This window comes from Dunckerocampus dactyliophorus, chromosome 5, assembly GCF_027744805.1.
Source record: "Dunckerocampus dactyliophorus isolate RoL2022-P2 chromosome 5, RoL_Ddac_1.1, whole genome shotgun sequence".
NCBI classification, from domain to species: Eukaryota; Metazoa; Chordata; class Actinopteri; order Syngnathiformes; family Syngnathidae; genus Dunckerocampus; species Dunckerocampus dactyliophorus.
In genome coordinates this window covers 20,291,494-20,533,405 of record NC_072823.1, presented here as the reverse complement: position 1 = coordinate 20,533,405, position 241,912 = coordinate 20,291,494, and the positions used below count along the sequence as shown (strand labels likewise).

Sequence of the window (241,912 nt, the reverse complement as noted above, 5' to 3'; positions counted from 1 at the left end):
ATCATTCATTCAATGCTAGACGCTGTTTGAACCGTGATACTGTATGTGTTTTGTGCCTCAAGCATCCAGCCGCCGAGCTGGTCACTAACTGCTGAGCTAAGTTAGCCTTTTCAGCATTGCCACCAATTCATGATATTGTTAGCATGCTATTTCAATGTGTGTAGTGTACTGCTGATAGCTGAGAAGCTATGTTCCTGTGCATCTGTGGATATGTCTAGGGAGGGGCGGTCGCTTTGTGTGACTGGCCAATCACAGAGCATGAAGAGTGAATGCATAATGAGGATTGTCCGTCATCACGATTATGGATAATGACGAGCTGTACTCGTTTCATGCTTGTATTCGTCAAAAATGCATTATCCGTAATGTATCCGGCTCATCCCTACAGGCTACATGCTAGTTATTCTGTGGTGGGGGTACACGTCCATTGTGACTCAAACTACAAAAAGAGAAAACACATTTACATTATAAACCAAGGTGAAAATATTGGGAATCACGTTAGTTGTGTTTGTTTTAAGCTAGCAGGCTACTTCCTGGTTCATGGCGGAAGATGTAAGACAACAAGAGCATATCATTTCAGGTTGGCTGGTTCCATTGTGACCCTAACTGCAAAAATAAATATATTTTAAGAAAAGTGACAACATTGTAATCGCATTATTTATGTTCATTTGTCCCCCCTTATGTTAGCCAGAAGTCTACTTCCTGGTTCATGGAGAATGATGTTAACGATTCTCCCATTTCCATTATAATACACTATCATTTATATCTGTTGTCCATATTCTTTTAACATTGCACAAGCTACAGTATAGAGAGTATAGTCTGTTTTTTTTCTGCTTATTAGTATTTAAAAAATACTTCTTCGTTTTTTTCTTTCCTTCATTGCTATCTATTCTTTTAGCTTTAATTAATAAATGGCGACACGGAATATTGTAAGTGTCAAACTGGTGGTTAATGAATTATTAGTAATAGACATGGGGAAGTAACAGGGTAAGATTAAATATGCTCTGCTTCTTCCTACTCCTTTTTGGGCATGTTGAGTTGTGCAAATGTAACCACATGATGATCCTTAATGTAACTTGTTAAGCATGTTTGAAACAAATATACCATACCATAACATAATGCGGGACAAATGGCAAAAATATCCAGGTTTCCAGCAAAATACAATGGCCACAATATGTCATGTAAATAATGTGTTTTGGAATTCTGCAAATAAATCAAATAGTGTATCAAAACAGTACCTATCACCAACACATCTCTCAGAGTGGAATAATTTGGGATAAAGCGCAAAGTGCCTTGGATCGCAGTCTACTGCATAGGTGTGTCTTCTGTTGACAGGAAGGTGACAGGTGACATGTAAGGGTGCAGACTGTGTTAAGAAAGGTTGGTTTTATCCCTCAGGCACCATGTGCAGTTCAAGGGTCCAATTCTGATGCCTAATCTAGGAATGCTTGAATTGCCTTTCAGCGGCTGCACGACTGGCGCTCGGCCAGGAAAATTGGTTCCAGCGTGGCACCAACACTGTTGGCCTGGAACAAAGAGATGCTCATAACGGGCAATGTGTGTGTGCTTAGTGTAATGTCCACTCCGCCAAAGTGTGAAACAAGGAGCAGCAATGTGTTGGTGGGATGAATTCTAGTGGAGGCGCTCACCAAGCCTGGAACAACAATGTCTTATTGTTTGCCATTCTTTACATCTGCTATTCTATACAAAACCCTTTAAACAGGCTCCCTCCCCACATTATATGTAGAGCATCATGATGTCCATTTGTAAAAAAACATGGCGCACAAGTGTCTGCGATCTTTTTGTGTTGGCCTGAAGAACAAACACAAGACGGATGGCGTCACAACGCTGCCAATACCATAATGCACTTATTATGCAGCTAATGTATAATAAACATGACTATACTAATGATGCCACTGACGTCATTTGGCTTCAAGGGTCACTGAAATGATTTATCAACTTTGCTTAAATATGTTTTATACTGTTTGTAATTATGTTCTATGTTGTTGGTTTTTTGAACGCGAACGGTAAATTCATTTTAAAAATTACATTTATAGTACAATAGGTGAAATGTTCACTGACCGCCGCAGAAAAGGGGCGTTTCAGGAAGTGTCGTCGGCAAAGGGGCAGCTCTCATCTTAGGCAGAGTAAACAAACATGAGAGGATGGACGAGATAGAAGATGTGATTTGAGCGATGTGTCCAAAGTTTTCGAGGAGGAAGAAACATCTGGAGATGAAATAGAAAACTTGCAGAACATGGAATTAAGCCGTATTTATTGGAACCACTGATGATGGGACTATATGTCTGATGTGGAGGTGTCCAATGCAGATGAAGAATGGTCGGCTTCAAACACAAAATGGGAAGTGTAAATTACCTTAGAGTTGCTTATCCGTCAATTATTGTTTTAAATCGGCTTCTTGATGAGCGTAAAGGGGTCTTTGGAGCCTTTTTTAGTGTCTAGTTCGTAACTGCCCGCCACCTACCGTCAACATATTGCTGTGAAAGTATGTTTTATAACGTGTATAATGTTTTGAATGCTTGTCGCTATGGTGGCATAGTGTTTAGAATACAATACATACATAAGACATGACTTACTGTGCTCTGTGGCAACTTTGACGCCATTCTCCTCCTTTTATCCTAGCACAGCATCAGGAACAGCATCTTAGCATTCAAAATACATTTATACCATACTTTCAAGGCAAATGCTTCTTGTAAAGGTGTTTCTTTATAGCAGTCTTCAGTGAAATGTACATGAGGCGGTGGTCCATTTGTCCCGTGTTTGTGTACTTGCTTCACTGTAGTCTTAAACCTTTGTCTTTTGGAAAAATAAGAAACATACAGCATAACCCGGACACTGTGACAAGCCAGCAGCAACACGTTTTGGCATGAGTACTATTTTGATGAAAAAAATACCGAACAAAGTCCACAAGCTGCCTCTTGAAGGGTTTCTTTACTAGGCGTTAGCTGAGAGCTGCGCCCTTGCCGACATCACCTGGGAAACGCCCCTTTTCTAATGAGTTGAGAAAATAAAAAATAAAAAAATAATGTAATTTTTACGAATTTAACATTGACTTTTTAAAAAAAGAACAATGTAGAACATAATTACAAACAATAAAGAACATATTTAAGCAAACTTGAAAAATCATGTCAGTAACTAGGGATACAGCGTAACGAATACTCGTTTTAGACGAGTATCCTTTACGGATAATGCATTTTGCCAAGAACAAGCATGAAACGAGTACAGCTCCTCATTATCCATAATCGTGATGAAGGAAACTCCTCATTATGTATTCATACTTTATGCTCAGTGATTGGCACAGCCAGAGAGAGGAGTACGCGGTGCATTTGTCAGCGTTGGTCACGTTGGTCACTGCCTCCACTAGGCTGGGCTTTTTTTTTAGGTTTTTCCTCAGCTCAGCTCGTATCTAAAGTTATTTGTTAAACTTGTTTTGTAACATATGCGATGCATTTGACAAGACAGAGCTATAAACAGTTCGTACTGCGTTGGTCACTGCCTAATTTGCCTAATTCTAATTAGGCTGGTGATATAAAGTCAGTTGGAAAACTTTGCTCGTAGTACTGAACGCGGTGCTTTTGAGAAAACTCCTACTGCTGAACAAGGCTGACAAAGTATTCCCCTGTTTGCCATCACTGGATGTTTGCATGAATCACCAACTTCACACAGATCATTAAAAAATAATGAAATAATAAAGTCTTACAGATCACTTACACACATCCACAGTACACATATAGCTGAATAATAAACAATAAATATAGCAACTTCTGATCAATCCATGTCAATTTCAGACTTAAAATAATGTACAGATTTAAGCCCCACCCATTTCCGGTTACACCACGCCCATTTCTGGTCTATGCCTGGCCCGCGCTGAGTACAGATACAGATACAGATGATTTAGATGGGTGAACAGATACAGATACATACACAGATTGCGTTGTACTCGCCTTTAAGATCATCAGAAACAACCAAATACTTACAGTAATTACAATAGCATTGTGTTGTTTCCATGTAAACAGAACTTGTTTTGTTTGTGGTGAAATTTCTCTCACAGCTTAATAGGTTCTACAAAACTGTACCCACTGTAACTCCAAGTGTGTTTAGCACAATTATCACCAAATTAGGGCACACCCTTAGGGGATTGGACTGACAAGTACACGTGTAAAATTTGAGTAAGACTGGTTGAAAAACATGGCCAACATCAAGCTATACGTCTTTCTGGGTGTTCATGTTTTTTCACATGAAGTTCTTTTCTCTAATTCTGGCAATATGGTAAAGTATTGTATACGCTGGTAATTGATTTAAGTATTCATTACTGGATTCTCACAGCTATTATTCACTTTGATTATAATAGATCATAATTGAGCTTTTTAGCCTTCCACTTCCCAAATGATAGGACAAATGGGATATAAATGATGCACTTTTCGTTGCAAATGTTCATCTTTAGTCATTAAACAGTATCTTATGACTATTATAACATTAATTTAAACAATCCACAGAGCAGCAAAAGGGGTTTAAAAAAATGCAGAAAATGTATAGTCAAAATTAATAAAAAACAAAACCAAAGACCAAAACCAAGAGTAAAAACAACCTGGTGACTTTGAACAGGGTAAGCTGAAAAAATGGATAAAACAAAATAAAAATGAAATAAATCAGGAATAGAATAAGAAGAAAGAAAAAGAAATCCATCCATTTTCTATGCCGCTTCTCCTTATTGGGGTCGCGGGGGTATGCAATAAGGAGGTATGGAGCTTATTCCAGCTGACTTTGGGCGAAACCCTGGACTGGTCGCTAGCACATATAGACAAACAACCATTCACACTCACATTCATACCTATGGACAATTTAGAGTCTCCAATTAACCTAACATGCATGTTTTTGGAATGTGGGAGGAAACCGGAGTACCCGGAGAAAACCCACACATGCACGGGGAGAACATGCAAACTCCACACAAAAATGCCCAACAGAGATTCGAACCTAGATCTTCCCGCTCTTCAGACTGTGTGGCCAACATGCTAACCACTAAACCACCGTGCAGTCTAGAAAAAGAAATAAGAAATTTAAATAAAACAGCAGTAATAATATAAATGGTAATAATTAGGTAGATGGATAAAATAAATGATAGGGAATAAAACATAAATTAAATAAAGTCAATAAATTAAAAAAAAATAAAAAAGACTAAAAATATAATAAAATTAGGACCAAGATAAGTGTTAAAATAATTAAATTGGATGGATGTATAATTAAACAACTCCATTCAAATAATATAATAAATCCTGAACATGATACTTGGCAATACATGGATGGATGGATAAAAAAAATGCAAATAAATCCACATTTTGATTCAGCAACATATCGAATGTCAGAACTTTCTGAAAAATGTTTGTGTCTTTCTTCACACATATTAATGGAGGGATATGCAATTAAAACTCAAGTTGCTTGATGATTTGGACCTTTTAACATTTTCTAAATGCTTCTAACCTTTTTCTCTTTAGTTTTCTCTAAACTATTAACATGCTTATGAATTGTAATGCTACAAAATATTAACATTTTATGAAACAGTTGGTACTAACATTGGTATTAGAGTATCAGTAATTCAGGCTGGATCCTACCTCTTACTTAGGCATTGAACTAGCAGTGCTTTGGTCACATGATCTTTATATTGCACTATGATTTATAGATTAAATGCTAGTGCAGGTCTGTGAGATGAGAGCCATCAAACGGAGCGGCTACTTAACCCTGACCCCTTAGGTTAGGGATCAGTATATCGGCACCTTCAATAGCCAACACACATTGGCGATTGAAGGCGCCAATATATATTTTTTTTAGATGTATATTTTTGCTGCCGTATCCTGAACTCCTCGCCTGTTCTCAGTCTCGTCTCTCAGAAGTGGTCCACTTCCTGTCACGCCGCCACATCTGTTTATGCTAGCCGTGTCAGGCGAGGCGTGGGAACACAAGACAGCACACTGGGGACGCGACACTCACGTAGCACATCTAGAACAACCACACACACACAAACGCAGTCCGTTTGGACACAGATGCGAGCATGTACGCCTCCTCCCCAAGGGCTACTGGCCATCAGAGGGTTCAGCATTAGACGTCTCATTTCGGACACCCTCCTTTGGGATTTGTTGTTCCTGCAGCTGCTCTGCTTTAACAGTCACTTTCATAGCAACAAACATGGAGAACGAGGTCAGCTAATTATTAATTACCTGTTTCATACAAACAACAAATTGATTTGTCTTTCATGGGTTTTTTTTCCAACCGTGTAGAGGTCACATCCGCCCCTGAGGCTGTCTATGTGTGTTTCTGTTGCACGCTGTGTTATTATTAAGAGCTGAGTGTGACATGATGTCCGTGTATTAATCCTGGCTGTACACAATGTCTTTGCCACTTGGAACTGAGCACAGACAGACTCAAAAGGAATGACCTGCAAAAGAATAGAAAGACCATTAGGCTGTGAAGGCCATTGTTCGATGGACACTACTTCTTAGTGGAGTACAATCCCATTTACTTCTTTTTTAGGCAATTTTTACAGACTATTATAACATATAAAGCTCACATTGCTATTTCCTCCTACTATACCTGGTGAAGAAAGGCAAAAAGTGCTCAAATATTCTACTTTAGTATAGTTTTTTTGAATATACATTCACATAATAAATAGCAGTTAAGAGTCCATTTGTTGCTCAGATGAGAATACAGTTAAAATAAGGTGTTGCTGAAATGACTTGACAATTTTTTTTCAAAAAAAATTAATAAAACAAAAAACAGGGTATGTGGTAGAAAATGGATGAAAACAACGAAATAAAAAAAAATAAGAACCAGTATAAGTGGTACAACATGGATGGAGCTGGATGAAGTAGCCGGGGAGAAGGAAGTCTGGGCTTCCCTGCCTGCTGCCTCCATGACCCAAGCTCAGATAAGCCATAGAAGATGGATGGATGGCCTTAAACCTAATACACACCTGGTACTCTCAGTGGTTTAGTAAATACTCCCATCCGCTATATGAGAAAACAGGCCAGTTAGGTATTGACATTGGGAAAGATGCTGACTACTAACTACTACTGACTGCTCAGGAAAAAGACTTGCCTTGTGACCTTTTAGTTTCAAATTAAAATGCCCTTTTGAGCTGCCACCAAGTGTAATGATGAGGGCAATGTATGCCCTTTGATTAGGACACTTGTTGAGAAAAATACATGTGGTTGTTCCTTTTCCACAGTTTTAGTGTGTAGACACCTCCTATCTTTAAATAAACTTTGATTATTTTGCGTCTGGCACACCTCTAAAAGGTAACATTAGCACAGATGCCAGCAATACCGCAGCTTGGGAGTGGTCCTGGCTGGTTCACACCAATAATAAAAAGTGTTCAGGGGCGCCATGGCAACCACTGAGACCCTAATCCCCATTTTGCATCAATTGTAACGTTCAAATGATTTGAATGTGATATTTTACATGAAGGTTTCTACATATTGTTGCCTTACAGCTTTTCTTTTTTTTTTTTTGTCCTGTCCAGCCATTAGGGCAGGTAGTATTGTTGACCTAAATGCCCTTACATGATAAACAGATTTTCTCTGCCAGTGCCACTGCAAGTGTATGATACTCTTCCCCCGTTATATAGATTTTGTTTGACTTTATTTGATGTTTTGTTGTTATGCAAATTGGGAGCGGAGGGGATAGAAAAGAAGACGAAAGAAAACAGAGAGGGGAGTGCGGGGACAAGAGGGGGACAATACAGAGAGAGACGAGGACAACATTAACAACAATTGCAACGACTAACAAACAGGACTACATCAGCAAATATCTATGACGGCCATAAAGACCATAATGGACAGGACACAATAATATAAACAGCCACAATGATAACGCTAAATTGAAACAGTCACACTTATTGTTGGTAATAATTGTAATAATTATAATCTTATTGTCATCATCACCATCACTGTAATAAAAACAACATGATAACACTATGGATAAATCAGCACACGCTCCCCAACCCCTGCCCGTCACCCAGGCCTAAAGTCCTCGCGAGCGATGCCAAGTTCAACCCCATCACACAGACCGGCACCCCCAGCAACCACAAGCCACCAGGGGCCCCAACCCTCGCAGACTGCTGGACCCCCCCCAAGCACGCAGAAGTGCCCAGGTCAGACCAAGGGTAGCACCGCAAAACGCACCCCCTGCGCAAGCCCCGGCATCAACCGGCACCAACAGGGCCCCCGCGGGAAGGGCAGACGAACCAGAAAAATACAGTCCACAAGCCAAGCCACCCCGAGTAAGCCACCGTGCCCTGGTGGCCACCGGACAGGTCCACAACTGGAGCCCTGACCCCGCCCAGCGGACAGGTGCCACAGAATAGGCAGGAGGCACCACATCCAGTCCGCTCGACCCGTGTGTGTGATGACATGGGATTGTGTCTATTATGCAATTAAAATAAATAAATAAATAAATAAAAGAACAGCTGTTAAGGGCTGACCTCTATGTGCCTGATAAATTGGGGGACTGCTGAGGTGTGCTGGGCCCCTCACCTGACCAGCCCCCCCACACCTAAGTGTCTATCGTGCGGTTAAAATTGAGGGGCGACTGAATCAGGGGCATGCCGACTGTGAACCACCCCCCAAAGTCCTGTATGTATGTGAACTGGTGCAGCGAAGCAGGAAGTCCAAAAGTAGTTGTCGGCGGCAGCTCTCAAAAAGTGCCCACGATTAGTAGTTGCAAACAGACACGTGCTTCCTATACATCTTTTGTTGACGGAAGTAGCGTTAGTTCCATTCTATGGGCTCTGTGAAATCAATGCGCCCAGGTACAAAGTTCAGAGAATGTTTAAAATGATCGAAATATGGCAAAAGCACTGTAAGTATTACAGTACATGTTATCATGAATGTACCTGTTACTATATGGTCACAGCATATATACTATATAGAACAATAAAACGTTGGAGGTTTTTTAGAGGGCTTTATAAGTCGAAATAGGAGTGTCCCAAAAAAGTGCAGTTTTCCTTTAAAGCACGTTTGAATGTATTCACACAGAGCCCTCACAAAAATATCAAACAGACTCATCTGAAGGATAAACAACGTGCTTTTAGTGAATAAGATCTTACACAAACAAATTACAACAGGATCTGATTACACATGAGGGTCTGACCATACTAAATGTGATTTTCCAGGATAAATATACACTGACTGTTGTCAAAACAGCAGCAAATTTGGTTTCAACTTATTTTACCACCCTGCAAAATTATTTGACATGAGTTAGAAGGGTTCATTCACATTTTTAAGGGGGAATGCTGATAACTTCATGCATGGACTGTCACCAAAATAAAATAGGAACATCCAGTTATGGATTAACAGTGGTAAACTGGACCATATGCAACAATGCAATGCAAAGTCTTTGAGCTCATAATATACAAGTATATACTATATGTAATTCATACAAATATTTGTTTGTTATAATTATACAGTATTTTATCAATATTTGTTTTTTCAGTACTGTATGTACCATCTTTGGTGTTCCTTGGTCATTAGGCCTTTATATACACTGACCAACATTTACAACCTCAATTCTACAGTACATTTGTTCCATGAAATTGTATTAATTTATCCCCAGTTATTATCATTCATCTATATTCATTTCTAGCCTGTGACACTGTTTTCAATAGTGGTGGGTTTTAGTAAGTTAGATTTTTTTGTCCAATCAGATTTCAGCTTCAATGTGTTGCCATGTCAATCTAATCTGTCACTTATGTCACTTAAACACTATTGTAAATGGGGTTGTTTGTTTAGATTTCAGATTCAGGGCGAGCTAGCCGGTCCGCATTAACATTTTTCTGTCCTCTGATTGGTTGATCAGAGCAAAACAGTTTGACAAGCCCAAGTTACACGTACAATGGTTGATGGAGGCAAAGAAATTTACATCACTGGGGAGTATATTTATGTTGTTTTATTTTAACGTTTTATGTTTTCCTATTCTTCAGACAAACATTGAATTTGAACTGCTCCAGGTGATGTTGTGCTGTAGATTTTGGAGTTGTCTAAACACTTTATCACTGAGCCATTACTTTTACGCTTTTTGGCCAAGTGCCAAATTTACGTGCACCGGCGATCACAGGTGGAAATTAGTTACTAATGCTCAAAGTTGCTTGCAGAAATATAAGTCAGGCCTATCGGCGACATTAGAGTCAAAGATAAAAGGTTGACTGGGTTTCTTGATTTAGCAATATGGTGTTGGTGATGGTATTGTTGAGGACGGCTGTCGGTTGGGAGAACAGTTTTGCTGATGTCATTTTGGCATAGTTGCAGCCGACAGTAACCAGTTTTGCTTCAGCAAAGATGATGATCAACCACCTTCCTCATGATCCTTACAACGCCTGGACAGGTGTTACAGTATTTAGCCGTAATACGTTATGCCTTTCTCTCTTTATGGTTTATATAGTTGTTATGTGGCAGTGGTGGTATTAAGAGGTGGATTAAGTCGGTTAAGTCCCCACTAAGGGCCCAGGTACCAAATACACAGTCTACCACAGCAGTCTGCTTTTAAGAGCATTTCTTGAGGACCCATGACACTGTGTAAGCTTGCTAAATTGCTCACACCTGTGTTTTTTCCCACTAAATCGCAAGTGTGGACCTCATTAGCATAAGTAAAGGCCTTCCCATGTCTTTATAAGCGCATCAGACTGGAGTATCATGTGGTTGTATTTAACATTAACCAGTGTGAAATATCAAAAGCACTCGTTTTGTTGTGGTTCCTCCTCAAAATACAGAGTTTTCCTAGCTCCTCTCATATGCCTCTATCGTTTTCCCCTTTTCTTCACACTTGTCTGTGCAGCAGCTATAATAACTAACCACATACCTTGTGTAATTAGCAAGTGCTGCCTGGCCCTGCTCACACCCTGTCAGCGAGACCTTTCCTGTCGGGGTGATACAGCGCTAATGGGCCGCCGCCTAGGCTCTGACAGGCGGTATGGGCCTATCTACCTTCAGCTGCTGGCTCTTCATTAAGGCTACCATCGTGCAGAGATCAGCAACTTTGTCTGAATGTCTTCACCACCACGAGCTGGGAACACTAAGGGTGCTGTTTCTGCTCCTCCCTGCAGCCTGGTGGAGAAGTGAGCAGCCTGCATTCACGCACATCCTCCTTTAAGCGTATCGTCTTCAGACACACAGTGTGGAGTGTGTGGTACACAATGTTAACCGCGTGTTTTCATGTCGCAATCACAGTTTGAACGGGGGGAGGATGTCAATCATATGCAAGTTAAATATAGCGCAGTGCTGCTCAGTGTTTGTCTGCAGTGTGTACCATTGCCTACCGTAGTCGTACAAGCAGAGCTATTCTGCTCTATCAGCAACAACAGCCACCATTTGCAGATATAAATTACAATCTTAGGATCTGTTGTAGTACACTTTCATTATCACAGCACATCATAGGAAATATGATCCCATGAAATTATGCCCCCTAGTGGCTGTCATAAAAATACACATAACAGCAATCTGATTGGTTGCAGAGTAAGTACTTTGATGCAATGCCATGACATTTAAATACATAAACACATGTAAATCTGAAATGCCATCTATCTATTTTCTATGCCGCTTGTCCTCACAAGAGTCATGGTGGTATGCTTGGAACCTATCCCAGCTAATTTTGGGCGAGAGGCAGGGTACACCCTGGACTGGTCTCCAGCCAATCGCAGGGCACATGTAGACAAACCGTTCGCACTCACATTCATACCTATGGACAATTTAGAGTCGCCAATCAACTTAACATGCATTGTTTTTGGAATGTGGGAGAAAACTGGAGATACGCAAATGGAGAATCCCTTGTTATCGTGAGAATGAAAAATTGTCTGTATAACATAGAGTCAATTGACAACAGCTTGTCACAATGGCTGCGTGTGTGGTCACTCACGTTTCAGTCATATTCGATTGACTTGTCTACCATCTTTGTTCACATATTTTGCCTGGCACTCACTTTCTTCTGTCTCTCTGGAAGCAGCTAGCTAGCTATAGTTGTCCAGCTGACTGAGGGGTCGGCAACCCGCAGCTCCGGATCTGCATGCGGCTCTTGAGCCTTCTTGTTGCAGCTCCCACGTTGAGCTCTGTGATTTTTTTTAACACCGAAGCAGAGGAAAAGTGCAAATACAATTCGAATACAGTTTGAAATATCCTTAGCACAAGTCCGTGAATGCATCTACACTGCATTCTGTCTGCTGATTGGATGAGCAAAAGAAGGGGGAGGGATCAGTTTGGTCATTCAGTGAGACAGGAAAAAGATGTCAGAACTGCTTGCTTACTCTCTCAATTTTAATTTGGATAGGCGAGAGGTACAGATTCCTTGACTAGTTACAAGTGTTGACAGCTGCTAGGAAGTCAAGCTGACTAACTGCTGAAGTTCAAAGCGGTTGCCTAGCAACAATGCCACACACGAAGCAAAATGATACTGGCCCAGGAATTACGGATTCAAAATCAGAAATAGGGTCAGTCTGGCTGTCGGATGAGACGTAGGAAGATGCCTCAATTGAAAAAACAGTTCCAGAATTCAAAGATATTCTCCGGAGCAGAGATTTGATATTATTGCAAGCTGTGAGGAAGGCAATTAATGAGATACAAGAGCGTACTGCATTACAAACAGTGCGAGAAATTAGGTGTCTGCAATCACAAACACAGCAAGATTCTTCAAAAATAAGGCTAGATTTTGCATATCTGCAATCACAGATTCAACTTCAGAACCAAAAAACCTCTTCTAAATGATCGTGGAGGTCCATTATGATGTCATAAACCTTATGAAAGAAAATAACCAAGCAAGAACTGAGCAAGAAGAAATCAAGGAGTTGCAAGATGAAAAATCTTAAGAAGGTTAAAAACCCTATAGAAGAAAACAGCATTATGCAATGATATCAAGGTTATAAGATATTAGGTTAAAATTATTGGAGGACAATGCTGCCTTGCGCGCTGCTCTTAAGGAAGCTAAAAACCCTATGGCAGAAAATAGAGCATTATGCAAGGATGTTAGGGTTCTGCAGGATGATATCAAGGCATTATTGGAAGACATTGCTGCCTTGCGCGCTGCTCCTAGGGAGGCTATAAACCCTATGGAAGCTGTCTTGTGCGCCGCTATTAAGAAGGTTAAAAAACCAATGGAAGAAAATAGAGCATTATGCAATGATATCAACGTTCTACAGGATGATATCAAGGCACTATTGAAGGATAATGCTGCCTTGTGCACCACTCTTGAGGAAGAGAAAGAAGCAAAGGAAAGTATCACTGAGCAAATGAGAAATATAATTGATGAGTCAGAATGCACGAATGAACAAAGTGATCCTCACAGGGCTCCGAATTACATCCAGGTCAAAAGATAGGGCAGTCCAAAACAGAGGAGAACCAGATGGAATGGATGTTCCTTCAACAAAGCAACAAAATTGCCAACTTGCTACAATCAAAGGAGGTGGACGTAGACATCAACACCATCGACACTTGCATCCCACTGTATGGCAGTAACAACACCACACCTGTCATCATCGTTAAGTTCACCAACAGGGAATTCAAAACTGCACTGCTGAAACAGGGAAAGAAACAAAGTACAAAAATTAGGAACTCATGTATCTCCATTAAATGACACTCACAATACAACACAAAAGATAGCAGGAAGTGGATCCGGATATCATCCATCCCCCCATCCATCCATTTTCTATGCCGCCTATCCTCACTAGCGTTGCAGGGGAATCCGGATATCAGCAGGGGGAAAAAAAAACGATTTTTTTTTTTTTTTTCTTGATTTAAAAAAAATGTATCAGCAATTAATGTGATACGGAGAGGGGGTAGGATTAAATAAGATCTGCTTCTTCCTGCTCCTTTTCGGGCATGTGGAATTGTAAATTGTAATAAGAAGCATTCAATGTAAACTGTATGCATGTTTGAAATAAAAAAAACAAAAAACATAACCATAACCATACGTCCCCAAAAAGAAAACTATCAAATCAAGAGTTTAATTCTGAACGCATATATTCCTTTGCCTTCATTCCCACTTCACTGCTCGATATGTGGCGGGAAATTTGCAAACAACAGAAAATGTAACAAAACAAGCAGTCAGCTTTTTCTGAAAAGTCCCCAAATGCAGATGGGCGTAAAGGAGCAATTTTGGAACTACTACGGAAGGTTAAGCAGAGCAAATACAGTATACAGGTACTTACAAGAAGTGGATGAAGGCTCGACACTGAACTACAGCTGAGAGCGTTGTGATTGCACTGGAGATCGTAAGGAGGAGGAAGCCATTCACAGATGGAGAATACATGAAAGAAGTGATCATAAAAATATCACATCATCTGTTCTCCAGACTTGAAATAATAAACAAGAAATTATTATTATTATTATTAATTATTCAGAAAATGAAAGAAATGCTCCTCCCTGCAAAGACAGTCAAGGACAGGACCAATAGAATGGCAACAAACATCACCAGTAGGCAAATTGATGACCTTCATTTAGTGCAAGCATATTGAATTGCCTGTAATGAGTCAAGTGATGTAAACGATATTGAGCAGACACACTGATATCCAGATATGTGAACTCTGATGGGCTTTTTAATGTTAAAGTTGGCTAAGTTTTCCTTTTAATTTTACACAAACGCGGGAACGATTCAGTAAAGCCTACATAGTTCAGTGTTTAAATTATTTCAAAGTATGCCTACACATGCACTCTACACTTCTGTTGTTGGTAAAATTAGAAAAAACATTAAAACTTTTAAAAGTTTATAAGCTGTGTCATGTTTTGCGGCTCAAGACCATTTTTCTGTACTGGAAGAGGAGGCAAAATGACTCTTTTGATGCTGAAGATTGCCGACCCCTGGCCTAACCTCGGGTCCACGGACTCCAAATGTGACTTTTTTTTTTTTTTACCACAGTGATATTTTGTCTTTAAAACAAACAAGCAAGTTCAGAGCTCGTTTTTGTCTCACAAGTGCAAGCTACGTACAAGTGGCTGTCACGTTTACGGGGTACATGCTAACTTACTTTTTGAAAGTGTCACTTAACAACCTTGTTCTCTGCTCTTGCTCTCGCCACTCTGATTTGTTTCAACTCTTAGTATTTTTAGAACTCTTCAGTTAATCGTGTTATTTTTAACAATATATAACAATATATATTATTGGACATATGTATATATATAAATATATATATATTATTGGACAATTCATTTCCCATGTATTAGTATTACTCTAAAACCGGGATCAAATTAAATTCACGATTGTGTCAAATAGTACAAAATTTGTTTCACACATTTATAGGCAACACCCCCCACAACCTCCCGTGTGTGTGTGTGTGTGTGTGTATGTCTTCTAAGTGAAGCAAGCTGCAGCAACAGCAAGGTTGTCAAGCAAGGTTGTCAAGCAAACTGTCTGTACAAAGTTCAAATAACAGTACTAATATTGTTTAATCCCACTGTGTTCAAATCGTTTAATACTAGCCATCATGACAGACCACATGACAGCTGTAAAGAACCTCTATTTTTTTGAAGAATTTCTGCAGAAATGTATTTTTTGGACTTAAGCAAAGCATTGCAGCAAGGAGCATATCAAACACTATCTTCTAGACGTACAGCTACTTGTCCTCAGAATATTACCGGTGCATTAAAATCATTCAGTTTAAAAAAAAGCCTGGACCAGAAGGAAGTGATCTTTTGGGCCACACCTTGTGATTACAGGAATGATGACACGGGATGCGAGCTGCTGTGGCGGTGAGACGAATAAATAGAAGAAGTGCGTTAGCCCCCTTCTATCACCAGGATCAAGTTCACGTGATGTTATGACATCACCAGGAAGTGATTTGATGCTATTAGTGTTTTGTGTGAGTCACATTAAAGTAGATTGCATGAACCAATGTCATATAATCAATGCTGACTCATAAGCTGCGCAGTTACATCCTGATGTGTATGTACTCCATTTGCATCCTGCCATCAAACACTGTCAAAATGTATCATTTACTTCCAAAGCGAGGGGAGGAAGGAAAGATTCTTATTATCATGGAAATCTTTTAGTGCAGGCATTTTGTTATTTAGTGATCTTTTAGCATCAAAAATGTTTTTTCTCCGAGGTGAATTACAAGGATGAGCGCTTGCTCACCCATCTCTACAAAATGTAAATTGATGGTGTTTCATTAAAAAAAGCAGGCAGGCTCGGAGCTGCAATATAACATGCAGGATATAATGGACATACTCAACCATGCCAGCATATGACTTGTTATCAAAGTTAAGGTTTATTAAACTAATACCGTTTACCTTATAATATATATATTTTTTTATATTTTCAAATTAAAATATTTTTTGTAATAAATGATTTTTGATAGGCCTCTTCTTCCTTGGTATATACCAGGGGTCGGCAACCCGCGGCTTTTTTGGGGGGTTTTTTTACCCCGAGGTAGGGGAAATGTGCATTTTTGAAAAGAATGTTAAATATCCGACTTCCCGCAAGTCCGTGAATGCATCTAGACTGCATTCTGACTGATGATTGGATGAGCAAGGGAGGGGGAGGTAGGCTAGTGTATGCTGTGAGTCTCACTGGAGATGAAAAAGGTGAGGGAGTTTTGAGTTGAGTCTGAAGCAAGTTACTGCACAGTAAACCATAACTATATAATTAACGAGAGCATAGCAATATGTTTTATAACAAGAAGCGCACTGTAGCTTGGTGCTCGGAGCCCATGACCCGCTAATCGCCGAGGTGGTGACTCAGGGAGAGGCAGATCGCGGGAGCTCACTGTGCATTGACCACTTGTGACTGCTATGAAGCTGGGCAGACCCCTTTCACTTTAGTCCCTACATTTGTCGCTAGTTGCTTTTGGGAAAATAAATCACCAAGGGGGTTTGGAAAGTCACCAGATTTAGCGAGAAGTTGCCAACACTGGGCTGCACATGAGCTCGGAAGGAGGTGGAAGCCGTTCACAGATGGAGAATACATGAAAGAATCGTTCATAAAAATATCAGAGCATCTATTCTCCCAATTAAAACATAAACAAGAAAAGATTCAGAAAATGAAAGAATGTCTCTCTCTGCGAAGACAGTCAAGGATAGGACAAATACAATGATTATTGATGACAATTCAGGCATAAATGCTATCGCAAACAACACTCATATGCAGAAATATGAACTCTGATGAGCTTTTTTATGTTAAAGTTGGCTGCATTTTGTTTTAATTTTAAACTAATACGGGAACCATTTAAAAAGCCTTACAGAGTTCAGTGTTTAAATTACTTCAGAGTAGGCCTACACATGCACGCTACCATTTAACAAAGACTCCAACTTTTACAAATGTCTAAGCTGTGTAATGTTGGCTCCAAACCATATTTTTTTACTGGAAGCGGAGGCAAAATGTCTCTTTGGATGTTAAAGGTTGCCGACCCCGGTATATACAAATATTCACTGTAATATTTGGAGATTTTTTTATATATGAACATATTAGGGCTGCAACTAATGATTATTTTCTTATTGATAAATCTGAATCTTGGGGTTTCGATTAATCGAGTGATCGGTTAGGCCTTAGATGAACCAAATTAATTTCAGTTACTGGTTTGGTCTTCAACATATCAAAGAAAAGACAAAAATGTCTATCACTCTTTTGCAAAGTCAAAGCTGATGTGTGAATATCTTGTTTTGCCTAAAACACAAAGATAATAGGTCTGCTTTCATGGATGACTAAAGAAATGAAAAGATATTCATTCACATTTGAGAGTCTGAAATCAGAGACTATTTACATTTTTTAATCAAAAAAAAAGGATTACTCAAATTCCAAAATAGCTGTCGATTGATTGGATACATTGGATTAATCATCAAATCGTTGACTAATTGTTGCCACTTTAGCATATCCTCTTCCTCCTTTTTGTTTCTTAATATCGTGCTATGAAATACATTTTGCACATGTAGTTGTGAGTATTTACAGTTTGTTTTTAATACGATTTTGAGGACTTATTTTAAAATTTAAAATGTGCTTGGTTTGACTTGTATGAAAGGGGACCACTTTGTAATGATGCGTGGTCCCAGGTTGAGACCATTTGGGCACCCCTGCTGTTGAGTGACGCCATCTTCGACTGTGATGTGAAACTGACCAGAGTGATGGCAATATGAGCATGAGAATGAGTGACTACCTGCATGACTTTTCCAAGCAGGAAGCGCATGTTGGTCTGCCAGAGACGACAAGCAGATGGCAAGCAACAGGCTCCTGTCAGGGCAGCATTACAGCACTCAAGAGTCGGTGGGGCGTGCATTTAGACGCGAGATGGATTAGATCAGGCCATCTGTGTGCATAACAACAAGGTGTCATTTTCAAGAGGCTGGGAAACTCACACCTACGCTCTTGCTTCAAGTTTGTCGAGAAGACAGCAGACAACACAACAACTGCGCTTTTGCCTCCTCTGAATCTTTACGCAACCCATCCCACAGTGCCTGCCTTATAATGCTGCTGCTGCTATTTTTTTTTTAAAAACACCACTAATGCTGTGTTACTATCGTTCCATCAAGGTACCTTCTCCATGAGTATGCTTTTATAACACACGATTTTCAATCACCCCCTCGTGTGATCCTGCAGTGCGTCAAGATGCAGTAACTTTTCAGGCATGCACACACACAAGCATTACAAGTGCTTGTGAGTTTGTGTGCCTACACACTGAAAGGAGCAGGCAGTGCGGGTGTTTGTGTGTGTCTGGCTTACATTCTCCTTTGGCTCGCTTCACCATAGCAGGTGGTGCTCATTTTTCCATTTACAATAAAACGCCAAGCGGAGGCATTTTTTTTTTACAGCGTCCAACATTTTATTGGTAGAATGAATGTCCAAAATGAATGTGGGTGGGGGTGCACTTTATTATCTCAGCACATTGTTTCACTCAGAGAATGATACCATATAGGTGGTGGGGACTTTTAATGCGGACCACCCTTATTAACAGCAAAATATGTTCTTGATCAAAAATCACTCCACACTCTGTACTGTTCCTTAGTATTACCATATCTAACGTATTGTGTGGAGATATGGGGAAATAATTACAAAAGTAATCTTCACTCACTCACTGTACTGCAAAAAAGATCTGTGAGGATAATTCATAATGCCAAGTATAGAGAACATACAAATCCTTTATTTTTAAAATCACAGATATTAAAATTCGCAGATTTAGTACACTTTCAAACCGCTAGAATAATGTATAAAGTTAATAATAACTCGTTACCCAAAAATCTAATTAAGTATTTTTCAATCAGAGAGGAGAAATATGATCTTAGAGGAAAATTAAACCTAAAACATTTATATGCGAGAACTACGCTGAAAACCCACAGCATTTCCGTGTGTGGAATTAAATTATGGAACGGATTGAGTAAAGAACTCAAACAATGTACAGAGATGAGCAAATTCAAAAAACAATACAAGCAGTTGATGTTTGCTAAATACAAGGCAGAAGAATCCTGATTGTTCTGTCAGGTTTGTTATTTTATTTTATTTTATTTTATTTTATTTTATTTTATTTTATTTATTTATTTATTTATTTATTTATTTAATTAAATTTTATTTTTTATTTATTTATTTTTATTTATTTTTTTTATAATTTTCTTTGTTGTGTTTAAAAAAAAAAAAAGGAAAGGAAAAAAAAAAAAAGAAAGGAAAAAAGAAAAAAAAAGCTTTGTTCTTATTTATTTATTTAGTATTGTCATCATTATTATCATTATTATGAATGTTCTCTCTTTTTTTGGGGGGAGGGCTATCTCACCGTTATCTATTATGTGTTATCCTGACTATCACTGAAAACATGACATCCAGGAAGTGAACTACATGTACTGTACTAGATGTAGAATGGATGGGGGGTAGGATTAAATAAGCTTTGCTTCTTCCTACTCCTTTTGGACATGTGGAAGTGTCAAAGAATGATTCACGAGATGTATTCCATTGTAACCTTCATGTTCAAATAAACTAAACCAAACCAAACCAAACCAAACCAGTTAAGTTAAGAGGCTGATACAAATTTATGTAATTATGACATACAGCAGTCTTTGTGGCCTCACAACAATTTTGTAGTAAATCATGCACAAAAAAAGCACAAAATTATGTCAAAACATGACTTGAAGCAACAATCATCATTCCAGGCATGGGCACAGCAGTGGTGGACTAAATAAAATATTTTAAAACAACAAATTACAGCAAAATTCCACAGCATTTGGCCCAATATGACGTCTAACTCCTTCCCTCTCATTCTGCCTGGCGCCAAGCCTTCTTACTTCCTGTAGGATAATACAGTGAGCCAAGGCCAACCAGAGCTAGGAGTGCGTCAAGTTACCAGTCATCTGTCCCTCTCGACTTTCACATGGGCTCCAATTGCTTCGAGCTACGCTATGTTCAAGTAGCCGTGCCAGAGGAGCAAATTCAAGGTTTCAAGCTAGCGAACCTGCAGCAGGAAAGCAAAGGAAGTTGTTTTGGAGGCTGAAAGATTGATTGCACAATCTAGAGAAGGACAAAGGCTCCAAGAGGAAGCTCACCTCGCCAAAGAGAGCATGGTGAGGTAAATGGGATGGTGCAGACATCTAAAGAAATTGGTAAGAGAGGTGCACATTGCCAGTATTGTTAAGTCCTTCCTTTCAGAGTCGGAGGATGATGCGATGTCGACATTGTCATCTCGGCCCACTTTTGACACACTATTGCTTCCATTGACAACTGCTCCAGGGCCCTCTATTCAACCATTCAACCCGTACCAGCATTCGTTCCCAGCTCATGTGCAACGTCCTGTCGTCATTTCTATAACTCGGACATTAACAGCAAGTACCAGTCCTGTCATGACTGTCCAGACTAGTGCACCTACCATACTGGCATCCCCCGCATTTCCTGTTTCTGCATCCCCACATATATTGGTTTTCTCTGCCAGTCAATATGTACCAGTCCCTCTCACATGTAATCATGCTTCAACAACAGCACATGCAGCTATAGTGTCACAAACAATGCCAACTGCTCTCAGGCTCTCAGGTATGGCCTCAAGAAGCATTGTGCCACAACCATTGGTTGCAGCTGCTCCACCACCTCCAGCTGTGCAGTATTCTCAACCCATCTTACCAGCTGCAACTGAAGTCCCAACAGCGCTCCTACCCTGGCATAGAGACACTGACTGCTTCATTCTATGACATCCTCAAACCAGCACTTCCACTATCGGAAAGATTTTGCTCTACCCAAGATGGTGTTGGACAACTTGATGAATAGTCACCCTCACCTCAATAACTAGTATAAATAATATCAAGTTCTCAGAAGTCAGCTCAAGCTCCCTAGTGCTCTGCACTTAGCTAAGTCATAAATGTACGATCCCTGACCTTACACAGCATCTTAGGGGCTCTGCAAGACAAATGTGGCCAACTGAGGCAAATGGTGCAAAGTCAATTATGTGCAATCCTTAACTCACCAGCTATATCAAAGTGGAGGATGCAGACGTGTTCAACACCTTTGCCCTCTCAGTTCAGTCCCTAGTTGGTATGCTGCAGACTTTAGAGGGACCACTTGGATATAAACTCAAATGTGGTTCCCACGTCAACCGCCTTTTAAGTAGGATGCACACTGGTAAGATCAAGAAGTGGATCCAAGAAGGCGACATGTTGGAAGTGTGGTTGCAAGCCACAAAGCTACAGCCTCTATGCTTAAACGCCCATTCTGTGTGACACGATCCAAGAATCATCTCAACAAGTCTGATTGGCAAGCAACCAGAAACCAAAAACAGGAGATGATCCAAGGACATCGCTGGAACAAAAGCACGCATTTTCTTTACCTGCCAAAGACTGAGTGGCCCACTATGCCTTCATTTGAACCGAATGCCAACGAGCTAAGTAGGGTTGGACATTGTTTGAACGTCTGAACTTCTCCATGATTTTTTAAATATGAACTTTTTTATCAACTTTGCTATGAATTTCTCAGAGCTAGGGGTAAAGAAATTCTGGATACAATCCACCCTATGATCTTGGACCCAAGGCATGAAGTGACAAAGCTGGTCATAAAGGACACTGATGAGCTACTGTTACAACCTGGACCGGATAAAGTTCTCGCTGAACTGCGACACTGCATGACAATTCGTTCAGTGCACTTGGAACTCCTGGAGAGCCTCGATACAGACTTCCTGTTATCCTTACAAAGATTCATTTTGTGATGAGGCAAACCCTTTCAACTTCTCATGGACAATGGTACCAACTTTGTTGGTGGAGAACAAGAGTTACGTGAAGCAGTCGCATCAACGGTATCTCTGTTGAGAGAGCAACTTGCGGAGCACCGGATTTCATTCCGATTCAATCCTCCAACCGGCTGCACTTTGAGGGTACGTGGGTGAGGCAAGTTTTCTCAAATCTAAAAGAACCACTACTCTTTCTTTACAATAGCATTTTATAAAATGAAATGAATTAAATTATTGGAAATTACTTCATTTAATTTTGGTTTTAATTTTTCTTTTTTCTAAAACAATCCAACTCAACAATATTTATTTTAATTCATAAATTCAGTAGAATTAAATACATTCAAAAAATGCTACAACACACACCACACACGGTTTGTGTTTGACAAATTACAGAAATTTAGCATAAAGAAAAATAAATAAATATCATGTCATTTAAATAAATAATTCTGTAGTTTTGTTGTATTTTTTTTATTTAATTAAAAATGTTCTAATTTACAAATCAAAAACATAAGTCAAAATCTGAATTAATTAATAATAAAAAAATTAATTAGTCTAAAATAGGATTAAGCTTTTCTACTAATTTCAGTTCATTAGGGTAATTGATTATTAATTTCATCATGCTCACACTTCCCATTTATGGCATGTGCATTGTTTTCATGTAGAAAATCCTACTAAATTCCTCCACTTCTTTGTTACAGACACACTATGCAGAAAGAAGAGAAAAGTACTGGTCTGGTTGTCATAGTTACAGTAAATACGAGGAAATGTATGCTCAGTCAGATGATCAAAAATGGTTAGTAATGAGCGGTGGCTGTTAATTACAAATCTTTGGAGATATTTGGTCGACACTTTCTCACCACTGAAGATCCAACAGTGGTGCAAAAGCCCACACGCGGCTGCACTCCATAATGTCAGCCAATTCTGATCAAGCTCGGTAAATAATTAGCATGTACACTCTTTTTCCCTTCATTTTGATTGGTTGCCTTGGTATCTGGAAGCGAAGAAGAGAATGTTGTTGACGGTTGAAGAGTGGAGGCAGTCTGTCCTCAGCCAGTTAACCCAAGTGTCTAATACAATGGTTTCTTTTCTTACTGATGGCTATATGCCACTTGCAGAAAGTACACTTTAGTCTTTGGAATTCAAATGGGATGGAAAGCTAGAGGCTGTCTTATGACCACTGTTGATAGAAATCCCACAAAATTGCGGCGCGTACCAGTAGATCTGGCCTTTATCCACTTTTGCCTTTTACACACAACCCAACAAAGGAGTAAGGTTTCTGTAACAGTGTGTGTTTTCTATACAGTAGCATGGCATCCTGCAGTCAGATAATTTGATGCGGAACTATGACATCAAATACTTGACACCGATCATTTTCAACACAACAGGGCAGTAATATCGGCCAGCCGATATAACTAGCCATCCCTAATTATAACTAGCCCAAACAAACCTCTAAAAGGATATGTGCCTGAGATACTGCATGTTAACGTACTGTACCTTGTGTTCGAATGACAAGATTTGATGTTGCACCAGGAAATGAACTGTCTGTTGGCAGAACAGAGATCCCAGTGTTTTATGTTAGTGTGTGACTTCACAATTATGATTCAGTGAAATCTACTGCCTCCTCCTCATCAGAGCGCACACTGATGATTGTAGCTTGTCACAATGTGCTCAGACAAACAACAAAGTATAGTGCGCCACAAACAGTTTAGAATGCTCTTTTAGTCATTTTAGAAGATGCTCTCTTCCTTTTTGTGTTCTTAATTCTCTGTTGAGTCCACTACTTTCCATTTCTGATCACATGCACATTAAGCCTAATTGTCATTCACATTTTCTGGTCCCCCAACTCTATATTAGGTACATGGGCTCAACGTTGTTGTCATGATCCAGAAAAGTCCCAAGAGAATTCAGGGGGGCTTTGCCCTCATTCAAACATGTGAGAACCTGCCAGTCACAGGCCTGTGAGGAAAAAGTAACTCTTTATTTAGCAAGCAGAGTAACAACAGAGCTCACAATGAACTTAACGAGAAATCACAGGGGGGGTTACCATTCCACATATTTTTATTCACAATATCTTTAAAGAAAGAGCTAAAAAAACACACAGCAACGTAATAGGTAGACAACAACAGACAGGACACTACCAACGAATATTTACAACAACAGTACAACAAAGCATGCTGGGAAACAGGAAGTGCTGCTGTCAAAACCATATACGTAGACGCCACATGAGCCTTACGTCAACGTTGCCGCCATATTGGATGTGGCAAGGCTGCGCTTCAAGTGAATACAAATAAATGTACTTACTTTCATAAAGCGCCTACAAAGACATTTCTACAAAGAAATTTAAGTTAATGCCGCCTGTTTATACATTCACACACACACTAATATACTTGGGAAAGAGATAACAATGTATTTGATCTGCTCAGATGGCTAAGATAAGAACTTTATGGATCACACACAGATAGTAATTCACATGACATCAGCTATAGAGCACAAAGTAGTGCCGAAAAACCATACACTGTGTATATATATATACTGTATATATGCCAAACAAAGACTCCAAGCCTTGGCTGCAAGACTGAGGAGATACACAAGAGGCATAGAAGCCAGAAAAATAAACCGGCTGTTCTCCACTAACCCAGCTAAAGTGTACTCCCAGTGGCAGGGTAATACCACAAGAACTAACCCAGCAAGGCTGGAGACTGAACAGTACTGGAAAGGCATATAGGAGAAGGAAGCATCACATAACAGTGAAGCACAGTGGTTAAAAGATCTAAGAGCAGACCACAGCACCCTCGCTGACCAAGGTCCAGTAACCATCACAGTGGCAGACATCCAACAAAGAATCTCAGGTATGAAGAACTGGACAGCACCTGGCCCAGACATGATTCACACCTACAGGTTAAAGAAGCTAACTTCATTCCATGCGCGCCTAGCAGCACAAATGAACCAACTGCTGAGGGATGGGACCCACCCTCAATGGCTGACCAAGTGGCGAGCAGTCCTGATTCTGAAAGACCAGTCCCATCCAACTATCGGCCGATAACCTGTCGCAGCTAAGATAAGTGGACGAATACATGACAGAAACACAGAAAGGCATTGGTAAAAACACCAGAGGAGCCAAACACCAACTACTGGTTGACAGAACTGTCGCCCAAGACTGCAAAACCAGACAGACAAACCTGTGCACTGCCTGGATTGATTGCCAGAAAGCCTTTGACTCAATGCCGCATACATGGATCCTGGAATGCCCGAAGCTGTACAAGGTCAACACCACTCTTAAGAGCCTTTGTTGCAAACTCAATGAGGCTGTGGCAGACCACCCTGGAGGCCAACTTCGAGCCAACTGCGCAAGTCTCCATCAAATGTGGCATATACCAAGAAGATGCTCTGTCCCCGCTGCTGTTCTGCATAGGCCTGAACCCCCTGAGCCAAGTAATCAGCAAGACTGGCTATGGATACCGACTTAAGAATGGGGCCACCGTCAGTCACCTCCTCTACATGGATGACATCAAACTGTATGCTAAGAGCGAGCGAGACATTGACTCACTGATCCACACCACCAGCATCTACAGCGGGGACATCGGAATGTCATTCGGACTGGAGAAATGTCACCCCCACCCCAAATCCAGTATCCAGACGCTATACGCTAAGCACAAAGAGAGAGGCCGAGGATTAGTGAGCATCAGGACTACAACCCAAGACGAAACATCCAAGCTCCACGAATACATCAGGAAGATGGCCCCAAGAGATGAAGCACTTAGTGAATGTCTCAGACAGTGGAAACTGGAAAAGAAGGAGTTGGAGGAACCATCATGGGAGGAAAAGCCCCTGCATGGGATGTACCACCGACAGATAGCTGAAGAGGCGGATATGAACAAGTCCTGGCAAGAGAGGGCTGGACTGAAGGACAGCACAGAGGTGCTGCTAATCATGGCAGCACAGGAGCAGGTCTTGAGCACCAGAGCAATAGAGGCCCAGGTCTACCACACCAGGCAGGATCCCAGGTGCAGGCTGTGCAAAGAGGCCCCAGAAACAGTCCAGCACCTAATAGCAGGGTATAAGATACTGGCAGGAAAAGAATACATGGAACGCCATAACCAAGTAGCCGGTATAGTGTACAGAAACATCTGTGCAGAATATGGACTGGAGACCCCTAGATCTCAATGGGAAACACCTCCCAAGGTGGTAGAAAATGAGCAGGCTAAGATCCTGTGGGACTTCCGAATACAGACCGATAAGATGGTTGTAGCCAACCAACCGGACATCATGATCATGGATAAGCAGCAGAGGACAGCCATTGTGATAGATGTAGCCATCCCCAATGACGGCAATATCAGGAAAAAGGAACACGAGAAAGTAGAGAAATACCAAGGTCTCAAGGAAGAGCTGGAGAGAGCCTGGAAGGTGAACGCAACAGTGGTGCCCGTGGTTATAGGAGCACTGGGGGCCGTGTCCCCACACTGGAGAAGTGTCTCCAGCAGATACCTGGAGAAACATCAGACATCTCCGTCCAGAAGAGCACAGTCCAAGGAACAGCTAAGATATTGCGCAGGACCCTCAAGCTTCCCAGGACCCGAGCTTGAGATAAACAGCCACCCACCCTACCAGGGGAGATGGGGGGTGGGTGAGGGAAGAGTTTTATATATATATATATATATTTGTATTGTATATGTAATGCAATACAATACGAAATTAAAATAAGAACGTGAAAGTTATCAGTCAATATAAAAATCAGCAAATGTATGTATTTTAAACAATAGCCCTTTAAATTAAATTAAGTCTTTCCAAAAATAACATAAATCAAGGCACAAGAATCACAAATGTATCCTTATATAAAATATGTAATACATGAATTATCGACTCAAAGATGGGTGTAGTAGCCAACAAAACAACTGTACTCATTTAAGAGTCTTGTTACTTTAGAACAATTTTGCTGAAGAAAAACATAGTAACGGTATCGGTTGATATCGAAATTGACAGTTGGACAATATCGCCATATTGGTTATCAGCAAAAAAGCCAATATTGGACATCCCTAGTTATTAGCTTAGATTTTCACATGGGTTTAATACATTTAAGCTTAAGTGTGTGATATAAGAATGCAATATAGTAGAAATGTCATTACTTGCATGCATACTCACAATAATCACTGAGAAATGGCTGCACAAGAAGTTATCTACTGACTCTTTATTCATATCCACACATTTCCATTCCATCCAGCTCTCAATGCCCTGCCGCTGTAATAATAATATTCCATCGTTATTTTTGTCAAATGCAAATGAGGCATCCCCAGGAGAGCGGCAAAGAAGGCTTCGCAGTCTGCCCTCCCAGCTGATATTTACACTAAACTCCATGCCGGTGTGGAGAGATGTTTAATGATGTGCCAAGTCTGTCCAAATCCAAAAAAGTATGTTGGTGTGCTGCAGTGGCCCAGGACGCAATGATGCATTTCAAAGATGGAAATTCCTGAAGAAAACCCAGTAGGAGCAGGCATTCTAATCACACTGGAGTTGGTTTTAAAATGAGAAGCTAAACTTTGCCAAATCACTATCATTGGCTGACAACAAATATAACAACAAATACACATGCGTGTGTGTTATGTGGGCAATGGTTTCCATGCCCAGAGCAGGAAGCAGGCGAGATACAATGCTTGCAGCAAGTTCGAAAGTGATCGTTGCAAACTGCCATTTTAACTCTTTATAGTACAGGCCTCTGGTGAAAAGCATTCACATTGCATAGCAACACTGGCAAATATACCAGGTACATTGAATGAGAGCAAAACAAATTCTACATAAAAAGTGCTCAGTTTCCTCAGCTGTACATTTAACAATATTTTTATTTTTGTGGTTGTTTGTGTTTGCAATAGTCTTTCAAGTGGCTTTGAGGATGACACGATACAGTTCTACATTGTACACCATTGCAAACCCCAACCACAACAATAAACAGAAATCTAATGGAGCCTTGTACTGATCTCATTTGGCGTGTGCATGTTCTACACACTGTATCTAATTCTTCTTTGTGAGGTGGGCTGGTGCAAGTGCGTTTTTATTTACACTTTCCACAAATAAATCTGACCTCCTAATATGACCTTGAAAGCATGTTTGATGAAAATGTTTCTTGTTGTTTCTGGAGTGTCAGCTTGTGGCAGACAAGCAGGCGGGCAGGGAGGCAGCCGTTGTTCAAAAAAGTGACAGATCGTTTTTGTTTTGCATGGCTTTGTTTACACCTCACTTTCTTTTCCACCCCTTCCAGCGACCTCCCTCTGGGCCAAAGAGAAAGATGGATGATGTCGTGTTGGACTGTGACACATCTCCATTAAAATCACTCTATGATTATTCACAAAGAACTGGAATAGGACCATGACTATATATATGGAGAGTTATGGATTTTAATGCAGCTCCTTAAAGAGCGCTTGACCCTTAAATCACCGGTCAGTTTGCCAGAGAGGTAAATAGAGATACATGTGAACGTTATTGATTTCAACTGTGTCATATCTCTCCATCTCTTCAACATGCCTAAGTGCCTCCTTGGTAGCCTATCGCGATATTAACTCCATCTTTCTTCTTTGGGATCTCGTTGAAAATCGATACGAAGCAGTGAGGCGGCTCACTTACACTCGATTAGACAGCGGCACTGGACAAATAGTCTGCAAACACACACGACTACCTTGTCCATTTGGTAATCCATTTGGCCATTACACGTGCTTTTTGTACAGTACTTGTGTGCAATGGTAGTGCTTACAGTGCTTTTTTAAACATCTACAGCAGAAGCATAGGGAGAGAAACAAAACAAGATTAATCATACACGGAACAAAAGAGAAGATTATTGAGCTCTCATAGCTCATTTGGATAAACTGTGAGCCTTGTGGTGAATGTTGCATGAGTGCAGGATGCACATAAACACACAATACATTGCACATTTTGTTTTACATAGATTCATAAACCCCTTCCTGAGCCAACACCTTATCGTGGTGGAAGAGTTTGCGTGTCTCAGTGATCCTAGGAGCTAAGTTGTCAGGGACTTTCATGCCCTGGTAGGGTCACCTATGACAAACAGATCCTAGGTCACCGTGGCTCCTCTCTGGAGCATGGCCTGGAGGTGGGGCACGATGGCTAATGTCTGGTGGCCGGGCATAGCCTGAAGAGGTAACATGGGTCCTCAATCCCACCAACACATCTTCCACTGAGGAAGCTGTGCCTGGGAACTCCACGGTGGGGTCTCCTATCTCTGGGGCTGAGGTTGCCGAGGTTGTCAAAAAGCTCCTCGGTGGCAGGGCCCCGGGGGTGGGTGCGATCCGCCCAGAGTTTCTTAAGACCCTGGATGCTGTGGGCGTGCCTTGGTTGGCACGGCTCTGCAGCATCGCGTGGACATCGCGGGTGTTGCCTCTGGATTGGCAGACATGGGTGGTGGTCCTCCTTTTTAAGAAGGTGGTCAAAGTGGTCAAGAAGCTCCTCTGTGGCAGGTGCGGATGAGATCCGCCCGGAAGGGGACCCGAGGGTATGTTCCAACTATCATAGGATCACACTCCTCGGCCTTCCTGGTAAGATCTATTCAGGGGTTCTGGAAAAGAGGATCTTCCTGATAGTTGAATCTTGGATTTGGGATAGGAGGCCAGTAGGAGTCCTCGGGGAAGACCCAGGTCACGTTGTAGAGACTATGTCTCTTAACTGGCCTGGGAATGCTTCTGGATCCGCTGGGAGGAGCTGGACGAAGTAGCCAGGGAGAGGGAAGTCTGGGCTTCCCTGCTTAAGCTGCTGCCCCCGACCTCGGAAAAGCTTAAGAAGATGGATGCATTGATAAACAAAAGTTATCAGGTCCAAAAAGCAAACAAAATTAGAAGTCTGTCAGCTGGGATAGGCTGCAGCTTACCCCCCCGCGACCCTAGTGAGGATAAGCGTCAGAGACAATGACAACTTTGTTCAAGAAAGGTTGAGTGGTAAAATTAAAAGAAAAACAAAGTTGTGCATATTAACTGTACATGTCCACGCACACAGTTCACAACACCCATTGGGTGGAGTGTGAGTTAGACTTTTTTTTCCAGCAAGTTCATGACTTGATCAATAAAGCAGACATGGTGGATGGCGGAAGACACGGACATCCTGTCAACATCCAAGGTAAATTACCTTTATCCATTATTCTTATATATTGTATGCATTTTAAAGCTGAAATAAGTCAATATTTTACATAAAAATGTTTTCTCCTCTCAATAAATAGGACAGTCAAAAGAGGTACAATACATAAGGAAAACTTAAACACTAAAAGAAAACTAATCGTTTTTGTACTTCATATTCAAATGAAAGTATTACTTGATCACACACACAAACATACAACACCTTGCTTTAATGCTTATCTAACTGGGAGGGGACAAAGCCACACACGCACCACACCTTTGGTTTAAAATGAATTAAGTATACTAATAATAACTATTTTTATCAATATCATCACTACTGCATGACCGATCTTGATCCTAAAAGGACACTCACTCATTATTTCCCTTAGTTTAGAATAAGTAAATTGGAGAGGCTAACTACTTAGCTCGGTAGCTTGCTATGCTAGCAGCAGCCGTCTTATGTCCCTGCAGTGATCCCGTAGCCTGCGCAATGTGTTATAAACAAAGAATAATAAGAGTATAAAGGTGACTATAGGGGTGTTATTTCATGTCTTTCTATGCTCTAACTATAAAAATATTCCGTTTATTAATATCGAATGCTACTTTGAAATTCACTTAATTGCTCTGGAAGCAATTAACCTTGATAAACGATTGTACTGTAAAATCTTGTGATTTTTTTGCACTTTGTTATTGGACAAAATTAGTATGTCTTTCTTTTTTTTTAACTTTTATGACTTTGGGGAAGAGGCGGCATACACCTGGTCCCCAGCCAACCTCAGGGAACAAATAGACAAACAACCATTCACACTCACATTCACACTGATGGACAGTTTAGGGTCTCCAGTTATTCTGACCACCATAGCCAACATCCTTCCGTCAGCCACCTCCTTGATGGTATCCAGTGGGCAGCCTTGGGCAAAACCAGATCTTCTAATCAATTTAAGTCTTTCCCTGTCTCTGTCCATGCCGTCCACTCCAGCACACAATGGCATATCACAGCGAGGAAGCCACCACAGTGTCACAGAAGGTCCATAGCAGTGACCTGCACACCACAATCGACCTCAGTCTCCTCAATAGGTGCAGGATTTGGTGCTTCTTGTACAGTGTTTGTACAGTACAGTCTGTTGTTGAGGTTGTTAACAACAGTACAGTAAGTGTAATATGCATGAGTTTCACACCAACAGCTGACTAGTGCACCATGCACCAGTACTTATGGTACTTCAAATGCAGCTACTGCCATCTTATAGAATTAATAAAAAAAAAAAAACTCAGACAAATGTATGGACAAAACAGTTGGAGCTAAGGAGTAAAATGTTGCATGGCCTCACGTAGGACTGACAGCATGAGGACATAAGCAGAATGACAGGGGAAAAACAGACAGCAGCCATTAGTATGCAGCACAGGAAACATCATGTCGGTCTGGACCTTTGCAGAAACTCTTTACCCCCAGAGACGCTGACAAATTGTACTGAATAGAGCAGCCAAGGTAACCGCGTACCCTTTTCTATGCGGCGACAATTCTCAGCAGACGTGGGATCATTTTAATGCAGTGCGGTTTTAGGACAAAAAGGATCAAAGTTGATGTTCTCACTTGTCTATGGCGCAGAGAGAAGCTCAGAGACTTTTGCGCTTGAGCGGCTTAAGCTCTCAACTCCTGCGTGACTTTTATCGGCGACGGGCCCTCAAGCATGACCACGGTAATGAAGCCATTAGCCACAAAATTGACTTTGGGATAAATAGGGAACATATGAGGCTTTAAAAGGGCCCAATTTCGCAGCCTAGCTCCCTTTGTTTGAAATTCATAATTACATTTGCACACAAGCACTTTTTCCTCTCCTCACCCCCCTTTCTCTGCCGAGCATCAAGTTTTCTATCAAGTTCCGTCTTTAGTATGCAGCAGAATATTAAGCGGACCAATTTTCTGGGTGAAAACTTTTGCTCTGGTTAATAGCTTTCCGAAGGCGTTCAATAAATAATGCTCTGGTTATATTTAATGCATTGCAGCTGTGTGTTAATCAGGAAAATGTTAAGACCTCATCGTGCAGATATTTTTAAACATTACAAGAGGTCCTCCAGCAAGAGGCTTCAAGCTTAGAGGAAACTACACTTACTGGACACTTCATTAGGTACACCTGCACATTCTAATGCCATTTAAGACAAAGAGCTTTTACTAATATAATTACTGTATGGACAGTATCAAAGATTATCTATCCACAAGACAGGACCAGAAAGTAACATGCATGAGTGTGAAACTCATACATGTTATACTTGCTGTACTTTTCATTATGGGGCCTTTTGACAGCTCCAGATGTGCAACATCATCTTCAGAAATACAGTATGTCGTCTACTCCTGATGCCGTGTCTTCCATGAACATCTTTGACCTGGGGGGTCAATCTATGACCACCATTGGCTCACGACATTTCTTCCAACTTATTGTCTTCCATCTAGTTAGAACATGACTTTGGTGAAACAATGCAGTCCCCATGTTCATTCACCAGCATGCTATAAGGTAAGAATGTTGTCTCTTGTTTTCTGTGGATGAAACAGCTATCTCCTTAAAATGAGAATCAGGTCCAGACATGGCCCTTAACACAAATTGTAGCACAGAAGAAGAAATCGATCCAAGTCACATCCATTCTCACCTCCAGGAATTGCCAGACTTCTCCTTTTACTATTACAGTAGTCTCATATTATACGGGGTGTCCCAAAATATTTGACATCATTTCTCAGGCCAAATAATTTTGGCAATTCTTGTTGAAATAACATCAAATGTTCACAGAATGTATCGAAAATGATCAAGATTTTATATTTAATGTTTTATTTTTGTTCTGTTTTCACGTTGAGCCATGCCGTTCACTCCCAAAGAGAAGTCTTTTTGCATCTTGGAATATGCTCGCACACAGTCACCCAAGACTTTGCAGCCGTGTCACAGACGGTGCACATATTGAACACTGATGAAATTGGTCCCATAATAAACTTATGATGTTCAATACCTAAACTGTTCAATGTCATTGAGCTAGACTTAGTATTTCTCAAGATAAATGATTTTAAAATGATGTGAAATTTTTTGTGACACTCTGTATATACCTCTAGATTGGCAGGACCGGGGTAGTGGCCCCCCTTTTTAAGAAGGGGGACAAGACCGGAGGATGTGTTCAAACTATTGTGGGATCACACTCCTCAGTCTTCCTGGTAAGGTCTACTCATGGGTTCTGGAGAGGAGGATCTGCCAGATAGTTGAATCTCAGATTCAGGAGGACCAGTGTGTTTTTTGTCCTGGTCATGGAACTGTGGACCCGCTCTACACTCTCAGCAGGGTCTTTGAGGGTGCATGGGAGTTTGCCCATCCAGTCCATGTGTTCTGTGGACTTGGAGAAGTCATTCGACCATGTTCCTCGAGGAGTCCTGTGGGGAGAACTCTGGGAGTATGGGGTACGAGACCACCTAATTCAGGCGGTTTGCTTACTTCCAGCAATAAGTCGGACCCGTTTCCAGTTGGATTCCGCCAGGACTACCCTTTGTCACCGATTCTGTTCATTACTTTTTTGGACAGAATTTCTAGGCACAGCCATGGCCTTGAGGGGATCCGGTTTGGTGGCTGCAAGATTGGGTTTCTGCTTTTGCAGATGATGTGGTCCTGCTGGCTTCATCAGACCGGGATCTTCAACTCTCACTGGCCGAGTGTGAAGTGGCTGGGATGAGAATCAGCACCTCCAACTCTGAGTCCATGGTTCTAGCCCGGAAAAGAGTGGAATGAGGTCCTTCCCGAGTGGGGAATTTAAGTATTGAGGGGTCTTGTTCACAAGAGAGAGAAAGATGGAACATGAGCTCGACAGGTCTGTCCGTTGTCGTGACAAGGGAGCTGAGCTGAAAGACTAAGCTCTCAATTTAACGGTCGGTCTACGTCCTTACCCTCACCTATGGTCATGAGCTTTTGGGGAGTGACTGAGAGGACAAGATCGCGGTACAAGCAGCCGAAATAAGTCTCTGTAGGGTGGCTGGGCTCTCACTTAGAAATAACGTAAGAAGCACTGTCATCACGGAGAAACTCGGAGTAGAACCACTGCTCCTCCACATTGAGAGGAGCCAGATGAGGTGGCTAGGGCATCTGCCTCTCAGACTCCTCCTTGGGCAGGTGTTCATGTCACGTCTGATCGGTAAGAGGCCTTGGGGAAGACCTAGGACATGTTGGAGAGACAAAGGGTACGTTCACACTGCAGTTCAATTCCGCTCATATGCTCATATGTGACCTGTGTCTGATTTTTTTAATGTCAGTGTCAACAGTACAATTAACATTTTTTCACTTTTTTGCCACTCAGGCCTCATTTGTAGATATAAATCCGATATGTATCCAATGTACTGCAGTCTGAATGGTCAGGTCGGCTATATATCCAACCTATACGTCATCAAAAGGAGTGGTTTACCATGTGAGACTTGGATAAAGGAACCCACCAATGTAGGCAAAAGTTATTATTGTCATGTGAAAATTATTTTTAAAAAGTGTCATCTCCTGCCATCCACACACTCCTGAGAACAGACGTTCTCCACAAACTGCCATAGCATTGCCTTTTTTCTTCTTAATCTCCTACGTGGAATCATTTGGTTAAGAATATATTGACTTCCGTTGAACAAAATCCTTGAAAGTGCCACAAACGCATTAAGGAGAGCACACACTGCAGCAATCTTTACTTCAGGAAACACACAGAACACACATAAACACACCATGGTTTTGCACATGCACGTCACTTCCCGGGCGCATTACGTTCACAGTGACAAGTTGCATTTTTTTGGTCATGTGAACGACGACATGAAAAAATTGGGCACCATACCCTGCTGTATGAACATAGCCTATGTCTCTCAACTGGCCTGGGAACGCCTCGGGATCTGCTGGGATGAGCTGGACGAAGTAGCCGGGGAGAGGGAAGTCTGGGCTTCCCTGCTTAGGTTGCTGCCCCCGCAACACGACTTTGGATAAGCGGAAGAAGATGGATGTCATTTTATGTACAATTCCACTGCATATGTTAAAACCTTTACTTCACAAAATGATTAACAGTAAGGTGGCTGAGAAGTGCAAAACAAACAGTGAAAAAAATTACAATGACCTAAACCTGAAGGGGAAAAACGTGGAAGATAACCGATCACCTTGTTTTCAACAATTTCATGCCTAATCATTTTAACGACATGCACCGTTATTGGCCTCCATTTCTGTCAATCTGGGATTTGGTATTCCCTTTCCAGTTTGTTTGATTGTAATTTGTGTCCTCTTTTATTAATGTGTTTTCTGAAAAGCTAATTTGTTTCAAGTTTTGTTAATGTGTTTCCGGAAATGATGCTTTGTTTCCCCTTTAGTTAATTTTCCGGCCACCACTCACGTGCAACGGTCATAAATAAAGTGATAAAGTTACAAAAACAAAACAAAGCACAGAAGCATTATGCTGACTCTAGTCAAAGATCCTCTATATGACAAGAGCGCTCTGCTGTTTTACAGGACAAACTCCAAACACAAGTGGTGTGTTGCCAATGCATCAAGATGAACTTGCAAGTGTAAGAACAGCACACACACTCCACACGGCACGTGTTTTATGTATTTGCATCCGTCCAATTAACATATCCCATTGTGTTGCATATCTGACCCCCGCGCTTGATTGATCGTAGTCGTTACCTCGCACCCTGTGCTCTGTGCACGGCTCAGCAATGACAGAAAGGACACGCGCATGAATAATGCATGTCTCCCTTCATCAAGCCATCTTGCAAGCACAATGCAAGCTTTGGATGGACACAGTGGGAGCAACACAAAGCCAGGCAGTCGTCAGTTAAAGCATATTTTAAGGCAGTATGACACAGCCTTGCGGAAAATGTCCATCATAATGCATGCAATGAAAACATTCACTGTGACACACTTAAACATGAAAGCACTCTATGGCTTCCTTCCTCATTCTGCTCTGAAGCTTTCGCTTGCTCGAGTGGACAAATTGCAGGGTGAAGAAGTGCCAATGTCTGAATTAATTCTTGGAAGTCTTGGAAGGAGACGATAAGGCAGGAAAAGCATTTATGGAGCAGAAATTGATAAAAAGGTCGAGGCCAAGCTATTGAATTTGTATCAGTAGCTCCTCTTTTTGGAAGCAGCTTCATGTGTCTGCTGCATCTGTACATGAAACCTGCTGCAATGCTCAGCTTACAATGATCAGCTTGTTTTTTTTGTACTGGTATTGTTCTCCCTGCAGCAATATGCAGTATTGGGGGAGATGAGAATAGCTGGCAATCCAGGCAATTTTCTTTGAAATTGAGCAACAATACTGAGAAATGGTGTTGCTGTGTTAAAATGCTATAAAATGAAATTAACTCAAACCTAGAACACTAAGTAATACATCATAGCATATCACAATTCCATCCATCCCTTTTCTATACCGCTTCTCCTCTTTAGGGTCGCGGGGGCATGCGGGGGCATAGGGGACAGGCGGGGTACACCCTGGACTGGTCGCCAGCCAATGGCAGGGCACATATAGACAAACAACCATTCACACTCACATTCATACCTATGGAAAATTTAGAGCCGCCAATTAACCTAACATGCATGTTTTTGGAAACCGTAGTACCCGGAGAAAACCCACGCACGGGGAGAACATGCAAACTCCACACAGAAATGCCCAGGGGAGAATCAAACCCAGATGTTCCCAATCTCCAGGCTGTGTTGGCCAACATGCTAACCACTAGGCCACCGTGCACCGTGCGGCCCATATATCACAATTCCAATATACAATATGTTTGTTAGCCACAGTCTCACAACTACAAATCAGCACCAAAAAAACTTTTGAATATCACACCTTAACTATATATATTTCAATAAATAAGGCAAGTCAAGTTTATTTACAGAGCACAATTCATATCCAAGGTAATTCAAAGTGCTTTACAGAAAAGAAGGGTAAAATCACTTCATAAAATAATTCCATAAAAACATAAAATCATTGTAAAATCATGACAAAATTCCATGAATCATTCCATAAAACAATAAAACAAGAGTGCAGATAAAATACTTTCAGTTGTCATATGCACAGTTGAAGAGAAGTGTTTTCAGCCTGGATTTGAATATTGCCAAAGTTGAGGATTGTCACACATCTTCTAGAAAATTGTTCCAGATTTTGGCAGCATAAAACTGAAACGCAACCTCACCGTGTTTAGTCCTGACTCTGGGCACTTGCAGGGCACCACTCCCGGAGCTTCTCAGAGCCTGAGATGGTTCATGTGGCTCTAACATGTCAGAGACGTACTTTGGTGCAAGACCATGAAAAGACTTGTACACAAGCAGAGCTGTTTTAAAGTCTATTGTCTGAGCAACAGGAAGCCAGTGCAGAGACCTGAGTACTGGACTAATATGGTCATATTTCCTGGTTCTAGTCAGGACTCGAACAGCTGCATTCTGGATGTACTGCAGCTTTTTTACTGCTCGTTTAGAATGCCCGGTGAGAAGGCTGTTACAGTAGTCTAGCCTGCTGGAGACAAAGACATGGATTAATCTTTCTAAATCTGGCCTAGACATTATTCCTTTGATTTTGGCAATGTTTTTTAGGTGGTAAAAAGCTGCTGAGTTACTGATTTAATGTGGCTGTTAAAGTTCAGATCTGAGTCCATTACTAACCCCTAGATTTCTAAGCTGATGATTAGGTTTTAGAGAAAGAGTCTCAAGGTGACTAATAAGACATTCTCTTTGTTTCTGCTGTGCCACAGACAATGACTTCAGTTTTGTCTGAGTTTAGCTGGAGAAAGTTGTTTTGTATTCACACACTGATCTGTTTGATGCAGTAACAAAGCAAATCTGTAGGACCATGTTTACCTGCCGTCAGCGACACTTAGATCTGAGTGTAGTCTGCATAGTTGTGGTCGGAAACATTGTAGCTCCGTATTAGTTGGCCTAAAGGAAGAATGTACAGATTGAACAATAGGGATCCCAGGATTGACCCTTGGGGAACGTTATAGGTCATAGCCATTTGCTCTGAGACACAGTTACCAATTCCAACAAAGTACTTCCTGTCCCCCAGATAGGACTTGAACCAGTTTAGAGCAGTGCATCGCAGTGATAAGATGACTATGCGAGAAGAGCCTTACGAGCGGAATACATCACACTCAGAGGACGGGCCAAAGATACAATACACTTTCCCATGAGAAGTCAGACCAAATGGAACCGAGTCAGAATGTTCTCTCACGAGAAGTAAGCCTGTAGTAGAGGTTCAAAGAGGACCCCTAGAGATAAAAAAAGACTCTCCTTCCCTTGACCCGGGGGTTATGGAACAGTACAAGGAGGATCTGAGCTGGGAGAGGGGACATTTTTTCCAACATTTTCCAGAGGAGCCAGGAGAAGGTGGGATGCCTCCTTTTTCGGGACGGCCACCTGAAATTGTATCTTTTTGCTTCATTCAATCACACTGTAAAATAGATCTAAGACGGTGAATCTGAAATTGGTGAGGCTTGGTGAGTTTTGTTTTGACAATGAAAACTTCCTGCGCTAACGTAACCAACCATTTAAGCAAACAAAATTAATTATGAAATACTCACATGGAACTGTTTTGTCACTGTCATATATAAAACCACAATGCACAGTGTTTAACACAGAAATGTAAACTTCACTAAAAAAGTGAAGCTAAGTGAAGGGAGATGGGGCCTTGTAAGCGTTACTGGTTTTGTTCTTTGACCGATTTTAAATCTGTTGGCAAATGGCAAAGCTATTACACACCATTAAAAAAAGATTATAATTACGATGACTCATTGTGCAATACCATTAGTATGACTGATTGACTTTTTCAGGATTCACATCATGATAAATGAAATGTGAACAAAGGAAAAGTGGACTGACCTTTGTTGACACAGACCAGGAGTCAGTTTGCAATACAACAACAAAAAAAAGTTTACTTCAGGAAAATCTTCCATAACAGAAACCAACATTCATCAATGAATAAAACCTCCCCTAGACTTGTAATTTACTGGCAAATGTCAAAAAGTAGCGAACACCATAGAAGGCAGGACAGTATAAAGTAAATACACTATGCAAATAAATGTTACAAAAATGAGTAGCTGGGACTGCGAAGTGGGTTAGTGCACATGTGTCAAACTTGTGCCCTGGAGGGCCGAGACGCTGCAGGTTTTCTCACCAACCAGTTTCTTCAGCAGGTGATTTACTTTAAAGCTCCTTCCCTCAAACTGAAGGTGTTGATTATTAAAATCACCTGCTTTAGTAACTGGCTGGAAAGAAAACCTGCAGTGTCTCAGCCCTCCATGGCATGAGTTTGACACCCCTGGGTTAGTGGGTTAGCGAGGTGTGTTGAGTGTAAAGCCGGGCTTGCCCATAGTTTAGTGACCAATACAATTCCCACAATCATGTAAAAATTGACATTTTAACAACATATACTGTAACATAAGTGATAATTACTTTAAGAAAAGTGAATAAAATGTAATATAAATACATTTGACTTACTCAGAGGAGCTGATTACTTAGTCCTTGAGCTTCTGAAATCACAGTGTGACAAAAAAATAATACACTAGGTCCCCAACTTACGAACACAATTGGTCCAGACGACCGTTCTTATGTCGAATTGTTCTTAAGTCGGGGAAAAGGTAATATTACCAAATGATATAGGTACTACATGTATACATTTATACAGTATATGTGTATGTATGTAAATATGAGTTTGGATGCAGTAGCAATATTAAACGAGGATAATTAATGAAAAAAACAATAATAAAAGTGATATAATAATACGTAATGATAAATGTTATTTACCTTTGAAGAGGAGTGGCCGAGCATACGTCGTTGTGGTGGAGGAGGAGGAGATATTGAAACAGGACAAATCCTCGTCGTTAGACTCTTCTAAAAGAGGTAGTGTTCTGTGGGTGGTGTAGAATTAAGCAGGCCTATTAACTCTTCATAACTTTAATCACAGCTCTGTCCGGGTTGTATAATTTAGCTTTCCATTTAGCTTTATCTCCCCAGTCTAACTCTTCCTCTGTTGGTTGCATTAGCTCCAACGCTGCCTCTGTTGGTCCCATTAGCAGTGTCACAGTGCCCTCTACTGGTCAAGCATGTACAGTAGCAGTATAAATACTGATTGAGCAACTACAAGGCAAAATAAAATAAAATATAGACCAGTCAGCTTGTGTTCGTATCCGCGAATGTTCGCTAGTCGGATGTTCGTAAGTTGGGGACCTAGTGTATACAATTTAATCCTTTCTATATGCTCCTTTACAATCATTTGAGAAAAATAATGACTGCATGATACAAAAGTACCAAAAAATCTCATCTCAAAACTGCCATTTTGTTTGATGTCACTGACGGCCATGACACTGAGGGGGTGTACAGTACTGCTAAAGTGGCTCAACAAACCCAGGCTTTGTGCTCAAGATGCAGCTCGACAAAACCCAAGTTCCCCAAACAAAGTTAAATGGTACTGCAACGGCGATTATCAACTTAGTATTTACACTGTATTTTACAAGACGAGCAAGTAATAATTATGGAACGTGAGAAGTTCAAAAAGATTATTACTGCCAAAAACAACACACGCCAATAGGGAGGACCGCTCGCAGAATAATGTGGTCTAATAACATGTAAATGCGCAAGTTAACACTGATTATTATAACTCTCAACATAGCACAACTTTGAAATATTAACACTTATCCATTTAAAAAATAAATACATAAATACTAATGGTTAGCATGTTGGCCACACAGTCAGGAGATCGGGAAAATCTGGGTTTGAATCTCTGTTTGGGCATCTCGGTGTAGAGTTTGTTTTCTGGGTACTCCGGTTTCCTCCCACATTCCAAAAACATGCAAGTTAGGTTAATTGGAGACTCTAAATTGTCCATAGGTATGAATTTTAGTGTGAATGGTTGTCTATATGTGCCCTGCAATTGGCTGGCAACCAGTCCAGGGTGTACCCCGCCTCTTGGCGAAGTCAGCTGGGATAGGCTCCAGCATATCCCCGCGACCCTAATGACGATAGGCAGCATAGAAAATGGATGGATGGATGGATGGATAAAGGTTAATATGTAAAAAATGCACAATGTTGAGCTTTCAGAAATTAAAACACTAAGGGTATAGTATAATAATCAGTGTTAAGTGACGCATTTACACACTCAGCAATTTTGTGCCAGCAGTCCTCCCTCGCTCTACTGGCGGCGAAAGTGTTGCTTTAGGCAATAAGCTTTTTGAACTCCTCATAACACTCCATAATAATTATTTGCTCCTCTTGCTCCATTTTTGCTCGAAAGGAGAATAGTATCACATCAAATGCCCCCCTTTTGCTTTTGCTCCATTTTTGCTCAAAAGTAGAATAATATGACATCAAATGCCCCCTTTTATGTGAACGCTCACTGAGTACAAAGCCGAGAACCAGACTTGACAAAGTAAGTTGATAACCACAGTCGCCGTTTAGTAACTCTGTTTGGGGATTTAGGTTTTGTGGGGCTGCATCATGAGCACAAACCCTGGGTATGTTGAGACACTTTTGCAGTTAGAGCATCCCCTCTGTTTGCACTCTTTGTATTTTTACACGGTTTAATTCTACGATTTCAGTTTGTATTCTCATCATGTCTGCTGTTGGTCTGTGTCCCCATCAAAAGACAATCAAAAAGAAAACAAAGATCTTATGTCTTTTTGCAGACAATGGCCCCAAAGGGCTTTACAGGTCTGGTACAGAATACAAAGTAGTGGGTGATAAAAAAAAATAATAAAAACACAGCAACATATACATAAACTGTGTTGGCAGGACACACTAAAAGCTCAAATTGAGCAGACAATATAGAGACAATATAATGCAATAGGTCAGCCTTAGGTTGAATAATAGGAGTTTATACTGTAGGCAAAAATGTATTTACTGAGTGTTTACATGTCTGTGTTTTGAATTAGGAGATACTGTACTGTGCTTCCCTTACCTCATAGAAATGTAAGCATGAAAACTGGCAAGTGACAAATCCGCTATTATACAAATGGCTGACATGCATATTTATAGTGTTGACCATGACAAAAAAAATCTTTTTTATTTTTAAAATCTGGTGGTAAACATGATACATTAATTAGGTTAATTAATGTTGCCATTGCTGTTAGTTCATGTGTGTAACACACACATTTCTCTATCTTGTATTTAAATTTTAAATTCCAACTCTAAACAAACTAAATAAACGTCTCAAGTCCATTTGTCATTGCAACGACACTTCCTCGTTGTCACTGGACAGACCGCGAGATGCATTCATGGACACTCCGAACATCACATGAACGTCTTTATTATGCGTGTATGTGTGGTCTAAATCGGGCACTGGGTGGCCACCAAGGACCACATGAGTCGCCCTCCAGCCTTTTCTGAAAATAGCTCAAATAGTGCCACTTATAGTTGCATCAAATTTGTTTTGGTTGCTATTCTCGTTTAAAATCACACTTACATGTAAACTGGAAATGACAATATATAAAAAAAAAAAACCTACAAAATTGTACAAAAGAGTGTTTTAGTAGTGCCCATTCTCTTTTGTTCCTTTAAGTTAACATGTGATTAAATGTAGCTCCCAATTACGACGCAAGATGGGCATATGAATGCACCATGGTAGCCACGAAGCTTTGAGAGTTGTCAACACAGACCTTGTTTTTGATGTTCAGCTAACAGTGTGCGTCTATAAACGTGAGTAACCTGGTTATTTATCATTCATTCAATGCAGTTTGCACTGTGATATAGTATGTGTTTTGTGCCTTAAGCTTCCAGCCGCCCGGCTGGTCACTAACTGTTGAGCTAAGTTAGCCTCGTCAGCATTTCCACCAATTCATTATATTGTTAGCATGCTATTTCAATGTGTCTACCTGTAGTGTACTGCTGATAGCTGAGATGTTATGTTACTGGGCATTTGTGATTATGTCAAGGGAGGGTCGGTCGCTGTGTGTGACTGGCCAATCACAGAGCGTGAAGAGTGAATACATAATGACGATTTTCTCTCACGATTATGGATGATGATGAGCTGTACTGATTCATGTTCGTACTCGTCTACCTCGAGTGTCCGGCTCATCCCTACCATGGGAGTTGGACAGAGAGGGGTGAGAGGTTGACTTGTCACGTCTTATTTTGTAAATACATATTGCACCCCTGTTAAAACATAGCATAAATTAGAAGTAAACTAAAATACTAAAAAGTGGGATTCGTTCCCAATAAGCGTTCTTGGTCTTGGGCAAAAGGGACTACAATTGTTAGTTAGAAGTCCCATACAGGGGCGGGACATACGCTCAAGATTTAAAATAATATTTTTAGACATGTTAAATGATTTTAGATGGTTAACTTTAAGAGTTATATGTTCATTGACTTTATAGAATAACCCTAATGTTAGAATGAGAGATTTTTTTTGTCTAATTTAGTTGAGGAATGTTAAAATTGAGTGAATAACTCTCACAGTAAGTTATTTTGGTTTTCACAACAAATACAATCTGGTTTAAAGAGTCCATAAAATCCACAGGACGCTTGATTAAGAACTGCTAAACGTTTTAACATTCAGTTTATTAAACAGAAAGATAATAGCGTACTGTAAACAATTTCTGATGACCAATACAGACGAATGACTAAATGACTAAATTACAGACTTTAGAGTAACTTGGTGCACTGGTTAAAGAATAAAAAATGGTTATCAAATTAGCAGCCATGATTTTTAAAAGTAGGAGTTAATATATATTTGTAGAACAAGGAGATGGCAAGACTTTTTGGCCTACTTGTAAGATAATTTGGGTTTATTTCAAGATCAACCAGTTTCATGATACAGCTTATACCTTTTACACTAATTTGTAATTTCATTATCACTTATTTGTATAATATTTCACTTTTTTTGGTTGTATGAAGTAGTTTGTTCTGAACATAAGTATTTCAATCATAAAGGTCTTGCTTATTTTTAGATATAGAAAAATTAACTTAGGGATCTTAATTTATAGTATATACAGTATAATATAATAAAATATATATTTAATTCATTCATATAATAATAAAGAACAAACTCTAATTGGACAAAAAAAAATGAAAGCGTATTTCCCAGTCCGAACCTGTTTGAAATTATGAGAAAAATCTATCAAATGGCAAACTACAGTGAAGCATATTTTTTGGAATGAGAGTCTTTAAAATGATGAACAAAATAAAATAAAAAATGCACAGCAAAATACAATGCAGCTTTTCCACTTGCTTGACACAACCCCAAATTTGACACAAATTTTATATACTGTAATCCCTCACCACGTCGTTCTTCGAATTTTGTGGCTTTACTTGATCACGTTTTTTCCCCAAAATATGAATTAATAAATTATGCTATTTTGTGGTTGAATTAAGCCCATTATTAGTCAAAAATATGTGTATTTAAGCAAATTGTATGTATTTTTGCCTAAATTAAACATTTTGAAGCATAAAAATGGCTAAGTGAACTCAAATATAAATATAAAGCATTCAAAAGCTGCATTCAAAGACACAGTGATAATATGTGGTATTCCGCACTGGTCACTAGGTGTCAGTAATGTTACTGTAATGTTCGGTGAGATACACAAACACCAGACTTGATGGCCAGAACGACAGACTTTTATTGCAGGTTTGAATTATGTAAAATGCAACCTGGACAGAGCGTGTGATTAAAGTTCATGAAGAGTTAATAGGCCTGCTTAATTCTACACCACCCACAGAACACTACCTCTTTTAGAAGAGTCTAACAACGACGACGATTTGTCTTTTTTTTCAATATCTCCTCCTCCTCCACCACAACGACGTATGCTCGACCACTCCTCTTCAAAGGTAAATAACATTTATCATTACGTATTATTATATCACTTTTATTATAGTTTTTTTCATGAATTATCCTCATTTAATATTACTACTACATCCAAACTCATATTTACATACATACGCATATATGTATATATGTATACACGTACATGTAGTACCTATATCATTGGTAAATTACCTTTTGTTGGACTTACGAACAAATCGACTTGCGAACGGTCGTCTGGAACCAATGTGTTCGTTAGTTGGGGACCTAGTGTACATACATATATATAAAAAAAATCCTACTTAGCAGAAATTCACGGTCAGGCCTGGAACTGTCGAAGGATTACTGTCGTGCGATTTTTGCCAGGTTAACTACTAAACTGTGGTTTGAACACATTGAACCACAACATGGACTCATTTAGGTGCAAGAAGTAAAATCTGCCCAAGTTGAGACAACCCGCCCACTCACAGCTGGCGTGATCACACAAGCTCTTACAGTATGTGCCACAGCCTGAACTGGTGGCCAGAGTAAGGAAAAATATATCATATGATAAGTAGCTCTCTGTTTTTTGGTTTGGTCATTTTGACTATAGAACCATGCAAAAACTGTCTTTGTTTGTACATTTTCTCCTCCAGTGAGCAAAGTTTTGTCAGAATGGTGCAACGTCTCTTATCTACAATCATTTAAATCCTAATATTAGTTACACTATAGCTGCAATTCTTGGCTGCTATGCAGAGAGATGTGAATATGACCCACTTTGAGCAGATTACTTTCATTCTACTGACGTCATTGTCTCACAGGCTGACAGCTTCAGTCTAGACCAGACTAGAAAGTGTGGAGAATTGAAAGCGTCCACGTTTGATGTTCCAAAGCCTTCTCACCCTCTGCGGACTATTCCAGCCAGCTAAAGTTTGCGACAATCTTTAGCAAAGTTGTCAAAATGCCATGCCTTATGTTTGAGACGAGTTTAAAAATCGAAATCTAATCAAATAAACTGTGGTGATGAACGAAGGGTCGTCATATTGGCACTGCATTGCTTGCATTCACACATGGAGCCAATAACGCTTCAAGCATCAGGCTGAGATACAACAATATGTCTGTGTAACAAGACACCCAACTCACGAGACCAGTCAACCCACGAGATATTAATCAAGGGCGTTAATGTGTTATCTTTGACAGTCCTAATTATTAATAATAATAGGTGCCTGATATTATGCCTTTTTCTATTTTTCATGAATGTTTCTTTTTCTTTTAAAAGTTTGACATCATTATTGTAATTCTATTACACAGTAATTCCGTTGCTACAACATGTTGTAGGTCAAATGTTAGTGTAAGCCGGAACTCATACCTAAATCAGTCACTCACACTGTAAACAGAACACATAAAGGACATAAAAATGCAGTAATAAAAACATTAAATACAAGAGTTAAATAAAACCGTAATTATCCCTCTGTCTTATTGGGAGGAGGAAGTAGAAGAGGCAGGAGAAGATGCAGGAAAAGTGTAGATTCTGTTTTTTCTGCCAAAGCACCAGCAGTATTAAGACCAATGTAGTGCTTAGTTATTATTGTCACTTTCAGAGGATACTGAAGCGACCAGGCAGTTATGTGTAGTGTTAAGCGTTTTGTGATTTCCGACTATCTGTGATGCTGTGAACGTGACGTGCTGAGTCCTGACTGTGTGTGTGTTTGTGTGTGTGTGGGTGAGGGAGGAGGACGGCTGCGTGCAGAGAGTACAGTTGAGTTTTTTGATCGTTGTTGCAGTTGTTTGTTTTAGGATAGTTGCAGCCGACACATAGTGTATTCTTGCGCTGTAAGTAGTTCTCCAGCCAGTGTGGTGTTTACAGACCAAAATTACGTTTTTAATGAATTTATTGGAGCACGTTCATACCCATGAAAACTGATTGCGCTTATATGATATAAAATGAAGCTTTGCACAGTGAAATGAAAGCAATACTTCCACACACAGTCACCTGACCAGTAGAGTGGTGAAATGTGGGAATGATGGATGTCATGGAGAATTCTTGTCCTTGCACAGGAAAACGTGCGAGTCTCCCCCGAGGCAGCAATTAGACCTTTTGTCTACAAGTGACTAATGGCTTTCTAATTGTGTCTCCACAGGTAGTGTACCTGTTTTTTGGAAAGGGGGTGGTTACATTGTGTGCAGAATGCAGACAGCTGTTGTTTTCACCTTTTTTGCCATCTTATCTTGAGCACGGCTCAGGAGGTGACATGTTTGTGGCTTTAGCCCCAACTGCTTCACATCCTGCATGCAGTTACATCCTGCGGTTTGCTCATCTCTGTTCATTTGACAAGGTGTTGATTATCGTGGCTGCTGTACAACGGCACTGCGTCATTCTGAGAGATACTTGTTGTATTGCAGCCCTATCACTATTAATGATGGGTAGATTGATACCAAAATATCAATACTACCGATACTTAGGTTTCCGATATTGGTGTCAATTCCTATACAATTGTCCCTTGCTACTTTGCGGTTGAAACATTTTTTCAAAAATGAATTCATTAATAAATGATCACTGTTTCGTGCTTGACTACGGCCTATTAATCAAAAATATTGAAAGACAAGTTATATGTAGTGTTTTGGTCACTAGGCGTCAGAAATGTGACATTGATGAGACATAACATTACATTACATTACCTTTACACTGCATGGAGTCAGCCATGGCATTTCCAACATGTGGAAAAAAAGTTCTCCTCTCATTCCTTGTGAAAGTGGTAAGCCTTTGGCTTCTTACTTTGTCCTTCTCACCTGCGCCGCTTCAAATCCTTTCCTTAGTAAATTGAAGTAGCTAACTAGTTAGCTAGTGGCGGCCGTCTCTTATGTCCTGCCACTGATCCCGTAGCCTGCGCAATGTGGTGTAAACAAAGAATAATATGAGTGTAAAGGTGAGTGTAGGGGTGTTATTCCATGTCTGCAGGGCTCTAATAATGGTGAAAAACGTATTGAAAAAGTTATAAACAGGTTTTCTATCCTCTATGAAAATATTCATTTTATTAATACTAAATCCTACTTCGACAAATTCACTTATTGCGGTCAGGTCTAGAACCAATTAACCGCAAGAGACGACTGTATTACAATATTTCAAAGTTCAAATTAATCACACAATTAGCTATTTTCAGCTATGCGCTGTTGATAAATATCATTTTCGCCACAACGGTAACAGAGTCTCAATGATATTGTGTTGGCAGGAATTACTTTTCCTGTCTGTTGTAGTGCTTTAATGATATTAATGTGGTCCACTTTTATGATGTTAATTGTTAACTATAAACATCTATTTTAGCACAACATTATGTTTTGTTATTTGATAATGATATTGACAGTGTATTACAGTATTTGTTTTCCAAACCGGTATCAGGATTGGTATTGGCGATACTTTTACTGGTATCGTATCAGTAAGAAATGCTGGGATTGCTCACTATGACGCAGTGCAGTTTAACATAGCTTTATCTGCTTGGTATCAGCATTTTATTGGATCTAATTAGATTATGTTTACCTTCATGTTTAGGTTTATTTTATGTTGTGGCCAACTTGTGTAAAGAAGAAGAATTTTCCTTCAAAACGAGATGAAATGACTTTATATAATGGAATTCTGACCATTTGCGAACCCTTTACCTTTTCCACTATTCTTTTTTTTGTCATATTCTTCCCAAGCCTCTAAATCCTCCGCACCACACCGCCCACATTTTGCCAGCTTCAATCTTCTTTCCAATACTCCTCCTCTCAGGTCCATTTCCTAGTTTCCCCCCCCCCCATTATTATTCCCTCACACTGCTCTCTCTTTCTAACTACCTTCTACACCGCCCCTTTTAAAATCCCCTGTTTTGTTGTTTTACTTGATCAGCTTCCCAATGATCGCTGCTTTTCTTTTGTGTTTACATCCCTCAAGATGTGAAGCAGCAAAGAACCCAAACCTGCCTTTGCCCTTTTATCCAAATCAGCTCTTGTTGTATTGATTGGCATTTGGAGTGCATCAGTCCAGCTCTGTGTACTCTCTGGTGCAGCAACGAAAGGTCACACTGCTCACCTGCCTGCATTCTACTTGCATATGACTTGACATGTCGCCTTGAACAACACCTCCAACACCCATTACTGAGCCAATACCTTACAGCAGCGTACATAAATAGTCTCTTTAGCAATGAATTGATTAATTAGGAGTTGGACTAGACTCTTGATTGATTATTTCTTCATCTTCCCAAGACATTTTGGGCAAGTCAATGTGAGAACTGTTTGAGAAAGGACTTTGTGTCCCAGTGCACAAATCAATGTCCGCAAAGGCATGATTTCATGTGTTTGGTGTGGAAGAAGTCCGTCAGCAGGCCCTCCCTCATGTTCAACACCAGGGACCCCTGACCTCACAAATGTACTTGTGGTTAAATGGACAAAGAAATGCCACAAGCCAACATTTTGTTGAAAGTCTTCCCAACAGAGGAGAAGCTAAACTGATAACAAGTAATTGATTAACTGACAGTTCATTTTTCTCAACTGATGATGATGATATCAGTCTGGCCAAAAAAAAAAAAAAATCCCACAAAATGTTTTTGCAGTTGTCCATAAATCACCAGCAGAGGCAACAGTCGTTTTTATGTACACGATCTTTGACTCTTGTCTCCTGTGTTAAATAGACCATCTGTTTGTGGGTAAGACAACCACTCCTCTGGATTTTTCTTGATGAACATGTGACTGTTTGCTTCGTAAGCAATGGTCCTGTTATATACACACATGACTGTATATTTGTTAGTGTAAGCTAGCTCTTCTACTCGTGAACCACTACACACACTACACTATTATTATACCCATTTTTATTCCCATTACAGCCGTCCCTCACAATATTGCGGTTCGATTATCGCTCGCTCGCTATATTGTGGTTTTTCCCAAATTAATTAATTAATTAAAAAAAATTTGTACAATTCATTAATAAAAAAGACATTTCAATTCTTGTATATGGACATAGTATTACTAAAGATATTGGCTTTGAAAGTTCTTTCTCATATACTTTTATACGTATCACTGACGAACAAAATATGCACGTATGATTTTCAGTCGATTTTCATTCATATTGTATATGAATTGTATCAGTTTTGGTGGTTTGGTGTGGTTAAAATATGGTTGTTTCTACACTGTCCAGGTGTGATGTCACATATTAAAAGTGTCTTGTTCCTGAACATTGACATTTATCAAACAGGTAGGTTTTATTGTATCCATATATTTAAAGATCAGACTTATTTCAGCTTCTGTAGCTTTAATATGTCTCCTTGCAGGTGTAAACATTGCCCCCTCCTTCTGGCTTCGTCTTCTTAGCTTGTGAATTGAATGTTGTTAGGAGTAGTGCCACGACACTCCACGAAGACTGCTCTTTAGATACCGAAATATTGGTACCTTTTGATTTTACTTGAACTGGTGCTCGCAACTACCGACAAAATTTGATCGGTGCCTATAAAAGTACCGTTCCGGTTCCTATCCCTATGGATGGATGTTAGTGACAATTTGTCTAATGATTACAACATTTGGACAATATCTGTATGACGTGTATGCTGACTTGTCTTCCAAAGCATTTTGAGCACAACCCTTAGGGGGTGCCACAAATATCATTTACAGTCATGATTTGCCTATCCCTTGTTTGTGGATTGTAATTTGTGGAGGTCTTCCTTTGAGCTCAGGCACAACCAACGTGATTATGATATAGACTTAATAGAAATGCCTGCAAAGTGACAGCACAGATTGTCATTCAGGTCAATTTCAGTGTGCGTTCACGCTGGTGGACGACGTCTTCAAGGCGTCACATCACGACTAATTGCCACAGACATGGTTGTCTCCCTAACGACTATTAATATGAATAAAACAAGACCTCATAATGTCACCGCTCCAATTGCTTCCCCTCCTATTCAGACCATACTGTCCTTCTGGGCTCTTGTTATGATGAGTATGCTTTGTGTGAACATTCATACATGCTTCAATCAAGAAAATGTCAACGGAGACATTTTCTTGCGTGTACCTTTTGACTGTTGTGGAGGGGGAGGGTTCAAAAATGGGACTTGCAGATGCAATTTTTTAATCTCATGTATTTTCCTCAGAGTGTTGGAGCAGGAAATGGGAATTTGCTGTATTTGTATTTGCTGTATTGTGTGTGTGTGGGGGTGAGTGGGTGCGTGAACGTGTGTTTGTCAGATGCTATTGACATGCAGAATTGCATAACACTATGAACAGATTTCAACAAAACTTTGTTGAGGTTTGGGGTGTGATTTGAGGAAAAAACAATTATAATGCTAGGATGCTGGATGCTATCATGCTGGATAGATAGGTAGATAGATATATGCATTTATTCATTTTCGTGTTAACACTTCTATTCAATTCACATATCTATACATGATAATACAGGTAAAATGTACAGAATACATGTACAACTGTTAAAAAAGACCATAGTTTATATTTTTATGCTTCACTGATAATGGTTTTCATCAAGCGCTGAGATTTTGCACTCTGTTCTGGGGTCCTTAGTTGCACCATAGTTGCTGTGAGACACAAAGGTGAAACTCATACCATTGTCGTTCATTTATCCACTTCATTTGTCATTAATAGTTATTTCACGTTGTTTTCTGTAAAATTATTAATTATTCAAGTATTTTCTATAAAACGGATTTTTAATTAATTTTGGGAAAGGATGAATTGGAATGATATTATTTCCTACGGGAAAAATTGCATTGTTTTTCGTCCATTTTGGCTATTGTCAGGCCTTAACCGATTAATGACAACAACAGACGTAACCAAGTTACTGTGAATGAGCATGTGGTCAAAGAGAGCTACGGTTTCCTTTCGACTTTTTCATGCTGGCCAAATCATTATTAAAGTTAAAAAGTAAAAAGCAAAACAATGAATAAGGTTGGCCAAAAGTAGGGTTACATTTACTTCATTATGTCTAAGTGTGAACTGTAACCCCACTTTTGTAGTGTTAAAGAGCACTTTTATATATATATATACACACACACACACACACACACACACACAGTATATCTATATAGTATACACACAGTATATATATGTACTTTAGTATATATAGTATATACTGTGTATATGTTTGGGTCAATAAATGCCCCTGTTATAATTAGAGCTTTTTTTTTTTTACTTACTGTGGATTTTCCAAAAGTGTTCTTTTCAGCATATAATTCATGAATATTATATTCAGAGACAGAATCTATAAAGGTGTACTATTTGGTGTTGATTTCAAGCTTGGTGGGCGTCTGCACAAAACTGATTGTAGTTATTGCCATCAAGCACAATTTGTCATATTGATAGCCATTGTCGTTCATTATGCTAAGCTATATGATATAAATCATACATGTTAGAGTAAAGCCTTGTTGATAGCAACATAAGACAAAAGAGTGACTATAATGAAATTGATAAGTGTGTGTTGAGATGTGCATATTGAAAGTGTGTGTTAAATATTTTGTGATCCTCTAGATCCAATCAAAGGGCTTATAAAGGCCTTTCAGATGGAGCGTCACTAGAATGTCAGTCGGCGCTAAACAAGCCTCTTTAATTATGTTGTGCATGATGGAAGGGAGGGAGTTAGCAATGGCAAAAGAGAGACACAGGAGGCAAAGCAGAGAGGCAGTTCTGGATGGATGTGTGTGTGTGTGTGTGTGTCTGGAGGGTGGGAGGGAATGTGGGATTAATGCAGTGTTGCCCTTGTATCTTTGAGAGAGGAGAAAGAACGGAGGTGAGCCTTCCAACATTAACATTCCGCCTGTGCACCTGGAGGAGTCGGCTATGCTCCGTTGCAGATGCTCCGCTGCCTTTCACATTACTGAACGCTTCACACACACACACACGCACACACACACACAGACACACACACGCAATGAAGTGGACGCACATCAAGCATGAGTCAGTTATAAGTTCCTGTGTGTGTGTGTGTGTGTGTGTGTGTGTGTGTGAGATGGGATGTAAATGTAAACAAATGGTTCATATTTTATGTTGGCTTCTTAAGGATTCAGTTGTGCAAGAACACTTGTGCCAACTTCAGCGCTCATATCATCTTTAAAATATTGAATATTAATATTCAGTGGAGCAGTAGCCACTGCAGGCACAGAGGGATGCTGAGCAAAGTGTTCTGGCATGTAGAAGAGCTGCCGGTGTGATGGTGCAACTTTTTTTTAACTTCATCTCTGCTACATTATATTTGAAAAAAAAAATTGTAGCAAAACACTAAGTGACTGATTAATACATTCAATTTACATTTATAAATTTTACTCAGAGTAGTGGAAAATGAATGTGCATGGATGAACTCAGAAGCCATAATCCACAAAAGTGAACCAATATAAATATTTTGTTCTTGTTTCTCTGTTTCGACTTTATGTTCCTGTTGCTGAAGTTTGCAAGTTTTGCAAGTGCAAGTTCCTGGTGCTTGCATTCATGAAGTTTGGTTCTTTTATGACTATTATAGGTCAACTGAAAATGTGACCAAATCTGATGGCGCTATGCGTAGTGCGACTCTGTTTTCAGAGATGTTAATAGTGTGTTAATGTGGACGTGTACTACATTACCCTGAAGGCTACTGTTGAAGCTACGAGCGAGTAATAGTGATGTGCTAATAAAAATTTGATTTCATAGATATAAATAAAGATTTCATAGATATTACTGTACACCTCTGTTTCCTGATTTGTACACTATTTACACACAATGTATTGCAGACCGCCTCTGCATACTTTGGCACGCTTTCTCTCTTTGTTTTATGACAGTGGCGGTGTTGCTTTCTTTTTTATTTGCTTTTTTGCATCCTCGTAAGCCTCTATGAGGATTTCCACTTCAGTTGGGGGAGAGTATGCCACTCCCGTTGCCATGGTGAAGCGGTGATTCTGTAATCAATAGAGGGGTCTATTTAAGGAAGCCGCGTACATGCACTGATCCGGGATTGGTTTCACCTGGCTTGATTAATCCGTGTCTACGCATCGTAGCTTTGTGCAACCAATTAAACCTAGATGCTCTTGTTTTGGGTCGGTTGAGCTCGGCTCAGTCATTTATCCGGGATATTTGAATCCTGCTTGGTGCAACTGGGGCCTGTTCTGTCAAACATTTGTCATTCAAACAGCCCAGGTGTTGCTATCAGCTGACATTTGTTAATTTGTTTATGGCGCAGTCTTGGTTGAGCCCTATGAACCCTGTCCAGAAACAAGTGATTAGCTATACAGTAATCCCACATTTATCGTGGTTCATTTTTTTCCAAACCCGACTGAATTTCCATGATGTAGATTCCTTATTTTTATCTTTATGGAATATTTTTGTAGTTGGCACCTGTTTACGATCTTCTAAATACGTTTTTTAACATTATCAGAGCCCTCTAAGACATGAAGTAACAACCCCATAGTCACATTCATATTATCCAATATAGTAGACATAAGAAGAGAAAATAAGCCATTTAAGACATAAATAAAACGTGTGCTTGTGTGTGTCGCAGTAAATGTGTTCCAGACTTGTGGACAGGAAGTGACGTCGGGGGTTCAGAGTTGAGTTTTAGCTGGATTACTACCACAACAGGAGCTTGTGTTATTGTTATTATTATTAGTAGTGGTAGTAGTAGTAGTAGTAGTAGTATGTTATTATTATTGCGCCTGTTGTGAGGTAATTTAAACCTACAATAAAAGCCCTCTCACCGAACAATTACTGACATCTAGTGACCAATATATAATACTACATTCACAATTTGAGTTTGAATGCGTCTTCTTAATTCCATGGAAAAATGGATGAACAAACTAAAATACAAATACAGTCAAACTTGTCTATAGCGGCCACTAGAGGGAGTCTGCAAAAGTGGCCGCTATAGACAGGTGGCCTCTATAGACAGGTTGGCGTCCAGTTTGAATGTTGACCAGTAGAGGAAAAAAAAGAAAAAAAAGGGAAAATAATAATAATAATAATGTTGACCAGTAGAGGGCACTGTGGACTGCTGATAAAAGTTGTACAGCACTACTAGGATTGTTATTATCATGGTTCATGGTTCATGGTTTTAATCCTGAACATGCATGAGTCAAACAGTAGCACATCACATAGTACAATTCACAATTTTGCATGTCCAAAAAGGAGTAGGAAGAAGCAAAGCTTATTTAATCCTACCCCTCATCAGTTTCACATCAGTTGCAATACATTTATTCACCTCTTGTTCTTCCAAGTGTACTTTGTAGGTCTACATGACAATGTAGTGCAATCATAGCCAAGGTTTTTACTTACTAAAAGAAAGCTAGAGGCTTAATAATAACTGATAGAATATATTCACGACCCACAGAACAAAGCTGTGCTAGTAATGTCTTACGCTTGTTTTTTATATTTTACTTTTTATACGGCAGTGTCATTACAGCTTTCGTTCATCAGGAAGTGACGGGAAGTGACGGTGAGCGTCCCGAGCAGGAGAGCTAGGCTCAATGCTAGCTGTGAGTTTCGAGAGAGTTGGGAAGTGTGTTTATGTTGGCGTGGATGTAAAGTCCTGCAGTGTTCTCCGCTGTTAATAAAGCCATTAAAGTGCATCAGCGACGTGAGTCTCTCCTTCCCCACAACAAGCGGCATTACAGTATTGACCAGTGCACACCAGGAAATAAACGGTGTCATTTCTTACAGGCATTGGCTGGACAGCTATGTAGTGGGGCTTGTTTAACCTTTGCCTTGTGGGCAAGCAGGAAGGAGAGATGATGCTGAGAGATGTGTGTGTTCTGAGCTGCTCTCTGGTGGCCGCGTTCAATAAATAAAGTTGGCAGAAGAAACAGGAGAAGTTTCCTTCTTTGTTTCGGAGCTGAATAACACTGACAAGTTAACAGACTAGTAGCGAACGGAAAAGAAGACGGCTTTGTTTGTGTCGAATACAGAAGATGAGGACTTTGATGAATTTGTGGATGAGGATTGATGAAAAATAACGTGAGTACATTCTAAAATACTTCAATTAAGTACAACCGAACTCAGTTTTGCTGCCGCATGCATGCTAGCATATGTTTTTTTTTTATTGTAGCGTCGCTGGGAGCACGTCCTGTTCCCGGCCTACTTTGCGGTAATGTTTTGGTGCAAATGCTCTTCAAGTTACATGTTTGACCAGGAAATAGCAAGCTCAAAAGAAGACGGCTTTTTTATGTGGAACAACTGACAGTTTGTGTGGATCTTGTGAATGATTGTGACTGAGCTAGGACTCAGTAATTAAAGTCTACACACGACGGCTTCATTGATATTGATATTGACCAAGGGAGACAAAATGGGTGGCCGCTGGCCGCGTTGGACAGGTGACTGCTATACACAGGGTCTATAACATGTAAATTTGCTGCGGGGGATTTTTCAGTGGCTGCTATAGGCAGGTGGCCGTTCTAGAAAGGTGACCGCTAAGACAGGTTTGACTGTACTGTATTTTAGTTCGTTCATCCATTTTTCCATCCATCCATTTTCTAAGCCGCTTATCCTGCTGGGGTATCCTGGAGCCTATCCCAGCTGATTTCGGGCGAGAGGCGGAGTGCACCCTGGACTGGTCGCCAGCCAATCACAGGGCACATATAGACAAACAACCATTCACACTCACATTCATACCTATGGACAATTTAGAGTCACCAATTAACCTAACATGCATGTTTTTGGAATGTGGAAGGAGCAGGAGTACCCGGAGAAAACCCACGCATGCACGGGGAGAACATGCAAACTCCAGACAGAGATACCCAAGCAGACATTCGAAACCAGGTCTCCCCGATCTCCTGACTGTGTGGCCAACACGCTAACCACTCGGTCACCATGCGGCCTTTCAACCATTTTTGTGCTTGAAAATGCTTAATTTAGACAACAAATAGGTAAAATGTGCTTAAAAACGCATTTTTAAACTAATAGGCCGTATTCAACCACGAAACAGCATGATTTATTAATTAGTATATGTTGTATATATGCGGAAGTTGAGAAATTCCAACCGCAATGTGGCGAAGGATGACTGTATTTCAAGGTTTGTAAGGAAATACAGTGTTGTACCTAGCTTTGTCTATTTTTCTGGATTCTGTACAGGAACAGGAAGTCAGTCAAACACACACTTAAGAAATGACTGTCCTCAAATTGCTGGTATCTATAGATCCCGACTTCAAGTGTTGTTGTAGGTCAAACACGCTGGGTGTTTTGGTGCTATTTGCCTGAGCTCTCTTCTTCTCAATCTGTAGAGCTTTGATGAGAGCTTTCACTGAACCTATCGATCCAAGTGTTTCACCTGCAGTCATACATGTCCCCTGAACACCGGGAAATGTTTGCGCACACACATGCACACCCGTGCACACCCACACATACGCACTTTGGCTTAAACCCATCTGATGCGCTCTCACTCTATACAAGCTACCACCTTTTTTAGGTATTTTATTGCACAAATGAAAATAAATAATGACATTATATATTGAAATATCCTGCATCTACACACTCTTGTAGCACAAATAATTAAATATACGAGTCCCAAAGTGTGCACATGGTGCTGCATTTCTTGCTAATGGGCTTTATTTTCAGACTAATTGCAGATTCTCAGATTGATTTATGTTTAAAGCCAGGATGTCAAGAGGGTGTGATAATGACTTCCTTCATTATCCTTTCTGTCTGTTTCCAAGTGCACAACTGAAAATAGGAAATAAATATATTTGATTGCACATATGGGACACAACATTAGGTACACCTGCACAATCTAATGAGATCCAATAGAAGAGTTGTAATCGAAAGTCTCCCTTTACAAAGATAATAATGCTCAGTTATGATGGATACTGTTGGATGCGGTTAAATAGGTTGTGAATGGCAGGGTCACACTGTAGGTCTGCATTGTGTACCCTGTGTGGATCTCTTCCTGAGATGGTTGATTGCATGTTCATGAGTACACATTAACAGTCCTCATCAAATTAACCTCATGTCATGTGACGTCTGGGGGAGGGAAGATAATTTACTGGTATAATTTAGGTCACATGTTTTTAAAAAAGTTCCATGCATCATTTGTATAACTCTGAAAATATGATGGCACCTAAGGAAGTACCATCTTTTGATGTAACTCCTTTCCCGACACACACTTGCAACTGGTGGAAGTTGACATCTTTTGCAATGTAATTCATTTGCATGTGATTAGGTATAAGAGTTTCAATCATGAATCCATTCTTGGCAAGATAACTGCAGACCGCCAACCTATGCAAAGGTTGCTTGCAAGCAGCTCAAGTGTAAGTCTTCATTTCAGGCATTCTCTTCCTTAGTTCGGATAGATTTTTTTCCACAACACCTCTTTTATTTATACTGCTCAAAAAAATTTGAGGAACACTTCGAAAACACATCAGATCTAACCTGGGGGAAAAAGTATCTTGAATATCTTTCCTGATAATAAGTGGGTGATGTATTAGTAACAAAATGATGCCACATAATTTGATAGAAATGAAAATAATCGCCCGATAGAGGGGGGAAATCAAAGACACCCCAAAAATGAAAGTGAAAAAATGATGCAGTAGACTGGTCCATTTTGCTAAAATGTCATTGTAGCAACTCAAAATGATTCTCAGTAGTTTGTGTGGCCCCCACGTGCTTGTACGCATGCCTGACAACGTCGGGGCATGCTCCTAATGAGACTACGGATGGTGTCCTGGGGGATCTCCTCCCAGATCTGGACCAGGGCATCACTGCGGTACCTGGACGCATGGAGGAGATTGAGTTGCTACAATGACATTTTAGCAAAATGGACCAGTGTGCTGAATCATTTTTTCACTTTCATTTTTGGGGTGTCTTTGATTTCTCCCCTCTATAGGGTGATCATTTTCATGTCAACCTATGTCAACCTACTTGTTATCAGGAAAGATATTCAAGATCATTTTTTCCCCAGTTTAGATCTGATGTGTTTTCGAAGTGTTCCTCTAATTTTTTTAGCAGTGTATATTAGCTATTTACGGGCCCTGTCACACCTTGACGATTTAGCCAGCTTACGCCAACGTATGAAAAAATTGGCCAATACGCTGGCGTACATCCATGGCGTACAAGTTATGGGTAAGTTTTGTATAAGTTAACAGCACGTGGAAGCACGCCGGCATAGGTCGTAGTACGTCTGAGTCGTCGAAAAATTTTGTGCATGCACAAAACTTTTCGACGTATGTCAACGTATGATTCATACGTACCGCATCCGCGGGCAATTAGTTATGCAATCATTGACGCCCGTTCACACACGTTATTTATAAGTTACGTACAAGTCAAAATACATCAACATATCTTGAGACAGAAGTGTCTTCTTGGCGAGTGTGACTGCACTGTGACACTGGGAATGGAACCAACTTGTATCGATTCAACTTTATTATCAACTTTATTTATGTCCTTCCATGAGTGGTAGCGTATGCAGCCTACACCAGGGGTCTCAGACTCGCGGTTCCCGGGACGATAGTTTGCGCCCCCCGTCTTAATATGAAAGATTACTATTCGTGTGGCCTGCAACTTTGATATGAATGACACTTGTCATGTGCGGAGCTGAACGAACCAATCACGGTGAGTTAAATTGCTCTCGAGGGCGTTGGGCATAAATTGTGAACACCGGCAACACGCTACACATTCGTTGATATCAGTTGTCCATAAGTTAGAGAAACGTTCTATATAAGTTACTAATACGTCATGTTTACGTCAAACTCGTTATGAATATGCTCTGCATATGCCCAAAATAAAAAAAAAAAACGTCGGCAGTTCAACGTGTGCCATCAAAATGATCACGTCAGGCATGCGCTGCCTAAATCGTCAAGGTGTGACAGGGCCTTTAGATAAAGTAAAACATCAAAGGTTGACAGAGGATACCTGTGATTTAGACAGATAGATAATTTGTTAGTATTTAATAATTTTTCCCATATGGGAAATAATTGAAGTAGAAATAGTCACTCATGGGTGACATCCACCCACCCATCCATCCATCTTCTATGCCACTTATCCTCACTAGGGTCGCGGAGTATGCTGGAGCCTATCCCAGCTGACTTTGGGCGAGGGGTGGGGTACACTTGGACTGGTCATATTGGTGAAAAAAATAAGTGAGCCCAGCATTGTTGTACTGGATGAATGTTTTAATCTGTCATACAAGTGTAAAAAGAAGTTACAAGTGTAAAAAGAAGTTAGCTATGTAAAAAAACAGTGCAACAAAACAGTGCATCTTAACTTTAATAACGCCTTTCTAATTCTTCTTGTCAAGGCTGGTTCTTCTTCTGTAATAAGTGTAAGAAAAAAAGCCAAGCAACAAGAAAAACTCACTGCACTGAGATTTCACTATGTGGGAATTTGTTGTAGACTCTGACTGTGACAATGTCCTTGACAGTTATATGAATACACTGCATTCCCTTAGTCTCATGTCTCCAAGATGGATGCTGTCCATCATGCTAGTCCCGTAGGACCTGCCAGCTACCGTGAGGCAGCCTTCACCAGGACTCATTTTTCACTGGGAACGCAGTGTATTGTTGTGTGTTGTGGTTGTCCTAGTGTGCCCCAGGTGTGAGCCCGTTGCCATCATTAATTCTGGGCTTCTCAGGGTCCATTGAAAACCTTCACCTCCATCTTTTGCCTTGTGTGTTGATGCAATGCTGTGATGTTCGTGTTAATAAAGCCTGCAGCCTACAATATGACGGCTGATGGAAGGAGGAGAGCGGGCAGCACTAATTTCAAAGTAACTATTTCGACTTGCAGTTGTTTAAAATCATAAATACCTGATAGTATGATGCAGTATTTCCTCAAATACTGGGGGTGGTTATTTACTCGGTTGCAGAGAGTAGCAGGAGTTTATTAGAGGTTTCAGAGGAAGACTTTATTTGTGCAAATGTATTGGTGTGATATTCAGTCATTCATTCTAAAAAAATGCATTTTCACAAATAAATTGTGCTTAGTTAAAATAGTATACACATTATGAAATGTATTGTAAATGGTATTTATGTGAGTGAGGATATTTATTTGTTCAGGTGGGAGTTTAGATTTAGCTTTATTCACTCAATTGCAGATAATTGTGTCACGTTTTGGCTTTGCTGGCGATGTGGCGACGACCCAGAGGATGCAGAGAGCAGGACTCAGATGTAGGTAAATGTATATTTTTAATAATTATGGCTGCTCAACTGCGGCAAGAATCCAACAAAGAGCAGTAACAAATGCAAACAATAGTAATGCTCCAACAAAGACCAGGGTCCTTTTGCACAAAACTAGGATAAAGGATTAAGTGCTCGAGGAGAAACCGGAAGTTTACACAGTGTTGAAACTACAAATGAGTAACGGTAATATGCTAATAAAAGGAAAGAGTTCATAGATATTAGTGTATCCCGCTGTTCTTGATTTGGTAAACAAGCAACAAAAATAACATTACCAACTATTTGGATTGTAATTATGATGGTTTCGGCAGAGCATTGAGTGTGTATTTGTGTACACTTACACAGAAAGTATTGTAGATCATCTCTGCAATACTTTGCCACATTTTCTGTGGCATGCCTTTCCTTTTCATTTCATTTCCTCTTTTGCCTCCTCGTAAGCCTCTATGATGATTTCCGCTTCCGTCAGGGAATAATATGGCGCTCTCATTGCGATGGTGAATCGGTGAATCGGTGACTCTGTGATCGATAGTTGGGGTCTATTTAAGGAAGCCTCATACGCACACTGATCCGGATTGGATTCACCTGGCTTGATTAATCCGTGTCTACTCATCCTGGCTTGGGCTTTGTGCAACCAATTAAGCCTATACGCTCTTGCTTTGAGTTGGTTGAGCTCAGTTTAGTCATTTATCCTGGATTTCTGAATCCTGGTTTTGTTCAATAGGCCCCAGGAACACGCACATGAACTAAATAGGCAGAACTAAAATTACCAGCAGGTGCGTGAAACAAGAAATGGGGCATAAACACATAAAAATGTGTTTTCCCCACCGTCACAACCTGGCTCAAGGGTTTTGGCAAAGACGGTCGAGGACACAAATTAAATCAGTTTTTTAGATTATTTCTTTTAACATAAAAGGTGAATAAGATAAAGAACCAAATTAACAATCAAACTCAAGCTGAACATAAACCAAGCATGGTGCAGCCATGCATGCATGGAGAGGAGAGAGAGAGAGCCATTGGGGATGGAGCCCTTTTATTTCCTGGGTAACTCCCAGGTGCTGCAGATCAGCAATCAGCATGGCCGGGCTCCATGGAAACCTCGGGGAGACAGCATGTTAGTAAACATGACACACCGGCCCGTGGAGCCCCAGCAGGGCTGCCACACCACAAATTTATTAGCGTTTATTAGAGGGCAACAAATTTATAATACATTCAAATATTTTTTCCAGAAATAAATGGATAGAAATATATACTATTATATATATTGTGATAAATACTATGCAATGTACTGTATATACTGTAGGTAAATTTACACTTGAAGTGATGCGATTTTCTTACCTTTACTAGGGGAGCCCATCCCAGCTGACCTCGGTCGAGAGGCAGGGTACACCCTGGAATCGTCGCCAGCCAATGGGCGGCTTACTTATTGTAAGAAAATAACAACATGAATGAGCATTCCGCTGGGGCATTAATTTGCCACACAAACATTCCTTCTCCTCACAATGACAGCATTTCATTCACATTGTCAATTTACGCGAGATTACAACTGTAGATTCCGTTAACACGGAAATAATACGGCCCCACGCAATCTTGCGTCACTTTGTTTCCGCCATTTCTGGTTACCCTGAACAATTTTTATTCTGTGATCACTTTCTTTGAGGAGACACTGCCTTATTCAAGACCGCCTTATTCTATCCAGTGTTTAAACTAAGAAGTACAAAACAGTTAAGTACATGTTACATGCAGGCCATGGTCCACTGTATTTTTAGAATTTGATACGGGCCAGTTAAAAATGGATACCGGGCTGCATTTTGCCCACGGCCTGCAGTTTAGCCACCCCTGCTGTATATTGTAACTGATAATAAAAAGTTACAACTTTCTATGTAATATGTAAAAAGTTAACTTCTCTACTACTTACTTACTACTTACTACTCACTGATTAAAAAAATACTTTTGGATGAAAACTTTTTCAGTCAGAAACTGACTGACACTGTGTCACTTTTGGCACTGTTTAAATTTGCACTGAATGAATACAAGCGGCAACAATCCACACAATGTTGACAATGTCATAACAAAAAGTGTGTGATGGACAAAGTAGGACTGTTATCAGTTGTGTCCACAAAATGCCTCCAAGCGGAGAGTGAGTATTTAACATGGTGATGAGCTAGGAAACAAATACAAGAAGAAAGCAAAGAGCGCACCACTGCTTGTACGCTAATCTCGCTCGCTTTCTTTTTCCAATTATCTTTATTTCCCCCTGGATGGCATGGACAGCTCCCCCTTGTTTCCTCACTTATCTTAAATCCTTACATTCATTTCAAATAGTCTACCAGCCTGGCCGCTAAATGAGCGCTTAACTTCTTTATGGTAATCATCAGTGACTCTACTAGAATGTCATTTGGGCAAACAACACAACACTTACGGAGCATGTTTTTTTTTTTAGCAATGTTTTGTCTATTTTTATGCTTGAAGATAGTACAATAATTTTTTTTTTTAAATAAATGATTGCATCATCAGTATTATTTTTATTATGCTTTGTATTATTATTACACAGTAACTTACATGTTTTTTACAAATATGTTGTCTAATTTTACATGTCGTCCACGGGTTACAGGTGGTTAGGAATGCACGCCCATAAATTAATTTCAAACTTTATTTTGGTCCGTAAACACTCAACCCACTCAGGAACTAGTTACAGCTATGGGTGTCCCGCTCCCATATAGATATTGTATGTGACTTATGTGATCATTTAGAAATATCTTAAGTAGGGCTGTCAAATGCTAAAAAATTTCAATCAGATTAATCACGGTTTTCAAATTAATTAATCATGATTAATCATCATGTCACACTATGTTGACCTTATATTACCGTTATAATATCATACTACATTATCATTTTTCTATGCATTTTAAACTAGCAAAGAGTACATTTGGAGTGAACAGGAAGTGAACAAATGTATTGCAATTGATTTGAAACGGATGGTGGGGTAGGATTAAATAAGATGTGCTTCTTCCTACTCCTTTTTGAACATGTAGAACAGTGAATTGTACTATGTGATGTATTCCAATGTAACTTGTATGCGTGTTCAAAATAAATTAAACTATTACCATTATCATGTCTGAAATATGCCCATTTTTACTGTATTTGATTGAAAGAAAGATAAATGACAGGGCAGGATTTGTTTGCATTAACAGCAGCAAATTAACTTAAAATGTAAATCAAGTTAAGTGATGGCACACATGTCTGAAAATCTATTTACACTGGTTTGAATATAAATATAATATATTTGAATCAGACGTGTTGTTATGAGTAATAAGGAGTTACGTTCAAAGACACCACGTCATCTAATTTGAATTTGCATGCTTTGAGTGAATTTTCTGGGATTTCCGAGCACACTTAAATTCAGCAAATTGTACTTCCGCATTAAGAGTTACATAGTGAGTGATAAGAATATCCACTTATTGATTTTCATTGCATTTCTGTTTTTTGAGACAACCCATACACACATAATAAAAATGTTGTTGTGATGTCGGAGTGTCCATGAACGCATCTTGCGCTCTGCATGTCAATGAGGAAGTGTCGCAATGAATGGACTCGAGACGTGTTTGTTGGAGTACGAGATACATACAGTATATGGTGTTGGAATTGCTCTGCTGTTGATGTGTTCAGGTAAGAATAAAGTTATAAAAGAGCGTCAGACACTGTGTGACTGTGGAGAGCTACAATATGCCGCCGTCTGTCGTCATAATAGATAGCCTTGGCTTGCCATGATGTGTGTGCGTTAATTACGCTAATATATTAGTTACCGCCATTAACGCACTATTTTTGACACCCCGAATTTTAAGTGTATGATCCGACTTACACCAAAACTTACATTAAAGTCTAGGATTGGAACTAGTTTGTAACCCGGTATTATTACCATTATTATTATTATTATTATTATTATTATTATTATTATTATTATTATTATTATTGTTGTTGTTGTTGTTGTTGCCTAGCAGCAACAAGTGGTCATGACCACTTTGTGGCGATTGCTACTATTAACAAGTGTTTAACATACTGTACCGTCACTTGTCTGTAAAAATTAGCTTGTGAACTATAAGGTCAGCAATTTATGAGGAAAGCCATAAAATGATGCGTTGTTATTGCTGACACTCTTATGGGTTTTATTTGTCTGCCTGCCACCTCCAGAAACAACATGTCTGACCTTTCTGCGGAGGCCAAAAGTGGCTACTTCCCAAAATACCACCGTCTGTGTGTTTTTGAATGTGATAATAGCAGCAACGAGAGAATCAGATAACAAGGCAGGGCTTGCGTACGGCTCCTCATCTGTCCCGTAGCCCTCTAAGTTTTCCCGACACACGTCCCCCGGGGACCGCCATTATAGTTGGCCTGAGCTCACTTTATCTCTCTGCTGGGATCTTCTTTCATGATCCTTCCTCCTCCTAATCCTCCTCCTCCTCCCTCTGCAGTTCTCAGTTTAATGTTGAAAGAGCTCTTATTAGTTCCATTCTGAGACCCTGATGGTTTGTTTTAGTGTCACAAGTTTGTTTGAAAACTTCCAATGTGACACAAATCCCAAGCTTGTCAAAACAATGACACTGCAGAAAAAGGGGGAGGGGCAGTGGAGAATAACCACAAGAATGCTGACATCATCACCCACAACATTAGGGACATCTACATTCAGTCTTTAGAAATAAAGATTTTAGACAGACAATATGTTAAATATTGTTTTTGCTGTTTGCAGCGGTGTACAACTGCACTGCATCATGCTAAGATGTTTCCAGCATTTACTTTATAATGCAAAATCCCACAGTGCAAGCCTGATTTGCATAATGTGTGAAATACAGCAAGAGCAAAATGTTGTAGTTTCTCTGTATGTTTTCTCTTGTGATCTCTCTTCTTTGGATGGGGCGCTATTAAGTTTATGGATGGGGAGCTATTATTACGGATATTTTCAAAAACACACATCTGCTCCTCTTCGGTGTCAACAAAAATCTCTATCCACACAGTGCCGTTTTAAAAGTATTCCTATCCACACGAATACGCATACGCAGGCTGTCATGCACATGCCACAGTAAGGGGGCGCTGCGGCCATAGTTTGTTAAGGCAATTTTAACCAGTCTGAGCCACCGATGACGTCATTTCCGTATGTGTATGATAACAAACATAGCAATGTACAGTAGAAGCTACATGTGGACTGCTAGCCAAGTAACGTTACTTTTCAGTACTTTATTTCACATTTGTCAGCAAAATTTATTGAAGATAAAACTGCTATTAAAATGTAGAAGATGTTGATGATATCACTTCAATGCTGTTAAGTGCAGTTCATTTTATCGAGAAATAACTCCATCGGCTATAACGCTATCATTGCTGAAATAATTGTGTGCCTGGCAAATTGTTGTTGTTTAATTGCCTCAACGACAATAGTTATGCAGAACAAGGCAGGCATATATAACACGGAAGCTTTCAATGTGCGAGCGAGGCAGCTCAGTCAAACGCAATCACAACCTTCTTGCCATGCTTCACGCCATTCTTCCAAAATAACGACAAGTCATGACAGTATCCCCCCCTCTTATAAGGCGCCCCCTGGCAGCCTACCTGGCTCGTTGGGATGGAGCGAGTGAAGGCTGCTAATAAGTGAGGGGTCGAGGATAGAGAAGAAGGCCGCCCAGGAGCGTTCCTCTGGTCCATATTCCTCCCAGTCGACCAGGTCCTGCACGTCTCTACCCCTTCTTCTCGAGTCCGATATTGCTCTCACTGTATAAGCTGGCAGGCCATCAATCAAAAACGGCCGAGGCAGCGGGCACAGCAGGCTAGTGGCTACAGGTTTCAGGCGGGAGACGTGAAACACTGGATGGACCTTGAGAGACGCCGGCAGCTTAAGTCTGACGGATGCTGTGTTGATGATGGAGTTCGATGGTGCCAGCTTCTTACTTGTTCCTGCTAATGGTAAGTCACGAGATGAGAGCCATACCTCCTGGCTCGGCTGATAAGCTAGAGCAGGGATCCGGTGCCGACCAGCCAGCTGTTGATTGCGTGCGGTAGTCCGAGATAATGGAGCTCGTGTCTCCCTCCACATCCGGTGAGCTCGCCGTAAATGCAGGTGGACTGATGGTACAGAAACGTCCGCTTCCTGAGAGGGAAAAAGTGGAGGTTGGTATCCGAATACTGCTTTGAATGGAGACATACCTGTAGCCGAGCTGGTAAGTGAGTTATAGGGTTTATGTTATAGGGTTTTATGTTATACGAAGTGTAAAATACATGTAAATAGCCTAATCCATTCCAAGATCTTCCCAAACTCACCCCTTTGGCACTTCAAAATATTCCAAGTCCACCAAATATGGTGGGAAAATATAAGAAAACGTTAGCAAAACATAGTAGAGTAACATTCCAATATAAAATAAGGTAATAAATAAGATTACTGTAAATGAATAAAACTGAAAAACAAAAACAATCCTACCGTTCACGAGATGTCTTGATCAGGAGCACAAGTGGAGGCAGGAAGGAGGAGGAGGACTAGCCTGAGTCGAAACGCGACTCAAGGAGTCTAAGAGTTATCTGGTCTCACAGACAAACACACACGCACTACACGATAATGCTGTGTGCAGAATTTTAATTTGTAACTTAACTTAATTGTTCAAGTTAGTTTTAGGGCGACTACGAAGAGGAAGGAGTTTGAAGGGACAAGCCTGTCTCTCACACAAACTCACGTACGTGCTGTATAACTCAGCCAATGAGATGAGAGCGTAGGCAGTGCCCAGATAATCAGCCAATGAGAGCGTGATGCGTCAGAAAGCGTCACCAAGTGTTAGTCTGAACTTGCACCGACTTGAGGCATTCATAAAGTTGATTGAAAAAAAAAAAGACTTGCACTGACTTGACACTTTATGTTATATGGAATTTCTTCTGTAATACGATGCAAAAACTTTATATAAATTCTTTATGTTCAGTGGAATTTATGTAAAAGGAGGTTTATGTTATGTGAGGTACTACTGTACTAACTAAAGGCGCTGCTGACACGGAAGTAGCAGGATAGGAAAATGCTAAGTTAACAAAAAAACACTGCAGAAAACCGAGCAGGAAATAACACGCAAAGTCCAAAAATCACTTCTGCAGAGAAGCAAGCAGGGCAATACAAGTACAGTCAAACTTGTCCATAGTGGCCACTAGAGGGAGTCTGCAAAAGTGGCTGCTATAGACAGGTGGCCTCTATAGACAGGTTGGCGTCCAGTTTGAATGTTGACCAGTAGAGGGAAAAAAAAGAAAAAAAAGAGGGGGGGAAATAATAATAATGTTGACCAGTAGAGGGCACTGTGGGACTGCGGATAAAAGTTGTACAGCACTACTAAGCTTGTTATTATCCACGACCCACAGAACAAAGCTGTGCTAGTAATGTCTTATGCTTGTTTTTAATATTTTACTTTACTATTACTTTACTATTTACTATTTACAAAGTTTCCTTCTTTGCTTCGGAGCTGAACAGACTAGTAGCGAACGGAAAAGAAGACGGCTTTTTTTGTGTCGAATACAGAAGATGAGGACTTTGATGGTTTTGTGGATGAGAAATGATCAACAATAACGTGAGTACATTCTAAAATACTTCAATTAAGTACAACCGAACTCAGTTTTGCTCCCGCTACCGCATGCATGCTAGCGTATGTTTTTTTTTTTATTGTAGCGTCGCTGGGAGCACGTCCTGTTCCCAGCCTACTTTGCAGTAAAGTTTTGGTGCAAATGTTCTTAAAGTTACATGTTTGACCATTTAACATGTAAATTTGCTGCGGGGGATTTTTCAGTGGCTGCTATAGGCAGGTGGCCGTTCTATAAAGGTGGCCGCTGAGACAGGTTTGACTGTACTTACAAAGAGCAAGGGAGGGATGACCAGAGTGCTAGGAAACAGGAAGGTAACAAGACTAGGTGAGCAGGAATACATGAGCATAAGGAGACAATCTGGCAACAGGTAAGAGAAACAGTAGGGTCTAAATAGTCCAGGTGAGTAATTGCTTGCAGGTGTGTCAGAGCTCCTTCCCCATGAGCAGGAAGTGTGCTGCAACAGACAGCAGGTAGAGGGCAGCAGAGCTGCACCACAACTCATGCCAATGTGCATGTTTTGATCTGACAAACCTAAAGTAACTTTTATCTGACAAATATAAAGTAACTTTGATCGAATGTAGAATTACTACAGCTTCTGCTTGGACATTAAACGGCAGCAGCTGTTCAGCTCCGATGGAAAAAAAACAGCCATACATCACGGGCTGACACTGACAATGTGAACACTGAGGTAGGTTGGATTAATGCTTTGCGCACTGCCAATTCCATATTACTGTATCATCATTCATAGTAGTGATGCCATAGTTCAGTCTGATTGTGTTCTGGCTGCCCTGTTCTCTCGAGACAGTTTTTCTCCGATCCTGCTGTACAAGCTATACAGTGACTACTCTAAAGGCTATTACGTTTATTTTGTGTAAAGTGGAAATGTAAATGTATCTATAGCAAGCGACTCAACCCTAAAAAATAAGAGAAAAACATGATTGATTCAAGTGTGTCCCTCTCCAAGAGCTCTCTCTCAGATGTCATCGCTCAAGCGTCGTATTACCCTCCGCTTAAATTATCGCTTATCATTTTGATGCTATCACACTTATTCTTCTTCTTCCTGTCAAGCTGTAATATTTTCTGTCTTGGTTATTAAATATCATACCGCAGGCAGTGATTTAATTTTCACGGCTCCATTTGTCAAGGAAACACTGCAGTAAAGCACTAAAAGGAGGAATCACCATTGATCATTGATTGTGACAAATTGGTCCCTTTTGAAATACAAGGGGGAAATTACAATAAATGTTTCTAAGTATTCATGCGACACTTTGTTGTAAGAAATTCTGCCGTTACAAAGATAAGAATACTCACTTTTGATTGACACTATTGGAAAGCTGTTAACACGTTTATTGCAGGTGTTCCTCGGGTTACAAACGAGTTTCGTTCCTACGAGGCGTTGTAAGGGGAAAAAGTCGGAACCTATACCTAAATTAACACCTAAGTCACACAAAACACATGAAGGACATGAAACACAAAAATAAAAAAAATCAATACAATAATGAAATGAAACAGTAATGAAATTTTTTTTTTACCCTTTATATCTGTGGCTTATTGGAAGGAGGAAGTAGAAGCTGCAGGAGAAGCTGTAGAAGAAGTGCTGATTGTGGTCTTCCAGTCAAAGCATAGGTAACATTTCCATCTCAATAATGATACCACTACGTCGCTTAGTTATTACCGTCACTTTCCAAGGAGCAGATCATTTAACATGCTCAGAGATACTGTGGCAATCTGGTAGTTATGTGTTATGTTAAAGGGATATGTGATATCCTACTGTCTGTGAGGGCATGAACATGACATGCTGAGTCATGATTTTGTGTGTGTGTGTGGGATGAGGACCGCTGCGTGCAGAGGACAGTTGAGTTTGCTGATAGTTCCATCACCTTGGCTGAGGTATCTGGGGTAGTCAATAAACTCCTCAGTGGCAAAGCTCCGGGGGTGGACATCTTTCGCCCTGAATTCCTCAAGACTCTGGATGTTGAGGGGCCGTCTTGGCTGACACATCTCTTCAACATTGCATGGAAGTCAGGAAGCGTACTGCTGGATTGGCAGACCGGGGTGGTGGTCCCTCTTTTCAAGAAGGGTGACCCGAGGGTGTGTTCCAACTACACTAGGTCCCCAACTTACGAACACCCAACTAGCGGACATTCGCGGATACGAACACAAGCCGACTGGTCTATATTTTATTTTTGCCTCTTGTAGTCGCTCAATCAGTATTTATACTGCTACTGTACATGCTTGACCAGTAGAGGGCACTGTGACACTGCTAATGGGACCAACAGAGGAAGAGTTAGAAGCTGGGGAGATAAAGCTAAATGGAAAGCTAAATTATACAACCCCGACAGAGCATGTGATTAAAGTTTATGAAGAGTTAATAGGCCTGCTTAATTCTACACCACCCACAGAACACTACCTCTTTTAGAAGAGTCTAACGACGACGACGATTTGTCCTTTTTTCAATATCTCCTCCTCCTCCACCACAACGACGTATGCGCGACCACTCCTCTTCAAAGGTAAATAACATTTATCATTACGTATTATTATATCACTTTTATTATTGTTTTTTTCATGAATTATCCTCGTTTAATATTACTACTACATCCAAACTCATATTTACATACATACACATATACTGTATATGTATACACGTACATGTAGTACCTATATCATTGGTAATATTACCTTTTACCCCACTTAAGAACAATTCGACATAAGAACGGTCGTCTGGAACTAATTGTGTTCGTAAGTTAGGAACCTAGTGTATAGGGGGATCACACTCCTCAGCCTCCCTGGGAGAGTCTATCCATTCTGCGCATGTGCAAAACGTGTCTACGTTTGGCAACTTGTCAACCTATTTTTCAGCACAAACTACGTCATCAGTCGACCTATTTTGTGGCAGTTACAGATTGTGTACACGCATCAGGCAATCCGACAAGAAATGACAACATAATCATTAGTTTATTTCTAATATCATATCCATTTTGCAAAGTGGAAAACTTATAAACCACCCTTTCCTGGTTGTTTAAAGAATTTTAAGTTGTTTTTTTTCCAGCACTGAAAAAACTACAGACAAAAACATTTGCTAGGAAGAGATGTTGGGTTGGATGGATGGATGGATGGATGGATGGATGGATGGATGGATTGTATTTCTCAGTATAGCATAAAACTCCATCTTGCACTCAGTTTAAGGTTGTTTACATTCAAATATCACAGAACCTTTGTTTTGTTTTATATTTTGTTATTGTAGCTGTATTTACAGTCATGGAAAAAATTATTAGACCAGCCTTGTTTTGTCAGTTCCTCGTTCATTTTAATGCCTGGTACAACTAAAGGTACATTTGTTTGAACAAATATAATGATGACCACAAAAATAGCTCATAAGAGTTAAATGTTTTGGTACAATGCCATAGCTATTGATGTAAGAACTTAAATGATTTTGGTTATTAAGAAAACCATGGAAATGGCTTGATATCAACTCTTAAATTAAACTCTTATGAGCTATTTTTGTTGTCATTCAAATGAACCAAGCAATGCATTAATATGAACAAGAAACTGAAGAAACGCCTGTCTATAAGTGAGTTTTAGTCCATGTTAAATTCTAAAAAAAAAAAAAAAACGGACTTTGTGTGAGGATGCAACCCAGGTTTGCATGCATATTATCTGAAAATATCACAAAGATCATGCAGCAAAGATGACACCAATCTGAAGGGAGCAAAAAAAAAACCCCACTTAAACATAGCTAAAGGAGAAACTAAACGTGAGAAGATAGCGCGAGAGAGCAATCACAAGGAGCGTCTAAAATTGGCAGAGTAGCCGTTAATTACCACCTCCACCCACAGGTATGATGCATGCATAATGGCCAAGGTGAGAGGATGCCTGTCACACCAGCAAGTGCTGCTAGTTATCACCTGCAGATATTTCTGGAGCGCAGCAGGCAGCTTTCACTTTGCTGTACGGAGCGTGAGTGTGAGGGGAAACACCAAGACAAGTGTGCACCAAACATATGGAAGTCTCAGGTTGGACCATCAACAGCTTTAGGCTAGATTTGTGCAGTATCTCAGAAATGAGGCAGTCTCAGTACTGTGATAGTGCGATGTTGTCACGATGCAACATATGTGTTTTAGTTCATTTTGCCGAGCCAAGCACTTGAAGAACCCGGGCACCCACGAACCTACACTCACTCGACAACGCCAGCACGAGGGTGCCACTAAGTGAATCGTGAACTTGACGTGGGCTGACGGGCTCAGTGAGTTGTGCTGGGCTCAGGGGTTTGGTGAGTCGGGCAGGTGGACTTGTTGCACATGTGCGAGTTTCTCGGGTGACGCGGATGCCGCATTGAGCGCCGAATCGTACATCGATGTCACCGCCATATTGGATGTGGACAGTGGGCACGGAGATTTATGTTGTGCATGGAATTGTACCAACTGGTTTACAGTCCAAACAAGATCTCACAAGATTACCTTTCACAGGTAAGGCTGAAAAATACTTTTGATTGTATTTGGCCATTATAACATCATTTCACGAACAGAGTTTGTTGACTTTGTGGCTTAATGCTGTGGTACAATACTATACACACACAATACCCACAGTGAAACCACCCTCCACAAACTTTGTAGAAAGATTGGTCCATTTTCTCTCATTTGTTTAAGGGCAGATCTGCTACATCCATATGTATTGCTGCAAGGGGCCAACCAACTTAATGAAGTGTTTGCTTAGTGTGTACAGTATATACAGTATGTATGACCGCGTGAGGTTTTTTTTTGGCGCTGTGACACCCGACTTGAGTGAATCGAGTACTCACCCATGAGTGACTCATAAAAACTCATGTCAGTAAAAGCAATCCAGTTTATCATGACTAACCTGCATTGTTTTGTGACTGAGATAAATTAACAAGTCTGTTTGTGCAGTCCTATATTTTGTCATTATAGTTTTCTCGAAACTAATGTTAAAATATCATCTCATCTTGTTCTCGTGGACCCAATATCATGTATAGTCTCGTCATGTGACCAATCCAGGGTGTGCCCTGCCTCTCTCCCGAAAAGACAGCTGGGATAGGCTCCAGCATACCCACGACTGTAGTGAGGACAAGCGGTACAGAAAATGGATGGATGGATGGATCTCGTCTTGTGAACTGAGTGTATGGTTACACCCCTACTGTCTTCCATTTGGGTCAATGCGGTACTCACAACATGATAGTGTACACTGTGTTAAAAAAATGCTACTATAAAAATATAATATAATATAAAATAAATACAAAGCTGTCCTATAACTAAAGCAGAATCTGCATTTTTCTTCTTTCCCAGACACAAATTGAGCGAGACCCTGGTACGAGCACATACAGTACGTATCAAGGATGTGTGAGGATTAGAGCTGCAGTCCGGAAGCTTTTCAGCGACGTCTCCTTGATTCAATAAAAGATAAGACTCTCAGATCAGAATCTGTGTCTTGCTTCCTCTTTTGCTGCGTCCTTGGGAGCCAAATGATAGGATATGGCGCTAGAATTAGGTCAGGCTTTTAGGAAAGGGGCCAATGTGTCTGTGTGCTCGCAAAGTGTCGGTGCTCTTTCTATAGCTTTGGTTCCCAAAGTGTGGTACTCGTACCACCAGGGATACGCTGCTTATGATAGGGGGTACGTGAATAAAAGTGAAAAACAATTACCGCCTAACACTCGCAATTACAAGTGCACCTGAACACCTCACAGCGCAGGAGAACACAGACATGTGTGTTCATGTCTCACATAAGGCATAATGAGGCAAAATTCAAAAAAAGTTTTCCTTTAAACCACCAGTGGACAAAAAAAGTTCAACTCAAATTCAATAAAAAGGATGCCAACATCAGCCGGGAAAAAAAGATATGTAGGATGGTTGCTTCTATTTATCAGCACTCTTGTGAAACTATCAAAATGTGACCGTGAAAAATACACATTTTTCACCCGGAATCACTATAAAATTATGTATACCATTAATTATGTTCAATATTTCAATTTAATTATTAATTATTTAATTCAGATAAAAAGGTTTATGTTTTTAAGTGTGCAGGGGTAGGGGTACATGGCTTCAGGTCAAATGTCTGAAGGGGTACGCGACTGTAAAAAGTTTGAGAACCACTGTTCTATAGCATTATAATTATGACTTTTTATTTACGCACTATAAAGGAAAACTTAACTTTTAACTTAACTTTCTGGCGTAGTTACAGCATAGTGACACCAATCTGGACTGACTAGAAAACAAGAACAAGCATATGAACAACTACAAATACACAACCAAAATTATCTGTAAAGTATTAGCCCACATTCCATGTTTTGTTCATACACAGCGAGATGGACTGTATTGTGATATCATGTGCTATGTGCTTCTCATGTATCAGAATCAATATCACAGTGACTTACTCAATGGACAGTTGTTCGTCTGATCCAACTGGTCTGGGGCGTCTTTTCCAGTTTATTTTGGGTAGGTGGAAAAAGTATTTATCACTGCAGGGTTTGTTAGCGCTAACAATTCTTCGTTCGTTGTGATGCAGTCTCTTGGAGCAATGTCCTCCTTGCCATACACACGGAGCCTTTCCATTGTTTGTGACATTGTATGCCACTCCGTGCAGCAGAAACACTACATTTCTGTGGGCATGCCTTGGGAAGCTCTACGTTTACACCACCTAGTCCGTTTTAAATGAAACTTTTTATTATTAAGGGGGAAAAAACTCCAAACCTACAGTACATGGCCCTGTGTGAAAAAGTGATTTCCCCCTAAACTCAATAACTGGTTGGGCCACCTTTAGCAGCAACAACTGCAATCAAGCGTTTGCAATAACTTGCAATGAGTCTCTTACAGCGCTGTGGAGGAATTTTGGCCTACTCAACTTTGAATTGTTGCCACATTGGAGGGTTTTCGAGCATGCACTGCCTTTTTAAATTCATGCCACAGCATTTGAATAGGATTCAGGTCCGGACTTTGACTAGGCCACTCCAAAGTCTTCATTTTATTTTTCTTCAGTCATTCAGAGGTGGACTTGCTGGTGTGTTTTGGATCATTGTCCTGCTGCAGAACCCAAGTTGGTTTCAGCTTGAGGTTCACGAACAGATGGCCGGAAATTCTCCTTCAGGATTTTTTGGTAGACAGCAGAATTCATGGTTCCATTTATCACAGTGAGTCTTCCAGGTCCCGAAGCAGCAAAATATCACACTACCACCACCATATTTTACTGTTAGTATGATGTTCTTTTTCTGAAGTGCGGCATTACTTTTACGGCAGATGTAATGGGACACACACCTTCCAAAAAGTTCAGCTTTTGTCTCGTCAGACCGACAGACAGAGTATTTTCCCAAAGCTTTTGGGGATCATCAAGATGATTTCTGGCAAATTTGAGACAAGCCTTAATGTTCTTTTTGTTCAGCAGTGGTTTTGGTCTTGGAACTCTGCCATGCAGGCCGTTTTTGCCCAGTGTCTTTCTTATGGTGGAGTGATGAACACTGACCTTTACTGAGGCAAGTGAGGACTGCAGTTTTTTTAATGTTGTTGTGGGGTCTTTTGTGACCTCTTGGATGAGTCGTCGCTGCGCTCTTGGGGTAATTTTGGTTGGCCGACCACTTCTGGGAAGGTTCACCACTGTTCCATGTTTCCAAAGCTATAGAAATGGCTTTCTAACCTTTTCCAGACTGATAGATCTCAATTAATCTCAGTTAAGTTACGTTTTGACAGGGGGGGTAATCACTTTTTCACACAGGGCCATGTAGGTTTGGATTTTTTTCTCCCTTAATAATAAAAAGTTTCATTTAAAAACTGAATTTTGTGTTCAGTTGTGTTATCATTGACTAATATTTAAATTTGTTTGATTATCTGAAACATTTAAGTGTGAGACACATGCAGAAAAATAAGAAATCAGGACGGGGGAAAACACTTTCACACTACTGTTTATAAAACCATAAAACAATGTTGGAAGTGTTTTAGAGGACTTTATAGTCAAAATAGGTGTGTGTGTGTCCCATGACATGCATTGTTAGCTGTCTCATGCTAACAGTTTTTCTCTCTTTAGAACGCACGGAAAAGGGAAAGATATACAGTATGTGCTCATTTTTCACATAAGGATTGTAGATTATTATACAGTCAAACCTGTCTTAGCGGCCACCTTTATAGAAAGGCCACCTGCCTATAGCAGCCACTGACAAATTCCCTGCAGCAAGTTTACATGTTATAGACCCTGTGTATAGCAGTCACCTGTCCAACGCGGCCAGCGGCCACCCATTTTGTCTCCCTTGGTCAATATCTGACCGCATATATCGGCCAAATTACCGACTCAAGTAGAAGCTTCATGCACGAAAAAGTTTTGTTTTTCAATCAATGAAGCCGTCGTGTGTAGACTTTAATTACTGAGTCCTAGCTCAGTCACAATCATTCACAAGATCCACACAAACTGTCAGTTGTTCCACATAAAAAAGCCGTCTTCTTTTGAGCTTGCTATTTCCTGGTCAAACATGTAACTTTAAGAACATTTGCACCAAAACATTACCGCAAAGTAGGCCGGGAACAGGACGTGCTCCCAGCGACGCTACAATAAAAAAAAAACATACGCTAGCATGCATGCGGCAGCGGGAGCAAAACTGAGTTCGGTTGTACTTAATTGAAGTATTTTAGAATGTACTCACGTTATTTTTCATCAATCCTCATCCACAAATCCATCAAAGTCCTCATCTTCTGTATTCGACACAAAAAAGCCGTCTTCTTTTCCGTTTGCTACTAGCCTGTTAACTTGTCAGTGTTATTCAGCTCCGAAGCAAAGAAGGAAACTTCTCCTGTTTCTTCTGCCAACTTTATTTACTGAACGCGGCCACCAGAGAGCAGCTCAGAACACACACACATCTCTCAGCATCGTCTCTCCTTCCTGCTTGCCCACAAGGCAAAGGTTAAACAAGCCCCACTACATAGCTGTCCAGGCAATGCCTGTAACAAGTGACACCTTTTATTTCCTGGTGTGAGACAATGTGCACAATGTGTGTCAATACTGTAATGCCGCTTGTTGTGGGGAAGGAGAGCCTCACGTCGCCGATGCATTTTAATGGCTTTATTAACAGTGGAGAACACTGCAGGACTTTACATCCACGCCAACATAAACACACTTCCCAACTCTCTCGAAACTCACAGCTAGCACTGAGCCTAGCTCTCCTGCTCGGGACACCCACCGTCACTTCCCATCACTTCCTGATGAACTAAAGCTGTAATGACACTCTGCCGTATAAAAAGTAAAATATTAAAAACAAGCGTAACACATTACTAGCACAGCTTTGTTCTGTGGGTCGTGGCTAATAACAAGCCTGGTAGTGCTGTACAACTTTTATCCGCAGTCCCACAGTGCCCTCTACTGATCAACATTTTTTTTTAATTCCCTTTTTTTTCTTTTTTTTTCTTTTTTTTCCCTCTACTGGTCAACATTCAAACTGGACTCCAACCTGTCTGTAGAGGCCACCTGTCTATAGCGGCCACTTTTGCAGTCTCCCTCTAGTGGCCGCTATAGACAAGTTTGACTGTATATTATTATATATATTGTAAGGCTGTAAAACCCCTCACCATACACTTTATACACTTTTCTCAGACAGGCATTGATGTTTTGTCACATTTCTCTCTTGTTTAAACGCTCTCAAAAGTTCAAATTTCGTTTGAATTTTAATGATCAACTTATGAGAGTGGACACAAGTAATTAAGTGACTCAGGCATATTTCACTCCACTGATCGTGGCTTGTCCTGGCGCAAATAAGCTGTAGCGTTTTTGTATCCTTGTTAAAACATATTCCTCCTCCTCGTCCTCCACAAACCAAAGATTAATTTACAGTATCCCAGGCACCCTACACCTACAGCGTAATCGCTAGCAGATAGCGATCGTACAACAGGAAACAGGCAGTCCTGCACAAAGGAGATTCAGTGACAATGGTCTACAGCCAATCAGAACGCAGAACACAATGGGTGGGTTCTCCCTCAGCCAATCAGGACTGTTGTGGCTCTATATTTACTGACACAAACTGGACAGTCTGGACACTCTTCAACTGTCACATGAGTATACAACACCCTCTACTGGTAGCAGTAGTAAATACAATAACCGACACATGCAACAAGGACGCAGAACACAATGCGCTTTCATACGCTGTTAAAAAAATCTGCGAAAGAGTGAATCCGTGAAAGGTGAACCGCGATGTAGAGAGGGAACACTGTATATTCGGTGAAATTTTAAAAATGCATCCGAATTTTGCATTCCTTAGAACAATGATGTATATTTGTGTTTCTGAATTTTAAACGTCCATGGGGAAATGAACAAGAAATATTAATTTTGGCAATATATAGAAATTAGGGGGATTGGTGTAACCTGGATATTTGCTGAATTACATTCCATAACATCCATTCATCCATTTTCTTCCGCTTATCCTCATCCGGGTCGCGGGGGAAGCAGTCTTAGTAGGGAAGCCCAGACTTCCAGGTCCCCGACTGCTTCTTCTATTTCCATAGCAGTTAAGTTAAATGTTTAAAAAATAAATAAATACAAACATTTTGCAGAAAATGTCAAACCTTAAATATGAATATTTAAAAATTTCAAAAAAGTTTTTTCTAAAAGGAAAAATTCCAAACCTCTTCCACCCTTAGGTATTATATTATTTGCATGTTCTCCTTATTACGATCAAGTAATATGATTGCAATCCATACAGTTTTGAAGCTGGTTATACTGTAATGCTAATAATTATAATATTGAATGACACTTGCATAGCAGTTTCCACACTTAAATTAATCAATAAATACATCAAATAAAGCATCACACGTCCTCTAACATATACACACACATTTGCGTTGTCTGAGTGTGTTGCAGTTCTCTCATCATACAAACACAATCTAATCCTATTTAGAATGTGATGTACTGTATCACGCTAGTCCACTCCAAACACAACAGTGTCAGTGAAGTAGCACTACCATAATGTCTCTCACAGACAAATGCTCACACAGCATGAAGTGATCATAGCAGCACGACACACAACATGCTGCTGCTGTGATGCGAAAACCGCTGTTTCTCCTTCTCAAGTCATCAACCAGATCAGACAGCCTCATAATGTCTTCTTTTTCTTTTTACCGCAGCTCACTGTGGACAAACACTGCAGCTCCCAGGCAAACGAGGCAATAACCTTATTAAGCCACAACGACCTAATTAACTTTTAATTCACGCTACACTGTCTCCCCATTCCCTGTGGATATCACACAGAAACTATTGTTGCATTTTATAGAGAGTAGAATATGAAAATACTATGGATTCATCTGTCCATCGCAGTCTGTCTTGACGTCTCATTAGCTGCCAGCTTTGGGCTCATTAATCGCTCTTAATGATGTTATCAAAGCTTGAATCGAGCAATGTGATAGCATAAACACAGGAAATGAAGAGCTGTTTGCTTGTTTGCTTTGCTAATTCCACATGATTTTACTTAAAAATTCTCATTAACTACAAAGCAAAAAACTGCAAAGGGCCAATCATATTATGCAATGCCAATTTAAAGCAACAACATAGGACAATTTTGCCTTAATTATCATTGTGATGGTACGCTGGATGGCTCTGTCGTTTCCATAGTTACCCAAAATGAACTGCTTTAGTGGCCCATAATATTGGTAGACCAGCCAGGACCCCTCTCATGAGTTGTGATAGTGTTCACACCTACAGGTATGTGTACTGATAGAGCAATGTTCAAGAAATGATGTCTTGATACAGGCGGGTTCAGTTAAAACAATTTTTCCATAGTGTAGCTTTAAGCGTGCTTAGTTATATCTCAATATAGGGTTTACATAAAATGTACATACTAAGCTATCCCCCTTTGTATTTTAATGTGTTTTTCTTATCTTAGCAAAATATATTTAAAGAAATTTTCAAACTTGAAAATAATGTAAACATAGCGGACACGTCATTAGGTAAATCTGCACAGTCTAATACAGCAGCTGGATTAAAAATCATGTGCTTACAAAATAATAATGCTTAGTTCTGAGTTATTGATTCAACAATGAATGTGTTTATTGTTGTGCTTGTAGTTTACACTGGCGTAGAATTGCGCGTCACCATGCTGAGAGGTGTTTTCTTATATTTTTTTGGTCCCATTATTAGCCATACATAAGGGGGAAATTATCAGAGCTTGGCATCATTGCATTCACGCAGAAATTCCAACTCCAGCTCTTACAAAGCCAGTCCTCAAATCCCACTTCTGACACCAAATGTGATGGAAATGTTTTCTATATTTCTATGACACAGGATTGTTTTTTGGGATTTAATCTAAAATCTTGAAAGAAGTGTTGCATTGCACACAGGGGTCTGTAAATCAGCTTACAGGTTTCTCGCTACAGACAAACTAAATTCATTTACGCATAAATGGCTGCCGAATCTGTGAATGATTATTGTCTCAGACCATGTGACTGACAGCTGACAGCCATATGACACACAACACCGCTCATACCACAGTACAGAAACAGCCCTTCTCAAAATCACAAAAGTCCTTCTTCTCGCTTCAGACTCAGACCACCTCGCCATCTTCTTAGACCTCACTGCAGCCCTCGACACCATCAGTCACTCCATCCTCCTCTCTCGCCTTTCATCCACCCTCAACATTACTGGAACTGCACTCACCTGGATTCAATCAAACTTCACTGACGGTCACCAATTCAGACACATCAACCACTGCTCCTCCTCCACTGCCCCCCTGTCCCAAGGAGTCTTCATCCTGTATTTTCTTCCCCTCGGTCGCATTCCCCACCGTCATAGTCTTCAGTTTCACTGTTATGCCAACGATATCCAGCTCTACATATCCACCAAATCCATCAGTGCCTCCACACACACCACAGTCACATCCTGTCCCTCCGAAATAAAACAACGGATGGAATTTAACTTTCTCAAATTAAACTGTGACAATTGTGATATCATAACTGGTCCAAAATCTCTCACAAATACAGCCACAACTTTTCCCTTCTCTTCGACTGCACCTCCTTTTCTCCCTCACCTCACGTCCGAATTCTTGGCCTCTTCCATGACAGCACCCCCTCCTTTGAACACCACATCAGCCAGATAAACCAAGCTGATTTTTTTCACCTAAAAAAACATCACCCGTCTTCACTGCTACTGCTGAAGCCCTCATTCACGCTTTCATCTCCACCAGACTTGACTACTGTGACAGCATTTTCAATGGACTTCCAAGCAAAACTCTCAAAAAACTTCAGTATATTCAGAACTCTGCTGCCCGTTTACTTACAAACACTCGCTCTGATGACCACATCCCCCCCATCTTCCAAAAACTCCACTGGCTTTCTGTCCAATAACGTATACAGTTTAAAATCCCGCTGCTCTCTTTCAAAGCATTACATAACCTGGCTCCCCCTTACCTCACTGAACTCCTCCACTTTCACTCCCCAAACGGTACCCTTCGTTCCTCTGACGCCAACCTCCTGTCCTCACCTCCAATGGCCACGTGCCATTCCTGGGGAGACAGAGCTTTTTAGTTTTTAGAAAAGCGCTTCTAAATAAAATGTATTATTATGATTTATTCCATGATAATTATCAGGACTGTGTCAATCAAAGGGGAGCATAATTCTCCTTGTAAAGACAGAATGTTTAACGTGGCTCGTCTATGTTGGATGTCATTAGATCATTCAGGAGTACCGAATGTTGTGGCCACTGAGGGTATATAATGTATTTTGTCTACAGTAGAGGATATCTGATACTCTTAATGAGATCAGTGCATCTCTAACAGCCTCCTCGCAAGGTTATTTTTGTCATTTCAAAACCAAACTAGGCCCATTTTTCAGTGATGCACAGTCGAAAGCAACATCTCTCGTATTTAATGCAAAATGAGTCTGAGAGATGCAGATAAAAATGTTTTTACCCGTCTTTAACTTCATAATCAAGCATCTCAGTAAGCAGTTGATTATAAAGGTCTCATGCTTTGATATAAAATCAGCCACCTGGGATGTGAGTCAGCCAGGACCCAGCTGGTCTGTCTTCTGTCTGTCTGTCTCTCTGTCTGCATCCATGCACATTTATGCGATGCAATGCAGGCCAACATCTTTTATTCCACTCTCGTTTCTCTGCTTTGTGGAGCTGCCGCACCAAAAATCCAAATTCAATCAGCAAGGGGATTTACTTCATTCGTTTTGCCGACGGCTCAAACGTTGGGAAAAAAAAACCTAGAGAGAATTGGAATGATTCTACCACGTTTTCTCCATTTTCACACCATCCAATTAAGGCTGAGATGCACAGTGAAGAGGGTGTTCGCAGCATGACAATACACATGAAATGCAATCACTTCATTATAATCATACTAGTCTGTACGGTAGAATGTACATAACCATTAGCCTTCATCATTGGGACTAAATTACTATACATCCTATTTCCATTAACACTTAACCAACATACACATACAGTATACTCAGCCATCATAATGCACAGACTAATGAGGTCCAACACAAGAGCCGTATTTTAAAAAAATCTCCATTTTAGGTCAGGTTTTTGTAAAACACTCCTGAGCAAAATTGAAAAAATGCAAGAATTGACATTTTGCACGGTTGGATCTTAAGGAGATTCTAAGTAGACTTCCAAAATGCAAAAAGGAGAAATGGGAGTGAGACAAATTTTTTTTTTTTTTTTGAGGAAGCAATTTATTGCAAACATGCTTTAAACTGAAATAGGCTATTCATCAGCTGATCAAACGTTTAAGACCACAGCCTTTAAAAGCTAAAATCTTGAGAAAAATGTGGATTCGCTGTCATGATCTCTTGATAGCAAAGCTTTCTCTCTTTGAACGCAGTTCGGTTGTTGAGCAGCAGAATCAAGGCCTCTCGCAGCGCACCGTTGCTGCTGAGGTTGAACGCAGTAAGACAGCCATTATAAACTTCTTATTTCATTTACTTGACTTTGATGCTTGTTATAAAGCAAATTTGGAGCGACCGGACCGGAGCAGGAGGGGACAGAGAAGAAGAGAGAAGGAAACAAAAAAAAAAAAAGAGAGACAAGAGACAAGGACAACAGCAGCAACAACAACAATTGTGATAGAACAACAGAAACATGCAGGACAACATCAGCAAATAAATGTCCGTGACAACTATAAAGACGAACAAGGACATAAGGACAAAACAACATTAACAACCACAATGACAAAGCTGTCAATGACAATCACACATAATAGCAGTCATGAAATGATGAATTATGATAGTGATCACAATGACAATACCGCATTGAAACAGTCACACATAATTGTAGTAATGAAATGATTATCCATGATAGTGAACAGAATGAAAATTACTGTACAGTAATACACATCATTGTAAAAAGGAAAAAAAAAACAAAAAAAAAACTATAGTCGTACTGCTGATATCACCGTCGCTGTAATAAAACCAACAACATAATAACACCCTGGTTAACTCAGTGAGTAATGTGGGGAAGTACGTATGTACTGTGAGTGTGCATATGTACAGGTATCTCTGTATGTGAGGAAGACTTCATATATATAAAGGTGCAAGAATGTGTGGGTGTGTAATTGTCACTGAGAATGCATGAAAGGAAAGGGGCCGCCTTCCACCTCCCAGAGAGCCCCGCCCCAAATAGCCAGGCCGGGCCCCGGCCGCCAGAAGGCCACCAGGCCCACAGGGGCAGGCAGCACAAAGATCAGTGCCCCAAGAGCCAGCCCAGAGAGCCCCCCCCCCTCCCCGGGAAGACCAGCAAGGGGCCGAAGAGAGGTAATCCCAGCCAAGGACAGGGCGCCGGCGGGCCGGAGGACTGCCAACCCCTGAGACCAGCATTATAAACTTCTTAAAGAATTCTGAGGGTTATGGAACAAAAAAGTCAAGTGGTAGACCACAAAAAATGTCAAAGACCCTCAGCCGGAGGAGCCAGTTAACTGTCCGTCGAGACAAGGGAACATCCTTTTGTCCGATTACTTACACAAAATAAACACAGTTAGGACACTGGTAAATTGCTACTTACAGCTTGCTCTTCTGACTCTTCAACACGACCAAGTAACATTGGAAAGGCGTTGGACTTCAGCAACAGTTTGGCAGATGGTCCAGCTTCGTGATGGCCAATGTTCACAAAACAGTCACGCGTGAAGTGCCGTTGACAGATGAGCATATTTTTCTCTTGCTGGCCGGGAATCACCAACTCTAACCACTTCTGTTGGTGCTTTCCTTTTTAGGCACACCCGAACAAACATTTCCTGGGAGCCATGGCTCGACGTGTTAACACCGTGAACAGAGCGAAGCAGAGCGGGAGTGCTGGGCATATAAGGAAGTCCGTGTTGCACTGACGTCAATGGAACTCGGTGTTAAAAAAAACTCTGTAAAACACAGTGTGCAGGGCCATGCAAAACTGCTTTCAGGTCTTACTTTCCTAATTATCTGACATGTTGGCATCGTTTAACACGAGAATACAACATTATAACAACATTTATAAGTCAGAAAAGAGGAAAAGCATAATACTATAGGTCCCCTTTAACTGTGACTCAAGCAAAAATATTCCCATGCATCCATTTTTTATACCGCTTGTACACATTAGAGTCACGGGTAAGCCAGAGCCTATTCCAGCTGATTCTGGGCGAGAGGCGGGGTACACTCTTGGCTGGTCGCCAGCCAATTGCAGAGTCATTTGACGTTATTTACTCAGAGACACAATCCTGCTTACTCATTATCAAGGCTACGTTTCCAACTACAATCTGCACTTTTTTGTTAATATATGTTACCATAATAATAATCATTATTATTTGCAATAGAGCTGCAATAAATGACATAAAACGCATGAAAATGCACATTTATGAAATCATCAATCAAAGCTGAGGGCAATTTATTTAATGTAATAATTTTTTAATCCTCAATTCCCACTTATAATTTATGAAGGGAAATACAATTTTGTGACAATGTGACACCCCGCATACAGTGTCATAATAATATGAATAATCATACAGAATATTATACAGAAAAGTACATAATATTTAAGATAAGAATTACATAAGATTTAGCTTGACTGTATTTTTGTCAAGCAATCTACAAACTTTCAGTGATTATTCCACTAATTTTAAATAACATTTAAGCCAAGGCAAGCCACCCGAGGTAGCGCCGGTCGAAGGTCAGATGCCGGTCAAAGGTCAGACGAGTCTCCTATGCGCCTTTTTCATTGTTTGTATGAATTATGTGCATTGTTAAACTTCCTACAAATAGTGGAAGTCAATTTGTACAAAGCATCACTAATAGTCTACAATGAGGTAAATGTCTCTGTCTATGTGTTGTTAATGAATGTCTGCATGACAAAATGTCATTTGGCCTCCAGACTGCCACGACACATTGTGCTCTGACCAAAGCGCACACGCGCGCACGCGCGCACACACACACACACATGCTCACTCTGAGAAAGAGCTGCTGTCTGCTGTCTCTTCTCCCTCATTGGCTTGCTCAATTACTGCTTAATTGGGCCTAATTAGGAAGTCTTGATTGAGGTTGCAGCATGTGATTTAGGAGGCATCCAGCATCTATGATCTCTCTCTGTGCTTTTCCTAGTCACATCTTCACTGATAATTGGCCTGGAGCTCCAGCGCTAATGATGAGGAATTGTTCAAAAATATCCTCACTCCGATGACGTTCTGCAAACACACTGGATACACAAGAAGCCAACTAGTTTCTTTTAAGTAATACCTAGCACAAGATAGCTGAGGTTGCTAATGTCAAATTACTGTTGTGCTTTATCCATTTTCAACCAACATTTGAAGTATTATTTATATTATTTCAGGTAGTCAGAGGAGGATACTTATGAATTTTGAGTGAACTAAAGCCTCATTTACACTTGCATGCATTTTGTCCCCACGGTGGTATGCAATTTTACGTGCCAATGAATAAATTGGTCGTAAACAGGTGTATGTGTGCGGGGCTGCATACCAGTGAATAAGGACATTTTAAAATGTTCAAATGTTCTGTGAAGTAGATGTGAATGCAACATGAACGCACCACAAACGCACTGCAACCTATGCCTACACAATGCGGGCGGTGCGTATCAAAGCGTGTCTCAACGTCTCTCATTCACATGAATGGGTTAACTTTTCTACTATCTCTTGGGACAAGTGGGAGGGAATTTTCAAGTAATTTCTGTAGCTTCTTGATCTTCCTTGTAACTGATCATAATGTGGAAAGCCGTGTCTTCTAGTCAGCAATTCCTTCTCCCACACTGTCTGTGCCTCCTTTTTTCTAGTTATACCTCCTTCGTGCTCTTTGTGCATAGACTTATCTTTGTTTTCTGCATGAGCTTCTTCTTTGGAGTTCAACATCTTGTGGGTCCCTTGCAGATTTGAGTCTGCCCTCCCTCCCTCCCCTACCAACTCACCACTCTTCACCCCCACATCCCCATCCCAGCCATCCTCTACTCCCCTCTCCATAACTGATGATCAGGTGAGAAGTCAGTTGAGGAAGATCAAGGCAAGGAAGGCCCCGGGACCGGACGGCATCAGCCCCAGAATCCTCAAGGACTGTGCTGACCAGCTCTGTGGAGTTCTCAGGCACTTGTTCAACCTCAGCCTGAGCCTGGAGAAAGTCCCGGCCCTGTGGAAGACCTCCTGTGTGGTCCCGATCCCAAAGACACCACGTCCCAAGGAGCCTAACCACTTTAGGCCTGTTGCCTTGACCTCTCACCTGATGAAGACCATGGAGAGGATTATCCTGCAGCACCTGCGACCCCTGGTGGGCACTCAGCTGGACCCCCTGCAGTTTGCTTACCGGCCTCGGATCGGAGTGGACGACGCAGTGATCTACCTGCTGCACAGATCACTGCTACACCTGGAGGACAGCGGGAGCGCTGTGAGGGTCATGTTTTTTGACTTCTCCAGTGCCTTCAACACCATCCAGCCGTCACTACTCAGAGTGAAGATGGAGAGTGTGGGAGTAGACCAACACCTGACTGCATGGGTTATAGACTACCTCACCAACAGACCACAGTATGTGAGGCTCCGTCACTGTGTGTCTGACATGGTACTCTGCAGCACAGGTGCCCCTCAGGGTACGGTGCTCTCCCCTTTCCTCTTCACCCTCTACACCTCGGACTTCACACACAACTCCACACAGTGTCACATCCAGAAGTTCTCCGATGACACAGCCATTGTTGGTTGTGTTTCAGAGGGGAATGATCTGGAATACAGGACGGACATCAGGGACTTTGTCAGCTGGAGTGAGTTTAACCAGCTGCAACTCAACACCAGCAAGACAAAGGAGATGATCATTAACTTCCAGAGGAAAACATCTCACTTCACACCGGTGAACATCCAGGGAGCGGACATAGAGTTGGTAGACAGCTACAAATTCCTGGGTGTTCACCTTAACAACAAGCTGGACTGGTCCGTCAACACCCACGCCCTCTACAAGAAGGGCCAGAGTCGCCTTCACCTGCTGAGGAGACTGAGGTCCTTTGGTGTGTGCAGGACTCTTTTACGGACCTTTTATGACTCTGTGGTGGCCTCAGCCATCTTCTATGCTGTGGGCTGCTGGAGAGGGGGCAGCACGGACAGGGACAGGAGCAGGATAAATAGACTGATCAGGCGAGCTAGCTCTGTCCTGGACGGTCCTCTGGACTCTGTGGAGGAAGTGGGGGAGAGAAGGATGTTGGCTAAGCTGACATCCATCATGGACAACACCTCTCACCCGCTACATGACACTATTGTTTCCCTGGGCAGCTCCTTCAGCACCAGACTGTTACATCCACGGTGTAAGAAGGAGAGGTTCCGCAGGTCCTTCATATCGACCGCTGTCAGGCTCTACAACATCTGCACCACCTGAACCATGTTGTAGACACTATGCTTTCTTTACACTGTACTCTTTACTTGTCTTGCTGCTGTAACAAGTAAATTTCCCCGCTGTGGGATAAATAAAGTACATAAATAAAGTACATACAAATGGAGGAGTGGTGCCTGCTATTGCATGGTGTCGCACAGCAGGACCAAATAAGGCCACGACTGTGGGAAGTGGAGGTGACAATGCATACCTATGCAGGAGCAATACGTTCTATTGTCATGCACTAGATGGGAACAGTACTTGACAAGGTTTAAATAAGTTGTGCTTGCTCATTTTGTGCCAACACGCACAATTTTGGTTCCCGAATTGCATGTCAGGTGCATAATTTGTGCGTGACCAGAATGCAAACAGTGCGCAAACTAATCTTCACACTTTTCAGGCATGCCATAAAGAAATAATTGACATGCATTGCCACGGAAAATTGCAGGACAATGCGGAGGCAAAATGCGTGTACGTGTAAACACCGCTTAACCATAAGAGCAGATTTTAGAGCACTCATGGAAATGCTTGGAAAGCTGCCAGGAGAAGGACCAATACACCCAAGCCCAAGGATAGAAAAGGAGACAAAATGTGGTAGTCCCGTACGTGGCTGGTTTGTCAAAGAAACTGGGAATGATTTTCTCCAAACATAACATATCGATGCATTTCAAACCCACCAACACCCTCAGAAAAACGTTGATTCACCCAAAGGACTAAATCCCAAGACGCAAACTCAGCAATGTTGTTTATGCAGTGCAGTGTGGTGAGGACTGAAATGACCCTCGACAAAGAGAGGGCAAACACACGGCACAACGTAGGAGAGCAGGGTTTTTTTGTATCTCAAAAAGAAGAGATATTCCTTTGAGGACAACAAATGTTCAAACAAATGGTCGTTCACCTGGGAACAAAAAACAACAATCACCCTATTGTGACCACCGTCAAGGGACACCCCCAACAAATACGTCCACAGGGAGACATTTTTGAACTAAAGAAGCCTTGTGGATTAAAGATGAAACGTTTCCAACAAACAAGAACATTCCAGTTGCCTCGATTCAACATCTTCCATGTTAATCAGAGCGTGCACTGCACAGTGTGTGCTCTGCCTTGTTTTCTAGTTGAATGTTTAATTTTGATGATTGAACACAAAGGTCAAGTCAGTTTTACACAGTGGTGTGCACACAGTTCAATAAATGAAATTAGCAAAAAGGCCAGCATCATTTATTTGCCATGGGGGCTGAAAGAGTCTCATTACTGCATGGATAATGAGAAGGGCAGCACAAATGCTAAATATAGTTTGCAGCATATTTACACACAGCCTAGTTAAGCAGGGCCCCAAAACCTTTAACAATCACGACGTGTAACATTCAAAGACAAAAAAGTTGAAAATGAAAGAGGAGGATGTTGTACAGTATGTGGCTCTGTTTCGTCACGAGTCGTTTCTAGTCGAGACGGTTCTGTCACAAGAGACTTTGTGAACTCATTGCTGTTCTACACCACCACCTGCCACAACATTAGGTACACCTGCACATTCTATAGCTAATAAATGCTCCAATAATCACATCGATTCAATTAACTGCAGTCTCCTATAGTTGCCAGGTGTGAGGCCTACAACAGCAAATAAAAAACATTAAAAACATTAATAGCTGTGGCTGTCGGCAGCCTCCTGTTTTTACGAACTCCACAAGATGCCAGTGGTTGCATTTAAAGTGGTCAGCGTCCAGCAGCTTGATCTACCTCTGCATGCGCTTTAAAAAGTTGTTGGTGTGAAATGAATGTGTCTTGGCGTACTGTTGTTTACAAGGAACTCGTCAGCAATATTAACGCTGGCTGAGAAGTTTGCTCCCTACCGCTATTACAACATTGTTTCTGTTGCTGCTGTGTTGTGCAATATACTCTACTTAAAAAGGAAAAAAAAAACTTTTTAAAATGATCATGCGGTCAACGAGAGCTACGTTTTTCTATCCTCTTAATAATACCTGTAGTCTCCCTCCAATAGTCACATGCTTCCAAGTAACACCTTTGTGGTTTTGGTAAATAAACACAATTAAACCACAGCACCAGTATACCAATAGTACTTATTCAAATACTGCTCTCCACTCAGATAGATGCCAGGCCTCAATTAATGGACAAGTTGCTGTTGCTCTTTCAGACCATCTGATTGGCTAAACAAATGTGTTTTCTTGGGGGCGTGTATTGAATATCATTAGATATGAATGACTTGGGAAATAGTTTGGCTTCCCAATTGTAATGACCAGGCTGTCAGTTAAATAAAAATGATAAGGCAAGGCAAGTTTATTTATAGAGCAAAATTCATACACACTGTAATTCAAAGTGCTTTACAGAAAGGAAATGTAAAAAAGAGGCAGGACCATGTTTACATATCATTCCAGAGCGTTGTGTTTCAAATATGGGGGACTATAATTAGATTCCTGTGCTTGAAAAGCTTGCAGGGTGTTGATCATTGTTATTTCATGAGGCAACATAAATCTCACCCTGGCAGGCAGTCGGCACCGTGTTTCTATTTTCAGACAAGCAGGGAAAGAAGGTGTGACAATAATAAGTTTGACTATTTCTGGCCTTGAAAGACAATTCTAACATGCAGTTTCCTGAAGCCCACACTATTCTTCAAGTACAGTCAACACGAGCGTGAAAGTGCTGCTTTGATGCAGCGTAAGGTGTTAGCCCTCGCTGGCAGTTGTGATCAAGGACTGTTGACTTCCAACTCAGCATCCACTTCCGTATTATGCCCCGTGCGGGTTTGGCCGCCATGATGGTGAGCAGAAACCAGAAACATTGCATTGAAAACATGTTCTCGGCACACTGCTCAGCCATTAATTGCTTTAATGGACGGTCCAAAAGATAAGATTTGGTCCTGACCAGGTTATGTCCAGGCTTTCAGCTTAAAATCGGCTATGAAAGTGCCACTGTTTCACTGTTTCGCTAATTCAGAAATGGCGTCACCATTTATTGAGAACCTATGAGGTTCCTGACGAGACATGGAGAAAAAAAGAGCATTCCCTGATGATATTGTCCACCGATAAGCGAGACCGATTTTCAGCCGAGGGAATACGCTAGATATGCTCACTTTTTGAGGCGAGCACCAGGAATAAAATGCAATATGAAATATTAATAATTAGGCCAATGTTAGCAGACGTATATGTCACAGCAGTCCTTGCGTGACTACTCAACCCGTTAGTCGTCTTATATTACAATATTTGCTAGAGGAATAAGCACTCTGAGGCATCAATCAACTGAACACTTGTTTATTATAACAAGGAAAAAATTGTAAAAGAAACATTTTTTAAAGTTTGCCACAAAACACATCAACACTACCATCTAGTGGTCGCAATGAGATACAGCATTTGTAAACAAGAAGAGATATTTCAAAGATGAAAAAAGACAGGGCCGCACGTCTAGTGGTTAGCATGTTGGCCAACACAGTAACAGCCTGGAGATCGGGAAGACCTGGGTTCGATTCTCCCTTGGGCATTTCTGTGTGGAGTTTGCATGTTCTCCTCGTGCGTGGGTTTTCTCCGGGAACTACGGTTTCCTCCCACATTCAAAAACATGCATCTAAATTGTCCATAGGTATGAATGTGAGTGTGAATGGTTGTTTGTCTATATGTGCCCTGTGATTGGCTGGCAACCAGTCCAGGGTGTACCCCGCCTGTCGCCCCAAGTCAGCTGGGATAGGCTCCAGCATGCCCCCACGACCTAAAGAGGAGAAGAACATGCAAACTCCACACAGAAATGCCCAAGGGAGAATCGAACCCAGGTCTTCCCAGTCTCCAGACTGTTACTGTGTTGGCTAACATGCTAACCACTAGACCACCGTGCGGCCGCGTATGCATTAATTATGTGAGAAAATGTAAAGTAATTAATGAAATATATTAGTTACCGCCATTAACGCGCTATTCATACATATATATATATATATATATATGAATAATAATAATATGAATAATAATATATATACAGTATATATATAGATATATATACAGTATATATACACTATTGTTCGCCATAGCCCCGCGCACCTCTCTTGCTCACCATCATGGCGGACTTTTCACGTTCATTTTAACTGCACAAAACAGCACAAACGTAGCACTAAAAAATTTGACTATTTTGGTTTTGTTCCGAGCATGTCGGGGGGCTGATTATGTAATAGGTCAAAACCGAGGGAAAGGCTTCTTGAGACGTCATCTGTACTTCTGTGAAGAAGGTGTCGGACGTTTCGCTCCTCATCCGAAGAGCTTCGTTAACGAACTAATAAGTGCTGGTAGCCTAGGCCTTAAATACAGTAGGACCATGTTTACATATCATTCCAGAGCGGGTTGGGGTTGGGGTCCTTGGGGTTGTAATAGATGAAAAAATGAGTTGGAAATCTCATATTAAATATATACAACAAAAGGTGGCGAGAAATATTTCTATATTGAATAAAGCAAAATATGTTCTTGATCATAAATCACTCCACACTCTGTACTGTTCCTTAGTATTACCATATTTAATGTATTGTGTGGAGATATGGGGAAATAATTACAAAAGCAATCTTCACTCACTCACTGTACTGCAAAAAAGATCTGTGAGGATCATTCACAATGCCAAGTATAGAGAACATACAAACCCTCTATTTTTAAAATCGCATATTAAAATTCGCAGATTTAGTACACTTTCAAATCGCTAGAATAATGTTTAAAGTTAATAACAACTCGTTACCCAAAAACCTCATACAGTATTTCTCAATCAGAGAGGAGAAATATGATCTTAGAGGAAAATTAAACTTAAAACATTTATATGCGAGAACTACGCTGAAAACCCACAGCATTTCCGTGTGTGGAATTAAATTATGGAACAGATTGAGTAAGGAACTCAAACAATGTACAGAGATGAGCAAATTCAAAAAACAATACAAGCAGTTGATGTTTGCTAAATACAAGGCAGAAGAGTCCTGATTGTTCTGTCAGGTTTGTTATGTTTTTGTTTTTTTTGTTTATAAAAAAAAATTCTTTATTTATTAATTATTATTATTATTATTATTATTATTATTATTATTATTATTATTACTAATGTATATGTATATATATATTTAATTTTTTTTTTTTTTTTTGGGAGGGCTATCTTACTGTTATCTATTATGTGTTATCCTGACTATCACAGAAAACACGACATGGAATGCAGGAAGTGAACAACATGTACTGTACTAGATGTAGAATGGATGGGGGGTAGGATTAAATAAGCTTTGCTTCTTCCTACTCCTTTTGGACATGTGGAACTGTCAAAGAATGATTCATGAGATGTATTCCATTGTAACCTTCATGTTCAAATAAACTAAACCAAACCAAACCAAACAGTAGGAGTGGGCGGAATTGGTGTGCCAACACCCTCCTCCTATTGGTTCCTTACACTAAGCCTGGGTGGAGTAGGTCTAATCCTCTCCCGCTATTAGCACCTCCGATAAAAGGGAAGTGTCGTTCCCTGAGTTGGGTAATGAACGACTCTGATACTGGCTCGTTAGCATCTATTGTTCTGGCTCGGCCCTGGCTTCACCTCATTTGCAAGACTAAGAGCTGTGGGTTTTGGTCTCAGTAACCTGCTGAACACAGGGTCCAAATTAAACCTCAAACCACCATTCCGATTCAATGATGGGTTCTGTTGTTTGACAAAAATAGCTTCCTTTACTCCTCTTTCAAACCATCTGTTTTCTTTGGCCAAAATCTTTACCTCGCTGTCCTCAAAAGAGTGATTGGTAGCTTTCAGGTGTAGATGTACTGCTGATTGAGGACCACTAGCATTGTCCCTGCGATGTTGATAAAGCCTTTTTTGGAGCATTTGCTTAGTTTCCCCAATGTAGTGCTCTTTGAGAGCGCTCTCTGGACATGTTGTGTCTCCTTTTTCCTTCCCTCAGCACTAGTTGGTATTTGTTCCGCTCTATGTTGGAGGGTCCTAATAACCCCTAGTTTATGTTGTAGTGGATGGTTTGATTCAAAAAGCAGGTATTGGTCAGTGTGTGTGGCCTTTCTAAAGACCTCTGTTAGTAGCTGTCTGTCCTTTCCTATAATTACCTTGCAGTCTAAGAGGACTAGTTGGTTCTCTTTAGCGTCCTCGCGAGTAAATTTGATATTGGTGTCCACCGCATTGATGTGATCTGTGAAAGACTGAATTTCCTGTTTTTTGATTATGACAAAGGTGTCATCCACGTATCTAAACCAGTGCCTTGGTCTTGTCCCTGAGAAGGATGTGAGAGCCTGTTTCTCCATCTCTTCCATGTACAGATTCGCCACTATGGGTGAGACTGGTGAGCCCATAGCACAACCATGAATTTGTCTGTAAAATTTCCCTCTAAACTGAAAATATGTAGTGTTAAGGCAAATTTCCAATAATTGGCAGATGTGGTCAGCACTAAGTTTTGTTCTCCGATGCAGAGTTGAGTCCTCGAGCAGTCTCTTCCTCACCACCGAGACTGCTGCTGAGGTGGGGACAGATGTGAAAAGTGAAGTCACATCATAAGATACCAGAGTGTCCTCTGGCTCCAATCTGAGGTCTTTGATACTCGCCACAAACCCTTTTGTGTTCTCTATATGATGATCAGTGTTGCCTACCAATGGGGATAAGACTGTTTTTACATATTTAGCTACATTGTACGTGGTAGAGTCAATGCTACAGACAATGGGTCTGAGGGGAAACCCTTCCTTGTGAATTTTTGGAAGGCCATAGATACATGGTGTAGCCTCCCCAGGGTATAACCTATGATACATCTGTCTGTCAATTAGTTCTTCCTTCTCTAACTTTTGGAGACAGTCTATGATTTTTTATTTCTATCAACAGGGACAATTGAAGTGGTGATGAAGTGAAGATTTTGGCCAAAGAAAACAGATGGTTTGAAAGAGGAGTAAAGGAAGCTATTTTTGTCAAACAACAGAACCCATCATTGAATCGGAATGGTGGTTTGAGGTTTAATTTGGACCCTGTGTTCAGCAGGTTACTGAGACCAAAACCCACAGCTCTTAGTCTTGCAAATGAGGTGAAGCCAGGGCCGAGCCAGAACAATAGATGCTAACGAGCCAGTATCAGAGTCGTTCATACCCAACTCAGGGAGCGACACTTCCCTTTTATCGGAGGTGCTAATAGCAGGAGAGGATTAGACCACTACTCCGCCCAGGCTTAGTGTAGGAACCAATAGGAGGAGGGTGTTGGCACACCAATTCCGCCCACTCTTACTGTATTTAAGGCCTAGGCTACCAGCACTTATTAGTTCGCTGACAAAGCTCTTCGGATGAGGAGCGAAACGTCCGACACCTTCTTCACAGAAGTACAGATGACGTCTCAAGAAGCCTTTCCCTCAATGGACAACTCCTGTACGACTGAGAGCCTACACAGACGTAATAGGTCAAAACTTAAATCGTTAACATCTCAAAAATGAAAGCAGCATATAGCTTTGGTTGAGCTATAAAATAAACTGTAATAACTCAAAAACGAAAGCAGCACAAACATCCATTTTAACCGCACAAAACAGCACAAACGTAGCACAAAAAAATGAGACTATTTGACTAGAGTTTTAAGTGGGGTGGGAGGCCAACTTCACTCAGGTCTTCTCTCTCCATGGCGTACTACACTCTTGCGGCCGACACGGCAGTCCTGGTAATGCTACAGTCCTTGGTTGTAATATGAAACGCACTTTCATGAATACTGTATAGCTAGATACAGTAGATTTGAAATTAGCGCTGTCAAATTAGTAAAGTTTTTGTCATTTACCCCTGTCCTTTTCTTGAACCAAACTTAATATCAAGAACACTTGAGTCGTATTAAAAAAATCTGTATATTAAAACGGATAAACAAGGCTTCCTACTGGACTGTTTTCTAGCCAGCTAACTAGCAAGCCATGTTAAGTCCAAATAAATGTAGCTAAATAATACCAATAAGGAAATAAAGGAGCAAATATTGTTTTTAATAATCAGAAATGTAATTATACAATTTAAATAAAAAATAACTTAAAATGTAAATATTAAAATGAAATTGCTTAATAATTGTCAGTTTACATGAATCACTCTTTTATGTTGCAGACAGCGCACACTATTCTTTGAAGTTGTTTTTAGTTTATTTTTATCTAGGATTCAACACAAATATTACAATTTCTCCAATGGTGTATGTAAATTTTACATTTTGCAATGTACAATGTCGACATACAGGCTTTTTTTTGGACAGCAATGACACAACGTTTATATTATTATACATTTGTAATTTATTATATATGTACTGTATATTGTATATACACAGTACAAATATACTGTATATACTACGTTTTATTGTAGCATATATTGTGATCATCTACCAGTATCATGAAATTGTATTACAAATGAATGCCTAAAGATTTAAAAGTCCACACACAGCCAGCAGACAATTATCATTAAAATACCTCATGTTAATTGTGCTGATGTTAATTATGGGAATTATTATTGTTTGCAATTATGTTAATGTTTTCTCTCATGTTCACTCCCTTTTCATCTCCATGTGTAGAGGTCGTCTAAGGTGGACGCTGCCCGCTCCTTTTTAGCATCCACTTTGTTTTTAATGTTGCAGACAGCGGAGAATACAAAAAAAAGACACTTTAAATGTGTAATTAGGTTGGATGCATTAGCCTTTACTGGATTGCTCTTTTAGAAGCAATCTGCCCAAAACAGCATGTCCTCAAGGCCAAATTGTGGCTAACAGACATTAAACCGAGCGACTGAGGATGACAACAAAAGCACCATACACATAAGAGAAGATACAAGTTTTTAAAAAATTATTTATAGTATGATACAAGGATATTCTGTGCAATTTTGGGCTGTGAAACCTGTACATTATAAACATTACTGCGACCTGAAAGCAGAACGTGGCTGTCTGATGCAGCCACGACAAAAACTTGACACACCAGCTGCGCTATGACACAAAATGGTTTCCACTAGAAATACAAAGGCTGTATAGTTAAAAGATTACATATTTATATCATAATATAAAGTGCAAGATGAATGAGCACTACAGTGAAAAGGCCTGAAGTGCTCGGTGACTGAGTGTAAACCACCACTGATCATCGTATGGCAAAGACTTGGCGGCAAAGTTGGCTACAGATCCCAGGGAGATTTTATACATTGAACATTATAGTAAGTTATTAAAGTGTTACCAATCTGTGCAATAATATGAAAAATATCATCCACTTGTGAGAAATGTCTCTGTAAAATCCCCTCTGATACAATTATAAATAGACGCGTGTCTCTATACTGAAGCATAGCACCACAGGCAAATTTCATAGGAAATAAAAATGAGGAATACAAGGTTTTTTTTTTGCATTGAAGTATATAGTAAGAAAATATATGCACTGTTAGTGACTACATGGCATGCTCTGTTTATACTGTAGTTCACCATTTTCTCCTTCCCGGTGCATCTCTATAAAAGGTCAGAGGTTACAAAAAGCAAGGTGAAGTCAGCATCACAGTTGAGTGTCAAGAATACAGGAGAGCATAAAGAGGCATCAAGCGGCACATATCCATGCCAAACAGCCTGGCGTGGATTCTTTTTAAGGCTGCTGGGAACCCTGTTGGAACATGACGCAACATTAGTATACACACACTTGCACAACGATGCGGTGTAGTCGTTGGGCTGCTTACCGAGTTTGTTCTTTTACGTTTCCAGCAGTCTGGATTGAGGCGCTTCTGCTCCTCGGCCAGAGCCTTCGCCTCCATGGTGTACATCCTCCTCTCCTCACTCTTCATCTTCTTCCACTTGTCACCCAGGATGACACTAATGGCTCTAGAGAGAAAAAAAAGGTCAGTGAGACTTGAGAGGTGTGTTATGACAGTGAGAGGTGTTTTATGAAGCGTAACCGGTGATCGCTGGTGCTTGTAAAGTGCGCTCGGCTCTGTGATTAAGGGTGCAGACAAGTCCGAACATGTATGTGTTTTTATCTGATAAATCTTAAGTAACTTTGATCAAATGTAGAATTACTACAGTTTCTGCTTGGCGACAGCTGTTCAACTCCGGTAGGTTGGATTGCAAGGTCCACAGCAGGGGTCACCAAGGTTTTTTCTTGCGAGAGCTACTTTTACAAAATGAAAATGGCCACGAGCCACTCATTTTTGTCTAAATGATTTTCATACCTTATGTCAACCCAAACAAATCAAATATGCTTGTTTTACCAAAACATTCACAAAATGCTGGTGTCCACAACTCAAATTTTATGTTTCAGAATACATTTCTTTCTAGTGTTCTCACATTATTAACTGAAAACCTGAATGAAAAGCAGGCCTGCGGGCGCCTCATGTGGTCGTGGGGGGCTACCTGGTGCCCGTGGGCACCACGTTGGTGACCCCGGTCTAAAGTGTGCATTAATCACTTAATGTACGCTTCCAATAAGGCTTGCACACTGCCACTTCTATATTACGTGTATTATCATTCATAGTAGCGATACCATTGTTCATAATCTGGCTGTCTGTTCTCGCGAGACAGCCTCTCTCCAAGTGAGAAATCTCATCACGTTTTAATCTCACGAGAGCTTGTGACACCCCTAATAATGACACTTGATATGATATATATTGTTATACCAACAAAGAAAATACATTTTCATCCCCAAAAAAATGTTGCACACGTTTTTCAGATTAAAATAAAAATAATATTCAAATTATTATATATTCTATATTGTGTTATATTATTATCTCAGTATATTGTGATAATCTGTTATTATTAGGACATAAACTATAAATGAGTCAAAATGAATGAATCAACATTTAAAGGTCCATTCGTAGGACAGGTATTTATATTCCTTCATAGGTATTTGTTACATTAAATTGTATATTGCCTAAAAAACATTTATGTTACCCAAAACAATATGTTGAAAAAAATGGCCCATGAAAATGCATTTCCCGGTTGCGTAACACTGTTGACCAATCAAAAGCCTCAAAAAACATTAGCAACCCTGCAATTAATTCAAGCAAGGTATCGCGTGGAGGCTACGGAAATACAGTAAAGACACACACCTATAAGTGCTGTAAATGAAAATTCAGTAGTAGTAGTAGCAGTAGTACAAGTACTTGTATGACTAGCAGCACGTACCTGTTGTCTTTCCCGGGATACATCTGCGTGTACTCCACTCGGTATTTCTTGGCAAAAAGCATGAAGGCATTCATTGGACGCTTGCATTTTGTAGGTGTGGCACCGCCGGCGCTCCCTGAGGTGTGGCTCCTGGCCGACTTTACACCCGTCGACTGCAGGGAGCCATAGCGCTCCATTTTGTCGCAGTCCGGGCTGACGGCACCCCCGTTGGACAGGGAGGTCCTGCGCTGACGAGCCATGCTGCTGAGGACGTACACGGCGGAGGAATCCAGCGGGGTAAAGTCGTAACTGCAATGGAAATGACATAAGTTCTCATTTATATAAGTACACTTATGGTCAAATCAAAAGCTGTATTAAAAAAAATATATATATATATTTAGGGATAATATATATTAGGGATGTCTGGACAGCTCTGTAACTTCAATCTGAGCGGCATTTGTGGGCGTGTTTCTGTGCAGAGTTTGGGCGTTTGTGGACTTTGTAGCCCTGTGTGCGTGTGGCGGGGAGTCGGCACGCAGTGCGTACTTGAGCCAGATCACGTCAAATTTGTAGCGCAATAATACATAATAAATAATAATAATACATAATAAGGTATTAAGTGCAGTCCTGTCCAGTCCAGTTTTTCCACAACAGGAGATAAGTGATATCAGTACTGGTTGATATTGGAATCGGAAATTGAAGGTAATCAATCAATTGCATTGATATTAGGAAATTGGATTTAAGCACGGCAAGCTTTATATGGATGTTTTTTAAGCACTTTTAATGATAAAAGACACAATGTTACAGTCTGCCTATCGGTGACATCATCGTCTTCCGGGTATGTGGTGGTCATGGGAGTTGTAGTTGACCTGTTTTTATATATATATATATATATATATAAAAAATACATCTCAGCTTTAAATATGTGTATATATGTATATGTGTACAGACGTACCTTCTAAATGTATCAAAAACCACTGAATCGTCACATTTAATTGCGTCAGGGTGGTTTGGTGGCAGGCATGTATCGCCCAGCTGCATCTCATAGCAAGGGATCCCATGATGCACCACGGTAAGGCTCGGATAAAAGGAGGACCACCCTGAGAACACACACAGCAAGCAAAATAAGGAAGGTTTGTGCCTGGCACTATTCTTTCAATGAAGGAGTTACGTCCATACCTTTATTTCTGACAAAAAAGGGGTGGTCCAGTCTGCATTCAGCTGTTAACAGTCCATCATAGGGGGAGCCGGGATCAAAGGTCAGTTTCAGAACCGCCTGGCCGAATGACAGCGTCTCTTCATGGCTTATCAACTTCAACCCCTCTGAACCAAATCTCTAAAAATGTGGAAAAAGACAAATCAAGAGATGCAAATGAAACATTGTAGCCTTTAGACTGCTACCATCTTGTGGCCATACTTAGAACAGGACTATATAACACAACTAATACAAAAACATGCACACCACCCTGGCTTTTAAAAACTAAAGTTGTCAAAAACCTTGAGTGAGGAGGAGGTGGAGGACGGCATCATGCTCTCATCATCTGAATCTTCATCGGAATCCGCCAGTTCATCTGCCTCCTGCCACTCGACATTTGGGCCGCGATGGAAGCGAAGACGAGTTCCTATATTGGCCACATGCACCATAATTGCAGTCAGAGGGGGCAGATGAAAGGCAAATTGCAACAAACTTGGACATAATTCTCAAGGGTCCCACAATAATGTACTGAAAGTGTCCAAAATCTAGCCCTGATGCTGGAATTTAGGCCACGTTCACACTGCAGGCTATGATGCCCAATTCAGATTTTTTGTTTAAATCCGATTTGTTATGTGGTCGTTCACATGACCTAACAAATGCGACTTGTTAATGTGAACGCAAAAGCGTCTGCAAAGTGATGTGCATGCACAAAAGCACGTCGTCACTCGCATTTCCGTGTGTTTACGGAAGTAAAGATTGCTGCACCGCGTGCACTAGTGATGTGCGATACCATTGATTTAATTTCCGAACCGATACTGGGTCAAATTCAGGCAGGTATCGGCGATACAGATCCGATACTATGTGCAAGTAGTGTACAGTATTTCCAATCATATAAAGAATACGAGACATCATAGTAATTTATTGATTTATTTTAAACCCTGAGGGAGGTATACTGAGGTAGTGGGGTGATTTACAATATAACAAAGCTAATATACAACATCAGAAAAAACAAAGGACATATCTGAAGTATCAACATTTTGATATCAGAATCGACTGTAGAGCATGAAGAGCTGGTATCCCGAAGTGTCAGTATTTCAGTATCAAGTCAGTGTTGTTTTAGTGCATCGTGTTTTTTGGACTTTTTGATTTCTTTTTGATATTTCACATTGCGAGCGTGCTCTCCCTCAACGTGTTTGTGGCAAATTCAAGGTTTTTATACAATGGGAGTCAATATTTTCTCAACCAAATGATTCCATGTAGGAGATTAAGAAGAAAGAGGGCAAGAATTTTGGCTATGGCAGTTCATAGACAACTTGCTGCCACGCCTGTTCCAAGGAGTGTGTGGGTGTATGTGTGAGGCAGGAGTGGTCGGACATGAGAGCTGCTTCTGCTTCACCAACACGTTTTAAAAATCGTTTAAAAATACATTTCGGATGAGAAGAAGGAACTTTTGCCTACATTGGTGAGTACCTTTATCCAAGTCTTGCACGATAAACCACGCCTTTGGATGACTGCCTACATTGAGTAAGCACGGCAATACATGCCTTTCTACGATATATAGGTCGAATATATGCGGCGTGACCGTTCATACTACAGTCGCATCGCGTACATATCGGATTTATATCCACATACGAATGAAGCCTGAGTCGCATTTGGAAAAATCTAAATTGTGCTGTTCACACTAAAAACCTGATAAAGGTGACATACAGTATGAGCAAAAAAAAAATCGGAATTGACCTGCAGGGTGAACATAGCCTTAGACAGTTTAAAAGTGTTTTTCGTAAGCCCTACTGCAAGAGTGCTCCCACTTTTTGAGCCTGAGAACTACTTCTAAAATGACCAAGTGCCAAACATCTAGCTCCTACTAGTACATTTAAAGTGGTGTGTTTGCCCCCTTCCTGAATTCTTATTTTTTTGCATGTTTGTCACACTTAAATGTTTCAGATTGTCAAACTAATTTAAATATTAGTCAATGACAACACAACTGAACACAAAATCCAGTTTTTAAATTAAACCTTTTATTATTGAGGGAGAAAAAAATCCAAACCTAACCAAACCCCGTGAGAAAAAGTAATTGCCCCCTAAACCTAATTACATGTTTGGGCCACCCTTAGCAGCAACAACTGCAATCAAGCGTTTGCGATAACTTGCAATGCATTACAATATGTGAGGATTACAGTATATCATCACAAATACGTGGTTCTTATGAAAGTGAAATGGGACCAATCTGATCTTTGAGGGTAAAAAGTGTGGGCGTATATGGATATCTCCTATTTTATGCACCTGGATGGATGAATTGAAAGTAGAAAAATAATAATAAAAAAAAACATCCTGGCAAAGTTTCATACAAGTAGCGAAGCTTCCTTTTTTTACAAAGTGATGGGTGTATACACGGGGCATGCTCTAGCTAGGGGTGGGTCACAAGCGGTATAATGTCCACGAGGAAGGAGGTTTTTACCTTCATGACGTTATGAAAACTTGCAACCGTGTCTTAAAAGTGAAGCAGACAAGTGAGGGAGATGATAGATTTTTCTCAAGTTGGGTGCACATAAACAGGCTCATAGGACACATATTACTCTTAGAACATGACTAATAAGTTCATTTTGAATAATGGGGGACTTTTAAGACTACTAATGAAACATATTGAACTTTTTTTGTTGAAGATGTCCTTGTACCAACCTTTGAGGAAGCAGTGCCATGCTGTGGAGGGCCACGATTGAGACCAGGCCATGTCTTCATCGTCGGAAAAAGACGAGGACATAGAGAAAACTCCAGACTCGGACTCGCTGCTGGCCTGTTGGTACGGAACAAAAATTATGACAAATGAACGCTTTAGGCAACATGACGGAGTTAGATCAGGGGTGTCCAAAAGTGCGGTACGCAGCTGACCTTTTTATTTGCCTGTGCTTATCACGCTGATATTAATAACTGTGTAGTGTCATTAACACAAAGGCTGTCTTCTCTATTAATAAATAACATATGATTACTTTGACCTCCAATGGATTGGTTTGAATTAAGAATGTCCAATATTGGCTTTTTTGCCCATAACCGATATGCCGATATTGTCCAACTCTCAATTTCAAATTCCGTTATCGACGGACACTGATATGTGTAACATCACATATCTTTTTCCTCAGTAAAATTGTTCTAAAGCAAGTTCTTGTTCCTTGATTTATGTTATTTTTGGAAATATTTCATTTATTTTTCGTTAAAGGGCTATTGTTTAAAATACATGAATTTGCTGATTATTATTTTGATTGAGAACATTCATGTTCTTATTTTATATTATTTTATTGCAATAAAACTACTCATTAAAACTACTATATATATTCCCATTCCTCTATTTCCCAAGTATATTAGTAGGTGTGTGAATGTATAAACGAGAGGCAAACTCCTAAATTTTCTGCTTGCGCCCCACCCCACCCCACCCCACCCCGCAAGTTCTATGGAGCTGGTAAGTTCATTGTGAGCTTTGCTGGTACTCTGCTTGCTAAATAAAGAGTTACTTCTTCATCACAGGTTTGTGAGGGCGTAGTTTTAACTGCATGATTCAACAATGTTGCAAGTTTGCGACATTGGTGCTAAAACCTCGATATCGGCTTTCAATGAAGGGAAAAAAACAATACCGATGTTGTCCGATATCACATTTTTATACCAATATCGGGCCAATAATATAACCCTACTTTTAATGTGTTTAATAATCAGTGGCCCCTGCATCCTATTCAGCCTTTGGTGGAAAACGTTTGGACACCCCTGAGTTAGATAAACATAACCACATGAATTAATGGAGTGTTACCCTGACACGCCTGCGCTCCCTAAGGTGACCTCTAGAAGGGTTGGGCGCGCTGCTGGCTAAAGGAGGACGAGCGTAGGAATGTAAACTTTTGCTGTTGCCAAAAATGTGGACTGGAGATGATCTGGAATTTAAAAAAAACATGATATTGAAAGAATTACAGTACCTCCATCCAGCATCATTTACATCGTTATGGCATGTCATGTGACCTCTCAATTACACCATACAAATCATTAGGCCAGACCCGAAGGATGTGCACTGGGCTCCAGACTGCTACTAAATGGTTGCAATTTGCTATACAAAGTTGACATTTTGAGTAAATGTTTTGTCTACTTGTTGACTTGACAAGTGACCCACTTTGTCCCTTATTACAGTGAGAAGGGACAATAGTAAAGTAATAGTAAAATATGGAGTCGGCGTGTGTGATCGCTCACCTTTCAATCTCATTGCCGTTCAACTTTTCTGGTATCTTTTGTTTACACATTTTGCCTGGCTGTCACACTCACATTGGCGGCAGTTAGCTAGCTAGTTTTACGCCTAGCTTCTGGTCTTCGGAGTCCAGATGTGCCTTTTTTACTAGAGTGACATCTTGTCTTTAAAAGATCCAAGCAATGCTTCGTTCGGAGCTCGTTTTTATCCCATGAGGAAGCTACAAGGGGCTATCACATTCATGGGGTACGTGCTAACTTTTAGCTTTTTTTTTAATTAACAACCTTGCTCTCTTGTTATCATTATAATGATTTTGTCGTCTTCGAAACACTAGTTGTGTGTCTAATTTGTTTAACATAAAGATAACATACATATAGTGTGTCCAGCTTTAAGATAGTGACACTAGCACAGGGGTCTCCAACAGGTAGCTTGTGAGCTAGCATTAGCCTGCCAGCTGATGTTGAGCAGCTCACCAAAGAATATTCGCTTCAACTCTTAATATTTTTAAAACTGTGAAGTTCAGACAGGATGATTTAATGAAACATGAGCACACAGTTTGAGGGGAGATCTGCAGTGTAAATAATGTTGCCAGTCACATAAAACACAAATGGCACACTTCTCCTTTCTTTTTGTCAAAATAGTTTTAATAGTACTGGAATTTGGATACAAATGCGCTCATAAACCTGGACGTTGAATTTATACTGTTTTATACTGTCCTGTTTAAGCATGACAGATTTTTTTTTTTTTTTAATAATTGCTTCTGAAAGTTCTCCGCGGCCCAGTTCGGCACCACGGACCCCTGTTTTCAATCAAACTATATTTGAACTCAACATATGATGGTAATGTTAATGATTAAGCTTTTAGGTGTGATGACAGGCTGGTGGTTTCTGGTCTACAATAAATATTAAAGGAGTAATAAATAATTGTGCACAACTGTCATAACAGGACATGTTATGACAGGACTATATAGGGCGGTTATTGTTCAAGTCTTTATCAGTAACACAGTGAAAATGAGAAGAAATGTGAATACTTTGTAGGTCGATTTCTGTGTGCGCCACTAAATTTTCTGCTTGTGCTCCGAAAATTTTAAGTTAGGGGGCGCTGTGCTCCTAGTAAAAAAAGTTAGTCTGGAGCCCTGTTCCGTCATGAGTAGGATGCTCAGAAAAAAGCTGGCCGACTTTTAAAGAGGCGGAATATCAAAGTAAATTTTTCTGGATGTCTTTGTAAACACTTGGCCGTAATATTTTAAAACATTATGGCACCCCTGATTTATGTACCTAATGTTAGCGTAGGTCTGGCTTGGCACGCATGGTTTTTGGCATTTGCAGCATTTTCTTTCCACATTTGTTGACGATCTTGACAACTGCAGCATTTTTAATTTTCTTAATTTTCCAATTGCATGTGTTTTATGGTGTTTTTGGATTTGGATCAACAGCCACCGTAATTGTGCAATTACTGGTGAAGGAAATACCACGAGTATTAAAGAAAAACTGCACTTTTTAAAATGTTGCCCATCATCTTTATGTGATACATGAACACACATGTCTTTCCCTTTTCTAAAGAGAGAAAAACAGTTAGTATGAGGGAGCTAACAATGCACGTCGATTCTCCCCTGGGCTTTCTGTATGGAGTTTGCATGTTCTCCACGTGTGTGTGTGGGTTTTCTCCGGGTACTCCAGTTTCCTCCCACATTCCAAAAACATGCACGTTATGTTAATTGGAGACTCTAAATTGCCCATAGGAATGAATGTGAGTGTGAATGGTTGTTTGTCTATATGTGCCCTGACGACCAGTCCAGGGTGTACCCTGCCTGTTGCCTGAAGTCAGCTGGGATAGGCTCCAGCATGCCCCCGCGACCCTAATGAGAAGAAGCGGTATAGAAAATGGATGGATGTTCACAGTACATGTTTTTTCGCTTACATTATGTATGTTTTTTTTGGTTTACAGTATATGTTCTTTCGTTTACAGTATACGTTTTTTCTTTTACAGGATGTTTTTTCATTTATTATATATGTTTTAAGGCTGTAAAATCCACCACCACACACTTTATACACTTTTATCAGACATGAGAAAAAATATATATGTTGTGCATGTAGAGAAAGCATGGATCATGCCTTGGTCCATGGGCTGAATCAGTGATGTAGTGTTTCCAAAATAAGCCGGTCTCATCCATATTAAAAACTTGTTCAGACTTATATCCCCCTTCTTCGATGATGGCTTTAAATTTGCTTATGTATGCCTCTGCCCCGGCATCCGTGGTCTTGTTGCGGACAGTTAAAGCCCTTCTTGCATCCTTGTTAAAATGTATTGCTGCTGTCGTCCTTATGTTATTTTCCTCCTTCTTTAAGGTGCGAACCAAAGATTTGTTTATTCCATAATGGCGCCCTACTTCTGTGTAAGTTCTACCTTCCTTCAGCATGTCCAGAATTCCAACTTTTTGTGCATCTTCCTCTGCCTTTTGGGTGCAACTGCAGGTGCCTTTGTCGGTGTGAGTTTGTGAGTTTTGTCGTGGAGAAAACTTGCAAACATACAGCACTAAAGAGCCACACTGCTAGCGATCAAACAATTATGTCAATTAGGCAAGCTGAAGGCATTCTATACTGTACAGGACACATGGCATGGAGGAGATTTGATTGATGGTCTACAGTCCCTTAGCCCAGTGGTCCCCAACACCCGGGCTGCGGCCCCGTACCGGGCCGCACAGAAAGAAAAAGTAATTTCCATTATTTAATTTTTTTGTTTTATTTTGAAAAGTCGCCAGAATCTCTCTGTTACATCCGTCTCACTTGACGCATGTCCATTGTGCGTGTGCTAACTTTCTCTCATGCCGCACAGATAGACTACTACTGTATTTTTACCATTTTTCTTTCACCTCATATTTGGTGTCAAATGCTGATACTATGTGGGAATGCATAAAGGTAAGTTTTGATGACTTTTTGAGTGCTAAGGTGCACATTTGTCTCAAGTTAATTCATGCTAGCACACTGCCTTTTACCACACACGTCAAACAGCGATGTAATAATCTCTCTAGAAAAACTTGGCTGGAACTTGAACTGGTGGATGGTGGGTCGGCATTCATTTTGTGCTTTTAATTTGATGTTATTCATGTCTTAGTTTTACACAGTACATAATAAATAAGATAAATTAGATCGCTATAATGTACCAACCAACCAAGCCCCCCTCCCCCGGTCCGCGCGACATTTGTGGAAACACAAGCCGGTCTGTGGGTCAAAAAAGGTTGGGGACTACTGCCTTAGCCAACCGGGATGCAGAAGACAATGCAGGTTCTCCCTTAGCGAATCAGCACGCAGAACACAATGCGTTCAAATGCTGTAAAAAAGAAAAAGCCTCCTAAAAAATTGCACACAAATAAAATCTGTGTAACAGCGAGGCCGCGTAAAGTGACCCACGTTATAGTGAGGGAACACTGAACATGCTGTGACCATGTATTAACAGGTACATTCATGATAACATGCAATACTTGCAGTATTTTGCCGTATTTTGATCACTTTAAACATTAACGGAACGTCTTTCCTGTGCCCATTGATTTCACATCTAGCTCGACTTCCGTCAACAACAGCAGCGTGTCAAGGGCATGTCTGTTTGCTACTACTAATCATGGCACACTTTGTGAGAGCCGCCGCCGACTACTTTTGAACAAATGAGGATCCAGAACCTTATCTTTTTGATTCTGAATATACAGACAATGAGCTACAGGTTTTAGAAGCTGAGCCCGCAAGAAGAGAGAGTGAAACTTCATAACAGATGGGGGGGGTAAGTCATTACATTGGCATGACTTGGTGGTGTATTGTATATGTGGAGCTTGTCAAGCCATGCCGACAGAAATGGAGTGATTCTGCTGCACTGAGGGGCATAGAGCGTTACCATAGATGGAAAGGCTTCGTGTGTATGGCAAGGACGACATTGCTCCAAGAGATTGGATCACAATGAACAAAGAATTGTTAGCTAACAAACCCGACAGTGATAGAAACTTTTTTCCACCAAACCTTAATCAATTGGAAAAGACGCCCTGAACCAGCTAGACCAGACGGACAACTGTTCATCGAGTCACCATGATATTGATTCTGATACATGGAGCACATAGCACACGATATCACAAAACAGTCCATCTAGCTCTGTATGAACCAAACATGGAATGTGGGCTAATACTTAACAGATAATTTGGTTTTCTATTTGTAGTTGTTCATATGCTTGTTCTTGTTGCATAATCAGTACAGATTGGTATCTATTGCATTGTTTTGGCATAGTGGCATGAGGTGCTGCGTCCCTACGCCAGAAAAATAGTTCTTCATGTTAACTGCTACAATAACAATGTCTCTGTAGCTTGGTATATATACAGGTCAGTTATGTAAATAGAACATTGTTGGTGTTTTTTGGCCGTTTTTTTTTCAGGGCTTTATAGTCGAAACAGGTGTTGCCCGTTACGTGCATTGTTACCGCCCACGTGCTAGCTGGTTTTTAGATGTTTTTCTCTCTTTAGAACGTGCAGGAAAAAGAAAGACATGTGTGGTCATGTTTCACATAAGGATTGTGGATGATGGGCAAAATTTCAAAAAAGTGCAGTTTTCCTTTTAAAGGTAAGACTAAATAAAGCACTGCTTTGTCCTACTCCTTTTCCGACATGTTGAATTGTGTAAGTGTAAACATGAGATATACTCCAATTTAACATTGTTAAGCATGTTGAAAATAAACTAAACCATTACCATTACCATTACCAACTACTGTTACAAAAGCACACAGTACATAAACAAGGTAAAATGCATAAGAAGATCTCTTTCGAACATGAATGCAAACATACGGCTAATAGCATAATATGTTATATTGTTACTAGGGGTGTCACGAGACACTCAGCTCACGAGACACTCAGCTCACAAGACGAGATAATACAGGAGATTGGGTCTACTATTTTACCTTTACTTTTAAGAAAAGTACAATAAAAATATGACAATATATTACAATCTACTAACATCATTTCTACTAAGGTTACACTCTTCTGCACTGTGTGTATGCTACCGGACCTAACTCGCATGCACATGGCAACATAATGCGGCTGGCAAAATTATTGAGTTCATTTTTATTTATCGTGTGACTAATTTATTTCTATTTATTCCGTTTTTTTCTGCTGAAATCTTGTCATGTTTTAATCTCGTCACAAGCTCTCGTGACACCTCTAATTATAACACATTATGACATACTGTATGACATGAATACTGGTCTACAGCCCATGAGGTCTAGTAGATCTCATTGGATCATGCAGGTAATATCACACATAACATTGTTGTTGTGTCTCTAACATGACGAACATGAACCTCTTATGTGGTGCATCTTTCAGCAGTGGGCTCTGAGGACTGGTGGCGATGTTTGCCAGCTCGGCAAGCCAGTTGGTGTTGGTCTCCTGGTGGGACACGCCGTCTCCTACCTGGAGCAACAACCCTGGAGACCTTTGATCCTCTTCTACCGCCTGAAGCTCCGGCATGTCATCTGCGGAGACGGCAACAGGCAGTGAGTGGCGTGCAAATATTCGCTTTTAATGTGATTTATTTTACCATAATCCATGTGGCAGCCAGGTGAGGAGGGCAGGTCTTCATTACACTTGAGGGGGTCGTACATCTCATCCATATTCTTTGTGACTTGTGTGGTGGTTACTCTATAGTTACAGTTACACAGACTCCATGGTCATTGCCTGCCACGTCAGCTGGTTTTAGTCCAAAACAAAAGCACAAAATTAGAGAACATGAGACAACGTTTTCCACACGACTGTATGTATTTGTTTGTGCAAGCAAACTCTTCTACTCCCGAACCACTGCACACAAAACAGTGAAAATGTGTTAAAACGTGCACCCCTACTGTGTTGCCTAGTTTTCTGGCGCTGTTATTAAACCCCAAAGTGTGATCCCATAAGTCAGATGACTTGAAATTTCTCACACAATTCTACAAAACATCCATTGTAACTTTAGGGTGTTTAGCCAAATCCCCACTAAATTTGGTACACATTTTTAGGTGACGGACAAGCACATACCTCTAAAATCTGAGCAAGATTGGTTGAAAAACATGGCTGCCATCAAGCAAAATGTCTTGGCTACAGGCGGGACTTGGCAACTATTTGCCCATAAGTCATTGACCATTTGTCCAATGATTATACAACTTTGAGGATATCTGTATTACATGTATACTAACATTTTTAAAACAACCTAGAGGGGGCGCCACTATCGTGATTTTAGTCCAGTACGAGGATAGCAACACATTTGTGTTGTCTTTACAACAACAATAATAGTCACATTTTATGGATACTAACGGAGAAATTGTGTTACTACTGTAGTTTACAGTAGCGTGAAACTACGTACCATCACGGGGGGCAATTATTACAAACATCTCTCAGTATGATGCAGTGGCATTTGACGCCACTGAAAGCTACAATAACAACTAGTGTTTTCTGAACACTTACAAAAGCACTATACAAAGTACAGCCCGGGGGCCATTTGCAGCCCATCATTTTTTATTGACCTGGTATACATAAAATAAAACAAACAAAAAAACGGTAGAAATGGGAAAAACATAGGAAAAAGGCACAATGCCAAGAGAAAACACTGAAATGTTGATACTAATTACTAATAACACAAATTGTGGTTTTTAGATATATATAATTTTTTGAAGTATTTTTTACAAAATTATATAAATCTATAAAAATATAACAAAATATACCCCCCTCAGATTTTCAGTATGCATCCCTTGGTGGAAAAAGCTAGGACAAGTGTGATGCATTATTATGTTTGATATGAATAAACATATTTTTGCATAATATCTCTCTCTAATATTATATGTGTAAAGGCAAAAAAATGTGATTGTGCGTATTGACTTTCATTCCATTGTGCAGGTGTACCTAATTTACTTATTTAGTGTTAAAACATGGTGGAAAATCTGCACATTAAAATTATATTTGACACACTGAACAAATATTTTATTTAATCCAATAGAAACACCATGCAACACCTTTGCCTTCTCCAGCCACTCAACGGAATCGTCTTTCTTCATTGTTTGTGTAGGCTTTCATTCCATTGTGCTGGTGTACCTAATTTACTTATTTAGTGTGTAGACATCTACAGATTAAAATTACACTCAACACGTTAAACAAATTATATTTTATTCATTTACAGTGTCTGCGTAAATATCATGGAAGTCCTTTGTCTTCCCCATTAACCCAGCAAAAACCTCTGGTTTTGGTCACGTGACCCGCTGCGCGCAGGCCTTGTTTATAAACTTCGACGGATTCCGCGCATGCGCACCTGAGCTCATTCATTCTCAACTGCGCAGCGTATAAGCAAAAGTAGTGTTGAAAAGACGTCGTTGTGCGAATTTTCGATATTACATAACACTGAATAAAATTGTTCACTTTTAAAACGACTGTTTGTCACATCATTGGTGCAAGGATAAAAATGAAAGTGGGGTTGAATGCTGTCGACCGTCAACTCTATCCACCTTGTTGTGTTCTAACGAGCGATTAACTGCAGGAGGACGACGTTAATTTACCCAAAACATCCATTTATTGTCTCAAGAAATGATTTATAAATGTAATATTTGTCTCCCTTCGTCGAACATCAGCAATGTCCTCGACAAATCTTTTCCAGGCTTTCACTGTAAACAAAAGAATGTCAACAAGTTGAGGCATGACGCAACCTCTCCGTCCTGTTCGAAATGAATGACATCGATCACTGTGGTCATCCTCAAAGCACACTGACACGCACATTAAACACGATGGAAAGATCATTATAATCGTTTGGACGACTTTTATTGCCATATTTAACTGGTGTCAGATTATGTTTAGCAGCAAAACAACAGACGCCACAAGCGAAAAAAACACAACCGAAACAGTCGACGGTAAATAACCGCTTGACAACTTCAATAAAACATCTCAGTGAGAGTACAAACACGCCGTCTACATACTTCCATCGCTAAAAATCACTTTCAATATGTATCTCTTCGGGGAAAAGTATTACAAAACACTCACTTACCAGACCTGTCGCCATCAAACTCTCTGGCATTCACTCGAGGGGCTGGGAGGGAAGGTTCTCAAAGAAGGCTTTCTATTGGTTAGTGAAAATGTCAATAAGAGCAATGCAGGTATCCTATTGGCTAGTGGCTTTGTGAAAAACACGAAGGACGGGTCAGAGTTTGTTGATCGTCGTCTCATTGGATAAAAGTCCACGCCTGTTACCACCCAGAAACAGCTGATTGGCAATAACATGAACAATACATTGTTATTTTCTTTATCTGTGTAGTATAGGAATTACATGTTACTGCTGATACAGCTAGTACATACTACTGTAATACACAAACACATACATTATAATTAGTAATACTCTTATTGACTCCATAGAACTCCATATACTGTCCGTATGTGGGGTAAAATCATGGAACTGATTGAGCAGTTTAAGAAACAGTACAAGCAAGGTTTGTTTGTGTGTTTACCGAGTGTATGGAAAAAAGCTAAATGCTGAGAATCACAGTGTCTGATCCAATTCATCCTGAATCCATTCATTTATTATTATTCAATGAAAACCAGTGTCCATAATTAAAGAAGCAGAACAGAAAAACAAATATGATTAGAGGTGTGGTTTTGAAGTGGGTGGAAAAATACTTATCAAACAGGACGCAATATGTAAGGCTATAGGAGACCACACATCTGCATGTCTTGATATTTCTTGCAATTTATCCCAAGGGCCAGTACTGGGACCAAAGCTGTTCAATCTATGCATAAACAACATCTGTATAGCCACGAAAGACGTAAAGTTAATATTATTTGTAGATGACACTACTGCATTGTGCTAAGGGGGAAATTAAGAAGAGTTAATGGAAACTATCACGGCAACAAATTAAAAAGATGGTTTGACAAAAACAGACTATACTGAACCTAAGAAAAAACAAAATAGATGGTAAAATGAGCTGGAAATCACACATTAAGTATATATAACACAAAAGTGGCAATAGATATCTCAATACTGAATAAGGTAACACTTTCTGGACCAAAAATCACGTCATACTCTTCAGTGGTCTCTGGTGTTACCATATTGTTGTTATTGTTCAGAGATATGGGGAAATCGCTGATTCTAACTGTACTACAAAAAATGATCAGTCACGATAATCCATAATGTGGGTTATACAGAGCATGCAAATTCGTTGATCAATTCACAGATCTGGTACACTTCCAAACTGCCAAAACAAACAATAGGCTGCCCAATAACTTATAACTTTTCACAACAAGGGAAGAAAAATACAAACTCAGCGAGAAACTAAATCAAAAGCATATGTATACACACAACACTAGAACATTTAGTATACATGTAGAATCTGATATGCTCTGCTTCCTCCAACTCAATTTTGGACAGGTTGACTCCTGTATGTATGTACTGTATGCTGTATGTGAGTATGTACTTCTTCCTACTCCTTTTCAGGCATGCTGAATTGTGAAAGTGTAAACATGATGTTCTTTAATGTAGCGTTGTTAAGCTTGTTCAAAATGAACAAAACGTTACCATTAATTCATTCTTGATATATAGAAATGAATTAGACTGCATGTTAAATACAAAAGTGTTTTTTTATTGACATGAAAACAGACAGCAACTTACTATGGACTAGTATAATGAGTTTGCCTTAAAAAAAAAAAAAAAAAACTACCAGAGCTACCTGCACAAGGGAGTGTAAAATGATGATTTTCTCAAATTGGATTGAAGATTTCTTTTGTTGCATTAAACCACACGGACCTATTATTCATTCATTGGATTTCACTGTAGTTTCCTCTTGAAAATCAACATTATTCCCAAAAAACAGTTGGTAGAGGTAGATGCCATAATCATTAAATACGCTTCAGTGACACAAAATGCTTTTATTTTACACATAAATTCATGAAATATCACCATGTGTTAGAAAAGTTCCAAGACTGTTGATGTTGATGGCATTTGTCAATGTGAGGGGCATCGTCCACTGTGAGTGCTCGCCAGAGGGGCCAAACAATCAACCAGCATGTCTACAAAGATATCCTGCAGCGTTTGCTTGGTTGAATGCGCGAGAAGAGACATTTTCCGCAGAGAATGACAACACACCTTCTCACAATGCCCTTTGCATACGACCGTTCCTGGTCGAGAAGAACATCAACGAGCTGCAGCAATGTCCCTACACCCAACCTGCCTCCCTGTGATTTTCTTTCCTCTTTTCTAAGCTCAAGGGGACCCGTTTTGAAGACATCAAAATAGCCATGTTGCGGATCCCGGAAGAATCCTTCCAGTAGTGTATGAAAAGTGGCATAAAAAAGGCTGGCAAACTGTGTTAGACTCCAGAAGGATTACTTCGAATGGGAAAACTTGTAGTTTGTTGTGTGGATGTTTTGTGACACAGGTCCTGGAACTTTTCTGACACACCTCGTACGTCGCTTATAATGACCATAGTGGGGCAACTTAATGACTCGAAGCTGATCCTAAATACTGACTTTCAAATTGTACAACACTGTTTGTATGGTCTTAAAAACTATCCGCTATCTGGCTGAAGTTTTTGCAAAAACCATAGTAGTAGGCAAACAGCCACACGCACGTTTAACACAGAAATGTACGGTGTAAAAATGTTGCGGTACCTGCATGTCTACATTCTGTGTGACAACAACAGTATGATGGATGTTCTTCAAACACAGAAATCGAGAAAAAGTCCCTCACGTCCAGTATTTTACCTCAGCGCTGGGGCGTGTGTTCAATACACAAACAAATGGCTACACGTGGGCACACGCAAGTGAGAGGATGCTAATGGAAAATAAGCTTCAAGCAACTTTGGCGTATGTTACTTCACTTCAAACACTCTGCGGCAAACTGTTAAGTCTCATCATGATCATTTTGTAAGAAAAGCTGTTTTAAATGGCTATGGGGTAGGAGGGGGGAGACAACAAGCCTTCAGGTTTTATCCATCAACCGGTGGTCCATCTTCATGCACATTGCTGCTCAATCTCAGTGCTACTTCCAAACAGGGTCAGCAGTTGCTCCTCATAGTTTGCAATGTTCCTTTTCATGATGTCCATGCATGGGCCCAGCAGCCGCTCAAAGGCTTGAACATCCATCACTGGAAAACACAACAATACAAGACATGTAAGATTCGTGTTTTGTGTTTTAATCTGATATAAGACACTCAGAATGTAAAAATATACAATTACAATGGAGAGTCTTCAGTCGAACACCCTGCTCTGAGATTGTTTAATGCAGAATATTACCCAAATTTTGGGGAAAATATGCACAAAACTTCATTTTGTGACACACACAAACTCAACGACCATCAAAGGCACTGTACATATTTTTAAATTATATTTAATCATTAACCAGGGTTAACTTTTTTTTACACTTGCATGACAAGTAAGAATTAGAATGTTAAAAAGCGAGACGTTTTTATTTTCTTTATGCCTTATTACAGAGTGGTTAACTCATTTTGAAACAGAATTCAGGATAAAGAATATTAGATTCAGTCTTTTTCATTAATATAATTTATGAATTCAGGACAAATGATATCAGACGATGCGGTTTTCATTAAATAATAATAAATGAATTAATTCAGAATAAATTTCACCCGACACGAGTTTTAATTAAATAATAATGAATGAAGGAATTCAGGCTAAAGGATATCAGACACTTTGCTTTTCATTAAGTAAAACAATGAATTAAATAAACGTCAATTTCCACTGAAATGCTACAGTGTTATTGTATCGGTATACTTATACAGTAGATCTAATAACAATGCCATTATGTATACATTTTACATTTTTTTTCTACAACCTTACAGTGAAGCCACTTCAAGCGTACTATTTTAGGAGCCAAAAAACCCCATTAACGGTCACAAACACGGTCCAACACTTACCCAAGCATTTGACACTCCCCACAGCGTAAGCGGAAGCAGCTCTGGGCTTATTCGTGACAAGCGCCAGTTCCCCGAAATACTGGCCTCTGGAACATGTAGCGATTTCCACTTCCTCTTCATCCTGGTCATTTTTCGTCTGTGAAGAAGGAAACACGCACATGCTACTGTGTAAGATAACAACCAAGTCACCGTGTGTGAGTGAAACGTCAGTAAATCTTACCCTGCTCCTCTTTATGGTGATCCTAACTTGGCCAGACTCAACAATGTAGAAACAATCTGCCAATTCTCCCTGTTATTTAAGCCAAGTAACATGTTTTAAAAGCTACTCTATGGCATATACTATATCTTTAAGTATACTCTATTTCACCTGTGCAATAATCTGCTGCGAGTCATAGTAGACTTTGGTGGATATGACATCCACTACCTTCATCCTCTCTGAGAGCTGTAGATGAAGAACAAGAAACAAGACATGAATACGTGCTTGACAAATTTGGCTTGACGTGTCATTGCATACTGCGGACTCAAACAATGCTGACCTCCAGCGATGTAAGCAAGGGTAGTGTTTCAATGAACGCCTCGTACAGCTTCCTCTTCTTGGCGTTGTTTTTCACGATGATCCTCCTGAACGTCAGACGATCCTGTGACAGGGAAAACATGATTCGGTCATTTTTATGAATTCCTCCATGTAATATTTTTGTGTTTGCGTGTGTGTTTGTTTGTATGTTTGCTTACAACTTCCTGTCTGGAGTTTATACAGTATATATGATGATAAACAACCACAGTGGATCCCACCAGGCATTATTAAGTTACATACAATTTGTTTCTACATGACAGTCAGTCAATTTATATATATATTTTTTTCATATGATAACTAAAATTAGGATTGTAGACGACCACAATGTATCCCACCAGGCACCCGCCAAATCTTTTTGACACAGGGCCATGCAGGTTTGGATTTTTTTTCTCCCTTAATAATACAAGGTTTCATTTAAAGGCTACATTTTGTGTTCAGTTGTGTTGTCATTGACTAAGCAGTTGAAAAAAATAACAGCCTCTTCCAATGAACGCGACATCCTCGTTGCGGTTTCGGGTTTACGTAAATACACCATTTTCTTATTGGTGGACTTACGAGGCACCATAGGGCTCCAGGCAAGGTGGCGATGATGGTAGCAGCCCTGGGAGTGTTGTACATCAGCGCCAATTCCCCAAAGCTGCCTCGGTTGTCGTAGCAGCCCACCAGCTTCTCTGCGCCGTCCACGTTCACGAAAATGCTGAAGGTCCCCCTGAGAAGGAGTACAGAAAGGTGATGAATTGATTAGTGCAGTGTAGATGTTATTGATGTGATGATATTCTAAAATGCAATAATGTGAATCAGCAGGGCTGTACGCTTAGCCGTTTCACTAGCACAGGTGCTCCTAAATGAAAAAAATTAGGAGCACAGAAAAAAATTAGAAGCAATATGAACTTTCTTAAATAACACAATTTTATTATTAACACTCAAACAACATACTCAGTAACACACATAGGCACTCATACATATATAAACACAGTGCCATGATGAGGCCTACATCTCCCTGGGACTGCGGTCCACAAATATTCATGTATCATACATACCCTGGCATACTACATTCTGTACCACATGCACTAAGGTACACATACAGTCACATGACATGACCGACATCACATCACATGCAATTACATTACTAATGGCCACTTATCACACTGCACAAGAAGAACGGCGTTGATATCAGCCCAACTGATGACAACACATGTCAAGTAACATTTTCCAATAATAATGATACCTTTTATAAATATATAAAGTGAATTTCTAAACCAAAGTCATCTAATGTCATTTAGGCATGGGTGTAAGTAGGCAATGCTCATTTTGATCTTGAGCAGCCTCCTCATCTCCACCTCAGAAGTCATCTCCTGCATCTCCTGCCTATTTGGGGTAGTAGTCACCGTCGAGGCTGGTTTGTTTTGTCGCATCATCTAACTAGTTACATGACAGACTCTAGCCAAGAGTTTTAAGCTTTGCTCTCACTGTCGGTAACACTCATGCTAGCTGTTGCCATCTCCTCTCTCTCGACACTGTCAGCTGTCCCAGATTTCTCTCACCAATTTCACCTCCCATTGGTTTCCACTTTGAAAATACGACTAGATTTTCATTTTCCACCGGACACAAGGCCAGTCATTTTTCCCGCAGCGCTCCAGTATCCAACTGATAACAATTAGCTACGTCAGTGAGCGCGGCTTGTGCGGCGGAGATGTCATCGCGCGTCAACGCGAGAGTTCTGTGTGTTGGAGGTTGCCGATGTGAAAAAAGAAAAGTTGGAGACTTGCAGAAAATTTTACTCTAGTTTGATTGACTTTGTATGGACACTTACGTTAGGAGCAAAATGCAAATGAAATGAAGGAAGAACATACTCGTTCGTGTACTCCCTTTTTATTTTTTTGACTCGCACAGTCTATTTCTAGGTGCATATGCGAGTGAAATGCTCGCACTGTACAGCCCTGATAAGATCACCTTTCAATAACATAGAAGTTGTCCCCATCATCATCTTGGTCAATGATGTGTTCTCCTTCTGTGCAGAACTTCTCAAACATGGCATCCAACACTTGAGACATCTCTTCCTGTATGGATCAACACAACATTCAAGGATTAGCCTGTTGTTTTAGATGGTAGTATCATTAATAATACTGTATTAATTAATAATTGCTTACGCACAGGATCCAAATTCTTGAATAGAAGAATGTCCCTGCATGCTTCCTGTAGTCTCTGCCTCTGCTCATCTGTTTTGGGGTAGGTGACCTGCACATTCATGTTGTATTACTTTAATGCACAGGTGTCAAACTTAAGACCCGCCACATCGTTTTTTGTGGCCCGTAAAAGCCTGCCAATAATGCATTTCATTTTGTTCTGTCAATTTTGACCGAAAATTTGTACTTCCTGCAATTGGAGATTGTGGAATTGTCTTCATTCCACCCAAATGACCCAAATGTCGTTGCCAGGCAGAGGTCTCACTCCACTGCATCTGAACGACTGCCGTTTTGCACCACAAAAGAGTGAAACCAGTCTTGGTTGGGGCGTACGTCAATAAATGGTTGAATTTTGCACCATCCCCTCAGTTTAGAGCTGTCCTATCAAGTCTTTCAGCATGAACTGATGAAGCTTGCTTGGATGAGAGGCAAAACATCTTCTAACAGTTCAGCAGTACTCACATTTCAGGCAAAGCTGTGGCCTTCTTGAGGGCAAACACAACTGTGATGTGGCCTGCGGTGAAAACGAGTTTGACACCCTGCTTTAATAGGGTCAACAGCAATTAAAAAAAACAAACAAAAAAAGGCCAGCAATTTATATGCAAAAAATGTAAAGTAAATATATGTTGTTACACATGTGGACCAACAGGAAAAAAAACAAAAATGTGTATAAATATGCAGTATACTGTACATTTATATACTGTATATACAAAATGTATATAATATAATATATACAAATAAACACAGTAAAATAAATACTAAAGTAGATTTTTTAAAACAGCAATGAAAACTGAAAAAACAAAAATAATAACAATAATAAAATGAAGTGAACCAATAAAGTAAAAACATTTGGTCGATGAATAGCACATTTAAAGCACATTTATTTTATTTCATTAATTGTACCAACTGAAATATTTTAAGAAGGCGACGACAAAATAAATAAAATGTAAATAAATAATTATTAATATTATTAATAATAATGATAAGTAAAAACAGTGCGGTTGTTATCAAATGTTGATGAAAGTTGATTCATTTAGGTTTCAAAACACTCCAATTTCAGGAAAAAAAAACTAAATGTTTAAGTGTTAAGATGGTCTGTCTCTCTTCCTTTGTTAATTCCCTTTTTGCTTGCCATTTTCGTAGCAATAAATGACTTTCTATGGTACAATGCTGTTCAACTGATGTTCATGAGGACATAGCACCACAATGTGTTCCAAACACTCTTTTTATGCAGACAGAGGAGGTAGTAAGTACTCCAGAACTTGGAGCACCTGTAGGAATTAGTTACACCAACTGCCAAGGCTTGATTAACCTCCATTTCTGCAGAACTGCTTTAAATGTTGACCCATTTTGTGGTCCCTGAAGCAGGCCTTTTTTGTCTAATTCTGAAATAAACACACAAAATGTACAAAATGCTATGTCTAATCACTACATTGTTAGTACTCACCTATTATTACTGCTAAGTTCAGTTATGTCTTTAAACTGCTTATTATGTATTTACTAGTATACTAATTATGTGCCCTGCGATTGGCTGGCGACCAGTCCAGGGTGTACCCCGCCTGTCGCCCGAAGTCAGCTGGGATAGGCTCCAGCATGCCCCCGCGACCCTAAAGAGGAGAAGCGGTATAGAAAATGGATGGATGGATGGACTAATTATGTGATTAATATTTATTATGATTGAAGAAAAAAACTGACAATTATATTACTACACTGTTACATTACCATATCATTTTCCATTGTATCATTTTCCCATGTATCAACTGGTAAAGACTACATCGGAAAACAGGAAGTGAATAAATGTATTGCGATTGATGTGAAATGGACAAGGGGTAGGATGAAATGAGCTTTGCTTATTTCTACTCCTTTTGGACATGTGGGACTGTGAATTGAAGTACCGGTATGTGATGTATTCCATTGTAACTTGCATGCGTGCTCAAATAAAATTCGACCATTACCATTACCATATTTTTCAGTTTTGGGTAACCTTACCTTTTTTTTAACCTGTCGTACTTCACCACTTACCTTTGTACCATTTGAAGCTATTCATTACCCTTGAACGACTTGAATTTCAATACAATAACTGGAAAAATTGGGGTGTTCTAAAACTTTTGACCGGTAGTGTGTGTGTGTGTGTATATATATAGATATTATTATATGTATTTTGGCTTTTCCCTGTCAGTGGTCACCACAGCGAGGTACTCTCACAGGAGGTTTCGGCTTTGTTTTTACACCGGATGCCCTTCCTGATGCAACCCTGGTCGGGAATCCAAGCCATGACCTTTGTCTTGAAATGCAGAAGCGTGTGCTATCACACCACCAGGGATATAGTACAATAACAACAACTTGAATGAATTAAAAAGTAAATAAATAGCGAAGGGCAAACTTTTAGTGGCGTAGGTTACCTGTGCAGTCAAATGTTGCCAAATTAGTAGGACTGATAAATGAAACTAAAAATGAAATTACTAAAAGACTTTAACAAAAATATGCCTATTTATAGCAGACAAGAAAAGGAAAGCGTGGTAGCATATTGAAGCATGCTTACCCTTGGCTCTTTATCCTCCTCATCTTCATCAGGGTTGAAGGCTTCAGCACACACTGCAACACAAAGAGCAGCATGACAGTCACCTACACTACAAGACTCTAAGTTAAGCCAAAACACTTTCACTCTCATCCATCCTCAAGACAAATTCTTGGCCTAGCTTTTGCACCAATTCATTTTCTAAACGACAAGACAGAGACGAAGTGGATATACAATATGACATGTGCTTTGGACAGTAAGCAAAGACAGATGGAAAAAGACTGGTCTGATGATGTCAAATATCATTTATATACATTTGTAGCGCGGACACAGTCCAGACAGCAACACTGAAACTCACCGGATGCTCTCCTGATGAATCTATTTATTACTGGTGCTAGAAAAAACAACATAAAACGCACATTAAAGTCAGTCTTTATGTAGGTTATCACGACTGAGCATGCGTTTAAAGCAACAAAAAAAAGCACGTTGACCTCATTTGGAATATTCAGTCTGAATGAGGACATCTGCTTTGAAGTGTCTCCTCCTTGAATTACATTTAAATGACAATAAAATAAGACACATGGAAAATTCATTACGGACACCTGCAAAACCGAAGGACATGCTGTGCAAGAAATTTGCCTTTATAACGATAATAACACTCATTTTTTGATTGATAATTGTGGTTTCCGGTGGTAGAGAACTGCAGTGCATCATACTGAGAGGTGTTTCTAATATTTTAACACTTTCATTTATGTAACCAAAGCATCAGGAGCAGCTTTTAGCAATATTGTAGTGCATCTGCAAACTATAGGAAACATATTTTAAAACACGTATCTCCTTACAGCTCTAGCAATGCATCTCATTTGATTGTGCAGGTGTACAGTACCTTGTGGCCAGTGTGCATTAGGTGGCAGACCTCAAGCACTGACATTAAGAGGTTAAAAAACACAAAATTGGTTTTATTTTAATGCAAAAGATTAAAATAGTTGGCTTTATTACTACATTAGTGAGACTTGCACATTGTTAGAAGATCCACTGCATGAAAGATGTCTTTACAAAGATAATATTACTCATGGTGTTCATCTTAGATAACCAACGCATTAGGAACAACTTTAAGTAACATACAGTGCAGCTGCAAATTCTAAGAAACCTATCTTAAAACAAATATCTCCTGACATCTCTAATAATGGTTCTCATTCGATTGTGCAAGTGTACCTATTGTTGGTGCCAGTGTGCATTAGATGGCAGATCTTAACCACTAACATTAAAAGTCTGAAAAACACAAACATTGGGGGTATTTTAATGCAAAATACTACCATAGTTAGCTTCATTATTACATGCAGTATAGCCTTTTTCCTGCAAGCCACCATTGGGAGGCATTGTCATATAAGCTCATATGTGTTGCTATGCAACTCTTCTCCTTAATTTGACAAATATGATCTAAATACACCACGTTTGTATAATTCACGTCCCAGCATCTGTGTTTTGACAGAAAATGCATGCAATGCAGGCCCCCACATCACGCAGGCCTTGCTGCAGGATGATAGGCCATCTCAGATCAAATTTGAGGTCATTTTGAGAATTTGTTGGGTGTTATTTTAACGCCTCCATGATAGTGCATCCGTGGATGCGAATGCAAGGTGCAGCATCCAAATCTGCATCATTGCTACATGCATTGCATCCACATCCCTCTTCCCCAACATTCATTAAACGCATGCCTTTTACCTTCAAAATCCTCGTCGTCGTCATCGTCGTCCTCCTCGCCGTTCTCCGAGTCGATCTGCATGGCCTCGTCGAGGAAATTGACCGCTTTCCCGGCTCTGGCGTTGGAGTGTGGCTCATTACCGAACGAGGCCCCGGTGCTCTCCCTGTCCTTGAGTCGGGTGAAGTACTGCAGGGCAAACTCGAGCAGGTCTCCGGGCTGGTTCCTCAGCACTTCCACGGTAAAGCTCTGCAACAGCTCCGTCAGTCCCTCGGGGATTTCTATACTCATTCCTGTGATCAAGTCGCTCAACGGGGCGGAGGTACCGAAGCGGCGGCGAAATTTGTGCAGAAACAGGCGGGGGATGGGAGATTGGATCGTGGGTCAACAATTAAAGCACAACATGGAGATATGGAGAAAAAAAATAAGATTTCGATGTGATGTCAGCAAGCCATCAAAGGATGCTCTTGAAAATGGCTCTTTGGTCCAAGCATCTTCTCTTGCTGCTGCCTGATGGCTACAGAGGAAAACCCACGCATGTGACCAGGTTTCCTTGGCAACCACCCATCCAATGATTGCGTAGGAACGGCAGCAGCAGCAAAAATGGCACTCCTGTCATAAAATTCCTTATGTGCATTTTTAGATAACGTATAGTGCAGCCTACAAACGAATAACGTAAAGTATTTCACGCAGTTTTTTTTAAATCGGTTACGACATACAAAAGCAGCAGCCACCCTCCCCCACAAAAAAATCAAATACCAATTGTGCCCACTAGAGGGAAATCTACCCTCCGCATTATCGTTCCACAGACAGGAAGTATAGATACCTCTAAATTTTACGCCATGTTTCATCACTGACAAACGCCAACAAATTCTCGACATTTAAATTGTATGCATTTATAGGCTACAGCTTCCCCCCCTGGCGTCACTTATATGAAAACCAAAAAATGCACAAGACCATCTATTTTCAATGAAAATAAAAAAAAATGCACAAGACCATCTATTTTCAATGAAAATAAAAAAATGCACAAGACCATCTATTTTCAAGGAAACATTTATTCAATCAAGAGACAAGATCTTTCCATCAACAGGTCACTTAAATATTAACAAATTTACAGTGTGAGGAATGTAAAAAAAAAAAAAAAACAAAAACACCCTCCTTATAAAACCCCCGCCCAGGATAACGCCAACCACAGAGGGGAGCTAGAACAAATTCTCAGCTCCGTTATTGTTGTTCCACACACTCTTCAATTGGACGTTTCACAGTTCGTCTTTTTCTGCGGTCGCCTATGAGGAGATATTGAAGACTCATATGAAGCCACAAAAATATAAACATTCAATTTAATGCTAGCATGCAAGAAAAAAGGTTCTTACCGTTTCTTCCTCTTCAGCCTCATCAACTTCATCTCCCTCAGCTTCATCTGTCTCCTCAGCATCATCGTCGTCTGCTGGCTCTTCAGGTTCCTCCTCTGGTTCTTCTTCAACCTGTACAAAAATGCAACCACAGAATTAAAACATGCTGTCCCAATGCTTTTGCCCAGACAGCGTGTGTGCGCCTATCAAAACAAAACAATTGTCACATGACTTGCCTTCTCATCCAGAGGGATGTTCATGCTGAGTCGCAGCATGCGTTCTATCCTGTCTCCGTATGCTTTGGTGTCGGCCAGCTGGTAGCCCGAACGTAGGGTGGCCGTCTCAAAGAGGACAGTGGCGAGGTCGGACGCCGTCTGGTCCTCAGGGTCATCCTTAGAAACAGTCAAATGCAGGAACACAGTTCATTTCCTATTGTCAATTTTCAAAGTTCCCTTTTTTGTGCAGAAAGTGACTAATGACATGCCTCGACAGCCTGTTTATAGGCACCAAACGAGAAAAATCCATCTCCGTCACTCTTTTAGAAAAATAATGCGCTCAAATGGTCGCTATTTGACTTTTTATGACGTCATGAAGGAAAAACCTTCCTGAAAGACATGATGCTGCCTTTGATATGTACCAAAGTAGATGAGCCCACCCAGTATATCTGCCCACTACTTCTAGGACAACATCGCGAAACATCTTGAATTATAATAAATGACTAATCCCTAGAGCCTATTTATACAAGAAAAATCTCCCCCTCCACTTTTGAGAGAAGAGGCGCTCAAAAGGGTAATTTAAAATTTTGGGTGGGCTTTGCTACGCATCTTAAAATAAGTCTGGAACTCTGAACCATCAGTCATCTACAGACTGACATGGGGACTGTAGGTTTGATCATGTTTCTCTTCAGCAAATATGTCACTCACATAATGTTATTAAAAAAAAAGAAAAAGTGTTCCAGTAGGGCTTAAGGTGAAGATTTTGGACAACAACCTTTTAATATACTATTGCGGAATTTAGACAATTCCCGTTACTTACATTGATTTGTTTGAGCATCTGCTTGATGAGCGGGTGTTTCGGGTTGATTTCTAATGTTTTCTTCTGGCTGGCATAGTAGCTGAAATGGAGGTGTTGCATTTTTAGCTGCAATCTGCCCAGTTTTTAGGGTAAAAAAAAACAAAAAAAAAACTCACTTTGTGGATATATCTTTTCCTGTCTGGTAAGCCTGTGCCTTCATGATCCGCTCCATGTTCCCTGACCAACCGTATTGACTGGCTACCAGGGCGCATGGAGAGTTTGTGAGCCTCTGAGAGAGCACGGCCTTCTCAATCTGCCCCAAAGAAACAATACCAAAAAGGTGAAATAGACAAATCACAACTTTGCTAGCTAATGGTCTGTTTATTTACCTTGTCCTTGAGCGCCTTGTCCTTGAGCCATGTGGTGAGAGGCTCATATTCCTTCTCCTGAGCCTCACGCTTCTCTTTGGCTTTGTCACTCTCATCGAACTTGACGCCCTCTTTGGCCACGTTCTGGAAGCGCTTGCCGTCAAACTCCGGTAGAGCCTGGATGCAGTACTCATCCACTGGCTCTGTCAGATAGATCACCTCATAGCCTTTCTTCAGCAGCCTCTCAACAAAGGGAGACGCCTCAGCCTGCATGTACAAGCCCCAACGGTCATTACGTGCTTCTTTGTTGCCAAACTACTGTATTTTGTGTAGGAACATCCCCCCTCACCTCCTTCCTGTTTGTGCCGGCCATGAAGTAGATCTTGTCCTGCTTCTCCTTCATGCGCTCTACGTACTGCTCCAGACTGGCCAGCACCGTGTCGCTGTTGGAGGTCTGGAAGCGGAGCAGCTTAGCCAGGCGGGTCCTGTTGGAATGGTCCTCAATGACACCCAGCTTGATATTGGTGCCAAACTCCTTCCAGAACTTGTCGTTGTACTGCTCCTCTGCGATCTTCTTGATCATGTCCAATGTCTTGCGCACCAGCTTCTTACGGATAACCTGATCAAGTACAAAGACTATTAGTGTCTTGTATTCTTCTACATGGCCCAAAATTCTGCACATTTTTGTAAAGTGTTAGGAATAATTCTCCACAGCTCCTAGATGTAATTGCACAACATCAATAGAGTTAAAAAAAAATAATTCACTTCTTGGTCCAAAAATACCCAAAATTGTTTCATGTTCTGCTCTTTTTCCCCTCCAAGTCTAAACACTCTAAAAAAAAATTCTACATTAAAAAAAAAAATTACATATTTATACATTTGTAACTTAAAACTATTATATATTGTCTATATTTATAAAAAACACAAACTACTTGACTAGACAAGCCCCATAAAAAATAGAAGTGCTGAAAGTAATTGTTTAGTATCATTGCTGCGGCAGGCGTTTTTTTTCCAAAAAAACACTTTTGTGGATGAGATGCCCCCAAAATCCATGTGTTAAATATGCTTTACCACTTTAGTAGGCGATCTGTTGTCAAAATGGTTAATGATAAGACACACTGTAGTCTTGATTGAAACCAGTCTAACGGTTATTTGAACTCATTTCTAAATACATGGCAGCCTCACCTTGAGCAGTTTGTGCTGCTGTAGAGTCTCTCTGGACACATTCAGGGGAAGATCATCAGAATCAACCTGATTAAAAAGATAAAATCATTGGTGAAATGAAACAGTGCAAAGCAAATGCCAACCAGGCTCAGCGGTAGGCTGGGTGATAAGATATTTTTAATATATCGATATTTACTTTAAAGCACATAAAAACAAACAAACAAAAAAAAAAGTATATTGTTATAGAGCGCCATCTCTCTGCACCGTGTGAGCTCCTGGCCCGCCCCCCTCCGTGCATGACTTTCTGTATTTCAAAAAAACAGCTATATTATTTTAGTGGCTATTTTTAGATTTTTTTTAAATTTACTTCAAAAACATCGTCATGTTAAGCATTATTTTAATTAAAACAACTTGACACACATATTTGGCTTGGATTTTGTCTAAACTCACGTTGCGAAAAAAATAAATTGATATATCGTATATCTACATTCAACCTAAATATATATCGGGATATGAGTTCTGGTCCATATCCCACAGCCCTACCCAGCAGCATGAACTATTAAAAAGTGATGACTCACCACTCCCTTGACAAAGTTGAGATACTTGGGCATCATGTCGTTAAAGTCATCTGTGATGAAAACTCTTCTGACAAAGAGCTGTAACAAGATGACATGTTAGATGCAGAACTAAAATGTTACTGTTGTCGTAATAGTTTCAGGCGCTGACCTTGATGTAGTCGTTCTTCTTGGAGCCGTACTCGTCGAAGAGTCCACGGGGAGCAGACGTGGGCACGAACAGGATGGACTTGAAGGTGACCTCGCCCTCGGCAGTGAAATGGATGTGAGCCAGAGGGTCGTCATTATCCTGTTGGAGCACAGTTTTAACCGCTGATCCCATAAACATTAGGTAAACATTGAATCTGAGGTTTTGTGCTGGATCTCAGATTGCCCAAGTGTTGTTTGAGCGTCTCACCTTGGAGAAGGTCTTATAGAAAGCCTTGTACTCATCCTCCTCAACCTCCTTAGCTGGTCTCTGCCAGATGGGCTTGATATCGTTCATCAGCTCCCAGTCCCACACAGTCTTCTCAACCTTAGCATTACCAAAAAACCCCCCACACCAGATTATATCAAATAACTCCAAGTACCGGCACTAAATTTCACAAAGTTCTAGCCAAATTACATGTACAGTGTTATTTCCCACCTTTTTGGTCTTGGGCTTGTCTTTGTCCTCTTCTTCCTCCTCTTCCACTTCAGCCTCATCTTCTGACGCCTCTTTCTCTGGTTCCTCTGTTGCCTCAGCATCCTCCTCAATAGGCTCCTCTACAGTCTCAGTCTGTCATGTAAGGTGGAACACAATTCCATGAGCATGTGATATTCCCATAGTAATAGTCTGGTGAAACACGCGCTGTGTGTATGTATTACGTATGGATAAAAAAAATTGTTAGTCTTAAAATGCAAACTTGTTCTTCAAAATGCACAGTTTCTTCAGAGCCACACAAACACATTTACAAAGTCTGATGCCATTAATGTATTACCTTTATACTTCACATTGAGAGCAGCAGAATTTAAAATTTTACTGGTTAATCGCCTGAATTTGACTTGTGTGCATTAAAATTTTACTGGTTAATCGCCTGAATTTGACTTGTGTGCATCAAAGAAATAAGGCCTTTAATGTCAATCAGCTAAAAATACACACATTTGAGTATCCATTTAAGCCACTACATTCAAAATAAAGACAAAAACAGTCTTAGGTGTGATGAATGTTGAATACATGACAGAACATGGAGGGAAATGTGTATATTCACTGGGTGCCACGAGATCTCGTGAGATTTCTTCTCACGACACGGACGTGGCAGTGGGCAAGGAATTATTGGTAGCGCACATTACGTGCACTATAGACCTGCCAAATCTACTCCTAGTATGTTTAAAAGGAAGTCTGTCATTACCTTGCTGGCCCAAACATAGATGGGGAAGTTGATGAACTGCGAGTACTTCTTCACGAGGTTCTTGATGGTCTCCAGCTCCAAGTAGTCTGAAGCCTCCTCTTTCATCACCAGTCTGTGGAGGATGAATAATTATTATTATTATTATTTTTATTTTTAATTAAACAGCATTTGACAAGTGGAAATCAGTGTTAGAACTTACGTAATGGTGGTCCCCCTGCCCAGTGTATCCCCGCGGGGGTCCTCGATGACGGAGAACTGGTTGGAGTCTGACTCCCAGATGTGCTGGGTACCGTTGTTGTGTTTGGATGTCACGATGACCTTGTCTGCCACCAAGAAGGCAGAGTAGAAGCCCACGCCAAACTGCCCGATCAGCTCCGAGGTGGACTGATCCTCCGACTGCATCTCTGTCATTTTGTTCAGGAACTCGCTGGTGCCTGACTTGGCGATGGTGCCCAAGTTCCTCACCAGCTCGTCTTTGGTCATGCCAATGCCCGTGTCTGTGATGTGGAGCATGTTCTTCTCCTTGTCGGACTTGGAGAGGACAAAAACGGGTTTACAAATGAACACCAGTGGAAAATCATTAAGAGCATGGCAGAACAAGTGTATTGTGCATACTTTGATTTTGATGGTCAGCTCCTCATTGGAGGCCATTGCATCTTCATTGGTGAGCGACAACAGGCGGATCTTATCCAGGGCATCAGATGCGTTGGAGATCAGCTCCCTGAGGAAGATCTGAAACAATTCCCGTTCTTAGTAAGAGCTGCAAAGCACACAGAGTGATCCCACCTTTATAACGCTTACCTCCTTATTCTTATACAGAGAGTTAATGATCAGCTTCATCATGCGATTGACTTCAGCTTGAAAGGCATGTTTCTCTGACTTCTCCCTGAGTTCCTTAATCTGGGCTGCGTTCAGTCCATCCAGCTGGATAGCTTCCTCCTCTCTAAGGGGAATAAGCAAGTGTTCACAGGTGAGACAACATACACAACCAATCGTGGATGTAAATAAGACTCAAGTTCCCTCTGGGAGTTATTTTAATTAAGTCACTGCCAGCATATTCATCCAAAAGGTTGCTATGACCGTGGTCATCTTAACCCTGTTCCGTAAAGACAAAAGGCCCTCTCTCAAAGTGACACTAACCTTTGAACCACCTCATCGTCTGTCTTTGAGCCATCCCGGCTTTTGCCCAGGTCCTCTTCCACTGTGCCGTCCACGTCAAGTTCATCCTCAGCTTTCACTGCAGCTACAATTCATTAAGAGTGGTTAATTGTGAACAAAAATAATACTATAGTCTGTTAAGTGCCTTAGTTTAGTCTACTTTATAGCTACATTTACATCGACATGTTGATAGCATTTAGCGGTATGCATTTAACAAATGTCGACTTTACGTTTATCAAAAGAAACCAACAAGACAAACCAGTAAATGCCTTTAGAAGACTTCCCGATTGATAATGCAGTGTATCCCATCAGAAACTTCTAGAAAGCCGGGTGGATACAATTGACAACGTAAACGCCCCACCAAGATCCATGACATAAGAGACAAGAACATCTACTTCCAAGTTAAATCAAGTAGGTTTTAAACAAATTAGCACACAAAAGAGCAGATAACGACACATCAGTGCAATCAAACCTAGCTTAGCGGCTACCACAGCAAGTTCCTGTATGTGAACCCTGCGTTGACAAGGCAAAGCTACTCACCGAAGGCCAACAGCGCGACTAGCAGACCTAAAGCCCACATCCGCTTCATTCTGATATTTTTTTTAGCTGGATTGTGAGTGTGAAACACCTCAGAGGCAAAAAGGTAACTCGGTGCACGTTCGCACTGTCTTTCCGCTAGAGAGACTACAATGAACCACTCTCAGTGAGGCAACCCCACTCTATTAAATGTGCGTTCAGCGACCAATGGCGGCGCACCACGCACCACCTTGGACCAATCAGAGCAGAGACTACGCTCTACCACTGACCAATCAGCTTGGTCTACATAAGTCGATACCCTAAAATCGTGGCTGGCCACCATTGGTCTAGGAGGATTATTCGGCGCATCATTTCCTTAAAATTACAGATCATTTTAAAACAGAGTGTAAAAAATGTTGTTAAGATGTAACTTTGACTTTATGACACAACAGGTGGTTCAAAGACATTTAACACACTTTAATATGAATACAATAGTCTATTATGTTTTTTCTGTGTTTAAATATATGTGAAATTACATTGAAAGCTCAACTGGCTGTCTGCTATTTTCCATTATCCATTCACAAAATACAGTATTGATTTGAGCACATCTGCTCTCCATTACATACATTTCGCCACAAGAGGTCACTATGGTCTCAAGAGGTTGAACTCAATGATGATCAGGATTCAGTTTACATTTTTAGAAATCCTTGTTGTTTCCAGTACTGTTTTACATTGTTTTGTTTTGTTTTTTTTATCAGATGGTAGAGAAAGGATGGTGCAATGCTGTACTGCAGTGGCGTGAATGAAAGACAAAATGTTGACGTAGAATATGATTATGATTAAGATTCTTAATAATACATGAAAAGCAGTGGACAATGTACAGCATTTTTATTATTGAGGTTGTTTTCCCATAAAGTGCATAATGCAAACAAACCTTTCAAGGGGTACAAATGTAAAAATGGATGTCTATTTTATACTTATCACAAGATCTGGCTTAATGCTGTAAACGTATCACAACAATTAAAATAATTTAAAAATTCTGTCTATTAGTGGCCATTTTTTGTCAAACTGAGCAAAGAAACAATAATTTCTGGGTAAGCTGATGCAATAGTGATCTATTGAAAGTTATTTAATAACATGAAAAACTACTCACCAAATAATGGAAATGAATTTCCCCAACTTTACCGTTGAATAATGTGTTTAAGTTTTCATCGATACGTATTGTGTTTTAACTGAAAGTACAGTACAGTACAGTGAATGCTGGGTTTAATTCCATAACTAATACATAGACGACAAAGTGCCATAAAGGTAAATAATGTATACAAGTGGTTATGGATTCCCTGAGTAGCGTTGTGTAAATACATTATTCACTACAGTGTTACAATTTTGGCTTGACTTAAATGTCACGTGAAACACCTTCTCCTTAACATTCCCAAATCCTCCTTTTAGAATTTGATACAATCATTTTGTTTAATGTTTCCTATGCTTCAATACTAAAGTAATTTCCGTTAAAAACAGACAACAATCATCGCTGTATTGTTATTTTTTCTGTAATTACAACCGGTATGCTCGTAACCGGAAGCAGGTCGCTGATTGGCTGTGGGCCTCCCACAAGGAAGTGACGTTAGGCAACGTTCAAGTTATTGACCGAGGAGACTAGAATTGGATAGGACTGTACAACATCACAAATGAATGCATCACAGTGTAGTACGCCATGCAGCAGAAAGTCCGGCATGATGGTGAGCAAGAGAGGTGGGCGGGGCTAGGCGCACAACAGTGTACAATGTATTCGGTAGCCCTGAGCTGAATATAAAATAAAGTTATACGCTGTGCGTAAACTTTGATGGAATGGATGAATGTTATTTACTGAACACAATGAATATATATATATATATACAGGTAAATGTATAAATATCCATTATACTGCAGAAATATATATCACCTACATGTAGATGTCAAATAAAAACCTGAGTGTTACCAACACTTAACAATCTACAAACAAAATAATAATACTTATATGGATAATTAACTGGGAGTATTTACACAATGCAACATTTATTTCAGTAATGGCATTGTTAATTACGACAGAGAACGAGGGCGTCAATGAAAAAAATCTTAAGATTTCGACAATGAAAGTCGTAAATTTAGGAGAATAAAAGTCATAAGTTTAGAAGAATAAAGTCGTAATATTATGTGTCATCATGTCGCGCAGAGGGAAAATAGAGAATGGCTCTTCGGGAAGGCATGAAACTTTCCTCTTGCTTCGAGCAAGCTTTTATTTATAACGGGACAGCAATTGCTGAGTTAACAGAGCAGTTGAGCACAAACAGATAACCATGGGTTAGCCCCTTCCTTACCCCGCCCGCTCCACATAAGCCCCCCTTTTCATAGCTGGCAATGCCTGTAACATGAAGTTATGACCTTTATTCTCGTAAATTTACGACTTTATTCTCGTAATAGTACGAGTTTTTTCTCTTAAATTTACGACTTTATTCTTGAAGTCTCAGATTATTTTAATACTCCGTCGTAGCAGGCATTGGCAACGGGGGATTTATGTGACCTTTGACCTTAGTCAAAGGTAATAAATAAAAAAATTTATGACTTTTATTCTCAATGATGCCCTCATACTTTGTCATAGTTATAATACATAATACATTTGATAGATTATAGCCTAAATCATCATCATTACTGACTTGTCATGAATTCAACTAATCACCCAGAGAAACTAATTACCTTTAAGCTATATTGTGTGGGAGTCCCACACAATATACACTTTGTGAGTCTTGTCCACTGTCCTGTTTATTTACAACAACCAGTGTTATAAATCTACAACATGTTTATGACTCACACCTGTCTTTGTTTTTGAGTAACTTGAAAAACGACAAATCTGGTCTTTTGGACCGTCCATTGAAGCAATTAGTGGCTGAGCAGTGGATTCTGCTTACCATCATGGCGGCCAAACCCGCGCAGGGCATATTACGGAACAAGAGATGTCTGTTCAATTCTAGTGTCCTTGTTCAGGACAGGGGGAGATTGTCATCTTCGTCTGTCAACACGCTTGAGTTTCATCAACCATGGCGTCCTTGTCAGCCCCTTTGTCGTGTCTCCTTACCCACAGGGTCTCGCTTCAGAGGGCCACACGTCTTTGTTGTCACGACCTAAAGTCTTCCCACCACAGGGTTGGTGTGTGGAAACGGAATTTCGGCGCGGTGGACCGTGGACGTGATGACCTGTTGTCACGACAAGCTAGCTCTCGTCTGACGACCGCCTACCCATCTTCATCAACTGTATCCAGCTCCCCTGAGAGCCTGTGGTCTGTGTACAATGAGACCAAAAAAAACACAGAAGGTATGCTGATTTGAAAGTTCTCTGTTTGTGTCATTTATGGTTATTAAACTCGTGTTCACAGCTGCACTGAATCATACTGAGAGCTGTCCCATGTGGAAAAGAAATTTTCAGCCACCTTCAGTTTGTTTCATATATCGCACATCTCAAAAGGCTTAAATGATTTACTCTTGAAACTGGCCACTTTTGCATTTTTTTTATGCAAGATAATTATTTATCATATATCGTTCTGATAAGTAGCCAAGTCATACAAGTTTCATTTTGTACAAATTTACTAAGGATCTTATACCTGGTTTCACTGTCTGATGCATTACATACGTACATAAGATGCATTACATACATACATAAGTTAAAAAACAAGATGCAAACGTATTATATATATATATATATATATATATATATATATATATATATATAAACTGCTCCAAAAAGGGAACATTTAATCAATCACAATGTCAATCACAAATCACACTTCTGTGAAATCAAACTGTCCACTAAGGAAGCAACACAGATTGACAATCAATTTCACATGCTGTTGTGCAAATGGTGGACAGCAAGACACCCCGATAATAATAATAATAATAATAATAATACATTTGATTTCCATTGATAAATTTTGTGTGATATTGTTGTCAGCCCATTCAACTATGTAAAGAACAAAGTATTTAATAATAATATTTCATCCATTCATATCGAGGATGTGTTATTGTAGTGTTGCCTTTATTTTTTGGAGCAGTGTATGTCTTTTGCATATAGAGTTTGTACTATTTTGGTTACCTTATTTAACTACATGGCAAGGGCAAACACATATGATCATAGGTAAAGCCTAAAGTCACAACTTCATTTTCATATGCTGTATTAGTAACGTATTTCTCTGTTTTCTCCCTTGTAGCGTACTAATGACTCCTTAATTATACAGTGTGGCCAGCAGCAATTGACAGCTCTTGCAGTTATTGTTATATACCATATACCCCCCACATATACTGTACCATACCATATACCCTGCAAAGTGCCTTGAGATAACTTGTGTTGACTTTACTCAATTGCCTCGACGACCACAATAAAAAAAATTAATATTACTCTTCTCTCAGATGTCATACCGTCTATCACCAGCACCTCTGTCAGCCCCGACACCATCTTCGCCAACAACGAGATGAGCCTCAGGGACATTGAGATCTATGGCTTCGACTACGACTACACATTGGCCTTCTACTCCAGTCACCTCCACACCCTCATCTTCAACATAGCACGGGATATCCTCATCACTAAGCACAGGGTGTGTGTGTCCCTTCTCAAACCATTGCTTCTTGGTTTTAAATGATGCATTATCCATTGTGGGTATGGTTTTAATTATTTCATCTAACATTCGGTATGTGTTACCCGCATCCTACAGGTTGACTAAATTTCTCAAGCATTCGTTTGTTATTTCCTCCTGTTGTGGGATTTAAAAAAAATGATTTTCTTCAACCTAGTATCCAGAGGGCATACGGAATTATGAGTATATCCCCAATTTTGCTGTGAGGGGACTTCACTATGATGTCCAGAAGGTAAGAACTCTTATTTTTTACAATTTATACTTAGGCAGATAAGACTCATTGAGATGAATAACCTCAATCTTTTCCGGCGGAGCACCATCCCTTTAGTGAACACTGACATTGTTGTGATAGGCACTGCTGATGAAGATTGATGCATTCCACTATATCCAGCTGGGAACCGTATACAGGTATCAGCAATATACACGCTCAGGTTAAACGCGCTTCTGAAAAATTGTTAAAAGGCCCTAAATTGAATTTATTTTCCCAACTCTTTCAATGATTGTCACTGTTTGAAAGTTAAATGTGTAATATTTTAAGTCAAGAAGCCATCTGACAAAATATTAAATATGTAAAAATATATTAAAATTATATAAATGTATATATAATATTAATACTCACTAGATGGAGAAATTGGATGCAGTGTGTGTGTAAGTGCAGTTTTTTATTAACTTGAATAAGAATTTAACTATAAATTATAATGTTGAGAATGGATTTATTTTAATAAAAAAATAAAATAAAGTGTACAAATTGTATTTGATATTCTCAGCATTCAGTGAAAACAAAGATAATAAATGACGTAGTGGATGCACAATGACTTACAGTAATTCAATGTCAGTTAATTTTTAATCGGAAAATCTTTTTTGAAATCAGGGCTCCAGAGTAACTTTTTTTTTATTTGTATTTTTTTTAGTAGGAGCACAGTGTTCCCGAACGTAAAATTTTGGGAGCACTGGCCGAAAATTTAGGGACACACACAGAAATCTTGCAAAGTAAATATTCACATATACTCTAATTTTCACTGTAGTACTGATAAATACCCTAAATATTCTCTCACCACCCTTAAATACCCTAAATATTCTCTCACCACCCTGATTCTGTCCATAGCTTCTGGAAGGCCTGTTTGTGGGCATCAATTACATCTTAAAATGAAATGATTTCAGTAGAGTTGGTGTATAACTTTGTCTGATGCTGCCACACAAAGACTTTTTGTATTTTTGTCATTCAGCTTTGCTTCTAAATGCTGATACTGCGTGTGAATGCATACGGGTGAGCTTTGATGATGTTTTTATGTCTGTGTTCAGCGCTAGTGTTCATAAATTTTTTGGTGTCAAGTTAATTCATGCTGGCACACTGCCTATCACCCACATCAAAAGATGTGAAAACTACCTCCAGGCTCTTACCATTGGTGAGTCTGTATTTATTTTGTGGGCTTTTTTTGTGCTTCAATTTGATGTTGTTGAAAGCTACTTTTCTGAGACTTTTGTTCGGTGTAGTAAGACAGAGTGTAACCTGCAGCGCTTTTATTGTGAAGGCCGGTAATCATCGTTCCTTCATGTTAAGCTTTCACATCTTTGGTGATCATCTTAAAAAGACCCTCAGATACATTGTGCTTGTATTTATTTTATACACAACACATATATAACATTACATTACATATGCAATAACTCCAATACTGCCCTCTTTTTAGACTTAAGATGGTCACAGTGGCCATTCAACCCTCGCCCTCACACACATTGGCCTGCCGTCTTCCACCTTTCTTCTTGTGGAGTTAATGTCCGCCGGCAAACTAGCTCATTTGCGCATTACTGTCAAGTACAGAGCTGAAGTGTGGAGCGAAAGTTTGTCAGCAACAAAAAATCTTAAACAACAATAAAAAAATTGGCAAATTAACTGGTCGCACATGCGTGAATAGATGAAAAATTGGCTTGCAATGTGTCAAATTTTAGTTGCAAAATGCGACCGTTTAGTCACAGTCCAGAGCCCTGTGAATATAAACAAATTATGGAACGTTTTAAAATAAACATACTTATTATTACAGAAAGCACAATAGCTATTGTTAAGACTGAATTTAATTTCCATAATGAATTTTTTATGGGAAGATCTGGTTCTAAATATGAACAAATTTATTTTCGGTGGATTTCATTCACATTGTTTAATTGATACTCATGTTCTGCACGATCCCAAGGGGTCTTCATCCAGTTCCTGACGAGGAAGTCATCGCCATGTATGAAGGCTGCCATGTCCCTCTGGAGATTATGAGTGACTTCTATGGCAAGGTAAGATCACACTCCCACATTGATTGCGTAGCTTGTGCAGACATAAAACATTTGCGTCAGCAGATATTCTTCTCTCCACTGCAGAGTTCTCACGGCCACAGCATGAAACAGTTCATGGACATCTTCTCCCTACCTGAGATGACCCTCTTATCGTGCGTCAACGACTTCTTCATGAAGCACAACATCGACTATGAGCCGGTGCATCTCTACAAAGACGTGAAGGTGAACTATCTTGATCACTTTGGTCAAATGTGCTGACATGATTGAGCCAGAGTGTGTTGACGCATACCAAACAAACTCATTCACACTACACTTGTTCCAGCTGCCTTCCTAATTTTAGCTGTTTGAGACCAATGTCTAATTATAACTCAGCAAGCATTCCTTTGGACATCTGTGGCTGTTTTCTCGTGGCTGTCAGAAACCAACATTGTGTTCATCCATCGAGGAAAGCTGCTCTTTTTTGCTGTGTGACACTAAATAATCTTTGATGGATCGCTGTCGTTAAAAGCCCTCACACACACGCCTCCAACAGACAGTGCCTCAATAACACCGCTCATGACTTTTCAAGGACACGTTTTTGATAGTTTCTTTATCCTAAATTGTAAAAAAAAAAAAAAAAAGAAAAAAAAGTGCCTACCGTGCCACCTAACCTAACCCGCCCCAGATGCACAGAAGTATTGGGACACACCTCTTAATCAATCAGTTAAGGGGTCATTCTTAATTATTCATCTTACCAAGACATTTTTGAGCAGTTTTTTGTTTCCATCTTTGCTTGGACGAGTTTGGTGTGGAATAACTTAAAGGGCCCTGACCTCTGGCCCTCTCTCAGTGACCTCTGACCTCACAAGTATCCACAGATACACTTAAAAAGGTTGTGCAAAGTTTTCCCAGTAGAGTAGCCACCTCATATTTTCTTTAATTTCTACTGTTGCTGTGAATTTCAACTGTCCCGATACTTTTGGGATGTGGCTCACCACATCACATGTGCGATTCAGCTTTCGCAACCCTTTTCGGCTTTTGGTCCAGAAATTATCCTTTAAATTTTAAATTGTTTTAAAAAAATATGATTTATATTATTATTAAAATTTGTATTATCTCATTTTTTAATTTAATTTTATTTTTTTTTCCAAAAATAGGCTGTTTTTTTTAGAAGAAAACACGTCTTCTTCACCCTAAGTCAGTGATAATTTATAAATACGTGATAATAAAGTAATAAATAATAATAATAATAATAATAAATAACTTGCTGCTAGGTGAACACAAGGTAATATATGATCGTAAGTCGTTACTGGACTTACAGCAGGCAGCGTGGATTATGTAGATGTGGCTGAGACAAAACACCTTTTCCAACACCTTTTCTAACCGCCACGACCCATTGGACTGCAGAGCAGCGGAGCCACGTGCCACCACTAACCACTTATGAGGGAGATGGCCCCACAACAGACAGAACTGCGTTTGTAGCGCTATCTTGATGACCAGGTTAAAGGCTAGACCGTGAATCCGATTCCATCCATGACATTATCGTTCATTAGTGGTGAGTACTTATACATTTTATCATTTAAAATGCGTTTAGTAAATGTGTGAGGCATATTTAGGGCTTAGACCTGGATTGTGCTTCTATGCATTGAGCTTATTAACTCCATCTGTACGAGCAATTGAAGAAAAACGGGGAGGGTTCTGGAGCTGAATCTAACCTAATAATTACAACTGTCACTTTTATAGCAAATGTTGATTAAAAATTGGAGGAGAACATCAATGTCATGCTAGCAGGGGAGCATACAGGGGGAGGAGCGAGCCGACGTAGCATACAGTGGCGGAATACAGGCTTTATAAGTGTCAGAAATAGATATTTTAATGAGAGTCTCAATTACTCGCGTTTATTTGCCTAACGGGGATCTATTGTATACCGTATCTCCCAAAAGTGAGTATACCCCTAGCGTTTCAGTGAACATTTCATGATATCTTGTCAATACTATAGAAATAAAACTTGGATATACTTTAGAGTATAGCTTTACTATTTACTGAGCGTGACAGCACACAGCCATTATTGTCTAAATATCCTAATTTACTGCAATACAAATGCTGAAATGTGAAGAGTGTATCACTTTTGTGATACTGTGTTATGGTTGCTGCTAAATGAGCAATGCTGGTGAAGAAAATCTTCACATTTCAAAAGCTCTTTATACCCTTTGGGACTGTATTATAATAACTTTCAAGTAGCTGTCGTTCAAAGTCAGCTTTTTTCATCTGTAATTTGTATTCACACATGTACTTTTGAGTTTTGCTTATGCAGCTGAATGCTAAACACAACACCACCTTTGTTATGATGTCTCTGTATTTTTTTCCTCACAGGAAGCCATCAGAGATGTTCACGTCAAGGGTATTATGTACCGAGCGGTGGAGGCAGATATTGGTAATTTTCCTCTTCTTTTTGTTTTTTTTTATAAAACATTGCACACAAAAGAGATTCAGGCACATCTGAGCCCAGACAATGGTTAAAGAAAGAACACATTGTTATTATTATTACGTACTTGAGTACACAGTATCTTTTTATTGTGTTCCAGGCAAATACATTTGCTACGGTGAGCAGAGCCATGCTGTGCTGAAGAAGTTGTCAGAGCATGGGAAGAAGATGTTCCTCATCACAAACAGCCCCTTTGACTTTGTGTAAGTCAACAAAATAACACACTAAACTATACAGGCACACTGTCCTAATACATACAGGCTGTAATTAACACAATTAACCTAATCAGGATAGCTTGTTTTCATGACAGTGTAAACCAGTGTTGAACACAGCACAGAGCAGAACTGTAACTTGAAAATCTCATGTATAAGAATGGTGCCAATAAAGGTGTCTACACGGTCTACAATAATCTGAATGAGATTAGGAATACTCCATATGTCGTTGTACGGGTGCTGAGACCTTATTTAGCTCATCAAAAAGGGCATCTTTTCCCAAAGTATTTATTTAATGGCATTAAAAATCGGAATCATGCTCAATTTTGGTTGTGAATCTTCCAAAATCCCCCCATACCAGACCTAAAATAGACTACATTAAATGAGAAATTAAACTGGAATTCTCCAACAGGAAGTAACACATTGCACATCAGGGTTGTTAATATGTGTGTTGTTCGCCTACATTGGTAACCTAAATAAAATAAACCAAACAATGGCAAATTATGCTAACTGTATGAACTGCTCGTATTACTTTACTACACTTTTTTTTTAACCACTTTTTGACTAAAGCATTTTTTTGGTTCAGTAGAGGTGGTAGAGTGAAGGGAATATAGTATTAGTGATGCTTACAGGCAACATGTCCATATAGATGCATATAAATTGTTAGTCTCTTAATATTAAAGGCCACACAATATATATGATCTACTTCCCTTATTTGCTCCTGCACGAGGCTTGTTGAACTTGATCTGCTTGCATGTCCCATTGTGGTGAAGTAAACAAGATATTATGCAGCCATAAAAAGTGACAACTCATTATTTGTCCTCCTCAGGGATCGAGGGATGAACTACATCGTAGGGAGGGACTGGAGGGACCTGTTTGATGTTGTGATAGTTCAGGCTGACAAACCGAGTTTCTTCAATGACAGGAGAAAGTAAGTGTGTCTCTGTTTGTAGAAGCCGTGGCCCAAATATGGAGTGCTTCATTATTAAAAGTGAGTAATGTTTCTTTCTGTGTGTTTTAGACCTTTCAGGCGTGTGACCGACAAAGGTGCTCTGCTGTGGGACCGAATACACAGGTTGGAAAAAGGACAGATCTACAAACAGGTGCTGGTAATAGAAATAAACATCAATGAGACATGGATGTGTGATTTTTAATAAGTGTTTTTAATCATCACAGGGAAATTTATATGAGTTCCTAAGACTGACTGGATGGAGTGGCTCCAAAGTGCTTTACTTTGGTGATCATATCTACAGCGACTTAGCAGTAAGCAGCACTCAAACACACAACCTAACACATTTTAAACTGTGCATCATTGGATTAGAATAAGATAGCATTTCAGAATCTATGCCACATCCTGTCTGAATTTGGTTATGTTAAATCGGTATTTTCTAAACTGGGAATGACATATGAAATTGGCAGAAGACGTTGTGTTGTAAGAAGAAGAGGTTGTGTTGTAGATATTAATGAAAAACATTTGACATTTTGCGCCATTCTCAAGTATCCTAGTAACATTTAGCATAATCTGCAACGCACTAACCCACTCTAAATATAGAATATACCTTACACTAGTGGTGTCACAAGAGCTCATGTCACAAGATCTCGCGAGATTAAAACGTGGCAAGATTTCTCGTTCAGAAAAACTGTCTCGTGGGCACTAGGCCTGGGACTCTAATTAATTCATTAATTAAGCACACAATAAATGGAAATGAACTCGATTTTGCCGGCCTCAATACATTGCCATGTGAATGAATGCGTGTCTGTTTTCCTCGTAAACAGGTTTTTTTATACTCTTAACTACGAAAATATTTGATTTATAAATAAGGAATCCTATTTGGCAGAAATTCATCTATCACGGTCCGGTCTGGAACCAATTAACTGCGCTGAGCGACAGAGTATGAGAAAGTATGGAATTTTAAAATCTCAAATCCCCAGGAACCCTGTGTGTGTAAGGCATGAATAATGTAGGGCTTAACTATACCTTTTGTGCCCATCAGTGTTGTTCTAAAATCATTTGTCCTTATGAAAATGCATTTACAGGCTGTCAAGTGCATGCTAAAGCAATAGGGGGCCCTATAACAACACTAGCCTGAAGCCTGAAGAAAGTCATGCATGGAAAAGACACAAACAACATCATTACTGTGCTGTGGAGGCACTCCTAAATTGCAAGTTAGCATAATATAATAATATAAATAATGTAAAGTTAATAAAGCCATGTCCGACCTGTAGGAGGCCTCTGAGAAGACCCAGGACACGTTGGTCACACTTTCTCTGTTAACTGGCCTGGGAACGCCTCGCTAGGAGGGGCTGGATGAAGTGGCCAGGGAGAGGGAGGTCTGGTTTTCCCTACTTAGGCTGCTACCCCCGCAACTCGGCCTCGGGTAAGCGGTAGAGGATGAATGGATGGAGTCAACAAAGCAATAAATTCAAAATAATATGCCCCCCTAAAATAGACAACATTTTTATAAAGATGTATGTATTTTAAAATAACTTAAAAACTTATTTGTGATTTTATTTTTTGTGCTGGCATCACTTTGTGACAATTCAATTAAAGATAATAAATGTATCTGTATTAACTACGTGACCAATGACAGTCCAGCCATTGTGGCTTAAAAAAAAAAACGAGATTTTTGCGGCAGCAGAGCTCAGAGCCACTTGGGGGCGTACTTGCACAATATCTGTGGATTGTTATGATGCTATGCTCTAGTCTTATCATATTTTTTGTTTGAAAACTGCAGTTTTCCATATTCAAAGACATACTGTACAGTGGTGGAGTGTTGTGAGAGAGAACAGGAAGACCAGCGAAGTAGTGCTGCGTTGGTTTGTTGGATGTCGAGCACTTTAATGAGGGTCCCCTGGCATATACTGCATACAGTATGTACATGTAATTTACAGCCACTTTAATGAGAATCCCCAGGCATATATACAGCATACACAGTATACACAATTTACCGCCATTATTGTCATTGCAGCTTATCTAAACGTGCAGCCTGGCGAGTGGCCATCAGCCGTCTTTGAGCCTAAAGTGGCCATCATTAGTTTTTCAGCAACAACAGCATCATTAATATGCGAACGAGCGTCTGATCAGCTGTAAGTGATGTTAATGAAAGGCAGAGTTAACATCTCTGGCACAATGCCTTGCCTGGTGGCTGGTGGCCAGCTGTCAAGCATGTTGCCTGGCTTATTTAGGAAGATGGAGCATCGTGTGTGTCTGCGTGTGTGTAGTGTACACCGACGACAGGTCTCTGTTCTGAATGTATGGAGTGGGTTTGTGCTTCGGTCATTACTGCTAGTTTCTTAACATCACCAAATTCCTGGAGAGATGCAGAAAAAAATGTTCCTTTCCAACTTTTTTTGCAGGTTTATCAGCGCTTGTTGTGATCTTTTTTTCAGTATTTTTCACTCTTGCACGATGCAAGTTTTAGGTTCTTATATTTTTAAAACATGGATATTCCTTTGTCAAATTAGACAAGCTCTTTTGTCTTATAATTTGTTAACAGTGCAATCATAAATCATGTTAGAATCCATCCATCCATCGTCTATGCTGCTTATCCTCACGAGGGTCGCGTGTATGCTGGAACCTATCCCAGCTGACTTTGGGTGAGAGGCAGGATACACCCTGGACTGGTTGCCAGCCAATCGCAGGGCACATAAAGACAAACAACTCTCACATTCATACCTATGGACAATTTAGAGTTGCCAGTTAACCTAACATGCATGTTTTTTCTTGGAATGTGGGAGGAAACCGGAGTACCCGGAGAAAACCCACGCAAGGGGAGAACATGCAAACTCCACACAGATGGAGATTCGAACAACGGAGATTCGAACCCAGATCTTCCCGACCTCCTGACTGTGGCTAGCATACCACCGTGCGGCCTTGTGTTAGATGTCATTGCAAAAATCAATAAATCAATGAAATGCTGGTTAATACATCACAGTACATAACAGCAATGCAGACACCATGCAGATAAACCCACTAGTGGCTGTGAGCATAAATGAGTAGAGCAAAAAGTTAATACATTTGCATAATTATTGTTTTTGGTTCTGAATTACTGCATTATCGGTCAACCGTGGGTGCAAGAATGTAACAGGAAAAAGTTTTGCTCTTGAAGTTGTGAGTGAAACTATGCTAATCAAAATGCAGCAAATAATTATATGGACAATATAGCAGGGTACAGTACACTGTGCATATACTTTTTCTACCACACACAGATATCGCCACGCTATTATAGATAAACCCTCATACATTCTTTAAGGCTTGTCTCGTCCTCATCAGGATCTAACCCTGAAGCACGGCTGGAGGACAGGAGCCATCATCCCCGAGCTGAGGAAGGAAATCAAGATCATGAACACAGAGCAGTATGCGCACATGATGAGCTGGATGCAGGCGCTGACTGGCCTCATTGAACAGATGCAGGTCAGCAGATGTCACTTTGAATCCGTGTGCCATGTTTATATCTTCCGTTTACATCCGGTACATTTTCTGCTCTCTGCGAACACATAGGTATACAGAGATGCTGCCTCTCAAGCTGTGGTGGAGGAGTGGATACGAGAGCGAGAAGCCATGAGGTAACTGTTTTATTGCCTCCGTCCGATTGGGTTTGTTTGTTAGAATGAAAAAGTTCATTTGTTTTCAGTTCAGACTAAGAGACCATTTAAAGGCTCAGGAAGACTTTGTAGTTCATTTACTGGTTAGTGTGCAACACCAGTACAATACTGTATAATAATAAACCTTTTTACAATATTCACATTATTCATGTTAGATGAGATACAGTCGTCCCTCGCTTATCGCGATTAATAGGTTCCAGCGTTGACCGCAATAGGGGAATTTCCGCAAAGTAGGATTCAATATTAATACATTTCATATTTTCGTGGTTAGAAAGTAGAAAACCTGTTTATGACCTTCTAAAAACAGTTTTTAACATTATTGGAGCCCTGTAGACATTAAATAACACCCCTATAGTCATCTGTATACTCATATTACCTAATATAGTAGACATGATAAGCAATAATAACACGTAACTCACCGTTGGCATTGGGAAAGTTCCTTGTTTTAGTATCTTGAATGTAATGTGGGTCAATCGCATGGCATGAAAGAAAGATGAGATCATCCATGAGATCATCCATCCTCACTATGACGTTTGTCACTTGATTGATATACAGGACAGCCAATCTAACATTAATCTGCCATACATAGACATACACTTCGGAAATACTGCTAGCTTTGTGTGCACCGCTTATGCGCAGGCTACGGGATCTCTGAAGTGACAGAAGAGATGGCCGCCGCCGCCGCTTTAACCATAGCAATCTACCAAGCTAACTAATCAGCCTCCGATAATTTAATTTATTTATACTAAACTTAAGAATAGGTTTGAAACTGAGTGGGGAAGAAGGACAAAGTAAAAAGCCAAAAACATACCACTTCCACACGGAATGGGAGGAGAACTTTTTTTCACTATGTCATGTCGGACTCATCCATGGCTGACTTAATGCAGGTAATATCTCATCAAGATTCAAGAGATTCAAGATTCAAGAGAGTTTTATTGTCATGTGCATGGTAAAACAGCAGTTATACCATGCAATGAAAATCTTATTCTGTTCATTCTCCCAAGAAAAGAAAGAAAACAAATGAAAGAATAAGAACATAAGAAACATAAACACATAAACATATATACCAATAAATTAAGCAACAACAACAGACGAGACATTAATACAAGTAAATAATACAAATAAATAAATAAATAAAGTGCTATGAGTGTGTGCGTGTGTTGCGTGCGGCGTGTGCGAGTGCTTCGTTGAGGAGCCTGATGGCCTGTGGGTAAAAACTGTTTGCCAGCCTTGTGGTCCTGGACTTCAAACTCCTGTAGCGTCTGCCTGACGGTAGGAGTGTGAATAGTGAGTGTTGTGGATGTGTGCTGTCCTTGATGAGGTTGTGTGTTCTGCGTAGGACTCTAGATGTATAAATGTCTTGCAGTGTGGGGAGGGCTGCCCCAACAATGTTCTGTGAGGTCTTGATCACCCGCTGGAGTGCCTTCCTATCACGTGTTGTACAGTTACCGTACCAAACAGTGATGGAGGCGGTAAGGACACTTTCGATAGTGCATCTGTAGAAGCAACTCAGGATTGTGGTGGACATGCCAAATTTCCTCAGTCTTCTCAGGAAGTACAGTCTCCTTTGGGACTTCTTCAGAATTTGTTGGGTGTTGTGAGACCAGGTGAGGTCCTCGCTGATGTGTGTGCCAAGGAACTTGAAGGTTTTCACCCTCTCCACCTCAGTCTCATCAATAAACAGGGGTCTATGCGGCTCCTTTTCCCTTGTTCTTGGGTCGATGATCATCTCTTTAGTCTTATCTGTATTGAGAAGGAGATTGTTATCACGACACCAAGCTATGAGGTCCGCCACCTCTCTTCTGTATGATGTTTCAACACCACCAGTGATCAGTCCGATGACTGTAGTGTCATCTGCAAATTTAATGATGCTGGTGTTGTTCTGGGAGGCCACGCAATCGTAGGTGAAGAGCGTGTAGAGGAGTGGACTCAGCACACACCCCTGTGGGGTCCCAGTGCTCACAATTCTTGAGCTGGATGTGCGGTTGTGGACTCTGACTGACTGGGGCCTGCCTGTGAGAAAGTTAAACACCCAGTTACAGAGGGAGGGAGACAGGCCAAGTGTGAGGAGCTTATCTGTGAGTTTGTGGGGGCTGACTGTATTGAATGCAGAGCTATAGTCTATAAATAGCATTCTGACGTATGTGTCCTGGCCCTGTAGGTGAGAAAGGGCTGTGTGGATGGCAGTGTTGACTGCATCATCCGTGGACCGGTTCTGGCGATATGCAAACTGTAGAGGGTCCACGGTTGCCGCCGGGATGCTCTTTTTGATGTGGGTCATGACTAATCTTTCAAAGCACTTCATAACAATAGGAGTGAGTGCTATAGGGCGATAGTCATTCAAGCAGGTCACGTTGCGTCAATGTAACATTACTGTACGCCTAGTTGTGACCAGAATACTACATGACTTGTCTTTCAATATTTTTTGAATAATAAAATGAATGAAATTTGAATCACATTGTAGCAAAGGCTGACTGTACTGACTTTAGGGTTTTCAAATAATATGCACATTTAATTAAATGGTACGTATTCTTGGCCTAAATTAAGCATTTTCAAGGATAAAAATGGCACAATGGCAACAATAGTCACTACAGGAAGTACGCTGAGGGAACACTCCCAATGCTAACATGTGAGTCTACCCTATGTCTTCAATGTCTTATTTTCTGTAATTAAGTGTACTGTATTGGGTAATACAGGTGCAAGGGTGACTTTAGGGGTGTTATTTCATGTCTAGAGGGCTCTAATAATCTTAAAAACATATTTAGAATGTTGTAAACCAGTTTTCTATGCTGTACGAAATATTCCATTTATAAAGAAGGAATCCTAATTCATGGAAATTCACTAGTCACGGTAGGGTCTGGAACCAATTAACCGCAATAAATGAGGAAATACTGTACTGCACAATAATACATGTATATAGTGGTGATGTTATTTATAGACCTGGAAGCGAGAGCACCTACTATAGGAAGAGAGTGACATATTAATATTGACACAAAAAACGGTTTCACTGTGACTCAAATGGCAAGTGTCCTCACATGCAACATTGAATTGTGTAATTTTTGGGTAGTAATCCTACTAAGAACCCAACCAAAAGATGCTGTTTTGATTGATTTTTTTGTTTTCAAGCCAATCCCTTTCCCTTGACCTGATGTGTTCTTCCTCCACCAGGCCGCACACCAAGGACATGTTCAACCCTCAGTTTGGGAGTCTCTTCCGCACCTACCACAACCCCACCTACTTCTCACGGCGCCTGTCGCGCTTCGCCGACATCTATATGGCGTCCATCAGCTGCCTACTCAACTACGACTTCCAGCACACTTTTTTCCCCAGACGCACTCCCCTGCAGCACGAGTCTTCCATCTGTCCCGGACGAGCTCCGTCTGGGCCGGACCGCTCCGCTAGCAGCTAAGAAGGTTCAAGTAAGAAATCCAGGCACAGATTCCATTATGTCCATGCAGAGGTAGTGCATTCAAGAAAATGCATGATCTTGTAGTTACTTGGCAACCATGTCATGACGTTGAATTTATTGCATTTATTGTTTTAGGTGCAAGACAATCAACAAGTGCATTGTAAATTGACAGAATGTAAGAACTGCACTGATTGTTGTTACTGATTGTTGTTACTGATTGTTGTGTGTGTGTGTGTGTGTGTGTGTGTGTGTGTGTGTGTGTGTGCTTCTAAAATGGGCTTTATTAAGGAAAGCTGCAGTTGCACATTCTTAACGATAGGGGGTGCAACACATGAACTCATGCTAGTGTTTCTATTTTCTGCCGAAAGGGCATTCTTATCTATTCATATGTGACATTTACATTATAAACAGCCTTAACTTTTAATAGTGTAATGATGCTATATGTATTAGTAAGTCAGTGCCATGTGGTCCATATTTTGTCAGTAAGCAATGCACCTTGATGTACAGTACTGTGTTACTGACTACATTTCATGTAGCTGAATAACTGAACACCAACGCTATGATGACCTGTGGAGGCAGCATAAATGAGGTTTGTCGTCATGAAAGTTTACTTTTGACAAAAAGTATTTTAATTATATGTTATGTAAACATGCTGGAATTTATTTTTAAGTATTTGGGGGGGAATAAAGGGAAGGGATTCTCAAGGTTTTTGTTTGTGCTACTGTAGCTTTACTGTAGTTTTTAGTTCTTATATGATTAAAACTTGAACATTTCAATGTTACTTTTCAGCAAGCTCTATGTGTCTTTTTTATAATCTGAACTATTTCATCAGAAATGATATTAGAATAACGTTGTGTAGCCCAAATGCCAAAGCAGTGAATGAATTGAGGATGATAATGCTGGTTAATACATCACAACATATTGTACCAGTCCCTGCACCGTGTGCAGATAAGCCCCCTAATGGCTGTGAGTAGAAATTACACAAGCACAATCCAATTGGATACCTATGTGTGTTTGCAAATCTGAAGTATTTCCATTTTTCCCAAAGTGTGAAGGCATGCTGATAAGTCAACAGTGGTGACCCTGAACACAATAGCATGTTGTAGGGATGGCTCTCAGTTTCCACTCAGTGAACTACCGTAATGACATTTGTGCTTGTCAAAGATACGTTCCCCACTTTCCAATTTACATTTTGGCTGCAGGTTTATGAGTTTTTTTTTTTTTTAAATCCCCCTTCAAATCCTGTTAGGATCCAATTTATTGTAATGCATCTATCAGGCAGATGCACCATGGAGAAAAGCTTGGATCACAAATGATAAGATCAAGCAGGCTGACACAGGATGTTCCCACTTCGAGCTCAACAGTCACTACATTCAGGCGCCATGGACAGCAACAGCACACAGTGGAGCTCCGAGATAGCACCCACAATCTTCCCCCGTGTGGGCTACAGCATCATCTCTTTCCTCATGTTCATCAACACCATCCTGACGGTGTTCAACAACGGCCTGGTGATCACCGTGTCCCTGAAGAACTCATCTCTGCTGCACCCCATGAACGTGTTCATCCTGAGCTTGGCCGTGTCTGACCTCATGATTGGCCTGTGTGGCTCGCTGGTGGTCACCATAACAAACTATCACGGCTCCTTCTTCATGGGACATGCCATCTGCGTCTTCCAGGGGTTTGCTGTCAACTACTTTGGTGAGTGGTTCTGCACACAACCACAACCACAAACATCAGTCTGATGTTTTGAAATCTTTTCAATTAATATCTACACTTTCTTTTGCCATATTTGTGTAATTTCTATCTAAAACATACACATTAGTAATCTTAAAATTCAATTTAACTCAACAGTTGCCCTTCAATTTAGGGCTTAACTCTAAGAGTGTGTTAGTAGCTACTATGAAGCAGTAGAACCATGTGAAAAAATATGAAATGAAATCACAAAACAGAACGATATTAATAATAATAAAAATCATTTTAAATACTTATACTCATAATAGTAAGTCACAAAGTGGGAAAAATTATAAGGTTATGTTCTGGTCATTAAGAGCTGATCATTCAGGTATATAGAATAAAAATGTATAATAAATTATAAATAATAATCCAATAACAATGATGTATTCAGTATAGTGAATAACAATTACATAAGAATAATACATTCATATTTTATGATAACTATTTCAATGCACTTTTGTATACAGTATATATAATAAAAATGTATAATAAGAGTACAGTAACATTTAATGACATGTAATGATAACATAAAAGTTATTTCGATTCACTTTTCGACTATATAGATTAAGCATTCAATGTAAATCTAAATTATAATACAACCATATGTAATGAAGTAATAAGTTACTATGCTAATCAAGGTACTAATCAAGGTACGAGGTAATATAATCAAGGCACTTTTGGATACAGTACATTTTGGATGCAGTGTATTTTATTCTATACAGTACAATATAAATGTAATGATTTAATTTAAAAATCATTGCTTATGTATTAATATACATTTTAATAAATAATACTATAAATGAATAATGCTGTATTTTTCTACCATTTACAGTTACAGTATACTTGAGAGGGCTAAAATATCAAATACAGCTCTCATTGCTACAGCACTGCAAACTACAACCACAATAATACACATATTCTTACATGAATATCAAAAATGATTGTTATTATCCTGTGCAGGTTTGGTGTCATTGTGCACATTGACCCTGCTGGCGTATGAGCGCTACAACGTGGTGTGCAAGCCACAAGCCGGCTTCAAACTGAAGATGAGGAGAAGCATAAAGAGCCTTCTCTTTGTCTGGGTCTTCTGTTTGTTCTGGGCCGTGGGACCCTTGCTGGGCTGGAGCGGCTACGGGCCCGAGGGGGTGCAGACGTCCTGCTCTCTGTCCTGGGAGGAGAGGTCGTGGAGCAACTACAGTTACCTCATCATGTATACCCTCATGTGCTTCCTGCTCCCGGTGGCTGTCATCATCTACTGCTACTCCAGAGTGCTCACATCCATGAAAAAGGTTCTCTCTCACATCACAAACCACGCAAACCTCTCATGACCATCTCATGGATGGTAAAGGTAAATGTGTGTTCTTCTCAGTTGAACAGGAGTGTGGAGGTGGAGTTGGGTTGTTCTTTGCAGAAGGAGAACAATCACGCCACCATCATGGTCCTGGCTATGGTTGTGGCCTTCTTTGTGTGCTGGCTGCCTTACACCGTGTTGTCTGTGGTGGTGGTGCTGAATCCTCAACTCTACATCCCTCCACTGGTGGCCACCATGCCCATGTACTTTGCCAAGACCAGCCCTGTGTACAACCCCATCATCTACTTCCTGTCCAACAAGCAGGTAACAGCAAGACTCACAGTTAAAGACTAATGCATTAATGTATGATATTACAGGGGTTTTCAAAGGATGGGCATAGTGAACCTTCTCTCAGGCTCCTTCCTTACTGCCAAACCTCTAACGGCAGTTCTGGGAACCATTTTGTGAAGTTTTATGCTCACCACAGACTAACCATATGAACTAAACATTAATTTAAATTAACTTAGCAGGAGACATAATATTTTTTCTTCTTTTTTTTCTCAAGCTTTGCCCTTCCCATGATATTTTTAAAAATTATTTTAATATACAGTCCATAAATATTTCATTTCAGATGGTAGAACATCCATCCATCCAACCATCTTCTATGCAGTTTATCCTCCGTATGCTGGAGCCTATCCCAGCTGACTTCGAGCGAGATTTCAATGAAATCTTCTTATTCTCACCTGAAGTCTTCTGGATCACATGCCTTTGATTTGATTTTGTTATTCATTTTTTATTATTTACATTTTTTTTTAAAATTATGATTAAATCCGCTACCTCACAGACTGCTGGTTTAATTTAATTGGATTTGCTTTTTAACATTTAGTTTTACTAAATTTTATTTTCCAAATTATTTTTTATTTTATTTTATTTTAACAGCCATGAACATTTAATTTAAGATAAAAGAAAATGCAAAACAAAAATATTGAACAATAAAAAATAAACAAAACTCATCAATTAAAAAAAAACAAATACAGTATATGTATAAAAATATATTTTACTGCAATTTTTACTGACATGTTCATGCAGAAAAGAAAAGAAAAATGCACCAGTACCTGAGGCTTAGAGCTAAACTTTTTCACATTCTGAGCTGAGCTTGTCAACTAAAACACGCCTTCTGTGAAGATACAAAAGTTGAGTGATCAGAGGTCCTAATTGTGCTAACTTGCCAGCCTGGGGAACCTCACTCCATTCACTGTCGCGATTGAACTCTCTCACTGCAGCTCGTTTCGTCATGCATATTACGGCATTTTGAGTCATATATGGAAGATTGTTTAGTAACTTTTGTACTTTCGACCCTGTGCTGACAGTTTCGGGATGCAACACTGGAGATGTTGTCCTGCGGTCGCTACATTCCCCATGGCTCCTCCACTGGGGTCAGCATCAGCATGACGCCCGTGACCAGGAGGAGCCAGCTGATCTCCTGCAGCGGCAGGATCAACAGGCAAAGCAAGGTGTTGCCTCTGTGATACATTCACAAATGGTCGTGTGATGGCTCGTTGAGGACACAATGACAAGTTTGTGCAAGTTTTTTTTCTTTGTCCAAGTGGTCCAGCATGAAAAGGAGACTTGACAGCTGATGGACAGAAGGAGGGCAAAGCAACCAATAGGAAGCCTTCTGGTACACACTCATGCAATCCAAGACAAACGGAGTGTTATTTTCCTCACTTTTTTCTCTGTGACTGTCAGAATAGAGATGATAAGTCTCTCTTTTAAAAATAAAAGCCCCACTCCATTTCACTCAGTGGTCACTCTGTTAGGTACACCTGCTTAATCCAGGGCAGAATTTTCATTGGCGTTGATCGGATTAGAATTAGCAATATTGGCTTTTATGTGATGCCATCACAGAAGTGCGATTGATGAGTACCAAGGTGGGTTGATTATTTTAGTTTGATTTAGTTTTTTTTTAAGACTAGTTCACTTGTTCTTACACATGCATGCCGCTTAAGAAAGATTACTTAAAACATTACGCTTAATAAATGGTTTCTGATGGCAACAGTTTGACCTTGGAGCGGATGAATTCACTTTTCTTTTTTTTCCTGCAGGGAAAATTGCAACTGTGCAATGTTCAGTACGCGTCAAAGGTTTAGACACACTTGCTCATACTATTGAATGGGCGGATGTGTCAAAACCTTTGACTGGTACGATCCAGTATTTGTGTTCATGTCACACCATTATATAGTAATAGCAATATAATACCAGTTAAAAGTTTGGACCCACTTTCTCATGTTCAATGAGAAGATGTGTCTAACCTTTTGGCTTGTCCTGCATATGACTTTAAAGACTATTGTGTCAAGTCTAATATGCAGGATGAGGGGAAAGAGGAGCTAAATAATACGTATTGTGTTGATCTAATCCCAGATGTGGCATATGGTTCGTCTTAATCTTACGTTGGAAGCAAAGAGCATTTCACACTTTTATCACCAAACAGGATTACAAAATGTCACGCTGTAATCCGCCAGCATGGCTCCTTTTAGTACCTCAGTCCATTCTACAAGTCATCCTTCCATCTGTCAGCTTCATTTTATTTTGTTGAATTGACTGCAGTTGAGGTGTGAATCCTAAATTTGCCTGATAACAAAATCTGGTATTACTCAAATAAGGTCCAGGGTGTGCAGTTACTCAGCTGAAGAGAGCACCAGGCATCAACTTGAAGTAAGGTGCGCATTAGTAGAAATGCAAATTCACCTGTATTCTTATTTTGATGCAAAATTATCCAATATGATTCACTCTGATTACGATGCGATATACTGTAATTCACGACGACTCGCTCCAATTGTAATGCGATATAATTCATGGCGATTCACTCCAATTTTCCCATGATACACTATGATTCCCTCCAATGATGAAATGAGATATGATTTACTCCAATCACAATGCAGTACAATTTAATCCGATTCGCTCAATATGGCACAATATGATTCATTCCAATTTCAATGCGATACAACACAATACAACTCACTTAAATTCCGATGTGTCACAATACACTATGAATTACGATTCAATACGATTCACTCCAAACATGATACGATACAATTCACTCCAATTGCGATTCGAGAGGTTGCGATACAATGCAAAACAAATCCACCTCAATTGTGATGTGATACGATACAATTAAAAAGCTTAATGGGCCATATATGACTCACAGACCATAGTTTTCCCACCCCCGCAGTAGTGATGCAACTGCTTTACAATTAGCAATTTTTTTCCTGGCCTGTCTGTAAAACGTAATTAATGTGAACACAAGTGGAGGTCCCACGAGGCCTAGTGAGGCTGTTGGGGTGATAATGAAAAAAAAGGGGCGGACACATTGTCGTCATGGTCCAAACAGAAGATGAACATCCTCCCCTTCTTGCTTTATTTATTCTTCACGTCGCTAAGAGAGGATGAATGTTGTTGACAATAGATCACCTCATTAACATGCTGAAGCTTTGAATCTGGAGATGTGGATCCCTGAATCGAATAATAGGAACTGCACCGTTAGCGAGGACCACATCAAGACTGCCTTTAAGGTGGCAAACTGCTTGATCCTGTCCGCCACCTCCCTTGTGGGTGTGGCGGCCAACGTCTTTGTCATCCTGGCCGTGTACAACCAGAAGTCCCTGCAGACGTGGAACAATGCCCTGGTGGTCAACCTGGCGGCCATCGACATTCTGAGATGTGCATCCGATTGTCCCGTGCTCTTGACCATAGTGCTGCACACTCACGGGCGAGGCGGCACTCACCGGTTGATCTGTGATGCCCAGGTGGCCTCCTTCTCCTTCTGCTGCTGCGTCCAGCTCTTGACACTGGCTTGCATCAGTGCCGAGAGGTATCAGGCAATTGCTCAACCCTTTAAAACCGCTGAGAGAAAGAAACGGATAGTGTTCTTGATCCTCCTCATGTGGACTCTAGCCACGCTGGTGGCTGCCATTTGTTTGATCTTCGTGAAGGACTCACCTGTGCATGCGAGGTGCAAAGGGTCAGCACAGGGAGAAGCGTCTTCTTACGACACCTTTGGGATTTACATTTTGTTCCCACTGTGGGCGGCTTGCTTTGGCGTCATCATCGGGTTCTACGCTCGCATCTTTGCCCTGGTTAGGGCACACAATCGTAAAATATTTGACAAAGGCGTCTTCCCTGTTGTGAATAATGAGGAGAGAGGACATGGAGAGCCAAGCCAGCACCAAAACAAGCCAAATTCCACGCCAACAAACGCTCCAATGCATGTCTCAATCAGGCGGGGAAACAAGGGAGGGTTAAAAGCCGCAGAGTCAGGAGCAGAACCTCATCCTCCCCAGGTGCCGCTGCCTCAAAAAGCTGTTAAAGCCCAGGGCTTAAAGCTGGGTGTTGTGGAGGCTGCAGGAGCAGAACCATCTAATGGAGACGTGGCGGCCAGTGTTAAGAGCTCAATCACTAAGCCCAATAAGCTGCCAGGCAATTGCGGCTCTGAGAAGCAATCCTGCCAGAGGATGACAGTTGACAGAGTACCTTGGGAAGTGAAAGCAACAAGCCTTCATGTCTGCACCTCGCTGCATTCGCCCAAAGCTCCTCCATCCAAAGCTCCTCTCGGCCTGATTGAGGGCAGCAATGTCGTCTGTGGCGAATCACTGGTCGCAGTGGAGCAAGCCTCCCTGCCACCTACGGACTCAAACAACAGCCCAGAAGCAGCCAGAATAGAAGGAGCCGTTTGCATGATGCCATCCAAGGCCAACAAGGAGAGAGCCAACAAGAGGAAGGAAAGCAAGATGGCTAAACGAGCAGGTTACATCATCCTGACCTTCCTCTTGTTCTGGCTGCCTTTAATCACAACCATCCTCATCAACTTTATTGTTCACAACAACTACAACACACAGGTACACTACGTGTGTGTGTGTGTGTGTGTGTGTGTGTGTGTGTGTGCGCAACATGCTTTTTGTTTTTTGTTCTATCCTTTTGTCCCACCATCTGTCCATCATCCAGCTGTAATACGTGTGTCCAGTCATCCATCCATCTATACAACTATCCTTCTACTCATCCATCCATCTGTCTGTCCTTCCATCATCTGTTTATCCAGCCATCCGTCTACATATACATGCGTCCATCCATCCTTTTGCCAATCTGTCAACATGCTCGTCCATCTACTGTATCTATTTATCCGTCCACCCAGTCATCCATACATCCTTCTGTCTTCCATCATTCATTTATTAATCCATCTGTCCATCAATCTATCCATCTGTCCCTTTATCCATTAACCCATCCTTCTGTTCATATGGGCAGCTGTCTATTTGTCTTTCATTCTGTCCATCATACATTCTGTACATCCATCCATCCATCTGCCCATCCATTCAGCTCTTAGTGCATTTGTTTGTACATCCATCTTTCCATCATGCTCCCTTCCATGCATCTATTTTTCTGTCCCGTATGTCCATCCATCATCCACCTGCCCATCAACCATCCATTGGCCCCTCTATGTCCATCCATCCATTCATCCATTTTCTGCTCACATTTATTTATCGGTCTATCCATCATCCACCTATCCATCCATCTGTTCATTCCTCCACCCATCCGTCTGTACATTTTACCATGCATCCATCCATAGATCCATCTATCCATCCTTCTGTCCAGCATCCATTTATCAATCAATCCATCCTTCTGTCCAATACTTGTCTGTCCATCTATCTTTTTTCCTGTTCATCATGCATATATCCATCCATTTCTGTGTCCATCATCCATCTATCTGTCTGTCTGTCTGCATTTGTTTGAACACCCATCATCTATCTTTCTATCCATTATCCATCCATCACCCATCCACCCACTGGTCCCTCTATGTTTGTCCATCCATCTATTCTTCTATTCTGTCCACCATCCACTTAACCATGCATCCATCCATCTTTCATTCCACCCATCAACACATCTATCTATCCATCCATCCAACTGGCCATCCATCCATCCATCCATCCATCTGTTTGTTCCTCCATCCATCCGTCCGTCCATGCATCTATCTTTCGATCCATTTTTGTTAGCACATCCATCTGTTTATCCAGCCACTCTTCTGTCCATCATCCATCATCTTTCCATTGTCCCTCTATTCATCCATCACGCGCCCATTCATCCATCCTTCTGTGTTCATCCATCCACCCACCCATTTTTGTTTCTGTCCATCATCCATTTAAACCATCCATCCATCCATTCATCATCCAGATGTGTGTCCATATATCATTATATTGTTCATGTGTACCTACAAATATAAGAACATATGTTTAAGCAAAAACAAACATATTGCACTTCGGCCTCTTCTCTGTTCACATGCTGCCCCTTTAGAAAAAGCAGCAACACATGAATAATGCAAATGTTTCAGCTGAAATGAGTGTAAGCTCAACTAAAGAGCCGTAACACTTTTATGCCCTCCTTTCCTTCCTCCAGGATGCAACAGTGCAGGAAGTGGAGCTCCTGTCAGTGTCCATCGCATGCATCACGTCACTCAGCAACCCAATAACATACGCCGCAGTCAACCCTCAGTTCAGCACAGAGTTTTATCGCCTCAAAAACAAGCTCAGATCCACGCTAGTCTGCCGTTGACACGCCACGTTTGTCCTCGCCGTCCGTCAAATACAGGCTCAATTAGCCCCATGGCTTTGTGAGTGGGAGGCTGTTTAATGTGATTTAATATGATGCTGCTGTGTTGCTAGACTGCAGAGAGGGAGCGGAGGTGTTCTATTGTGAGGGGAAAACATCACAATGCAACTCTGCAGGAGATGAAATCCCTGCAGACTCTGCAGCCAGGACCACCTGCTGGGATGCCCAGGTCCAAACTTGTCCTGCAGCAGAACCTATTTATTAGAATCTCTTGTGTACATTGTCTCATAAGCCTTACGCAAGCTGTCTGGTTAAGAACAAGAAAGAAAAAAAGACACGGGTCATTTCATGGATGTTTCAGTAGAGCTACAGTATTTATTCTAGCCAAATGTGTCATTCTCGCCTCACTTCCTTTTAGTATATTTACTCCAGGACAAGATTTGCAGAATTTTACATCAGAACACACACACACGCACACACACGCACACACACACACACACACACGCACGCACATCTCCTTTTACAGACAAGCCGCCGACAGGAAGCAGAGACAAACTTTAATAGAACAGAATTTTTTTTTGCAATGACAGCATGCAAATCCTTAATTCAACCAGTAAACAGACAGAAATAGAATTCCGAACGATAAACTGTCAAACTAAATCTAGAAATAAGAGGATCCCACTTCAAAATGCGCTCAATCAGTCAGTTTTGGGGAGATATTTACAGTATGAAAAAATGTACAAAATGTGGCCTTAAACGGTGAGATCAATCTTTTAGAAGTGTGGCCTTTTAGAACTCTGTCCAGGTCAATACAATGTAACCACATTATATTATTACTATTAAAGGTTGCTTAGAACATTCACTTAATATTCTACCTTATGGCATACAGGTACGTACAGCGGAACCTCCAAAGTCCAACCATTCAAACGTAGCAAATTTGGAGTTAAACCACAATTTTATGGAAAAAAACCCGCCAAAAGCAATGGTTGTCAAGCCTTTAACAGCAGTGATCCCCAACCCCCGGGCCGTGGCTCATTTGGTACCGGGCTGCACAGAAAGAAAAAAAATAATTTCCATGATGTTTTATTTTGAAAAGTGGCCGGATTCTCTCTGTTACATCCGTCTCACTTGACGCTTGTCCATTGTGCGTGTGCTAACTTTATCTCATGCCGCACAGATAGACTACTACTGTATTTTTACCATTTTTCTTTCACCTCATATTTGGTGTCAAATGCTGATACTATGTGGGAATGCATAAAGGTAAGTTTTGATGACTTATTGAGTGCTAATGTGCACATTTGTCTCAAGTTAATTCATGCTAGCGCACTTTCTTTTACCACACACGTCAAACAGCGATGTAATCATCTCTACATAATGAATAAGATAAATTAGACTGCTATAATGTACGACCCCCGATTTGTAGTCAGGCCGGTCTGTGGGTCAAAAAAAGGTTGGGGACCACTGATGTACAGGACGTACCACCTCAACATTTGTTTTACTATGCAAGGACCATCGTTTTTGCAACCTCCGCATCCATCACTATTTAACTTTGAAAATGCAGCTTGAACTCGCAGGTGAGGTAAGTTACACAGTAAAGGAAAACTACAATTTTGGGGGAATTTTGCCCATCATCCACAATCCTTGTGAGACATGAACACGTCTTTCTTATTTCTGTGCTTTCTAATGATGTACATACAGATAAAAAGACAGATCATTACTGCATGTAATGGGACACACCCATGCCGCCTACAAAGACTGCTATTAAAACCTCCAAAAACCTCCAACAAGGTTTTATGGTTTTCTATCCATGCTGTAACCATGTAGTAACAGGTATATTCATGGTAACATGGAATACTTACACTATTTTTTAAGCATTACCGCAACTTCCCTCCTGGATGCATTGATTTCACATAGCAACGTAGAAACCAACGCCTACACTTACTTAGCGTTAACTTTTCCAAAGTCAACAACAAAAAGACAGCAGCAGTAGCGGCAGCTCCAATATGTAGCGTTACCTTTTTGGTAGTGGCCTGTGGACATTGTGAGCGCGGCGCTGACATCCTGCGGGCGAGTGTGTGGTGAGGCTAGTCGCTAGCCAGCTCGTAGCTAGCCAGTGTGGTTTGGCAAGGTGTCAACATGCTAGTAATAACATAGTTCAATCAGCAATGTTAATAATAATAATAACAATGTCGTTGTAGCTTGGTTAATATGCACGTCACATTTGTAAATGAAGTGTTGTTGGAGCTTTTTGGAGTTTTTTTCAGAAGACTTTAAGGGCAGAATAAGTGTTTCCCATTACGTGCATTCTTAGCTGCGTCTTTTTAGCTGTTTTTATATCTTTAGAACGCACAGGCAAGAGAAAGATGTGTTCATGTCTCACATAAGGATTGTGGATGATGGGTAAAATCCCCCCAAAAAATGCAGTTTTCCTTTAACATTCAAATTCAGTGTCAGCAAATCTTTAGTTATCCATTTGTATTTGTATTTCATGTACAGCGTTCCCTTGCTCCATTGCACTTCACCTTTTGCGGACTCGCTGTTTTGCTGATTTTTTTGTGCAATTTTAGTGCTTTTTGTATTTGCGTACGCACGCTGTGACAGGCTGAGCCTTGCCCTTTAAGAAGAATTGCATTGTGGGAAGTTGAGTGTTGTAGTTCTGTGCTTTAGCACAGGCAGCGGTGTCTCTCTATTCGCTCCCTACTGTCTGCACCGCCCATTGTCTTCTGCATCCTGATTGGCTGTAGACAATTGCCAATCAATCTCCTTCCTTCCTGTTGTAGTCATGGCTACCAAACTAGCTAACTTTGTGAGCTGCCTGCTAACCGCCAATACTGTAATCATTAAAAAAAACTTGCAGAAGCTAACTGGGTGAGGAAAATGCAACGACAGGAGTAATATGTTTTAACAAGAATTCAAAAACGCTACAGCCTGACGGCGCCAGGGTGAAGAGGCATGATCAGAGGAATGAAATTGGCATGAATCACGAAAAAGTTTCTTAGTAGGTTGATCATTAAAATTCAAATAAAATTAGAACTTTGAGAGTGTTTAAACAAGAGAGAAATGTGAAAAAATGCTCATGCCTGTCTGAGAAAAGTGTATAACGTGTATAGTGAGGGGTTTTACAGCCTTAAAACATACTGTATATAACAACTGTAAAAAAATATACTTGGCTACTTCATGGATTGGAGCTATTTTGGGAACCTATCCCCCACGATAAACAAGGGAACACTGTTGATAACATCCATCATACAGTGCAACTTTGATTAGCATCACTATTCTGTTCCAAAAGGTCTGAGTCTAACCGAAACATACGCTATCCGTATCAATTCTCCCCATAAGAAATAATGTAAATCCAATTAATCTGTTCCAGAAAGCCAAAAATGAAAGATATCAGGAATTGGGATGATTTTTGCCTTTTTTTTTATTAAGAGGAGAGCAGGGAATGATCCCTCCTGATCTTTACGGAACAGTTAAGTAACATCGTGGAACTCACCTCAAGTCTATGCTTTTCTTTTGATCACGGCTGCAAAATAACCCAAAATGGAGTTGAAGAACGTGCTAGTGTTTTGATAATCAGGATGAGAAACACTCTTGAATTCAGGGAATAAATCATAGAAAAACACAAAGGTTGTGACCATGCTGATCTTTGTGTCATGTACAGTGTTCCCTCGTTTATCGCGGGGGATAGGTTTCCAAAATAGCCTGCAATAAGTGAAATCCGCAAAGTAGCCAACTATATATTTTTACAATGATTATATATGTTTTAAGGCTGTAAAACCCCCCACTATACACTTTTTTAAAAACATTTTCTCACATTTCTCTTTTGTTTAAACACTCACAAAGTTCAAATTTTGTTTGAATTTTAATGATCAACCGAGTAGGTTGGACACAAATGTTTTTTTGACTCACGCGTATTTCACTCCTCTGCCTCATTGTCCTGGCGCCGTTCGGCTGTCGCGTTTTTGTATCCTACAGGAGACGGCACAGAGGAGATTGATTGACAATGGTCTGCAGCCAATCAGCCAATCAGGATGCAGACCATAATGGGCGGTGCAGACAGAAGAGAGAGAATAGAGAGACACCGCCTCCTGGTGCTAAAGCACAGAAGTACAACACTCAACTTCCCACAATACAATTCTTCTTTAAGGGCCAGACTCGAAATGTAATAGAATTCATGCGCTGTACAAAAAAATCTGTGAAACAGCGAGCCCGCAAAAGGTGAACCGCGATGGAGCGAGGCACCACTAAAAGGAACCTGCATACCTCGAGTGGTACATATGCCACATTTCAGAATCTACAAGTATGCTTTTGCTTGTTTTTTTTGTTTGACAGGATACTTTTTGATTGAATTCCAGCAGTACATATAAAACGCCAGTGAATGACAGCATCGTTCTCCGACGGCTGCCTTTTAAAGGGTGAGTTTTTTTTTTTAATGTTTTTTTGTTGTATTATACAGTGATTTGCTTCCTACGGATTGCGGTCAAAAATCTTTGGAATGCATGCTAGCACACATGTGATACAGATACCCTTAAAGTTTTATCATTGTTAGACGAATGGTCAGTGACTTTTGGACCATTAGTTGCTAAGTGCTCAAGAGCAACTCTTGCTCAAATTTTAGTGCCCTAAAATGGTGTACCTAATTTTGTGGTGAGTCGCTTAACACTCTAAAGTTACAGTGGGTGTTTTGTAGGGCAGTGCGAGGAATTTCAAGACAGTCCCTTGAAATTTTATAACAGAGCCACCATGCGGTGTATTTGTCAGAAAACTAACAACTAACAACATCGTAGGTGTAGCATGTTTTCCTCCAGTTCTCATTTTTTCACTTCGCTGTAAAACAGGTTTAAAGATGGTGACAGCTTAACCCTGGAACGGACTAATTCACTTTCTATGTGATGAAACAACCTAACAGAGTGTGTTTGACTTTGGAGGTTCCACCGTATCTTCTCTTATGTTGAACCATACATGTCAAACATGTAAGCTTTTTTTTTTTTCATTTTAGGACTTTCACTTACTTGCACATTTCACAAAAATAAGTCACGATGCGTCACGTATTCGTCAACAAGTGCAGTTCGTGGCCCACGTCATGAATGTTCAGTTCTGTCCATTCCATATGCACGTTTTGTGAATTTACAAGAGTGCGACAGGGGAGGAGGGGTTGTAAAACATATCAACAAACGGGGTGTTCTAATGCTGAAGCAGAGCGGACGGAATATTCACAACAACAATGGCGTCGGTAGGAATGAACGTGTGTGCTTTGTCATAACAGGCCATCCAGGAAAAAAAACAGGAAACACTCCTTTGACTGCAACAGCTATATTGAAAAATAAAGTGTTTCTCAGTATGTTTAGGCAACAATGATTCCCTCCCGACACTTGCTCGCTGTGCTGTGCTTAATGGAACAAGATGTGCTGGTCGCCATCTTCTCCTCCCCCCCGCCCCGAGGAGGCCTCCACTGTCCCCTCTTAAAAAACCATGCAGAGTTTGACATCAGATGAGATCACTGCTTGGGAGGAAGAAAAGAACACTCTCAATCATGTCATAATCCCTCCAGGTTATGGCAGGTTCATGCTCAGCGTGGCCCCCCCACCTCTCCTCGGGGGTGTCTAGGCGTCTACAAGGCAGATACTCGCACAATGTTGCTCTGAGAGTACGCCGAGGCGGTGCTGGATGAGCCGTCGCCGTCTGATGAGGTCACCACCGGGGCGGACAGGCTGACCATCGAGGGGCTGATGTAAGCTTTGTCGCATTTCAATGGCACCGTCTCATCCAGTTTGGCGTTCAGGCTGGAGCGACTGGGAAAGCACAGAAGAAGCAGGATGAAAGACGGTGACAGTCCTTTTGTGTACTCTGAAGTCTAACCCCCCAAAAGTCAATCAATTTGGAGTTCAGCAAAAAATCATCAGCAGCAAAACACATGAGACTTCAGCTGTACAAGTGTTATTTTTTTCACTTTTACCACAAAGGATGGCAAAAAGGTGTGATGATAACCATGGAATCAAAAACGGACCTTAAGGCCCTGTCACACCTTGACGATTTAGGCAGCGCATGCCCGACGTGATCATTTTGATGGCATACGTTGAACTGTGGACTTTTCTTTCAATTTTGGGCGTATACATTGCGTATTCATAACGACTTGGACGTATACATGACGTATTAGTAACTTATATAGAACGTTTCTATAACTTATAGACAACTTATTCCAACGAATGCATAGCGTGTTGCCGGCGTTCACAACTTATGCCCAACACCAGTCTAACTTATGCAAACCACATGGCAGCGTATGGCCGACGATCACGTGCCGTAGCCTATAAAAAGGCTGCCACTTGATGACTCAAATCATAACCTCACTAGACATCGCAGAGTCAACATCACCATCATGCCGAAGAAAATTTCGAAGACCGCTGCCAAGAAGTATCAGGGCAGTGACGGAGGGATCCATCACCACCCACAGCCTCCCACTCTCACTCTGATGGAGATGACGCAGGTTCTAACGCCTCTCAGGCATCGTCAGTGGTATCGGAAGCTGCTTGCCCAGTGGCCTCCATCTCCTCTCAGCCAATCCTTGCCAAGAAGAGAGCCAAGAAGACACAGTTTTGTCTCAAGGTATGTTGACGTATTACGACTTGTGTGTAACTTACAAATAACGTGTGTGAACGGGCGTCAACGATCGCATAACTTATTGCCCGCGTATGCGGGACATATGAATCATACGTTGACATATGTCGAAAAGTTTTGTGCATGTACAAAATTTTTCAACGACTTGGACGTACTACGACCTATGCCGGCGTGCTAAAGCATGCTCTTAAGTTATACAAAACTTACCCGTAACTTATTTGACGTACGCCAGCGTATCGGCCAAATTTTTCATACGTTGGCATAAGATGGCTAAATCGTCAAGGTGTGACTTTTACTGAGACATATAAACAGAAACGTAACTAAACAATTTTAATTCATTTCAGCAGGCAGACGGCAATGTTAATACACACATTACACACACTAATCAATCCCAGCAATACCTATAAAAGACCACTAGGTGGCAGTAAGTATGGCTGTGCGATATGGACCAAAAATTGAATATCGATATACGATATATATCCCAGTATTTTTTTCCACAAAGTGAGTTTAGACAAAGTCAAAGTCAAATATGCGTGCAAAGTTGTTTCATTAAATAAAAAAAAAATCTTACAGAAAAACGGCGCTAAAATAAAATCGTCCATTCTGTTTTTGGAATAAATATAGAAAAGGTTAAATATAATCATCAATCTTCTTTATAACAAACCTTTAGCTATGCTCAAATCCTCAGCTAATACTAAAAGCACAAAAGAACAAAATATGAAATACAGTGCCCCGTTTTTAAGAGGAAATGTTTAAGAGACAGCAGCAACTCAAAAATGTTACCTTGATCAGTATTATTTTTTTTTAGAAAGCAGAAACTCAAAGGAGAGACAAAGAAGTGAGTAAAAACACCTTAATTACGTTTACAACTACAAATGAAACTGATTCTTAGTTTGTTCTTTTAAAATTGGCCTATCCTTCATCAAAATAAAATAATTTTTATATTTTATCTAGGCTAGTATCTCTCAAAGTCTAGACAGCGTAATAATTACATCCCGACTCACCTCCAGTCTCCATTTATCCTGTAGTTAGGACTACTTGTTTATTTATCGTTCTTCCGTCAAACGTTCTGAACACTGACTTGTAAGTGAGCGAGTCCGAATGGGGCTTGAGTGTAATGAGTAGTCATTTATTGAAGATTAAGAAACATCTACGTTTTAGATCCCGCTCTGTAAAACAAGGTGAGATCCACCCCGGTGGCATTGAGGATGCGTGGATCTCCACTGCAGTGTGCAGTGGGAGCTGACGGCTGCATGGACGGCTCACGAGCGCTGACACACACACAGGAGTGAGACATCCGCGTCAACATACAAGAGAACAGCGCAAATATCCAGTCTATATCAATATGAACGATATGTTGGTTTTTCATATGATTCTTAAAATAAGATTGATAATATTGATATATATATATTGATATATACGTTTTTATGGTAACAACTAGAGGTGTGAAAAGGCAATCAGTTCACGAGACGAGATGAGATTTTAACATTACTTTTAAGAAAAGTACAATGAAAAAAATATATGACAATATATTGCAATCTACTCATTTAATTTCTATTACATTACACGCTACAAGAGATTGTATGACTTGATAAAAGGGCTCACTCCATTCATGCAGTTGTTCTATGGAAAAAAAAACGCACCAAGGTGCTGAAACCAATGCACAGTGAACTCTCGTCCTCCCTGTTTGGGGGTGACAGATGAGGAAAACAGACGCACATGCAATATATTCAAAAATATATCCAAAATTATAGAGTTCTTTTTCATTTATTGTGTGATTAACTTATTTATTATTGCCCAAGGCCTAGTGGCCGAGAGACATTTTTTTTTCTGAACGAGAAATCTTGTGACACCCCTAGCAACAGCGTCAAAAGTCAAGTTGGGACAAATGCCATCAAGTTGCACGTCATATTAAAGGCATTGCCACAGGCTTTCCAGATATGTAAATATCTTGTTAATATGCTCTCACATGATGACACAATGACCCCAAAACATGTTTTTGTTGCTTGAAAACAAGCATTAAAAGACCTAATCAGCTCATTGGCATTTGACAAATAAAAACATTAAGGTACATGTGTAAGTATTGAAGATAGCCGAGAGGATGAATAAGTATTTCTCCTTGACAGTATGTAGTTTTTGACTGCATGCGGATTGAAGTTTGTCAAATTAAACTTGCTATCTTCACACGTTGGCATGAATGAGCGACTTCACACCGCAACTAATGGATCAGTTCAGCCGGTCTGTGAAGGCAATTATCTCACTCACCCTGAGTGTGCTATCAGGACATGCCTCACGTCTGCATGGGGCATCATGGCAGCTCGATTACATTACACGTGCAGTATATTTGATTTATTGGCTTATCATTCCGTATTGAGTTATGTTGAATCAGTATTTATCTTAGAGGAAATCTAGTATGTTAGAGTGAAAAAGTTGCAAATTAAACTAAAAATATACAGTAGCTAGGGAAGTACAACTAGCTACATAATGTCATGTTATAATCCCAAAGTCAGCAATAAAAAAGGAAAAACAGCACTAAAATATGACTTATGACTTTGTAAAGTGCCTTACACATATTGGTAATTATTATCATTATTATCATATTATCATTATTACATTACTTATACCTTTTTCTACATACCTTTCTTTTATGTAATTATTTTCCTTACATGTAATGTGGTGGTACAATACATAAAAACATAATTTATATGTATAATATAATACACAATAAAGAGGAGAAATTCAATTGGGCAATAATGTGCCTAAATAAACTTATTTCATAATAATCCCTCCAATGCTAATGTTTTTTTGGTTAATTTTCTTAGGCAGATTTCCTGTTGCTGCCGACTCCCCCTGCCTTTTGTCTGTGGTGTGAGGCTGTTTTGTGTCAGTTAAGTTTGTAAAGTTTTTAAAAATCATGTAGCTCGGTTGCCAAACTTTTCACATTGTGAAGTACCACCTCGAAAATACTTTTTACTTTGCAAGTACCACCGTTTTCCTCCTCGATACTTGCTTGTAGTCACAGGTATCTCGGCTTGTGGTTTATGAGTTTATTTGTATATGTCACTATTATAATTGTACTTTTTTTTTTTTAAATCAATGGTGGTGGTTTTATTTGTTTCGGACATGCAAGTTACACTGAGAAACATCACATATTTACATTTGAGCTAGTCCGAAAAGATTAGGAAGAAGCAGAGCTTAGTGCATTGCTGTTAAAGAAGGAAAGAGGACTTTAGACGTAAGATGGACTCGTGTAGTGTTCCTGCTCAGTAGTCTATCAGAGTGGTTGTATGCCCACTTTGTCCTATCAACCTCGGTAATGGTAGCCAGAACACAATAAGCGCGAATTGTACCTGTTGGCCATGGGCCTCTCTGGGATCTGTATGGTGCTCAGCTCCTGGTTGTTTGTGCTCGGCATGCTGAAGCTGTTCTTCTTCCTGTGGCGCCGAGAGCAGCACGAGCTGAAGCCGTGCGGCGAGGAGGACAGCGAGGAAGCACGGGAGCTGGACTTTTTTATCACAGAGATCTCCATACAGTTAGCCTGGAACGTCTGCTCGTCCACAAACTCGTGATTCTGTGAGGAGAAGATGGCGTTTGTGTTTAAGGCTGTGACCCCACTTGCGGTCAAGCGCTCTGGTCCGGACCAAACCTTTTAAAAAGGATGGCCACTCTGGTGTGGTTGGCTTTCGCACTGGCATTTTTGTCACGTGACCAAACAACAGCTTTCATGCCATATTACATGACCAAAATGCCGTCTATAGTCGCACGGTGGCCTAGCCTAGCATGTTGGCCTCACAGTCAGGAGATTGAGAAGGTCTGGGTTCGAATCTCCGGTTTGGTGTGGAGTTTGCATGTTCTCGCCTGCGTGTGTGGGTTTTCTCCAGGTCCTCAGGCTTCTTCCCACATTCCAAAAACATGCATGTTGGGTTAAATGGCGACTTTAAATTGTCCATAGGTATGAACGTAAGTGTGAATGGTTATTTGTGTATTTGTGCCCTGTGACTGGCTGGCGACCAGTCCAGGGTGTACCCCGCCTCTTGACGGAAGTCACCTGGAATGGGATCCAGCATACCTGCAACCCTAGAGAGGATAAGCTGCATACAAAATGGATGGATGGATTTCACAAGAAGCTTCTGAAATATACTTTTAAAGAGTGCCATTGTCACACACAGAGCACACACAGAGAGAGCAGAGCAGAGGGACGACACTTCCAAAGCATTTTTTCTCTTACATATTTGTCATATTTGTATTGCATGCATGTACCATCGATGCATACTGGCGTAAAAATGACATGGCGATACTAGTGATGATGTTGTACTCCACACAGCAACAAGCTTGCTAGCTCAGTATGTCCACGGTCTTTTTGCCTTCCAGGTTTTGCCTTCAACTTGTAAATATGCAATGATTGTTAGTGATGTGGGGATTGATACTGAAATATCAATTATCCTTTACCGGATCTTTACACTTTAAAATTGATTCTCAAATCAAAATATTGACCCTTTGATCCTTCAGTCATTTCAGGTAATGTATATCATCAACAGGAACAAAGTGGAAAGTAACTAAATTACTAAGATCGAAAAATCTAAATGATACACGGCTGGTGGGAACTACTTTTTCTTCCGGCTGAGTAAGTGCATAATGCACACGTGCACACTGCTCAGTCAGTCTCAGCCTGTTGCAACAATGGCCAATCATAATAAGGAGCCTTATGTGAATTGCGGATTTGTTTACATTCTTACAATAGTTCTTGATAATGAATTATTTATTTTCATGATTTTGATATTTTTGTACATTTTTATTATTTAGAACACATTTTCACATATTTGATATGATTTTTGTCCTCTTTATGTTTTTTTTGTCGCATATTACCTTGGCTATTTTGTAAAACACACCGCTACCTCAATATGTGTAAGCATTTTAAATAAATACTATGATTAATCATGAATAAATAACAAATACATCATCAACACATAATAAATACATATAATAAATATATGAATAAATACAATAAAAAATAAACACTAATACAAATAAATAAGGCCGCACGGTGGTCTAGTGGTTAGCACGTTGGCCAATACAGGAACAGCCAGGAGATCGGGAAGACCTGGGTTCGATTCTCCCCTGGGCATTTCTGTGTGGAGTTTGCATGTTCTCCTCGTGTAATAAAATAAATACTATAATTAACAGCATAAATAATTACTCTGATGTCCTGAATTCTTGATGCTATGCTATGATTTGAAATACGCTACACGCGTCTATTGGTTTCCAAATCTGACTGCAAGAAGTGAATTTCCGCAATGTATGATTCAATATTAATAAATGCAATATTTTCGTAGTTAGAGCATAAAAAACCTGTTTATGACTTTCTGAATTACCCTGTAGACATGAAATAACATCCCTATAGTCACCTTTACACTCCTATTATTATTTGTTTACAACACATTGCTTAACTGTAATGCACAGGCTATGAGATCACAAGAGATGGACGCTGTTTTAAACATAACATGCTAAAGAACTAACCAGTTAGCCTCCAATTTATTTATTCTAAACTTAAAAAAGGGTTTTAAACGCAGTGGGGAAGAAGGACAAAGTAAGAAGCCAAAAACGTACCACTTCCACACATAATGTGAGGAGAACTTTTTTTCCGCTCAATCATGTAGAACATGCCATGGCTGACGCCAGACAGTGTGAAGGTAATGTAGTAATATAACTTAATGTCTCATCAGTGGAACTTTGCTGACACCTAGTGACCAAAATACTACAAATAACTTGTCTTTCAATATTTTTAGACTAATGTTAGTCCATAGTCAACCACAAAAGAGCAGTCATTAATTAATTAATTTTTGAAAAACGCAATAGAGTGAGGGAGCGATGTTTGAACCACAGTGTAGATGACCGTACATCTATTTGTAGTATTGGTATATTGAATCAGAATCGCCAATGCCAGCCCAAATTTTACTCAGTATCGGATCGGAATGGAAATCAGTGGGATCGCACATCAGTAATGATTGTAATGTAATGTCTTCCTTTAATACATCTAATCTAATATCACACCTCAGGAACAATCACTTGCAGTCACACACAGTTAGCATACCTGCAGCAAAATACTAAGTAGCGATAGATATTCTGAAAACTATTGGTCGTTATTTTTTTTATATTTTCTTGAGACAAAATGTTTAAAATGGCACTTTGTGTATAACTCGTATTGCATATCGCAGCATTTGTCTTATTTTGCGCAAACAGTGTTTATTTGTGAAATGCATCCAGTGACATCACAGTCAAAGAAGCATAATGCGTTCATTCATTACACAGTATGTGACCTGACATTACTTTGAGGGAGGTGCTGCTGCCTACAGTATATTGGTATCGGGAATTACCTACTGGATAATATCAGTATATTCGATATCAGTGCGTTAAGTCAATACCGGCATGGCTAATTTTGCCAACAGTGGTCGGTGCCTTTGGTCTGTGTAGCGTTTACATTTGAGTTGAAGAGAACCACACCTGGATGACCAAACGATCCGTACTAACAGAGCAAACGCACCCGAGTTGCTTTTAACCGAAGCAAACACAACAAGTGTGAACGCACTCCTAATGCTGCCAGTGAATCACTCTTTTATTACATCAACTAAACTGTGAGTAAAGCTGTTTCCCAGCGAACGCTAAACAGCATTTGCAGCCATATAGTTTAATAATTGGAAAATGAATCATCACGGGAGCAGAAATGTATTGGGCCAGATGTCCACATTAAATGCCATCTGTGCAAACATTCGCCACTGTTATCCATGTGACAAATGAGCATGACTTGAAGGTCACGCTCACAAGCAGGCTTTCCAGCAGGGGGCAGCACAGCGCCATGAGGACTGGGCAGGCTTCACACTTGCTTTGAACCATGGCACACTTTCACACCAGCAGACAGTTGATGCAAATATGTGCATTACAATGGTCTTATGGGAGCGTCACCCATGTAGAGGAGTGGGGTCATTAATAAGGAAGAACCGTGATTTACCTCCCTGGCCTTGTCGAGCAGTGCAAGTGTAAAACTCGTGTCACAGCCTCACATTTAAAAGGCTTTTAGGCCGCTAAATTATACATTGCGTAAAATCAAGTGCGCTGGTTTGTTTGGCAGGAATAATCTTTCTGGCTGGCTGGAGCCATGTTATCTTAGCATGGCGCTAAGGGGAGGTAGTGGAGGAGTGGAGGAGGGGAGGGAAAGATGCATGAATAGTCCCCAGCCCCCCATTTGCTGGCTATTTTTAACTCCTGTCGCATATGAATAGATTCTACATTTAGCGCACGGATGAAAAAACTCACTTTAGTTCTATTTGTGTGACGGGTGGCGGGCGCTACTGTTAATCCTTGCTGCATTATGGGATGCAACTTTGCATGGAGGGAACATTTTTTTCTTTCTTTACAGTGAACAGTTTGAAAGTCTGTGAAGTCTCTAACCTAGATAATACAAACAAAAGAGGAAAAAGGGATATTGGTTCACTGTCAGGAATCAAGGTTGAGGCCATTTCTGTTCTTTAATGTACAGTCTTTGATTTTCTTCATATTTTGTTCATTAAACGATCCAATGGCTGTCAAGACTATGAAGTTAAATATACATCAAGACAAAAGGATATTTTGTAATATTACAGCCTTTTTCTCATAAGTGGTATAGTGGTACCTCAATTTTCATTGCAAATTCTTTCCAAAAAACTAAATGTACAAAAAACAAGGACATTTTTCTCTTGAAAATTATGTAAATCCAATTAATCCATTCCAGACACACAAAACTATGAAAAAAATACATTTTATAAATAATAATGAGAGTTACATGCAGAAAACAATGCAGATGCTGACTCTATACATCACGGTGAGATCAAATTCAATATCTCACCTTGTTTATCAAATTGCTGGCAATGGCAATTTTCTTCGGCAGGTTATTTTGCAGTAATACTCAATAAAAAATGTAAGGAAAGTGACTCATGCAACAACGAGGTTTGACTGTATTTCCCTGATCAAAATAATCTTCATTTACTTCAAAATGTTCTGAAATGGCCCCTTATCTAGATTAGATGTGAGTAATGCTCTAATGATTGGACTCCTAGTTGAAACTTGCAGGGTCAAAAAGGTACTATTATGTTTCCAAAAAGTACATTTATACAGTTCTGTTACCAAGACTAAGTTCACTTTGGCTTGTCCGAGGTCGTGTAACAGGGGCAGCAGCCTAAGCAGAGAAGCCCGGACTTCCAGCTCCTCCTGGTGGATCCCAAGGCCAGGCCAGCTGAGAGACATAGTCTCTCCAACGTGTCCAGGGTCTTCCCCAAGGTCTCCTACCGGTTGGGTGTGCCCTGAACACCTTCTCAGTGAGGTGTCCAGGAGGCATCCTGACCAGATGCCCGAGCCACCTCATCTGGCTCCTCTCAATGCGGAGGAGCAGCGATTCTACTCCAGATGAGGTGCTACTCTACTCCAGATGCCTCTCACCTTATCACTTAAGGGAGAGCCCAGCCACCCCACGGAGGAAGCTCATTTTGGCTGCTTGTACCCGCCATCTTGTCGTTTTGGTCACTACCCAAGGTGAGGGTAGGAACGTAGATCGACCGGTAAATTGAGAGCTTTGCTTTCAGCTCAGCTCCCTCTTCACCACAAAGGACCAATGCAGAGTCTGCTCCCGATGTTGTGTTTATTAACTCGACAAGAGGAAATAGCTGCATTTGGACTGTTATGACTGGTCCGCATACAGCAGCTTTATCGACCTGTACATGCACTACAAAATGTTGGCTGCGCTACTCATCTGTTGGTGTGAAACTCAGGCGTGTAACACTTGTCGTGTAACTCATCTGCGGTATTAATGTTGGATGAGCACCTTGCTCCTTACTGCTATTACAACATTGGTTTTGTTGCTGCTGTGTTGTGATATATACTTGCCAAGTTAAACTTTTCAACTTTCTCATGCACTCCAAGTCATCAATAAAGTTAAAAACATTTACATATTATATATACATTTTGGCAAGTCCTATTCCAATTAGAGCCCTGTTCTCTTTGCGCAATAGCAGCTTAGCTGTAATTTCAGCATTTACCGTACTTGTGCATCCATAGCTAAGGCACAGCAATAGGTTAAGCTTAAGTTAGCACGTCATTTCGAGCCATGTATCCAAAAGCTGTAATGACAAAAACCAGCTGGACCAATGAGCAACCAGCTATATAGATCTGGTATGACCTTTATGGTATCGCTTTGCATGTTACCAGACTGTAAAAGTAAGAGCAGTAAAAAGAACAGAACTTTACCGTGGTCTTCTCGAGGCAGTGCAGCAGATGATGATGCTGGCTCTCGAACGGCGGGCTGGCGGACTTCCCCACCAGGGCTTGTCCTGCCTCCTTGGAGGCCTTGGAACACACAAAGTGGAAAAAAGTACAGATGAGCGGGATGGGACTATGCAGTTGTAAGATTTGATGCAATGAGTGTCAGGCAACAGCTAGCTCAGTGATGTAGTGGAGAATATACAAAGCATTGAGGCTCAAATCTGTAGCACAGCAGCCAATCTACTGCAACCCGGTGAGGATGAGGATGCTCTAGAGATGCATGAAGACATTTTGTGGCCATTCCGATTTTTGGCGAGAAAGGACTGGGGGAAAGTCCAATGGCGAAACAGCAGTGGCGCACCTTAGACACCGATCGAACACACTGCACCAAACACAGCACAGAACCGCAACCACAACAACACCACACACACTTTGGATGAAGCTCTGCACAGCTCTGGGATGGAAGTTGTTAGTCTGCACTATAGCCCGGGAATGTTCTGGAAATAACATACAGCAGATCAGAAACAGAGTTTAGAGGAGATGCAGGCTGAGCAGACAGCCTCCAGAGGCCACCTACTATCCAGGAAGCCTTTCATTCCCTCCTTCCCCTCCAAACCCTGTTGGATAGACATGCAGAGCTGGGTCATGAGTCAGTGTGACGGGAATGGTTGTTCTCCGCCAGAAGGCGAGTGTGCCTGCCTGGCCCTGCCTGCTGCATGGACAGAGAGAGACTGAAGCATGTCAATGCTGAGAGAGGTGCGATGCAAGAGAAGAGAGGACGATCACACGGAAGCACTGAAGATGAGTGTGGCGGCATGGCCCAAACCAACCCCGTCCCAACCCACTGCCCTCCCACTGTCCCCACCCCCGAGCCGAGTGGCATGCAAGCGTCAGCAAGGCCCCCGAGCCGCCGCTTGGCCCCCCGTTACCTCCTCCAGTGAGTCGATCAGGAGCCCATTTTGTTTGTAGCGCATATAGGCATTAGTGCCCCGAATCTTCGCTGCACGGATTCTAGCAAGCCGAGTTTTCTGTTTGAACAAACAGACCTCGGTTTTAGCCTTTTTGCTGCCTCGCTAATTGTCTCCGTCTCTCAATGGCAGCCCCCCAGTATTTAGCGAGGGGGAGCCATGCTTGAAGAAATTGTGCCTAAGCAAACACTTTCAGCAGGGGGAAACACACACTGACATTACTGCTCTTAAGATCATGCCCACTGAAATAAGATTCATATTCTTGGAAGATAGCTTTTGCTCTGTCACCGCTCTGTGTGATTAAGACAGCAACAGAGGGAGGAAAAAGGCAGATAGAAGCCAAATAAAAAGAGATAAGACAGCAGAGGGGGATTTAGTACCCTCTGGGCTCGTCGCTTCTCCGCCCTCTGGCTTTGGTGGTAAATGCGGCTGAAGTTTGACACGATGACGGGCACAGGCAAGGCGATGACCAGCACTCCACTCAAGGAACATATGGAGCCGAACACCTTCCCCACAATGGTTTTTGGGACCATGTCGCCATACCTGAAAGGCAGGAAAAATTGACATTGGGTTAAAACCTGGACTAGTGGTTAGCATATTGGTCTCACACTCTAGAGATGTGGATTTAGCGTCTCTGTGTGGGTTTACTCCGGGTACTCCTGTGTTCCTCCCGCATTCAAAAAATAAATAATCCCCCAAAATCTTTCAATAAGGGGTGCAGAAGGTTCCAGAAGGTCTATTAACTTCTCCTTTGGGATCATAATTGTAGCTGATAGTTTCTCTCCGGGAACTCCGGCGCCCTCCCACATCCCAAAAACAAAGCTTTACCTGTACATATTCCAAAAGCATGCATGTCAGGTTAATTGGAGATTCTAAATTGTGCATAGGTGTGAATGAGAGTGTGAATGGATGTGTGTCTATATGTGCCCTGTGATTGACTGGCAATTAGTCCAGGGTGAAACCCTCCTCTCGCCCAAAAAGTCAGCTGGGATAGGCTCCAGCTCACCCATGACCCTAATGAGGACAGGCTGTATATAAATGAACGGATAGATGGACGGCGTTAAAACCTTTTAAATATTCCAAACTGGTTTCTTGGTCATGCCAAGTTGTTGCATTCATTTCATGTTATTTTTTGATAGTCTTGAAATAGTTTCAGTGACCTCAGATTGCTTCAAAAAAAGTTAGACATTTGAAGTAGCAGAGGAATAAATAGGACTTTTCTGAAGTGCTCTCTTCGCTGGCCTACTTTCCACGTGCCATTGTGATGTTCCACTTAAATCTCGTTTCATATATAATTACGTACCTGCTGGCTCGGGCTAATTCGTTCATGTCGTGACCGAACGTGCCGAGCAGCCCCTCGCGATCTCCGTAAGCCAAACAGCTTGCGAAAGGATACAGCGAGTCAGGGAGGTAAAAGCAAATGGGAGCGGCGGGGATGCTGAACCCTAGAGACATCTTTTGAGTTTGTAGGATCTTTTTTTTTGTTCTCTCTCATACTTTTAAGAAGATCTTGCATATTCAGTGGTGGCGTGTAGTGAAACCAGAAGAAAATATTCCTTCTCGTTGCATTATCAGTCAAAATATGGTACTGCACATACTGTAGTTCTTCATGTATATACTGTATTATCTCACAAAATTGTGTACAGTAATCCCTCGTTTATCGCAATTATTTGGTTCCAAACCCGACGGTGATAAGTGAATTTCTGTGAAGTAGGATTCCTTGTTTATAAATCAAATATTTTCATAGTTAGAGCATAGAAAACCTCTTTACGACATGGTTTTTAACACTATTAGAGCCCTCCAGACATGACATAACACCCCTATAGTCACCTTTACACTCATACTACCCAATACAGTAGAAATAATAAGAGAAAATAAGACATAAATAAGACTTGTGGTCACGCGTGTTGTAATAATTGTGCTCCAGACATGTGGATGACAAGAAGTGACGTCGGGGGTTCAGAGTTGCGATTTAGCTTGGAGTGGATTACGGCCAACAGTGATTATTATTTTATTATTGCTGTGCCTGTTGTGAAAAAACTCAAACCTGCAATAAAACCCTCTTGTTTCGGCCATCAATCTTGATGCTTGTGTGCCTCACTAAACATTACAAGAACATTACTGACACCTAGTGACGAGTGTAGAGTACTACATATCACGTTTGTTGTGTCACATTCAAAGCCCTAGATTTGCATTTTAGTTCATTTAGTCATTTTTATGCTTAAAAATTAATTAATTTACGCAAAACATATTTTTGACTAATAATAGGCCATGATTTATTTATTAAACAGCATGATTTATTTATTAATATATGTTTAAAAAAAACGTGGTAGAGTGAAGCCGCAAAATTATTACTCATGTTCTGCTTCACAATTTCACGGTACACATTGAAATTCATGTTTTTTTCTCAAAAACCACAGCTCCCACAGTGCTGGCAGCACTTATGCAGCCCAGACAATGACGCTGCCACCACCATGCTTGACACAATTACCGGTATCTTGCGCCTCACTTGTGTTGCCAGCTATTTAGACAATAATGGTTGTGTGTTGAGTCATTTTCAGTGGACAGTATATCATCTGTACTGCAATACAAGCTGTACAATGACCACTACCCAAAGTTATATCCATTTCTGACAGTAGAAGAAGAAATACTGTCGTAACAATGCGAGGAGTGTACTCATTTGTGAGATACTATACTATCAACAGGCCTAGCGATTGGCTGATAAAGTCACACTTACACAAATGTGGCTACAAGCAATCTAGAGCGTTCAATTACGTGAACAGACACTTTATTGGCATGTAGGCGGAACCTTCTAGCACTGACATCAGCCACTTTGCCATATATGTCAGCGCTTGCATTCTCCTGAATTAGTGAGACATTCTCATTTGAAAGGATTGTGTTTTACACCACTAGAGTCGACAAAAAAAGATGCAGTATACAACCATTTACAGCAGCTGGCTAGGTGGGTTGTGTTTCCTGGAATGACTGATGAAGGAAGGTAAGAATACATTTGGACGCCTTTGAATTCAAACGGTACATTATCAGAACACAAAATCGCAGAAATATACATGTAAACATGGAATAATCCGTGTTCTTGGGCTGTTGATTTTGTTTTGCTAGCTTAGCATACCATGATGCTGACAATACAATTGTCATATGTCCCCTTGGTCAGAAACTTCATGATTAAACCAAATTATTGAACAAAACTATGATCTGCCATCACGAGACAAGCCTACTTCACATGAGCTCAGTTCTGTGAGCATCAAAGGATTCATTCTAGGCTTTTTCTTTGACTTTTTATGTTTTTTCCTAGACAGCACATGCTGTATACCCAAAGGGTGATAAGAGAAGAAGAAGGTACACAGGAAGCCATGTGACGTAAGCAGACTCACATTCAAAGCATTAAGTTAAGCGGTGGTTGAATCTATTTTTACACTTTTCCTTTTTATGATAGCAACACTTTGACCCTGGAATGGATTATTTCTATTGCCGATATTTGCTACGGGAAAAAAATGTGTTCATATCCCACCGCCCCCTGTAGGTTGAAGTCCAAATGCTTTGGAAAACATGCTAGCATTCTTGTATCACAGATATCCGCAATGTTTTCGAATCATTTAATTTGCCTTGGTCCCGCCCATGCACCTGCAACGACATTTTGCTTGATGGCGGACATGTTTTCCAACCAATCTTGCTAAAACATTTTATGCACATGTGCTTGTCAGTCCTCTAAAGGTGTGTACCACACTCTGCAGTTACTCAACTAAACACCCTAAAGTTACAGTGTATAGGGCATGGGGCTGGCTGCAGGGCTGTGTAAGAAATTTCAAGTCAGTCCAACATATGGGGTTTAATAACAGCGCTGCAATGTGCCATATTCGTCAGAAAAATAATAGCACAAGCAACACAGTAGGGCTGCATGTTTTGACACATTTTCATCCTTTTGTGTGCAGCAGCTCAGGTGTAGAAGAGATAGCTCACACCAGGGTCTCAAACCCACGTGCAATTTGGAGCCATTTGGGAGTGCAATGGCCATGGGGTCGGTGGGGTGTTAAAAGACAGAACACTAACTACAATCATGGTGCCAACACAAAAATGTCAGCACAACAAGTAAACACTACTACAACTACTACTACTATGGGGAATAATTCGTAATTAACCTTAAAAACATAACTTAAGCAATGCATACTGGTCATCTGGTCAAAACGTGATTCCCGACTGAATACTTGATGCACCCCAGCCTCTACTTTGGCGGCCCCCAGTTGAGTTGAGTTTGGGAACCCTGGCTGAAACTAACAAATACAACCAGTCCATTTCAAAGACCATGGAGGTTCAACTGTATGACATTCTTCTGTTTTAGAAGGATCACTCTCTGATCTGGACTTCAAAAGCGTTTCCCTTCAAAGAATGGTGTGACTGCACCCCGACGCCACGGTCTGTTTACAGTCCAAGGTAAGGTTCCAATTAAATTTATCTTTCTAATCTCTCTACTCACATCTCCAGTGCCTCTTTTCCACCAATGAAAGGCACGCCGAACAAAGCAAAGCAAACACTGTGGCCTTCCTCTTTTGCCGCACAGAGAGGTGATTATCATTCGCTATCATGACGCAATTAGAGAGCAAGCCTTGACTTCTCGGATGCAATTGACAAGTGCCAGGCCCGACCTTGCAGGTAATGACTACAAATCATTGGAACATAAGATGCATGTTGCTGAAAAGCTATCTGCAGACGGGCAACACTGGTGCTGAATGAGTGATTCAGAGTTTTTTTTTTTTTCCCCTGTCTAAATAAGCCACTGAGATGAATGACAGAAACCCAAATGCGTAAATGACCTAAGAAGACCATTTCCTCCTGAGAGGAATACGGAGAGGACATCAGCATTGCTCAGCGGCTGTGACAAGCTCATGTCTCTCAAGTGAGGCGGGCAAATATGAACGTATGGCTACACGGGAGGTTGACTCTTTCATAAATGAACATGTCTAATGCCCACAGCCCATCTGTTGCTTGAGCCATTAGCACCTCAGGTTTTCAGAGCTCGGGAGGGAAAGACGTGGACATTTTAATATCACGCTTGACGGGCCTTCATGTCCGACAGTTTGCTTTCAAGCTGAGTAATCTCGCAGATGTCATTAGTTTTACAGTTCATTACAGGTCAAGTCATTTTCTTATGTCATCACAAGCGTGAAAGCAGGTGTCAATTATAGATTCCAGAGAGGACAGCACAGAGAAATGTGACTTCACATGTGTTCAATTCCAAATGCAAAAACAAGCAGTCAAGTGTGGAATACAATATATTGCAGCTCTCAGGAAAAAAGGGAAAGAGCACACTGGATAGAAGCACTCCCAGTGATGGATTGCTCATAGGAGGGGAAGAGAGCTGAGATCCACCAAGCCCTGCCTCCTCTCTTCACCGTGACGGGAGCAAGAATTAACAGCAGAGAGAGATTAAAACCATGTTCCAGCTCTGTTCTTGTTGTCTCCAGCTAGCAGATGCCAGCGTTTGCTACCCCCTCCGCTGACATGGAGGTGAGGCACCAAAAGATGGATGGCCAGATCATTATCCGCCCCGCAGCGGAAGGGGAGGCGTGTCGGGATGACGGAGTATCAATTCCCTCCCCAGTTCCACCCACCTGAAGCTGCGCCCCATTCTGCCTCTTTGAAAGTATCTTAAAAACATCTGTACAATAGTCAGATAACAGCATTGCGGATTGAAGCTCTGCACAGTGATTGAGAGGACTAAAAGTACATGCATAGAAGGAGACTTTTTGCAAGAATATGGAAAAGTGCAAAAGTGCAAGTTTGAGAGGTATTGTTGGTTTTGATTGGGAGCAGGATTAGTTTAGCAAGAAAGAGATGCTTCATGAGGCAACATGATTTTTTTCACTTTTGTTAGTGTAAAGGAATGGATCACCTTTTGCCCTTTAAGGTACAATGAAACAGTCCAGAATGCAAATGGTAGAATCCCATGAACGAGGAAGTAGCCTGCTAACTAACATAAGGACAGGCAAACAAAACAGACAAACACAAATACTAGGATGAAGATAGTTTAATTACCGAAAACTGCACTGAGATACCCAAATGATATTGGAAGTTTACTCAAAGATGCCTTTTAATTTAAATACATTTAAAGTATGCCTCGTCTGTAAGGACAGAAAATTGCTACGTTACAAAATATTATCTATAATCAAAAATACGTTCCTAAGGTAGAATTTTCGAAAACGTTAAAAAACCAGCACAAATATGATTCTAAATGCAACTATACAGGAACCTAAGGTAAAAAAAATTAAAACATTTATGTGCAAGAACTACGCTGAAAACCCACAGCATTTCCATATGCGGAACTAAACTATGGAACGGACTGAGTAAGGAACTCAAACAATGTACAGAGATGAGAAAATTAAAAAAAAAATACAAGCAGTTGATGTTTGCTAAATACAAGGAAAAAGAGTCTTGATCATGTTTTTTTTATTTATATATATGTGTACGTATATATATATACAGTATATATTTGTCTTCTTACTGTTATTTATTATGTATTATTCTTCTGATTATTATAGAAAATATGACGTGGAATGCAGGAAGTGAACAACAGGTACTGTACTAGATGTGGAATAGACGGGGGTAGGATTAAATAAGCTTTGCTTCTTCCTAGTCCTTTTGGACATGTGGAACTGTGAAAGGATGATTCATGAGATGTATTAAACTAAACCAAACCAAACCAAACCAAAAAACTAAGTTTTGTAAAGTAACCAATATTTTAACCAGTGTAATGCCTGGTACAACTAAATATAACAAAATATACTGTAATGATGATAACAAATATAGCTCATAAGAGTTGAATTTAAGAGCTGATATCTAGCAACTTCCATGGTTTTCTTGATAATACCACGAACAGCTATAGCATTGTGCTGCCAAAAAATTTTACTCTTTTATATTTATATTTTTGTTGTCATTGTTATATTTGTGAACAAGACCCCAAGGTACCTATGGTCATGAGCTTTGGGTAGTGACCGAAAGGACAAGATCGCGGGTACAAGCGGCCAAAATGAGTTTTCTCCATAGGGTGGCTGGGCTCTCCCTTAGAGATAAGATGAGAAGCACTGTCATCCGGGAGAGACTCGGAGTAGAACCGCTACTCCTCCGCATTGAGGAGAGCAAGATGAGGTGGCTTGGGCATCTGGTCAGGATGCCTCCCGGACGCCTCCCTGGGGAGGTGTTCAGGGCAGAAAGCCCTAATGCTGGTTAATTTAATGGCCCACTGAAAAACAATGAAAACCAAGACATTTTCACCACTTTTTAAAAAAGTGAAAACAGGACATGTCCTGGGAAAACAGGCAGTTGACCCCTCTCCAAATAAGAGTTTATTTTCTCTCTTTGCCGTTTGAGTTAATGAAGCAAAAATGAAAACTACACACATCTTACGATCATGGATAGACTACCGTGACTGAGCGGTAAGATGCCTATATATATCCGTTCACTTGTTAAGTAGAAAAAAAGTGAATTGTTTGAGGGCTTTTCTTCACGTCATGAACTCCACTATAGAAACGCGTCTTTTTCTACTCTTCCCTTTCTTAAACAATTATTTCATGATAAATTGGAAGCTTTTTAGTATGTTGCCTTGACTTTGGCTGCATTGCCTTTTGCATAATCATTTTCATTTCTTGTATATTGGGAATGTTTGATAGCAAATGCTAACATAATACATGAAGTGTGTGTCTAATGAACGCTAGGTAGCTATTTTGACTGACATATTACTTACTTATGTACACAACTGTTGAGGAATATGTGTAATTATCTTCGTTGCCATATTGAATTGAATTGGGAATTATTTGTGAATAAACTATTTTAATGACCTTTAAACTCTGAAACTGTGAATGTGAAATATTAGTCATTAGTATTTAGTATAGTAGTTTAAAAGTTTACCGGTTTGCTATGTTTTATAGTAAGAGATAGATCATGTCGACTTATAACTTGCATGCTGAAACAGTGTGTGCACCCCGACATACATGTACAATGTACATAAATACTCATATTTATAAAGACAGTAAATATATATTTTCTATATTTATAGTAATAAGTAGATCCTTGGGACTTGGTCATTTTAAAAGTAGCTTGCAGGCTGTAAAAGTGTGGGCACCCATGCTCTCATTATATGCAAGACATTTCTTTACCTAAACTGCAAAAAGGAAGCACTCATTAAAACTAATTGTATATAACAACATCATTTTCAACTGTAATAATGACTTGGAGTGCATGAGAAAGTGGAAAGGAAAACATAGTTCTCTTAAATATATTGCACACCACAGCGGCAACAGAACCAATGTTGTAATAGCAGTACAGAGAAAACTGCTGAGCAAGCACTAATCGTCATCAATATCATTAATCAACATCAGAAGGTTACCTATAGCCTCAGCTGTTAATATTAATATCTCACCTCAGTGTACCACGGATTAGGGTTTATGTTATTAATGTTGTTCAGTGTGTTGTAAACTATGTAAAGCTTAGTGTTTATTTTGACAATGGTATCGTTTAATGGCAAGATTTAAGGAGCAAAGACATATCCTTGTCTTTTGTGTGAACGTGTGGCTTCACAATAAACACCATTCATTGCCATCACAATGTGGTCAAACACCACACAACACTGTGGATTGTAATGTTAGCACTGACGCAAACCACAAACAGAACACAAAAGGTGTCCGGCCTGGCCCATCAATATTATTGACCACTTAAGTAGATGCTGCAGGGTTACCATGGCTATGAAAATGATGCCATTCTCTCTATTACCAGCCAGTGTACAATTGATTTAATTTTAGAGTAAATGTGCTGCATATTATTGCTTCAACAGCGGTGACGTATGCAATCAGAATTTGCCCTATGAGGCACATTTATGTACACACACTTGTGATAATGTGTGTGTGTGTAAAAAGGCCTGTAATTTGACATCTAGTTAAACCAATCCCCCTTCCTAAAAAAGCAATGTTGTTGCTTGATTGTCTTCCAGAAGCCTGTGTCTGAAATCTGACTGCCATCTGGTTAGTGGGAAGCAAGAGGAGAGAGGGAAAAAAAAGGCAAGTACGACTGTAGAGATACGTCATGTGTTTACTTCTCCTTTGAAAAACATGGCCCATCTTTATGTTGAAAATTAAATTCCTCAGATGGGATCAACGCCAATTGCAAAAGCATGACCTTTTCTGGTCTAGTTGCTCTGCAACGCAAGCAGCAGACAAATAACCTCTTTAGATGTTTGGGGGTTTGGCAAAGAGAACTGGAACGCTTATGTCCAAAGGCGTCTCAAGTGCACCCGGGCTTAAGGTTCTGGTGTAATCTAAATTCCTGGTATCCAATCCACTCGCATGCCAATCGAGATCATAGCCAAACAGCTTAGCAGTGTTGACAGTTCGGATGTGGATGGTGGCAGATTTTTCAGAAGTTGCCTTTTTTTTAACAGTATTAAAATCCAATCTATTATTTTCTCTTCTCTTTTTTACTGCGTTGCTTGACAACATGCAAAAATCAAAGGGAATAAAAGCAAAGGGAGTGAAAATAGTGTCCTCTCTTCAGATGAGTAAATCTATCGCGATATTGAAGTCGCTCGACTGTAAGGTGCCATCCTATTAAATGAGATAAAGACGTTAAAACTCAATTTGATCCACGCCGCTTTGAAATCACAATGAGTTGCAACGCAATGTGGCTAATTTGATTAGTAAATTAGGCATTTTGATTCATCAAATGATTAGAATCAAGAAGAAGTAAGCCCATACTGTACAGTAAGTCGTATCAGGAGCGGCATCTATCCCAGTTGTTTCATGTGAATAATTACCGAGATGAACCTCTAATTAATTTCAATGTCACTTTTTTTTCTATGAGATTAGTTCAACTAAGGGTTTTGTCTCTTATCATCTGCGAGCGACGAAAACTCATCTTGAAAAGTCCATTGTCATCTGCTGTGCATGCTGAGTGACCGTAAGCGTAACAATGAGTTATTTAACATCACAGTTGCAGAGATAAAGATACAGTATCAAGGTCGATATGTGTGAAAACACTGGTCTCTCAGTGTAAAGCAGTAGTCACCAACCTTTTTGAGCCCCAAATCCCTGGCCTCTGCTGTGAAATGAGACAAGATCTACTGCCCTATGTGTAATTTTGGAAAAAGTTGTTTTTTCTTTAAAGTGATACATTTAAAGACAAAGCTTTGTGTTATTGTTGGTTGTTGGTGGCCGGTTGGTGGTCTAGTGGTTAGTATGTTGGCCACACAGTCACAGTCCGGAGATCTGGAAGACCTGGGTTTGATTCTCCCTTGGGCATTTCTGTGCGGAGTTGGCATGTTCTCCCCGTGCATGGGTTTTCTCCGGGTACTCCGGTTTCCTCCCACATTCCAAAAACATGCATGTTAGGTCAATTGGCGACTCTAAATTGTCCATAGGTATGAATGTGAGTGTGAATGGTTGTTTGTCTATATGTGCCCTGCGATTGGCTGGCGACCAGTCCGGGTGTACCCCGCCTGTCGCCCTAAGTCAGCTGGGGTAGGCTCCAGCATGCCTTCGCAACCCTAATGAGGAGAAGTGGCAAAGAAAATGGATGGATGGATGGTTGTTGGTGTCAACATTTCAGTTTTTACTCATCGTGCCTTTTACTCTATTCGCGTGCGCTGGCACCTCTGGGGGCCGAGTTCAGGGCTGGATGCCCGCCTGGAGAGCGGTGAGGCGTACGGGCATGTTCATTGATTTAAATGCGTGTCTGTTGGTCACTCTCCGTGAGGGAAGGAAACTGATGTTATAATGCATTTATTTTCATTTTTGTAATATTTTCACGATTGTAGCCAAGTGATTTCAGCAAATTCGCTGGAGCACCTCGTCCACAGAGCCACTTTGATGGACTTTATTAATACACAGTTCAAATTTTCATCCAGCTGGCTGATTTGATATAATGTATGTATATATTGATATAATGTCTGATGTATTGTTTGCTATGTTTCATCACCAACACAGACTGACATAAACATATACTCGCAATTTACCATGATGATCTAGCCACATTAAAAGAGAGCCACCTTTGCAGTACAGGCAAGCCTGGATTTAAACTCAACAGACCTCATTAACCAACCAAACTCGCTTCGCAGTACACCATTTTGTACATGCTCCGTTGGTTGGCAATATAATCAATTAAACAGTACCAAAGCAGTAAAGCACCACAAAATTAATATATTATATGTTCATTTATATGCACATAAATGGATAGTAGATTATGTGAAAAATGATTTAAAGTTTTATCAACTATAGCAAATAGTTTAGTGCAAATCAATGTTTTGTTCTAGTTTAGTAGTTTAGTAGCACGTTATTTTCCAAGCTAGCTCCTAATGCTTGTTTTGCTTGTTAATTCATTTTCATTTTGTCGCAGAGATGTTTTGCTCGTGTGCTTAGTGAAGATTGCCCCGCTGGTGTTTTTATTTCATTCTGCACAGGTATGGATAAACAATTGTGTCCACAATTGTGAATAGAATCACATTTTTGTTTATTGGAGCTGTTGCTTCAAGTAAGTAATATTAGCTTGTGCATTATTTTGCAGTGGGTTTGATATTTTGTCAGTTGGAGATGTTATTTATTGAAAGATATATCATTTTATATACCCTTGACTGTTTACGGCTGTTGGGGGGGAATGGAGGTGAGCTTGGGTGCTTTCCACGAGGCTGACTTTCATTTTATTCTGAGTGAATTGCTGGATTTCAACCGCGTGACTGAGAGGCAGTTTGCGTCACTTCCGGTAAGCAGACGAGGGTCAAGCATAAGCTATGGCCACATACACACTCAATATGTTTTTATTTATGTTTTTATTTTGGGGATTAAAGCGAATAACGGTGCAAGTCGTTGAAATGATTTTCTCCAATTGTGTGAGTGTACACATGATGCATGTATGATGCATGAAGACATAAAATAGTTGCAAACAAGATGATCAAAAATCAGTGAAAGCTTATCTTCAGCATCAGTCATAATGAAAATAATGCTTCTAACTTGTCTATTTGCGTTCTTACACCAAATCAGTCTGCATGAATACATTCTTGTATGTGTCTTTCATCGTTTTTCTGAACTGTTTGGCAAAGTCTGAGCTCTGTAGCCAAGTTCCAGTCAAATTTCACACGGTGTTTGTGGGCTTCTAGAAGCCCCGGACCCGCCACACTTCTCTGTGGAGTATCACTGGACATTCTTCCCGGTGGAACACCTTGCAGTTTTAGCCAGGGTGCTGGTCTGGAGTTCAGGAAGTCCCGGGTGGAGAGGGGCCAGGGACACATTGGCTGCTCACCTATAAGTCATCATAGGGCGGCAGGAACGGAGAGGCTGCCCGGGGTGTGTGGAGCCCCCGGCGGATGGAGGCATGTGTCAACAACACGCGATTGCTTTATAAATTCTAAGATGTGTTGCAGACTTTTCCCCTCTTTATATGTTATTTTTCCATTTTGTTTTCTTGCAACAGAACAGGTTTTGTAATCTTGGCAGCATATTTATGGTGTTTTTTGAATATTTGGGCACTTATATGGTTGGAGCATTTAGATGATGTGTTATGAGGAAATGACCAATCTATAGTTTTTTATTATGAGGCAATTATTTCTACATTTCACATTTTCGAGTTCCAACAATGTTGTACTTTGATTTTAGTATTAATTGTGCTTGTCGTTGCTCACTGTAAACTGGAGCGTGTCCATATTCGGCTCCACTCAACGAGAGTGACAGGCTTAGCAAACGCTGAGAAAGGTGGCTTCTCTGCGTTTTTTGGTTGTTTTCAGAACCTTTTTCTGTTTTGATGGAATGTCTTAATAATAGTGTTGTTTGTGGCATTTTTGCTCTGATTTTACATGACTTGTCGTTACGAATACGCTTGTTTGCCCCACCATCTCTTTGAGGCGGGGCCGACAACAACCGGATGTGACGTGAAGTGAGACCCAGAAATATGCCAATTGTTCAACCACCTACAAACTTCAGTGTTTTTTTCCTCTGTCAAAAAGGACGACACAAAACTGACCAGATGTGCACAGTTTTGCTGTTGACTATCACCAAACACATGCTGAGCTTCCTGTCAGGCCATTCACTCACTCACTTACCCCATTTTTATAGCCACCACTCCACACACACACACACACACACACACACCCACCCACACACACACACACACACAGCGAACCCCAGACCAAAACCCATCAATTACCTTGAATATGGATAACGTCACTCAAAAGTTAAGAGTCAGGTCGACATACCAGCAAGGTTGCAGTCGGACTGTCTGCAGCCCCCATGGGCTTGACATGTGATGTGAAATGGTGTAACAGTCAACAAAACATTCAAATATCTCAGACATGACATAGATGTGATGAAGCTGCTCACTGATCGACCGAGAGAGGCTGTTTTATTTCATACAAAGTCATGACAAGGAGCAAATGGAGGAATATGGTTCTCCCCCCAAGTGGAAGGAGCACAATATTCATCCTTGCTGACAGCTAAATAATAGATGTACCAAAAAAACGTAATTTTCCTGCTCAACTCCATCATACTCGTGCGGCTATGAATTCGGAATCTCAAGAAAATGGATTACACTGCCTATGTGTCAGAAAGGCGCAATAACATGAGTGAAATGAGATATTCAGTTAGCAGAATAGATTTATGGAGTACTGCAGAAAAGGTCTTAAAGAAGGTTACGGCACATTAAGAGCACTCATAAAACATTTATTTTGTAAAAGAGAGAAACGACCACACGTGTGATTGTGCTTGGCTATGCCTCTGTGTAACTAAAGAACAATGCAGCACACAGACGTTGCTGCATTTGCAGATAAACAAGGCGAGTGCTTGCTGAACAAAAGCAGCCCCTCTCTGGTGTATGATACGTTTAGATTATTGATGAAACAAATGTAAATCTGATGTTTTTTTGGTCAGTGATTAAATATTAAGCACAATCTGTATTTATGCATTCCCACAAGGAACATGCTGCTAAAAATTACAAAAATAATAATGCTAGCATAAACACTCATCATGTATCATACAGTGCGGTGTCACAACAACAGTGAAATACATGATGTCCTAAAGGAAATACAACACAATGTTCCCTCAAACACAAGCACAACAAATGAACATGATCCCTGACATGATCCCTAAACACCACACATCATTTCTGGTGTTATGCACTACTGCACAGGCCACAGCACAGGAGCACGCCATCCAAAAAAGCTGCCTCCCTCGTGTTTGGATACCAAAAGACAGATGGGATTAGGAGTGTGTGGGTTGATAGGACTCTGCTCTGATGCTATCCGTCCGATATACATCATTATTGAGGATGGGGAATCCCACGGGCATCGGGATTAGCCTGCTAGATTTTCACCACAGGTGATAAGGGAAGGAAGGGAAGGCTGGGAGTCGCTACACAACATAATGGGGAGATAGCAGAGCACAGATAGGGGAAGGCAGAGGACCGCACTGCTTTGGAGCCGTTGTGTGGCAGCAACAACACAGTAAGGCTGTAAACAATAGCTACAGGGTAGGGCAACTCCGAGATAGATACATTGGAAACACCGCTCGTATGTGGGATATCTTTTCCTGTCAACCTTGTTGGAAAAAAAGTGTGTGGGGGTGGGGGTGGGGGGTTGGTTACTTTTTGAAGTGTTCCGTACTGATGATGCCATAGACCCACAAAAGGAAAGTTACTGCGATGTAGGAAAGGGTCAGGCTTTAAAGGACACAGTTTGGCTCATTTTCGACTTGCAAAATATGAAACTGTTTAGCTTTTGTATTAAGGGCTTTATTGATTTTTTTTAAATGAAACATAGAAAACTGCTGGCAGGTAATTCTCCAATAAATACAATACTCAAAAAAGGAAACAATGCAGACCAGAGCATCAGTTTGTTATTATTTTAATTTTAATAAATGAAAGTTCCTTATTGTCTGAAGTACAGCATTAATAGTTCCAGCTTGTAGCCCCATTTACCATCTCTACTGAACAATGGCGGTGCACTGCTTTCATCGCGCGTGTGTGTTTACCGAGTAGACACGTGAATATATCACAAGGCTTACTTATTCTGCCTAATACTTGCTTTGCCTCACTCAGTATGCCTCATACTGTACTAAATGTTATGTACCAAAAACTGTAATTATAAATACGGTGGTGTCAAAAGGTGTTTGCCCCCTCCTGATTTTGTATTTTTTTGCATGTTTGTCACACTTGTTCCAGATCATCAAACAAATTTAAATATTGGTCAATGACAACACAACTGAGCACAAAATGCAGTTTTTAAATTAAACTTTTTGTTCCTAAGGGAGAAAAGAATCCAAACCTACATGTCCCTGTGTGAAAAGGTGATTGCCCCCTAAACCCAACAACTGGTTGGGCCACCCTTGATTGCAGCAACAACTGCAATCAAGCGTTTGTGATAACGTGCAACGCTATGGAGGAATTTTGGCCCACTCATCATGCAGAATTGTTGTAATTCAGCCACATTTTTTGAGGGTTTTCGAGCATGAAGCGCCTTTTTAAGGTCATGCCACAGCACTTCAGTAGGATTCAGGTGAGGACTTTGACTATGCCACTCCAAAGCCTTCATTTTGTTTTTTTTTTCAGTCATTCAGAGGTGGACTGAATCATTGTCCTGCTGCAGAACCCAAGTTCGTTCCAGCTTGAGGCCACGAACAGATGGCTGGATATTTTCCTTCAGGCCTTTTTGGTAGACAGCAGAATTCATGGTTCCATTTACCACAGCAAGTTTTCAAGGTCCTGAAGCAGTAAAACCGCCCCAGACCATCACACTACCACCACCATATGATAGATTGATACATAGAACTCTGCCATGCAGGCCGTTTTTGCCCAGTGTCTTTCTTACGGTGGAGTCATGAACACTGACTTTAAATGAGGCAAGTGAGCCCTGCAGTTCTTTGGATGTTTTTGTGGGGTCCTTTGTGACCTCTTGGATGAGTCATTGAGGCACTCTTGGGTTAATTTTGGTTGGCTGGCCACTCCTGGGAAGGTTCACCACTGTTCCACATTTTCGACACTAATATTTAATAATAATGAAAATAATGAAATATTGGATTTTCTTAAAGCATACACAATCATAAATACCAGTGGTGGGCAGTACATTTAGTACTTGGGCCTTCAGTGGGAATTTAGTTTGCCAGACACTGTGAGAGCCAGTACCAAAAAAAGGTAAATACTTACCATGGCTGGGTTTCAAAGAATGTTTGCCCATGTAGAGCAAGAGATATGTAAGCACTGCGCCATACAGACGCTTAGTAAAAAGTGAACTCCAACACATTAAGATAGCTACGATTGTCATGAGATTGCCACGTTACCAATATTCTATCGATAATAATGTAAGTGCCGAATCACCAATATGCCTGACTTACATTATTGCTAGTAACTTCGAGATAGTGACTAGTTTTCACCAGTGAACAGGTGCTTGTAAAGTTGGCCCTCAGGCAAATGTAACAAGTGTAAATAGAACAGCTTGTTGATTAAGGGTTCAGACAACTCCAAACATCTACACTACGACAACATGTGGAGCAGTTCACAAACAATATTTATCTCATACATGACAAAAATATAAAACCTTTAAACTAAAAATACATCTACTCATCCAGTCAGCCATTGTGACCTAACTTGGTTTGTAGAACAACTTTTCTCTGATCAACCAATCAGAAAACGGAAAAGTGCTGACGTCACTGTAGGCCGGCTAGCTGGCCCTGAGAGGCGAATCTGAAGTCTGATTAGCTAAAAAAAAACAAAAACAAAACAGCCCCATTGCTAATAGTGTGTATGTGATGGGGGCCAGCACTCCTGATTCTGGGGGCCCTGGGCAGATTACATTGATATGGCAACACATGGAAGCTGAAATCTGATTGGGCAAAGAAAAAAAAATCAAACATACACATACAGTACTTGAAGCAGTGGAACCAAGAAAAACGTTGCTAAACAAAAATAATTGACTGTTGGAATAAATAAATACAATTTCATGCAACAAATACTAGAATTAAAGTTTTAAATGGAGGTCTGTGCATCTGAATGTGTCCTCTGCTGACCATAACTGTACACCACTGACAAATATACTTCTGATACACTACACATCACTTAACAATTTCAGCAATACCCACTGAAGGGCACTAGATGCCAGTATCTCTCTTCTAAATTTTTCCTGTTACCTGCAATTACATGGGTGAGTAGTTTTGCTTTGTTTTAGTTTTGTTATACAAGTGGTTAACTTCTCTCCATACAACAGTTTCCGTTCAAATGTTACTTTAAACATTCCCTAATTGGTAAATGGTGATGTTAATAGTAATGGTTTAATTTTATTTTAACATGCATACCAGTTGCAATGGAATACATCACAGAGTACAATTCGCAGTTCCGCATGTCCAAAAGGAGTAGGAAGAAGCAAAGCTTATTTAATCCTACTCCCCCATCCGTTTTACATCTGTTGCAGTACATTTATTCACTTCCTGTATTTCATGTGATCTTTTTGATACATACAAAAGTGATAAGTGATGCATCAATGTCGTAATATAAATGTCAGGGTTTTGTCACAATCATAATAAATAATAATCATACATAATAATCACTATAATAATAAATACAAATAGAGATAATAGATCCAGTTTCCTTGTATTTTGCAAACATCAACTGCGTGTATTGTATAAATAAAGGCTTTATGATGCAGTTGACAGTTTGACAGTTTGACCCTGGATTGCCTTCTCCCATAAATTTACACTTATCAAACAGCAGCCCTAACGTCCATTGCTATTGTTGTTTCGGTTGTGAAGTATCCGTGCTGCCACAACGTTAACAAGCACATAGACTCAACACAAGTTCATTTTTAATGCCTTCCACAATCCAGCTAAGCGAGGAAGCGAAAGGTTAGCTTGTGACGTTCAAGGAATACCAGGTAATACGAGCATACATTGCAGCACCACAGTCGTGAATGTACAGTACATGAAGTGATGCGCTGGTGTCAATGTGGCCTTGATCCTCCAGTTCAACATCCACCATGGCGTCACAGCAACTACACAAACTGAATAAAGGCCTAGATGATTCTTCTCCATTGTCCATGCAGACACAGATAAATCAAATGGATTAATCCCTCACACACAGTTCCAGCAAAGGCACCTCGGCACTCCCCTCGCTCACATATCAAACATGTATTCCCTCAGCCCTCCAAATCCCAGATTAACCCTCACCTCGCAAAACCAGGCGGCTAGTTATCATGGGCGGCTTTGACATTAGCAGGCACGCTCTTCTCATTTGGGAGATCTTCTTAAGAGAAGGAGATAAAAAGCTTTCTTTCTTCCATTCCTGACTTTGACTCACCCTTCTTCTTGCGGGACCTGCCTCATCCGCTTTCTCTTCCTCCTCCTTTCTCCATTATCATGCAGTGTTAGAACAGGCCAGCTTGACATTTTTCTTTTCTTCCGCGCTCCTCCACCCTTTCAGTCGACACCTGCTGACACTTGAGAAACAACTGCTGTCCTATGCGAAAAATAAACGTCTCCGTTTTGCTGCCATTATATGCCCCGTCACCTCTAAAGGCGGCAGTAATGATGACCCATTCCTGATGGCTGTTTTTTCAATTACTAGATGACTGCTCTGTATTAATACAAGTTTTACTGGGGTTAAGTGTCCACACAAAGCCATAAAATAGCAAACATGCAAATATGACAATAACAATTTGTACGCGTCAGAGGGAGGTCTTACTCCTCCATCAGTCTTGGCCTGATGAAACCTTATTAGAGCGACTCAAAGACCCATTTGTCATCTCCTCCCATCTGCCAACCCGGCTTCCAGCCTTTATTTGGAAAGCCGGTGGCTATAAATACATTTGCATCACGTTGGTTTAATACTTTCATAATGCAATTACACTGCTTTGTGGTTGAACAGAGATGTGTTGGAGGAAATAAGGGGTGCTATAGATTGTGAGAGAACGTGATGATAAAGTTAAATCACCAGGCGCTCAAGCGATTATGCTAATGAGCTCATTCCATATCCAACATTATTGGAAAAGTCGTGATATATTCTGGAATGCTTTGATTCACCATTAAAGAATTTACCATCAGTTGAGGCCTTCATGGGCAGGAGGTCAACACCGAGGATAAATGAAAATGTTAAATTGATAGTGTTAGTAATTGCAGCTTTAATTTCGCGTAATGAGAATATCAGGGACAAACTGACCTCCAATGGAAAAACACTTACACGTGTCCCCTGTGACCTCTGATGTGCGTTCAGGTGAAGGAAGGGGAAAAAACTCTGAGAGGTCCCACGGATTAGTGCCTTCATGTCGTAAAAAGGGAGCCTCATCACAGTGACAGCAGATTAGTACTCTGCAGCGACAGAGCAGACGGTGCAAGATTAACTTTGATCTGCAATTTCTCTCTGAGCAGCCACTGGAAATCAACTTCCTCCAACAAATGGCCCGAAACTCCTAGTTTGTAGGCATGAACACAAGACAGTTACTAAAGAGGATAACCTGTGTTTCGGGCCTCCTGGAATCATGCTGCCGGTAATACAATGATTTAATCTTTTAAATAACCACCGTGCACTAAATTATTCATTTGCTGCAACCACTCATTAGTTTTATTGCTGCAAGACTTTCTGATATTAGATTTGAAAAATTATTGAAAAAGGCTTTCACGGTCCAATGAGCTGAAAGTAAATATTCAGACCAAACGTTTAAATTGTTTCAATTATTTAAAATAACACAAATCCTGACGATTTTAGAGCCATTTCACATTTGTTATATGTATAATACAGGAATATATCCAAGGTCATATATCCAAACTTTGGTGGAGCGGCTGTAAGCGTTTTACGAGCGGACACGGGACTGCTGGAACGGTGTCAGGCGTTGAAGCAGCGATCCATTGCGGTGATGAACTTTGGTTTGGCGTTGGTATGGAGGTGTCGGAGGGGGACCAGAATTTGGCTATAAATACGGGGAGAAATGGACCAGGAGCCCATTTGGAATAGCCGTTGAGTGCAGACTTCAGTTATATCAAATTTGCTCAAAGTTACAGTAAAACTGTACTACCATGGATGCTGAGAGACATGCTATGATTGGTGCACTAGTCCAGCAGCAGAATCAGAACCTCCTCAGATTGCAACAAGCTGTTGACAGAAGGAGAAGGAGAAGAGAGAGAAGAAGGAGAGACAGAGTTGTGTGGGTCAGACAGTGGATACTGAGAAGGCCTGAACATGGACTGTATGACAAACTGATGGTGGAGCTGAGGAATGAGGATCCACGAGCCTTCCAGCACTTCATGAGGATGCCACCAGCCCGCACGCGCAGAACGCCGCTCTATCAACGCTCGCGTCACCGCTAAACCAACGTTCGCTACCGTTAAACCAACGCTAAAGCAACGCCGGCTTCAGCGGTGCACCGCTAGGACAACGCCCGTGTTTTCGTTTTTTTTCCCATTTTGTGCGCGGTTACGAGCGGTGATGAATTTTTTTCACCGCTCCAGGAACACTACTGCAAAGTTCGGGCGGTGTGACCGGGGATGGCTCTGGGCAGAGAGGACAGTTGAGTTTTCTGATGCTGTTTTGGTGTGGTTCCGCTTACAGGAGCCTGTTTTGTTATTGCAATAAAGACACTGTTGAATGTTCACGTCCTCGTCATCCTTACAACCATCCCTAACCAAAGTGGCGCCTTTGGCAATATTTAATATGCACCCCCAGCCCCCCATTAGCAATTTATAATGTACATATGTTTAGAAAAGAAACTGAATGTCAATGTTCTTATTTTTGTCTTTAATTTGTAAAATAATGTGTCAAACAATTTACATGATTAACAAATTGCAAATTAATAAGAAAAAGCTGAAATGGAATATAAATACCCTTACTACAAAAGTATGTAATACAACAATCAACATCAAACAACTTTAAATAACCACTCAGTTTGCACACAATAACTCCATATATGAGTATAAGATACAGTTACACTATGCAATAACTATATGCAAAAACTGAATAAAATAATTACATACAAAAGCTATGTAAAATACCTATACTGTTTGCAAGTATGGCATATGCAAAACTACAAACAAAATTGATTAGCGTGGGGAGACATATTTATTATCGTTGCTGGTAATAATAATTGCCAGTGCTTTACATTTGAATGAATGTGCAGGGTTTCCCCTAGGATTTTTTGAAGGCGTGGTGGTGGGCTGCATGGGAGGTGGACTGCTGTGTCATGCCGCCGCTGCGTCGTTGTAGCAGGATTTTTTTTTAAGGCTAGGCTAGTTGGATACAGCGCTGCTTCGCGTAAGCTTAGCATAAATGAATGCATGGTGAGACGCTGGAGATGTCAACATGAAAAGCTGACGCAAAGCAAAAAGACAGTAAAAGCTTTCAGAGGTAAGAAAAGCAGATGGCCTGAACTAGAGGACGTGCTTGAAGACTGGATGAATCCACAGAAAGCAGACGGCCGAGGTGTTTCCACTGTGCAGATCCACCCAACAGCCTAAGCAATCGCCACTGATGATGGAAATCCTAATGAAGGAATGGCTTACAGAGTGTTACGCAAGCGGCTGGGGGTGGGGGGGTTTCGCCAAAACAAAGCATTGCTCGTTTTGGACAGCATGAGGGCCCATATAACAGGTTCTATGAAAGCGGCCATCAAGAGGACAAACACCATTCCAGCTGTGATTCCTGGGGGCACAACAAAATATTTGCAGCCACTCGACATCAGTGTGAATCGTGCATTTAAAGTGGCACTCAGAGTTGAGTAGGAGGCTTGGATGACTACCGGCGAGAAATCTTTCACAAAAACTGGCCGCATGCAAAGAGAAACTTTTGCTGGATCTTTACAGTGTGGACCAGTGTAAAAAAAACAAAACACTATCATCAACAGGTTTGGGAAGGCTGGACTACTGGACTACTGTTGTACATTGATCCAACAAGGTGGCCATAGAGGAAACGGCGATGACTGACGCACACAGTTTTTACTCCATCAACCCTTCGGAAATAGCCTCTACAATTTCCTCCTCAAACTCCTCAACTTGTGAGTTAGATCCCATCCCTACTCACTTGTTCAAATATACTACCACCTAGCCAACACAGATAATCAATATGTCGCTAGTGACAGGCTCTGTACCACAATCATTCAAAGTGGCTGTAATCAAACCCGTTCTCAAAAAACCTAGCCTTGATCCACATGTCTTACCCAACTACAGACCAATATTCAATCTTTCATTTTTCTCCAAGATCCTAGAGAAAGCAGTAGCGCCATTTCCTTCAAAACAATCATCTACTTGAGGTCTTTCAGTCAGGATTTAGGATGCACCACAGTACAGAAAAAGCACTTGTTAAAATTACGAACGACCTCCTCACCGCCTCAGACAAAGGCCTTGTTTCAGTATTAGTTTTATTAGACCTTACAGCAGCATTCGACACAGTTGATCACCGAATTCTAATACGGAGATTAGAACATGCCCTTGGCATTAAAGGAACTGCATAGAAATGGTTTCAGTCCTATTTGTCAGATCACCTGCAGTTTGTATCCATTAGTAATAAGAATCCAGACACGTGAAGGTCAGTCAAAGTACCACACAGGGTTCTGTGCTAGGACCTGTATTTTTTAGCCTTTATAAGACCCCCTTAGAAAATACCATTATAAAACACTCAGTTAACTTCCACTGCTTTGCAGATGAGGCACAGCTGTACTTATCAATGAAACCTAACCAAACTAGTCAGCTGTCCAAACTCCAGGTGTGTATTAACAACATAAAGCTGGATGACCTCAAAGTTTTTACTATTAAACTCAGATAAAAGTGAAATCATAGTCCTTGGTTCCCAGCAGTAGAATGTCAGGCTCCTCTGTTGTGGAACCATCTCCCTGACTAAATCCGCGGGGAAAACACACTCTATTTAAAAGTCAACTCAAAACTCACCTCTTTGCTAAAGTATATAGTTACAACTGATCCCTGATACGCTGATATGTATCAGAGACACTGGTTTGACTTCTGGTTTGATCTACCATCTATCCCTCTATTTTTATATCTCAACCCAACCAGTCGAGACAGACGGCCGCCCCACTGAGCCAGGGTTCTGTCCAAGGTTTCTTCCCTAAAGAGAGTTTTTCCTTGCCTCCATTGGCAAGTGCTTGCTCATGCGAGGTTTCAGTTGGTTCTCTGTTTTCATTTGCGACCTTCATGTGTAAAGTGCCATGAGATAACTGCTGTTGTGATTTGGCACAATTGAATTGAATTGAATTGAATTGAATTGAATTGAATGCAATGCAATGCAATGCAATACAATGCAATACAATGCAATGCAATGCAATGCAATGCAATGAAATGCAATGCAATGTGATTGGCTGGCAACCAGTCCAGGGTGTACCCCGCCTCTGTATTGAATTGAATTGAATTGAATGAAATTGAATCGAATCGAGAGCGACATGGATCGCTATACCCAAAGAGAGAGCGAGGCCGAGAGAGGTCGGCTACTTGTGTGATGAAGGAATTATGACGCTGTTCAATTCTAGCACGGAAGAGGATGACTTTAGTGGTTTTAGTTCCCAAGACAACGGAGATGAATGACTTTTCTGGTAGGCGACTGTTATTTATGTTGCACGCACTAGGCACTGTTTAACTACCGTAGCCGTGTACTGTTTTGAAATGTTTCAAGCCGCATTGTTTAATCAGCCGTGTACTTGTGCTTAGCTGTGTTTTGCACTATTTAACTTTGTTTTGCACTGTTTGGGGAAAAACATTTATTTTATTAAAAGTTGAAAAAATCTTTCTGTGTAACGGCTTTCTGTGCACTAAATATCCCTTTTTATGACGTGCGCACCTGCGATTTATACACTGGTGCGGCTTATACACCGTAATTTATGGTAAGTGTTGAATGAATTTATGGGAGCACATACTTAATGACGAAACAACGTTAAACGGAACACCATAAATCGAGGGCCACCAGTATATTTTTTACTTTACTGTAAGTACGGTATAAATTAATGCAGTTGAGCTTGCACGTTGTGACATGTATATGTTATATCAGTGGACAATGTCAGTAAAGCACAGGTTTCAAATTTGGATCAGCAACAATACCTCTTCATAATTACCCGAATTAGGAACATGTCTCTGTCTTGCTATTTAAACAACAACAGAAAAACTTTTCTAAACTTTTTCCACACATTGATCGAGATCCGCACCAAAATCGAAAAGTCTGATGAAAATAAATAGTTTTTGTGTTTTTGGCTAACTAGCAAACAAAATGTAAAAGTACAAGCCACATTACCTTGTCTGTGCATTTTACACAGAACCCAGCAAAGCGGGACATTGCCATAACGGTGTGCGCGATAATTAGACATATGACAACATCCACCCAAGATCCAGCCTTCATTCTTCCATCTTGAAAATAAACATGAAGGTAGAAAAAGAGCTGCAACTTCAAAGAGACATTTCACCATCTCCAATTGAGGCTGCGACAGAAGTGGCAAAGAAATGGCGAAGCGTAAAAATGTACTTAGAAACGGTGGATGGTAGCCAGGTCGGTGACAGCAGCAGACAACGCCAGGATACCCGCCAGTACCAATGTAACTGGCGAGAACCCGTGATGGAGTATTGGGGAGGAAATGAAACCCTTCCAGCAGCTGCAGAGCAGATCACTGGGGAAAGAGAAGAGCTGCTGCCATATTCTCCCATTTCCCTGTCTCCTTACTTCACACGCATTAGGGGACATCATTACTTTTTCCATTTCATTCCACGAGAGTTCTCCTGTCAAATCAAAACATGACATGAGAAATAATAACTCTGGGCTATGGGCGGAACGGCAACATGGCTGAAAGGTCATTTTGCTGATAAAAATTGTTCACGCAGCCACACAATCTATCAGTCGTCAGTGGCTTTACTGTCTTTGCTTTCACAACCACGGTGGTTGAAGCCCGAATCGAGCTGACCCGGGGGCCACAAGGAGGACATATGTGTAATTAATGACACAACTCCGATTATTTATAAGTCTTAGCTGCAGAGGACAGGACTCCTGATGAATAATGATGTAAACGCTGCCTAAAGAATGGCAGAGTAAAGGCACTGCTTTGGCTTCGGATAGCGCATTTGAATCCAGCGTTAACAATCGTGACTGAATGAAGGTTATTCATTTTAATCACAGTACAGCACGCCCTCCCTCCCACTATCCCTGGGGGCTTGCTATATTTAAGCACTTTTTCATTTCTTGTCCTTTTTTTGGTCTTGGCTGATAGCAAGGCAATTGCTTTGTGGGACGTCTGCCCTTGAAGAATCAGACAACAGAAGGAGATATTTATACATACTGTAGATGTGAAGTTGGAGGGAACTGTATCAAATTCAACGCCTACTTCTTTGACTGTGTCGCGTTAACAAATCAAATCATAGGCTTTTCCCCCCCTCAGCTGCTTTGTGAGCTTTTACTTCTCTTTTTTCGTTGAATGTTTCTCTTCTGAAAGAGAGGCAATGTTGGTTTTGTACCTCCTCTCCAGGACTAGATGTCTCTCCTCGGAGAGAAGCAAACTGGATTGTTCACCTCCCATTTCTCCTATTTGTTCATTGTAATTTGACTTTTCCAGCAGTTGAGGTCTCCGAATAGTCTTTTGGAGAGGCTGTGGCTAAAGCATTCAATGAAACGCTCTCATAGATCAGGGACGGTCTACTTGGAGTGCTGCCATATCGCTGAACGAGTGGTCAGTGTGCCGTGAATAAGTAGAGTCACAGTGCATGCTGAACCCGGTATGAAGCAACCTCCATTGACCATATGGACTGTGAATGTGCGCCGTAGCAGATTTCACAGGATGACATCAGTGATAGGTGCCTGAGCCTAAATATCCTCAGACTTGACTGAATGTTGTGTGGGGCTTTAATAAATATCTCTGCAGTCCCCAAAGATGCTGGGAAAACAGATGACATTTTCCAACTCTCAGGATCTCATCCAAAATTTGCTCAGAGCTGTTAATGATATGGGAAATTGTGTTCTTTGCGCTTGTCACTCTTTACATCCCATTGACTGGGAGTTGAACACTCGGGAGCAAGCAATGGAATGTGTGACAGTGTATTTGTGGTGATGATTACAGCCCATTAACTTTGATGGATGCCGTTTCTTAGAAAAGGCGACGGGTGCTGCGACGATGGAGCCGCGGCTTGTTTACTCACAAGCAGGTGTCGTCACAAAATTGCAATGAGACTAAATTTGGGGAGTAAGTCCAGGGAAGATTGATTTTGCACCTAGACATGACCACTTTGGAGGTAATTGCGTGTGGCGTTAGGGAGGTTGATGCTGGAAATGTCGGCCATCTCCAGAGGACGGCAATGACCAAAAGATCAAATGCCATGTTAAATGTGACCAGCAATTGAAATGATGTCACGTGCACTTCCACGCATACAAGAACACGTCTGTACGTGCAAGTGAATGAGACAAAGCCGGCTCTGAAATTGATTGCCATGTCCGCTTTTATTAATGCTAATGTCTCGCTGGCTTTTCTCCTCGGCTCGACTCCCTTTCTTCTCTTTTAGCTCCAATGTGAGACTTACTCCAAACGAGACACATTCCATTTGTCTGTGTCCGCAAAAAAAGGCCACACAAGGTAGAAATATAACTCTTTAAGCTCATCCTCAGGGATTAGGGACAATTGGCTGAGGGGGAAAATCCAAATAATAATCATCTGTTTATGGTTTTCCACTAATACCTTGAAAAAAATCCCCACATAGAAAAATAGTCCTTGAGCTGCTGGGGACACACTGGAGATTCACAGAAATGGGAAATTTGTAGTGGAAGCTGAACCCACACTTCAATGACACCTATCGACAAAGAGTCGAAATAGCCACCCTACCTATCTTTCTAAATAAAGATGATGAATTATTGTCAGTTTAAGTAAAGTTTGCTCTTTAAAACACTGAATTCCATTGAAAAAAACTCACATTTTTGTCGTCGCAAGATCCCCACTGATTTTAAAGGGTATCTGATTCACTGCACCGCAAAATGCTCACTATAAGTTTGCGTGTAGAGATGATTGATACTGGCTTTCTTACCGATATCAAATATTCCGATATTGTCCAGCACTTCACTTCCGATACTGATATAAACCAAAGTCAGCTGGGATAGGCTCCAGCATGCCCCCGCGATCCTAATGAGACCCTAGTAGAAAATGGATGGATGGATGGATGGATGGATGGGAGAGGCCATAGGCACAAATTGGCAGCCACGTTTCTGTCAGACTACCCCTGGGCAGCTGTGCCTACAGATGTAGATTACCAACAGCGTGTGACTGAGGAGTGAATGAATAATGAGTTCACTTCATTGTGAAGCTCTTTGGGTGCCTTGAAAAGTGCTATACAGTATAAAATCTAATCCATTATTATTATTAAAGTGCAAAATCTAAAACCATGGACTAATACAATCAGTGACATTAAAAACTGGGCTCATTCAACATTTCACACACGAAGGCAACATTAGATTAGAAGTATAAAAGAAAGATGCCTAACTCCCCTCTCACATAACCAGCGCTTTCATTACGGCTTGCATATTTACAATCCAAAAATGAAACTTGGAAATAATTCCAGACCGCAGACACACTTACAGTAACTAGCAAACTTGTTGCTGTGTAGAGCACGTCGTCACTCTCGCGCCAATATATTAATCTACAGAAAAACTGATACCGATATGAGCCGATATCTCATTTTTATGCTATCTCTATTTACATGTATGCTCTTTGTCATCACGCTACTCTGTTTGTCTTGCAATTTTCCAAGTGATTTTCCCCACTGCTAAGCTGGCTTTCCCAAAGATGAAACATTGTCAGCTGCCACAGTCTTCTAGTTGTTCAGCCTCAATCTGGCTGACATGTTTGTTGTAACTGCTCCTATCAAGGCGATTTATGGAATGTTGGTATCGCACAAGGAAGGAGCAGTCAAAATGCACCAAATGGACAAAAGTAGGTGGAAACCCGGCCAAAGGAACTGAAGATGGAAAACATCTTCCACTCTCCTTGTATTCTGGATTGTCACTAATGCTGGGTTTCTCTCTTCTCATATTCTTTAACACCAATCTCCTCCAAGCAGGCTTTTATAGACTTTTTGTATATTGGGGCACAAGAAAAGAGGCTTTCCACAAACCTTTCCCACAAAGGCATAGGTAGTCCAGAATGTTGTGGTAAAATTGAGAATTCAGATTCAAGGGCCGACAAGTTGGCTAAGATATTAAACTGATTGACCAATTAAGAGATTTTCCACAATACTTGTCTCCAAATAGTAAATCTTTTCATAACATGCCCTTAAAGCCATAATTGTTGTACTGTATAATGACTTTGTAAATAAATCAAATCTGCCTCGTCCCTAATGGAAACAATGTCGATTTTTATTGACCTAAGTCTTTTGAGTTGTTGCAGTGAAAGCCCAATGCATGGTTTTGTGATTATTCTTCAGAGTCAAATATATTGTCAGGCCTGTTCCGCAGACGAAGCGAAAGTGTGCCATTCTTTAAAAACAGATTATTCAGGAGGGATGAATAATTAGTTTCCAGGGTGCGTGCTGAGACTGACTGCTTGTGAAATGATCGAAACTTCATGACTTATTCAACCGGGAAGCGATCAGGGAGTCAGCGCAGAACTTTCTTTGATTGTCAACCATAAAGTCGGGAATTAGCTCGGACGCATGGAGTATAATTTCACTGTGCGGGCACTTGGTGTTTATGCCGAAATCTTAAAGCATCACTGCCTGCTTAGCCACGGGGGCTATAATTCATGCTGAAAAACAGAAGGAAAAAAAAGACAGACGCTGATATCTACTGCCTTGCGCCTGTCATGTGACTCCTCTGAATTTACAAGGGTTTAGGCGCAATAAACGCATCATCACCATTTTGCTGCCTCGAAGATTTATTGCTCAATTCGCTAAGAGTGTGGTAGTAAAGTCTTGATTTACAACTGTGCTAATGTTTTAAGGCCAGAAGTCGTTGATTTTGTTGGATTTGATTTCATCATTGTCTTTGCGTGTGATTTGATATTTTGACCCCCACTTGTGTGAAACCGAATCTAGCATTTACAAGAGCTATGTATATTCATGAGCTCTATTGTGCTTAATGCAAAGGACGAGTGGCATCATTGTGTTGACCACTGGCGCATTAAAGAGTCTGGCTCTTCTCTTTACAGCATGATAGATAGCACAACATTAACACAATATTTATCATGTTCATTTATGAAATAACTTGCATTAGATCAGTTGAGGTTGTCTGAAGGGCTGCCGTTGACAGGAAATAATGGAACTATACGATCGCCATTACTGCACCATCAATCCACCGCGGGCATATGGACACGGTCAAAGGAGGCAAACATTGAGACTGTGACGGTGACACTGACACACCTGTGCACAAGATATCAGTAGGAGGTGGAGAGGGAAAAACATACCCCAGAGCTGTGCACACGCCCGTTTTTGTGTCTGTTTGACCAAATGGCCTACATTAGGTGATGTATTTGGCTATTTATAGCAGCTGGGGCACGCAGGAAACAGCTGCCATGCGTCAGGGTGACAAGCTGACATCCTTCATCACAGCAGGACCTCCCTGCCTGGGAGACAGGAGGAAGCTCTTAAAAGCCAAAATAAAATGGGGACAGAGTTTCTTATCATTCTGATGTTGCACACAGAAACAAATAATCTATGGGAGCCTGTGGTAAACACTTTACAACGACAGTGGCCAGCACGGGCAGCCTGATCTTCCTTTACAGTCCCATTCAAGCAGGATATTTATCACAAAGTGCTTTTATTGTGGTGTGCTGGCGCTGCAAACTGGCACATGATCCCACATAGGATCTGGGAAAAGTCAGACGGTGGGTGAAGAGCAAGCCTTTAAGCCGTCAAAGAGGCTGCGATGATACCCACGTCTGTGCCACAAAGCAACTCCTTTAGGTGTTGTGAATGGGCCGTAAACCAAAAATAAGAGTCGGGTAATGTGTTACCATCAAAGTTTTAGCGCGCTCTCTGAAGGTGATGGCAAGCCGTGCCTTCTGTTAATCTGTTACATAAAAGTCTACATTGATTGCGATGCGCTCTAAGGATGAAAGATAGTTACTGATGGGGAACATTACACGCTATGCTCTGCGGCATTTGCATGCAGGTGCTGTAAGAGATCTCATGTCTTCCCTTTTAAAATATGAACCAATTGAAATGCTTTCAAATGCAGCCTTCAAAAACGCAGCCTCTTTCACATATTTTTGCAGGATCAATTGCGACCACAGTGGAACCTATTTTCGTCAGTAGTTTGTTCGATAAGGTCAGACAAAAACTGAAACGTACAAAAACCAAGGCAGTTTTCCCATAGGACATCATGTAAATCCAATTAATCTGTTCCAAACACCCAAAAATATGAACAAAAAATACATTTTACAAAGAATAAATATAGTTTTACATGCAGAAAACAATGTGAAATAATTAGAAATGACGAATGGATGTTGTTGATGCGTTATTGTTGATGCGTTCTTCTCGTATATCACATTCAATAGTGTTTCTCACCTTCTTTATCAGATTGCTGGCACTTGCAACTTTCTTTGTCAAGGGGCACTCCATAAAAATTGCACGGATGGTGAGTCAGCAACGTGTAGTGTACTTTGTTTTGTACAGGTCAAACGGACTAGTTTGCTAAGTGCGATATTGTACGAACCCATTAGCAACATTTTTTATCAAAAACTGAATCATGCAAAAACTGGGGCGTATGAAATCCAAAGTTTGACTGACTATCTTTGGCCTAGCATTGTGACTTAAGGGTCAGGAAGAGGAAATCTTGAATAGGCCATTCCATTCAACAAGAGTTGACGGCAGTTTCTAAGGTGACCCCAAAGGCCTCCTCTCTGTTGTTCAGGGCAGCCTTTGAATTGGGACTAGATTTTCATAATTTTTTCGATAGTTAGCTGGCTACATCCTGGTTCATAGAGAATGCCAACCAAACTAGTACTGTTATTCTGGAATGTGTAAAAATAAAAATAGAAATCTGTATTGCGTTTTTGTGTAGTCCTTCTAACTGTTGCGTCCGACCATCTACTGTTTTACTGTCTATGAAAACGGTCAAAAAGACAAACAAATTTAGTGGCGGCGTTAGACGTTTACACAGTGTTGTAAATGCTGTTCTGGCTTTGTAAAGCAGCGTTTGCTGAAAGTTGTACAAATAATTCAGTCATCCCCTCAAATAAGGCCAAAGAAAAGTCTTCTCTTGTTTTCTGTGCGCATCAGACCAACCTTTACTGACCACAGATGTTTGCCTGTTAGCTGAGAGGCTTTTTTGTGATAAAGAGGCGAATGTCAGAGGGAGGCATGCTCACACTCTGGCATTATAAAGGCCGGAAATGTTTCCACATATTGTGTTTGCTATGCTGTCCCATGCGCCTGAGAAAAGTAATCGCCACAAAGACTGGACCCCCTCCCAGTGATGACTTTGGGACTGTCATCACCTTCGGCACAGCTTCTTGCTCCCGCGTCTGTGCTGCAAATCGCTCTTCAAAGGCTTCGGGAGGCACAATCTAATGAATGCTAGTTCAATGTTTGTCACAGTGACTTCTAAAATAAAAAACTCTTCCTAGCAGCCATTATTACATGCCACTGCAGGGAGTGGTCGTAATGATCAGACAGGCCTTGAGGTACATTAAAAATGTTGCAGCTGCGTACGCCACAGCTAGCACATTGTATGCTCATTAGTGGCACAATTACACAAAAGTAACAAGTGCAAGGCCGGTGACTTGCACATGTTTAATGCCACAATTTATTACACTGACTATTTCCATTGTGATTATGTGACCACGGGGGGCGTTTCTCACACATTCATTTCTCAGTTATTTCAATAATTTAGTCCCGCTCATTGCATGCTAATTAGTTTTCTGACCTTGCGGTGAAGTCCTCCGCGGAAATGCAACACACATCTTAAACAATGGCTATAATCCACACAAATTGCACCAGAGAAGACACAAGTGGAGAAATACTTCAAGAAACAATATACTGCAACAGCTCAGCTCTCACAAACTTCTTATTATGTTCAGTGTCAGTATCTCACTGTCATACATACATGGACAACTATTTATTAGTCAGCTTTATTACCAGAAAAGTGAATTTATCTTTTACAGTCATCACTGTATGTTGTATGACTATTTTAAAATGTTCAACTCATTCAATCTCAGCCATCTTTCCAAAGACAGCTATTTTAGATGATGTTGACTGATCTTTCAAGGCACACACATATTGTGTTCTACGGCTATATAAACATGGAACCTACCAAAAGAAACATTAGACTCTTTCATTAGAAAAAAAAGTTTGTTTCTACATTTTTCCGTTCTTTAGTAATCAGCGATAGAACAAAAGTACATTTCAGGAAAATATCACTTCCTGCCTAGAAACAGGAGAAAACCAGCTTTTGTGATAAAATACATTTCAAGCATAACTTTCACTTTGACACAAATCTTTTTTGCTTTTGTGACAGCTCAAATATCTAAACAACTACTGTATACCAACATAAACAAGATGAAAATAACAATTTATTTACAAATATAACACCATGAAATATTTACAATTTGCGTGCGTGCGGGCGTGTGCATTCGGTAAAATTTCCCTGCAACCTAACCTTCTGCACGCCACGCTCCTCCACGCTCTCCCTTCCTGTCATGTGTGAGTTTTCCGTCCACACGAAATGCACTTGTGCCACTTTGTGGTCATTTTTATGGCTTAAAATCTTTCTGAAGTGAAATCCATTAGTGGAGAGTTGCGTCATCACCTCTTTTTGCCTCTTGGGCAAAAACACGTATAAATACGTTGTTGAGATCGGGTGCTCGGAATGATAAAAACATATAAATACGTCTTTGGTATTGAATCAGTTAAATGTTTTTTTTGTGTTTTAACTGGGGATGTCAAATTTTTAATCTGAATAATCACAGCTTCCAAATTAATTAATCATGATTAATCACCATTTGCATAATTTATGAAATATGCCTATTTTTACTACATATTATTAACAGAAAGATAAATTACCGGGCATTTATATATATATATATATATATATATATATATATATATATATATGTATGTGTATGTAAGTATGCATTAACAGCTCCAAATGAACTGAACATTTTAATCAAGATACCACACACATGCATGATATGAAAATCTATTTGCGCAACTTTGAAGTTCTGCCAACTGTCCATCAGTTGATCATTTTATTTTTCTTCAGCTAACAGGCTAACCTAGCATGATGCTGCTGCTAAAATGTGATTGTAATGTCAGCATGTTAGTGTTGCTAACGTTTGTGTCATTCTGTCCCACTCCTTCACGTTACATTGTTGTATGTGATATATGGCATCTATTATGTTGTACAAGTGCCCTTCCATCCATTTTCTATGCCGCTTATCCTCACTAGGGTCGCAGGTATCCCAAGTGACTTTGGGCGAGAGGCGGGGTACACCCTAGACAAACAAACATTCATACCTATGGACAATTTAGAGAATGAACCTGACATGTATGTTTTTGGAATGGGGGAGGATACCGGAGTACCCGGAGAAAACCCACACATGCAAACTCCACACAGAGAGATTGGAACCCAGATCTTCCCAATCTCCTGAATGTGTGGCCAACATGCTAACCACTCAGCCACCGTGCGGCTGTTGTACAAGTGCTACAGTGCATATGTAAGTAAGCTTGCATAATGACATTTGAATACATGACTGTGGGATCTCTGAGACTTATTTAAAATAGGTGAAAAATAGTATAATATGGGACCTATAAGTGGACTTGTCAACGTAATAATAGCTTCTTACGATGTACAGATACTTAAGGTAACAGTTGGTAGCAAGGTAAAACAACATGTTTCCACAAAGCTTGCATTTGTACATTGATATTATCCATTGAAATCAGCATCAGAATAGTTTATTGGCTAGTTTAGCCACCGATTCTGACCTGCATGCATCATGAAGTGTATATGAAGTGAAATGTATATGAGTGACGTGTATTAGTGTGCAATTGAAATGATCCTGTTGAGGAATGAATGATTCTTTGAGCACTGAGTAACTTTTAAAACTAGATGTGTTTCCGTTTCCTACAGTACATTTCCGTATCTTGTATATTTTTGTCACATATTTGCCACAATGGCAACGTAATGACTGCACAGATCCAATACTGATTGTTGCTGCTTGGAATCGACATGCCGTTCTGTTGCACGTTCCAACAAAGTGATGAGGAGGCATTATGTGCGTCTGCATACTAATCTCTGTGACCACACCAGCCATTTTCATCTCTATGTAAATGCTGAGTATGTAGATACGCCGTGCAGCACCAGAGGAAGTGAATATGTGATTTTACACTGGGATTTATCATTTGGGCATTATTTGATCCACTGATCACTTGGCACATGCTTTCAGTCTTGTATCTTTTACAAGACATCAACGGCGAAGATGGGAGGCAGCCACCGAAAGAGGCAATACCTGTATATCTGGCTTGCATCCATTCATTCGGGCTAGGTCAGGCTTTCTGGGGCTGTTAGATTGGATGAAAGTGAAGCCCCGGACAAGAAAATGCTTTCTAACAACAGCGAAATTGAGGTGATGTGTTTTCTCACACAGCGTCTTATTTCCTAATGCAGTAATGCCACCTTCATTCCAGGTTACTTTAATCTTGTTCCAGAAAATTCCATTAATCTTTGACGTCGCTTGCCGTCGTAAAGAAGTGGATGAAAATGCTGAGCGGGGGCAAAAAAACCTACTGATTGTATATTTTACATACTCACACTACGTTCGACTTAACCGCCTCCGTCCTTCCCCCTACCCAAGTGTCACTGGCGGTGCCTCGAAGATGAGTTGTCAAAGAAATCGAATCAAATAGAAGGACAACCATTCTGTCCTTGCCATATAGATTATTTATCAATCTGGTCATCCGCAGTGACGCATGGCTGCTTTTAGAGTCTCTACACACAAATTCGCATACACACATAGTGTCCCACATCAGCCCTGCTTGCCATAAACTAGTTTTCACTTCAAGGGTGAGTGACCACAAACACATGATATGATTCAATGGAAAATGAGTATATATAATGTTAATGTGCCAAAGACCTTGCTATTTCTCCCTTTGGCCGCTGTAACTCATAATAGTCACTCATTAAAATCCAACCCAGAAAATTACAACATTTTTTACATACACACAAAAAAACTGCCTGTAAGAAAATAAATGTCACAAACCGCATTTCCACAACTTTACATGGTGGAAGATTGCATATTAAAGGAAATATTGCATTATTATCATAGATTATAATTTATTATTATTATTATATACAGTGGTGTGAAAAAATGTTTGCCACCTTCCTGATTTCTTTTTTTTTGCATTGTCACATTTCAATGTTTCAGATCATCAAACAAATTTAAATAGTAGTCAGTGACAACACAACTGAACACAAAATGCAGTTTTTAAATGAAGTTTTTTATTATTAAGGGAGAAAAAAAATCCAAAACTTCATGGCCCTGTGTGAAAAACTAATTGCCACCCCGTTAAAACGTAACTGAGATTAATTCAGTCTGGAAAAGGTTACAAAGCCATTTCTAACTCTAGTTTTGGGACTCCAGCGAACCACAATGAGAGCCATTATCCTATTGCAATGTTATGGCATGACTTTGAAAAGGCGGTTCATGCTCCAAAATCCTCCAATGTTGCTGAATTACAACAATTCTGCAGAGATGAGTGGGCCAAAATTCCTGGTCTAGTGGTTAGCATGTTAGCCACACAGTCACAGTCTGGAGATCAGGAAGACCTGGGTTTGATTCTCCCTTGGGCATTTCTGTGTGGAGTTTGCATGTTCTCCCCGTGCGTGCGTGGGTTTTCTCCAGGTACTCCGGTTTCCTCCCACATTCCAAAAACATGCAGGTGAGGTTAATTGGCGACTCTAACTTGTCCATAGGTATGAATGTGAGTGTGAATGGTTGTTTGTCTATATGTGCCCTGCGATTGGTTGGCGACCAGTCCAGGTCTGCCTGTCGCCCGAAGTCAGCTGGGATAGGCGCCAGCATGCCCCCGCGACCCTAATGAGGAGAAGCGGCATAGAAAATGGATGGATGGATGAATCTTTTCTCGTCTTGTTCTTGTGGACTCAATCTCATGCATCGTCTTGTGTTGTGAGCCGGGTGTCTCGTGACACCCCTATTTTTCATATATTGTGAATTTTCAATTATTTAAATGAGTGATCTATCAAGGATTAATTTGGAACCAAATGTGGTTCCCCAACAGATACATACCCTATAAAGCAACTATCCTGCATTATAATGCCTATTGTTTGTTATTCTTGCTTTTACTTCATCTGTTGCAGTAAATTGGAAGACAAATCAGCCTTGCATATATTCAGTTCAGCGAAACAAGAACAAAAACCTCTTCTTTTTTTAGTTCTTAATCTTCTCCCACCCCTTCTCCCCCTCCACCATTTCACGATGATTTGCAGAACGAAGCTCGCGCCGAGCACATTCCACCACCAGGCTCCTCTCATTAAGTCACCTGTCACTTTAGGTCCATTACACCCGCCTGATATTAGCGTCACCTCTCGTGCCCAATAAAGCACCTGCTGGGAAGCTGTGAGCTAATGGCGGCCTACGCGGCTTGCACTAGCCACTTGTGCTTTACGCAGTCGTACATGGGATTGCTCATAATGGCTCACTCATTTTCATAACGCGCATAACATATACAGTGCCAAGTGGTTTAATGTATCCTACTGAAGACCAAAATGATGCCCGTTGGAGTGTATGATCAAACCCACTAAATGTCTCACTGTGGAGTGAAAAAAGTGCAAATTGTCATCATCGCCTGCATCACCACCACATCAAAAATGCATTTGTTATCGCCTGGGTGCAGATACTGTAAGAGTCCCTCAAGAAACCATGTGCATTTCATTTTATATCGGCCATGGACTCGCTGTCTGTACAGTGAGCCGTGACGTTTGCATGTATGCCGTGATTACAGTGAGTGTCGTGGTGTCAAACGAGCGCGCATGATAATGGTAAGACTTGTGGTGCTTTATGGGCCCTACAGTGACCCTCTTGTCTGTTGACCTTGCCTTCCTCATCATATAAATCCTCCTCGAAGAGGGTTATATGGCACACTCATCAAGCCTTTCCTGTCGTATTTGGTAGGTGGAGCTGCAGCACAGACAAACCAGAGGGCGATAAATTGCGGGAGTGACTGCGCAACATACAGTATAGCCTTTCCTGCATGTAGTAAATGTAGTAAACAACAAATCCAAAATTGCTATGATCATACATCACTATGATACTGGAGTCGGTCATTTGAAGACTTTTCCCATGGCCAATAATTGGAAAATTCATGACAGGTTAACAATTTAATTTATTTACAGTATCCATCCATCCACAGGATCACGGGAGCAGCAGTCCAAGTTGGAAAGCCAAGACAAGAAGGAGACACCAAGGTGCTCCCAGGTCAGCTGTGAGACATGCTGGACTTCGGGCAACAGGCGGGGTACACCCTGGACTGGTCGCAATCGCAGGGCACATATAAACAAACAACGATTCACACTCACTCCTATGGACAATTTAGAGTCTCCAATTAACCTAACAGGCATGTTTTTGGAATGTGGGAGGAAACCGGGAGAACATACAAACTCCACACAGAAATGCTCTCAAGGGAGAATCGAACCTAGGTCGTCCCAATCTCCAGGCTGTTACTGTGTTGGCCAACATGCTAACCACTAGACCACCGTGCGGCCCGAGTGGTTCCCATATTTGTGTAAAATTAAAACAAAATGTAGCCAACTTTAAAATATAAAAGTCCACAGTTCACATATGTGCATACCAGTGTTGTTTGCGCAATACTGTTTACGCCTGCGCTAAATTGGATTTAGTTTGATATATTTTTTACATTTTTGCAAATTGTGGTTGCAGCAGAATGTGTTTATTTTGTGTTAATTTGTTAATTGATGGTTTTGTGGGGGGGTTTTTTAAAGGTAAAAGTGATGTAAAATTTTCAGTTGTTCATTCATTTGTCATTTGTAATTATTTTTGCATCATTTTCTGCACGTAAAACTGTAATTGTTGCCTATAAAATGTGTTTAGTGTTAACATTTTTGGGTGTTTGGAACAGATTAATTGGATTTACATTATTTTCTATGGGAAGATTTGCTTTGGTTAGAGTCTGTTCTGGTTTGAGTCGGACCTTCTGGAACAGATTAATGACGTTAACCAAGGCACTACTGTATTACTTTTAATTAGCAAATCGGGGCCGCATGGTGGTCTAGTGGTTAGCATGTTGGCCACACAGTCACAGTCAGGAGTCGAATCTCCATTGCTCATTTCTGTGTGGGGTTTGCATGTTCTTCCCGTGTGTGCGTGGGTTTTCACCGGGTACTCCGGTTTCCTCCCACATTCCAAAAACATGCATGTTAGGTTAATTGGTGACTCTAATTGTCCATAGGTATGAATGTGAGAGTGAATGGTTGTTTGTCTATATGTGCCTTGTGATTGGCTGGTGACCAATCCAGGGTGTACCTCGCCTGTCGCCTGAAGTCAGCTCGGATAGGCTCCAGCATACCCCTGCGACCCTAATAAGGGAAAAGCGGCACAGAAAATGGATGGATGGATGGATGGGTAAAATTACCCATTCCAAAAAGAAACGGTAGCCAGACAATAACATGACAAAATTAAAAATGAAAAGCAGAGCGCAGGGGAGCTCAAACAGAAAGGCAGCAGGGCCTGAGGCTTTGAGTTAAACCTCTTCACATTTAGATGCACAAGCCAACAAGAACCAAATAATGTAACTCCAGCCTACTGATACTTGTTAAAGAATAGGAGCATGTCAGATGAATACATGTGAATGCAGCCTAGTGCTAGCCCAACAACTTAAAAAAAGATACTCTGAAAGTACCGAAAGCCTGGGTAACTCCCTTTTGGCCACATTTACAATAACCTCTACTGTTTCTTCACTTAAAGTTGTTCGGGCCATTTTGTTTACCATTAGTGTTACATGCTGTTGGAACTGCTATTGAGTTAATAATTTTACTTCCTGTTTGTACTTCCTTGTTTTTTCTGCAGCTCACTGAGACACCAAATAAAGAGTGACTTGGGTCCTCTGCTGCTGGTTAAATCCAGTTAAATCCATTGTGTCTTCATTGCAATTGTTAATTTAATGTGACTGAGAATTATTAAAGATGAAACCAAATTGGATCAAGTACCACAATATCACATGGGTTGCAAGCACCTGTTGCCAAACAAATATTTGTGGCCTCTAAAATGTAGTGGTCCCTTGGACTGCCACGTGTTACCATATTTTTTGTTCGAATTGCTGCAGTGAGCCAAGTGCTCGCCGTATGTAACAAACCACATAAATATCTTCATTTATGTATTGTACACACGTAATACAAAAGTCTGTCTGAGAAGGCAAAAAATGGCACAGTGCTAACTTCCCAGACCGCATTACTGACTGTTTGCATGACGGACAAGGACTCTTAAGTGCGTAGGGGATTGGGCATGCTGTCAAGGCACACGTGCACCCTTGAAATTATATACTGTATATATATTTTAATTATGAACAAAAGTATTTCTCTACTACTTGAACTGACTACCTTGCCCTATTGCTACACTACGCAAGTTCCCTTCCTTACTGTCTATGGCAACTTCTGGAAGGATCAGCTGATAAAGTTGCATTGAGAACGTGTGCAAAGTGTACATGTCGACTTTAAAAGTACTGTGTGTGTGTGTGTCTGTGAGCGCTTCCACGCCAGACTACAGCCAGTTCTCCCCACTCCTCCTCCCTGGTGGGTTGCGCTTGATTTCCGCTGTTTTCACAGCTGCTCTCAGCAGTGCACTCCATTACACCTTAAATCACTTAAAAGATCTGAGGCACCAAAAACTCCCTCTGCAGCTAATTCACCGAGACTGTGTGGACCATGAAGAGAAAAACAAGCAAACACTGCAACATCTGATTCCACTGTCACATGATGCCTTTTGTATCGGAATCTTTTTCTGCCTCTAAAGCCGTAAAGCTCTCAGTTCAAAGGTCTTTGCCAAAACACAGGTGGAATGACTTGAATTGATATATTCGAATTGACAAAGAAGCTACGATTCCTCTTTGCCCCACATTATGTTCAGTAAATAAGGAGGATAAGAGGGTGTTGTCCGGTGTTTGGTAGCTCGGAGCGGTAGACACGAAGGCGTGACACGCAGCTGCACAGCGCTATTGATTCTCCGCTGGTCCTTTTCATCTAGGCTGCCTGCCAAGTGCCTCCGAACAGAAACCCCTGCTCCCCCAACGTCTGCACGTCTGCTTAAGCACAATCAATGGGCCATCAGCAGGGGGAAGAGAATGCATGCCACTGTCTTAACTTCCACGGGGTGTGAGTCACGGAAATTGAAAGTATATGTAGTGGAAAGGCATCATGATAGCGGGCGGCCACAAAGCATCATTGACTATCAGACTTACGGTGAAAGCTTTCAAAAAGTTCCAACTGGTGACTCCTGCCAATAGGACCCCCACGTTACAGTGTTTATTTACCACGCAATGCGGGGACTTCTTTATTCATACCAGACTGTTGGTTAGAGGTGGATCGGTGGTCCTTCATGCTGAACCTGGAAAAAATATCACCCATCGGTATAACACACCGATCCCTGATCAAATTAGTTAACATTCTCAAAAAATATTAAGGGTGTAATAGTACAAGTATTCGTTATCAGAATTTTCAGTACGCTGCAGAGGTGACCAGCGTTCCCACATGGTACACATTACGTGAGGGACAGGAAATGTAACTTGGCTAGCAAAAAACCCTCTTTTGTCGTTATCGTCTCCTGTTTGGGAACACTTGGCCTTCCTGGTGACATACGTAAATTGACAAAGACAAGTGAATAAGACAAAAGCAGTGTGCCGGCATTGCTGGAACACAGCTGGAACTAATAATGGTGAACTTTACGCAATAAGGAACTTTAATGTCCTAAAAATAAAATATTTCAAATTGTTCCAACTGTTACTTTTGCACTTGTCTGCATCATTTCACTTTGCTAAAAATAAATGTTGCAAAATATTAGTTTATATATATATATATATATAAACTAATATTTTGCAACATTTATTTATGCAACATTTATATATATATATATATATATATATATATAACTATTTGAGATTTGTATTTATTGGAGAAATACCTGCTCAGTTTTTTGTTTCATTTTAAAAATCACTAATGCTGTTGACACAAAAGCTAAACAGTTTTATATTTTGTACTGTGTTCCCAAAAATAAACCAAACTGTGACCTTAAAACTGAGGTATATACCAAACCGTGATTCTGGCATATCATTACACCCCCATTACATAATTTTTTAAACACACACAACAAAGACAACAGCGCACCTCCTTCAGACTCTACACCAGCTTCTAGATGCTTCGGCATTTTGCATCACCACAAGACTTCTCCCTCTTTTGCTTGACAAGTCTGTATAGCTCACAGTGCAGTGACACAAACATCCCCATCACGTTTTAGTTTACCAGGAATATATTTGTCAAACGCCTCTTAAGAAACAAAAAGAGGTGAGCGCGGCAATATGTACTTTACACCCCGTCGATAAGTACTCCCTTAGACACAATTCATCTTTTTTATCTGTGCAGTGACTCGTGGTGCTGAGCTGAGCTGAACAGTGTTGAGCTGGAGGTGGCAGTCCCTGGATCCAAGCCCTGGAATCGAGCATATCACTAATTATGCTCCAGATGTCATTTTTGGGCCGGGTGAGTCAGTAGTTTGACTGGTGTTGAGTACAACAGTAGCTTTATGTGGCAGTAAGAAGACCAAGTAATCTCTCATTTTATTTTGAGATTGAGAGATCTCATGTCACGGGTGACGAGATTTCTCATTCAATAAAAAAAAAACTGTCTCATGATAATAAATAAATAATTGACACTTCATAGAACAACTTCCATAAAACAACAGCTTGACGGCTTGTCAGTCGTACAGTCACTTTGTCTGTGGGGGAATTAGGAGGAAAAAAGATGATTGCAGAGCCAAATGCCACAGCTCCTGTGTGGGAATGAGCAAGGAGCCCATCAACAGTATAAAAGGCAACAAAAGGAACTTGCCCACCTCAAACATATCCACCCGACCCAGTTTTCTCATCTGGGAGAAAAACTACACACCGACAGCCAACACTCACTGAGACATTGGATTGGCAAAGTAAACATACAAATGGAACGACACAAAATGGTGTGCGCTCACAGAGAGTGTATTTTAGTACATCGCAAAAGAAATGCTGCTCTTTAATACAATTGAAAAGCCAGCATTTCCAGAAATGCTCCAAACGTTTAATAGACAGTATGAGTTGCCTGTGAGAAAATACATGTCACAAACAGCAGTACCACGACTTTACAGGATGAAAGATGACATATTAGAAGAAATATCTCATTATTATGATATATTATTACTATTATATATTATCATAACATTAGCGGGTTATTTGGTCACAAAAAATGTTGACAATTATATTGTTTAGCGTCAATTGATGGGCGAATGATTTCAAAATGCACCTGCATTGTTTTGTGACTTGGTTAAATAGAAAAGTTTGTTTGTCCAGTCATATTTTTTCATTGTTCTTTTCTTAAAATTGATGTTAAAGTGTCGTTTTGTCTCGTTTTTGTGGACCCAATCTCGTGTATCGATCGTCTCGTGAGTTGGGTGTCCTGTGACACCCCTAATATTTAGCTACATTGGAGAGGTGAGTTATTAGAAATACATCTTAGTGCAGTGCACTGCTGTTTTATAGTTCTCCAACTGCAGCCACAATATCAAAATCATCTTGCTGGTATTGAAATTGTAAAGAATGTTTCACACGACTCCTGTACTGGATGTCATTAGATTATGTGGTGGTACCTAATGATGTGGCCAGTGAGTATTTTTGTAAAATGATTAACCAAAAATTAACCAAACACCCATAATCCCCTTCTTCTATGAGACCTGTGTCAGTTAAACTAATCCTAGAGTCTACACAATGTCTCTACATGTGTTTGATCTTGTATAAAATGAGACTCAACATACACAAGTTGTGGCAATTCATTTTGCATTTTTCATCATGTGTGATGCCGTACCGCTTTTCAACAGGACCGCACTCCTATCTCATCACACCTAAATGAGGCAGGACACAGTTATTCAACAAAACCAACCAAGATATTTTTAAACATTTATTTTTCAAACAACGGCCTGATTATTATTATTCCCCCACTGCATAACTAGCAATCACGCCCGAGGCAGCCAAACCCCACTTTCTGGTTTATTGTTCCCAGAAGGTAAAAACAAAGAAAAAAAAGCAGATGGCAGCCTGTCGGATCACTGACGCAACTTTTCAGCACCTCGCACCGCACCCAGAAGGCTTGAGTGGTGCTGAATGATGGCAGTGTAACACACAACACAACAGTATAGTCATATTGTGAATAATAATAATGTTAGAAACCCACACAGGGCCACTGGCTGAGTACACACGTCAATATATACACTAATTAATTTTTAACTGACTACGATGTAATCATCTTACTTTCATTATTTTGTGCCACTTCAGTAAATAGAGGAGCTGACACTGTACCTGAACGTTAGTCAAACATTTTTTTTCCTATAAGGTATTGCAGCAGAAAGTGTTGATTGTCCATGCAGTACAGTATTGTGCAGTGCTTATTGACAGGCAGAGCATGAGCCTCACCAAGCCTTCTGATTGGCTGAGGAACACAGAAGGTAATTAACATTCCCAGCACCATGCTCACCTGCATGTGCATCAAAACCAAGTCTCAACCCATACATATGTATGATCATATTATTACACATTACGATATGATTGCACTAATAGTAAAAAAAAAAAATAGACTGTCTGGTGTAATTTTTCAAATGACAACTTGTAATATAAATCACATAGACAATGCAAATAATGTACATACTGTAAATCATTTCACTGCTGACTTTTTTTTCAACTACAACAGCATTGCGCTCCTTTTTCCTGCTCATGACACTTGATGCTAGGCAGAGTTCATGCAGGTGCATCTCAGTGAATTACAATATGCTGCTAAAGTTATTTGATTTCAGGAGTTCAGTTCAGACTAAGAGACCAATTAAAGGCTCAGGAAGTTTTTGCATTTCGTTCGGTGATTACAACCGGGAGTTTACAATATTGAACTTTTTCACATGGGCTACTGAATATGGGGTTCTTATTAGCTATAAGCTATAACCAAAATTAAATTAATCAAAAATGATTCAGAAATACATTATATTATAAATATTTCACTCTGTGTGGACTGAATCTCTAGATTATGGAAGTTAAACTTTTTGAATTGAACTACTGACATAAATTATCTTTTTAAAGATATTCAAATTTACTGAGATGCCCCTGTACCGGGCCAGTGAAAAAAATGCCATATCAGTCACACCCACTATGAAGCCAAACGCACTAACTACCTTACTCCTGCATTTATACTTATATTAAACTTTTGGGAACAAGTCCATACCATATAGAGACACTTTTTTTGTTTAAGACTACGTGCAAAAGTAACTAGCTTAAGGTAAAGTAGTTACAACCTTAATGGGTTACTACGCAGGATCTGAACCTATCCCATTAAGGTAGTAACTCATTAAGGCAGTTACTACTTTACCTTACGGTAGCCTAGGTAGTTTATATTTAATACAGAGCAGGAGAGATTCCTCCTCGCAGCCCCTGTTGCTCTGTATTAAAAGTAAACTACCTTTCCTTAGTTACTCCAGATAATAACTACCTTAGACTTGGACCTGTTGCTCTGTATTAAATATAAACTACCTTAAGGAAAGGGGAAATCAGCGCCATCTGCTGGATATGATGAGGCACAGCATCTAATGAGGAGTGACCACTAATTGATTGACTTTCTCATCATTATAATTGCAAGTGCTTGGTTGACCTACCCCAGCGTTGTCATGGTGACGATGGTGTACCAAAAGGCTGCAGGAATGCTGGTGAATTTGCTGGCAGTGGAGCCCTTCTCCGCATAGAACATGACCGTGGCAAAGATGATGATGGCCATGGTGAGTGAGAAGAGCAGGAAGCCCAGCTCGGAGGCGCAGCTCTTGAGCGTGTAGCCCAGGATGCGCAGGCCCGCCGAGTGCCGGGAGAACTTGAAAATCCTGAAGACCCGGAAGACGCGCAGCGTGACGAAGGCGCCGCTCACCTGGTCGTTGTCGGTCATGACCAGGCCGATGTAGTAAGGCATGATGGCCACCACGTCGATGACGCTCATGACGCTTTTCATGAACTTGTACCTGCTTGGTGCCGCGATGAGACGCAGGAGGTACTCGACCGTGAAGATCATGACGCACGCCGTGTCCAAGCAGAAGAAAGCCAGAGCGTAGCGGTCCCCGCAGGAGACCTCCTTGGACCTGTTGGGCAGCGTCCCGCACGGCACCGTCTCCACCACGTTGGCCATGACGGAGATGGCAATGAAGAAGCCGGTGACGTAGTAGAAGACCAGCGCCAGGGTACTGGTGTGCGGGTTCTCGAACGCTCGCCACAGGTACTCCCGAGCTGTCAGGTTGACAGGCGTGACGTCGTTGGTCATGTCCATCTCCTCGTCGTCCTGTAGGCGCTCGGCGTTCTCGCGCCTCCTGTCCTTGTACTCCTCGTAGCAGCAGTCCCCGATAATCTCTGGGATGATCCCGAAAAAGGCCAACTCCTCGTCGTAGGCCGAGATGCACTCTTGGCGCGGGTAGTGTAGTTTCCCGGTGCGGTAGAAATTGAGGATGTGCCGAAAGATGTCCGGGTCACGATCGAAAAAGTACTCGTTGCTCTCCTCGTGGAAGAAGAAGTCCTTCTCGGTGCTGCCCAGCAGAGTGTCCGGGTAGCGCTCCAGCGTGGTCCGCCACGTCTGGAACTTGGTGCCGCTCACGTTGAGGATGATGAGACCGTCCTGTGCTTTGCGTTTGTCCTGCGGCGGGACGGGCATTGGCGTGCTCGCCACGGGCATCCACCCGATGGCCGCCGCGCGGGCGAACGGGAGCCACGCCGCCACACCTGCTGCCATGCTGACCTGAAAGAAGTGTTGCGCTCCGGTTATCACAGTGCAACGGCGCGGGGGGTGAAGAGCATCAGCGGGGATGAGGACAGGGACGGTCGGGCTTATGAATCACCCCTGGCTCAAAAGAACTGGGAACAATTTAGGCGCATTCCAATTCCTGCGCATTGGCAATCACTTTGCGGCAAACTGATTTTGTCTCTCTTTTGTTTCCTCAAAGCCAAAGAAAAATAGCACCCACCTTAGGGAAGGCTGCTCCTTAAACTGCCTCTACGGGGAGTTTAATCAAATCCTCGCAGGAGACTACTTTCCATATCGCTTCCCATCTATCTGTACTGCAGGCACACACATACATACACGCGCACACACACCCACACACACAGCAAAATAAAACAGCACAATAACGTCGCATCAACAAGTTAAACAAAGCAGCCCGCAGCCTCTCAGCAGCACAAAGTGGCTATTTGCTTCAGCGCGCTATTTTGCTCCCCCCCTTCTCTTCGCAACCATCCGCAACGCAAGGCGATGGGTTTTTTTTCTCCCCCTACCATTGCAGCTCCTCCTCAATAAAGTCCTGTTCCTTTCCGTCTACTGCAAGACCACCCTCCCCCTTCTTTCTCACCAGCAAGCCCAGAGAGTCCTGGAGTAGAGAGAGAGAGGTAGGGAGAGAGAGGAGTGGTCCAATCTGCACCCAGAAATTCCTTTGCTGCTTCACAGCCAAGGGAAGTCATCATTGTGTTGTCATAGCAGAGGCGGCATCTCCAAAATCCTCCAGGGATGTTGCACAATAACAACCCTCGCAGCAGTAAACCAATCCCAATATTTTTACTATAACTGCTGAAATGATGGCAATTGTGGTGGGGATTGTTGTCTCCCCAGTGAGTATTCGCTTTATATGCCATGAAGTGGTATTCATTTATTTAATATGTCAATTTAATGTGACTGCGGAACTGCGTCTAATATTTGGACTATATTGAATTGCATTAGAGGCCCAAAATATTAGAATTCTCTTGGGATAATACATAGTCAGAGTGCATGTGTTTCTAATATTTTGACCTATGCTATAGCTAAATAAAGCAACAGATGTATTAGAAACACTAAAGGGTAGCTTATTTTTACACTTGTATGTAAATTAACAATGTTAAAATGAGTGAAGAATGGTTTTGTGGTGGTGACAGTTTGTCCCTGGAACAGATTATTTCTATTGCCATTTTTCCAAGGGGAAACAATTGTTACAAGTTTTGAAGGATTGGCAGTCCAAGAACAGATTGTGTTTCAACATATTTAGATACATTAGGGGCACAAAATAATAATAAAAAGAACCTCTTTCGGTATGATGCAGTGTTGTCAGACGGTATCACTTGGTTTCTAATATTTTGCCCCCCTCCATAGTTATAAAGCAACCAATGTATGAGAGACAACACTACAGTAAGGTCAAATGACAAGTTTTGTGTATAGTATTTCTACACTTGTATGAATGCCAACGTTTGTTTATTCCATTTATTTGTTATGCCGCTTAATCCTCATTACAGTCACGGGGGTATGCTGGAGCCTATCCCAGCTGGCTTTGAGCAAAAGGCAGGGTACACCCTGAACTGGTCGCCAGCCAATCGCAGGGCACATATAGACAAACAACCATTCACACTCACATTCATACCTATGGACAATTTTGAGTCTCCAGTTAATCTGATGCATATTTTTGGAATGTGGGAGGAAACCGGAGTACCCGGAGAAAACTCACGCACGCATGGGGAGAACATGCAAACTCCGCACAGAGATATCCAACGGAGATCCGAACCCCTGACTGTGTGGCCAACATGCTAACACCAACAACTGTTAAATTACCTAATTATATTTTCATAAACTACCTATAACTTTGATAAACGTTTTACAGAACAACAGATTATTTCTATTGCCGTTATTCTTATGGAACATTTTTTTGTAATATAGGAAGAAATTGGAGGTCCACCATTGGCAATAGACAATAATAAACATATCGTAAATTCATTCCTCTGTAACAGTGACAATAAAAACCCAGCTTTGTTCTCGTCCTAAAGTGAATTTTGCCCAAGGCAAGTGAAGACTTTGCTACATTATTTCCCCCCGACTTTTGTTCCGAGTTTGAATTTCCGAGCTACAACGACAAACACCGATCAATACCGTCTCTGAGCTGCATCGTTCTGACGCGGCTCAACAGATTTACACGGTTCACAAAGGTCAACATCGTAGCGGGGGCAAGCGCCGCTCCCTGCACTGACATTTTCCCCAAATAAGCATAATCAATGAAATGTCTCTTGTATTCCATAACACTGCGCAGACATCTCCAGGGGGGATTTCGTGACAGCTGCGTCCACTGTGAAGCATGTGTTGCACGGCCGAACCGTATTTCTTTTCATGTCTGAGCCGTTGGGATGTGAGGGATGCTAAAGAGTGAGCTTTTATGGGACTCAGTCTGTCTTGTAAACCCATTTTTGTGTGGATTCAGCACCAAGGACAGCACCTGAGCCTGCAGCAGCCTGTCCTGCCTGTGAGGGTTGCGTACTTCCTGGCATGCACTGCAGTCACTTTGCTGTGGATGTTTTCCCCTCTGAGCTGAGCTCACGGGGCTTCAGTCATGCTTAAGTACACACACATCTGCTGAGCTTCCAGAAAATGGATGGACTCGCTGACCATTAGCTCCAAACAGAAATGAGCTGCAAGTGTCTTTCTCTCTCTGTCTCTAAAATGCACTGCAGCTGTTGCTCTCAGTCAAAACACTTGTCAGTTTGCAACAAGTGTGGAAGCTTGCTGAGTGTCTTGCTCAAGGGCAGTTCAACAAAAGGGGTGGGGTGGTGGGTGTTGGGGGATAAGTGCGTACCGACAGACACATTAGATGATGCGTCAGTCAGACCTGTGGCCTCTTGCTTTTTGTCGTCCTCGCAGCCCAGCTTTCACACCACACAGTCTCTGGTCCCCTCTGGCACTGAGCCACGTTTCTTTCTTCCTTTTTTTGTAGGATGAATGCACAGGAGTGTCAGTAGTCCCATTAGTGTATGCCGAGCACACTCAGCGTTCAGTGGGAGCAGTCAGGCCCGGGGGCGATGTATTCATCAGGGCATTTAAATATTCCAGCAGTTGCCAAATGGCACCAAACACAGGCACCCCAGCGGAGCAGCGAGCCAGACGAGCTGCAAGCCTGTCAGATAGCCACAGTGTTCTCATGTAAATTACAATAAAGCGCTTGTTTAGCATTTACATCAGCTCGAAGCAATGTGAAGCAATCTTTGTAAAAGAAAGAAATAAAGCTATTTGCTTTTGATATTTTTACTTGAATTGAAAAAAAAAACAGTGTGAGGAAGTGGGAATATGATGGCTTCAGTCCCCAATGCTTGGTTATAGCAACTGTGATGTCCTTCTATTGCTCTATGAAAAGCTACTTCTGCAGTATATCAAGAGACAATACTTTGAAAATGAACGTTCGATATACTTTAGAGTAGTCAGTGTACAGCTGTATAGATTTACAACGGAAAATGACTGAACACACAGCCATTATTGCAGATGTAAACCTGGCGACACAAGTTAGTAGCAAGATAATTGTGTCTTGCCTACAGCCAAGCATAGTGGTGGTCTGGGGCTGCACGAGTGCTGTTGGCACTGGGAAGATACGGTTCTATGAGGGGAAACGTGAAATCCAAAATGTACAGCGGCATAGTAAGGTAGTGAAGCAGAGAATGATCACCTACCTTAGGAAGCTGGTTCTCCAACATGACAATGAGCCCAAACACACTTCAAAGATGACAAGTGCCTTGCTGAGGAAGCTGAATGACAAGGTGGATGTCTACAGACCTGAACTGGTGAGTTCCATGCCCAAGAGGCATTGCTCGATAACAATGGTGCTCACAATAAATACACAATTTGGGCATGCTCACTGCGAGGTGCACTCCTATGTGTCCTCATCTATTTAGACAATAATGTGTCACTTATTTACAGAGGACAATAACAAACTTGATTTCGATAGTATTGTCCCTTGAGAAGACATTAGGAGAGTACTGTATTAGGATACCTGTGCATCAGTGAGAATAAAGAGGACATATTGCATTTTTCTGGTGAGATTTGTACAACAGTTTGGAGTGTCTGTGTGGCAATTAATTCCAAAGGTGTTTGATGTGGTTGAGGTTGGGGCTCTGTGTAGATTATTCCATACAAAACTCATCCAAGCATGCCTTCATGGTTTGTGCACTGCAGGGACAGAAAAGAGTGCCTGCCCCTTCAACTGTTCCCACAAAGCTGTAAGCATGGAATTGTCGATTGTTAAGATGTACAATTAAGACCAAGCGGTCCAACCGAATGTGTGATTAAAAGTTCCTATGTCCTGATACTCCTATGCCCTGGTGTCCATATTGGAAGACGCAAAGTAATATAATCCAGTATGCGGTATACTTTTATGCATGTGTTCTATTTAAAGAAGTTCCAAGGTCATTTGAGATTATTAGTGTTGACTCAGACCTGTGCAGCCTATTAATTAATTGCCTCTACGTTTATGGATTTACACATGGATTAAGTAATTACACCAAAGTGTCCTTAACAAGGTTGAACAATTAATCTTGGAATTTTCGCTGGTATTTTCCATGAAGAAATCATTCAGGTTTATGTGTATTTTTTTAATCCTATGAGTCAGTGCAGCTCGGTAGGATATCAGGGCATTAAACACTGCATGGTTGTGTTCTGTGGCAACATTTTGACACAATTAGAGGTTCAAAGCACACCAAAATCACGGTATGTTAGTTGTAAGGTTTGTTTCAGTACAGGAAAGGAACAAATGCAAGAGATGAAACTTCTTTGCTGTATTTGCAATTATGCTTATTGTCCTTCACTCATTGTGTACCGTGTGGGAAATCGATACACCTCTGTACCAAATGTTTAGTTATTGCCTCTTATATTTATAATATTTAGAATAAGAAGAGTTTTTAAAGCAAGGCTAAAATTAATCGGTGTGGTCTTTCTACAAAATACAATGCTTAATGATTTATGGGATAAACATAGTGTGAGAACAGGTTTAGGGACAAGGGGTTTCCAGTAATGACATAATCTGGTTCCCTTTGTCCTGCCAAATTGTGTTTGCTGACATATTGGACAGCTATATTTGAAACTACGCTGGCGTCTTTGGGATTAAGTTGTGTAATGGGATGAAATTTGTAAACAGGGTCCTTAAGTGTGCTTAAGGATTTCACAGGCTTTTTTTTAATGATTATTGCGGTCTAAAATGCTTGATTTTGCAGCAGCTTTTTCAAAAAGTTGAGGCAAAAGGGTTTTTTTCAATAAATGTTATCAATGTTTTAAGTGTTCTTTGTAACCTTAACCCCAAAAAGCACAGGATCTGAACAAATGCTTTATTTGCATATTAAACTCGTGTAGACCACATATTTAAACATTGACAACAATTTAAAGGTCCCCCCAAGATCTCACAAGATGCCCAATTTTGCAGTTTTCACAAAAATTGCAAAGGAAGTTGCAATGTTTTTTAGGTGTTTATTGCCATAAATGACCCCTCTCCTTTACAGACAGGGGTGGCGATTCTTGTTGCCCCCCGGCTCAGGGCCTGTACGTTGGAATTTAACCTGGTGAACAAGAGGGTAGTTTCCCTCCACCTGTTCAGAATATCCACCCTTTTTGGATTCCTTAGAGGGAGTACTGGAGAGTGCTCCCTCGGGGGGATTCCCTTGTTCTGCTGGGGGACTTCAACGCTCATGATGGCAGCGTCAGTGAGACCGGGAGAGGCGTGATTGGGAGGAACTGATCTGATCTGTGTTTTGTTATTAGACTTCTGTGCTCATCACACATTGTCCATAATGAACACAATGCTCAAGCATAAGGGTGTCCACATGTGCATTTGACACCAGGACACGCTGGGCTGCAGTACGATTATTGACTTGTGGTTTTGTCGTCAAACTTGCGTTCACATGTTTTGGACACTCCGGTGACAAGAGGGGCAGATCTGTCAACCGATCACCATCTGGTGGTGAATTGGCTCCAATGTTAGGGGAAGATGCCGGTCAGACCTGGCAGGCCCAAATGCATTGTGAGGGTCTGCCGGGAACGTCTGGCAGAGTACCCTGTCAGAAGGAGTTTCAACTCCCACCTCCGGGAGAGCTTCAACCGTGTTCTAAGGAAGGACATTGAGTCCGAGGGACTCCGGAGGCAGCTGACAGGTACCGGCAGGCCAAGCGGCCTGCTGAGGCAAAAACTCAGACATGGGAGGAGTTTGGAGAAGCCATGGAGAACGACTTCTGGACGGCTTTGAAGAGATTCTGGACCACCATTCACCGTCTCAGTGCAGTGCACAATCAACACCATGTATGGTGGGGGTGGTGTGCTGCTGACCTCAACTCGTGATATTGTGGATCGGTGGAAGGCATATTTTGAAGACCTCCTCAATCCCACCGACACGTCTTGCTATGAGGAAGCAGTGCCTGGGGACTCCACGGTGGGCTCTCCTATCTCTGGGGCTGAGGTTGCCGAGGTGGTCAAAAAGCTCGTTGGTGGCAGGCCCTCGGGGGTGGATTCCTTAAGGCCCTGGATGCTGTGGGTGTGTCTTGGCTGACACGACTCTGCAGCATCGCGTGGACATCAGGGGTGGTGCCTCAGGATTGGCAGACCGGTGTGGTGGTCCCCCTTTTTAAGAAGGCGGACCGGAATGTGTGGTCCAGCTATTGTGAGATCATACTTCTCAGCCTTCCTGGGAAGGTCTATTCAGGGGCTCTGGAGAGGAGGATAGTTAAATCTCGGATTCAGGAGGAGCAGTGTGGTTTTTGTCCTGGTCGTGGAACTGTGGACCAACTCTCCACTCTCTGCAGGGTCCTTGAGGGTGCATGGGAGTTTGCCCAACCAGTCTGCATGTGTTTTGTGGACTTGGAAAAGGCATTCAACCGTGTTCCTCAACGAATTCTGTGGAAAATATGTGGTACCAGGAATATGGGGTACCAGACCACCTAATTCAGGCTGCTTGTTTCCTGTATGACGGGTGTCAGACTTTGGTTTGCATTGCCGGCAATAAGTCGGACCCTTTTTCCAGTGAGGGTTGGACTCCGCCAGGGCTGCCCTTTCATTACTTTTATGGACAGAATTTCCAGGCGCAGCCAGGGCGTTGAGGGATTCCGGTTTGGTGGCTGCAGCGTTTGGTGTCTGCTTTTTGCAGATGATGTGGTACTGCTGGCTTCATCAAGCTGTGACCTTCAACTCTCACTGGATCGGTTCGCAGCCGAGTGTGAAGCGGCTGGGATCAGAATCAGCACCTCCAAGTCTCAGTCCATGGCTCTCGCTCGGAAAAGGGTGGAGTACCATCTCCGGGTCGAGGATAAGATCCTGCCCCAAGTGGAGGAGTTTAAGTACCTCGGGGGCTTGTTCACGAGTGAGGGAAGGATGGGATGCAAGATCGACAGGCGCATGGGTGCGGCGGAGAAAGTGAAAGTTGCAATAAATGGTTGTGATTTTCCCTCTGTGTAATTATAATGGGCAAATGTGTTGAATAATAAGTAATTAATGAACAAATATGAAGATAAAAAAAGACAGAGAAAAGCATCTTATTATCAACATAGCACACAAAACAGGCTTTATTCAGCCACAACAAAGTACAACTGTATTCCACTAAGGAAAATACTAAACATGATAGCTCAGCCTTTACATCAGAAAAAAAAGAGAAATTTAGACAAACAATGCAAATACTCTCTAGGGACATTACTATAGAAATGACACTTTCTATTCTGCTCTAAAGTATATCCAAGCTTCATTGATAGTGTTCTCCCTTGATAGTAAAAATGGTTAAGTGGTGCACTTTTGTGAGATAGCGAATATGCACACATGCCTATTAAGGTCATTTTCAATATATTCTTGATTCATAAAGTGTATATTTAGGCTTTGTGTATCTACCTATGTCTCTACACTTACCTACAGTGTGTTCCATCCTTCCAACAGCTACATCAATGTCATGTCATTTAAGTGTGCTTTAGTGTAATGATATCACCCGACCACTACCTCAGACAGACTTAAAGCATCGTACTCGTACACGACATACCGCTTTGAATGTGATTTTTAGAATTTATTTTTATTTGCTCCCACGGTCACCCATGACGCCAGCCTGGTTTCAACAGAAAAAAGAAAACAAAAATGTTGAATGTATTGCCGTTCATACTGTATGTACAGTATGTATTTGTTTATTCATGATGTGGCAGTGATTTTGTAAAACTTACGCATTCATGTAGTTGATGAATTTTTGCCTGCCTCCCTCCTGCATTTAGCATAATAGAAGCCTTTGGTTAATGCCCAGGCAATCAACCAAAACAAACACACACTTGAGACATTCATCCAAGCATAAACACTAAAGCATCTTTTTCATCTGATCTATCAGCACTAAAGCCTATCAGTGTTGGTCACGTTCTGCCTTCTGTGTTCTATTTTTAGTCCCACTGAGTGATAGAGATGATAAAACAGATGTTTCCCCTTCACTGGAGAAGTGCTGGAGCTTGTTAACGGCGAAGGGTTCAGCTACTATTACATTCAGGTCATCCATAATGAAATTTCAAACATTTTCAAGCCTGAAATAATGAGTGAGCAATGATAAATATTTGCTCCAACGCCTCCACCTTTGCAAAGCAATAATATGCGCTGCACTGGCCCACTAGACGGTGGACTTGTTTAACCTTATAATAAACATGTTTTTATGGGGCGTTTCAGCAAAATGCAAAATTCATGACAAATGATAAAAGGATAATAAATAAAAAGCCAATAGGATGAGCAGTAAAAAAAAAAAGATGAAGATAAAGCAGGCATTTTCCATACAGGACCCTAGGGCCTGGAAACACCTAGGTATGTTTTATGACATGCTGCTAATGAAGTCATGAATCGTCTTCATGACCTCCGGGCGCAACGACATGCTGATATCCTCAGGTGAAGATACTGCAGTCGCCCGGCCCCCTCACACGCCGCGTCATCGCTCAGCTGCCTCCGCCCTCCCCGGACTCTAATGAGTTATTGACCCCCTGCGGATGTGTAAAAAAAGAGGAGATCTCCTTGGTTCTTTATTGCATGTGGCAGCTGGTGTGTTTGTGTGACTCGCTCTCTCGCACACTGTGTGTATATTGACCTGCAATAATGTGTGAAGCTATTTCACATGTTCATGTTTTAGTGATGCATACTGCCGGGAAGAAGGAGTCAGACCAGTGTGTGAGCGGAGTATTTATCTCTCCGAGTATTACTATGTTAATCTGTAATCAGCAGTACATCTGTTTTTTTGTTAAAAATGCTACAAATATTGCTGGGCGACATTCGCAGCACTCAAGATGCTCCTTGTGCCTCTCATTGCATTTAAATTAGATTTATGTAGCGTCGCTCCCTGCAGGCGATGGAGACAAAGCCTCTCTTGTGCCATTAGAGACTGAACAAAAACACAAAACTGCTATTTCGATGTGGAATTGTGGCCCCCCAAAAAAATGCTCTAGCGTATGTTTAATTGATTTTCACTGAGCTCATTCTCACTCTGTCCACAGGGAAAATATCTGTTGTCATCTATCTTGAGGAGTGGTGCACAAGAAAGGATTAGATCAGAGGGGAGGTATGTGTCAGTGAATGGTTTCCGAAAGCTATGGCAGCACAACACTCTGAGAACACCTTGCGTACAGTACATCACTGCACAGTCAGTCACATGCCCCCGCAACAACCGCCGCAGAAGGACACATGACCTGCAAAACATAAAGAACGGCCGTGAAACAAAGCCCAGCCACACTTTCCCTCACCTCGCCTTGTCAGTTTCAAACTTGCAGTATTTCATCTGGCCTTCGGTACAGCACACAGAAATACTTTGTGTGTGCGTGCATGTGCGTGTGTGTGTGTATCTCATAGCGGGCAATTAAAACCTGACTGTTGCAATTTCTTCCTCCATGAAATAGGGATTCCTCTTCAAGGTCGTGGCATCCATAGAGCACTGTGCCCATTGCAAAAGACATTGAGCCGCTGCTGTGCAAAAGATTTAGAAAAACAATCATTTAACGTGTCGGTACTGCAAACAACCTTTGCTACAGCTGCGTCTGATGCATTGAAGTCAAAAAGCTAAGAGAGGACAGAGGTTAGCCACAGTCTTTTCACTTTGGCCACAAATATGAAAAAATACACATTTTGTTCCCCACTGCTGCTGAGAAAATAAAGAAAAAGCAAACACACCATACTAATGGAGTTTTAAAAAAGCTCAAAAGCAAGGAGGTAATCAGAGGCACTTCCAGAAAAGGTTTATATGTTTATGTCCTTTGCTCATTTGGTATAACGGTACATTTGTAATCAGATTTTTCAGTAGGGAACATTCCATGCGGTACTGAAGCGTACCGAACGGACTCGGGAAACAAATACAGTGCAGGCCAGCTCTCTGCCTAGTTAGAGACTTAGCTAGTTCCTTAGAGATCAGGAACGGGCTTCAAGATGGGAATATTAATGTTGAACTTTAGGCAATAAGGAACTTTTAATTTCCGAAAAATAAAACAGTAATTTAGACTCTTCAAACTGTTATTGCACTGTTATGTAAAAAAACCCAAAACATTGTAAACTATTACCTGTACAGTGGATCCTTGGTTAGCATCATTCATTCATTTTAAAAGGTCAGACTCTAACCGAAACGGATGTTAACCAAATCAATTTTTCACATAAGAAATACAATTAATCCATTCCATTAAGCCAAAAATGATAACACAAAACAATGTTTTTATGGTTTTAAAATTATAGTTTGACATGCAGAAAACAATTTGAAATGCATATAAATACATAGAAATGATGAATGAAAGAGATAAATGAACATTTAAGGTTACTTTTACCTTCACTGAAGATGAGATTCTTGATGACTGTTCCCAAAGACACGATGTGGCAACGAGATCCACCACCACCACCTTCCTGTTTTCCCAGGAGTTATTTCTTGAATTCAGTAGTGTTTCTCACCTCAATAACACAAAATGTAGCCAAGCAAATTTGTAAGTGTCAGCAATTTGACAAAGAAAGTGAGAAACACTATTAAATTCAATAAACAGGAAGGTGGTGGTGGTTGATCTTGCTGCCACATTGTGTCTTTGGGAACAGTTACGTTTTCAATGAAGGTCAAAGTAACCTTAAATGTTGATTTGTCCCTTTCATTTGTCATTTACATGCATTTAGACTTGTTTTATGCATGTGCAACTGTAAAACTTTAAAAATGTGTTTTGTGTTAACATTTTTGAGAGTCAACCACTGATGACATCATAGACGGCCAATGTAACCTAGCTTACTTCGTGTCCGTTGGCCATTTTGTTAGCTAACAGGATGCTAAAAGAAAGGACGTTGTGTGATAAAAAAAAATACATTAAGAACACTTTTGGAGCCACACAGTGTATTAATTAACACGACAAGATATACATATTGTATGCTAACTAAAAAATGCACACAAACGAGCCGAACTTGTGGCGTAAATATTCTACATTAACCGAAAAACAAGCTAACCAGGGCGGCCGCTATCCGACGTTCCACTGAATATATTTTCATTTCATATATTTTTATTTTTATTTTTTTGACAATTTGTAGATGTTCCAATGACTGCACAGCACAGAGGCGGACTGGCCGGGAGTGGGCCAATCAATAATGGGCTGACTGACAGCCGTTTATTTATTTATTGCTGCACCTTGCCTTGCTAATTACGGTAACTAAAATCCCGGGCCGGCCTGGGAACATGCCGCTGCACACACAACACAACAGAGTGGGCGAGTTGGCACCGCCATAGCCGCCCCTCCCGATACGCAGAACAAACGCTGTGCATAAGACCCTAACATCCATTGGGCGGGGAGCCCCATTTTGTGCAAAGGATGCGCTTTGCTGCCGTGACATGAGCATGCAGCTTCAAGTCAGTCCGAGGCTCTGTCACCAATTAGAGGAAAAAAAAACACAACATTCACCCACTCTGCTGTCAATCTCTGTTGGGGTAATGGTTCAGTCTGCTCCCTGTCAAGACAGAAGGTACAGGTTTGATCCCAACCCTGGGCACGTTTTTTTGTATATAAACAAGAGGAGACTCGTAATGGGGAGTGGGCAGTCGGAAACAAAAAGTCTTAGGCTGAATTTTTGTCCCAGTCCACCCACCCCTGAAGTTGGTGACCATACTGCACATGCATACTGTGTGGACAAGGCCTCAGAATCACATCATACAGGTACATCCAGAGGTCATCATCCGTCCTTGGCATACATGTGATGTTTACATCTAGGCTCACTTGCATTGAGACTTCAATAAAAAAACAAAAACATCATATAATCTCATCTCTTTCACTATTGGCAGATGTCAGGTTCAGTTTCAGTGGATTCCGTTCAAAATTTCATTGGCATTGCCGATGATTGATCTTTATTCTGACTGGCTTAATACAGTTGGCATGGGTGGAGACGTTTAATCTTTTTTTTTTGGATCTGCTCCCTGTGTATTTTTGTGGATGACCCTGCAGGACTTATATACGTAAATATACACAAATTTAGCCCCTCAGTGGTAGGTCAGCAATCTTACTCTTGTTTTTTAGACATTCAGCTCATCTCCAGAGTGAGAGTCACCGAATGCTGTATAAGGACAAACTTGATTTCTATAACAAGCAGCGGAAAAAAAGCAATTGAGCATCCGGAACTGACATCATTTGTCAGGCCTTGGCACTGGTTGGCCCGACCGCTGACATTTGCTCTCTCACCATGTGGCCTCTGTACTTTGAGGCCAGATGGCAGATGGTTCCTCCAAAGCAGACAATACACAAACACTAAAGCACATCCGCATGTACACTTTTTTGTGAAAAATGTAAAAAAAGCACAGGCATATTAACACAGTCACAACAACTTTCCCTTCCTCAGCAAAAAAGGGGAACAAAGCAACAGATCGATTTATCACCCCAAAAAAAATTCATGAAGTGCTGATCGAATGCCAGAAAGTGAACTTGGGGCGGAAAATGTGGATGTATTATGGCTGGAGCCGGGGAGATTGATGCTTCGCCCTCTCTGTGGGGCCCCGTGTGGTTACTCAGGGTGAAACGTTTCCATGAAGACATGTGGCCCTTCTCTTTCACCTCACCTTCGTCTGGCTAAATCTGTCTCTGTCTCATGGCCCTCAGTGTTTTTCCGTTTTATCCATGTTCTTATCTCATCTGTGAACTTGAATTTGTCATTGAACTACATGTGTGTGTGTTGGTGGTGGGGGGGGGGGCCCTGCACAGTGACTAAGCGGTTAGTGCTGCTGCATCACAGTAACACGGCCCTGCATTTGAATCTGTGCCCACTTGGGACATACTGTAGTCCAAAAATGTGTATTTTAGTATGCTTGAAAACTGTAAATTACAGTATCTGTGGATATGGATCAGTGTACAGTCTCTTCATATGTGCTGGTCTTGTGATTGATTGATGATCAGTCCAGTGTGTACTAAAACCTCCACAGAAAGTCAGACCCTGTGACCCTGTGCAGGAAATGTGGAATAGAAAATAGATGAATGGATGGAGACACAAGAGTCCTGGAGATTGAAAAACAAAGTGGGAATACTTGGGATTACAAATGTGGCCTTTACAGCCTTGTAATGCCACCAAGTAGACTAGAGGTAAGGATCAGGTCTTGGTTGCTGTATAAACTATATGTTGATTGTCTGGACCAATGGAGATCAAGGGCCAGAGAAGAACACCAAAGGTTGTACTGGATGAGTCTGAGAGTTAGGAAGGTTGGTTCCACCAGAGGCACAATGGTGGGAATATTTTTTTTTTAACGCTAACAAGGACTTTGGTGACTGTAGCATGGGATCAGTCCAGAATGTACTCCATGATCTGGCTATTATATTGAAAGATGTAGGCCCGAGACAATCTTGGCATCCAGGCTCATAGCTGGCAATGAGGACCTGATGTTTGGATTGTTTCTTGTGTCGGTAGGTGTTAAGTCTTGTACGAAAGATAACGGGTAACATGGCCATCTCAAGGTTGGTTTATGCTTCTCCTATCTGACATTGTCTTGATTCTTTCAAAGTTCTGCGTCAGGGTTGAGCGCATGCTGTACTGTGCACAATTCTCTACCGAAAAGCTATGGACAGTGTTTTCCCATGAGTCAACTCAGTGAGCTCACTTCTTGACTACTTAGCTTTTTCTATTCCTTCGTTGCTAGTGAACAATGGTAATCAAAGTGACTCAAGGATTGTTTGTAGCTGGTACCAAATAAAATCTTTTAAACCAAGTATAAGAAGAACACCCCCGGCTGGCATATGTTACCATTAGTGGTTTGAAAGGACAGATTGGAAACAAAATGTCTGTATTTTTCACAATTCTAAATTCAACAGAAAAATGATCATGTGCATGCCCGTTGCGTGAGCACATACACAAAAGCAGTCCCAGACAGGCCAACAACTATTTGCTGTCATGCTGACATTATGGCCATAAATTCAATGATAGCTAACAGTAGTAGCTAATATTTGCCAAATCGCGAACATAACTAATGCTTGTGTGTGTGTTGTGTGGGGCGCGGCTTATGTGGTTGGACCTGGAAGATGGCGGCGTGTAATGCTTGCGACGCGTTCGAAAGTTTGAGCCCTCTAGGCAGCCACGTAACCATGCCGGACAGTGCCTTTAAAGAGAGGCGGAGACTGTTATTGGAACTAATCAATGTGTTACAACAGTCACTTTTTTTGCAAAAGTGGGCTGTACGCCCTCTGAACGAGTCAGCCAGCTGGCGTTGCTGTCACCTCAATGCACGGGCATACTTCCCCTTTGTGTAGATCTGTTCTAAAGTTTGCCCAGTCCTTAGAGTGCAGAGTTGCAGCCATGACACACGAAAAGCTAAAACTTGGGATCACCCCCCAAAAATTCCGACAATTCCTGAAAAGTTTATCCAAATCCATTCAGAACTTTTCAAGTTATTTTGGACACAAACAGACAAACAAACAGATAAACGCGGGCAAAAACATAACCTCTGCGCTTGCTCTTTGCGGAGGTAATAAATAAATAAATAACATTTGGGGTTGGATATTATTCAAAATGAATATCTAGAGCAATAATACCATAACCATAATCCCTGAAAAGTGGTCCCATGGCTTTGAAACAGGGTCTTCCAGCAGCTGTCCATATGCAAAAGACAATGCAATGACAGCAAATGAGCCATGCATGTCTGCTTTCAAGTATAATGTTGCTGCAGAATGTCAATTTAAAATCCATCATGGATGTTGGGGGGAGGGAAATGGGGGGTTGCCTAATTCTTCCCGCCCTATGGCTGAGGATTTAGAGGAACAAGGACCTCTGCTGCCTGTCTGTCATTAGAACAGCGTCAGATGAGCCTTGGCTTGTGGGGAGGTGCGGGTGGGAGAGCTGTTAAAAGGAGCACGGGGACTTATCTGCTCAGCTGTAAAATGATTTTCTGTCTCCAAGAAATAGCAGGAGTGTGTGTGCAGGGGTATCAGTGATCTGAGAGTAATTAAGATATGGGCTCGCATCACACGAGGGCTTTGCATGTGGGAGACCATCAGATAAAATTGAACGTGAAATAGTTAGCTTTAAAGCGAGACTTTGATTAATTACAAAATTCTCAAAGGATGCTCCACCCCCTCTCCAATCGAAGTGCCGTTACGGCAGAAGCCGTCGCCGCCGAGCTGATGACCTCGACACCTCGCTGTTATCTTTAATAGGCAGGTTATCGCTTAATTCCTCGCAGCTCACTCATTCATTTGCTACATTGCTCTTTTTGCAAGACTGGAAGACATCATTATCTTTATATAACGCTCTACCATGCAAAGATTTTCTTAAAAGGTTAAGACAATTGAGTTTATGGCACATGCCCTATCAGTGCGTTCACATTCTTTATGAAATCCGCTCCAAGTTCCTTTTACATGGCAGAATAAAGTGTAATAGAGATGCTTGAAGTTTTGAGAAATACGCCTGCTGCATTTGAAATGAAAATATCAATAGCACTCTTGTGTATGTCCGATAAAAAGCCACTCCTTTTAGATTAACAAGAAGCTATTTGCGAGTATCTCTAAAACTGCAATAAAATCAGCTCAAAACCGGCACTTCAAAAGCTAGCTAATTAAGGTCATATGCAATTACACTGAATTATAAGATGATATTTTATTTTTTACTGTATGTACAGGGTCATTTATTGGCTCTGAGCTGTTGCCAGGCAACCAGTGAAGACTACAGGAAGTTGTTGCTCCCAGACATAAGCCCCGGTGCAGCTGTGATTTCACATTTTCAACACGTTGCTTTTCACACCAATTAAGCAAATAACACACAGTGAGTTGATTAGCGAGTGTTACATGCGCACCAGTGTGTTCATTTTCCTTATGTTGAGCTAACTGGCCTACATTAAATGGACAGATGTGTCTTAATCTTCTGATTGAAAATCGGTGCCAGGAAGCAAAAAGGCTGTATTTGCTAAATTGCCGGACTATTCCTGGTCGTATCCGACAGCATAGAAGGATTTACTGGGCTAAACTTTCCATAAAGACAATTGCTCAGCTATGATGACTTAGTTACTCGTTGGAACCAAAAATGAAAGCCATGAATAAGTGAAGAAGCTTATGTGAGATTTCTTAAGGGTCCATCATGCTTTGCTATCCGGAAAGTCTTCTTAAGAAGCAGTTTGAAAGAGCTTTAGCGTTATCAAAGGTATGATGTGTTTAGAGAAAGTCCTCCTCTGTTCTTCTTTAATTCTACAGTAGGTACTCCTGATGGATGAAGTCATCTACATAGCAAGAACTGATTTGCGTTAAAATCGTTTGTGGTTGTTTCGTTTCCCCTTTAGCAAAGTCAAACTGAAAATGTAAAAGAAAGTGTGTGCATTTAAAATGGCTGCCCCTTTATATTGACTTTCATGGCATTTTCTTCCTGACTTTCATTTCACTGTGGTAACCACCTGTTGCTGGTGTCGCTATCTCGGTTCTGTTCTGGTAGTCTCAGCACAATGCTCCACACTCCATCTTGTTGAGTTTCTATGCACTTCCAGTACCTGTGAATCTGCTTGATACTTAGTTCCGCCGAGGTCTTTGCTTGTAAAATAATTCACTTAGGTCAACAGCTGTAATCCATGAATGACACAAGACTAACCATCACCAGCTACCCTTAGCAATAAAAGCCTGTTCCGGCAATCAAGTCTGGTGCTTCTGTGTCTCATTGAACATTACAGTACCATTACTGATGCCTAGTGACCATTGTAGGGTACTACATATTATCACATCTTTGATCGTGCCTTCTGAATGCCTTACAGCACAGGTGTCAAACACAAGGCCCGGGGGCCAGATGTGGCCCGCGACATCATTTTATGCGGCCCACGAAATCCTTGGAATAATGCATGTCAATAATGCACTTCACCTCTGCCCTTCTAAATATATTTTGTCATTTTGACAGAAAAATGTTGCTGCATGCGGTTCTTTTAAACGTCAGTATTGTCTAATCATGCAGCAAGATATTCCACGCAATTTTCAAAAACAAATACTTGAATGTCTGCTTGTCACCATGACATTCTTACTTCACTTCTCATTTCGAAGCAAGTTATCCATCAATTTGTTAGTGAAAATATAATAATCTAATGCATGGGCAACTGTGTAATAATATTATGAGGTCATATTCATATTTAGATTCATAAAAACTGACCGTTACAAGTGGCCCTCTCAGGGCAGCCATAACTGCCCTGTGTGGCCCTCAATGAAAATGAGTTTGACACCCCTGCCTTACAGTATATGTGAATTTTAGTTCATTTTGCCCATTTTTTGCTTGAAAATGACTCATTTAATAAAAAAATATGTCAAAGTTGCTTAAATATGCATTTTTTAAAACTAACAATAGGCCATATTCAACTGTGATGATTTATTAATTCATATATTTTTGAAAAAGCATGAAGCCACAAAATACGCTACCTTTATGTGTTACATTATTGAGCAATAGTTCAATAGGAATTTAATAATAAATGGCAAAAATCTATAAATAGTGGAGAATCATTGATGATTTAATCCTGGATGTTGGTAAAAAGGACACAAAAACCTGACATGAATATCATGGTTTTATTGAGTTGCTCTAATATTAACTATAATTGCATCTTGTAAAATGATTTGCAGTGGAAGTCATTATTGATGTGCTGCTGTTTGCAAAATACGCACACAATTTCTGCTACACAGATAACATTGACGGAGTAGAGGAACTTATAACTCCAATAAGGATAGTTATCTTTAGTGTCCTCTGCCATCAAACCTGTAAATTAGCATGGGAAGCCCCTAAACCCCTACTGTTGTGTTCTAACACACACCAGCTGCAAAGCAAGAAGCTACGACAGGGATGTCCAAAGTGCGGCCCGGGGTCTATTTACGGCCTGTTGCTGTTTTTTTTTTATTGGCCCTCGACACATTCTAAAAATATTTTTTTTTAATTATGAGAAAAAAAATCTGAGAAACAAACAAAACAAAGAATAAAGTTGCAATTTTAGGAAATTTGTATATAATATTATATAAAAATATAATATTACGAAAATAAAGTCAAAATACACAGCTGTGTCCAAAGTGCGGCTCAGGGGCCATTTATGGCCCGATTAAACAAGAAAACTAAAAAAACAACTGCACAAATCACAGTCACAGTCATTTTACAATAAAGACACTATTAGGAGAATAAAGTCATAATATGAAGAAAAAATAGCATAAAGTTGAAACATTAAAGACAAAAAATGTATTTCTTTTAATTATGAGAAACGCGTGTAAGCCATTGTGACTGCCATTGTTATTAGTGGTAGTGGTAACGTTTATAGGTGGTAATAATAATGATAAAGATTGTAAGACTGTTGTAATTTATTTTTATATGTAGTTTTTTTTTTGCTTGTTATGGTTGAAACCAACAAACCAAACAAGAATAATGTTGCAATTTCAGGAAATTTACTGTAGGTTGGGTAAAAGTTCAAATATTACGATAAGAAAGTCAAACTATTATAACAACAATGACATAGTTCTCTCAAATATAAATACACATTTTGAAAATTGATGTCCAAACTACTAAATTAAGTCAGTTTTTAGTTTTTTATTTTTCATATTTTAAAAACAAACAAAACTTGCACAACAGGTTACACTGCAGACCTGATTTCAGCCTCTTACCAAAAATAAAGTGCGCAGCGACCGAATATGAACTCCATAATTTTCCTCATAGTAGCTTTGCTCTTTTCACTGCTAAGTGCTAACAGTGGGCTATTTTCTCAGGCCAGCTTTAGCTTTTGTTAGCTCAATTGCTAGTTGTCCATCTGGCAGAGCAAAAGGGGGCAGTGGCTGACTTTCAGACCTTTGCGAGGTAGATAAGATCGGTGGATAAGATCAGTCTCATATATTAGGATCGACCAATCGCCTATCCCCCAAAATTAAAGAAATTGGTGGTTTACTTCAGTGGTCCCCAACCCCCGGGCCGCGGCCCGGTACCGGACCATGGGTCATTTGGTACCGGGCCACACAGAAAGAAAAAACAATTTCCATTATTTCTTTTTTTTTCATGTTTTATTTTGAAAAGTGGCCGGATTCTCTCTGTTACATCCGTCTCACCTGACGCACGTCCAGTGTGCGTGTGCTAACTTTATCTCATGCCGCACAGATAGACTACTACTGTATTTTTACCATTTTTCTTTCACCTCATATTTGGTGTCAAATGCTGATACTATGTGGGAATGCATAAAGGTAAGTTTTGATGACTTATTGAGTGCTAATGTGCACATTTGTCTCAAGTTAATTCATGCTAGCACACTGCCTTTACCACACACGTCAAACAGCGATGTAATCATCTCTCTGGAAAAACTTGGCTGGAACTTGAACTGGTGGATGGTGGGTCGGAATTCATTTTGTGCTTTTAATTTGATGTTATTCATGTGTTAGTTTTACACAATACATAATAAATAAGATAAATTACATCGCTATAATGTACAAAATCACCCCCCACACATCCCCCCAGTCCACGGGAGATTTGTGGGACCACAAGCCGGTCCGTGGGTCAAAAAAGGTTGGGGACCACTGGTTTACTTTACTTTACTTTATTAATTGAATTATGTATTAATATCTAAAAATCGTGTGGTAATCAGTCATCATGACTGTTATCAGTGACATGAATGTTTTGTCAGTGCAAGGTTTTAGTCGCCACTATTTTCATGAATTTAACATTGTGCAGTTATTTTTTACAGGTTTTTTAAATAATATAGCAGTGATTTAACACTGCAAAAACATTTATTTTACCATTGGCAGTGTTAATGGACTCATATTACCGATACTGTAGCAAGCCACTAAATTCCACAGCTTTGCACTCGTCCAAATTTACAAATCACACACGAATAACTGAGGTGATGGGGGGATGGACTGCGGAGGTCTGAAAGTGCCTCTGCAGGTTATATTCCTTCGAAACAATGTTTACTTTGTTACAAAGTAAACACATTCCCCCGTGCATTTTCACTAAATGCAGTTTTTTAGGCCTGCCG

General features: G+C 40.7%; 6 protein-coding genes across 7 annotated transcripts; 3 read left to right on the top strand and 3 right to left on the bottom strand.

Annotated features, from left to right (window-relative positions):
- Window positions 1-97,097: 97,097 nt before the first annotated feature.
- Window positions 97,098-113,053, bottom strand: hbp1 (HMG-box transcription factor 1). The gene is made up of 11 exons (XM_054777209.1): window positions 112,992-113,053; window positions 110,529-110,677; window positions 110,292-110,463; window positions 104,536-104,656; window positions 103,419-103,533; window positions 101,042-101,166; window positions 100,724-100,880; window positions 100,500-100,644; window positions 99,566-99,853; window positions 98,125-98,266; window positions 97,098-98,051 (listed from the first exon to the last, which is right to left on the bottom strand). Exons 2-11 carry the CDS (start codon window positions 110,599-110,601, stop codon window positions 98,034-98,036), a joined length of 1,356 nt encoding a protein of 451 aa, XP_054633184.1. The 5' UTR covers window positions 110,602-110,677; window positions 112,992-113,053; the 3' UTR covers window positions 97,098-98,033.
- Window positions 113,054-114,563: 1,510 nt separating this feature from the next.
- On the bottom strand, window positions 114,564-131,568 carry hsp90b1 (heat shock protein 90, beta (grp94), member 1). The gene is made up of 28 exons (XM_054777211.1): window positions 131,387-131,568; window positions 130,829-130,931; window positions 130,490-130,631; window positions 130,304-130,420; window positions 129,888-130,219; window positions 129,689-129,800; window positions 128,944-129,075; window positions 128,716-128,832; window positions 128,470-128,607; window positions 128,322-128,399; window positions 127,765-127,830; window positions 126,929-127,198; window positions 126,601-126,846; window positions 126,388-126,524; window positions 126,233-126,311; window positions 125,434-125,589; window positions 125,193-125,329; window positions 123,869-124,152; window positions 122,502-122,537; window positions 122,168-122,220; window positions 119,594-119,677; window positions 119,393-119,499; window positions 117,995-118,148; window positions 117,402-117,503; window positions 117,233-117,307; window positions 117,086-117,154; window positions 116,866-117,001; window positions 114,564-116,079 (listed from the first exon to the last, which is right to left on the bottom strand). Exons 1-28 carry the CDS (start codon window positions 131,433-131,435, stop codon window positions 115,946-115,948), a joined length of 3,645 nt encoding a protein of 1,214 aa, XP_054633186.1. The 5' UTR covers window positions 131,436-131,568; the 3' UTR covers window positions 114,564-115,945.
- Window positions 131,569-134,389: 2,821 nt separating this feature from the next.
- nt5dc3 (5'-nucleotidase domain containing 3) lies at window positions 134,390-149,688 on the top strand. The gene is made up of 14 exons (XM_054777208.1): window positions 134,390-134,710; window positions 135,799-135,983; window positions 136,180-136,254; window positions 136,375-136,430; window positions 138,209-138,299; window positions 138,384-138,521; window positions 140,652-140,712; window positions 140,864-140,966; window positions 141,805-141,906; window positions 141,997-142,078; window positions 142,152-142,238; window positions 145,249-145,389; window positions 145,477-145,541; window positions 148,749-149,688. Exons 1-14 carry the CDS (start codon window positions 134,437-134,439, stop codon window positions 148,987-148,989), a joined length of 1,701 nt encoding a protein of 566 aa, XP_054633183.1. The 5' UTR covers window positions 134,390-134,436; the 3' UTR covers window positions 148,990-149,688.
- Window positions 149,689-150,330: 642 nt separating this feature from the next.
- Window positions 150,331-153,999, top strand: LOC129181694 (pinopsin-like). Its single transcript, XM_054777212.1, has 4 exons — window positions 150,331-150,687; window positions 151,684-152,012; window positions 152,093-152,338; window positions 153,385-153,999. The coding sequence occupies exons 1-4, from the start codon at window positions 150,372-150,374 to the stop codon at window positions 153,541-153,543; spliced, it is 1,050 nt and encodes a 349-aa protein (XP_054633187.1). The 5' UTR covers window positions 150,331-150,371; the 3' UTR covers window positions 153,544-153,999.
- A 1,518-nt stretch (window positions 154,000-155,517) lies between these two features.
- Window positions 155,518-158,614, top strand: LOC129181111 (uncharacterized). Its single transcript, XM_054775820.1, has 2 exons — window positions 155,518-156,909; window positions 158,459-158,614. Exons 1-2 carry the CDS (start codon window positions 155,518-155,520, stop codon window positions 158,612-158,614), a joined length of 1,548 nt encoding a protein of 515 aa, XP_054631795.1.
- LOC129181690 (potassium voltage-gated channel subfamily D member 2-like) lies at window positions 155,746-222,063 on the bottom strand. Of its 2 annotated transcripts, none has more exons than XM_054777206.1 (6): window positions 221,696-222,063; window positions 220,352-221,469; window positions 175,863-176,025; window positions 174,500-174,598; window positions 168,577-168,797; window positions 155,746-164,403 (listed from the first exon to the last, which is right to left on the bottom strand). In XM_054777206.1, the coding sequence occupies exons 2-6, from the start codon at window positions 221,461-221,463 to the stop codon at window positions 164,223-164,225; spliced, it is 1,776 nt and encodes a 591-aa protein (XP_054633181.1). In that variant the 5' UTR covers window positions 221,464-221,469; window positions 221,696-222,063; the 3' UTR covers window positions 155,746-164,222. The 2 variants fall into 2 exon arrangements, with proteins under 2 accessions (XP_054633181.1, XP_054633182.1); XM_054777207.1 differs by lacking the exon at window positions 221,696-222,063 and adding an exon at window positions 175,444-175,542 and having other exon boundaries at window positions 220,352-221,565.
- Between the last annotated feature and the right edge of the window lie 19,849 nt (window positions 222,064-241,912).

Coding starts and splice junctions, on each gene's coding strand:
- hbp1 (XM_054777209.1), bottom strand. CDS start 110,601: ATGGATGAGATGTACGACCCCCTCAAGTGTAATGAAGACCTGCCCTCC. Junction 100,645..100,723: donor CTTTTTTGTCAGAAATAAAG/GTATGGACGTAA, acceptor GTGTGTTCTCAG/GGTGGTCCTCCTTTTATCCG. Junction 98,267..99,565: donor TATCCCGGGAAAGACAACAG/GTACGTGCTGCT, acceptor TTTTCTCTCTAG/AGCCATTAGTGTCATCCTGG.
- hsp90b1 (XM_054777211.1), bottom strand. CDS start 131,435: ATGAAGCGGATGTGGGCTTTAGGTCTGCTAGTCGCGCTGTTGGCCTTC. Junction 128,833..128,943: donor ACAAGCCCAAGACCAAAAAG/GTGGGAAATAAC, acceptor GGTAATGCTAAG/GTTGAGAAGACTGTGTGGGA. Junction 119,678..122,167: donor AGGAGGATAAAGAGCCAAGG/GTAAGCATGCTT, acceptor ATGAATGTGCAG/GTCACCTACCCCAAAACAGA.
- nt5dc3 (XM_054777208.1), top strand. CDS start 134,437: ATGGCGTCCTTGTCAGCCCCTTTGTCGTGTCTCCTTACCCACAGGGTC. Junction 136,255..136,374: donor TTCACTATGATGTCCAGAAG/GTAAGAACTCTT, acceptor TTGTTGTGATAG/GCACTGCTGATGAAGATTGA. Junction 136,431..138,208: donor CAGCTGGGAACCGTATACAG/GTATCAGCAATA, acceptor CACGATCCCAAG/GGGTCTTCATCCAGTTCCTG.
- LOC129181694 (XM_054777212.1), top strand. CDS start 150,372: ATGGACAGCAACAGCACACAGTGGAGCTCCGAGATAGCACCCACAATC. Junction 152,013..152,092: donor TGCTCACATCCATGAAAAAG/GTTCTCTCTCAC, acceptor TGTTCTTCTCAG/TTGAACAGGAGTGTGGAGGT. Junction 152,339..153,384: donor ACTTCCTGTCCAACAAGCAG/GTAACAGCAAGA, acceptor CTGTGCTGACAG/TTTCGGGATGCAACACTGGA.
- LOC129181111 (XM_054775820.1), top strand. CDS start 155,518: ATGTGGATCCCTGAATCGAATAATAGGAACTGCACCGTTAGCGAGGAC. Junction 156,910..158,458: donor ACAACAACTACAACACACAG/GTACACTACGTG, acceptor TCCTTCCTCCAG/GATGCAACAGTGCAGGAAGT.
- LOC129181690 (XM_054777207.1), bottom strand. CDS start 221,463: ATGGCAGCAGGTGTGGCGGCGTGGCTCCCGTTCGCCCGCGCGGCGGCC. Junction 175,543..175,862: donor AGAAGCGACGAGCCCAGAGG/GTACTAAATCCC, acceptor TTGTTCAAACAG/AAAACTCGGCTTGCTAGAAT. Junction 164,404..168,576: donor GAGAGGCCCATGGCCAACAG/GTACAATTCGCG, acceptor GTGCTTTCCCAG/TCGCTCCAGCCTGAACGCCA.